This window comes from Oryctolagus cuniculus, chromosome X, assembly GCF_964237555.1.
Source record: "Oryctolagus cuniculus chromosome X, mOryCun1.1, whole genome shotgun sequence".
In the NCBI taxonomy this organism is placed as follows: Eukaryota; Metazoa; Chordata; class Mammalia; order Lagomorpha; family Leporidae; genus Oryctolagus; species Oryctolagus cuniculus.
The window spans coordinates 74410049-74673603 of NC_091453.1; the positions used below are offsets into that span (position 1 = coordinate 74410049).

Below are 263555 nucleotides of genomic sequence, written 5' to 3' on the forward strand. Positions count from 1 at the left end.
CTGCCCCCTCCCCGGCCTCTCAAATAAAATAAATAAATAATTAAAGGAAGAAAAAAGGCCAATTTACTTGATTTGAGTGTAAGACCAAACCAGGATGAGGGAGTCTGAGACCAACACCATGGAGAATTATACTTAATTTTATACACATGTTATTTTTGCTTTGCGTGTCTGTGTAGAAGTGATTGGTTTTGACAGTCAGAGTTCATGAAAGAGTTAAAATGAAGAAGTTAAATTTTCTAATGTGCTGTTAAAAACACTGTGGTACTTCCCTTAACATGTATATGCCAATTTCTATCTAGCCTTCAGAAGTCTGTTCATGCCATCTCCTCCATAAAGCACCCCGCTCCTTTTTTTTTTTTTTTTTTGGTCTATATCTAGAAAGGCTCTGCCTTTTCAAGCACTTGTGATTACCACTGATTTGCTATTATCATACTTCTTTGTATCTTTTTTTTTTTTTCAAAAAAGGATTTATTTATTTAATTTGAAAGGCAGAGTGATAGATCTTCCATCCACAGGTTCACTCCCCAAATGCCTGCAACAGCAAAGGCTGGGCCAGGCTGAAACCTGGAGCCAGGAATGCCATCTGATCTCCCATGTGGCTGGCAGGAATGCAGGCCATCATCTGCCACCTCCTGGGTGCATTAGCAAGGTGCTGGATAGGAAGCAGATATGGGATTTGATCCCAGGCACTCCAGTATGGGATGTGGGCAACACAAGTGGCAGCTTAAGCTACTGCACCACAAAGCCTGCCCCTGTATTATCTTTTCATGTCTTTCTTACCTCCCTCAGCCACAATCCCTCTGAGGAATAGGATATCCGTTCACACTGCCTTGTGCATGAAGGAGGCTCTAGAGGCATCTGTTTATCTCAGCTGACTTGATTTCCCTGAAAACTTTCAAGCATGTACACTGTGTAAGGTTCCGGGGAATCAGGGGTTAAAAGCTCAGCCACAGACTCTACTGTTATGGAGCTTCCTTTTTTAGTAAAAACAAGTATGAACCTTTTTAAAATCTCTTTAGAAAGTTTCAGGAAGTTGCCACAGGAAACCATAGGATAGTTGAAAATTTTGGACTTTATAAGTCAAGACACCTTGGCCTCATCTCTAGTTTGAGGTGTACCTTGAGTACCTTTTTAGCCATTTGTGCACCCATTTCCCTATATGTTATATAGGGAGCACGTGAAGAATTGATCCTTAGATGACGTGTAGGGAGAACTGAATCAGAAAGCAGTTGTAAATTGTGTTGGAGGAAATTTACTGAACTTGATTAAAAAAAAAAAACACCTAAGATCCTACAGCTAACACAATATTGAAAGTTAAAAAAACTGAAAAGGTTTCTCCCAAAGATGAGCAGTAAGACAAGGATGTCTGTTTTCACTAGTGATATGTAACACTGTACAAGAAGTTGCAACCTAATACTAGGTAAGAAAATGAAACAAAAAGCATAAAATTGGAAAGGAAGACATAAAACTATCTGCCAATGACATTATCATATAAATATATGTGTGTATATATATATACAAAAAGATTTCACAAAAAACCTATCAAAGCTTATAAATGATTTTGGCATGTTTTCAGAATATAAGAACATCTATAAACAAGCAATGAAAAATGAAGTTAAGAAAACATTATCAATTTGTAACATCAAAAAGAATAAAATACTCAGGAATAAATTTAACAAAAGTAATGTAAGACACGTATGCTGAATACTACAAAACATTGTTCAAAAAAATTTTTTTCCTAAATAGAAGTAAAAAATTCTGTGTTCATGGACTGGAAAACTTAGTATTAATAAGAAAGCAATACTCTCCAAATGAGTTGCAGATTCACAGAAAATCCTACCAAAATCCCAACTGTCTTCTTTTACAGAAATTGACAACCTTATCCTAAAATTCATATGGAAATAGGAAAGCCCAGGATATCCAAAATTATCTTGGAAAAAAAATACTTGGGGGACTCATAATCCTAATTTAAAAACTTACTACAAACTGCATAAATTAAGAATGTGTTCATTGACATACAAATCAATGGAACTGAACTAAAATTGAACTCATACAATTATGTCTCTGTATCTCTACCTCATCTGCTGTCTCTCCAAATGCCCACAACAGGGCCAGGGCTAGGCCAGGTCAAAGCTAGGAACTGAGAATTTAATCCAAGTCTCCCACATGGTGGTAGGGGCCCAACCACTTGAGCCATCACCTGCTGCTTGCCAGGGTGCACTTTAGCAGGAAGTTAGAATCAGGGGAGAAGCCAGGACTCTAACCTAGTCACATATAGCAATGTGGACATCCCCGAATGGCATCTTAACTGCCACATCAATCGGTGGCCCCAGTCATTTGTTGGTAAGGGTGCTGGGGTGATTGAACTGGAGAAAGAATAGTCTGAAAATATGGTGCACAGGGGCTGGCGCTGCGGCAGTGGATTAAACCACCATTCCATATGGGTACCAGTTTGAGTCCTGGCTGCTCCACTTCCGACCCAGCTTCCTTTGAATACTCTTGTAAAGCACTGGAAGATGGCCCAAGTGCTTGGGCCCCTGCACCCATGTGGGAGATCCAGAAGAGGCTCCTGGCTTCTGTCTGGCTCAGCCTCAGTCACTGAGGCCTTTTGGGGAGAGAACCAACAGGTGGAAGACCTCTGTCTCTCCTCTCTCTCTCTGCAACTCTGACTTTCAAATAAATAAATCTTAAAAAGGAAAAAAAAAGTATAGGGAAAATTGGTTATCCACATGCAAAATGAAAAATGTGGACTTCTACTTCATACCACATACAAAATTACCTAGAAATGGTTCAAAGACCAAAAACAAAGAGTTATAAAACTCTTGGAAATCTCTGTAAGCTTGGATTAGGTAAGGTCTTCTTAGATAAAACACGAAAACAGATAAGTTGGATTTCATTGAAACTAAAACCTTTTGTGCTTCAAAGGACACTATCATGAAAGTAAGAAGGCAAGACACAGAACAGAATCAAGTCACAGTCATTTGCTACTTAGTAACATTTTGGTAAATGATGGCCCACATCTATGATGGTTGTCCCATCAGATTATATATCACCTAATAATGTTGTAGTCATTGCAGTTGTCTGAGTATACTCTAATGTTTGCACAGTGATGGAATCACGTAACAATGCATTTCCCAAAATGTATCCCTGTCATTAAGTGACACACAACTGTATCTGAGAAGGGATTCTGCACATAGAATTTATAAAGAACTGTTGCAGTTCAACAACAAAAAGAAACAAAAGTCAAAACAGGCTGAGGATTTCAATGTACATTCTCTGAAGAAGGTATAAAAACAGCCAATAAGAACTTGAGAGAATTCTTAACGGTATTAGCCATCAGGGAGTGCAAGTGAATACCACAGATAGTACTTCAGCCCCACTAGGATAGCAATCATCCAAGAGGTGAAGTAAGTGTTGTGAAGAATTCTGAGAAACTGGAAACCTCGTACATTGCTGCTGGCACTGTAAAGTGGTACAGCTGCTGCGGAAAACACTCTGGCAGTTCTTCAAAAGATGAAACAGTTGCCAAATGATCCAGTTCCTATCTATGTACCCAAGAGAACTGAAAACATGCCCACACAAAAACTTGTACACGAGTGTTCCCTGCAACATTATTCATAATGGCCAAAAAGTGGAAATAGGGGCAGGTGTTTAGCCTAGTCGGTGAAAAGGATAGTATACCACGCTGGAGTACCTAGGTTCAATTCTTGGCTCTGGCTGCTGACTCTAGCTTCCTGCTAATGCAGACCCTGGGAGGCACTGGCCCCAGTAACTGGGTTACTTGGAACCTGTGAGCTTGGAACCCACTGCCCAGATGGGAGATCTGTATTGAGTTCCTAGCTCCTAACTGGCCTGGGCCAGGCCCATCCTGGGCGTTGTGGTTACTTGGAGAGTGAACAGGGGATGTGAGTTCTTTCTCTGCCTCTTAAGTAAATAAAGCTTTTAAATGTAGAAATAATCCAAATGTCCATCAACTGATGAATGGATAAAATATGGTACATCTATACAAAGAAATATCACTCATCTATAAACAGTAATGAAGTGGATGCTGGTGCTGTGGTATACAGGTGAAGCTGCCACCTGAAGGGCTAGCATCCCATATAGGTGCCGGTTCAAGTCTTGGCTGCTGCCCCACTTCCAATTCAGCTCTTTGCTAATATGCCTGGGAGAGCAGTGGAAGATGGCCCAGGTTCTTGGGCCCCTGTACCCATGTGGGAGACCTGGAAGCAATCTTTAAATTTAAAAAAAAAAGATAGAAAAAAAATAATGAAGTGCCCATACATGCCACAACAGGGATGGACCTTGGAAACAATGCTATGTGAAAGAAGCCAGACACAAAAGGTCATATATTCTAAGATTCTGTTTATATGACCTGAATGTAATAGGCCAATCTGTAGAAGCAGGAAGTAGATTAATGGTTTTCAAGGATTGAGGGGTGACTGGTGGGGATTGAGAAGTAACTGCTAATACACATGGGGTCTTGTTTGGGGGTGATTAAAAATATTCTAAGGTGGGCATTGTGGCACAATGGATTAGGCAGCCGCTTTAGGATGCCTGCATCCCATATTGGAATGTCAGTTTTGGTCCTGGCACCTCTGCTACCAACCCGGCTTCCTGTTAATGCAGACAGCAGATTATGTCTCAAGTGCTTGGGTCTCTACCACCCACATGGGAGACCAGGATGGAGTTCCAGGCTCCTGGCTTCAGCCTGGCCCAGCCCTATCCATTGTAGTCACTTGGGGTGTGTGTGTGTGTGTGTGTGTGAATCAGTAGATAGAAGGCTCCCCCCGCCCCCTTTCCCTTTCCCTGTTGCTTTCAAATAAAAGAAATATATATTTTTTAAAGATTTTATTTATTTGAAAGAGACACAAAGAGAGGTAGAGACAGAGAGTTCTTCCATCCATTGGTTCACTCCCCAGGTGGCTGCAACAGCTGGAGCTGCACCAATCCGAAGCCAGGAGCCTTCTCCAGGTCTCCCATGCGGGTGCAGGGCCTCAAGGACTTGGGCCATGTTCTTCTGCTTTCCCAGGCCATGTCAGAGAACTGGATCGGAAGTGGAGCAGCCGGGACTAGAACCAGTGCCCAGATGGGATGCCAGCGCTTCAGGCCAGGGCATTAACCTGCTGCACCACAGCACTGGCACCAATGAAAATATATTAATAAACATTTTACAGTGTTCTAAAATTGCAGTGATACTTGGACAACTTTGAACTAAAAATTTAAATGAGTGCATTTTATAGGATGTGAATAATATCTTAAAGAGGAAAAGCAAAAAAGAGCATGGTAGAAAAAGTGTTTTAAAAGTGCTTTATTATTATTATTTTATTTATTTGAGAGGTAGAGTTCCAGACAGAGGGAGAGACAGAGAGAAAGGTCTTCCATCCACTGGCTCACTCCCCAAATGGCCACAATGGCTGAGATGAGCCGATCTGAAGCCAGTAGCCAGGAGCTTCTTCTCGGTCTCCCATGCAGGTGCAGGGGCCCAAGCCTTTGCACCATCTTCTACTGCTTCCCCAGGCCATAGCAGAGAGCTGCATCGGAAGAGGAGCAGCCAAAACTACAACTTGCACCTATATGGGATGCTGGCACCACAGCAAAGGATTAACCTACAGCGCCACAGCGCCAGCCCCTAGAAAGTTTTAACATGTCATACAAACTATCTGAAGATTTTAGCCAGAACTTCAATTAGGAAATTGGATAAACATACACATACGTGTTTCTGAGCAAATGGCCATTGTATTTTTAAGGAGTAGAAAAAGTGCTGTTACTGATCAACTCCCAGGATAAGGGCATAGCCCTGTTCTCCAAATCCACTCCCTGTCATTAACCAACTTTTATTTTTTCTTTCTCTTTCGATAGTTCACGTAGTGTACTGTTTGAATGAGACTGAAACTGAAGTATCCCAACATTTTGTGGGTCAGAAGCATGAAATATATATCTAGTTGATATCTAGTTGTTATATATTTTAAGAGTTTGGGAATTCCTTTTAATCCAGTACATTACTAAGGTTCATGATATCAGATAAAGACTAATAATTATAAGTCAGTGTTCTGACACTGACCTGTTGAATTTATTAATTAACCAGTGAGTCATCTCTAGTTCCATGATTATATGTTGGCCAAGGTTCTAAGGCTGTTGCTACCAATGCTGCTTTCTATTTCATTTTTATTTTTAAAAATTTATTTTATTTGAAAGAGTTACAGAGAGTGGTAGAGCCAGATAGAGGTCTAGCATCCACTGGTTCACTCCCCAGATGACCACAATGGCCAGAGCTGCACTGATCCAAAGCTAGGAGCCAGGAGTTTCTTCTGGGTCTCCCACATGGATGCAGGGGCCCAAGGACTTGGGCCATCCTCTACTGTTTTCCCAGGCCAAAGCAGAGAGCTGGATTGGAAGAGGAGCAGCCGGGACTTGAACCGTCACCTATATGGGATGCTGGCATTGCAGTCTGGGGCTTTAACCTGCTGCGCCACAGCACCAGCCCCTATTTATTTTCATTTTATTTAAAAGGCAGAGAGCCAGACAGAGCCGAACAGGAAGATCTTCCATCAGCTGGTTTATTCCTCAAATGCCCACAACAGCCGCGACTGGGCCAGGCCAAAGCCAGGAGCCCAGAACTCTATGGAGGTCTCTCACATGGGTGGCAGGGACCCAAGTACTTAAGCCATCATTTGTGGCCTCTCAGGTTGCATGTTAACAGGAAGCTTGAAATTAGGGCCAAGACTTGAACCTGGGTACTCTGCTATGGGCATCCCAAACAGCCTCTAAATGTCTATGCCAAATGCCTACTCCTCCACTTCATTAAACATAAACACATACACACACGCACACATTTTTAAAGGGAGCCAAGTCATTAATATAGTAACAATAACAATCCCATCTATAGACATGATGCCATTGGTGACAACTGAAATGACTTATTTTCATTGTAGTAATAAACAGTCCCAGAGGCCACTTATTCACATCTCAACACATTCCAAGACTATGAAAAGAACAGCTTCTAGGGGAAATTGGACTCAAGCCTAGCTACAAAACAATCAGTGTAACAAATGTATTTTCATGTGAATTAATTTGTAGAGGTCAAATCACTTCATGAAATAATACTTAATGCACAATGTTCTGAAACAGAAAAGCCTGGCTTTCTCTAGCCTGTTCCATCTTATTCTCTATAGCTTGCTGCCCTTAATCTAAAAGTCAGGGAAATAAATCTAGTAAAACTGAGCCATAACATGGAAAATTCATTGGCCACAGTACACATAATTATCTTTGCTTTTCCTTTTTCCCGTTAGCCATCCAGTACGTCATGTCCAGTCTTTCTATGTAATGTCTCCTGCCCTTGCCCTTCTCTATTCTTGTTCACATTACTAGAGTCTAGGGCTCTATGGACTCATAACCAGATTATTGAAATGGCTTTCTAATTGGTTTCCTTATTCCCATCTCTACCTCAAATATATCTGGCAGCAATATAAAAGGTTACTTGATTAAATGTTATTTTTAGAAATATAATCTCTGAAAATCTTGACTGGCATCCCCATGCTTACCAAGTCAGTTGCAAACAACCTTAGCCTGGTATTTGAGGACTTCAAAAATCTAAAAATCTAGGTTTACCTTTCCTGTCCAGATTTATTATCTACCATCCCTGATCTACTTGTTCCTTGCACCTTTGCTCATGATGTTCATCCTGCTCAGAATACCCTCCCTCCTTTGAAACCCTGTTCAAAGCTTTTGTTCATGAAACCTTCCTTGATAGTCACACTTCACAGTGACCACTCCTCCTTGAATGTGAGGACAGTTCTGGACAGTGTCATTCATTTGGTAGTACTCATAGATAGCTTTTCCTATCTTACGTTAATTCCTGTACTACTTAATCTTGTGTGTACTTTGCCTCCTCAACTGCAGTGCAAGCTCCCGGGGGCCAGGGCCATTTATTAGACCTAAGAAATTTACTCAGATTGAGGGATGTGACAGGGACTAGTAACAAAAGAATGTTGCAGCTTCTCCAAAATGCCTGTCTCAGGTGGCAGCACTCATTGCACATGCATGCCAAATAAAATCACTTTATAGGTTACTCCAAGATATTGTGGAATACTTACAGACTCACTCTGACATAATTCTGAATCTCCCATTAAAATACACGATTTTCTTTTTTTTTTTTTTTTTATCTGACAGATAGAGTTAGACAGGGAGAGAGAGCGATAGAAAGGTCTTTCTTCCGTTGGTTCACCCCCAAATGGCCGCTACGGCTGGAGCTACGCTGATCCAAAGCCAGGATCCAGGTGCTTCTCCTGGTCTTCCATGCGGATACAGGGCCCAAGCACTTGGGCCATCCTCCACTGCCTTCCCGGGGCCACAGCAGAAAGCTGGACTGGAAGAGGAGCAACTGGGACAGAACCCGGTGCCCATATGGGATGCCAGCGCCGCAGGCAGACGATTAACCTAGAGAGCCACGGCGCTGGCCCACAGTTAACTTTCATTGAATAAAATGACATGTAAAGAAAAATGGCTGGGGTCAGCATCTGGCCCAGTGGTTAAGACACCAGTTAGGATGTCTCATATCAGACTGCCTGGCATGATACCAGGCTCCAACACCTGACTCTAGTTTCTTTGCCACTGCAGACCCTGAGAGGCAACAGATGATGGATCAAGTAATTGGGCTGCTACCACTCAGATGGGATTCTTGGATTGTATTCCTGGCTCCTGGATTCTTCTCCCCATGGGGCTGTTGTGGGTATTTTGAGAGTGAATAAGCAGAGAGGAGCTCTAGCTTGCTAGCTGGCTGGCTGGCTCGCTTGCTCTCTCTGCCTTTCAAGTACATTTTTAAAAAGAAAAAAATTGAAAAATGGCCAAACCTGGGGCATAATCTGTAAAATTTAGTTGATCACAAAATATACAAAAGAACTAAGGTTCCATGCAGTTCATTTCTATTTCTGTTTTTCACCTGTAAAATAGGCTTAACTACACATGGAGAATAAATCAAGAACTTGAAGTTTACATGGAAGGCAACAACAATTATATGGGTAATACCAGCTAAAAAAAAGTTCTTCATACCTTGGTTTCTCCAGAATCATTTAGGAAATGCAAGATTTCTTCATAGAAAAATGTACTCCCTAGTCACAGGTACTAAATCTGTGGTGGTAATGTATATGTACCCCAAGACATGCTATAACCATCAAGAATTATCAGAGTGCTTGTTAATCTTATAAGTGACAAGATAAATAAAAGTTGAAGAAAATCATCTTTACAAAATTCCCACCTCATACTGCCACTAAAGATTTGATGTTGCATGGGATGTCTTGACTGCAAATTTTTAGAAAGGTTCGTTTCGCTTTATGAAGAATCCCTGACAATTTCTTGCTCTGGCAATAAATGCCACCTGCTATGTTCAGTAGAAATTCCTCATCTATGTGGAAAAGAGACCAGTTCAACCTACCTAGTGTCATCAGATCAAAACTACAAGGAACAGTAAGCTTGGTACTTTTTTGTGTTAAGCTTAGTATTATGTATATCTGTCTTGCTTTTGGCCTCTTTAGCCCAGCCTTGAGCACTAAAAATAAGAATTCAAATCATCGCCCCCAACTTGAAATATCCATGTTTTTTGGAAATTTTTTAATCAATTTTCTTCTCCGAGGATTAGTATAATGGATAGAGCTGCTTGTCAAGAAAATTGCAAAGTTCAAATTACTATTTCCTTCACTTCTAATTACAAATAAGTTTTACCTTTTATTGTGTTTCATTATACAATTTTACATAGTACCATTATTATTTTAAGCAATAATTAAGCACATTGAATTAATGTTTTTGAGCTCTACTTTTCAGCATATAGATTTACCTAAAAAAAAAAAAAAGTACAAACCAAGCACAGTGGTGCAATTTTCCAGGCACTTTCAAGTTGCTTAAATATTTACAAGTAGTAAGCACCCTGTTGGAAAGCATGAAAATTTTGGTGTCAGGAGGAACCACTTCATGTCTATCAAATCTTTAAATTCTAACATTTGCACAGCTCCAAATATTCCTGAGAAAGGTCCATCTCATTGTCATTTACATCTGCTTTTTCTCATACTTCAGTGAATCTTGGGGAACCATAACCTCTGTCACTTGATGTACCACTAATTGCACAAAATACATGTAACGTGTTACTCATCCAGGGAGAATGCATTGTGTCTTCCTGTAATATCTAGAACAAAAGAAATCCACATGGTTAGCACGAAGCAAAATAGCTACTGCCAAAAAAGAACGTCTATGTGAAATTACAGGCATATTTCAATTTATCACTGACTCTTAGCTATTTAAAATGACAGAAAGCAGAAAGAGCAAAGAATAACATTACCGACTTAAGTCTTCAAAGCTGTTTTACAAAGGCAGCATATTAAGAAAAAGCAGAAAAGATCTGGTTACTCCTTCAGAAAAAAAATCATAAAATGTGAAATTCAATAAAAAGTGAGATAATGCAAACTTGCAACCTTTTTTTAAAATAGATGGTTATAACAAGAGCTCTAAACAGGAGACTCTGATAGGAATTTATGGATCATCTGTTTTTAAATTTTTTTTTTTTTTTTTTTTTTTTTTATAAACTTTTATTTAATGCATATAATTTTCCAAAGTACGACTTATGGATTACAATGGCTTCCCCCCCATACCGTCCCTCCCACCCACAACCCTCCCCTTTCCCACTCCCTCTCCCCTTCCATTCACATCATGATTCATTTTCGATTATCTTAATATACAGAAGATCAGCTTAGTATACATTAAGTATGGATTTCAACAGTTTGCTCCCACACAGAAACATAAAGTGAAAAATAATAGATGATTTTTTTAAATGATGATGAAATCAGAGCAGACCTATTGTCATGTTTAATCCCAGTGAGAGTCAAGTTGGGAATTGATAATTTCTTTTTTTTTTTTTCTTTCTTTCTTTTTTTTTTTTTTTTTTTTACAGAGGATCAGTTTAGTATGCATTAAGTAAGGATTTCAACAGTTTGCACCCCCATAGAAACACAAAGTGAAATATATTGTTTGAGTACTCGTTATAGCATTAAATCTCAATGTACAGCACATTAAGGATAGAGATCCTACATGAGGAGTAAGTGCACAGTGACTCCTGTTGTTGACTTTACCAATTGACACTCCTGTCTATGGCATCAGTAATCTCCCTATGCTCCAGTCATGAGTTTCCAAGGCTATGGAAGCCCTCTGAGTTCTCCGACTCTTATCTTGTTTAGACAAGGTCATAGTCAAAGTGGAGGTTCTCTCCTACCTTCAGAGAAAGGTACCTCCTTCTTTGATGACCTGTTCTTTCCACTGGGATCTCACTCGCAGAGATCTTTTGCCAGAGTGTCTTGGCTTTCCATGCCTGAAATACTCTCATGAGCTTTTCAGCCAGCTCCGAATGCCTTTAGGGCTGATTCTGAGGCCAGAGTGCTATTTAGGACATCTGCCATTCTATGAGTCTGTTGAGTATCTCACTTCCCATGTTGGATCACTCTCCCCTTTATTTACTCCATCGGTTAGCGTTAGCAGGTACTAGACTTGTCTATGTGTTCCCTTTGACTCCCAGTCCCTTCACCATGACCAACTGTGAACTGAAACTGATCACCTGGAACAGTGAGATGGCATTGGTACATGCCACCTCGATGGGATTGAATTGGAATCCCCTGGTATGCTTCCAACTCCACCACTTGGGGCAAGTCAGCCTGAGCATGTCCCAAATTATACATCTCTTCCCTCTCCCATTCCCACCACCATGTTCAACAGGGATCACATTTCAGTTAATTTTCAACACTTAAGAATAACTGTGCATCAATTACAGATCTAAACCAGTCATATTAAGTAGAACAGATAAAAAAAAAAAAAAAACTACTAAGAGGGATAATGTATTAAGTTGTTCATTAACAGTCAGGGCTATGCTGATCAAGCCACCATTTCCCATAGTGTCCACCTCACTCCAACAGGTTTCCCTCTTGGTGTTCAGTCAGTCGTCACCGATCAGGGAGAACATATGGTATTTGTCCCTTTGGGACTGGCTTATTTCACTCAGCATGATGTGTTCCAGATTCCTCCATTTTGTTGCAAATGACTGGATTTCGTTGTTTCTTACTGCGGTATAGTATTCTAAAGAGTACATATCCCATAATTTCTTTATCCAGTCTATCGTTGATGGGCATTTAGGTTGGTTCCAGGTCTTAGCTATTGTGAATTGAGCTGCAATAAACATTAGGCTGCAGACCGCTTTTTTGTTTGCCAATTTAAATTCCTTTGGGTAAATTCCAAGGAGTGGGATGGCTGGGTCGAACGGTAGGGTTATCTTCAGGTTTCTGAGGAATCTCCAGACTGACTTCCATAGTGGCTTGACCAGCTTGCATTCCCACCAACAGTGGGTTAGTGTCCCTTTTTCCCCACATCCTCGCCAGCATCTGTTGTTGGTAGATTTCTGCATGTGAGCCATTCTAACCGGGGTGAGGTGGAACCTCATTGTGGTTTTGATTTGCATTTCCCTGATTGCTAATGACCTTGAACATTTTTTCATGTGCCTGTTGGCCATTTGGATTTCCTCTTTTGAAAAATGTCTATTGAGGTCCTTGGCCCATCTCTTAAGTGGGTTGTTTGTTTTGTTTTTGTGGAGTTTCTTGATCTCTTTGTAGATTCTGGTTATTAACCCTTTATCTGTTGCATAGTTTGCAAATATTTTTTCCCATTCTGTCGGTTGTCTCTTCACTCTCCTGACTGTTTCTTTTGCAGCACAGAAACTTCTCAATTTGATGCAATCCCAATAGTTGATTTTGGCTTTGACTGCCTGTGCCTCCCGGGTCTTTTCCAGAAATTCTTTGCCTGTGCCAATATCTTGAAGGGTTTCTCCAATGTTCTCTAGTAACTTGATGGTGTCAGGTCGTAGATTTAGGTCTTTAATCCATGTTGAGTGGATTTTTGTGTAAGGTGTAAGGTAGGGGTCTTGTTTCATGCTTCTGCACGTAGAAATCCAATTTTCCCAGCACCATTTATTGAATAGACTGTCCTTGCTCCAGGAATTAGTTTTAGATCCTTGATCAAATATAAGTTGGCTGTAGATGTTTGGGTTGATTTCTGGTGTTTCAATTCTGTTCCATTGGTCTATCCATCTGTTTCTGTACCAGTACCATGCTGTTTTAATTACAACTGCCCTGTAGTATGTCCTGAAATCTGGTATTGTGATGCCTCCGGCTTTGTTTTTGTTGTACAAGATTGCTTTAGCTATTCGAGGTCTCTTGTGCCTCCATATAAATTTCAGCACCATTTTTTCCAGATCTGAGAGGAAGGTCTTCGGTATCTTGATTGGTATTGCATTGAATCTGTAAATTGCTTTTGGGAGAATGGACATTTTGATGATATTGATTCTTCCAATCCATGAGCATGGTAGATTTTTCCATTTCTTGGTATCCTCTTCTATTTCTTTCTTTAAGGTTTTGTAATTTTCATCGTAGAGATCTTTAACGTCTTTGGTTAAGTTTATTCCAAGGTATTTGATTGTTTTTGTAGCTATTGTGAATGGGATTGATCTTAGAAGTTCTTCCTCAGCCATGGCATTGTCTGTGTATACAAAGGCTGTTGATTTTTGTGCATTGATTTTATACCCTGCTACTTTGCCAAACTCTTCTATGAGTTCCAATAGTCTCTTAGTAGAGTTCTTTGGGTCCCCTAAATACAGAATCATGTCATCTGCAAAGAGGGATAGTTTGAGTTCTTCCTTCCCAATTTGTATCCCTTTAATTACTTTTTCTTGCCTAATAGCTCTGGCTAGAACTTCCAGAACTATATTGAATAGCAGTGGTGAGAGTGGGCATCCCTGTCTGGTTCCAGATTTCAGTGGAAATGCTTCCAACTTTTCCCCATTCAATAGGATGTTGGCTGTGGGTTTTTCATAGATTGCTTTGATTGTATTGAGGAATGTTCCTTCCAAACCCAGTTTGCTTAGAGTTTTCATCATGAACGGGTGTTGTATTTTATCAAATGCTTTCTCGGCATCTATTGAGATAATCATATGGTTTTTCTTCTGCAGTCTGTTAATGTGGTGTATCACATTGATTGTCTTGCGCACATTAAACCATCCCTGCATACCAGGGATAAATCCCACTTGGTCTGGGTGGATGATCTTTCTGATGTGTTGTTGCATTCTATTGGCCAGAATTTTATTGAGGATTTTTGCATCTATGTTCATCAGGGATATTGGTCTGTAATTCTCTTTCAGTGCTGCATCTTTCTCTGGCTTAGGAATTAAGGTGATGCTGGCTTCATAGAAAGAATTTGGGAGGACTCCCTCTTCTTCAATTGTTCTGAATAGTTTGAGAAGAATTGGAGTTAGTTCTTCTTTAAACGTCTGGTAGAATTCAGCAGTGAATCCATCTGGTCCTGGGCTTTTCTTTGTTGGGAGGGCCTTTATTACTGTTTCAATTTCTGTCTCAGTTATGGGTCTGTTTAGGTTTTCGATGTCTTCCTGGTTCAATTTAGGCAGGTTGCATGTGTCCAGGAATCTATCCATTTCTGATAGGTTTCCCTGTTTGCTGGCATACAAGTCCTTGTAGTAATTTCTGATGATTCTTTTTATTTCTGTGGTGTCTGTTGTTACATTTCCTTTTTCATCTCTGATTTTATTGATTTGGGTCTTTTCTCTTCTTTTTTTAGTTAGTTGGGCCAATGGGGTGTCAATTTTGTTTATTTTTTCAAAAAACCAGCTCTTCGTTTGGCTGATTTTTTGTAATGTTTTTCTTGATTCAATCCTGTTGATTTCTTCTCTGATTTTAATGATTTCTCTTCTCCTACTAGATTTGGGTCTGATTTGCTGTAGGTTTTCTAGATCCTTGAGGTGAATTGAAAGCTCATCTATTTGGTGTCTTTCCAATTTCTTGATGTAGGCACCTATTGATATAAACTTTCCTCTTAACACTGCTTTTGCTGTGTCCCATAAGTTTTGGTATGTTGTGCTGTTATCCTCATTTACTTCCAGAAAGTTTTTGATTTCTCTTTTGATTTCTTCTATGACCCATTGTTCATTCAGGAGCATGTTGTTCAATCTCCATGTGTTTGCGTATGCTCTAGGGATTCCTGAGTTACTAATTTCCAACTTCATTCCTTTATGGTCTGAGAAGCTGCATGGTATGATTCTAATTCTTTTGAATTTGCTCAGACTTGCTTTATGGCCTAGTATGTGGTCAATCCTAGAGAAGCTTCCATGTACTGCTGAGAAGAATGTAAAATCTTTAGCTGTAGGATTGAAAGTTCTGTATATATCTGTTAGATCCATTTGGGCTATGGTGTCATTTAAATCTACTGTATCCTTGTTGATCTTCTGACCGGATGATCTGTCTATTTCTGAGAGTGGAGTATTGAAGTCCCCCAGTACTACTGTATTGGGGTCTAAGTCTCCCTTTAAGTCCGTTAATAAATCTTTTAGATAAACTGGTGCCCTGTAGTTAGGTGCATATACATTGATAATTGTTATATCTTCCTGTTGAATTGATCCCTTAATCATGATATAGTGTCCCTCTTTGTCTCTCTTAACAGTTTTTGTGGTAAAGTTTATGTTGTCCGATATTAAGATGGCTACACCCGCTCTTTTTTCATTTCTGTTGGCATGGTATATCTTTTTCCAGCCTTTCACTTTCAGTCTGTATGGATCTTTGTTGGAAAGATGTGTTTCTTTTAAGCAGCATATAGATGGGTTTTGTTCCTTAACCCAATCAGCCAATTGGTGTCTTTTAACTGGACAGTTCAGGCCATTCACGTTCAAAGTGACTAATGATAAGTGGTAACTTTGCCCTGCCATTTGCCAAAGATAAGTTCTAATATATGCTTTGAATTCCCTGTGATCTTTTGCTGTGAGGTTTCCTTCCTTGCTTTCCTTCCTTTACCTTCTTTCATATTGATGACCGTGTTTCTGTGTTTCTGTGTGTAACACATCTTTAAGCATCTTTTGCAGGGCTGGACGAGTGGCAACAAATTCTTTCAATTTCTGTTTGCAATGAAAAGTCTTTATTTCACCTTCATTCACAAATGAGAGCTTGGCAGGATATAATATTCTGGGCTGGCAGTTGTTCTCTCTTAGTACCTGGGCTATATCTCGCCATTCCCTCCTAGCTTTTAGAGTTTCTGATGAGAAGTCAGCTGTGAGTCTGATTGGAGATCCTCTGAGAGTAATCTGACGTTTCTCTCTTGCACATTTTAGGATCTTTTCTTTATGTTTCACTGTGGAGAGTTTAATTACAACGTGTCGTGGTGAGGATCTCTTTTGGTCGTGTTTATTAGGGGTTCTGTGGGCTTCCTGTACTAGGATTTCTCTGTCCTTCTCCAAACCTGGGAAATTTTCTGCTAATATCTCACTAAAAAGGCCTTCTAATCCTTTCTCCCTCTCCATGCCTTCAGGAACTCCTAGAACCCGAATGTTGGGTTTTTTAATAGTATCCTGAAGATTCCCGACAGTATGTTTCAGATTTCTAATTTCCTCTTCTTTTCTTTGGTCTGACTGAATCCTTTCCTGTAATGAATCATCTAACAGTACTTCTCAGAATCAACTGGAAGGTTTCAAATATGCAGATACCCATATCTCCTCCTCTGGAGAGTAGGAAATAATACTAAATGCAGATACAGGTCATAAAAGTGTATTTCTGAAGACATACTATAATTATATAAGCTAATTGATATACAAGAACTTTGGAAACGAGGAAACTCATAAATATAAAAGTCATTTCCTTAATGCCATTAAGCATAATTTCCTATAAGCCTTTATATTCATATTATATTTTTTAAAATTACCCATTTTGTGTAATCAAAAGCGAAAGTCATGTGGATCTTATGCTTAGATTAGCCACAAGAAAAGAAGAGTGTACACATTACATCTAACTCTTTACTATTAAGTCCTACCTTAAGTCTCAAACGTTCAACATTTTGTTCTTCACTTATAGGCCTATAAAGTAATCTATGGTGGCAGTGCTCAATCATATCATCTGTGTTGCTACAAGTCATAAAGGTTAAATAAAGTCTATAGTAGAGCCATTTCATTTTTATAAAACTCATGACATTGGGGCCGGCACTGTGGCATAGCAGGTAAAGCTGTTGCCTGCAGTGCCAGCATTCCATATGGGCGCTGGTTTGAGTCCTAGCTGCTCCACTTCAGATCCAGCTTTCTGCTATAGCCTGGGAAAGCAGTAGATGATGACAGTTTTAATAGTAAAATGAGTAATTTGCTTTCAATTTGAATAACTCAGAGTTCAAGACTAGGTCATGGAGGTGCATGCAAATGAAATGACAGTACTATAGTATGCACTGGCTTAAAACAGCACATGCAGTTCTTTATCTTCTGTGAAGGAGGAACTTGCGCTCTCCTTTCTACACATTATGAGGAGGAACAGAAATATTTCAACCAGTTAGTTTCTAGGAACCAACATGTAGTCTATTTGATAATAGTACAAGGCTACTTAAAAATTTTAGTGTGTCTTTCATAATATGTATTCCCCATGAACTTCTTTGAAAACCCCTGATACACCTCAGAACAGTGATGACGAAGAGAGGTATACCCCTATTGCACTCACGAGTTAAGCTTGAAATGCAGACAATAAAATGGAAGGGTCTCTGCCTTCCTAAGTCTGATCACCTGGCTGCCTTGGCAAGGACAGGAAAAAGGGACTCTGATAATTGAGCAGTCAAGGGATGCCTTGGAAAGATTTGCCTCATTACTAAAAGCAGGTGAATAGACTTAAACATGGCAAAAAGACACAGAGCACAATTCTAGTTTCCTCAAGCCAACAAGGTTCCTAAGCCATGGAGCGTGGGTGGCTAGCAGATTGGGGTAACTGGTCAGACAGATGGGATGATGAAAGCCTGGCTGACCCCGATTTTCCAGACAGAGAAGATGACAGTGCTTGAAAACTAGATGCCTGGCTACTCAATTTTAGGATAACTGTAACTAAATCTCCCACAGCTCATTCTAAGAAAAAAGCACACAAAAGAAATGCAGACTGGCTTTTGTTGTCCTAGAATTTTCTTTCTGCTTTTTGCCCATCATTGCACCACATTTCTTTGGATACTAAGCACCAGGCCTATTTGTAAGTACACCCTGTGTTGGACAGTCCCCACAGGCAGTATGCATGGAAATACAGACACGAGGACAAATATAGTTCTCCTTTCCAGAAACAGCCTTAACAATGTGTACTCTTAAAGTGTCATAGTTTGTACTTGTTTAAGTGATTTCTTAAAAATTGAGAATTTAAAGTGTTTCTGAAGCAAATCTTGTCTTATTGGATATTTTCGCTTGGGAGGAAATAATGTCTATAGATAAGCTTCATGGACTCAGTCAACTCAGGGACCAGACTGAGATGCCCTACCTTTACAAGCACATTGAAGCTGTTGAAATGCTTAAGTGAGGGGCCTGCACCGTGGCATGGCAGGTAAAGCCACCACCTGCAGTGCTGGCATCCCATATGGGCGCCGGTTCAGGTCCCGGCTGCTCCACTTCCCATCCAGCTCTCTGCTATGGCCTGGGAAAGCAGTAGAAGATGGCCCAAGTCCTTGGATCCTTGCACCCACGCGGAAGACCTGAAAGAAGCTCCTGGCTCTGGATCGGCCCAGCTCCAGCTGAACCAGGCTTTGTTTAAAGAAGTCAACTACAAGTGCCACTAAAACTAAGTCATAGATTCAAATGCTAAGAAGTTTTTATAAAAACAGAGGTGTGCAGGCTGAATGGGCATGAAGACAACTCACAGAAGTCGGAAATCACCCAGAATCTCATCTAAATGGTAGTTTCTAGTTTGTTACAGAGAACTTAGGGATACTCACTTGGGGACCTGACTTCCGACCCAGTCGTTGCACTTTTTAGGACTCTTCTGAAGAGTCCAAGTGGATCAATTCAGATTTTCTTATTGGTAATTGCTTCAGTTACAGCTTTAGGTAACTATTACATTCAAATGGTTAAAGATAACTTGAACAAATTTTAAATACAGATGGAGTAATTTTAAGATAAGTCTTTTTTAAATTAATAGGTTTTGCTAAGCAATACTTTAGGTACCCCCATTATGTTTTCATTCTCAACCACCCTAATACTTGCCTGCTCATGGATAATGTCAGACAATTCTTTTACCATGTCTCTGAAATTTGACTTTAGTCCTTCGTGGTATTCAATTTGATCCTCTTTAATTAGCCGCTCATTTAGTTCAAGTGCAATGCTACATGCTTGGATGAATTTCCTATGGTTGAACATGAAAGATAGAGGTTTTGTTATTTATTCTTAGGAAGTCTCACTGATAACCAGTTTGATGACACATTTTACCATGGTTTGTTTAGAAGGAAGAGAATCTCATATTTGATCACTGTGCATTTGTTAACATCACCTCCTAAGTGTGGAATAACACCTTTGTCCTCTGGTTTCTCACCTCCTTTAAAACTTGGCTCAAAATACATACCCTCTAGGAAATCTACTTCCTTAATCATTTACTCGATAAAATAACAGTTAAATTTATACTAACATTAATTGGTACTTTCAGATAACCAGTCATTCATTCAAAAATCATTTATTTAGGGCTTCCTATATGCCCAGTACAGTGCTCAGTGCTATAGGTGTGACGTATCTTCCTTGAGCTAGTAAGAGTAGGGACAGAGTTGATGACCTACCATAAAAGTATTTTTCCATTATTTAATGTGTTTGTGTTTAATGTCCACAATCAGAATGTAGATCTTAGGGGACAAAGTACTTTGCTGCCATGTTTTATATTCCTGTCATAGTAACTATGTAGAGTCTTTTATACATGCCAGGCATTAGTAAATATTGGTGAATGAATGACTACTGGTTACTCTGCAACCTAGAATACCTGATTAGGCTATCATCTTTCTCCTCTTTTGTTCTGAATGTAAATTCCTCATATATACTACAGATTTTTCTATTCTTTTTTTATTTGAAAGGCAAAGTTACAGAGAGACAGAGGGAAAGACACAGAGACATCTTCATCCACTAGTTCACTCTCCAAATGGCCACAATGGCCGGAGCTGGCCCAGGACCTTCTTCTGGATCTTCTACATGGATGCAGGGGTCCAAGCACTTGGGTCATCTGCAACTAACTTCCCAGGCCATTAGCAGGGAGCTGGATCAGAAGTGGAGCAGCCGAGACTCACACCTGCTCATATGGGATGCCAGTGTTGCAGGCAGAGGCTTAACTCACTGTACCACAATGCCGGACCCACAGATTTTTTTTCCTAATGTAAGACAATTAGATTTGCCTGAGCTTACAGAGCTGCTCACTTTAGACAAGACTAGGCTGGAGCTGGTACTGTGGCATAGTGGGTAAAGCAGCCACCTGCAGTGCCAGCATTCTATATTGGCACTGGTTCGAGTCCCAGCTGCTCCACTTCCGATCCAGCTCTCTTCTATGGCCTTGGGAAAGCAGTAGTAGATCGCCCAATTCCTTGGGCCCCTGCACCTGCGTGGGAGACTAGAAAAAGCTCCTGGCTCCTGATTGGTTCAGCTCCAGCCATTGCAGCCATTTGGGGAGTGAACTAGCGAATGGAAGACCTCTCTCTCTGCCTCTCCTCTCTCTGTGTAACTCTGACTAGCAGAATCCAAGTAAAAAGTAAGGACACAGGGTAGGAACAAGCCTATACAACCCTTGCAGCCCCACTTTTATTATCCTGAACAATCTGAAATGCTGAAACAGAAGGTCAATGGGACAAAGAAGGAAATCAGGTTAGTGAATGTAGGCTTGTGTTTCTATTACTTATAATACTACAGCAACAGAGTCATGTTTAGCATGTTTAATCTCTTGGGGCATTAGAGCATTGTTAAAGTCCTGCAGCGTGAAACAGAACATACATTTCCAACTTACAGATCTTTAGAAAGTCATTAGGCATTATAAAAGAGCACAGAGAATGTCAGTTTTGGGGGGAGGATTTGATGAATAATTTGTTGCTGCTGGTTTAAGAAGAAAATAGAGACCTGAAAAGTATAAAACACTTACCTAAACATGTCTTTCAACTCATTCACTTTTTTAGGTGGATACTTGCTGGCTTGATTGTCATTTAAGAAAGCCCTTGCATATGCTAATGGACCAGCATTGACCTAAATTACAAAAAGAAAAATGAGAGCATTGTCAGAATGCAATCAAAAGTAGTTTCTGCATTTGTACTTCTGGTTAAAAAAAAACTGCATAAGAAATCCATATCTAAGAAATACATTTATTATGGTTATGAAAAGTTTATGTGAAAAATCCTTAAAGTTAACAATCAAGAAAAGGATATTTAATAAGTTAGTTAATGATTTCTGATATGTAAATACAGGGTTTGGCAGTAGTCAGGGATTTATGTTAACATACTCGGACAATAGAGCATTTATAATAAGCAAACATTTCTAAATGAAATTAATCTAAAATAATACAAAGGTCATTGCATTCATAACAGCGTAATTACACAATTATAATGAATGCTTGTTCTGTGCCTTTAGGAAAGCAAGAGAAACATCAAGAAACATTTCATCCATATGGAGCAACCATCCTACCTGTACAGAAACACAGCCCTGCAATTTAAGTTGGAGCTGGATCATGTCCACATCAGCAGAGGAGCAAAGTTTTTGTAGCTCTGCAGTTTTATCTTTTATTTCATCAGTAGCAACATCAATTGGTTTTAAATTAATCTGCTGTTCACAGTTTATAGGAATCCTCTTCTTCACGTATGGAAATGAGTTTGAAGCTATTAAAGTGTTGAGATTGAATTACTATCTTTAAAAAAATCATTTGTTCAAACAAATTAAAGAAAAACATCCATTGTAATTAATTATTTCCAAGCTTTCTGTGGAAGATGCCAAGGGCTTCTTGTATCTATGTATCTATGTATTCAAGTATCTACAGCTTCAGGATTGAGGAGAAATTCTCTTTAGGAGACATCTCTGAGCAATCATGAATGACATATGGGAAAATGATGGCTTATAATATGGACATGTTTGTACAAACTTGTGACTCAGCAGGGGAACCACAAATGATTAAAATGTCAATTACATGTTCCTGCTGGTCAGCTGTTACATGTGTATATCAAAAAGGATCAAAACAAACATGAAGTTAGCATGCAGAGTCCTACTTACTCGTCAAGATTGTACGGCGCTTACACTGTTCTTCTACACAGCCTTGCTTTTTGCCTGATAGAGTATAAGGAGCCTCAAAAACAAATCTGTTAATATTATGGTTTCTTTCAAACTCGGTTTTTCTTTCTGTGAGTTCTTTGTCATCGAAGTAGGGCTTCACATAAGTGACTTGGATATGAGCATATTTTGGATCAAGCTCTTTGGCATTTACCTAAAAGAAAGGTGCTTTTATTTTAATTCAATGGAAGGGAAAAGGAAGTATAGATAACCTGCTACTAACTCTTTTGAGACCAAATAAAAAGCACCATCATTGATAATTGTATTTGTTCTTTTTCTAAGGATAAGAAAGTTATAAAAATCTATTTGGATCACAGAAATGTAAAAGGAGAGTATAACATGACTGCAGTTCTACCACTCGGCAATCCCTGTTTATATCTTCATATAGTTCCTGCTAATCTTTTTCTATGCATATGTATTTTTAAAATTATAAACATACTATTAAAATAGTTCATTGTATTGGGGCAAGCATCTGGTGTAGCTATTCAGATGCCACTTCTCACACCCACATCCCATACTGGAGTGCCTGAGTTCCCATCCCAGCTCCTCTGCTGCTAATCCAGCTTCCTGCTAATGAGCACTGTGAAACACTGTGAAACACAGCAGGTGATGACTCAAGTACTAGGGTCTTTGCCACCCGTGTGGGAGACATGGATTGAGTTCTGCTCCTGGCTTTGGCCTAGCCAAGGCCCAGCTCTTGTGGGCATTCTAGGAGTGAACCAGTAGAAAAGAGATCTCTGTCTCTCTCTTGACCTTCCAAATAAACACAGTTTCAAAAATTAGTTAACTGTGGGTCATGTGACTTCTACCTCAATAAAAAGGTATCACAGTTCTATATTATACTCATCAACATGACTTTTTAAAAAGATTTACTTATTTATTTGAGAGGGGGAGAGGGAGACTGAGAGAACTGGTTCGGTCCCAAAATGCCAGCAATAGCTGAGGCTGGGCTAGGCTGAAGACAGGAGCCAAAACTCCATCTGGGTGGCAGAAAGTTATGCCCTTATCTGCTTTCCAGGTGCCTTAGCAAGGAGCTGGATCAGAAGCCTAGTAGCCAGGATTCAAGCTGGCACTCCAATATGGGATGTGGGTGTCCCAAGCAGGGGTTTAACCTGCTGTGCCACAATGCCCACCCATCATTAACATGAGTTTTAATATTTGTATGGATACAGAATTTATTGGGCCATTCCTTTATTAATAGACATTTTGGTTGTTTTCCAACTTTTTGCTATTGTTAAAATGTTTCCATGAACATCCTTACATTTAAAACCATATTTTCTTTTCTAAGAGTTTATTTTAAACCAAAAGATTGACATGGCTTTACGAATTTTTGTATACATTGCCCAATAATCCTACAGAAAATTCTGCCAATTTGGACATCCAAAAACTGTTTTAATATTTTAAGAGTAGGTACTCTTAAGTGCATTATTTTAATCCTACCCTATGGAGGAAAGGGACCAAAAAAGCAATACAATGATTCTACTTCACAGACATAATAGTAGAGCTAGAGATATGGACCGTTTCACGAGTAGTCTTAATGCCATGTTAAGAAGCTTATACTGTTGGAGGTAAATCCCAGAACTGCCCTTGTTGGAGCCTGTTTCTGTGGGGAGTAGATGGATTAATAGGCAGGGTGTGGAAATGCTTGCTCCCCCCCCCCCCAAGCTACCTTTAGGAAGATGAAAGTGCCCAATCCCACTGCTTGCTGCTCCCCAAAAGCTGTCTTTAGTAAGACAAAAGAGCCAACCCCAATCTTTTGGAGTTTCCAGTGTTATCTTGAGAATAGCAAGGAAGTAGTGATTCCACCCTTGTGAGTTCCCAGTATACCAAGAAAACAGAAAGAAGTCATTGATCCCACCCTTCTGATGGCGTTTTTGTCTTATCCCAAGCAAACCAGACTGGGCAGCCAGGATTACAAATCCAGCCAGTTGATGGGTTTTGTCTCAGCTCTCTAACTGATGCTGCTCTTCTGTTTTTGTTTTTGTTTTTGTTTTTCCCTCCAAAATCATGCTGCCTCTCTTGGATACCAACTCTGGGCTGCTGTGGCTGGAGGTTTCCGATTTAAATAAATCTTGCTTTATCCACATGCAAATTCTTCTTTCACGTAACACAAAGAACCCAGGTCAGGTCACCTCTCCCCATAACAATTCTATGGACTCTCAAACCCTCCCTCTAGTAGTCTCTCCAACTTCAGACAATGCCCAGCATCCTCTTCAGTGATCTGGCCATCCAGGGAGAGAACCAGTAGGTAGAAGATCTGTTTGTCTCTCCCTAACTCTTTCAAATAATTTTTTTAAAAGTACATATTTATGTGTATACATCCACAAGATAAAATGTGAAATTGTTGTGTCCAAGAACATGTACACTTAAAATATTGGAAGATCCTACCATACTGTTAGTAAAATGGTACTGGCCTTACAATACACCTCTTTAAATCGCTTGTGCCCTTAAGCAGATTTTATTTTTTAAATATTTATTTGAAAGACAGAGTTAGAGAGCGAGCTTCATTCACTGGTTCACTCCCTACAAGGAAGCAAGGGCCAGACCCAAGCCTGGAGCTTCTTCCAGGTCTCCCAAGTGGGTGGCAGGACCCAGGTACTTGGGCCATCTTCTGCTGCTTTCCCAGGCCATCAGTTGGGAGCTGGATTGTAAGGAGCAGCCAGGACATGAACCTGCATCCATATGGCTCACAGGCATTGTAGCAGGTGGCTTAACCCACTGTATCACAATGCCACCCCCCCCCCCAACCTTTAGCAGATTTTTAAAGCTGGGTAAAAGGGTGTTTTGTTAGGTAGGAAGTTAGATATGAGCTTATGTGTGTGTAACAGGCCTAAAGAGAAGACTTCTATGTCCAGCATATGCATCTGCCTCTCAAAGTCATCCTGATAATGTTTCAGGGGCAGCACCAGTATTGGCATCCTGCCCTGCCCCCTTTACCTGATAACCTACCAGGTGGGGGTCCCCACCCCTTCTGCCTGACAATCTTCCGCAATCTCCCACATGTGGCCCAGTATCTGCATTTCAAATACCCTGCTGGGATCCCAATTCTCCAGGGGGTCCTGCCCACCGGTCCTCTAAACAGAGGAAGGCCCCAGCTAACTTTCCTCAGGTCTGATACCTTCAGGGGAAAACTCAGATAGGAGCTCCTTAATATTTACATCCATAAAATCCTTTGTTTCAGGAGGAGATGTGTGAAGACAAAGACCCATCTCAACCATGTAACCTTGCTCCTTCCCCCCATCCAAGTGACTGCACTCTCTCTCAGGTCCTGTCCGGGGAGGTGCCCATCTGTTCTTGCAGATGTCCCTACCCTAATAAACTTTGCTACTTCTACTTTCCACTACTCTGTCTCACTCCTGAATTCTTTCTTGTGTGAAGACAAGAACCCTGCCAATTCTCCGGTAACAGTTTTAATTTCTATTTTCACATATTAGGAAAAAATATTTAAAACTACTTATATCTGTTGCCTTTGAGAGAGAACTAAAATATGGTGTCTAGCAGATAATATCAGGAGTTTAGCCACCTGATAGTGGTTTGTCACTAGTACTCTTTGGCCAGATATTCAAAAGCAAAATAAAGTACCAAACTGCTTCACATTAAGAAAGTCTGGCTTTGGAGCCAGCGCTGTGGCGTAGCGTGTAAAGCAGCCGCCTGCAGTGCCGGCATCCCATATGGTCGCCGGTTCGAGTCCCAGATGCTCCACTTCTGATCCAGCTCTCTGCTATGGGAAAGCAGTGGAGGATGGTCCAAGTCCTTGGGTCCCTGCACCCACGTGGGAGACCCAGAAGAAGCTCCTTCTTCAGATGGGCACCACTGTGGCTGTCATCTGGGGAGTGAACCAGCAGATGGAAGACCTCTCTGCCTTTCTGTAACTCTGCCTTTCAAATAGATAAATAAATCTTTAAAAAAAGAAAGAAAGCCTGGCTTTACATTTCTATAGGAATCAACAGTGTGAGGACAAGCCAAATGCTATTTGGCTACAAAGAAGAGAAACCTTCTAATGTCTTAATTCAATAAAACAACACAAAAGAGTGAAGCAGGTAAGGAAACAGGTAGACTGGTTTTGCCAGATGTTAATTTTGAACTTACTAGTAAATGTGTTTTCATGGTAGATACTGTCTTTATTGCTGTAGGGGTTTTTCACTCTGGAAATCATGCCTGTACACATCATAATCCCTCAGTAAAGAGTTCTTTGGCTACAGCTCCCATCCCTGGCGCACCCAGGCAATGAAAGACAGGCATTCCTACTGTGCTTTCCCAAAACTCTGTAGGAAACGGTGTATTTCCTAGCAAAGAACTCTTGCTAGAACTTTTCTCATCCTCCCTTGGTAGGGTCTACTGGAATGGATACCCCAGAGCAAGGCCCAAGATGTCCCTCCTAAACCTACTCCATTGCCAGTGTGACTATACACGATTACTGAACTCAGGATATCTTAGAATAAAATGTGTATCCCGGCCATCACCGCGGCTCACTAGGCTAATCCTCAGCCTGAGGTGCCGGCACCCCGGGGTTCTAGTCCCCGTTGGGGTGCCTGATTCTGTCCCGGTTGCTCCTCTTCCAGGCCAGCTCTCTGCTGTGGCCAGGGAGTGCAGTGGAGGATGGCCCAGGTGCTTGGGCCCTGCACCTGCATGGGAGACCAGGAGGAAGCACCTGGCTCCTGGCTTCGGATCAGCGCAGCAGCCATTTGGGGGGTGAACCAACGGAAGGAAGACCTTTCTCTGTCTCTCTCTCACTGTCTAACTCTGCCTGTCAAAAAAAAAAAAAGAGAATAAAATGTTTATCCCAAGAAGATTTTAATTACAAACTTTGGGAATCATGACGTAGAACAGTATTTATAATAATAAGCAACCTTTGTTCAGCATGCTTTCTATTATTATTAGTGAATGTTATTTATATACCAGGAACTTTATTCATTTTCCATGTGCTAACTCATTTAATCCATAGAACAACTCTATGAGGAGGGTACTATGATTATATTCATTTTACTAATGCAAGAAATGAAGCACAGAGGAAATCGGTAAATTCCCCATGGTCACACAGCTAGCAAGTGGCAAAGAATGGAGAACTGAACCCTGGTCTGACTCCAAAGCTTCTGTCCTTTGACTTTCTGGAAGGCTCCATTTCCATTCCTCTTCTCCACCAGTTAAAAATAGAAAAAGTCAGGAGCAATGGACCATGCCAGGAACTGACACATAATGATTTCAAAATGCAATACATACATTACCTTGTCTGAATCTTGAATTATTTTGACAGTCTCTGTACCAAATTTTTCACCATATAGTTTAACAAGTCTCAAGGAAATCTCTGAGAGGCCAGTGAGCTTTGGCTCTTTATAGATGTACTCCTTCCCATCCTCTTCTTCAAAAAAAGCCTATTATAAAATTAAATAATAATTTATAAATAGCATAAGCAGACACAGCACTTAGAAAAAAACTTACTCAATAACTACTGATGTATTTGAAATAGTATTAAAAAAAGCCACACACATATATTCACCCTTTTAACTTCAAATGAAGGAGAATTTTCAAAATTCACAATCATGTGAACATATTATTGGTAGGCTGATTTCCATACTAGATTCTTCTCCTTCCCTGCATACTTAACTTTTTTCTTTGAAAACATTCACTACTAGATATTTAATGTATCCTTTAATAAGCTTAAAAGAAAATGAAGCTGAAGGAGAAATCCAAACATTGTATGTTATACCCCAGATTTAGATGAGAACCAAGTGAATTTTAAATTTCCAAAGGAGGTGCCTTAGAACCAGTATGACTGCTGCTATAGTAAGTTCATAGGGGAATATTTAAAAAGAAAAACTAGAGTATACTTACTTGGCCATAAAAGGCAACTCTGAAGAAAGTGCCTAAAAGTCTTTTCTTAGTATGCATAACCTCCAGGATTTTTGTATAAGCTCCATGAAGAGTTCTATATACTTGAGTAAGTTTCTGAAAAATGAGAATATACAAATCAGGTCTGTCTGTTGGTTAATCACTAAATTTCTTCAAGATAATTATGTAAGAGTAAGGAACACCAGTATTTCCTTTTCAGAATGGTTTTGAAGGAGCTATTCACATCCCCCTCCCTCATTGTCACAATTAGACACAAGTTCTCAACAACTTTAGGTGTAACAGAACTTAAAAGTGATAAAAGAACACTGAATTTCTTATGCTTTGCTTTATTCATATCTCAATGGCAATTTATTCCTTTAAAATACTGCATTATAGACTCTTGTGCTGTGCCACAGCAGGTGATGCTGGAGTGCCCGTTCAAGTCCTGGCTGCTCTGCTTCTGATCCAGCTCCCTGCTAATGTGCCTGGGAAAGCAGCTGAGGATGGCCAAAGTACCTAGGCCCCTGCCACCCTCAAGGGAGACCTGGATGGAGTTCCTAGGGCTTTTGCCTGATCCAGCCCTGGCTGTTGCAGCCACCAGGGAGGTGAACCAGTGGATGGAAAATATCTGTCCTTATCACTGCCTTTCAAATAAATAAAAATAAATCTTTAAAAAATACTGTATCATTAACCACTATTTTCCATGTCTGAATTATTTTAACTAAAAGAGCAGCAGAATGCTTTGCTTGAGAGGTGAGAAGACAGTTAAGAGAACAATCAATCCATGCAAAAGCATTTGGGGTGGAATAAGCAATAATGTCTCAGTGGGGACTGCTTTCTACAAGTTCACACTTTAGAAAACTATATTCTTCTGCACACCCAGAAAAAGGACACATTGTACAAAAAACAGTACTAAGGTTGTGAAAAGACACGCTATTGAACGGGAGGAAATATTTGCAAGTTACAGATCTGATCAGTGTTCAACCACCAGAATATAGAGAAGTCTTAACAACTCCACACAAAAAAGACAACCCAAGTTTTTAAAGGAGCAATGGGGCCAGTGCTGTGGCCTGGCAGGTAAAGCCACCATCTGAGTGCGGGCATCCCATATGGGTGCCGGTTCAAGACCTGGCTGCTCCACTTCCAATCCAGCTCTCTGCTATGGCCTGGGAGAGCAGTAGAAGATGGCCCAAGTCCTTGGATTCCTGCAGTCCCGTGGGAGACCTGGAAGAAGCTCTTGGCTTCGGATCAGTGTGGCACTGGCAGTTGCGGCCATTTGGGGAGTAAACCAGTGGATTGAAGATTTCCCTCTCCTTCCCTCTCTGGCTCTCTGTAACAGTACCTTTCAAATAAATAAATAAATTAAAAAAAAAAAAACTTTTAAAAAAGAGGAATGGAGTTGAACAGACATTCCTTCAGAGAAGATAAACATATGGCCAATATGTACACAGTAAGATGTTCAGCATCACTGGTCATTAAAGAAATGCAAGTCAAAACCACAATGAAAAAACAATTCACCCTCAATAGATATCTCTAATTAAAAGGTGGGAGGAGGACTACATTATGGTGAAACGGGTTAAGGGAAAACTTGAAATGCCAGTATCCCATAGCAGCACACTGCTTCAAGTCTGGCTTCCCTGCTTCTGATCCAGCTCCTTGCCAATGCACCTGGGAAGACAGTGGATGATGGCCTAAGTACTTGGACTGCTGCCACCCACATGGGAGACCAGAACAGTTTCTGGATCCAGGCTTTCGCCTGCCCCAGTCCCATCTGGGGAGTGAACCAAAAGATGGAAGATCTGTCTCTCCCTCTCTCTCTGTCACTCTGCCTTTCAAAATATAAACCTTTTAAAAATAAAAACAAAAAGCACAGCAACAGAGAAAAGACAAATGCTGCTGACGAAGTGGAGAAATAGGAACTCTATTCCTGATGGGAATATAAAATGGTGTAGCTGCTGTGAAAAACCATGTGACCCAGCAGTTCCACTTCTAGGTATATACAAGAGAAATGAAAATGCATGTCCCCACAGAAACCTGTATATGAGTGTTTATAACAGCACTATTCATAATAGCCCAAAGATGGAAATAAATGAAATGTTTCTCAATGGACTAAGGGATAAACAAATTGCAGTGTGTCCATAAAATGGAATGTTACTCAGCTATAGAAAGGAATGAATTTCTAATACATGTTACAACTTGGATAGACCTCGAAATTTTTATGCTAGGTGAAAGAAACCAGAATATGAAAGGTCATATATTCTTTTATGATAACTCTAGAATAAGCAAACCCATGGAGGCAGAAAGCAGATTAGTGGTTATTAGAGGCTGGGATTAGGATCAGGAGTGATTACTTAATGGTATGGGGTATATTTTTGGGGTGGTGAAAATGTTTTAAAACCAGAGAGGTGGTCGGCATACAACACTGTAAATACATTAAATGTCACTGTAGTATGTACATTAAAATAAAATATTATGTACCACATAAATTTTGCCCTGAAAAAGGTGGGGGGGAGAACCATAGAAGTTTCTTTTCTACATTTTCCCCCCATGTTGTCTCTTAGAGTATTTTTTTTATTTGACAGATGGAGTTAGTGAGAGAGAGAGAGAGAGGTCTTCCTCCCGTTGGTTCACTCTCCAAATGGCCACTATGGCCAGAATTATGCCGATCCGAAGCCAGGAGCCAGGTGCTTCTTCCCGGTCTTCCACGCGGGTGCAGGCACCCAAGCACTTGGGCCATCCTCCACTGCCCCCCCTCCCCCGGCCATAGCAGAGAGCTGGACTGGAAGAGGAGCCGCTGGGACTAGAACCCAGCACCCATATGGGATGCCGGCGCCATAGGCGGAGGATTAACCTAGTGCACCATGGTGCCGGCCCCGTCTCTTAGAGTTTTTTAACCTCAATTCAAGGGAAGTCTTCCTTAGCGTGGCTATCTCTGATACTTTTCAGCCCATTCAATAGAGAAAATATAATTTCCTTTAAAGCATAGATAATATTTTTCTTTGTTCCCAGCTAGTCAGTCGAGTAGCAGAATGTTCTCTGGGTTTCTAACAGTTTGATATCTTCACAAGAGTCAGAAAATGGTGCTTTTAGTTTGAAAGGCCCTCAGGATGTTAAAAGGTACTTAGGATGTAATGTTTTTATAGAAAGGGTAATGGCAAATCTTCTTTTGTCTAGACAGCTATTCTATGCCATCTATGTGACCAAGACCTAGAATTATTTTTTAAATATTTATTTATTTGAAAGGCAGAAGGAGAGAGACAAAGAGAGATATCCATACTCTGGCTCACTCCTGAAATGGCTGCAATGGTGGAGATGGGCCAGGCCAAAACCAGGGGCCAGGAACTCCTTCCAGATCTCACGTGGGTGGCAAGGTTCAAATCGCTTGGGCCATCTGCTGGATTAGAAGCAGAGCAGCCACGACTTAACCGGTGCTTTCATATGCGATGCTGACTTCCCAAGTGGTGGCCTAACCCACCATGCTACAATGCCAGTCCCTAGACTTAATTATGTAACTCTAGCTTATTAATATAATACTGTTCAGGCATGTTCCAAATTTACTAAAAGGATGGCAAACAGAGGAATACCTAGAACCTGGGAATAAAACATGAATTTGACACAGTCACATAGAAGTAACAAGTTCTAGTGTTGCACAGCACAGGGGTCCACTACAGTTCATAAAAATGTATTATATACTCTATAAGAACTGGAGAAGAGGAGCTGGTAGGCTCCAAACACAAAAATAAGGAGATGGAAAGGCCGGTTGCCTAGTTTGTTTATGCTATATATATAAATATATATATATGCATTAAAATACTACATGCACTGTACCCCTTAAAAATGTACAAGTATCACATGTTAATAAAAAATTTAAAAATAAAATAATTTTTTAAAAGTGAGTTTGACCAGAGTCAGTTTGGATTGGAGAGTAGAATACTACCCATCTGGGGCTAGTGCTGTGGCGTAGTGGATAATGCCACGGCCTGTGACGCCAGTATCCCATGTGGATTCTGGTTTGTGATCCAACTTTTCTACTTCTGATCCAGCTTGCTGCTAATGTGCTTGGAAAAGTGGCAGAAGATGGCTGAAGTCTTTAGGCCCCTGCCATGCACATGGGAGACCCAGATGTGGCTCCCGACTTTGGCCTGGCCCAGCCCCAGCTACTGCCACCATCCGGGGAGTGAACCAGTAAATGGAAGCTCTTTCTGTCCCTCCCAGTCTCTGTGTAACTTTCAAATGAATGAATCTTTAAAAAACAAATAGTTTTGCTTTTAATTTTTAAAAAATGGCTGGAATCCTAAACCGATTTCAGCCAAGTAGCAGTAGGAATTATGATACGGACTCAGAGACATGAATATGGAAATAATTCCTGCTCAGTACTGATGCAACAGCTGCTCATGATACTGCTGTTTTTCAACAGTTTATCTGGCAGATCAAAATGAAGAAAACTCCTATAATAGGGCTACTACTAGGGTCTTATTACCTCCCCCATAGTCATCTGTCAGTACTCTTCTTAATCTCCTCACCAAAGTGCAAAGAGTATAATCATGTCTATCTGTCTTCCCTGCAACATGGAAATTTGATAGCTTTTTAGTTTTCCAAAGGCTTAGTGAAAACAACCTGATTATTTTCTGCCCTGAGAGAAGGGGAGATGGCTAGATGAAAATATTTTGACAAGCACTGGTCTAATTTTAATTTCAATTTATATTTTGGATCTTTTACCCTTAATTGCATTTGGGAAATAGGTAGGAATGTAAGTTAGGATTTTAATCTTAATATTTAATAGCATTTTTAAGGATTGTAACTTTTAAAAAGATTTATTTATTTGAAACAATGACAGAAAAGAGACAGGGAGTGAGAGATATTCCATCTGCTGGTTCACTTCCCCAAATGGCCACCAGGGCTGGACCAGGCTGAAGCCAAGAGTCTGGAACTCCATGCAGGTCTCCCACATGGGTGGCAAGGGCCCAAGTGCTTGGGCCATCATCTGCTGTTTTCTCAGGCACATTAACAGAGAGCTAGATCAGAAGTGCAGCTGCCCTGGACTCAAACTAGTGCTCCGATATGGGATGCTGATGTCATAAGTGGCAACTTAACCCCCTGTGCCACAATACTGACCCCTCGATATCTATATTGCAGGAGGAAATAAAAATGGCATACTATAATGAACTTTATATTCTTCAAAGGACACACAGTAATAGTAACATATATTACTGTTTTTACCAGGAACAAAGCACACTATATATGTCAAGGATGAAACTGTTTAAATCGCCTACCTCAAACTCACGACGTTTCTCATAAATGGGAATGATCAACTTGGAAATCTCAGAAATTACTTCATAACGTTCTGCCTTCCATAAGCCATCCACACATTGTTCTAGTAACTCCAGCAAAACTTCCTGCATTCAGAGAACAATCCAAACAAGAATTAAATAGTTTTAGGATTTTGGACAGATACATTTGGAACCACTTCAACTTATTACAATACAAACAGAAGGTACTAAGTTCTATTAAATGCACAGGAGTATACTTGTGTGCCTGTTTTCTAGGTCAAATAATGGAGATATTTTCATTTCTTAAAATATTAAATTAACATTGACTATAATGCCCATTATTTGTGTACTCGCATAATGAAGATGTTAAGTGTACTTCTGGATGGTAACACATCAATAAGGAGTATCTTTAAAAGGGAATACATCATCCAAATTGAGGATGTCCAAATGTCTAGCAGAATCAATTCCATTAAGCCTATGTCTATTTCACTATTACATTCAAAGTACATTTATACAAAACATTGGTTTTAAAAAATTATGACAATGTTTTCAAGCCATTATGTTAGTAATTTAGGTGTTTATTAAAATGATGCAATTTTGGAAAAGATCTCCTTTCCTGACTATTGGTTCTAAAATTAGTGAGAATGATAGGGATCTTCCACCCTGCTCGAATGATAACAGCTTCTATAAAACTATTTTGTGAATCATCATTTCATGTTTTCAGCAACAATAAAAACATGAAGCCAATTAACTGTGCTAGCCAAACCTTAAACAGCGTGTTTCCATCTTAAGGACATGCATTTCAGACCTAAATAACTGATCACTAAAAATGACTTTTTCTGGGGCCAGTGCTGTGGTGTAGTGGGTAAAACTGCCACCTACAGTGCCAGCATCCCACATGGATGCCAGTTTAAGTCCCAGCTGTTCCACTTCCAATCCAGCTCTCTACAATGGCCTGGGAAGGAAATAGAGGTTTAATTGCTTTTCTTGTGGGTCCTTTAGACAATCTAATCTTTTTCTAGCTATTTCATTGTGTTTCATATGTAGCCAGAAGCAAAACCCCATAAAACCTTAGCTAGAAAACTAAGGGTAGTTTTGACTTCATGCTGTTATGGGTTGAAATAAAAAGAAAGTTAAGTTGAACTCCAAATCCCTAGCATCTCAGAATGTAAATTTATTTGAAAATAGGGTCATGGCAGATGTAATTAGTTAAGATAAAGCATGCTGGAGTAAGTTGGGTCATACTTATAAAAAGACAAATACAGGGAAAATATCATGTGACTACAAAAGCTCAGTGGAATGATGTAGCAGCAAGGATCAAGAGCTACCACAAGACAAGGAAGGTTTCTACCTGGAGTCTCAGAGGGAGTATGGCCTTGCTGACCTTGAATTCCGGTTTCTAGGCTCTAGAACTATGAGAGAATAAATTTCTACTGTTCTATGCCACCCAGCTTGTAGGTTTTTGTTATGGCAGTGGGATGCTATGGCCTTAATGTTTGTGCCTCCACCAAATTCCTACATGAAAATCCTAACTCCTAAATATGATGGTTATTAGGAGGTTGGGGTGCTAGTTCACTCACTCCTTCTACAATGTGAAGACACAGTGAGAACTAAGAAATGGGCCCAAATCTGCTGGTACCTTGACCTTTGACCTCCAAGCTTCCAGGATTTTGCCAAATAAATTTCAGCTACCTAGTCCACAGTACTTTGTTACAGCAGCCCAAATGGACAAAGACACCTAGTAAGTTAATAATGTTCTCATTTTTCTCATATCTTCTAATGACTTCACCACCAAGTCTTATCAATATTACTTCCTAAATATTTCCCAAATCTGACGCTTCCTGTCCATTTCTACAGTCATTGGTAAGGTTCAAGACTTTGTTGATTTTTTTTTAACTGATCTTCTTGTCTACAGCCTTGGCACTTTCCAAATACATCTTTGACACACCTGCCACAGGGTTCTTACTAAAATACAAACTTGAACATGTCACTTGTTCCTTCTTAATATCTGGCAATGGCTCCCCATCACTCATGGAGCAAAGGATAAGTTCCTTCATCCGGAACCGAAGGCATACACTGATCTGACCAATACCTGTATAATCTCATCATTCATAATGCCGAGTCTTGTATTTATGTTCCAACAACAGTGAATTACCAGTAGTTCCCCTGAGATACCACGGTGTGTCTTAGTTTTGTGCTTTTGTTCTTGCTATACCCTCTTTTAATTCATGTCCTTTGGTAAATCTATATAACAGTTTAGGTATCACCTTTTCTAAAATCATTCTTTTGTTCAACACAGGGTAGGCAAGACACTAGATACCATTGTCCTAATCCTCCAATTTTCAGGTAAATATCACTATATTTGCATATTATTTCTACATTATGTATCAGACTTTCAAATATGCTGTGACTCTTCAAGAGTAGGGACATTATCTTATTTATATTGGTTTCTTCAACAACTAGTATAGTGGTAACAGTTGTTCAATAAACGTTGCTTCCAGGATAGAGTATCTGAATATTAACATTTAGTGGCCTAATTAAAAACTCTGATATCAGAGTATCTCAGTTCAATACCTGACTAGAGCTTCTTGCTAAAGCAGATCCTGAGAGGCAGTGGTGATGGTTCAAGCAATTGGATTCCTTCCACCTAGGTGGGACACCTGGATTGAGTTCCTGGCTCCTGGTTTCAGCCTGCCCAGTCCTTATTATTGCAGCATTTGGGGAGTGAACCAATGGAATGGAGTTTGTTCTGTGTCTCTATCCCTCTCCCTCTCTCTCTGCTCTTCTCTTCCTGACTCTCAAATAAATAAATAAATAAATTTTAAAAAACAATTACAGGGGCCGGCACTGTGGAGTAGCAGGTAAAATCACAGCCTGCAATGCCCACATCCCATATGGGTGGCAGTTTGAGTTCTGGCTCCTCCACTTCCAATCCAGCTGTCTGCTATGGCCTGGGAAAGCAGCACATAGCCCAAGTCCTTGGGCCCCTGCACTCGCATGGGAGACCTGGAGGAAGCTCTTGGCTTCAGATTGGCCCAGCTCCAGCCATTGTGGCCATTCGGGGAGTGAACCAGCAGATGGAAGACTTTCTCACTCTCTCTCTCTACCTCTGCCTCTCTGTAACTCTGCCTTTCAAATAAATAAATAAATAAATAAATCTCTTTAGAAAAAAAGGCAATAAAAAAACCAATAGGGTTTATCCTGGAATGTAAAGTTGATTTATAATTAGTTAAAAATTAACATAAATTGAATATAAGAAGAAAATGCTATCTCTATCAACTTGAAAAAAATCTCAACACATCTTCATGAAATTAAAAAAGGAATTCAGGAAATAAGGAATAGAAGAGACCTTGAAATCTGTTAACAGGGATCTACTAAAAACCTAAAGGCTAAAGACTTTTATCCTAAGATTGGGAACAAATCTAGAAATGTCTGAGCTCACCACTCCTGGTCAACAGTATGCCAGTGCAGTAATGCAAGAAAAAGGCATACAGATAACAAAGTGTAAAGCTGTCTTTCTATGTAGGATGCATGATTGTGTATGTAGAAAACCCCGAGGAATACACAAGGGTACTTCAAAAATGTGTGGAAAATGGAACTAAAAGGTAAGTTTATTTTGCTGCAAAACTTTTGAAATCCATGTATAGTTTATTCATAATACTGCATTTTCCATGGAATTTGTGAGGACCCCTGTGTACCTTGATTCCAAGTGTTTTTCTTTTCTTTTCTTTTTTTTTTTTTTTTTGACAGGCAGGAGTGGACAGTGAGAGAGAGAGACAGAGAGAAAGGTCTTCCTTTGCCATTGGTTCACCCTCCAATGGCCGGCGCAGCCGGCGCGCTGCAACCAGCGCACCACGCCGATCCGATGGCAGGAGCCAGGTACTCATCCTGGTTTCCCATGGGGTGCAGGGCCCAAGCACTTGGGCCATCCTCCACTGCACTCCCTGGCCACAGCAGAGAGCTGGCCTGGAAGAGGGGCAACCGGGACAGAATCCGGCGCCCCAACCAGGACTAGAACCTGGTGTGCTGGCGCCGCAAGGCGGAGGATTAGCCTAGTGAGCCGTGGCGCCGGCCTGATTCCAAGTGTTTTTGAACTAAAATAAACTTATTTGCAAATTTTTTTTCAAGTGACAGAAAGAGATAAAATCTTTTAATTTCAGTTTTCACACACTTTTTGAAGTACCATTGAAAAAACTTAGTAGTTAAGTGGATTTAACAAGGTTGCAGGATATAAGGTCACCATACAAAATCATTTATATTTCTATACACCAGCAACAATATATTGAAAGAATAGAAAAAACAAGCAATTAATTACAACAGTTCCAAAACACCAAACATCTACCAATAAATCTGATAGAAGACTTCTCTGAAAACTACAAAATATTTCAGGAAGAATTTAGGGATGATTTAAATAAGTGTTTACTGACTGGAAAACTCAGTATTATTAAGCTCTGCATCCTTCAAGTAGCAATATAATAATTTAACAAAAGTCCTTAAAGAACTTCCAACAGACTATTTTGAGGAAACAGAAAATATGATTCTAAATTTTATAAGGAAATGTAAGGGATACAAAATAGTCAAAATAACTTTGAAAAAGAATAAAGCTGGAGGATAACACTACCTGATTCCAAAGCTTATTATAAAGCTACAGTAATCAAGATGGTGTGATACTGGCAAAAAGGTAGACAAATAAATCACTGGTACAGTCCAGAAATAGCCTACATACATTTTGATGAATTTAAAATACGACCAAGGTACCAAAGTAAAGTCAATGGGGCAAAAGGAAGCCCTACTTTCTCCAAATGGTGTGGACCACCTAAATACCTATCTATACAAAAACTGACCTTGATCTCTGTATCATTGCATGCTTAATTAGGTATATTATATACTAAAAAAAAACTCAGAAACAAAGAAGAAAACACAGAAAAATACTGTCACAATCTTGAGGTAGGTAAAGATTTTTTTGAATAAATACAAAAAAAGAACCATTTAAAAATGATAAATTAGACTCCACCAAAACCAAAACTCTCTGTTCAACAAGACACAATTAAGAAAACCGATAAACAAGCCAATAACTGGTAAATAAATTTGCAGTGCACGTACCTGAACATAGAAAGCACTCTCTAAAACCAATAAAGTGAACAGTACAATTTCAAAAAATGGAAAAATGACTTAAATATTTCACAAAGGATGATACACAAGATACTGAAAAACATATGAAAAGTGCTAAATAGCATTAGTCACTAGGGAAATGTAAATAAAACCACAATGAGATACTTATTCATGCCTAATAGAATGGCTAAAATTTCCTTAAAAAGACTAACAGTATCAGATGTTAGTGAGGATGTTGAGCACCTGAAACTTTTATCCACTGCAGGTAGGAGTACAAAGGGATTCAATCACTTTGAGAAACTCTTTGACAATTTCCTATAAAGTTAAATCTGTATCTTCCCTAAGATCTAGTATTTGAATTCCTAGGTATTTACCCAAGAGAAATGAAAGCATGTGTCAACCAAAGATCATAGATAAGAATGTTTAAAACAGCCTTAATTCATAAAGGCCTCAAACTAGAAACAATCCAAAATCCATCAACAGCAGAATTGATTGTAAAATCATGTATCAAAACAATGGAGTATTGGTTAATAATGTAAAAGAAAAAACTTATGATACAGTTCACAATGGAAGAATTTCAAAAACATTAGGTTAAGCAAAAGAAACCATATATCAAAGGGTACATACTGTGCGTTGTGTTTTTTTTTTTTTTTTTTTTTTTTTACTTATTTGAGTGGCAGAGAGAAAGTTCTCAGGGAATAGAAATTGGTAACTGAATCCAGGTCTCCCATGTGGGTTGCAGCAGCTCAATGACTTGAGCTATCACTACCACCTCCACGGATCTGTATTAGGAGGAGGCTGGAGTCAGGAGTCAGTGCATAGAATCAAACCCGGGCACTACAATGTGGGACTCAGGTGCCTTGACTGCAAGGCTAAACATCTGTTCCTGATTCTATTTTTATGACATCCAAACTATGGTGATAGAAATAACATGCTGAGGGTGGAGGAAATGACTGGAAATAGGCCCAAAGGAACTTTTCCCAGAGTAATGGATGTGTTCTATATCTTGCTTCTGGCCACAGGTTACATGGCTGTATACAATTAGCAAAATTCATCAAACTGAACAGATATACAGTTCTGTGCACTGTGGCACAGCAGATTAAGCTGCTGTCTGTGGTGCCAGCATCCTATATGGGTGCCAGTTCAAGTCCTAGCTGCTCCACTTCCAATCCAGCTCCCTGCTAATGCCTAGGAAGGCAGTGGAGGATGGCCCAAGTGCTTGGGCCCCTGCACCCACATGGGAGACCTGGAAGAAGTTCCTGGTACCTGGCTTCAGCTTGGCCCAGCCTTGGCCATTGCAGCCATTTGGGGAGTGAACCAGCAGATGAAAGATCTCTCTGTCACTCTGACTTTCAAATAAATAGATAAATATTAAAAAAAAGTACAGTTCATACATTTTATTGTTAATTATGTCTTAGCTATTTCAAATCAAGTTAGAAATATATTTTTAGAAACAAATTAGATTTCACTATTACTGGTTTAATTCATGTATTTAAATACAAGTGCTAAACAAATACCAGTCTGTATTTTTCATTTTAATAGTGCTTATAAATCAGTGTCAGGTTTGTTTTTCATAATCTAGGGAATGAGCATGAAGTCTTATTAGGTAAACTGAAATATAAAAATGCCATTTGGTCAAACATGATGCTATCTGTATACATCAAATAATAATATGTGTAAATTACTAATGTAGAACACCAAACAATTCCAACAAATATGTTGACATAGTCCTGAGTAATAAGAACAGTTGCTATTCTCCTTGAGAACAGGAAGGGCAGACTCAGGCAATTTTTATGAATAAGTTGAAGGTGCTGTGTAAAAGGCAAGGCTGTAAGTTCACTTATCTCTCATTAAATCTCCAGAGTCTTCCTGATATCAACCGGTAAACCTCTGAGAAAAGGAAATTAACTTGCCCATGGATTCACAACAAAAAAATTGGGCTGGGATGAAAATTCAAATATCTTGATTCTGTTGTAATCAATTAATACAGCAAACATGCTTTAAATGTCTACTGCTTCAGGTTCAATAGTTGGTAATAACCAGCTTGCCAACCTGAAACTTCACTGCCAAGTAGGTCAATGACAGCACTTGACTTACAAAAACCGTAATTTGGGGGACTACAACCCCTCCAGCTGTGCTTTTCTGTGTCTTATTCATGTTCCCACTCTCAGCTCAACTTTTTTCCATGGCTCAGTCCTTGGATCTCTGGTTTTCACTTGGTACATTATGACCTATACTTACCCTGTTTCAGTTCTCACAAGAATATGACTTCCAGATGTGCATTTCCAACTCTGATCTCTCCCCTTAGATTCAGTTTTGCATTTCTAATGGCATGACGGTTATTTCCATTTTGAGAAAACAAAATTTATAGTCTTTCCCACAAAACTATGCATTTATGAGTTTTCTTTAATATCCAAATGTGAAACCTTAGCCAGTAAGTCTGCCTTCTTTCCTCACAGTGTTTCCTCAATCTTTCACAATCCTGGTTTACACCCTAACTGCCTCACATCTGCACAGTTAGGGCAGCCCAACCTCTAGCCTCTGCCTCCAGCCCCTTTCTATCCACTTCCAATATATTTACCACTATATCACGAAGTTAGCCTTTCCTCTTCCTTGCTTTAATCTTCTTGTTATCCTGCTCAAAAACCTTTGACAGCGATTTAATATTCTACTGAATAAATCTCAAGCATTCAGTTTCTTAAAATCTGGCCTTGATTACTACTCTTCTCTATATGAACCCACTGGTTTTGCCAATAGGATCCACTTACTGTTCCTCAAATACACCTCTCAGGGGCTGCTGTTGTGGCATGGTGAGTTAAGCGACCACTTATGATACTGGCAGTCCATATTAGAGGGCCAGTTCAGAGTCCTGGCTGCTCCACTTCCTATCCAGTTCCCTGCTAATGCGCCTGGGAGGCAGCAGCTGATGGCCCAAGTACTACGACCATGTGGGAGACCAGGATAGAGTTCTGGGCTCCTGCTTCTACCTGGACCAGCACCAGCTGTTGTGGCCATTTGAGGAATGAAAACAGTGGATAGAAGATTTCTGCCTTTCCTTCTGCCTTTCAAATAGATAAATGCTTTAAAAAAAATGGACAATGCAAACAGTTCCAGAGACAGGGCTCTACATGCTAAAAAGAGACTCCTCTGCCCTGGGAAATTTCATTAAGATTTAGTTATCCTGAAAATTAAGTGAGCTGTATTTTTTTTAAAAAAAATTATAAATAATGTTAAGAAGTAAAACTTATATAAGTGGCAATGCAGGCCCTGGAATCTTACTTCACTATAATGAACATCCATCATCCCAGCATCTTCCTTCATTGCTCCTTCTTCGTCTATATTGGGAGTAATTTTCTTGAAGGCTGAACATCCATTAGGGAATAATTCTGTGTGAATAAAAAGCAGCAGGATTAATTTATAAAATGCTTGGTAAATAACAAAGAACTTTCAAGGAATTAACTTTTTTTAATAAACACAGATGTTCTAGTAAGGATCAAGGTCATAAGTACCATTTTCAGTTACAAAAATGATTTTACAAATTATTTCTATCTCTTACATATTATTTTTTAAAAAAAGTTTTATTTGTTTATTTATTTGGAAGTCACAGTCATGGGGGGTGGGAATGGGCAGGCATGCTTCCATCTCCTGAATCACTCCCTCAATGGCAGCAACAGCCAGGGCTGAGCTAAGGCAAAGCCAGGAGCCAAGAGCTTTATCCGGGTTTCCCACATGGGTGGCAGGGGCCCAAACACTTGGGCCATCTTCTGCTGCTTTTGCCAGGTGCATTAGAAGGGAGCTGGATCAGAAGTGGAGCAGCTGGGACATGAACTGGTGACCATATAGGAAGCTGGTATTGCAGGCAGCAGCTTAACATGCTATGCCACAATGTCAGTCCCTCCCCTACATATTCTCTCAGCTTTTTTAACTAAAAAGTGAGATCAAGTTACATACACATTGTCTTTTTAAAAAAAGATCTATTTACTTAAATGGTAGAGTGACAGAATGAGAGAGAAAGACACAGAGATGGATCTTCAGTCCTTAAATACCTGCAGCAGCCAGGTCTGTGCCAGGCCAAAGCTTAGAGCCTGGAACTCTATCTGGGTCTCTCACATGGGAGGCAGGGGCCCAAGCACTTGGGCCATCTTCTGCTGCCTTCCCAGGCACATTAACAGGGAGCTGGGTGGGAAGCAGAATAGCTGGGCTTCAAACCAATAATCTGATATGGGAAGCTGTGTCAGAGGGTATGGTTTTAACTGCCCGCGCCATGCTGGCCCACAACTAAGTCTCAATCTTTGGCTATGCATCGTCTTCAATTGCTAGTGTATATGTTCCCCTACAGTGATCTACAAATTTTTATTGAAACTCGGATCCTGTGTACATCTGTCGTTTGTCATCTAAAAAAGGAGGCAAGCACTTATCAGGTAACCAATGAATGATTTTTTGTAACCATATCCAGTGCTTAATTTCACTGGGAACTGAGGAAAGAATGAACTGTTTTAAGAGGCTTAACCTCTTGTGAGAGAGGTGGGAAATAAAACAAATAGTAGGAATAAAGCATCCTTGGAAAAACAGCATGGGGGCATTGAAGAATTGTAGCCTTTGGAATTAGAATGACCCAACTCTAGTAATTTCTATGCGATTTTGGATATATTTATCTCCCTGGGACTGTAAAAAAGTCTGTCTGCTGGGGTGGGTTTAGTAGTTAGGACGCTGGCTAGGACATCTGTGTCCCACCTTGGAGTACCTGATTTCAATCCCTGGCTCTACCTCCTGACTGCAGCTTCCGCTAATGCAGAAGTGATTGGGTTTGTGCCACTCATGTGGGAGACTCTGACTGAATTCCCAGCTCCTGTGAGCTCTTGGGGAATGAGCCAGCAGTTGGGAAGGATAATAATAGCTACATGTTGAGAATTAAATAATATGTAAAGTGTTTAGTACAGAGTCTAGCAATATAAGAAGTACTCAGTGGAGACAGGTGTTTGGTGCGGCAATTAAGACAGATGCTATTGGCTGGCGATGTGGTGTAGCAGGTAAAGCCACCACCTGCAGTGCCGACATCCCATATGGGCGCTGGTTTGAGTCTCGGCTGCTCCTCTTCCGATCCAGCTCTCTGCTATGGCCTGGGAAAGCGGTAGAAGATGGCCCAAGTCCTTGGGCCCCTGCACCCGCGTGGGATACTGGGAAGAAGCTCCTGGCTTCAGATAAGCACAGCTCCAGCTGTTGAGGCCAACTGGGGAGTGAACCAGCAGATGGAAGACCTCTCTCTCTCTGTGCCTCTCCTCTCTCTGTGTAATGCTTTCAAATAAATAAAATAAATCTTAAAAAAAAAAAAGACAGATGCTGCTTGGGGCACCTGCATCCCCTGTCAGTGTGCCTGGGTTTGAGTCCTGGCTCTGCTACTGCTTCCAGATTCCTGCTAATGTGCACTCTGGAAGGCAGAAGGTGATGGCTTAAGCATTTCAGCCCTGCCACCCACATGGAAGACCTGGATTGAGTTCCAGGCTCCTAGCTTCAGCCTGCCACTATTGCAGGCATTTGGAAACTGAATCAATAGATGGAAAGATCTTTGTCTGTCTCTGTATCCACCTTCCAAATAAAAAAAACATTAAACATTTTTAAAGATTTATGTATTTGAAAGACACACTTATGGGGTAGGGGGAGAGAAAGGTAGATAGGGAGGGAGGAGGAGAGGGAGAATCTTTATCCTCTGGTTCATTCCCCAAATGGTGGCAACAGCCAGAGCTGGGCCAGGCAGGAGCCAGGAGCTCCATCCATGGTTCCCACATGGGTGGCAGGGGCCCAAGTATTTGGACCATGTTCTGCTGCCTTCCCAGGTGTATGAGCAGGGAGCTGAGCCACAAGAGGTGTTCATATGGAATTCTGGCATTGTAGGCAGCGGCTTAACCCACTGTGATGCAACACTGGCCCCAAAAAGATAAAAGTTAAAAAAAAAGTATTCAGTGGATTATTATTACGAAATAAGCTTACTGATAAACAAACTTTCTCAAGATAGAATAAAATAATTGTTGCAACCTGGTCCTCTAGGAAGTAGAAAGTCAACTCAAGCTGAGAACAATAGTCATAGGACTATGGACTATGTTGGTATCGCCAAGCAGGAGGCCAGGGATAGAAGCCCTTATGGTTGTCCTATAGATTTTGGACAGGGGAACAGGTCCAAACAATTCTGTGGTAGTTATCTTTATCATCTATGTGGGCTGTCACTTTTAGAGTTCAAGGAAAATTCAGCCTCCTTATAACAATATCTGTCACTACATGAAAAGGTTTCCTTTTGATAGTGGCTGGCTACAATGGGAACAAGTAGCAGTTGAAATCTACTGTCCCCCAAACTCTCTAATAGTGCCAATTAGAAATAATAACTTTTCTCACAACTAACTAGCTGGCCATCTTCTTGTGGTTAGAGATCACAGAAGGAAAAAAAGGAGGTTTAAGAAGGCCAGATCACATGTTGAAGGGATTCCTCAGAACTCTGGTAGAAAAAAGGTCATGTATCAACGCTTGGATCTTGCCAAGTGTCCTTGTCGAAATCTAAGTAGACATACATCTGCTGGGCAAAATGCCTAGTAGAACATGAGTTACCGAGTGAGCACCACATTTCTATGAGAGAGAAATGAAGTCTGGTGGGGCAAAGATGGGATTATTGTGAAGTGCTTTTTAAGAGGGGAAAAACATTTGCAAAGGAAGAAAGAGAGGCAGAAACGTAAGTGATATTTACTTTGACTCACTGGATATTAGGGTCATTTTTGCTCAGAGGAGTTGGGTAATACAAGTTCTGAAGATAGAATATAACAGGCTTTATTTCTGAAGAATGTATGAAATGTGCTGTTACAGCCCTCTAGGGACCTCTAGAGGGTTCTATTTAAAGCACTGGACTACAAGATAAGGTACTTGAACCAAGATATAAATCAATTCCTTATTTCCTTCTACAATAGTCTTTCAATTGCAAACATTTTACTAACGGTGATAAGGCTGATTTACATTCAGGATAATACTCCTTATCTTGTTGCAAACCAGTTACAGCAACTGGTCTGGTGACACTCTTTAAAGAGCAGTGCCTTAGGGGAAATTTTTGAAATTTAGAGGAAAACATTCTACTTTATCACTGCTAGGAAATCAAGAGATAGGCAGTAAAGAAGGCCAGAGACCTGAGTGAAGAGGTGTAGATCAATCTCTGGAGGCCTTAGGCAGTTAGCTGCAGGACTGCAGAAAACTTCTGTCTTGTTCAGAAGGGATTATTAAGTTAGTTCTAAATCTGGGGTTTCTCTACAGTACCACGATTTTATGGAAGGACAAAGAAAGGCATATATCTCTAAGCCTGAGATCAGATGAGGTTAAATGCATCTTGGGAGAGAGTCTTCTGGTGAATATTGTTAAGTAAAGTAAGGCAAATTATTATTTGTTTTCAGCAACCAAGAAGGCAACACTCACTCTTGGGATGTGTTGTCCACATCTGCTGTAGATTATTAGCTTCTGAGTCTACTGTTCTTGCTAAATGCGTTCTCAATTTATGCGCCTGATGACGTATCTACACCTAGAGAAGAATATACCTCTCCCTTTTTATGCTTAAGTTATCAACACTCGCCAATATCCAATGACCTCAGAACCTTTTTGTTTATCGGGGTCTTAAAGTACTTGGGGAAAATTCCAAATTCCTTTAGTTCTAGAAAGATTTGCAGGGAAACAAGTGCTGAGCCTGGACTTGGCTAGTGTATATCTCTCAGCAGAAGGGGGGCATCAGCTTGATGAGAGTCTGCACCAACCGATATGGCCTTGTATAAGCTATTCCTGGAGACTTTGCTATCAGTTGTTCTGGTATTTGACTTGGGTTCTTGCCCTTGCATATTTCTGACTGCTACTTTAGGGAAAGCAAGATGGAAACTGGCCAGGTGGCAACCACTACCTTGAGGATAGAGCAGGGAAGGGCTTGGAGGAACAGACCGCTGTCGACTGTTGATAGAAAAGAACATTACCCTATAAGGAATGGGGTGGGTGCTTTCTGCAGGCCTGAAGCTGTGCTGAACCTAGGATGCTTTGTGGTGGTAAAAGAATGCAGCCACTTGACTCTTGTCTTCCCTGGGGAAAAGAGTTGTCCCCTCTCTAAGGAATAAAGAGAGAAGAATGTGAAGTATATAAAAATCTAGCCCCCAGACAACATGGCTTAGAAACTTTGAGGTTCCCAGATGAAGCAAGAAATGAGGAAATTCTGACTTATTTTTGAGTTTACGTTTGGTGGGGGAGTGGGTGGAATAACACGCAGTACCCATCACCACTTAGAGGTGACTTAAGCAAAGGCAAGAGAATGAGAACCTGTCAAGTCTCTCTGGTTAAAAAAAAAAAAAAAAGCCAGAACTCAGATTCAGAAGAAGTCAGAGGGTGGAGCAGGGAGCACTGCCTACCTTTCTCCCTCCTTCAGGTCTTTGCCTGAAACAGTGAAGAAAAGGACATAGAAAAGGTCCCTCACTGGTGCTGCTCCTGGGGCAGGGGCCCTCAAGCTCTTGCCTGCTTAGGCAACCAATCAAAAGAGAGAATTATTATTTTTTTTTTAAATCCTGGGGGTTGGCGCTGTGGCATAACGGGTAAAGCCACCATCTTCAATGCCGGTATCCCATATAGGCGCTGGTTCTAGTCCCGGCTGCTCCACTTCCGATCCAGCTCTCTGCTATGGCCTGGGAAAGCAGTGGAGGATGGCACAATCCCCGGGCCCCTGCACCCCGTGGGAGACCCGGAAGAAGCTCCAGGCTCCTGGCTTTGGGTCAGCACAGCTCCAGCCGTTGCGGCCATTTGGGGAGTGAACCAGCGGATGGAAGACCTTTCTCTTTGTCTCTCTGCTTCTGCCTCTCTGTAACTCTGCCTTTAAAATAAATAATAAATAAACCTTTTTAAAAAATAGATGGGCCCTATAAATAAATTTACAAACTACTTTTAAATTTAAAATTTTTTGTTTAAAGTGCAAAACATTTTTTCCTTAGTGAAGGGCTCTTTGATTTTTGTGAAGGATAAAGTCTTTAAAAAAACACCAACCACTTTGAGATTAGCAGGGAGCTGATCGGAAGTGGAGCAGCCAGGACTCAAAACGACACACAGATAGGATGCTGGCACCGCTTAACCTACTACACGACAGTGCCAGCTCCTTAAACTGACGAGTTAAAAACCCTATTTTCGCTTGTTGAAGCATGTCACAAGGGCAGGCATTTGGCTTACCAGTGAGGATGCTGCTTGTGATGCCTGTATCCTACATTGGAATGCCTGGAGAGTCCTGCCTGTGCTCCCGACTCTAGCTTTCTACTGGTGTGAACCCTGGAGGCAGCAGATGATGGCTGAAGTAATTGTTTTTCCCTATCCACATGGAAGACCTGGCTTTGGCCCCTGGCTGTTGTAGGCATTTGGGGAGTGAACCAGTAGGTGGGAGGGAGAGGAGGAGGAAGAAGAGAAGGAGGGTATGTGTGTCTCTCAGATAAACAAAATAAAAATAAATAAAACATAATTAAGATGAATCTATAGTTTAATTGTGATATTTGGGGAGTATCTTTTTAGAGAGAGATTGTCCACATGGGTGTCGTGTATGAGGTAATCACTGAGTGTTGGATATAAAATGAAGGAAACAGTTAACTGTTGTAATTCTGTAAATAAAGAAAAAAAAGCATGATTTTCGTTCCCATAGTCAAAGCCAGAGTGATATGATTCCCACAGGTTGGTTTCATTTTGCCTTAATGTTATTGACTGCCTTTAAAAAAGTAACATGGACACTGTGTGAGAGAGGGGTAGATTTCTTGATTACAATCTGCACTGCCAATTGATTTTTACAGGTAACTCAGCTGTTTACTATTTGCATAGTTACAGTAGTCACTGATACTAAGTTTTCAGGCAGCTTCCTGAATTAGGAGTGTTGACTTAGGAATCCAGAGCTGTTGGATCCTCATGCCCTTCAAGGGTATGACTCCCTTTTAATATCCAAATACCACTGCACTGAAGTAGCCGGGGAGATAGAAGCTGTGGACAGTTGTTGGTGACGCTGAGGGGAAAACAAGTGATCTGTATTATCCTGCGCTGCTCATGAGCCCTGAGAAGAATTTAATTTGTGGCAGTCTTCCAGGGAGACAGTCTTGGAAAATAAACAGTGGGCATCAGGCCTGGTCCTGTACTATTTAACCTATTCTCGTAGCTTCTAATGGAAACAGAAGGCAAAATGAACAATCCAGTCTTCTATGTAACAACTTCTGCTTACCATTTCATGAGGCCAAAGGTGGATATATTTTTCAGAGCTCAATTCAGACTTGTAAGCTACAAAGATAAAAGCTATTGTGTTCACTGAAATTCCCCCATTTCTAAGAACAGGAATATCTTACTTTTTCGATGAAGAAACTCTGCAACCAGAGCTGCTACATGGACATAACACATTGCAGCCTGAAAAAGGATGACAGAGGAAAGCTGTCAGAATGTACCCAAGGGGTTTGGAAGCGTCATGTTTAGAACAAAATCTGAAGTAGTCACCTCTGAAAAATCTCCATTTTTTACATGAATCTTCGCCATGCTATCAAGCCAGGTTTTTCTGAGCTCTGGAGTGCTTGCATAGGACTTGGCTAGACTATACTGGAGATCAATTAGCATTTCAGGGTCTTTCTCATGCTCCTTCATTTGGGCAGTGGCCATAAGAACAGTACGGATTCTCTTGGTCAAATCTTTGACTTCTGTAGGAAAAGCAGTTGCCTAATTTCAAAACAAATAAGAAAGACATGTTTACCAATATTATCAATGGGTTCTGAGCTTTGGCATCCAATGCTGGGCATATGAGGTTATTTTTACTTCTTTTTCCAGATCTTGATATTGTTTGTGTTGAATTTAGAGTTTTAAATTATTTTCAATACATGTAACTAGCTCAGGTTTCAAAGGCTGTAAACTTTACAAGAGTATATTCATCGTACATAAAAACATGACCTTTGGAGGATCCAGGCTACCTGGCTTTGAACCTCAGCTCTTCCTTTGTGAACTCTATAGCCACAGGAGTGATCTATGTTTGCTGTTTACTTCCAACAGTAACTAAAAGTTATGGACAGCATACACATACCAGGCATTGGTCTGGGTGCTTTACTTGGCTTAATATTTACAACCATCCTCACCCATGAGTTAAGTACTACCATAATTTGCTTTACCAATGGGAAAACAGAGGCGCAGAGCAGTTACACAGCTTGGCCAAAGTCTCATGTTTGGTAAGTGGGAGAGACAGGATTTGCACCCAGGAACTCTGGCCGCAGAGCTAGTACTCTTGAGTCATTCTTTCATGCTGACAGGCATACTGCCTCTGCCACCTGCCACCTATGCTAAGGTGAAAACCACACTGCAGACATTTCTGTTGACACAAATGAGCAGGCATGAATCACAGAACACTCCGAAGGGTTTAAAGAGATCATTAACTTCTCCAAGTATTGTTTTTGGCCCTATGAAATTCCTATCACTTCCTCTTAACCTTCACTGGAGAAATCACAAGTATCTGTGTGATTCAAAGAAGATGAAGTAGGGGCAGGTAGAAGGGTTAGGAAGCTTTATATATATTAATGTGAATAATAAAATGTGGATGCAACGATTTTAAAAACTGCCTTCTGGACCTCTTTAAATATAAATATGTATTATATATATATATATAAAATATATGTATATATAATATACACTAAGATGCTTCTTATATTTTTATTTTTTTTCATTGCCTAGAAGTTCTACTTTCTTTTTTTTTTTAACTTTTATTTAATGAATATAAATTTCCAAAGTACAGCTTATGGATTACAATGGCTTCCCCCCCATAACGTCCCTCCCAACCGCAACCCTCCCCTTTCCCACTCCCTCTCCCCTTCCATTCACATCAAGATTCATTTTCGATTCTCTTTATATATAGAAGATCAGTTTAGCATACATTAAGTAAAGATTTCAACAGTTTGCTCCCACACAGAAACATAAAGTGAAAAATACTGTTTGAGTACTAGTTATACCATTAAATCACAATGTACAGCACACTAAGGACAGAGATCCTACATGAGGAGTAAGTGCACAGTGACTCCTGTTGTTGACTTAACAAGTTGACACTCTTGTTTATGGCCTCAGTAATCACCCTAGGCTCTTGTCATGAGCTGCCAAGGCTATGGAAGCCCCCTGAGTTCACTGACTCTGATCATATTTAGACAAGGCCATGGTCAAAGTGGAAGTTCTCTCCTCCCTTCAGAGAAAGGTACCTCCTTCTTTGATGACCCATTCTTTCCACTGGGATCTCACTCGCGGACTCGCGGAGATCTTTCATTTAGTTTTTTTTTTTTTTTCCCCCCCAGAGTGTCTTGGCTTTCCATGCCTGAAATACTCTCATGGGCTTTTCAGCCGGATCCGCATGCCTTAAGGGCTGATTCTGAGGCCAGAGTGCTGTTTAGGACATCTGCCATTCTATGGGTCTGCTGTGTATCTCACTTCCCATGTTGGATCGTTCTCTCCCTTTTTTATTCTATCAGCTAGTATTTGCAGACACTATTCTTGTTTATATGATCCCTTTGGTTCTTAGTCCTATCATTATGATCAATTGTGAACAGAAATTGATCACTAGGACTAGTGAGATGGCATTGGTACATGCCACTTTGATGGGATTGAATTGGAATCCCCTGGTATGTTTCTAACTCTACCGTTTGAGGTAAGTCAGCTTGAGCATGTCCCAAATTGCACATCTCTTCCCTCTCTTATTCCCACTCTTATATTTAACAGTGATCACTTTTCAGTTAAGTTTCAGCACTTAAGAATAATTGTGTATTGATTACAGTATTCAACCAAAAGTATTAAGTAGAACAAACAAAAAAAAATACTAAGAGGGATAACATATTAAGTTGCTCATCAACAGTCAGGGTGAGGGCTGATCAAGTCACCGTTTCTCATAGTGTTCATTTCACTTTAACAGGTTTCCTTTTTGGTGCTCAGTTAGTTGTCAACGATCAGGGAGAACATATGGTATTTGTCCCTTTGGGATTGGCTTATTTCACTCAGCATAATGTTATTTCTACTTAGTAGAGCAATGATACACTTTGTAATGGAATTTGTTAGTGATTCTCTTAACAGAATAGAACTAAGTCGTCTCAGAAATGAGTCAAGGGAAAAAGCTTTCCTGTCATGGAGAGCCAACAAGCCCCATTTATGTAGAAAAATCTGCTCATCTATCAAGATAACATGGTATTAACAATGGTAATGGCTAGCAAAATGAGTATGAGTAAAAGAACACAAATAGCATACATTGTTTCTGTGTTCATGGGATTAGTTGGAATATATACTGTTCCCTTGGGGAACCAGCAGACGTGGCTGAAAAGCAAACTTTCCCAGCCTGAAAGCGCCTGGCACTACTCAGTGTTTTCTGTTTTTTTCCCCCCAGTGTAAGCAACATTCCTATGGGAATATCTTTTTGGTACACAGATTCTACATGTCCTAAACATCAAGTATGCTGTGACTGGGAGCTTTTAATTTTTTTCAGATTTTGTACAATATAGTCGAATTATGCTAAACCATGACCTTTCCCAAGAATGGAGATGATTCATTCCTCAGGGAGGAAAAGTCCTCTACTGGCAAAGGATTCTTCCTTTGTTGCACACATTTACCACTGATGAACAGGACCTGCACTCCATGCAATGAAGCAAGAGATGCATTTTTACATTGCTATAATTTTAAGCCCAGAGGTAGGTAAGAAAGAGGAATGGTGATCAGGGTCTTGGGTCTGGCCTCAGCCAACAGGTATTTAAGAGTGACAGGCCTGTGTTTGGATATGCCAATAAGTAGCAATGGCAGGCCACAATCAGCTAACAGATGCTTTCCAAAATTCACAACAAACCATCAAATAATGAATCCCTTCTGTGCCATTCCTTATCTGTTGGCCAAGGATCAGGCAGCTGTTAGCTATTCTACCATCCACCCATCTTTTCAACTAATACTGATATCTGCTAGAAGTACAGTGGTATACAAGACAAAACCCTCAACTCATGAAGTTCACATTCTACTCACTCTACAGAGGTTGTACATCCCTAATGTGAAACTCCAAAATCCAAAAATGCCCCAAGTCTGAACCTTGCAGAGCGCTGACATGATGCCACAAGTGGAAACTTACACAACTGATCTCATGTGATGGGTCACAAAGTGAAAACACAGGTGTATTAAAAGCATTAGAGAAAAATTACCTTTAGGCTAGGCACATAAGGTATATTTAAATTAATGAATCTCATGTTTAGAATTGGGTCCTAAATTATTATTACTGGTTTTCAAGTTATTATATGTATTACATATATACATTATATATACACAAATATTCCAAAATGTGAAATGCTTCTGGTCCTAAGCATTTCTTTCCCCAGAAAACTTTTATTGAAGGAATACAAACTTCATGCTTTTCATAAATACAACTTTTGGAATATAGTGATTCTTCCCACCCATACTCCCACCCCTGTTCTTCTTCCCTCTCTTATTCCCATTCTTATTTTTTACCACAATCTATTTTCAATTAACTTTATACACATAAGATTAACTCTATACTAAGTAAAGAGTTCAACAAATTGTATGAAAAAAAAAATAGTTCCTCAACAGTCAAGTCAAGCGTGGTTCAAAGTCATTGCATTTGAAGTGTAAATTTCACTTCTATAGACTGCCTTTTAGGTGCTCTATTAGTTATCACAAGTCAGGAGAACATATGGTATTTGTCCTTTTGGGACTGGCTTATTACACTAAGTAAGATGTTTTCCAGTTTCATCCACTTTGTTGCAAACAAGAGGTCCTAAGCATTTTGGATAACAATACTTAAACTGAACCATTAAAAATTGTGAATCCAATGACAATTCCACTCCAAGACTGTAAACGTCCTGGTAGTGAAGGAGGTTCTAATTTACTACTCAATGCAAGAACATACCTTCATAGGTCTGTCACTATTTGCAAAATTATTGATAATGAATAAAGACTCCTGAAATCTTGATCCTCCACTTAGTGCAACATCAGCTATCAGCTGGCTTACAGCAATTATTATCTGTGGGAAGAAACAAACATCATTTTTTAAATGGCCTATGAACCAGTGCTGTTTAATCTCATCATGTTATAAGCATAAAAATACTCAAGAAATGTGTCTAAAAAATTCTAAATGGTACTAACATAATCTGTTGTCTTCATACGAGAGGATTTTTAAATCTTCTATTGAAGTATCAACTACTTCAAAGGTCATACTTTCAAATTTTACTAGAATCTTTCTTGGTCAGATGTGAGCAATTTTCAAAGCTCATAGCACAGTTAGATCTACAACTGTTTCCAGAATAGTAATCTGATACAAAAGTGGTCAAGTCTTCATTTTGAACATGCTGGCTAGGTAGTAGCTATAGCAAAGTTGGAAATAAATGACAGAGTTTCTCAATCCTTTTCACTAGGCTGTTTTTAGTATGCTGGACTCCCAAGTCCAGTGCCTCAGCTTCCCTCTTTGTTTTTGGACAGGGCCCACAGCAGTTTATGCAATGGCCTTTTATGGTACATTTTAATCTCTCAGGCTTTCTTACATGGCAAAAATTCATGCTAGCATGTTAATGGCTGGATGCTTTACCACTGATCCTAGAAGCATGGTACAGCAGGAGTCAAGTGAGGACTCTAGAGTCAAACTGCCTTAGATTCAAATATTGACTTAAGGGGTAAACATTGTAGAACAGTAAATTAAGCCAAAGCTTTGGATTCAGGAGTGCTGGTTCAAGTCCTGGCTACTCCACACTTCTGAGCCAGCTTTCTGCTAATGTGCCTGGGAGGCAGCAGATAATGGTTCACGTAGTTGGATTCCTGTCACCCAACTGAGAGACTCAGATGCAGCATATAGAGTTCCTGTCTCCTGGCTTTAGCCTGCCCCGGCACTGGCTATTGCAGGGTTTTGTGGAATAAACCAGCAGATAGAAGATCTCTCTCCCCCCACCCTCTTCCTTCTTGCCTTCCCTCCCTCTTCCTTCCTGTTATTCTACCTTTCAAATAAATAAATAATTAAATCTTGACTTTATCAATTATTTACTATAGTAATTGATTCACTTTTCTCATTTGTAAAAATGGGGATGATAACAGTGTCTAGAGTTATTATGAGGATTAAAGAGATCATAATCACAATAATACTAGTGGACTCTTTATTGAGTACTTATATGTGTCAGACACTGTTTTAAGTCATCACATTTATTAATCCATATTTCAATAAAGGACTTGAAAGAACTGAAACTTCAGCCTCAAAGAATGGATTCTAAAAGGGGAATTTCAGGCATACTGGCACATCACTTAGAACCATGTTTTGGGGAAGGTGGGTATTAAAATGATATCTCATATAAAAACAAATAGTAAAAGATCTAATGTGTAATGCTGGCTGGCTCTAATACACAAAAATACATACAGCACATTCATAGGAAACAGATGGCTAAGATTTGCACTTTCCTGATAACATTTTTCAACAAGTTGTTTTTGGTAGTTTGCTCATTAATGATTCTGTCTCCAACAAACAACTCTATCAGGACAGATCATAGCAGTAAAGCTATCACTATGACAGGGGATTTCCTACACTACAGAGTCCTGTTGAGCTAAGAAGTTCCAATTGTGGTTAGGCTCATAGTTGTTTCACCAAATAAACACAAAAATACAGAGAGGATGGGTAATAGCTATCATATAATAAGTGCCTAGTGTATGCTAGGCATTGTACAGGCACTAGACATATGTTATTTTTAACCCTCATGTTAATCTGCAGGTGAAATACTCAGCTTCATTTCTACAGATGAGGTAGGTTCAGCCAGACTGAGTAATATCTCTATGGTCACACAGAAATTAAGTAGCTGAGCTACGATTAAGCCCAGGCAGAAAGTCCATGCTTTCCACTAAAGCTTGAGGCCTTTCTCATTTTTTAGTAAGTGGGTATAACAAACAGTAAGTCTAACCACAAACAGTGTTACCTACTGTTACCTATGGCCATAAAGGCCAGGTCTGGGCCAGGGGGAAGGCAGGAGCCTGGAACTCCATCCAAGTCTCCCACGAAGGTGGCAGGGGCCTCAGAGCACCTTGAGTTATTTTCCATTGCCTCCCTAGGCACATTGGCAGGGAGCTGGCTCAGAAGCAGAGCAGCCCGGACTTGAACTGGTGCTCTGATATGGGATGCCAACATCACAAGTGGTGGCTTAACCTACTGTCCCATAATGCTAACCCAATAGCTTCTAATATTTTCTCCCATTTTACATTAGAAGAAATTGAGTCACTGAGAGACTAAGGAAGTCACTTGCTCCAGGTCACAGGTTGTGTGTTACTCCTGCAATCTAGAGCCCATACCTCTAAAACATATATGTTCTTGAGCATGTTGTCCAAAAGATATATGATGTAAGCCATATAGGTAATTGAAAATTGAGTGTTGCCACTTTAAAAAAAGAGACAGAGATGAGCAAGTCTTTGGTGCACTGGTTGAGATGCCTGCATCCCACGTAAAAGTCCCTGGGTTTGAGTTCTGGTTCTGCTCCTGTTCCTGGCTCCCTTATAATACATATCCTGGGAGATAGCAGGTGATGGCTCTACAAGTTGGGTCCCTCTCAGCCAACTGGAAGACCTGGACTGAGTTCCTAGCTCCTAGACATTTAGAAAATGAACCAGCAAACGGACCTCTCTGAATGTTTGCTTGTCTTCCCCTATTTCTTGAATAAATAAAATAAATGGAAAAAATAAAGAGAGGTGAAATTTATTTTAATGTATTAAAGAACTTTGAGGTCATGGAAAAATGAAATAAAAATAAATTCATTTTGGTGCAAAGAATTTGAAATCTGTGCAATTTTTCACAATATACATTTTCTATGAACTTTTTGAAGATCTTGAATCTTTTTCTTAACCCAAGAGAGAAAGACTGCTCTTCCACCTGCTGGTTTACTCCCTAGTTGCCTGCAAAAGCCAGGACTGGGCCAGATGGAAGCCAGAAGCCCAGAACTGCATCTGGGTCTTTCACGTGGGTGGCAGGGACCCAAACACCTAAGCTATCACCTGCTGCTTCCCAGGGTGCGCATTAGCAGGAAGCTGGAATCGAGAGTGGAGCTGGGATTCAAATCAGGGACTCCAATATGGGATGCAGGCACCCCAAATGGCATCTTAACCATTGCATCAAACGCCTATCCTGGATACTTTAGTTTTTATATACTTTGTCTTCAGAAACCAATGGATATTTTATACTTTCAGCACATCTCAATTCCAACTAGTGGCACTTCAGGTGCTAGAATGCCACAGGTGACTAATAGGTATTATACTAGACAAGGTAGCATGAGAGCCTGATCTTGATAGGAGGCTAAAGGCTGAAGAGAAAAAAGGCTTTGATTTTTTTCACTGACCTGTAGATGTGTCCTCAGAAAGGTTTTCCTTTTGGTGTACTCAAAGTTGTTTCTCATCAAAAGATACAAAAGTGCAGATGCTTCATTCCTAGTTGAGCTAATTTTTGAGGTGCAGCACTTCAAAACCTCATAACAAAATGCAGCACACATGTTTACTCTACCTTTGAAGAAGGCTGATGGAAACTAAAAACAGGGAAAACAGGGAATAAGTATCTGAAAACCCAATCATAAAATTAATGAGATACCAAATGCCTCCCATATCCTCACCTAAAACTATGTGACGTGCCTGGAAGATACAAAATCAATATAAGCAGGGGCACTGCTCTTGAGAGTTACTGAACTAATTAACAGAAAGACCAACATGTGTCAATGACAGATTCAAGTCAGTATTTAAGTAAAGGGACTGAGTATAAATGCTGTAGAAATGAGAAGAGCTTAGAATAGACTGAAACATACAGTAAGTAGGTTCTCAGTAATATGTATTAAATGAATAAATGGCTGAAATGACAAATGATGGGCCTCAAATGGGAAGGGTAATCTGCATTACGTTATCTTTTGTTTTATATTTAAACAGATCCTTGTATTATGAACTTCGAAATGCTGAGAAAATTACAGTTGAAACATACCCAACAGTTAAAGTTGATCTTTTAATAAAAAATTGGATACAAGTGAAAGACACACACACACACACACGTGAAGTATATATACACACATACACCCTCACGTCCCCTACTAATAAACAGTGTGAATTAAGATCTATTTTTGTCATGGAAGAGGAGTACAAAAGTGACTATCTAAGTACTTGGCTGGGACTTTAAGAATGTGTTTAGTCGACTTTGTTGAAGACACTACACATGGAGGTATCACACAGGCTTCTGAAAATATCCCATGCTTACATGTGTGGACAAGCAAGTAGTGAGCTGCTTCAGGGTACACAATGGATGTTTTTCAGGGAATGCAAAGCTAGAGGGCCACCCTTTAAAAATATTGTTTCTTGGAAACCCTGAATTTAAATCCATGTTATAGGAATCTGCTTCCTTTATTTCACTTTAATACCAAGTCCATTGCTATGCAGCAAATGCATGTTTAATAAATGTTTTCTGACTGATACCTGGGAAACTTCAGCAACCATTTCTCCAGATTAAACCAATTCTTGCTGGATAAGATAGTCTAGTATGAAAACAAGCATTTCAGGGAAGAAGACATAATTATAACACAGTTAATCCCTACAATAAGTCTTCTGTGCACATCACTCAGACTTCTCCAAGTGGACAATGCCTAAAATCATCAATGGCTTCCTAACTGCCAGTTTCAATTAACTCGTTTTCCCCGTTGTCTTATTTGACTATTCTGTACCTCATGCCAATGTTGAAATTCCTTTCTCGTTTAGCTTCCGTGATAGCATTCTTTTTTGCCTTTCTTCCTGCTTCTGGGACCGCTCTCTCATCTCCTTTACAGATCCCTATTCCAACCCCATCCTATGTTACTTTTCTCTGCTGTTCTACTCTTGACCTTTACTTCGCTCTTTCTCTATACACGCTCCAAGGGAAATCCAATGACTCCCATGACGTTGACTACTGCTTACATGCTGATGCTCCCCCTAGTTCACTATGCTCCAGGAATACTGGACGTTTAGATACTAGAATGCTCCAAACTCTTTCCTGACTCAGGAGCTTTGCACATGCCTATCCTCCTAGGTCAACTCTTTATATGCCTAGCCCCTTGTCATATTTCAAGTCTCATTTTAAAAGTGAAAAACCTATCCAAAGAAGTTCGCTCCCACAAATCTTATCATAATTACTAATTATTGTATTTATTTATTTTGTTTCCCCTGCCACAAGACTACATGAAGGCAGAAAGTATACTTCTTCTATATCTTCACCATTTCTCCAGTACCCAGTACAGCACTTGACATGCAGAAAGTAGTCAATCGAAGTGGCATTGATGAATACAGGATGCCTCCAAGTCTAACTCTGCGATACAGGTGGATTGCACAAGCAACTTAAACTCAACAGGTCTATAAGACAGATCTCATTAACTCTGACCCCAAATGTAGTCTTTCTACTGTGCTCATATTTCATGTCATCCACCATATGACCACAGGACTGATGGCCAAGTCCTCCTATGGGCTGCATCTCTCTGACATGTCTCATAGCTGCCTTTGACTCACCATATCCACTGTCACTGCCTTATTTCAGGCTCTATTAAATGCCTAATGCAATAAGCCTTTCTTCCTGCCACTAATTCCTCTGTAACACTACTTCTAAAAAAATTTTTCCCCTGCCCACACTGATTGTCTCTTACTACTAATGTAATTGTGTCACTTTCTTGCTTAAAACCCTGCCATGGCTACCAGATGATTAAGATAAAGTCCAACCCTTAAGACAAGAACACGAAGATCTGGCCGTTACTTACATCTTCAGTTTTCTCCTCTTGCTGAACCCCCACTAAATCCTAACTCCACTGCTGCAGAAAAACTTGGGCTGAATCAGAGTATTTCTTCCCTTTGTCCTGCCCACCACCAGTTCTTTGTACTGTCTTCTTTTATCCTGTGGTATTTACATGTTTCCTTCTACTGGACAGTAAGTCCTGAGAGACTACATCCAGTAAGTACCCACTCAGTCACTGTTTTAGTAACTGAACTATTTCTGAATCACCTTCCCTTAGTTTCTTGGAACATCCTTGTGAACTAAGTTTTCCATAGCTTTCTTCACTTATAAATTGTATAAAGGAATGCCAATAACAAACAAGCTTCTAATTCACCTGATTTCTAATTTCAGATATAATTGGGCTTGAAAGGATTCATTCATTGGAACATGTACTAAGTGCCTATCCTTTGCAAGGTATTAGACAAGACCTTGAGGTTGTAAAATCTGCCCTTGCCTTTCAAAGTACTTAAGAGTGCTTCTTCAAAGAAGCAAAATAGAAGAGAAACTGGCAAAGTTGGGAATTTGAAAATGACGCTTTTCAATAGCGCTTACTGAAAATGACAAGGTAAAACAGGGTGAAGTCAAACAGCATGTTCTGAATTTAGGGCATGCTTGTGCAGGCTCTCTGTATGTATTTGTTCTGTATATATATTTACAGAGGCAGTACTTAGTGGTTTTGCTAGCCAATTCCTCTATATATCAGCACCATGATGTCTTTTCCCTTTTGGCCATGAAGAGAGCCACTAGCAGATCCAAAGCTTCTATTCTTACCTTACTGATAAAAGCTCGCAGCGAGGCAAATACATGCTTCAGGGACACTTCAGATTGTCCATTTTTAAGAAATGCAAGATGAATATCGAATACTTTTTTCATTAACGGGTTGTGGCCATCATTATTTAAAAGTTGACTCTAGAAAACAAGAAAACAAATACAGTTTATAGAAACACTTAACTTATACCCCACTAAGAATTAGAGAACTGACTTTACCAATATCTGTTTATGACACCACTGTTTGAAAGTTTCAGAAAAATAAAAGGCTCTTAAATATAATTTTAAAATATTTGTACCATTTTTAAACTTGGAAATTTCAAAATACTATAAAAACTACATCTAGACTGTTGAAGCCCAGCACTTTAAACAGATAAGAAAACTGATTTTTCCAAGGCAATTCAGCAAAATACAGAAGGGGCCAGCATTGTGCTACAGTAGGTTAAGTTGCCACTTGGGACACTGGCATCCCACATGAGAGTGCCAGTTTAAGTCCTGGCTGCTCCACTTCTGATCCAACTCCCTGCCAATGCACCTGGGAAAGAAGCAGATCATGGCCCACAGATTGGGGCCCTTCCACCTCCATGGGAGACTCACATGGAATCCCTGGCACTTGGCTTTTTGAGCCTGGCCCAGCCCTGGCTGTTGCAGCCATTTTGGGAGTGATTGCATGAATGGAAGTTTCCCTTCCTTCCTTCCTTCCTTCCTTCCTTCCTTCCTTCCTTCCTTCCTTCCCTCCTTCCCTCCCTCCCTCCCTCCCTCCCTCTCCCCCTCCCCCTCCCCCTCTTTCTCTGTCACTCTGCCTTTTAAATAAATAAATAAATCTTTTTAAAAAATCCCTGAATGGTGTTTGATTTTTCTGGGTCTTTCCTTAGTCTACTTCTAAGCATGGAAGACTGGTTGTGATCACAGACTCTTGTGATACATCTAAACCCTGATTCTGCCCTGACCATCTATGTGACAGTAACCTCCCTGTGTCACTTTCCTCATTTTAAAATGAGAACAATAACAATACCTACATCCTAAAGGCCATTATGATAAGTATGTCCCTATTTATATTTTCAAGTATATCAAAAATTACATATCATAAAAATCACTAGTGTCAAGTGTACAATTAATTTTAGTCAATTTGTCAAGAGTTGGCAGTCCCTTTCTGTCTCTCGCTGTCTGTAACTCTACCTCTCAAATAAATAAAATCTTTAAAATCAAAAAAAAGTTTGCAGTACAATTTTAGATTTCCTTTACCGTAAAATGATTGCTCATGTCCATTTGCAGTCAATCCCCTTTCCCACTTCTAGCCTCACAATAAGAAAGTGAGTTAATATTTGTAAAGCACTTAGGATAGTGCCAGTTATATACAAAGAGACAGTGTTTGTTAAATAAATATTAGAACAGGAAGAAGGAATACAATACCAATCATGAGAGCAAATGCCCTTCTTATTTGGCCAATGAAAACCTGACTTGTATTGGTTGCACTTGAATGAGAACAAACACAACACATCATAAAAAGATTCTGTAGACTGTTTTATTAATATGAAATTCAATTTCCTTTTTAAGCCTCTTTAAAACACACATGCCAGGTTTCCATAATAGTGGCTGAAGTGATGAACTAAATTACTTAGTGAGGGGTTCAGAAAGACAAAACACCTGTACAACTCAAGCAAAAGCAAGCAAGATCTTCCCACTATGAGTCTTCCCGCTGATGCTGCCTAACAGAAGTCATAGGGTTTTTAACTCTTCAGCACTCTCACATCCATTATCAATTTTACCACCTTCAACAGCTCTGCAAGAAAACAGATTTACCCTTCTGTTTAAAATCATATTGATGATGATTTGCACTGAGAGGCAAAATCTGAGAAAAAAAAAAAAACATGAAGTGCCTTGAGTAGGGAAGCCAGCTAGCCTGCCTAGACACTGGGGCGCCTCATCACAACAGACATTCTGGCTAATTGATCCACTCAGATGTGGGCTACAAATTCGTGGCTATTTTGATACACATGTGAAAGAAAAACTGTTTCCAACATGAAAATAAAAATAGAATTTAAGAGGCAGAAGGGAGTTTAAGGGCAAAATGATCTAATCCCTTTACTTTATGGATGAACAAATAAGCTTCAGGACATCACAAGGTCATAGAGTAGCCAAACTGGATCGGCTGCTCCTGGCAGCCTTTTTCAGTATACCAGCCTGCCCCTGATGACTCAGTTTCTGCATATTTTCTTTGCAGTGATGCCAACTGAATTCTACCTCTTCATCTTTACCTTGAAGCATTGGGTGAAAAATGATATGGTATCTAGTACTGTTAGAGAAACTTCTGTAGCAGTATTGCCTTCAAGAAGTGCCTGGTGGAAAATATCTGCTTCAGTTGTTGCAGAACCTAGGATTAAGAACACAAGTTAAATTTTGCCAAACAGAGATTCACATAGTGATGTGGAATGGCTTCCTAAAGACAGACGAGAGAGAAACGGAGAGAGAGAGAGAGAGAGAGAGAGAGAGAGAGAGAGAAAGCACAAAGAAAGGAGACTCACAATAACTGCACACCTACTGAGTTTCATTACATTTATTCCTTAATCAAATATGGTCTAGGTTAATCAATTCAAATATTTGTACTTCAGCTCTTTATCAACAGCTCTGCAGCATATAATTAGGTGTGTACGTCTTTGAACACAAGATTTCAGTAATAAATTATTGTGTTCTAACTAGGAAACAATGTAGAAGTCGTTTTAGGCCATGCCACTAATTATGTATGCAAAAATGAGAAATCCAGAGAATTTTAGCTACCAATATACAATGGTGCCCTAAGGTGAGACATTTTCAATTATGCTAATGATATGAGACTTATTTCTAAATCAGAAGGGAAACAGATATCTGGGCCAACTGAAGTAGGTTATTTATACTTGTACAAGAAGCATAAAGCTTTATAACTTTTTTTAAAAAAAAGATTTATTTATTTATTTATTTGAAAGGCAGAGTTACAGAGAGAGAGGAAAAGACAGAGAGAGAGGTCTACCATTTGCTGATTCACTCCCCAAAAGGCTGCAAATGGCCGGAGCTGGGACGATCTGAAGCCAGGAGCTTCTTCGAGTTCTCTGACAGGGGTACAGGGACCCAAGGACTTGGGCCATCTTCTACTGCATTCCCAGGCCATTAGCAGGGAGCTGGATCAAAAGAGGAGCAGCCAAGACACAACCCCATGCACATGTGGGATGCCAACACCCTAGGCAGAGGCTTAACCTACTATGCCACAGCACCGTCCCCTGTACTATTTTAAAAGCCTGGGGCCAGCACTGTGGCATAGCAGGTAAAGCCACCACCTGCAGTGCCTGCATCCATATGAGCGCCGGTTCAAGTCCCAGCTGCTCCACTTCCAATCCAGCTCTCTGCTATGGCCTGGGAAAGCAGTGGAAGATGGCCCAAGGTCTTGGGCCCTTGCACCCACATGGGAGACCCGGAAGAAGCTCCTGGCTCCTGGCTTCAATATTGGCTCAGCTCTGGCCGTTGCGGCCATTTGGGGAGTGAACCAGCAGATGAAGACTTCTTTCTCTCTCTCTGCCTCTGTCTCTCTCTAATTCTACCTTCAAATAAATTAATTAATTAAAAAAAACCATTAAGTCTGAGGGCTGGTGCTGTGGCGTACTGGGCTAAGCTTCTGCTTGTGGTGCCAGCATCCTGTATGAGTGCTGATTCGAGTCCGAGATACTCCACTTCTAATCCAGCTCCCTGCTCATGTGCCTGGTAAAGCAGAAGATGGCCCAAGTCCTTGGGTCCCTACACCTGCATAGGAGACCCAGAAGAGGCTCCTGGCTCCTGGCTTCGGATCAGCTCCAGCCTTTTGCGGCTATCTGGGGAGTGAACCAGCAGATGAAAGATTGATCTTTCTTTCCCTCTCTCTCTGTAACTCTGCCTTTCAAAAAAATAAATTAAAATCTTTATAAATAAAAGTCTTGGATTTGTTAGCTCAGGGTCTATCTGCTCAAAATATTATTTTTTCTTACTAGACCTTACCCTATAGCCAGTTTTGCTGGCTTCCTGGTCTTCAAATTCCAGAGGACTACGTGAAAATGAGAAGTTTTTCACTCTGAGTTTTATTAATATTTGCTTTCCAGTGGATAGCTTCACTTTATATAAACCTATACATTCCCCAGCTGGGTAAGATTTCTCCCCTCTTCCCATTTGCCTGACCAATAAATATTTTAACCTGTCTGAAACACCCCTTTGCCAAAATAGTATTTAGACTTCAGAGCATTCAGCATGTGTAATTCCCTAATCATTAGAAGAGTAACAGGAACTCTAAATAAATAACACTATATCAAACACTATTATATTAAAATGTCAGTATCTGCATTGAAGTTTAACAGCAGGAATGAAGGATTTCCAATACAAAAAATATGATAACATATTTCATGAGGAAAAAAATTCTTTAATACTAAGAAAAAAATTTTAATTACCATTACATAAAGCTGTTAAAATATATATGCACATTTTATCATTAGTCATTTATGATGAAATGATTGTATTTAAACACATAGGAGAGATATGTAAGTATGTCTATGTATGGGAAATAATTTCCAATAATATTGATGTTTTAAACTAGGACTTAAGGGGTAATGGTTTGGCCTAGTGTTTAATATGCTGTTGCACCCTACATCAGTGTACCTGGTTGGAATCCTGGCCATACTCTAGACACTAGCTTTCTAATGCAGACCCTGGGAGGCAGCAGGTGATGGCTCAAGTAGATGGAGCCCTACTATCCATAAGGAAACCTGGATTTTGAGTTTTTGGCTTTAGCTTGGTCCAGTAACAGCTATTGCAGCTATTTAGGGAGAGAACAAGCAGATGAGAATGTTTTCTCTTCCCTCTCCCAGTCTCTCTCTCCCCCAAATAAATAAGTAAGTAAACCAAGACTTAAGATTAAATATCATTATATGGCTGTTTCAAACGGATACCACACACACATTTTTACTTACTATGATTCAGTGTAAATGAACTTTCCAGGCTACTAAGGTGTTGAAGCCGGGCCTGCATTAGTCCTGATCTGTTTCGAAGAGCTGGCATAGTTTGTGATTTACGGTCTATTCCCAAGTGTTTTGATAGCCAAGCATCATGCACCCTAAAATAAATTTTAAAATTAGGAACTGAAAAGCTCTAATAATATATCTCATTGTTAGAATTTTTAACCAGAACATAATTAGACTTTCAAGTAAATATGGTACTGTGCTCACTATTCTATTCACTATTAATTGCATTAAATGAAGTACCACTAAAAATTGTATAATGTCTTAATGTACCCTTAAAATAGCTTGAATAATAAGAATACAATTTATAGAATTTAGAACGGACTTCTCTCCTCCTCAAAAAGCCTGGAATTCAGTGGCTAATACTCCGACAAGAATCTTTTCACAGCAGGTGAAGAAGAGTGAGAGAAGACAGAGGGATGCTCAGGCATGAAATCAGGGGTGAAAACCTGAAGCTAGGTGTTTAAGAAACTCTGTTTCTGGAGTTAAATTTGTATCAGAAAATTATACTCTTTAAACATATCTATGACAGGGCTGGCGCTGTGGTGTAGCAGGTAAAGCCACCACCTGCAGTGCTGGCATCTCATATGGGTGCTGGTTGCTCTACTTCTGATCCAGCTCTCTGCTATGACCTGGGAAAGCAGTAGAAGATGGCCCAAGTCCTTGGGACCCTGCACCCATGTGGAGACCTGGAAGAAGCTCTTGGCTCCTGGCTTTGGATCAGCTCAGCTCTTGCTGTTGCAGCCATCTGTGGAATGAACCAGAGGATGGACGACCTTTGTCTCTTTCTCTCTTTCTCTCTCTCTCTCTCTCTCTCTCTCTCTCTCTCTCTCTCTGCCTCTCCTTCTCTGTGTAACTCTTTCAAATAAATAAATAATAAATCTTTAAAAAAACAAAAACAGGGGCCAGCACTGTGGCACAGCGGGTTAATGCCCTAGCCTGAAGCACTGGAATCCCATATGGGCACCAGTTTGAGACCTGGCTGCTCCACTTCCAATCCAGCTCTCTGCTATGTCCTGGGAAAGCAGTAGAAGATGGCCCAAGTCCTTGGGCCCCTGCACCCCGCGTGGGAGACCCAGAAGAAGCTCCTGGCTCCTGGCTTTGAATCGGCTTAGCTCCGGGGAGTGAACCATTGGATGGAAGACCTCTCTTTCTCTCTCTCTCTGCCTCTCCTCTCTCTGTGTAACTCTGACTTTCAAATAAATAAATCTTAAAAAGAAACATATTTATGGCTAAGATTTATTGTTTTTCTTTAATATTAAGATTCCACTTAAAAATTACAACTGGGTCATGCATGAATAAGGGAAGAAAAAGCTTATCTATTCTCTAATAGACATAGTGGGATAGCATGCAGAATCTTAGAGGCTAAGGCTCATTGTAACAATGACTTGGTCAAGCTCCAAGTCATGGGCAAAGATGGTAGAAATTTGAACCCTCATTACCTATCTGTTATTAAGACATTCTAGAGATGTAGCGAAAAACTCCATCCAGTGGTAATCTTTATGTTTTTGAAGCAGCATAGATTTTAACTTTTTTAAAAGAAAAACTATATTTGAGTTCCTTTGATGACTAACTCTGCCCCTAAAATATATTTATACAAATAATGTTCTTTGCCTTAGGGTCCCTCAAATGTTTCTTTAAATGTTTCTTTCACTAGGAATTAAATTGCAAAAAGAATGAACAGATAATAGAAACTTTGCATATCATTCTACTCATTATGATTAGAAAGCTTAACAGTTCACATTCGTTTAAACTATGAGTTAGGACATGTTAAATAAATCATGGCTGTCTTGATAACTTGAAATTAATAGTCTGGGTTTTAGATGGCATGTATGACATTGCCCTCTGTTGGAAGAAAAATTAAAAAATCAAAATTAAAATGTTATGGGAATTACCTTGCTATGTTTCTTTTTCCCATGTATCTAAAGTGAAATAAACACACTCTAGGAAAAAAAAACAAAAACAAGAACACGTTAGTAATATATTTCCATCCTCTGCCACTTAAAAACCATCCAAAAAGTTATGAATTATCAAAAAAGTCTATTTAAATCATATTACGATAATATGTATTTTAGTGTACAAATATAAAGATGCAGATAACTACTTAATAGGCTTGCAACACTGTATCTATTATATTTGGCACAATTATACCAGCATCAAAAAATTCATGTCTTTATATACAATTCTAAAATGACAGGTTAAAAAAAATCTGTCAATACAAATCATCCTTTGTTTTCTGTAACATACAATAGCAAAGATCTCTAGCGCAGTCATTAACACCTCAAAATGTCTTAAGCCCTAAAAATCGAGGCTGTTATATTTTTAATAATGGAATCAAAATACTTTCTATTATGGAAAATCTGAAACATATAAGAATTCAGGGGAGGTAGCACACTAACACCCCCCCACCACCAATACCTACCACCTTCCAACTTCAACAGTCAACTCATGGCCATTTTTATTTAATCTCTGCCCCAAACAGGTCCCCTGATCCCTTCTACTCTCTATACCTACTATCTTTTTATTTTTAAAATAAAAGCTGGGGACCGCCGCTGTGGCGCATCGGGTTAACGCCCTGGCTTGAAGCACTGGCTGCCAGTTCAAGACCTGGCTGCCCACTTCCAATCCAGCTCTCTGCTATGGCCTGGGAAAGCAGTGGAAGATGGCCCAAGTCCTTGGGCCCCTGCACCCGCATGGGAGACCCAGAAGAAGCTCCTGGCTCCTGGCTTTGGATCAGCACAGCTCTAGCCGTTGTGGCCAATTGGGGAGTGAACCATCAAATGGAAGACCTCTCTTTCTCTCTCTCTCTCTGCCTCTCCTCTCTCTGTGTAACTCTGACTTTCAAATAAATAAATAAATATTTAATAAATGAATACATAAATAAAGGCTTTATTTATTTGAAAGGCAGAGTTACTGGGCAGGAGACAGAGAGAGAGGCCTTCCATCTGCTGGCTGAATCCCCAAATGGCTGCAATGGCCAGGGCTCAGCCAGGCAGAAGCCAAGAGCTTCTTCCAGGTCTCCCCTGTGAGGGCAGGGGCCCACGCACTTGGGCCATCTTCCACTGCTTTCCCAGGTGCATTAACAGGGAGGTGGAATGGAAGTGGATCAGCTGGGACTTGAACTGGTACCCATATGGGATGCCTGCGCTTCAGGTGGCAGCTTAATATGCTACGCCACGGTGCTGGCCCTGTCCTTTTTTCAAGCAAATTCCTAACATCAGATATTCTCATTACTAAATATTTCAATATAATTATAGTGGTTTTTAGCAATTTTTAATTACTGTTTCTTCTACGGACATTTTATGCAAAACTTTGGAAGATGTTAATGATTATTGATTATTTTTAAATGCACATATAAATCACATATGTGTATCATCTATATAAAATTTCTTGCATTTTATGTCTAAATTTTCTTTTAGGTTTTTCCCCAAATGTCTTGAAACACACACACACATTTATAAATTGATTCACTCAACCTACATAAGAGTATAAATTCTAAGTTCTAATCATTTAACAAGCCCCATTGATCCAGCACCTCCCTCAAATGAATGATGTAGGACAGCTTTTGCTACTTCTGGTTTCCAGATTACAGAAAGACTGCTTCTGAACTGTACAGATGGCTTTTTCATTAGCTAAAATGTTCTGTAACATGGCAAGTATACATCTCCATAGCTTTTTCTACCTGCAGGTGAAGAACCTGTATGTCAGCCTCTATATCACATAGTAATTTAATGGTTTCTTTATTATTAGCAAATAAGCTGTTTTGTGCATGGAAGAAAGAAGCTGCAGTAATGTCAAAGAGGGGGACTGTTGATTACATTGACCAGTACACACTGTCTACACATATTGAAATGGCACAATGTAGCCTGTAAGTATGTACAATTATTGTTAATATAAAATTGTAAAAGCCAGGAAAATGGTAACATTTAACTTCCCTTCAAATAAGATGTGTAATACAAATTAATGTAACTTACTCTAGAAGTACAAGAATGTTTATGAGCTCTTGAGGAGATACTTTATTCCAGTAAGTTAAGAGAGTATCTGAAAAAGGAATAAAGACAGCATTAGATTTTGAAATAAGTACAGCAGTTAGCACAGTGAACCCCCAAATACCAATAACCTAACTTCAACAACCATCAATTCATGGCCAAACCTATTTTATCTGCGTCTTCCTTTCCCCTCCCACCACCCAACACACTTTTTTCTTCTCAACTAATCGCAAGTCTATCATTTAATCTATAATTATTTCAGTTTCAACAATTCTTATTTTTTAATGTTCTTTTGGATGGTATATTCCAATGTTTATATCATCGCTGAAGACAAAAGAAAGGGAGCTATTGCCTTGTTACTTTAGACTTGGGGCTTTTAATAAACTCTGAACTTTTTGCAAGATGCTGCTTTATGTGCATCTTTCTGAGGGTCAAGTGCCTTTGCCTGCTTCTCAAAGTGCTTGATGAACCAAAAAAGTTTAAGAACTTTAAAGATCATTTAAAAAAATAAAAAGCTTATTTTATTTATTTGAAAGGCAGAGTTAGAGAGGCAGAGGCAGAGGCAGAGAGAGAGAGAGAGAGAGACCTTCTGTCTACTGATTCACTCCCCCAAATGGCCACATAGCTAGGGCTCAGCCAGGCCAAAGCCAGGAGCTGAGAACTGCTTCTGGGTCTCCCACATGGGTGCAGGGGCCTAAGCACCCAGGCCATCCTCAGCTGCTTTCCCAGGCACATTAGCAGGGAGCTGGATCACAAGTAGAGCAGCCAGGACTTGAATGGGTACTGCAGGTAGCGGCTTTACCTGTTATGCCACAGCACTGGTTCTTAGACACCATTTTTCTTTGTTTTCCCTCTTTATTTTTGGATTGTAAATTCTGATGTACTGTGTATCATCTATGTCTTGAACAATGATTTCAAATACAATAATGTTTTTAAAAATTTATTTATTTATTTGAAAGGCAGTTACAGAGAGAGGGAGAGAGAGAAAGGTCTTCCATCTGCTGGCTCATTCCCCAAGTGGCTGCAATGGCCAGAGCTGGGCTGATGTGAAGCCAGGAGATACTTCTGGGTCTCCCACGTGAGTACAGGGGCCTAAGCACTCGGACCATCTTCTGTTTTCCCAGGCCCTTAGCAGGGAGCTGGATTGGAAGTGGAACAGCAGGGACTCAAACCCACACTGCAGGCAGAGGCTTAACCTACTATGCCACGGTTCCAGTCCCTATGATTATCTCTTATATCTATCATATATACTTCTCTTTACTTCTCTTTTAATCACTTTCTCTTTACTTTCCCAAAACACTGAGTTTTTTTTTTTGTTTGTTTTTGTTTTTAATTCAAGAGGGAGAGGGACAGTCACAATTTCTCCCATCTGGCGGTCACTCCCCAAATGTCTATAACAGATCCTGCTGGGTCAGGCTGAAGCCAGAAGATAGGAACTTAATCTGGGTCCCCCACATGGGTGGCATGACCAGGGGTTAAGACATTGCTTGGGACACTCACTTCCCGTGTCATAGCGAAATGCCTGGGTCCCACTCTGGATTCCAGCTTCCAATGCTTGTGAGTACCCTGGGAGACAGCATGTGATGGCTCAAGTAGTTGAGTCCCTGCCACCCATGTGGGGGACCCAGATTAAATTCCTAAGCTTTACTCTTTAGAAAAAAATTTAAACTATTAATGTTTGTCTCCATTTCTATTCCTTTTTTATCCTATTTGGCTATAGCTAATGGTGTCAGCACACTCTCCTTGAAATGTAAACATTTCAAAACTATACACAAACAGTTGAATTAAAAAAAAAAAGATTTCATTTATTTGAAAAGAGTTACAGAGAGAGGCAGAGAGAGAGAGAGAGAGAGGTCTTCTACCAGCTGGTTCACTCCCCAAACGGCCGTAACAGCCTGAGCTGAGCCCATCTGAGGCCATGAGCCTGCAGCTTCTTCTGGGTCATCCTCCACTGCTTTCCCAGACACATTAGCCAAGAACTGGATCCGAAGTGAAGCAGCCGGGACTGAAGCTGGAAGCCATTAGGGACGCAGGCCAGGGCTTTAACCCGCTGCGCCACAATGCCAGCCCACAGTTGAATCTTTCAAACGAGCTAGAGCCAATCAAAGTTCAAGATGGAAGACGAGCCCATGTTGACTTTACGACAAGTGTGGGGGGATAGTTAGTGTATTGGTTTTGGCTGAGCCACTTCTAATTGTTTATGACCGAGAAAATCGGTAGGCATCGATGATTACAAAAGATTCATCAAGAATAAAAATCCTGAAATGGAGCCAAACTCGACTAGTTTCACAAAAACGGTAGCCGTGACTTCTGATCTCCCCTCCGCTCAAATGGGAGAAGCCACTCTCCCAGAAGTCCCTGCGTTTCTGTCCCCTACGCTGAGAGCCGTTTTCCGCGCCGTTGTTGACGACAGCGCTTGCTTCCCTCTCCCGCTCAGAAGCCGGTGGCCAAAAAGCTGGGGTCATCTGTTCAGGCCTGCCAGTGCTTGGTGACCTCAGGCGGCTTCGAAGAAGGTCTGTTAAAGGGTTGAAGGGGCTCGTCTTGGTAGTGGCGCAGTTCTAGTCCCTGGCTCCTCTGCCATTTCGTCAACGGCTCTGTGGCGCGCTAGGCCAATCTCAGTCTCTGAGCCATGATGCAGGCGGGGGACATGGGTGGAAACAACAGGGAAGACAGTGATATGTCTTTCGGAAGAGAGCAGTCACACTCTACTGAATGTGATGCGTCATCTGAGGAGTTTAAAAGTACATGGATGCTGCTGAAAGAGATCCATGAAAGAGAGCTCCAGCGTTTAAAGTCAAAATTAGCGAGGCTGAAGAAAGAGCGGTTGGCACACAGGAGAGCAGCCCCGAAAGCCAGAGAGAGAGAATTCTTTGAACAGCAGAAAGTTCTCAGGGACATCATCGTTGAGTTACGAAGACAGTTAAGCTCGAGAGTATGTGTCCGCTGTTCAATGAATGAAGCATTTAGCAAGAAGCTTCGGCAAGACATAGCTGAAATACAGGAAACTAATCGTAAATGTATTGCTGCTCTCACTGCCGAGAAGGATAAATTAATAGAAGAAAATAAAAAGCTTTCTGAAAAACTAAAACTAACACAGCAGCAGTTTCCTGTTCCGTTTTCTGATAGCGATGATGATTTCATTTCTTGTACTCAAAAGACTATCCCAGTCTTTACACTCAGGGAGCCTCCAGAAGGAGCTACAATCCAAATGCCTGTCAGACGCAGACCAAGGTTACATACTACAAAGATCGGATCTGCACATGGACAGCAACAGCAACAAAGTCCAGAGTTTCCAATTCCATCTTGTAGTCAAGAGCTCTTTGAAGTGCCAGAGACCTCGATGGAGGAAACTTCCTCTAATGACAATACGGCTACTCCTGGATGCTCTGCCAACCAGAAGGCATCTGCACTTGGTCCTCAAAAGAAGTTCAGATTTCAAGGCAGGTCAAAGTCTCCTGTTGCTAAGCCTAGCCAACCACAAAAGAAACGTGAAAAAAAATCCTACACACGAAAGTATGAAACTGAGCATGACTCCTCTTGGAGCTTTTCCAGTGTCTCCTCAGAACAGGTATCTACCCAGGTGGTATCTGAAACCTCAGAGGAAAACCTGCTTGGTTGTGACACAAGCTCAGTTTCGTCTTCACAGAGCAAGGAAAAACACTGTTCAAATGTATTTCATTTTGACTATACTTCCAAATCTAATGGGAAGAAAAGATCATCTGGCATTCCTAATTATAATATTGAATCAACATCAACAGCGAAACTCAGCAGTAGCCCGAAATCTTCCAATGGGGAAGCTGCTTTGAGCACTCAAGAAGCTACATATTCAGGGTATGGTGCTAATAAGCCTCAAGATGACTATCAAACTATGTTTCCAGTCAGTTCAATAAAGAGAAAAGCCAAGACAAACTTAAAAAGGCAGAGGATGTAGCTTCCCTCATCTGGTAAGGAGAATTTCATTGTTTTTCAAAAGGACAGTCTTCCTGTCAATTCAGAGTAGGTAACATCTGACTCTGATTCCTTTTCTCAGGATATAATTAACATGCTAATATGGTTAGAATAGTGGCAGATGACTCTAAAATTGAAACAATGAACTACTGTTAAAATACAGCTATAAATAGATGGAATTTATTCTTCAGAATCCCTCTATTTCCATATAAAAATGTGCAGGTAGACCATCCGTTCTCTTGACACTAAAGTTACTACTGTTATGACCCAATAAAAGAGAAAGCCAATAGAGAACCAAAAGGGTGTGGACTTGTAAAAACTTAATATTTAAATATACATAGAGTAACTAAAATAGAATGTTTACCAGACAAGACAATTTAACTAGAAGGCAAAGGGTGTGGACTTGTAAGAGCTGAAACTTTAAATGTATATAGAGTAACTAAAACAGAATATTTACCAGACAAGTTAACTAGATGGCATCCATTGAGAAGAATCCAGAAGCATTTTTCAGAATAAAATGAATATGACTTTACAGATAAATAGCATGACTATACATACAAAAGATAAAAATGACATGTGACACAGGCTATGTACTAGTAATCAAACTCATACTTTTGAAAAAGCAAATTGCAAGAGCAGAAGAAAGACCAAGTACTTAGCGCAGAGTCCTGCCACTGAGCAAGGTCAGCATCTACAAACATCTATAAGAAGAACAATAATTATTATTAAGTTCTTAAGAACTGTAATACTCGTGGTTTTATCCATGATGTAAAAAATATGCAGCCAGAGGCTTGTCACTGATTAGCACTGTATGTGTGTGTGTGTGTGTGTGTGTGTATACTGAAGTTGTAGAGTGGAATACTGGTTATTAATGCATCTCTCTCCCTTGTCTCCTCTCTCTCCCCTATATTAACTTTGTTTTAGCTGAGGTGGTATTCAAACACTTGGTTTTTCAGCTCCTTTTAACCCTTTGTATCTTTCTGGTCTCTTTTTTGGGGGAGCTCTTATTTTAAAACAAATTGCTAAAAAAATTTATGCACCACAAAGTGGCCCATTTAAAAAATGGACAACTTATAACATAAATTATAATTATATATTTTACATTTGTATAATTTTACAATATTCACCTAATTGTGAATCACAACTATGATGAAATATTTGATAACATTTTCATTGCCTTATAAATAGACCTCATAAACATTGTAATTTATTTTTTTAAGGTTTATTTATTTGAAAGTGTTACAGAGAGAGGTCTTCCATCCAGTGGCTCACTCCCCAGATAGCCGCAATGGCTGGAGGTGGGCCAGCCAGAGGCCAGAGCCAGGGGCTTCTTCAGGGTCTCCCACATGGGTGGCAGGGGCCCAATTACTGAGACCATCTTCCACTGCTTTCCCAGGTGCATCAGCAGGGAGCTGTATCAGAAGTGGAGCAGTCGAGATTTGAACCAGTGCCCATATAGGACACCAGTGTTCCAGGCGGCGGCTTAACCTACTCTACCATAACAATAGCCTGTTAATATAATATTTGACTTTGAATTTAATTCATATATTCCTAGAACTTAGATTTTATATTTGCTGTATTAGTATATTTTAAAGATTTTTTTTATTTTCTTTATTACTATACTTTAGAATTTACTATTAATTTATAGTCTGATTTATTTTTAATTAGCTATTAACTTAATATTTATATCTGTTATTATAAAAATAGTTAAAGCAGGTTAATATTTACTAAAAAGAAAAAAAACAGAATGGAAAATGGATATTAGAATGACTGTGATGACAGGAATCCAGGTACGTTTATGTTTTTCATTAATTTTGTAATGCTTTTCATTCTTGCATATATTTTTCAGCAAAAATATTGCGAAAAGGAGGGAAGGGGGGTTGTTTAACTAAATGTGGTATTTGAGAATAAGATAATCTGATTTTACTTCCAGAAGCTATGCAGTTCATGAAAGTATTGCAGTTGTATTCCATCATATGGTGTAAAGAGGAACTGGTAACACCGATAATACAGTTCTACCTCAAGGAGAAAAACATCACCTGAAAGAACATGACACTACACCATATCAGAGAGTGATGCTGTGAAGATAATGATGACATTCTCTATCCTTTGGCAAATACTTCCTGTATTTTTGCTTGTGATTTTCTAAATCTTGGGTCAAATAAAAGCTAATGTGTTAAATATGAATGCTGGTTGTTTCCTTCTGGTTATATTGGTATTTAATGAGTTGTAATATCTGTATACTTCTAAGATTATCGCCTTATTTTAGAAAATTTGTTTTTCAATTATTTTAAATAAGCAAACTTGCACATACAACTGATACAAATCTATTTTAAGGTTTATTTTTAAAGTTTTTTTTTTTTTAAGGCAGAGTTACAGAGACAGAGGGAGGAACAGAAAGAGAGATCTCCCATCTGCTGGTTGATTACCCAAATGACTCAAATGACAAGGGGTCTGCCAGGCTGAAGCCAGGAGCCCAGAAGTCCATCAGAGTCTCCTATGAGGGTGGCAAGACCCAAGTACTTGGGCCATCTTCTACTGCCTTCCCAGGCACATCATCAGGGATATGAAAGGAAAGCAGAGCAGCTGGAACTCGAACTGGCACTCCGATATGGCAGTTTAATCCACTATACCCCTAATGCCAGCTGCAGGGCTCATTTTTAAAAAATATTTCTTTGGGCCAGTGCAGTGGTACAGCAGGTTAAAGCCGTGGTCTGTAGCACAAGTATCCCATATTGGTGCCAGTATATGCCCCAGCTGCTCCATGATCCAGCTCCCTGCTAACTTACCTAGGAAAGCAGTAGAAGGTGGCCCAAGTGCTTGGGCCCCCGCACCCACATGGGAGACCTGGAAGAAGCTCCTGGCTCCTGGCTTCAGCCTGGCCTAGCTCCCGTCATTGTAGCCATTTGGGGAGTGAACCAGTGGATGGAAGATTCTTTCTTTCTTTCTCTCTCTCTCTCATATAAATAAGTAAATCTTAAAAAAAAAATTTATTTGAAAGTTAGGGAGAGAGGGTGAGACACAGATCTTGTATCCACTGGTTTACTTTGCAAATGCCCACAACAGCCAGGGGCCCAGAATGCCATATGGGTCTCCCATGTTAGTGGCAGGGATCCAAGCACTTCGGTTATCATCCTCTGGCTTCCCAGGTACATTATCAGAAAGCTGGATTAAAAGTGAAGCAGCTGGGAACCCAAACCAAGACTCCAGTAGGGGATGTTAGTGTCCCAAGCAGAGGCTTAACCCCACAATGCCCACCCTTTTAAGGTTCATTTTAAGGAAGAGTGTATGGTCAGTATTCAAAGATCTATTTTGAAGGTACATGTTTTATACTTACAGAAAATGGTCAAATACATGCACAAACCTGTGAACTTAGAGTCTATGGCCAGTAGAGTCCATACTCAATATGCTGGAAACTCACCTTCAGATATCATTTTTACTATATACAGGTAGCACATCAAGAGACTTCTGATTTCATACTGATCCAGCCGGTTATACTGGGAGACACTACTCCTTGTAGAACTCTGTCGTGTCTGTAATACAAGGACCCAATGTTTGTGAACTAGTATTACAATTGTCTTTAGCCTCTAACTTAGTAGCTTTTTATCATTAGTCTTATTTAGGGAAGTTCTAAATGTAAATAAAAATTTTATATCACATCTGGAAGGTAAATAGGCTGAACCTTTGTTGTTAGTATATTTAGTAAAACCAATGGGAATTACAGTGGTATCTTCATAAAGACCATAATACTGTGGGTTTCATTATCATAAGCATTATGTTTCTTCAGTAAAATATAACAGTAACTTTTGTATGGAAAAGGACTTTAGGGCAAGTGAAAGGGTAAAAAACACTTTAAACCCTTTAATTAGAATAGCTCCTTAAAGTTTATTAAAATCTAATCTCCAAATTATAGATTAAAAAGTCTAAAATGGGTTATTGGTATTACAATAAAATAATTATACTAAGAAGGACCTTTAACTTTACAACATAGTGATGTTCCTATTATTTAATACCTTTTGTTAAAATGTAAGAAATTAAGTTATAAGTTATAAGATCGGACTTATTTGGGGATTTGTATGAATAGTATTAGCTAATCACCTAAAGTATTTATCTTTGTTAAGAACCAATACTTTTTTTTTTGATAGGCAGAGTGGACAGTGAGAGAGACAGAGAGAAAGGTCTTCCTTTGCTGTTGGTTCACCCTCCAATGGCCGCCGCGGCCAGCGCGCTGCGGCTGGCCCACCACGCTGATCCGATGGCAGGAGCCAGGTGCTTCTCCTGGTCTCCCATGGGTTGCAGGGCCCAAGCACTTGGGCCATCCTCCACTGCACTCCCTGGCCACAGCAGAGAGCTGGCCTGGAGAAAGGGCAATCGGGAAAGAATCCGGTGCCCCGACCGGGACTAGAACCTGGTGTGCCGGCGCTGCAAGGCGGAGGATTAGCCTAGTGAGCCGCAGCGCCAGCCAAGAACCAATACTTTCAATGGAGATAAATTAGGGATACACATTTAACCTCTCTAATCTTTATTTGCCTTACCTATTACAGTGTCATAAATTGTGTGAAATAGGAACTTTTGGGGATAAATTATTCACTCAAAGGCTCAAGGAAGTATATATAGTAGTTTGCAAGCACTTCCCAGCTAGCAGCATCAGCTAATTTGTATACAAATTTGCAGGCCCTATTCTAGACTTACTGAATCTCACTCATGGGGATTCGGCCCAATAATCTATTTTTATTAAGCCCTCCAGGTGACCGTGATGTATCCTAAGAGTGATATGATACAGGATCAAAAATGCTGGAATTAGAAAATCTGGGTTCAAGCGCAGTCCTGCCATAGCAGGAAGTTCCGAGTTACAATCTCAGCTTTAATTTGCTAATCAAGATTTGGAAGTTATTATTTTTATGGGTCCTTCCCTAATTTTATATGATTCTATGATTTTACAGAGTGACATGACCACACACTGATCTAAAATGAGATTTCTGCCTCAAGGCAGACACATCTCAAACTTTAATGTTACTCTTGAAACCACTTCATGGGAGAGTATTCTGATTAAGTGATGCTGGGATGCTAAGATCATCAATTTGAGGACCTTTATTTTTCTCTCCCAAGTTAATGTCATTATAAAAGAAAGGTTAAATCACTCCTGCCAGTATGTGCTTCATTTTCAATGACAAGGCACACTAGATATTTATGAGACAGACACACACATACAGAGGGCTCCTATCTGTTGGTTTACTCCTCAGATGCCTAGGACGGTGGAGAGGTTGAAGCTAGGAGCTGGGAACTCAACCCAGGTCTCCTATATGAGTGGTGGAAACACAACTACTTGAGCCATCAACTGCTGCCTCCCAGGGTCTGCATTAGCAAGAAGCTGGAGTCAAGAGCCAGAGCAGAGATTCAAACACAGGTACTTCCACAAGGGATATGGGTGTTTTAACCAATGTCTTAACTAAGTACTAGGTCACATATCCTAGTACTTCATTTACTTTTCATTTTATATAAAAGGTATATAGAGAGACAAATGGAGAGAGATCGTCCATCTGCTGGTCTACTACCCAAATGCCTTCAACAGTCACAGCTGGACCAAGCTAAAACCAGGAGCTTGAAATTCAATCTGGGTCTCCCACATAGGTGGCAGGGACCCAAATACCAGAGCCATCATGTGTTGCTACACAGGGTGCACATTAGCAGTAAGCTGGATCTGAAGCAGATAGTTGGGACTTCAACCAGGAACTCCGATGTGGGATGTGGGCTGCCCAAGCAGCAACTTAGCCACTGAGCCAAAAGCCCCCATTGGATATTTTAAACTTGAGCCTTCCCTCTCTAGAATGGGTTACAGTGTAGCAGGGTTAAAGAAGAGTCAGAATTAGAACTATTGAAGATAAATGCCTTATTCTCTAAAAATAGTTTGGGATATCCAAATAGTAGCTGCCAGGATAGAATGGGATTGTTAATATATGCAAGAGTTCTGGAATGCTTTTTATAGCTCTAAGATGGATTATAGGAGAGTAGGTGTATGCAAAAAGAAAGATTTTTTTTTCCTCATGTATATGAAAAGAAAGACTTGTGGCCTAACACATCACTATGGTTATCCTATGTATTTAGTATCTTACATTTTCACCAGTGTTGCCCTGATCTGGAAATCCTGTTGCTCCTTCTGGGATGAGGGAACCTTTGGAATCTTCCCTCTTAATTCCATGTCCATTTGGAAAAGACCCAAAAGCTGGGGGGAAAAGCCAAGTTATTGTTAGAAACAAGGGGAACATTCAAAAACCATTTTACGAAAAGTAAGTACCGAATTGACTTAAGATATGTGGGTACTTCAAAAAGGTGTGGAAAATGGAACTTAAAGATAAGTTTTGGTGCAAAATATTTTTTATTCATGCATGATTTTTTTCATAATATGTATTTCCCATGAACATGTTGAAGACCCCTTAAATTGGAGGGAATAGATCTTGGTCATATAAAATGTAAGGTTAATATCAAAATACCATAAGATACCAAGCAAAGGTTAAGCCAATTTTTTTTTTACCTCTCAAAACACATTATAATACATACAACTACAACAAATTCCTTGAAACTCATAAAACAAAGCCACATGATATAAGAAAACTTGGGCCCAGAAAAGGGAAGTGTGTGGCCCCAAATTGGTGACAGGTAAAAGGACTGGAAACCAACAGTGTTCTCATTATCCTTTATTTTCTCAGCATATCACGTTAGGTCTTTATTTAAAAAGAAATAAAAATCACCAGACTTTTAAGCAAGCTTAGACAAAAAAAAAAATCAGCAAAGTAATGTGGCTGCAATTGTAAAATCTGAACTAAGCTTTAGTAGACATCATGCTATGTATAGTTTTTTAATACAAAATATTTAATAAATACTAAAAACTATAGGGCATATTTCTAAATACTCATAAAATGTATGATCTTTAAAGGGCTTAATTACCAGTGTCTTTTTCAGTACTCAGACTCCCTCTATTTGTAGGTGAAGTGAAGCCACATGGAAACTCATCCCTGGATGCCTGTAACAAACAGAATATGATATCTGGGTCATTTCAACAAAATGTGTACTAGAATAGGAAATGCAAATTAACAGAATAAGACAGCACCCTGATTTTAAACGAAGCTCATTGTGAAAGTCTAAATCAATTACCAGTACTTGGAATTTAGGTGACTTTCTTGGGGCTGGTGCTGTGGCATAGTAGGTAAAGCAGCTACCTGCAGTGCTGGCATCCTATATGGGCACTGGTTCAAGTCCCAGCTGCTCTACTTCCGGTCCAGCTCTTTGCTGTGGCCTGGGAAAGCAGTAGAAGATGGCCCAAGTCCTTGGGCTCCTGCACTCACATGGGAGACCTGGGGGAAGCTCCTGGCTTCGTATCAGCCCAGCTCTGGCTGTTATGGCCAACTGGAGAGTGAACCAGCGGATGGAAGACCTCTCTCTCTCTCTGCCTATGCCTCTCTGTAACTCTTTCAAGTAAATAAATCTTCTTTTTTAAATGCAATTTAGGTGATTTTCAAAAAATATATGGCTACTAGCATAATGTTGTAAACATGACCTCTGGCCCAATGACATATCTCTAAATGGCTTTAACTGTTGCCATTATCAACAGGATTCAGTTTTTTTTTGGAATCGGGAAATTCTAGAAGTAGTGGGTATGACCGAAAGCCCTAGGTGTACTTGAGCTACAAAGGAAAGAACAGATTAGTGAAGTATTTCCAAATATCATTGTTAAATGAATATGGAGTGAGCTTAAGTATGGGCTACTCTGTGTTGGTTAAGAAAAACCATCCTGACATGCAGGTAGATGATGTAGTATTCACATTCAGCTAACTGACAAGATCAGGAGCCCCAGGAAAGCTTAAAAGCAGCTTCCTCAGGGCTCCAGGACAGGCTTGACAAATTTTCAGGGGCACTGGATAGGGGGAACTTCCAGAGGAAGCTATAAAGGACATAATTTAACCTGTGACCCAACAAAATGCCATGGCTGTTCAAGGTGCAAGGATGGCCTTGGGCTGTACAAAATATGGCTGGGGGGCAGGGGACCCAGGGCTAGAGGAAACAGGTGTTTAGCCTATCTGTTAAGTTGCTCATATCCCATATTGGAGTGCCTGGGTTGGATAACTACCTTAAGCTCCTGACTCTAGTCTTGCCAATGCAAACCCTGGGAGCAGGGGTAATAGCTCAAGTGATTGGGTCCCTGCCACCCATGTGAGAAACTTGGATTGAGTTCCTGGCTCCCGACTTTGGGCTGGCTTGAGCTGGGCTGCTGTGGGCATGTGGAGAGTGAACCAGCAGATGGAAGCTCTTTATTTGTGTGCTTCTCTACCTCTAAAATAAAAAAAAATTATATGTATACACATACATACATACACACACACACACATATATCCTAAGGAGAGAAAAAGGAAGCACAGATGAACTGTGATAAGCTAAATGGGACTCACCAAGTAGTACTGAAAGGAGATCACCAAGTGAGGGGAGTAATATAGGGACACAGCTGAATCCCCAGTGCCTAGCATTTTGGAGGTAAAGAATCTTCTGTTCAATTTCCAAGTTGAATAAGTATGTAAAGGAATATTAATAACAACAGCTCTTAAGAACAACAAGTAAAGGAATTCCTGGTGTTCTCTTGGACCTTGGTATTCAAAGTGTAGTCCTTGGACCAACGGCAGCCAAAAACTTGTTAGAAACACAAAACGCTTAAGCCCTGACTTAAGATTTACTGAATTAGAATCTGTGTTTCAACAAATTCCTAAAGACAGGGGCCAGCATTTGGCATAGCAGTTTAAGCTGACACGCGGGATGCCCCCATCCCACCCATACTGCAGTGCCTGGGTTGGAATCCCAGCTCAACTCTGCATTCCAGCTTCCTGATAATGTCTACCCTGGGAAGCAGCAGATGATGGCTCAAGTGGTTTGTTCCCTGCCATCCTCATGGAAGACCCAGATTGAGTTCCAGGCCCCTGGTTTCTGCCTGGCCCAGCCCTGTATGTTGTGGGCACTTGGGAAATGAGTCAGCAGATGGGAACTATCTCCTTGCCTTCCAAATAATTAGCTAAATATTTTTAAAATTCCCCTTGGTGATTGATAGGTTCATTAGTATGAGAAACACTGCTCAAGGAGAAATGGCATAAATTTTAAAATGGAGTAAAACATGAAATTTTAAGTTTGAGACCATACGACATTTGACCCCAATTCCAAATGACTACTTACAGAATTAGGTATGGCTGCACAGGAATATAAGGTGTCTCGACCTGCTAATCGCTGTATATTTTCCAAGAGCAGTCCAACAAATGGAAGGTACAATTGTGCTATTTTGGCTTGCTGGTTCTGAAAAATAATTCGCAAAAGTTTAATAGGTATATAGTATACATATATTACAGATAAACAGAGTTGGCTCCCTATAGCAGTTTGAAGACCAAGAGTGGACTACTATCCAGAAGAAATTCATGAAGCACAAGTTCACTTATACTTAACTCAAAGCTAATTTCCACAAAACTTTGTTGGCATTTAGATTTTTACATGATACAGAGTCAAATCTCATCCCTCAACATAACTAGTTAAAATAAGTAAATTAAAAAAATATTTATTTACTTGAAAGTCAGAGTTACACACAAAGAGTAGGAGAGGCAGAGAGAAAGAGAGGTCTTGCATCCGCCTGTTTACTCCCCAGCTGGCTGGAATGGCCGGAGTTGGGCCAATCCGAAGCCAGGAGCCAGGAGCCTCCTCTGAGTCTCCCACGTGGGTGCAGGGGCCCAAGGACTTGGGCCATCCTCTGCTGCTTTCCCAGGCCATAGCAGAGAGCTGGATTGGAAGCGGAGCAGCTGGGAATCAAACCTGTGCCCATATGGGATGCTGGCACTGCCCACTATGCCACTGTGCCAGCCCCATAAATATTTCTTAATAAGTAAAATATTTCTTAATAGCAATTGACCTATAAAGCAGAAAGTATTAGTTCTTTTAGCTCCAATGAGAACTGAGCTTCATGAGACCAGGGACCATGTCTGTCTAGTTCACTGCTTCATCCCCAGTACCTGGACACATAGATGGTCAATATACATTTAGCTGAATGAATGAATACATTGAAGAAGTTGAAAAAAAAAAACCAACAGTGAATGACTGTACTCATTTGAGAATAAATGGACTTTTTTCAATTAAAGCTGCAATTAGAATAACATGATCTTGGGAGATTGATACATTTGTGAATATGTAAATACAGTGGACCCCTAGCACTGTTAAAGTGCTACCTGTTACATACATTATTGCTTTCCTCAGCTACAGGCATTCCTCCTCAGATACCTATGTCTACTCAAATCAGAGGAATGGTTCTAGTCCTATTTCAAGACTTGGCCTCTAAGGTGAAACAGAGAATATAGCTGAATAGTATCTCACTGTTGTTTTAATTTGCATTTATTCTGAGGCCAGGCATTTTTTCATATGTTAATTGGCCATCTGCACTCCTTTTGTGAATTTCAGGAACTCCTTCTTAATGTTTGGTAGGAAGTTAGAAATTAGCCTGGGGAGGGGGGGGCGGGGGGACTGAGGCAAACAAGTTTCTCCCAGAGAGGAATATTAACAGCCTCAAAGCGCATCTAGGAAGCAGCCCAGAATTTTACAATACAAAGTGCTGCCCATACCCCAGCCTCCCCACCCTCCATGAAAGGGCCCCAGGAGAATCCTCTCTGCTCAACCCCAAAAGGTTACCCAGCCTTTTAACACTGAGAAATAAAACCTTCACAGCCTTCCCCTAATGCACGCACCCAAGGGAAGTTGCTCTGCTAGGCAGCCAGGAGGGCTCCCCAGTCTGATAGCACTGAGCAGTGAAACCTCCGGAGGCATTTTAAATAATTCACACTTCTTGTCCAGAAGAAGGGGGAGGAAGGGAAGGAGAAATGGCACGAAGAACTGGACCAATTCTCTTAAAAACCCCAATCTGAATGTAAACTAGGCACTCTTGCCTTGTGTCTGGAGAGATGCCCATCTGTTCTGACGGATGCCCTACCCCATTCAACCTTGCTTACCACTGCTCTCTGTCTCACCTCTGAATTCTTTCTTGGGCGAACACAAGAACCAATGCCACCCATCTCCGCTAACATTAACAGATTTGTTTCTACCATAGTACACATTAATGGCCGTCTCCATCACCAGGAGATTCTGATTCAGTAGGTCCAGGCTGCCCTGGCTGCTGCTGATGTGCACTGCATACAGGTTTAAGAAGCACTAACCTCGTCTAACTCACTGCCCAGGGCTGGAATGGACCTTCCATACACCCCTGACAAATACCTACTTCTTAAACCTTCTTAGAAACTCTGGCCTTTTTGTGGGTTCTATTAGGAAGGCCCAAGAGTTGAAATATATTCTTATAACATAGTTCAACCACCTTGGTATAATTTTGTTCTTCAGAGCTAGAAAGGGTAAATCGGCTTCTACTTTCACATGGCAACCCCCTTTTTAAATATATATATATATATATATTTTATTGTTTTTTACTGATTTTGGTCAGCTGTCTTGCCATTCTCTTGTATTTCTTTGAGTATTTTTTAAGATTAATTTTATTTATTTGAAAGACAGAGAAAGCCTTTTTTTTTTCTAATTTACTTGAAAGGCAGAATTACAGAGAGGCAGAGGCAGAGAGACAGAAGTCTTCCATCCGCTGATTCACTCAACTGGCTGCAATGGCCAGAGTTGGGCCAATCCGAAGCCAGGAGCCAGGAGCTTGTTCCAGGTCTCCCACGTGGGTGCAGGGGCCCAAGGACTTAGGCCATCTTCCACTGCTTTCCCAGGCCATAGCAGAGAACTAGATTGGAAGTGGAACAGTTGGGTCTTGAACTGGTGCCCATATGGGATGTATGCCACAGTGCATGGCAACCCCTTTCAGAGATGGTGAACCATTGTTCTGCCATGGGCCATTTGGATATTTATGATATCATTCATGGGCCTTATAAAATTATCAATTTTAAAATGAGCCTGCTAGGGGCCAGCACATGAGACTGCTCCAAGAAGTTTGTGAAAATCCGGAACAGGTAGCCAGTGATGTATCTGGAATTTCCTTAGAGGTCAGATTTAGGACTGGTCATATGGAAGGGGGAGAGGTGACCAGGAAGTCCAGTCTTAAACCAGGATTTTCATAGGAAACATTCTGTCCATAAGAAACATTCATTTTTTTTAAAGATTTATTTGACAGAGTTAGAGAGAGAGAGAGAGAGAGAGAGAGAGAGAGAGAGAGAGGTCTTCCACTTGCTGGTTCACTCCCCAAATGACAACAGCCAAAGCTGAGCTGATCCAAAGCCAGGAGCCAGGAGCTTCCCCTGGGTCTCCCACGTACATGCAGGGGCCCAAGGACCTGGGCCATAGCAGAGAGCTGGACTGGAAATGGAGCAGCCGGGACTCGAATCCACGCCCGTATGGGATGCTGGCACTGTAGGCCGCGTCTTTAACCCACTGCACCACAGTGCCAGCCCCAAGGAAACGTTCTTTTTAAAAACTTAGCTATTTATTTGGGGTCACTTTGGGGGACTGAGTGGAAATTAAAGTTTAAAGTTCTCTCTCAACTCTTACTTTGGCATCATCATTAGTGGGGAACATATTTTACTTAAATGTATTTGACAAATGACCTGTTACCCAGGTCACCTGTGAACTCTTTGCACCAAAGGCAGAAAGGACATTTTAATATCCTCATTCAATACAACAGAATTGAAGTTTTGGTTAACCAGGTCCGTGAAGCAAACTAAGTTCTTCTAGAAAGAAACCCATATTTATTTAATGCCTGTATGAAGCTTCTGAACAAAGAGGAAAAGGCTTTAGAAGTTACTGGAAGGGTGATGGAGCTTGGCATTTCATCTTTCCCATAGTTTAAAATCTCAAACAGGTATAGTGTTTAGCATATTTACAGGTACCAATAGCTCTGTGTGTGTGTGTGTGTTGTGTGTTTATATACTGCTTTCAGAATTTAAAAAGTTAAAAATGTTCAAATTTGTGATATAAAATATTAAAATTCCACTTCTGTGTAAGCCATCAATGAAATCACATTTTTATTCATTTTCATCTGTAGAGACAGTAGAGAAAAATACATCTTCCTGCTTCATTGAGGGGTAGTGCATTTTGTACTTTTCCCATGAATCAATTAAAATCTCAGCTAAAGACATTTTCCTCCACATCACATAAGATCCCTTCCTCTGTTACTGAGCAGTTAACCAGGGCTTAGTAACACCTGGCATTTCTTTAAGTTTGACTAAGCTTGGTTGGACTGAATGACTTTTAAGATATCTTTCTAATTTGGACATATTATACCAGGAAACTTGTGTTAAGTCGATATCAACATTCCAAAAAAAGCAAATAGCACAGAGCAAACTACATTAAGTGGGGCTGTGGTACTATAGTTACAATGTAGCAAACCATGCAAACAGCAGGAAGCAAATTACAGTTTAAAGCTAAGGAGTTCATATCAACTCTAGGATAGAAATACACAAAGAAAACTAGTAAGACTTGTGATTTTAAAAAATCATTGTAATCAAAGTATGAAAAGATGTCACTGGCAGGCATTTTCTACTTATAAATAAGCTGGAATACCATGGAAGAAAGAACAAAATCCACCTCTGATCATTTTCAAAATGATCACAATAATAAATGAAATCATAATTTTCTTATATTTGAATGTACAAGCAAAGGGGAAATTTTATAATTCAGAAACAATATGAGTGTTTTTGAGCCATCTGATACCAGGGAACTAAGTCAGGCTATTCGAAATCCATAGGATTTAACGTCAAAAGACTTGCATAGGAGGGTACTTCAAAAAGTATGTGGAAAATAGAACAAAACCAGTAAAGTGATTTTGGTGCAGAAAACTTGAAATGCATGCATAATTTTGTCATCATACACATTTCCCATGAAAATTTTGAAGACCCCTCATATATATGGATTTCAAAAAAAATTTACAACAAAACAAATTTATCTTTTAATTCCATTTTTCATGAAGTTTTTTTTTAAAGTCCACTCATTTGTTAGAAGTGCGAATAAACAGCAAGCAACTACAGCTATGGCCTACACCACACAGACAATGTGTAATATATGTAGGGTTTACAGCCTCACCAACAGCTAATGATAGTAACATTACCACATCACCATTTCAGTGAGAAGAAAATGTTCATATTACATATTTATATATGATATACTTAACATGCCTTATTGATTTAATAATCAATAATATATTTCACATATGTAACAGAATATGCATGGTTACAACCCTATAAGAATGTTTTAAAAATTCATAATCAGTTTATGTAATATATCCTGAAGCAGTTACACTGTTCTTTAAATACTATTTAAAAAATAAAATTAAAAATTATTTAAGAAACCAGTATTTTTCTTCAACAGCAGCATTTTTTGAAACCTAATGATTAGAAATGCAAACAAAATCTTATTCATAAAAATAAGTTCTCATCAATGCTCATGTGCTCCTTCCTACAAACTTTATCCCAATGAAAAATCTTAGTAGAAATTCACTAGTCATGCGGACATCCTTACCTTGTGCTGGTATCTAGTGTCAAATGCATGTTTTATCAACAGATTCTTTATGACAGAGATAGCTGTATATCTGATCTCATAATTGTCTTGAAGAGCAATGGAGGTTTCCCTCAGAAGTAGGCCAACCAAGAAGTGATGCTTGCAATACTCATCTGATAAACTGTATTCAAGATTTGAATCTGCAGTACAATGAAATTGAAAGCCCATTTATAAAAATATTCAAAAATCAGTATACAATTAAAATACTGTATTTATTGTTTAAGAATCTGTAATCATGCTAGCTAGAACTATGTTTATTATTAAAGAATCTGAATAATTTTTTATCATATAGAATAAGCATGCAAAATTTTATAAAAGCCCTCCTAATTAGGGCTAGATGATAGTTTTAATGATAATTTCAGGCAGCAAGTAAGTCCCCAGATTCTTTCTGCTCCATCCAACCCCCCGCCCTGGATTCTTTTAAACTCTTAGAAGTCTTAGGATAGAACATAGAATGAAATAATTCTATATTTGGTAGTGTCTTAACCCGTTTCTTTATATCTGAAGAGATTTCATTACAACTACTCATTTGAATAACTCTGTTCAACAGTTCTTTATCTACTTATCCATTTATACTTGAAAATAGGAAGAGAAACTAGAAACAACTGAACTGTTCTAACAGTATTGACTATTTCAGTAAGCATCACATAATGGCCTGAATGTATATGTGAGATACAAGAATAAAACCAGGCTCATCTCTCTCCAATCCATCACCACACAAATACAAATCTTTTATTTCATAAAATCACCACCAAATTATGCCTTCGCTCCCTTTTATACTCTCAGTCTATTTGAAATCCCAGATGTTAATATCCTGGTTGGGCTTTGCCTTGCTTGTAACTACTCAGAGGGGATGGTGATCAGGTTTAGTAATTTCTACAGTATATTTCTACTCTCTCTATCCTCTTCCCTACCATGTGATTTTGTTTGGCCACAAAGCTGAGGGACATAGTTTGTAATTTCTTCTTTGGCCTCTTTAGCATGTAATATAATTCTATGTATCCAGTTAGGATTTAGTAAATGCTGGGAGTAGTCTAATTGAATTCTCAATTCTGATGATCTGCTCACCCCTTCTTCTTCCTGACTTCCTCATAGCTATGAATAAATATTGGAGGAAGTAGGTGAGCCACACATGCTCAGAATATAATTAAGCAATGGCTGAACAGGGCTGCTATGGTTTTTAAGTATTTTTCTCCATTTCTACTGCTTGTGATTCCATCACTAAAACCATCATTCAGTAGATGCTCTCCTAGAAACCAAGGCAGTTGATTTTCTTCCTACACTGGTCATGCTGTTTTGAATTCCACTCAGTCTGTACACATATGGGTCAGTTATGGCCAAGCAAGGTGGCCTTATCAGGGCAGATTTTGCAAGTGGGAATGAATTTTGTTATTTCAGTGATTTGACTAAATCCAATCAGGCAGTTTCAGCCACACCTTCAAATCTTTGGCTGAGCAGTCCTTAAATAGGGTCAGAGAGAAGAAAGCATGACTGAAGGATACCACGCCTTCTAGAACAGATACGCTCAGCCCCACCCCAGCCCCCATGCCAGCTTGCAGCAGGAACCTGTTTGCAAGTTGATTCATCTAGCAATATTCAAGTTTACTTCCAAAGTAAACACACTGCCTCCTGGATTTGCTGGGTACTTTAACGAAAGCCTCATTTAGGCAAGAGAAGATTTGAAAAGCAAACAAAGCCCCCATCCATCTTAGCCATTCATCAAATCAACTGTGCTTAGAGACAGCAAGCTACTTTAGAGTGAACCGAGTTAAACCTACCTACTGAAGTCAAACGGTCCACCGCAAATGAAAAAAAATCTAATTAATATATAAAAAGAAAGGGGACAAATAAAAAACATAGTAACATAAGAATAGTGCTACACAACAAAGCATTCAATAAAAATAGCAATGGAGATAATGAAGGCATTTCATAAAGTTAGTACATACATATTCCTATTTTAATCTGCCTTTATTATTTTCCTGATGCTTTCAGCAGAAGTGCAGTTACATTTTTTCTTAATTTCGTCTCATGTAATATTTCAACCACTGCTGCATAGAGCAATTTTATTAGTATCAATATCTGCGTTTAAGCAGCCATTTATGTAACACACCCAATTTCATCATGCTATGAAGACAACCCTTGATACCATGAAGGAAATGGCATTAATGGACGTAGCGTCACATAGTTAACAATTCTGAGGTCAACTTCAAGATGACTAGTTTAACTAGACAGCATTACACTACACTAGCACTAGCAAAAACAAAGGGAAAGGGGCATTCCAATTGATGGAAAGTGCCAATACATACCTTGAACTCTCTGCAGTTTAGGTTTCGCAAATGCCATTGGCAAGTTCAGAGGAATGTAATGTTCATGATTGCAAATTGTTTGCAGAAAATCAAACTTGTATTCTGCCAGAACCTAAACAGAAAGAAATTATACACCAATTCTGTAGTTAGCAAGGATTTACTATTTTAGTAACTTAATCTGTGGCATCAATTTTCACAACAGAAGTGTCTAGTAGTCCAAGTGTATACCTTGAGATAGGACTTGTATCAGCAAGAGTTAACACAACAGGCCTGAGACTACCGTCCTCACAAAGGCATGCTTCCCAGGTTGCTCTTTGGCTGGCATTCTGGGAAGTTGGATTTTGACATGTTCCCTACGCAATAAGTTTGTGCATTTGGTGCCAGCCTGCTTAGATTACTGTACAAACAATATGATTTATGGTGAACACCTGTTTTGCTTTCCTTTCTGAGAGTTTAGAATTTTGACGGGGCTCCAATATTCATACATGACCAGCCCCCAATAAAAGCCTCAATGTTGAGTGTCCAACAAGCTTCCTTGAATAGAAATGTCATGCTCATGTTGCTGCACGTTAAGGGCTGAAGGGCAAGTGTGCTCTGTGTGAACCCTCACAGGAGGGTGAAAGCTACTGCATAGGCACTGCTTTAGACCCTGCGTGGATGTCTTTTGTCCTGTGTGAGCCCGCCGAGTAGTCTCACCATGTCACTCAGAATCTCAAGTCACGAGGATGACTGCATGTTGAGTCCTGCTATTCCCTTCTTTGAAGTCAAGCTATACTCAAAGTAGCTAAATGAAAACAGCAGTTCCAAATCCTCCAGAAGAGAATAAATGTCACCCTTGGTCTCATGCATTCATGTCTGACCTCCACTACAATTATGTCTTTATAACTTACCTTAGGATCTTTGGGGCTGAATCCAGATATGTAGTCATTTATAAGATTGAAAACAAATCCTCTATCCATTAGTGTCAAACAGCGCTACAGAGGCCAAAAGAAAAGGAACAGTTAGGTACATGATTCTAAAGGTCTGTCAAGTATATGTTTTGAAAATTTTTAAAATTTGTTCCATACTAGGGGGTGACATTTTTAATTTTATAGATAATACAATAAGAGCTTTCAGAACTTCAGATGACTTTAAAGAAAAAGATAAAGGGCAAGTGACTTATTGGAATTGGAACTCAAGGGCCTCAGCTCTACAATTTTCAAAACAAGATACACATACCTGTGATTTATTAGGCTACATTGTTTCATTCTGGTTAAACCTTAAAGCCTAGAGTAGGGTGTTCAGTTAGCTACTGAAAGCGGGACTTCCCCATGTACACAATTCAGACCAAAAGAGAAGGTTGTGTTGCGGTCAGTGTGAAGTCTTGGCCTATTAAAACATTCTGCCTCTGTATCAGCCTTAATAACTGTTCATATTTGTCTGCATCATTCTCCTAGCTAAGGCTCTCGCCACCTTGGAACTGGACAACTTCAGTGGGCTGACTCGCCAGTCTTCATGCCTCTCATCTCTCCATCCATTTAACTCTTCCAGATTAACATCTAAATCCTATCCCAATTATGTCAGCTTCCTATCCCAAACCTTGCAATACTTCCCTATAGCCTATAATACAATTTCAAACTCCTTAGCTTGACATTCAAGGACACTCATGATCTTGTACCAACCTACTTTTCCAGAATTACCTTCCTGTGGAGCCCGCTGGTTTATTATCTCCTCAACAGGCACCTCTGGGTCCCTACTCAAGCCAGGCCCAGCAATTCTATCGCTACTTCTTGCTAATCCTGCCCCATTCTTTAAGGTTCTTAAGAAGTCCCATCTTCCTCAACCACCTTCACCCACAAGTCTCTTTAAATACATTATTTTACACTAGTGTCTATTTCATTGATTTTCCTGTGTTCTCACCTACATAAAACAATAAGAACAGTCTCAGAGCTGGAAGTGTGGCATAGCAGGTAAAGCTGCCACCTACAGTCCCAGCATCTCATACGGGCACCAATTCAAGTCCTGGCTGCTCCACTTCCGATCCAGCTCTCTGCTATGGCCTGGGAAAGCAGCAGAAGAAAGCCCAAGTGCTTGGGCCCCTGCACCTGCATGTGGGAGACCCAGAGGAAGCTCCTGGCTCCTGGCTTCAGATCAGCACAGCTCTGACCATTGCAGCCATTTGGCGAGTGAACCAGAGGATGGAAGACCTCTCTGTGTGTGTGTGTGTGTGTAACTCTGACTTTCAAATAAATAAATAAATCTATTTTTTAAAAAATATACTTTTCTTTGTATTCTCCATAGCACCTAGAATATTCCTGTGAAATAAAAATCCCAATTCTTGATTAGCCAGCTTTTATGCTTCTCCTCCCTTTTCCTCGGCAACTGTCTATGGTCATACCCTCATCACCTTTCACTGGGATTACTAAGCTAGGTTGATTCTCATTTATTCATTTGGTCAACAAACATTTGAAGAATCCATTGTATTTGAGACAATGCATTAGGTTCTATAAAAATACAAAGTTGAATAACACATGTTCTTACTCATGACAAATGGTAAAGACAGAACACATAATTAGAATACTACACACATAGTAAGATGTGCCATAGAAATCTGTCAAGGATGGGGAACAACAGAAGGGAGATCAACACTGCATGGGAAGGTTAGGGAAGAGCTGAGCCCGACTTGGTCTTCAAGTCACTTTGACATGGGAGAAACAGACAGGAGAGGAGATAGAGCTCACTGAGCTCTAAGATTTTTCTCATGATTTCTGCCAGCACTGCACTGTAACTCTACCCCCTTACATGGCAATCCAGTATGCCGACTTTCCCAGGCTGCATTTTTATATCATCTGATACCAGGAAAGAGGAGATGCCACGATGAACACGTGAAAGTTATGCTCCACCTGGAGGTACCATGAAACTCCTAGAAAGCCCCACGTACACTAAACCCCACCCAGACTCTGCATCCTATCTGTATATTCATTAGGGCACTACCCTTTACCCCATAAGTGGGTCTGTTATATGTGGGAATACTCCTTTTTGCCTTTGGCTTCTGGCCCTTGCTGTGAGTCTTTATCTGGCCTCCTCCCATGCTCCCTGCTAATAGGTAACTGTCTGGCTCACTCATGGCAGGTATCTCTGTGTGGAGCTGTCCACACTCACATATAAATTTATGTTCACTCTCTCACTTTTAAATAAATCCTGCTCTCACTTGTGTACTGTATTCATGCCTCTCCTTTCTGAATTCTTATCTCTGTGGGGGCAAGAACTTGGAATATAATTATGATTCATATTCCCAGAACAACTTCTTCCATTGTACCAGCAATACTGTTATTCTTAAAAATCACTTGTTCAGAGCCAGCATGGTGGCGTAGTGGGTAAAGCCGTTGCCTGTAGTGCCGGCATCCCATATGGACGCTGGTTCGAGTCCCGGCTGCTCCACTTCCAATCCAGCTCTCTGCTATGGACTGGGAAAACAGTAGAAGATGGCCCAAGTCCTTGGGCCCCTGCACCCGCGTGGGAGACCAGAAGAAGCTCCTGGCTCCTGGCTTCAGATTGGCCCCGCTCCGGCTGTTGCAGCCATCTGGGAAGTGAACCAGGGGACAGAAGAACTCTCTCTGCCTCTGCCTGAATGTAACTCTGCCTTTCAAATAAATAAATAAATCTTTAAAAAACATCACTCATCCCTAAAGAATTTCTGAAAATGCTTATCTCATCTTTGCTCAGTGGCCTTCAACCTGCAACACTCTCAGCACTGGTCTTGAGGAACTTGTCTCTGTTCAGACTGCCGGGTCATAATCCCTCCCTCTCTTGTTTTCCTACAGTATTGTGTTTGGATTTGTTATTACCATTATCACTTTTATCGTGTACATATACTTCAACTGACTACAGACATACTTCTCACATCTTTGAATCCTCAAAAAGAAGACAAGCAACCATCTATAGATATGAATACTGTTCAAGGGGCCAGTGCTGTGGCATAGCAGGCAAAGCTGCCACTTGTCACTTCCCATGTGGGTATCAGTTCAGGTCCTGGATACCTCACTTCCAATAGAGCTCCAAGTTCATGTGCCTGAAAATGCAGTGGAGGATTGCCCAAGTGCTTGTGGCCCTGCCACCCATGTGGGAGATGGGGTGGAGTTCCTGGCTCCAGCCTTGGCTGTTCTGGCCATTTGGGGAGTGAACCAGAAGATGGAAGATTCTCTCTCTCTCTCTCTCTCTCTCTCTCTCTCTCTCTCTCTAGCTCTGTCGCTCCCTCTCTAATTCTGCCTTTTAAATACATAAAATAAATCTTTTTAAAAAATATTTAAAGTCTGGGGCCGGCATTGTGGTAGAGTAGGTTAAGCTACTACCTGCAGCACTGGCATCCCATATGGGCACCTGTTCAAGTCCCAGCTGCTCCACTTCCGACCCAGCTTCCTGCTAATATACCTGGGAAAGCAGTGGAAGATGGCCCAAATGCTTGAACCTCTGCATCCATGTGGGAGACCTGGATGAAGCTCCTGGCTCCTGATCAGCCCATTTCCAGTCGTGTGGACATTTAGGGAGTGAACCAGCAAATGAAATGTCTCTCTCTCTCTCTCTCTCTCTCTCTCTCTCTCCCTCTCCCTAACTCTGCCTTTCAAATACATAATTAAATTCTCAAAAAAAATTTAAGTCCATTGGAGAAACTAGGACTTTATATTTCAGAGATCTCATCCTTAGTTTACTTTTTAAAAGAGTAGATGTTTAAAAGGGTGGATGTTTGCTTTTGAATACACAAAAATGGCTTATGTCATAATTTAAGAACTTTATTTTGAATTCTGGCAAAGGGAAGTCTAATGTTAGAAAATGATACCCTGGAGATCTGAATTATGAATTTTTAACAAAAGACAAAAGTATGTTAGACACTAAAACTGCTTGGAGTAATGACCAGAAGGTTCTTAGTATATGTTTGATACATTTTGAAAGGCTAAAAAGCAAATAAAAACTAAGTGAAATACTAACTCACACCTGTCTTCTGCAACAAATCAAGTACTGTTACTTTATAGAATAGCTGCATTCTGGCAATGCCCCTCACAGACTGACAATAATGGAACACAACAATGATAAATGTTTATCTTTCATACATATAGAGATTTCTGGTATTTTTTTTTAAATTTTTTTTGACAGGCAGAGTGGACAGTGAGAGAGAGAGAGAGAGAGAGAGAGAGAGAGAGAGAGAGAAAAGTCTTCCTTTTTGCCATTGGTTCACCCTCCAATGGCCGCTGCGGCCGGCGCACTGCGGCCGGCGCACGGAGCTGACCAGATGGCAGGAGCCTCACTCGCCAACACTAATAATTCGTATGTATATGTATTCACATACATACATACTGTGGTTTCATCACCAAATGGGTAGCTATAAGTTCAAAGGATGAAAACTCTAAAGCCAGGGCCGGCATTGTGGTGCAGTGGGTTAAGCCATGGTCTGCGACACCAGCATCCCATATGGATTTGAGTCCACTTCTGATCCAGCTCAGTGCTAATGTTCCTGGTAAAGCAGTGGAGGATGGCCCAACATGGGAAACCCAAGTGGGAGACCTGGAAGAAGCTCCTGGCTCCTGGTTTTGGCCATTTGGGGAGCGAACCAGCAGATGGAAGATCTTTCTATCTGTCTCTGTCTCTCTGTAACTCTGACTCTCAAATAAATAAATCTTTAAAAGAAAATCCAAAAGCCAGCATGGGCCAGACAAGTGATTTAAATGCATAAACAGGATTGGGGTACAATAAGGAATGGTGGAAACTGTAGCAACCTAGGGAGTATCTGCCCCATCTAAAAGCATCCAGATTACAGTATGTTTAAAAACAACCTGTGAAAGAAGCCAACCCTATCTTCTAGCTAAGCCACGTATGTGGGATCTCTTATTTAATTAACTAGTCATTTTTAGCAAGAGAAAAAAAATCAATCTTGGATGAACTGATCAATTAATTCTGCAAAGTGGACGATTTTTATGTTTGGCTTTCAAGACTGTAGCAGGGAAGAGTTCCTTACCATGTTCTAGCTGCCTGTAACTCACCTTCAGAAAGCTAGCCAAACTATAATTCACATTTCTGGACTCATCTGGGATTTCCGCATAGCGAATGGTCACGTGGGGGATTATTGCAAGCAGCAATGAATGTAAGACATGATGAAACGCCTCCGGGAACCTTTGGCCTCTAGGAAGCTTAAAGCAAATCAGCAGAGAACAAAAGTCAGAGTTCCCAAAGGTCCAAAGCAATTGTCATTTTTATTTTCAAACACATTCTCTACGTAAAACGTTTCTACACTGAAATATAATCTTCCTCCCAACTGAAAAATGACATCACTATTTCAATATGTACCTTACTGGAGATCATACAAGAACTAGCTGGACCCCTGATAAGCTAAATGAAATTATCAGCAAGAATGAGTCATTCTGACCCAACTGTTTAATACCATGTTCCCAATATACAGACGCATCTCAGTTTTTCATTCCATTTTTATTCTGGCACACAGAATAGTCATGTGTCTCAATTTCAGTAAACCCCTTCTATGATTCATTCTTAAAAACAAAAAGCAGCTGAACATTGACAACCTTTAGCTTTACAACTCGTATAAGAAAATCTCTTTGTATCTTGAAAACAAAAATACAACTAAATACATATACCACATTCCAGGAACACATGTATGACATAAAGTGGGTTTAACTTTGTAACCCTTCTAAGAGGAGGGCTATGTGCTACTTGCTCACCTTCCAAATCAATCTTTTCAACACAATCTTTTCAACCACAAGACAAAGGCAAAGTTTCAAAAGTAATGAGTTTATAGGCAAATAACTATAGGAAAGACTATGGAGAAAATGGAGAGACGTCTGCAGATTAGACTAGAGAAAGTATGAACAGTGAGCCCTCAGATTTATACAATGTATCCATTATTTCTGTAAGCAACATTGAAAACATGAAGGGCTAAGAGTCCTTGAATAGAAAAGGGGATTTGTACATCCTGGCTGTGAGTACAAGTAGCTTCCTTTGTCTATGTAAAATAGTATTCTTATAAATATACACAACTATTAAGTGTCAGTTAAAAATAAAACAAAAAATATTCTCAAGCCTACTTACCTTAATTTTATTCTCCTCCAACAAGTATGTAGCCATTGATTTTGCAATTATTTCAAAGAAAAACCATGAGTACTAAAATAAATAGATAGATAGATAGATAAATAAATAAATAAATAAAGCCTTGATCAGTTACCCAAATCTCTGAAGCCTTGCAAAATCTGCCAAGTCAATATGGATTTTGTCTCTGAACTTGGCTAACATTTTCCAGTGCTACCAAGTCACTATCAAAATCCCACAGGATAACCTTCAAATTGTTTCAGCAAAAAGATACTATCAGACCTCAGGGTTGACCGCTGATGTACAAAGGGAAGATGCGAATGGAATGTTCTCCTCCATGGAGAGAGGTATTTTTTTTTTTAATCTTTGACATTTGTTTCAAACTGCCCACATGTAGTTATAAAAGCAAGATATCTTTTAGTTTGCAATGTTACTATTTTGAAACTCTCTACAGACCACAATGAGTGTTCTTACTCCCTATGCTCAGAGCAGGTGTCAACCTTGTCCTTGCAGCCTAAATGGCCTAGGTGCTTGCCTGCCCCACATGATCTGAAAGGGAGAGAGAATCCTCAGGTCGATTCATCCCCAGATATCCCAAATTCTACCAATGGAAGAATAAAATAATGGCAATAATAAGGGCTACCATTTATGGAGTGGGTCAGAAAACTATACAGTAGATGCTTTACTTACATTTTAGAAATGAGGAGTTGGAGACTCAGAGATGCCAAAAATCTGGCCTATGTCACAGAACTGTTCTGTGGTGGATACAGGGTTCTAACTAAGACCCATCTAATGGAAAATTCTATTATGCATGTGATTGAGGGCCGGAGGTGAGTAGAGAGGGCAAAGGAGGTTCTGAGGAGAACATGAGGAAAAGGACGCATGCTTGAATTGCTAGGACGCCTAGACCTGACATGAGAAGGCATGAGAGAAGTGTGTCTAGGGCTGCTTTTGTTGCTGGTTGTGTCCTGTGCCCTTACCTTTAGCAGTTTGTTTATTGCTAAAAAATCTGCAGACTGTTTCAGTATTGCTATCATGGTAGTAGCCAGGGTTTCATGTATCAGCTGGGACTGAGGAGCACTTGGTTTTTCAGGCCGGAAACTATACTACAAAGAAAATGAACTGTAAGATGAAATTGTCACATAAAACAAATCGCTCAGAAAGCAAGCTTACTCCACAAACCTTTATGAAGGATCTTAAATAACTATCCAAGCCTTCTTCATGGCACTTTGATACAATATGTAGGAGGACCCTGAAATGAGATTCACAGAACTTAGCATGTCTTGTGACAATCAATGACCATAGTTTAATTGTTAAATAAAATCATTGTTCTAACCCTAAAAAATACCTGACATTGCCTGGACAATTAAAAATGAGATGACTGCATAAGATATAATGGTAATTATATAGATTTCAGCACTTACCATGTTTAGGGACTTGGAAAATATATTTCCTGGTTAAATATGCATCTAAAGTATGGTCATAGCTACAATGTAGTATAAGACCTCAAGGAAGGTAAATACTGAAATCTCCCTCTAGTGATAATAAAAGCAAGAGAATAGAGGTTCCATGAAAAGCATGTTAACAGATGGCAGGGGAAAGAGCGAGTGGAAGGAAGAGACAGGGCAGGTACAGTGTCAGCTAAAATTGGAGATAATTAACATAAACTTCATAGGAAGTTTTGAAGTTAAGAGACTAGGAATGGTTTTCAAACTTTAGGATGCATCAGTATCACCAGCTCCAAAGGTTCTCATTTTGTAGGTCTGAGGTGAAGTCCATCATTAGGATTTTTAATAAGCTCCCAGGTGATATCGATGCTGGTGATCTGGGAAGCACATTTTGAGACTCACTGGACAAGAGTAATGCATCTTGAATTTTCAGCCAGAGTTTCCCCCAAAGCACACAAGAGCAAACGATATGCAGGTGTGCATAGGCTGAAGCATGGTGTAAAGGTCAGGGCAACAGCAGAGGTGGCAAAGCCAGAAACAACCAGCACTGAGCTCAAAATATTTTGGGAGTCTCCTGTTTCAACTTCAAATTTCAGGTGTATTTCTGCATTCTATTATGTAATATATCTTATTTTTTAATATAAAAATAACACTCTCTATTCTTTCCAGTAAAAAGTGATGGCTTAGGGCCATATTCTGCCCAATATGGGAGCTACTAGTCACATGTGACTATATGATTTGGTTAAAATTAAGCATAATTTAAAAATCAGTTACTCAACCAAATTAGCCAAATTCCATGGGGCTAGCAGCTACTATATTGGACAATGCAAGTATAGAACATTTATATCATTAAAGAAAGTTTAATAGGAAATTGTATATGTATCTTCTGAATTATATAAAGCAAATATTAATGAACAGGAATGGAGAAATAGATAGTAATATAAAACAGCAAGAGACTTCAATATCCCACTCTCAATAATGGATATATCAATATATCACTCAGAAAATAAATAAGGAAATATTAAACTTGAACTACACTTAGACAAAATGGACCTAATAAGCGCATACACAATATTCCATGCAGAATATAGCTGAATGCAGAAATACACCTGAAATTTGAAGTTGAAACAGGAGACTTCCAAAATATTTTGAGCTCAGTGCTGGTTGTTTCTGGCTTTGCCACCTCTGCTGTTGCCCTGACCTTTACACCATGCTTCAGCCTGTGCACACTTGCATATAGTTTGCTCTTGTGTGCTTTGGGGGAAACTCTGGTTGAAAACTTCCAATAGTGAAAGAATATATATTTTTCTCATGTACACATGGAATATTCTCCAGCATAAACCGTGTGTTAGGCCACAAGTCTTAAAAAATTTAAGAAGAGTAAAATCATATCAAACACGGTTTCCAACCACAATGGTGTGAAAATAGAAATCAATAACAAGAGGAACTGTGGAAGATTTAAAAATACGTGGAAATTAAACAACATGCTCATGACCAACTTATAGGCCAAAAAAGGCATCAATAGGGAACTTTTAGAATATCTTGAGACAAACGACAATGGACACAATATATCATATTGATGGCATGCAGCAAAAGCAGAGGAAGTTTTTAGCAGTGAACATGCCCCTTAAAAGAGAGGAAAACATCTTTAATACATAACTTTTTTTGGATTGTAACATCAGAACTCACATGGTACAGTTGATAGGAACATCGTCTTCATGGGTCATGTTTGTGAGTACTCGGAAGAGTTGCATAAGAATTACAGGAAGAAACTGTATCATGACTTGAATCTCCATGGCATGCAAACACTAAAAATAAGTCATGATTAGTTATGAAAATGCACAGAAATATAAGTTACACATGTGAAACAAAAAAATTTTGAATATATAATATATTATATAAATGTGAGCTTCATGAGACAGGAAACTTTGTTTTGAGACTTAATTCATCCCTCTGTTTTGGTACTCAGATGTTGTTAGTTTATCTAATATTAAATACTTCACTGAAGATAACAAAGTATAATTAGTATAAATAGTATACTAGATATAAATAGGTCTTGGAAAAAAGATAACTGACTCTTGGTAAATCCATATTCAACTATGGGTGGAGGAGAGGCCAGTGTTGTAGTACAGTGGGTTAAGCCACTACTTGGGACACTGGCATCCCATATCAGAGTCCCGGTTTGAGTTTTAGCTGCTCTGCTTCTGATCCAGCTCCCTGTTAATGCACATGAGAAAGCAGTGGAATACGGCCCAAGTGCTTGAGACCCTGCTACCCACGTGGAAGACTTAGATGAGTTCTTGGCTCCTGGCTTTGGCCTGGCCCAGACCTGGCTGTTCCGGCCATTTGGGGAATGAGCGAGTGAACCAGCAAATGGAAGATTGATCTCTCTCTCTCCTCTCTCTCTCTGTCTCTCTCTCTTTCTCTCCCCTCCGTCACTCTGACTTCCAAATAAATAAAAATAAATCTTAAGAACTTTCTTTACAAAAACTATTCAACTGTTGGGGTGGGAGAAGTACATGGGTTTGAGATGTGCCTGCTAACTCTCAGTACTCCGTTTTACAGGGGAATGTGGGCCATTGGCTAACCTGATGAGAAGTTCAGTGGACTTCAATAAAGAGCACTTCTTTAAAAAAAAAAAAACTTATCTGAAAGGTAGAGTAACAGAGAAGAAAGGAGGAAGGAGGGTGGGTTGGAGGCAGGGAGACAGTGAGAGATCTTCTATTCTCCAGGTCACTCCTCAAATGGTCACAACAGCCAGGGCTGGGCCAGACCAAAGCCAGGAGCCTGCAGCTCCAGCTGGGTCTCCCACATGGGTAGCAGGGGCTTAAGCACTTGGGCTATCCTCCGCTGCTTTCCCAGATGCATTAGCAGAGAGCTGGATTGGCAGTGGAGCAGCCAGAACTGGAACTGGTGCTCGAATATAGGATGCTAGCATTGCAAGTGGCAGCTTAACCCTTTGTGGCACAATGCCAGCTCCAACAAAGAGCACTCCTATGTCTACGTGACTTTACATCAGCATCATCTACAAAACTCAGGCAGTTCTGTATTCTAATACCCTCGTAATACATTTCTTCAAAGTGCTAACACTCTGCCTGTAAGTAACTGTGCTACAAACATTGAAAAAGAAGAAACGTGTGCACATATACTCAGAAATAACACAAACAGTCACGTTTGTTAAATTTCTTTTCTTCTTTCTGTCCTCTGCACATTTACACACTTACTCACTTACTTGGTTCATCAAAAAAAGAACACAAACCTGCCTGAGCACCTTCTGTGTTCTTTGCATGTGTAGTGCTATTGGGAACAGGGTGAGATGAGCACGTGAAGACTGTGCCCAGGAATGCATCATTTACTTTTCAGTCTGCCTGACTGCTGCTCCATCTTTCCATTCATACTCGCCCTTTTACACGACTCATCCTCTCTATCTGCATCAGCTCAGTAACAAACCCCTTAGATGTACTGCGCAGCTTCCCGTCCAGATGCCTAGGCCAAGATAATGAGCTCAAGGAACTCAGGCTATACTTCAAGTTTTTCCTTCTGGAAGTACCTGCCACCACCCCTTTTTCAAGATCCTGTCATCTATAGCCAAAGTAGTCTAGTCATTTCCTAGTAGGTATCAACACAACTACTCTTGTCTCCCAACACATTCAACACCTATTTCCAAATGAATCTTCCTCCAATGCTGGTTTTAAAATCTCCAGACATTACTATCCTTTCACTGTGCAGTTACATATTCACAGGTTCCATGAATCAGGGTATGGACAGGAATCAGGGTGAGGAGGGATGGGAACTCTGTTTTTACTGGGGCCGGTGCTGTGGTGCAAGAGGTTAATGTTAGGAAACTGGTGCAGTTTTATCTATGGTGCAATCTACACCCTGATTTGCATCCTATGCCCTGGCTCCCGCTGCCATTGCTGAAAGCCAGGTGGCCACATGGCCCAACCTCTGTGGTCAAGCTCCACCCCCAACCTAATGGGATTCGCTGCTCCTGCTTCCCTGCCCACTCTCGGGCAAAGTTTTAAAAGGGCCTGTTCCTGAACAGGTGCTCTCTTGGCTCCTCTCTCCTGCTCTCTTGGCTTCTCTTCTCTCCTGCTCACTCTCTCTAGCCTTCTCTCTTCTCTCACTCCCCCCTCTCCTCTCCTCTCCTCTCTCTCTCTTACTCTCCTTTTCCCTCTTTGCCCCTTCCCTCCGGCCTGCTGGGTTTTCCCCAATAAACTCTTTCCCTTACTCCGGTGTTCAGTGTGCTCTGTGACGGCTAACAGAAATATATGAGTTAAGTCTCTACCCTGCACACAAGCATCCCATATGGGCGCCAGTTTGAGTCCTGGCTGGACCTCTTCCAATCCAGCTCCCTGCTAAAGGCTTGGGAAAGCAGCGGAAGATGGCCCAAGTGGTTGGGCCCCGGCATCCACATGGGAGACCCAGAAGAAGCTCCTGGCTTGGGATCAACCTAGCTCTGGTCCCTGTGGCCATTTGGGGAATGAACAAGCAGATGGAAGACCTCTCTGTCACCCTGCCTTTCAAATAAATAAACAAACATATATTTTTAAAAATATTTGTTTCTACTTGAGAGGCTGGATAATCCTCTTTGACTTGTAAAACTGTGGATATGTATTATTTTGATCAAATAAAACTATAAATTCAAATTCAATTACTCAGGGGCTGGCGCCATGGCTCACTTGGTTAATCCTCCACCTGTGACGCCAGCATCCCATGTGGGCACCGGGTTCTAGTCCCAGTTGCTCCTCTTCCAGTCCAGCTCTCTGCTGTCACCTGGGAGGGCAGTGGAGGATGGCCCAGGTGCTTGGGCGCCTGCACCCGTGTGGGAGACCAGGAAGGAGCACCTGGCTCCTGGCTTCGGATCAGCGCAGCGCCGGCTGTAGCGGCCATTTGGGAAGTGAACCAACGAAAGGAAGACCTTTCTCTCTGTCTCTCTCACTGTCTATAATTCTACCTGTCAAATAAATTTTTTTAAAAATTCAATTACCCAAATTTGCAAGTACTGAATTCAAAAGGACTCTCTTTTAGGTAATATCTCAAATGTAATCACTATACAAACAATCCATATTATACAAACAGTCTTCAAGGAGTTTGTGAAAATGCATACTGTGGCAAAAAGCTATGCATGGATTTCAAAAATTTTTTGCATCAAAACAAATTTATCTTTTAATTCCATTTTTCCACCAAATATTTGAAATCCTCTTGTATTAGACCACCTCCTGCCAAGATTTTTTGATGCTTCTCATTCCTGGGAGCAGCGGATTTCCACCAGGGGCCACTTTGCCATCCGTGCCTCCCTAACAGGAGATTTAGCAACGTCTGGAGACATTTTTGGTTATTACTGACATCTACTGGGTAGAGTGCAGCAATGCTGCTGAACACCCTACAATACACGGGACAGCCCCGCAGCAAAGACCAATCCTGCCAAAACATTAACAGTGCAGAAGCTGAGAAATTATAACCTATGGCATTAAGTCCAAGTTAATTAATACCCAGCCTACATTTTCAACCTTACAACTTCATCATCATTCATTACTATGGGGAGCAATCCGGACTAGACTAAGTTACTCGAATTAAGACTTATTCTATGCATCTGCTCTCCCACAATATGGCGCTGGGAGAGAAGTAAACAGCTTCCGCACAGCTGCCTCCAGTTCAACTAATAAATTGTAGGACTTGCTCCTGATTGGAGAGCAGCGTACTCGGCGTGTGGGCAGCCGAGTTAGGATTGGCGGAGGAGGACTATAAAGGAGGAGAGAGACGGCATGCACCAGGAACATCTATGGGGAACATCTAAGGGAACCCGTGCAGCCCCCGAGAAAGCTGGCCGGCGGTGTGCCGCTCCCCTGCGGAAGTGGGGAATGCGGCCAGGGGGAACTGCCCTTCCACGGAGGTGGAAGGGATAGTAGCCAACCCGGGAAGAACCAGCAGCAAACCCGGGGAGGGCCGAGCAGACGAAAGAACAGCGCAGGGTTCAGTGTTGCTCCTCCACGAAGAGGGGGAGCGACATAATGGTGCCGTGACTCGGATTAGGAAACCTAGAACGGATAGGAAACTTAGGAGGGAAGAAATGACTCGGATAGGAAACTTAGGACGGATAGGAAACTTAGGAGGGAAGAAATGACTCGGATAGGAAACTTAGGACGGATAGGAAACTTAGGAGGGAAGAAACGGGAAGAATTGGGAAAATATCGGAGAGAGAGACTAGCAAACAGCCTAGGGAAAATACCGGAGAGAGAGACTAGCAAACAGCCTAGGGAAAAGCCGGACAAAAGAGGTGCCGGAGGAAGCTGTTGAAAGCCTAGGCATAGATTCAGATACGGACTACGGGGGAAGCTGGGAGAAATCTCTAAGGTCAGAAGCGAAAGTGAAAGCTAGAACAAACAGACTCGGACGCGGACTGTGGGGAGAGGCCAGGAGAAATGAGGGAGGAATATTGTTGGAAGAAAACTTAGGGAAACATACCGGGTAGAGAAAAATGTTAGGGAAATTGAAGCCGTGGGGGGCAGGCCAAGGCGGACACGAAAGCCACTTTGGGATTCTCAAGTTAGCCCGGGAATAGGGGGCGAAAAGTTGAAACCAGAAGCTGAGACGTAAGCCAGATTGGGATCCGTCTGATTAGCCCGGGGAGCAAAGGATGGGAAGCCAAACCGTGGGGCGGAGACGTACGCTGGGTTGAATTCGCCAGGCTAGCCCGGGGAACTTGGATTGAATGCTAGTGGTGGAGACGCAAGCTACGCTGTGTTACTCGCGGAAGCCGCCGCGTGCAGAGAGAGCACGGGGCGTGAATAGATAGGGAACGCTGGCGTAGGCCGTGGTTCAGACGCGAAAGGGTTAAGCGTGGAGACCGCGGAGCGCACGAAGCCGAGCCGCGCAAAGCCGGGAAGCTGCGCAGATGAGAGAGGCGCGCGGGCTGAAGCGGCGAGGTGCCGGAAAGCCGCAGGGATAAGAGAAACAGAAGTTTAGAAGTAAGATGAGAAAAATAGGAATGCTGGAAGATAGAAGTAAAATGGGAGAAATAGGAATGCCCGGAGATAGAGAAATAGAGAAATAGAAAGGCCTCCCCTCAACATGGCAATTAGAAGGCTTGGATTCGGTCTGCCCGATTAGTGAGGCGATGAGCACCTGGGCGGCTAGCAGCTTGTGCGCCGCAGGTCACCGAAGACAGGCACGAATTAACATCAGTAAGGCTTCCCCACAATGCAACAATTAGGAGGCTTGGATTCGGTCTGCCTGATGGGTCTTGTAAGTCCCCTGCAGGCAGAGCAGAGCATGCGCTGCAGGGCACCGAACACAGGCACGCATCAGCACCTAAAAACCTCCTCACAACATGGCGAAGAGAGGACCCGGATTCGGTTTTCCTGATTGATAGGACTTGTAAGAGCCTGTGGCAACTCTAGCAAGTAGAGCAGAGTGTGTGCCGCGGGACACCGAAGACAGGCGCGTATCAACGCCAAAAATAAAAAGAAAGGGGGATCTGTGGGGAGCAATCTGGACTAGACTAAGTTACTCGAATTAAGACTTATTCTATGCATCTGCTCTCCCACAATATGGCGCTGGGAGAGAAGTAAACAGCTTCCGCACAGCTGCCTCCAGTTCAACTAATAAATTGTAGGACTTGCTCCTGATTGGAGAGCAGCGTACTCGGCGTGTGGGCAGCCGAGTTAGGATTGGCGGAGGAGGACTATAAAGGAGGAGAGAGACGGCATGCACCAGGAACATCTATGGGGAACATCTAAGGGAACCCGTGCAGCCCCCGAGAAAGCTGGCCGGCGGTGTGCCGCTCCCCTGCAGAAGTGGGGAATGCGGCCAGGGGGAACTGCCCTTCCACGGAGGTGGAAGGGATAGTAGCCAACCCGGGAAGAACCAGCAGCAAACCCGGGGAGGGCCGAGCAGACGAAAGAACAGCGCAGGGTTCAGTGTTGCTCCTCCACGAAGAGGGGGAGCGACAATTACAAGGCCAAACAGGTCTCTTATGGTTCCTTGAATGTATCATATACTTTCCTACTTTTGTGCCTTTAGTCACAGTTGTTAGCCAAATCCCAGACAACTTCAGTGAAACCTTCATATTCTCATTCAAGAAAGGTGGACCATATGAATTTCTAATAACCACACACACACACACACACTCAACACCAGAAACAGACCAAAAAATCTTGGTTCCTCTCATCAATCAGCACACAGTCTAAAGGGTATAAACACATGGGGCCGGTGCTAAGGGGTAGCAGGTAAAGCTGCTGCTTGCAGTGTCACCATCCCATATAGGCACCGGTTCTAGTCCCAGCTGCTCCACTTCTGATCTAGCTCTCTGCTATGGCCTGGGAAAGCAGTGGAAGATGGCCCAAGTCCTTGGGCCCCTGCACCCACATGAGAGACCCGGAAGAAGGTCCAGGTTCCTGGCTTTGGATCAGCCCAGCTCTGGCCATTGAGGCCATCTGGGGAGTGAACCAGCGGATGGAAGACCCTCTCTCTGCCTCTCTGTAACTATGCCTTTCAATAAATAAATCTTTAAAAAAATGAGGGGGGGGATAAACACATAGCACTACATCAGGGCAATACAAACAGTATATAGCATGACAGTGGCATACACAGAGGGCACAAGGGAAGAAGCAACTGAGTCTGGAGGAGAGTAGGGAACACCAGGCAAGACTTCCGATCAGAAATGATCTCCCTGACACCAGTATTGTTCTGCTAGAATTCGTTCTTAACACAGCAGCCAGGGTTCTTTTTGAAATGCAAACTAGATAATGCCATCTTCCCCTTGTTAAAAAAAGAAAAACAAACCACCATGAATGAATACAGATCTGTCATGGGCTGTGATCTCTACACATACCCCGCCTCTCTCTCCAAAGTCATCTCACGCCGTGCTCCAGCTACACTGCCTTTTCTTTCTCTCCTATCAATGCACCAGCAGAAGGTATATACACATACTGTGATGCTCTATTCTCCTTTCACACAGCTTCATCACCTAAGGTTGTCTTCTTCTTGTCATTCCCTGAGATAGACCTTCTCCGACAACTAGGTCTAGAAGGTACTCCTGGGAAGGTTACAGCTCATTAACCCACTCAATCTTCTTTATAGCACTCATCTAACTAAAATCACATATTTATTTATAATTTCTCTTCCCCAACTCCAACAAGTACAGAATCTGAAGATATGGGAGCACCCCATATCTTCCCAGGACCCAGAAAAATGTTTGGCCCATGGTGGCTGCTCAAAATATGTATCTGATGAATGACAAAATAAATCAATGAACAGAGAACCAAAGGAAAGATCAATTTGGGAGCCTTCTGGATTGCACTGGCTCCCAGGTGCACTGAATCATTAGCATTTGTACCCTGTATCACTACTTGACACTGAATACATATGACTTTGTATTACTGCCATATTGTCATTTAACTTATGTGTGTCCTGTCTCTGAAGCTAGGTTGTAACATTCCTCTGGACATGACCCGAAGTTACTCTTCTCTGCAAGATCCACAGCATTTGGGAATACACCTAAGTGCATAATGAGAGCTCAGCAAGTAGATGCGAAGTGGATGATGAAACACTGTCATTTAAGGACAACAGATAGCAAGGTAACTAGGTAGCAAGAGACATACGTCACAGGCATGGCTTAGCCCTGCTCAATGACTAGGCAAAGTCTCTTTTCTTTGGATTTCTGTTTCCTTATCTGTTTTTTTTTTTTTTTAAGTCCCTTTCAGTAATTATCTATACGTGTTTGGCCACTTCTATTTACATTTTTATCATTCTAAGGAGAACATATTTAATGCGGTTCATAGACACAGTTTTAAAAACACAATGACAGGCCGGCGCCGCGGCTCACTAGGCTAATCCTCCGCCTAGCGGCGCTGGCACACCGGGTTCTAGTCCCGGTCGGGGTGCCGGATTCTGTCCCGGTTGCCCCTCTTCCAGGCCAGCCTTCTGCTGTGGCCAGGGAGTGCAGTGGAGGATGGCCCAGGTGCTTGGGCCCTGCACCCCATGGGAGACCAGGAAAAGCACCTGGCTCCTGGCTCCTGTCATCGGATCAGCGCGGTGCGCCGGCCGCAGCGCGCCGGCCAAGGCGGCCATTGGAGGGTGGACCAACGGCAAAGGAAGACCTTTCTCTCTGTCTCTCTCTCTCACTGTCCACTCTGCCTGTCAAAAAAAAACAAAAAACAAAAAACAATGACACTCACTTCCCATGCTTCTCGCTCCCTCTCTCACTCTTTTTAAACTTTTGCTATAACATTTTTAATTTACTTAATAGTCAAAGGCTTAAGGATCCACTAAATAAAGAATTCAACAAGTAAAAAGTACAAAGACCATAGTTCAGCAGGAACATGGACAAGGCCTATACATAATAATCAAATCCAAAGATGTCAATTTCACTCATAAACAGTGATTATTGGCTATTTCTGAAATCATGCATATTTCACTCATCGCCACTAGAGGGCAAGCATACGTCACAAAATTTCCAAAATTCCACACCCTTCAAAACACAAGTATGAGTATTCTTTTCCATTTTAAGAATACCAGTATATGAAAAAAACATTTTGTTCCATTCTGCTCTGTTTAAAACTTTTACAAGGCTTCCTTTCTGGAATAAAAAGACAATGACCTTAACAGACAGAGCAATCACGCATGTATGTATAGCTGAGGTCATCCCAGACAACATCCAAGAAAAGGACTGGAAGATTAGACGACTATTAGATTTCTTAATGATAATTAAGAACAGGGGGTGGGTGTTTGACGCAGTAGTTAAGACACTGCTTGGGCTGCCCACATCCCACATCAGAATCCCTAGTTCCAGTCCTGGCTCTGCTACTTATCCAGCTTTTTGCTAATATGTGCCCTGGGAAGTAGCAGGTGATGGTTCAAGTACTTGGGTCCCTGCCACACTCATGGAAGACCCAGATAGAGTTCCTAGCTCCTGAGCACTTGGGGAGTGAACCAGCAGATGGGAAGTCTCCATGTCTTTCACTGTCTCTCTGCCTTTCAAATACAATGAAATAAATGAAAAGAAAGAAAGAAACACAAGTCACACCATGTCACTCCTTGGTCCAGAGCCCTGTAAGGCTTCCTGTCTCACTTGGAATAAATTCAAACTCCTCATCCCACAAGGGGACTTACCTGACTAGCTCCTCAGCTACCTGCCCCACCACACTGGGCCTGATGCTGTGCCTTGCACGCACCAGACCAAGCTCCTGAGGACCTCTGCATTGTTCCCAGTTCTTACCCCCCTGCCCCACCCCAGAAATCCACATGGCTCACACCCTCATTTCCTTTAGACCTCTGCTCTAACACTACTTTTCCAGAGAAATCTTACCCTATCGCTTTAAACAGGCACTCCTTCTCACTCTTTGTTCAATGTCATTGCTTTGGTTTTCTTTATAGCACTTTTTACTACCTTGCATGACATATACATTTATTCTTTTATGTATTTAGTGTCTGTCTGCACAAGACAGTAAACTCCCTGACAATACAAGGATATCGGTTGTGTTCTTCACTTATGTTTCCAGTGCTAACAACACCACCTGCCCCATAGGAAACTCTCCAGAAATAGCTAGGGAATGAATGATTAAAATGGGGCCACTCTCCTATGTCATTCCAGCCTCAGAACTACCCTGCAAGATGATTATTACTGGCATCCCCAGGTGACAGATGAAGAAACGAAGGCTCGAAAAAGTTAAGCAACTTGGCCAAGGTCAATCACGGAGCTAGGAAGTGACAGATCTGGGACAGAAACTCAGTCTCCATACATTTTATGTCATGTCATACACTGCCTCTCTGAAAGATGCAAACTATTTCTTTCCCGAGACTGCCATGCAGTAAAATAGCATATTGTCCAAAGGGAAATTCTGCAGGCGCTTCATTTATAACGCTAACTCCCAGACTTAACACAGCTAACCTACTAAAGGAGCAATCCATAGAGAAGAGCTGCTGTCTGCCCAGTGTGATGACACGTGCACACAGCCCTAGAACGTAGGGAGTAAACTGAGTCTCAGGTCTCCCCAAGCCTGTCCCCTTACACAGCGTGCAGCAAATCTGTTTCTTTGTCTAGCTGGCCCTTTTGATTGTCCCAAGAACCATTTCCCATTTTATTCCAAGTCAAAGGGATTCCACGCCTCCTGGTCCTTTCCCACATTGCTTTCTCCACCTTCCCTGGGCAGTCAGCGGGCAGAGAAAAGACCTGAAAAATCAATTGATGGGATGGAAATACACATTTTCATGAGATTTTGAAAAAGTATGATGTGGAATTCTGGCTCGAACACTTTCTTCCTAATGTAGCAACTGTGCTGTGGGCATTTTAATAGCCCCTTGGATGGCAAGTATGTGGCAGAAAGTATTCTGAGTGTATACAATCAAAATATTTTAAAATGTTCATTGGATTTTGTTTTCCACACCAAAATGTGGCAACAGAAAGACACGAAAAACAAACCTTCGCAGAAAACTGCTGTTCATTTACCTTTAAATATTTAATGAGCTCGCCTGGAACTTCTTTCGAGCCCGACTGAATCAGCTGGCAATGATGGAAGAATTTGTGCACATGCAGATCCTGGAACACAGATGGAAACAGCCATATGAAATCTGATTCAATTACCCGCAAACGTAGGCTTTCTACCTCTCTCCTTCCTCCTGCATTTTGCAAACCCTTCTCTCTCGGATTCTTCTGCCAGACTCAGTAGCTGCAGCTCAACATAGGTGTCCATGTCCTGAAATCCTCTCCACTGCTACACAAAGCAGCAAAACCAAGTAAATGCGACATGTACCTAAGCACACGTATGCCAACTCCTCAAACATTCGGTTTAACTCCTTTCCTGCCTAGTGTGTTCTGTGAAGTTGGGCTGCTGCTTTGTTTTAAGGAAACGAGCAGGAATGGAGGTCTGCACTAACAGGGGAAGAGAAGCTAGCGACAGGAATTACTACAACAGTCGTCTCGGGCTTTCAATACCCAAGCTGACCATGGCACTTGTTCGGCATACGAGGCCAACATTCCATAAGGAATCAATATATACGGATTTTGTGGGCAGCTTGAGCCACACCAGGAGCGGGAATAATCAAATGTGTACTCAAACTTGGTTCCCCTAATATTACCATAGATCTCAGGGGAGTCACCTAACTGGATTGAGCCTCAGTGTCTTCATTTATAAAATGGGGATGGAAGCCTCCACACTCCTCTACGCTGAGTACCGGAGGCTCAGATCAGCTAATGGCAATAAAAGGGCTTTGTCATTTTAGAAAAACTCTAAAATTTGAGCTAGCACAAAGTGATTGCTAATCAGAAAATCTCACAAGTCCCTTTTCTAAGGGTACTAAAATCAAATACAGTTGATTTTAAATCAGAAACATCCTCTAGGATTGTATAACAATTGACAAAATTCAGGTAACACAACTTACCTGAGTATAAATGGTAGACTCTAAGTGGCTTTTAATCTTCAGCAATGGCTTTGCACCATCTACCCACTTAATATCCACATTGGATTGCTGTGAACAGAAAATGGAGTTTCTGTAACAAAGCAATGGACAGATGAACAACATGTAACACCTTTCCGCAGGTCAACATTTTCCAGAAACAAATGTATTCATTTCATACAAAAGGACCACTGGAGCAAATAACTTCCCTCTAGAATAAATGTATCCTAAGTCATCTTAAATTTCTAATCCATTCCAGAGGGATAATTTATAAATTACATTAAAAATTCCTCAAACAGATGAAAATTTTTAAATGATGCACGGAATCCAAATCCCAGTTTTAAAAATTATTGCTAGAATCACTAGACAGAAAATAAGTCTGTCACATTGCTATAAATGCTAAACATGCATTCTCCATACTTATCTTCATCGTGGACCTCAACCAGACCTCAGACCATATTCTGGGAACCGTCATCTTCAACAGTCAACTAGACCAAGAGAATTCTATTTTCTAAAAGAGTTCATCCTGATTACTTCAACAAATGCAGACATTTTCCTACCCTTCTGGATTCAGGATCATTCACATTCAAGTAGCCTGGGGGAAGATTAGCCGAAACGGGCAGCTGCTGCTCAAATGTGATCATTCTACCATCCTTCAGCAAAGGCACCCAGGCGAAACCAACTGCCAAGACAATAATCAGCAATGAGAAGCCAAACAAAGGTCTGGAGGGGGGAGGGGGTGAGCAGGGCAGGGCATAGCAACGATGTTTGCAGGGATCCGTATGTGGGAGTCCAACGGTTGGGCCTCTGAATCCTGGGAAAAAGAACACGGAGTTGGCCTGGCCAGTCACGAGTTACTTACTCTATCTCCTTGACCATGAAAATTGCAACAACACCCAATCTTTCCATCCCAAAGAGCTGAGAGAACAGAGTGAAATAATACATGAAAACACTTCAGCATTTTGAAAGTACCTCAAGCCCATTATCTTGCTGCTTTGGGGGATTTTTTTTTTTTTGCTAGACTTAGTTTTTAAAAGGATCAGATCCCTTTCATCCATCCTTACATGTTCCCAAATTTCTTACAGCAGCCTTAGAGTAAGGTAGCAAGTCAAAGTTACATTCTGTATTTATGGGGGCAGTCGTAGCATAAATCATCGGTTGGACAGAGGTATGCTGACTACAGAAGAAAGAGGTGTAGGAGGAGAATGCAGCAGTGTTTATGACTTGATTCCACTCGGAAATATCCCCAAATCTGTACATTTGTCAACAGTTCTACCCCAAAAGAGCCTCTTGGCTCCCTACAAGAAAACTCATCATGTTTTAGCTAAAAACGCCAGAGCCATCTGTGTTGCGCCAGTTGATCAGTGTCAGTATTTCCATTATAGAGATCACTCTGGGTTTCAAGTGTTTATAACTCGGCTGTAAAATAGCTTGCTCTAGACTGAGTTTTGGCAAATGGACAGGGGGTGTTGGCTGGAGAGCACTTTCTAAAGCCATTGCTTTCCGATTCTTTAAAATTCTTTGCGTGACTTGACGTGCGTGTGAGTGTGTGTTTATACTGTGAACACAGAAGTCAACACAAATCTGGTTAGAAATGTTTTCATTTATGTGTTTAATTTGCCAAATGCTTTCACTCTCCAAAGAAGACAGAAACACTGCTTTCTCTAAGTAGCCTAAATGGCTTTCGCAGACTGTGAAACGAGCCTGCAGGGTAGTTTTACTAGTACCACTGTGGAAAGGGTTTACCCCGACCTTTTCCCGTATAACAAGCAGAGGAAAGGAGCGCGAACGCAAGAACCTTGAGGGATGACTGTCAATGTAGTTAAACTGAACACCTGACAGAGCAGGCTTGATTTCCAGCTCAGACACGGAGAAGATATATTTCTTGTTCCAAGACAGACAATATTTTTCCCTCATAGAAATTTTTATTGAGATATATTTCAGCTTCCACACCAATTGTGTCTTCCAAGTCTACAACTGCATGGCGTTCAGTGTACTCACAAAGCTGCGTCGCCGTCACTGCCATCTAACTTTCACAGTATCCCTAAAAGAAACTCCAGAGCCCTCAGAAATGGGGGAAGTCTCCGTTCCCCCTTGCCCCCAGGCCCTGGCTGCTCATCTACTTCTTGCCTCTGCGGGATTGCTCAGGCAATAGTTTCTGCACTGCAGATTAATCAGAGAAGGGCCAACCGAATCCCTTAGTCAAAACTCATATGGAGCACTCGGAAGCTGTAAAGGTACAATGTCAAGCATACCATCTGGCTTAAAGGTAGGAAGCCTCGAAAGGCACGGACAGTTCACAGTGCTGAACGGCACATAAAATAACCCCCTCCACGCACCATGGAACATCTCATCTAATTTTGTCTAGGATTTGGATAAAGCAGAGTAATTTATCTTTGAGGAGGCACAAACTGTCATAGGTTCCCATTGTTCTGCTGGCTTTTATTCTCAGTCCTCAAGGTCCCTAACCCATACTAACTGCAAGTTCTAGGGGGACAGAGCACAGGACCATACTATCCACAGAAGGGACTCCCTTCTGCTGCCTGATGGGTGTTGCTCAGATGCCTCCCTAGCATCTCAAACTTAACATGAGTCCAAAAACATCCACCCACAATTCTGCTGCTGACAGCATCTTCTCTCCAATCACTCAGCTTTCAAATTCCAATGTTAACTTTCAATAATCTGCACACAACTTTCTAGGTGCTTGAAGTCATCTCAATATTACTTATAATACACGAGACACTGTAAATGTCAAATAGTTGTTATATTGAATCATTTAGGGAGTAACACCAGGGAAAAAAAGAGTCTGCACATGGTTAGTACAGACACAGTTTGAGGAGAATGTTTCCATGCGTGGTTAGCCGAGTCTGGATGCACAACCTGTGGATGGGAAGGAGACCGCCTGCATTTTTCTTCTACAGTTTTCCTTTGTTCCCTTCCCCGGTCCTGCCATAGAGTAGTATGTGTTCTTTCTTGGACCTCTGAAATAGCTTAGCTGGTCCATCTTCCTTCCATCCTTCCCTTCCTCCCTTTTGTTCCTGCTCCAACATACGTTGTCCCTTGTATCGCTGCCTAATCAGTTTTTCTACAAAACAGCTCTTACTAGTGTTTATGACCTTTCCACAGTTCCATTTGAGGGACAGAATAAAATCAGAGCCACAGCCTGGCATTCAAGGCTTTCCACAGTCTGATGCCTCCATCTCTTTAACAAAAATTTATGTATTCATTTGTTTGAAATGTAGAGGTACACAGAGAGGAAGAGAGAATGAGAGAAAGAAAAAAAAAGAGTGAGTGAGTGAGTGAGAGAGAGAGACCCTCCATCAGCTGGTTCACTCCCCAGATGGCTGAAACAGGCTGGGGCTGGGCCAGGCCGAAGCCAGGAGCCTCTTTTCCAAGTCTTCCACGTAGGTGCAGGGACCCAATCACTTGGGCCATCTTATGCTGCTTTCCCAGTTGCAGTAGCAGGGAGCTAGATAGGTAAAGGAGCAACCAGGGCTTGAACCGGCACCTATATGGGATGTCAGCACCACAGGTGGTGGCTTTACCCCCTGGCCATACCACCCCCTTATGCTGCCTTTTCAACCTGACAACCTATGCCCTCCCTCCACAGTGCCCTGTGCACCAATTTTAGTGAACGACTTCAGTTCCCTGCCCACACCTCTTCATACAAGAGGTGTCCTGTATAAGCAGTTCTGGTTCCTTCACCTGAGAACCCCCTCCATTCCCGCCATCATTGTGTAATCATACCCCACGCTTTAAGACTACTCGCTGATTTCCAGCCACTCGTCCCTCCACCAGCTAAATAACTTGATCTTCCTGTGTTCACACTGCAAAACTTCCTATGTACCTGATATTATATAGCTGTCTAGCGAAGACTCTTTCTTCCTACTACATCATAAACTCAGTGAAGATGCGATCTGGGATCCGCCACTGCATTCTCCACAGTACTTACTACAATATCTTAGAATTTCCAAGAAAAAATACACAGAAGTGCCCAAATAATGATCAAGTGACCTGTATCTGAATCCCAGGGCATTTTGATGTTCATAAAGTGGGTACGGGAATGGCACTGTGGCACAGTGGGTTAAGCTGCTGCTTGCATTGCCAGCATCCCAGATCCGAGAACTGGTTTGAGTCCTGGCTGCTCCACTTCCAGCCCAGTACCTGGTAGTGCACCTGGGAAGGCAGTGGAAGATGGCCCAAGGGATTTGGCCCCTGTCACCCACACGGGAAACCCAGATGGAGCTCATGGTTCCTGGCTTGTGGTTGAACCAGAACTGGCTATCATGGCCATTTAGGGAGTAAACCAGCAGATGGAAAAAATCTTTTTCTCACTGTTCTCTCTGTCCCCTCTGTCCCCACTGCTGTCACTCTGCCTTTCAAACAAAATCTTTTAAAAAAATAAATAAATAAAGTGGGTGTGAAACAGGCTGTGTTCACAGAGCACCCCTTCTATGTTCTCCTAAGAAAGCTTCCTATTGGTTTCTCTAAAGCCTTGCTGAATGGCACCATGGCTGGGGCTTCCCTACCAAGGCTTCTTCAAGTCCATTAACTCTGTTCTCTTCTCATTAGTACCAAGCAGCCCCCAGCTCCCCTCCAGCTCACAGGTGTCCCTGGCTGTGGGCTCATTCCTCTTTCTCAGAGAGCAGGACTAAAAAATTCTGGTTGCTGGGCAATTTTTCATAAAAGAAATAACAAAAACACTGTATCACAGTTGTTTCTCACCGAGAATACTGATGTTACTCTATGTAGCTTATATTCCAAACACACTGACAAGCATCTGAACACTGATATTCGGTAGAAATGACAACAAAATAAACAGAATTTATCTTTCACTTTTCAACTGAACTTTTAAACTTAGAAATCTAATTTTTTGATGAAGGGAAGACACGATCTGTAGCTTGAAGAAAAGAAGTTATATACCACACAGTTGCATTTCCAATAGCTGCAGACAGGGGCCAGCGTTGTGGTGCAGCAGGTGAAACCACTGCCTGTGAGGCCAGCATCCCATATTAGTGCCAGTTCAAGTCCTGGCTGCTCTTCCAATTCAGGTCCTTATTAATGTGCCTGGGAAGGCAGTGGAAGATGGTGCAAGTGCATGGGCCCCTGCCATCCATGTGGGAGTCCTGGATAGAGTTCCTAGCTCCTGGTTTTAGCCTGGTCCAACCCTGGATGTTGTGGCCATTTGGGAATTGAATCAGCAAATGAAAGATCTCTCTCTCTCTCTCTCGCTCTGCCTCTCAAACAAATAAATAATTCTCTGCAGCTATTTTCTAAGTTTATTTTTTAACTGTTATTTAAATTTTTAGAAGTTTCTTTTAGTTGTTTCAGAGGTAGACAAAGAGAGAAACAGGGAAACAGAGAGCTCTCATCTCCTGGTTCACTTGCCAAACGCCTGCAACAGCCCTGGACCCAGAGACCGAAGCTGCGAGCTAGGAACTCAATCCAGGTCTCCCACATGGATGGCAAGGACCCAGTCACTCAAGCCATCACTGCTGCCTCCAAGGGGATACATTGATGGAAAGCTAGAATCTGGAGCTAGAACCAGGAATGAAACCCAGGTATTTGGATATGGGGCCTGGGTATCCCAACACGTGTCAACCAACAAGCCAAACACCCGCCCTAAGACAGATACTTAAAGAGAACTTGTACCTGGAGTTTCAACTGTGTCCTGCTTTTTGGTTGTTCCCTTCGTGTTGATCTCACAACTTACATGATAGAACGTGAAAAGCAAATGATGTTTCTGATGCAGGTGAATGGGAAGCTCAATTTTCATCTGTAATGACAGCGAAATTACACATGACATTTCTGTTTTCACTGTCTAGCTGGACTGTCATTTCATTCAGTTTCATCACAATGTTAAGTATGCTTCCTACACACAGGCCAAGTGGCCCAATAGTAGATACCATTTCCATATATTCCAAAAGGTTTTCTGGTCATTTTCAGTTTGACAACAATTACCTCCTGAATCGTGAGGGCTAATTTATTGTTTTTGCTGGGAACTCCAATGGATTCTCCTAGATTCCATTTTGCCACAGGATTTTTCTGAAACACTTGATCAAAACCACATCTTCACAGTCCAGGGACTCTGTGTAACCCAATCTGAGCTAATGAACATACCGCATTTAAGATGTGCATTAACTTTGAAAGGATACTGTCTTTTCTAAGTTTTTGCTCTCCTTTACATGAATAAAATTAAGCTTTCACAAATAAAAAAATTCACTATGTTATTAGAGTATCCACAAATTATAGTTTACATACATTCCTCTAGAAGAAAAACTCAGCTTCACTCTTAAAAAAAAAAATTTTTTACCCATGACACATAAACTTAGTTAAAACTTCAAGCTTATAATGAAGTATCTCAAGCAATTTTCAAGTCAGAACTCAGCTGAATGCTTATAATGCATGACTCCTAGAAGTATGTAAGAGACAAATTACAGATTATGAATTTAAATGATTTCATACACAGGCATATGTCCACATAGTGTAGAGGCAGACTCATTGTCTCTCTCTCCCTTCTCTTCCTTTTCTATCACTCTCTCTGTCCCTTGCAGTCAATATACAGTGAATGATTAAAAAGTCTGTTCATTTCAGGCATCCTAAAACCACTGTGGGTGACTGACATCACATGATGCAGTTTTCTGCAGTAACCAGGGTTGGTTCTAGAGATGCATATATTAAACAGCTTGGTGATGGACATCTGGCCCAATTATCATTCACATGAGGCATGCTTTCTGTGTTAGCACTAATGTGTGTGGTAGGTATATTTCACTATGGCACATGCCTATTCATAGCATCCAGACCATCTGGGTAACTAATGCTCTGCTGCACATAAATATGGGCAGACACCCCTCCCTGGGTGGCAAACGCAAGGCATCACCACTCTCCCCCTCCCTGCTCCCAGCAAAATTAGACCCATTGGATGGAGAAAGGAACAAGCCAAGTCTCAGACTGGGACATAAGCCTTCTATATAACAGCATGGGGACCTGGGGAGGTCATGGCAGCAGGGGGATGGCTTCAGATCAAGCCCAGAATGGAGGCACGAAGACAGCAAAGCACAAACAGCAGAGTGTCTGGCCTGGGATGCCCATTCCTGGGTCCACAGAGATAGGCAGGAATCAACAGCAGTGTACCGATTTGGGGAAGCCAGATACCTATAGACTATAAGTGGCTGGGACAGAGACACTGAGGAACATTCTGGGAAGTAAAGAAATTGTAGAAATAGAGAGATAGGCAAGAGAAGCAGAGATGGGGTAGAGACAGGCTCAGGAAGGTGCATAAAATAGGAGTCCACATGCACCCCTTTATCTGCTTGGCACTGGATTCTGCAGACCCAGCTGTGGAGTTGTCTCTCCAAGTATTTCACTCTACCAAGTCGAAGCACATCAGGAAAGAGCTAGATGGACCTTCAGAAAGTCTCTTCTGATTTGTTTATTTTATAAAGCTGAGGAAACGGAAACTCAGAAAGGAGGAGAGAATTGCTCAGTGTCACAGAGCTAGGAGGGCCAGAACCCTTGCCTCACTCCGGCATTTATTTGTCTCCTCCATTGTTCTTTTGAGTTGGGGAACCCCTTAGATTTGTGAGCAAATCTGCCACGGCCACCAAAGGGCACCAAGCATGTTGTGGCCCTTGGTTTCGTTGTGACATTTTCTGTTTTCACAAAACAAAACGATCAGGGATTACAAAGGGCAGATTAAAGGGTACAAAAGATTCAAAGAGAAAAAGAGTAGTAACTCCTGTGTTTTATAAATGTCAGCATGGTATGTTTTTTTACCTCATCGTAGAATTCTGGGTTTTGGTTGTGGTGCGAGACAACGGCATAGGCATTGGTGGTAAACACGGACCCCGCAGGTTTTCCATAAATACACTGCAAAAGAAGGGAAAAGAGTCTCGGCTCAGATGTCTGTAAGTGTACAAGACCATGGCCAAGGCCACCTGGCTCTCACCATGAGCCCGTCAATTCCGAATCAGTGACACAGTCACTCCAGAGACCACCGTGGACAACACTTGTCTCTCCGGATGCATTTCAGTGTGCACCCATCCAGGAAATGCAACTCCAAACTACTGACAGTAAGAAGTTGTGCACTTATAATCATTTGACAGGGAAACAGTCTCAAACCAGGCCTTTCAAGCTTCTATCACATTATTTGTGTTTAACACAAGGGTACTTCAAAAACGTCACATAGAAATGGAGCAAAGTTCATTTTGACGCAGAAATCAACGGAAATCCAATGCACAGATTTTTCATAATACACATTCTCCATGAATTTTGAAGACCTCAAGAAGCTCCACCTTAGCCAGTCAGCAACATCTGCTGGGTGGTCATTGTGCAGGGGACAAGGTGGAACGTTCTCTTGTTGGTGTTGCTATTTTTAAGCCAACAGACACATTCTTAGCCTAAAAGACTTAAGAATTGAATTGTCTAGTAAGCTACAGGCGACTTTACTGTTATCGCGCATTTTTAAAATGTGGCACTTTATGAGTCACATTTTGAAAATCACTGGCTTTCTGTTATGCCAATAAAAGAAACATAAGGCTTTCTGTGGTTCCATGAAAAGATCCGATTGCATTTGTGATGCGAGTTTTTCACTTCCGCGGGCCTAATAAAAACGAGGATGAATACGGAGTGAGCATGCCAAGGGATGAAGTGCCTCACACTGTCACTTCAATGCAAGCCTGTTGGGCCAGCTAAGAAATGAAATCAAGACTCTATATGTGTGCACGTCCAATGCCCCTTAAATACATTTCTGAAGGCAATTTGCAAGAAGTGCTGAGGGGCAACGTAAGATTCCTTAATTCCAAAAAAGAATATTGCATGGAAGAAAAGAAACACTTCTTCTCATTTGCACTGAAGGGAGAACCAGAGAAAATACACTAAATTTGAGGCAGTTAAACGTTCATTTAACTTACATTTCTCTGTGAGAAAACAAAAGAAAACAAAACAAAAACTTCTTTTCCAAGGCAGGGACTATTAAGCATTCAATGACGTAGGGGGCATTTTAGCCACTCACCCTAGGTGGTTTGGGTCTAAGACTAGCCACCCCTGTGTTTGATTTAGGCTCAAACCAGAAATGGGGAGTCAGATAAACACTGTGCAATGGCTGGCTGTCCTACGAATTCCCTTTCAGGTCTGATTAATGAGCAAAAGAGCAAGCTGGAACACCCAGCTCTGAAGAGTAAAAAGGTAAAGGCACTGCGATGTGACAGGGCTTTAAGGATTGCTGTATCAGGTAATACTTAGATTTCTGCTTTTCACAGATCACAAATCCGAGTCTGGAGACACCATTTGGCCAGACATAGAGGAGAAGTCATATTTCAGATCAAAGCAGTCATGTTGTGCTTCTGTCAGCACAAAGCCTGTTCAGATTTCAAGGAGAAAGGAGTTCATAGTCTCCTGATGGAACCATTATAAGCTCAAAGGTCCTAAGAAAATGATCTTGCGATTGAGCATCAGAGGCATGCAGAATCAAAGTGGAGCAAAACCCAAAGCCTATACAGAACCTTGCCTACGTGTAGACCTATGTATGCCCCCCACCCCATTTTGCTACTCACTTATATTGAAATAAACCCTCCTAGTTCATGTGCAAAAGTAGAAAAAGAAATATTACATTTGTCACTTCGGTGCATTTTCTTTGTGGTGTTTAAACAAATCAAACCGAACGCATGAGAACACCAAGTACCAGTATCTGCATCTCTACCATCCCTACTAAAACTGCATGCTTATCAGTATCAGAAACGAACCTTTAGAGCGCAAGCATCACTTTCATCGGAATCCCGGAATTCCACACAGACAGCAATGTTCCTTGCCTGAAAGGATTAATCATTCAAAGTGACTCATACAATCAGAAGATTACAAATAACATTGCTACTCCAAAAATGTACCATTTCTGCTGTTTACCTTGGCAAATGTCTTCTGGCTATCGTATTTTAATTGCAAGGGATATACATACAGATGGTTTTTGTAAATAGTAAATGGATAGCAATATTTTGTCATTTCTGGAACAAATTCTTCAACCTCCACTGTAATATTTTGACAGTTCTTTTCGAAAGGCTTTAGGGGCACATATGAAGAAGTGATGCAATCTATAATAGGAAAAAAAATAGGCAACAATCATACAATTTAACAACCCTTAACATCTTCCTGCATTTATAAAAATATACATGCACTGTGTGCTCAAAGCATGATTTAAAAGATAGAGTTCTTAGTAACTGACAAAAAGTCACACAACCACTTTTAAACTCAAAAGGATAGAGGATGGAGTAGCCTCATGCCAATTTCAGTGGAACTGTTCACACCAGACATGGTTTGCTATTTCATTCTCAATGTTGACTCATTTGCCAAATATAACACATCATAATTTTGACAAATTTAAATTCTGCAAAGAAATCCAGTGCATTTTCCCTCCTGTGGTTGCAATTTAGCTTTCACTGCAGATTTTCATTGCTATCAGGGAAAGAAATAACAGTTAATTTATGCTTCCAATTAGCTCACAGCAAGTCACTTTTACAAAGTTCACTTGTTGCAGGTACAAGTTTTCACCTAAGACATAGTGGAAGCCTTTTGAAACTGCAGATCTTACGATGTGTTACAATAATACATGCCATATCCCCAAATGTGAAAAATCCCAGGACTCAGAGAAGTTAGGCAGCATATGTTACTGAAGTCACCACTGCAGTAAAGATTCACATACGTAAGGGGATCTAAGACTGCAGAAGGAAGACACAGGGTGAGCCAGACCTGCAGACACGGCACTGTCGGTTGGCTTTGTTTTTCTCTGACTGTTAAAGCAGTGCATAATTATTACAGGACATCTGTAGATGAGAGTAAAGGCACAGCAATGATTTATCACTCGACCACCCAAAGATAACTACTGTTAACATGTGGGTGTATTTTCTTCTAATCCTGCTTCCAGGCATATAGTAATATAAAAATTCAACCATATGTATATGTTCTATTTCTGATATTTACTCTGATGTCTTCTTCCAGAAACTATAAACACCAGTTTTTAATGGCTGCATAAAGGTTCATGATTCAGTTTCCCATGATTACCTTCACCATACTGACGGTGTCAGCCTCTAGTTGTTTCCAATTTTTCCCCAATGTAACTAACACAGCAAAGAACATCTTTGTGCATAAACTCCTATATGCATTTCAAATGATTTCTTTAGGGAAAATAATCCCTTGCACTCTTGGACGTTTTAAAATATACATTGGATACCACTCTCCTGTTTACAATCCTTTAGTGACTTCTCATTAGACGTAAAATAGAATCCAAGCTTTTAAGGCATTATCTTGATTTTTACAATTCCCTGTGTGAGCTGTTTCCCCTACCTCATCTCCTTTCTCCATCACACAGTATAGTGAAGCCACAAAGGCTTTCTTTCTGCTTATTCCAACCAAACACACTACCACCTCAACCCTTCACAATATATGTGATGTCGTCAGTCTGGAATGTACAGTCCCAACCACCACGTGCGGGTTCCTGCTGCCTCTTCTCTTCCCGATTGTCAGAGATGTCTTCTCTGGCCACCCTCTGAAAGCAGTTCACTCCTGTCATAAGCTGAAATCATTATTTGTTTGTTTGTTGGCTGTCCCTCCTTGTAGACCTTATTCCTTAAGTTCGGGGCCGGTGCTATGGTGTAGCGGGTAAAGCCGCCACCTGCAGTGCCGGCATCCCATGCAGGTGCCAGTTCGGGTCCCGGCTGCTCCACTTCCCATCCAGCTCTCTTGCTATGGCCTGGGAAAGCAGTAGAAGATGGCCCAAGCCCTTGGGCCCCCGCACCCATGTGGGAGACCCGGAGGAAGCTCCTGGCTCCTGGCTTCAGATCCGCACAGCTCCAGCTGTTGTGCCCAATTGGTGAGTGAATCAGCAGATGGAAGACCTCTCTCTCTCTCTCTCTCTCTGCCTCTCCTTCTCTTTCTAACTCTGACTTTCAAATAAATAAATAAATCTTTTAAAAAATTCCTTAAGTTTAAAGCACCTCATAGGTACTTAACAAATATTTACTCAATAAATATTTATTTAGTCAATGAATGGATATGTAGAACCTCAGAACTGGATTACTTTATCATGGCTATCTATTTCTACTGCCAAACTATACTCCAAATTTGTGATAGATCATGGTGCCAGGCCAAGACATAGCCAGCATTAGATGGTTTCATTGTAAGTATTTTTGTAGGAGTGAGCATTTAGCCTAGTCGCTAAAACACCTGTGTCCCACATTACAGTACTTGGCTTTGACTCCCAGCTCTGGCCCCTGACTCTAGCTTGCTACTCATACAGACCTTGGCAGATAGTTGGGTTTCTGCCACCCGTGTAGGAGACCTGGATTGAATTTCCACCTCCTGGCTTTGGCCTGGCCCAGATCTAGCAACTGTGGGCATTTGGGTAGTAAACCAGTGGATTGGAGCTCTTTCTCTATATGTGTGTGTGTTTGTGCCTCTCAAATAAACAAATTAAATTTTGATTTAAAAAATTAATAGATGACTTAAAAACTTTTTTTAAGGGCTGGAATTGTGGTGCAGTGGGTTAAGCCACCATCTGCAACACCAACATCCATATCGGAACACTGGTTTGAGTCCTAGCTGCTTTGCTTCTGATCCAGCTCCTTAGTAATGCACCTGGGAGGCCAGTGGATGGTGGCCCAAGAACTTGGGACCCTGCCACACACATGGGAGATCTAGATGGAGTTCCAGGCTTCTGGCTTTGGCCTGGCCCAGTCTTGGCCATTACAGCCAATTGGGGAGTGAAACAGTGAATGGAAGATCTCTTTCTCTCCCTCTCTATCACTCTGCCTTTCAAATAAATAAAAAGTAAACTTAGAAAAGAAAAAAATTGTGAATCTGATACATCATAAGAATCTTTTTTAAAATATTTATTTATTCATTTGAAGGAGAGTTAAAGAGAGAGAGAGCTCTTTCATCCACTGGTTCAATCCCTAAATGGCCACAACAGCCAGGTGGTGACTTAATCCACTACACCACAGGGCCAGCCCTTTGTTTTATTTTGTACTAGTGGAATTACTCCTCAGTTTGATTTTTTTTAATTTTGTTTATTTATTTGAGAGGTAGAGTTACAGACAGAGGGAGAAACAGAGAAAAAGGTCTTCTATTCGCTGATTCACTGCCCAAATGGCCACAACAGCCAGAGCTGAGCCAATCCAAATCCAGAAGCCAAGAACTTCTTCCATTCTCTCAAGTGGGTGCAGGGGCCCAAGGACTTGGGCCATCTTCCACTGCTTTCCCAGGCCATAGCAGAGAGCTGGATGAGAAGAGGAGCAGCTGAGACTAGAACCAGCATCCACAGGGGATGCTGGCACTACAGGAGGAGACTTAGCCTACCAAGCCACAGTGCTGGTCCCAGCTTGACTGTTTTTACATATGTACTAGCTACTTCATTTAAAGTATTTTTTATATTTCTAAGAAAAAATTTTTTTATTTAAAAATTTTTTGTTATTTGAGAGACAGATAAGACAGAGAGCAAGCTCCCATTTGCTTGTTTATTCTCCAAATGATCACAATGGACAGGGGGCTGAAGCCATGATCTAGGAACTCAATACAGGTCTCCCACGTGCATATCAGCAGACCAATTACTTGAGCCTTCACCAGGGTCTCCCAGGATCTGTATTAGCAGAAAAACAATCAACAGCAGGGGCTGTGGATCGAATCTGGGCACTTCACCATGGTAAGTGGGTATCTTAACTGCCATGACAAACATCTGTCCCTAGCCGCTTCATTTTATATCCTGCAAATTATGTTTTGTGTCTTCTGTTCATTTTTCTCCTAGAATCTTAGATTCTGATGCTTAGACAAGAAAAGAAAATGTCCTCCTTTTTTGATCTCATGGCTAATGACAGAAGCCAAAATTCACCTAAGGAAACAGGCAGCAGCAGAAGACTTGGGCACACTTCTAACGTCATATTATGAAACAGTGTATGACAAAATCACTTAATTTACTTCCTAATCTAAGTACTCACCACACGTGTATAGGGTCAAATAGCGTCCCCTGAAAAATTCATGTCTACTGAAACCTCAAAATGTGCTTTATTTGGTAATAGGGTCTTTGCAGATGTGATTAGTTAAGACGAGGTAATGATGGATTAGGGTAGGACTTGAATCCAACACATGTGTCCTTATAAGAAGGCCATGTGAGGACAGAGGTAGGCATTGGAGTGATACAGCTACAAGCCAAGGGATGCCACAGGTAGTCAGGAGCTAGCTAGGAGACAAGGAATGATTCTTACCAAGAACATTCAGAAGGACTATGGCCTGCTCAATACCTTGACTTTGGATTTCTAGCCTTCAGAACCATAATAGAATAAATTTCTGTCAGCCTAAGTGTCCCAGTTTGTAATGCTTTATTACAGCAGTCATAGGAAACTAACACACCACCTAAAACTTGAAAAGATAAGAACCTGCGATTTGATGGCCGGCGCCGCAGCTCACTTGGCTAATCCTCTGCCTGCGGCGCCGGTACCCCAGGTTCTAGTCCTGGTTGGGGCGCCAGATTCTGTCCTGGTTGCTCCTCTTCCAGTCCAGCTCTCTGCTGTGGCCCGGGAAGGCAGTGGAGGATGGCCCAGGTGCTTGGGCCCTACACCCGCATGGGAGACCAGGAGGAAGCACCTGACTCCTGGCTTCAATTGGTGCAGTGCGCCAGCCGTAGCGGCCATTTGGGGAGTGAACCAACGGAAGGAAGACCTTTCTCTCTCTCTCTCTCTCTCTCACTGTCTAACTCTGCCTGTCAAAAAAAAAAAAAAAAAGAACCTGTGATTTGAAAATAATCCTTAAGGTTTATTTGCAATATGTTTGTTCTTACTTGATAAATCCACAGGAACACATTCTACTGTGATGTTTAGCTGCCCAGGAATAATCTGCAATTTGGTCTTTTCTGGCCTAGGTATAAAATAAGAATATTTTAGAATTTAAAATCATGATTACAAACACATTTGTTACACTATATCCAAACTTAAAATTTTAAGTGTTCAGTTTTCCCCATTTACTATTCACATTTATCATTAAGAAATGGATAATTCATCTAAAATGCTCATTTCTCATAGTAACGTCACACACTTACTTCTTGTATTCTGAGAGCAACTTGAGAATGTCTTCATTTGAAAGCTTGCTACTGTCTTGTTTATATAAAGGAGAAAATCTTCCATCCAAATCCAGTGAGCCTTGAATATCTTTGAAAACGGGTCTAGAACAGCAGTAGAAAAGTTTTATTATTATTATTTTAAAAAGTCTAAAGTATAGATAAATTCAGAAAACATTAGCACTGATGGGAATGTAAAATGGTGAAACCACTTTGGAAATAGCTTGGTAGTTTCCATATAGTTAAGCATACATGTACTCTTGGATTCTACAATTTCACGCATAAGTGTATTTCCATGTGGCATATGAATGTTCATAGCAGATTCACTACAGCCCCAAATTGGTAATAACTTAGATGTTCATCAGCAAGTCAATGGATAAACAAACTGCATTATAGCCATACAATGGAATACTACTCAAAATGAACTGATGCACATAATGATATGGATGAATCTCAAAAATATACTGAGCACAAGAAACCAAATACAAGACTCTATACTGCATGATTCCAATTCTATGAATGTTTAGAATAGGGGAAATTCAGGTACAGTGACAAGCAGATTGGAGTGGGATGATTTGAACAGGGGCCTGAGAAAACTTTCTGAAACCACAGACAGGTGGTAGTGGCTACATGACTGTACACTAACTGGCGAATTCATCCAGCTGGACATTTAGAAGGTGTGCATTTTATCAAAGCTAAAGTACATCTCTAGCATGTTGATAAAAATCACAGTAGAGGGGTCAGCATATGGCCTAGCCATGAAGACTCCCCTTGGGGCACTTGCATCCTATGTCAGACTGTCTGAGTTTGAGTCCTGGCTCTGCTCCTGATTTTAGCTTCTTGCTAACGTGCACCCAGGCAGCCAGCAGGTGATGGGTCAGGTAGTCGGGTTCTTGCCACCTATGTAGGAGGCCAAGATTGGGTTCCCAATTCCTGGGCATTCAAGGAATGAACCGGCAGATGGAAGTCTTTTGGTCTAGTCTCTCAAAAGACTAATTTTTACAAATAGGATTGAAGTTGAGAGAACCTCTTCAATGATCTTTAAAAAATTAAATTGGATCTTAAACATAAATTTACTTGGAGGATTTATAATATATATGTAGATTCCCACATATGAATTTGAATTATTCCCTCCCTCGTCCTCTTCTCCCCTTTTAGGCACCTATATTACTAATAAAATGGGAAGTCGTGCATAAGCACCCAACACACATGAAGGAATTATAGCCAGAAGCATAATTCCTTCTGGCAGAGCCTCTGAACACATGGCTACAGGTATTAACCCCATTGTTCTGACTTCTAATTATGCTTCCTTTATTTCTAGCCAACAGGGTTTTTATCATAGGTCTTTTAAAATACTCCAGCCACACCTCCAGAGTAAGCTTTTGCTACTGCTGACAACCAAAATGATTCAGGAAAGAAAAAGAACATAATGCCTGATTACAACTAGAGAATAAAAGTTCTAACTTTGAAAATTTTAAACTTAATTTTTTTTTAACTCTAGCAAAAATGGTTATCACACAGCTTACTGCTCAAGCTGGAGAGGGAGGTAAGCCCCAGAAGTCTAGATGGGCCTCTGAAGCTGGGTGCCTGGCTTCTGACCCCTGCTCAGCCATGTGCTTTGGGAACCTGGGCAAGACTATCTTTTATGAACGTCTGTGTCTCAATTTCTTCATCTCCAAGATGGGAATAACAGTAGCTCTCTCTTAAGAAAATACACCCTGAACATGTAGCATTGTGCTTTGAATAGAGTTAGTCTTGAATAACTAAGAATAATAACACCAGCAGCAGCCACAACTGACTGTTCAGGTTACAACATTACCTGTATGCTTATGTTAATAAGCCATGTTTCACCTGCTAAGACCACTTACACATATCACTCTCCCTGCTCTTTGCCATTCACCTATCCCTTGGCTATCTTTTCTTTTCTTTTTTTTAAAACCAGTGTGCACAACAAGGATAATGGTGTCTTTCCATCTACCAACATAAAATACATTTTGAGACCTTCCACAAAATGAAATGATTATAAATAGTGACAGAGAGATGAGTTAATTAACTTAGAATCTCCTACCCTTATGCTAGTCCCCAGCACCCACTGAACATAATTGATTGAATTATTCAGAACATGGTGCCCTTTCCCCAGGAGTTCCAGTGAGCCGTACAGGCTGTATCACAAACAAGCCAGTGAACCTGTACTTCAATGGGGGGAATAAGCAAGAAACATCGTTTAAGTCATCACTTGCAAGATTTGGCTAAAATAATGTAACCTAACATAAGATATGAAGTATAGACAACACATGCTTCCAAATAAAAATATACTACCCCCAAAGGATTGGCTCAATCTGTCATCAGGAAGCAAGAAACTCTATTAACTAATTAATTACACGTGTGCACTTAATGACTGCATTCTTTGTCAAACAATTTTAGTATATGTTACAGAATTATTTTAAAATAGTTTTTTGAAGCACAAATCTAGCCAACTCTGAAATAGTGAGTACACCACTACGATTCATAACAATCCATGGGTTTCCAGAAAAAAAAAATCCATTGTTTTAGCAAATAGGCTCTGCTTTAAGATGCAGTCAAATTAAGTGGAGTCAGATCAGTAACCTAAGTCTAAGAAAATTTCCCTAAAGCCAGACATATGAAAAAATGAGAGGGTCTTTGATGCATAGTAAGTTCTAAGAAGGCATTCTTGTGTCCCAAGTGACCCGGGATATCAGGGATCTTTTACAATGTTCATGAAAAATGCATATTACAAAAAATTATGCAGGGATGTAATCGTTTGTGCCCAAATGAATTTTTAATTCTATAGTCCGTGAACTTTTTGAAGTTCTCTCATGTAACTGGCTTACCAGCAACAGATAAATGCTGGTAAGGACAAGAGCCCTCAACATCATAGATTGAGTGTGAGCAGAAGGGTCAGGATTATATTTTCACCAACCTGGCAGCCCAAGCAAAGGGCATTCTGTATTGTCCAAGGCGGCTACACACTTGCTTAGCTGTCCTGTGTACCTTCTGGGCCGTCTATGGTCAGAAATAAGAAGACAGGCTCATATTTGTTCAAATCACCATGGACCCACCCCAAACAAATATTATCATCATGCTCTTAAAACCGCATACATGAAATACCTGAAATTTGTTCCTTTTTTGTAAGAGAAAAAAATTTTTTAAAATAATTTCCCCAATTTACCAATATCAAAGATCAAAAATCTAGAAAAATGATAGAAACAGCCACAAATAAAACACAAGAAACTACCCAATTCCCCAAGACCTTTCTTAAAAGGCGGCTTTGTGTTTGGTCATTAACAGAGCCTTTACCATTGTAATAAGACAGACAAAATAAATGTCAGACATGGTTTGCACCAAAGACCTCTAAGCATTTTTTAGTTTTTAACATGTATTTCTTTGCACAAAGCAAACAGCTGCTTATCATTCTTGGGAGAAATCTGCTTGAGATACAGTTGACCTTTCCACTCCCAAGATAAGGAGCAAGAGACCCAAAGCCACTGCAGTTAGTCTAGTGTGGGCAGGAGCTGCGCTGTTTGCACAGGCACTGCGAGATGACAGAGGGAGATTAACTGCCTATAGAGTCTAAGCAGGCTGTGAAATGCTGGCTGGACGCTTATCCCAAGGGATACAGAATGCTGGAGGGCTTTTATCTATATCATGGAGACATTTTTTTTTTCACACAAATTAGTCAGATGTCTCCCTCAGCATCTTCTATGTAATAAACACTAACTGGAGATACAACAAACTGTTACAAGCGATAGAGCGCCACTTCATAAATAACACAGCAGCTACAGTGCCATTACAGAGTTGTACCATGAGCCCTTTGCCTGTCCGGGCCTTCATTTTCTCATTTATAGGATGGGATGATTGGATTACAGCAATGGTTTCGACACGTTTAAACTTCACAATCTAGAAATTTATATGATGAAATATGATTACAGACCTCAGGCTGTCACTTACGAACATTCGATAAAACCAAACAATAATTCCCTACCTTTTAATAAGAAGGTGCTTCAAAAATTCCATGGAAAACAGAATTAAAAGGAAAGTTTATGTTGGTAAAAATATCTGAAATTCGTGCACTGTTTTGTTACAATATACACGGTTTTCATGAACTTTTTGAAGACTTCATGGAGTTAAAAAATAGTCTGAACCAACATAAATTTCTTTTAATTCCATTTTCCAGGAACTTTTTTTTTTTAAGTACTCACAAATGCCAGCATTTCCTGAAAGATAGACAACCCATCTAAATTGTAGGAAGGACGAACAGAATAAAGGGTATTTTTCAAGGTAAGTATATTTAGCTCCAGGAAGTGCTCAGTGTCTTTCTTATTTTACCACAAGAGTAAATCTGGGATGGACAGGCATTGGGACTGGCACCTGGGATCTACAGGACCGGATCATCGTCTCTTTTGCAACACAGACAGGCTACGGCTGAATGTAGGGCTGCAAGTAGGGAAGGAGTGGCTATTGCCAAGGAGACGGTGTCAGTTAGCAGATGCTGCCTAAAAGCTTTTAGCTCTTATTTTGATAAGCAAGCAGAAATCAGATTGTCATGTTAACAGAACACAAAGGAAACAGGCAAAGGCGGCCAGATTCGTGTTTTAGTGTATACTTATGCAATCTATATACTCACACAGTATACAACCTACAGTCACATAGCAATAGTCCAATTTTCATAATCCACAGCATGCTCAGAGAATATGGTTGCTTCTTCTTGGGGGGGGGGCACTGACAATGTTATTAAAAACACCAGCACAAGGTAAATTTTACGTTGAACTGAAATGTGCACAAATGATCTTTACAAATACCTTTACTGGGTCTGAATTTTTGATGTAGGGTTCTGCACAGTGTGTGATGTTCCCCTGCAACACCTTCTCGATTCTCGCAACTAGAAAAATTTCAGGATGTGGATTTGTCACTGAGAAAATTCCCTGGGGAAAAAATTAGACTTTTTAATGTAAAGTCATAATGGCTTTTTAATGGCTGTTTGGTTAGTGATTCTCAGTAGTGTGTTCAGTATTCGAAGTTGATAGTCAATGTATGATTGTGGCCAGGAGTCCAGAAATAAGTAGCATTTCCTATTAGATAAATTTCCAAGCTCCCAATCTTCCTTTCAAAGTGGATTTTATATTTTGTCACCAACTTCACATATGTCAGTCCCCAAAGTGCAGGTGTCCTCATGGCTGTTTGGCCTCTTTTGTTTGGCTGTGTTTGCAAAGCGAGTTCTTAGAGCTAATTAACATAATGTGCATTGTTTGGCTTAATGGGCTTGTGCATTTCTCAAGTGGAACTAGATACCTGTTTTTAAATGTACCTGCATATGCAACTCTAGAACAGTTCCCTCACATTTAATACCCCCTGTAGCTAAGAGGGAAGAAACTATTTTGTCTTTGCTGCTCGGCATACCATAAAAACAAAATCCCCATAAAGAAAACAGCCCTTAGCTGCAGTTAAAGAGCACTGGTGCTTATCAATGTAAAAGTAGGAAACAGACTTCCAAACTGTCTCCATTCCAGGGCTAATAATGTCAACACAACCAAAGTTGTATGAGCTTTTCTGAATGCATGTGGAGCAACCATGTCATCTCCCCTATCCAGTTTGGCTGCTTCCAAATAGAATATCCTCTAAACAGCACGCTAGTTGGTTGTGGCTGTCGCTTAAAGGAGAACCACACAAATGAATGTGAGTGGAAAAATTCATTGCTGGGTCTCTACCAAGTTTTGTTTTACTGCTTGGTATATTACCAACTTTGTTATTAAAGTGCTTTGCAGTTTTGAAAGCAGTTCAGACACATGATCTCCTTTGTTCCAGATACAACCCTCTGAGGTAGACAGGGCTTAACAGAAAATGCAGCCTAAGAGGTTAGTCATTCTCCCAAAGCCAAACAGCTTGTTAAGGAGCTCAGGTAATGGATGATTCAGCTTTGATTTCCAAGTGGCAAGCATGGAACGGACTAGTTAATAACTGCTCAGGAGTCGAACTTCTTAGGTTCAGGTTCTCACTCTGACATCTATGAGTTCAAGCAAGTCGCATCCTCTCCAAGTCTTGGGGTTCTTACCTATGAAATGAGGGTGATGATAGTAATTGTGACTTCATAAAGCTCTTGCACGGGTGAAATAAAACAATGCACGTTAGGTACCTGGTTCTAGTCTAACTAGGCTGGCCCATCAAAGCGTTAAAGTCACAGAACTTGGCTTCTGGTAGTGCTGTGAACACTTTTCTCGAACTGTGAGCTGGGGCTGGCAGACTGCCTGACTGCCCTGCAGAAGGCGTGCTGAGCAACGCATTGCAAGTGCACTCTTACACTGACTAATTGCCACGTATCATGCGTCCTCTCATTCGGCCTTCATAAAGCCCTTGGATGCAGATACTATTCTCCATACGAGCCGCATGTTAAGAAATGGGCTCAGAGCTGTTTGTGCAGCAAGTAAACTGGTGAAGATTGGAATCTGGGCTTCCAGACTGCATAGGCTCCCAGCTGTCAGACTCTGAAGCTAAATTGGAACAGTAACACCGAGGTGGGCGTTTGGTGCAGCGGGTAAGACACATTTGGGATGCCCACATTCCATATCAGAGTGCCTAGGTTCAAGGCTCGGCTCAACTTCCACTCCATACTCCCGCTATATCATGCCATGGGAGGCAGCAGGTGATGACTCAAGTACTTGGGTCCCTGCCTCCCACGCAGAGCCCCAGAAGAGTTCCCAGCTCCTGGCTTCAGCCTCGGCCAGCCCTGGCTGTTGGGGGTATTTGAGGAGTGAGTGAGAGCTCTCCATCTCTCCCTCTCTGCCTTTCAAACAAATAAAATAAATGAAAACCATTGAGAAAGAATACTGACTACTGTTATAAGCTGATATGCACTGAGTAGCTACTGGCCCCTATTCCCAGCACTCTAGGCATTTCCTTGCACTGAGGCCAGCAGTGAGGGTTATAATTTTAAGAGTCGACAACAGAAGAAAGCAGGCTGTGTTCACTTATTCGTCTGAGATCACTACACTACTCCTAGCAGCTACAGCGCACTGAGCAAACCTGGCCTATCCCAGCGTTCGGTGCTTTATGAGAACAATAGCCCTTGGTTAGCCTCTCACAGCCCCCGGAAGCAGGCACTACCATTACTTGCATTTTACAAATGAGGACTGTGGCGCAGAGATGTTCAGTTTTGAATTGACCTGGGATTCCAATGGCATGGGGGACACTAAGGTTGTTTTAGTTTTTGCCCCATCAGCTTCTAGGCATCTCCCCTGTCCATAGAATGCAGAAGTAGCCAGAGAGCGTCCAGAAACCCCATATGGTGTTTTCACACAAACCTCTGGCACAGCCCTCCACCGTAAGCCAGGAAGCATGGTGATGCCTCCCACCCAAGGGGGACGCTTCGGTCACTGCCCCTCTCTTTAGAGATCGGGCCTGGTACCCCCAACTCAGTTCCTAGAACTTTACACAGACCCCAGGATGGAGCAGGGCATATGTTTGTTGTATGTCCATGTTATGCACTTCATTGTATTCTGATTCATGCTGTTTGAGTTCTTGCCAAAAGACCTAGATTGCAACTCCACCTGTACCACTACCAGCTACACAAGGGCGGGCAAACTTAATGTACCCGAGCTTCAGTTTCCTCATCTGCAAAACAGCAACGCTCACACCATTTCACAAAATCATTATGATTACAGAAGGCACCAATGGAAAATGTTGATACACAGGTGATATTTTTTAAATGTCAATTTGCTTCCTTCATCTACATCACAAGTTGAATGCCACCTGAAACCACAATTTAAACTTCTTGTAGTGAACGTACAGCTGAGTAGATTGAAGTAACAGTAAATACATCATCAGCATAAAAGGACTTATTTGATATTACGAAGGAATTTCTAAACATCTAATTCAATAATGGGTTCTCCACTACTTACAATACAGTACTTCTTCAATCTTTTTTACAAGTATCTGCCATCGAAGTGCAAGGTTCACATCATTGACAACTCGTCTGAGTAATTAACTAAAGGGACAACTTGGGGGAAAAGCGGCCATAGACCCACAGGCCCAAAAGGGTAGAGACAGTATATGTAAAGAAGCCCATCTACCATTTCATAATTTTTGTCATTGACCATAAACTCTTTTTTTCTTTTCTTTTTTTAAAGAGAGGGAGACTGAAGCAGGAAGAGAGAAATTTTATACTGGTTCACTCTTCAATTGGCGGCAATAGCCAGGGCTGGACCACGCCAAAGCCAGGATCCTGGAACTCCATCCAGGTCTCCCATGTGGGCGTCAGTGACTCAAGTAATTGAGACATCACCTGCTGTCTCTCAGGGTGCATATCAGAAGAAAGCTGGAAGCAGAGCTGAGCCTCGAACCCAAGTTCTCCAATATGGGATGCAGACATCCTAAGAGGTGTCTTGTTGTGTGGTTTTTTTTTTTAAAGATTTATTTATTGGGGCTGGTGCTGTGGCATAGCAGGTAAAGCTGCTGCCTGCCATGCCAGCATCCCAAATGGGCAACAGTTCAAGTTCTGGCTGTTCCACTTTTGATCCAGCTCTCTGCTATGGCCTGGGAAAGCAGTGAAAGATGGCCCAAGTCCTTGGGACCCTGCACCCACGTGGAAGACCAGAAAGAAACTCCTGGCGCCTGGCTCCGGATGGGCGCAGCTCTGGTGGTTGTGGCCAACTGGGGAGTGAACCAGCGGATGGAAGACCTCTCTCTCTGCCTCTCCTTCTCTCTCTGTATAACTCTTTCAAATAAATAAATAAATCTTTAAAAAATTTATTTTAAAGTTAGAGTCAGAGAGAGAGAATCTTCCATCTACTGGTTTGCCCACCAAATGACTACAATGGTTAGGGCTGGGCCAGGGAAACGCCAGAAGCCAGGAGCTTCATCCAGGTCTCCCACAAGAGTGGAAGGGGCCTGAATATTTGGATCATCTTTTGCTGTTTTTCCCAGGCCATTAGTAGGGAGGTGAATCAGAAATGGAGCAGCTGGGATACAAACTAGTGTCCATATGGGATGCCAGTAGCATCACACGTGGTGGCTTTACCTGCTACACCACAATGCTAGTCCCCCAAATAATCTCTTAACTGCTACACCAAAGAGTCTGTCCTGAGTGTAATATTTCCCTCTGAAAAAATCTCAATGCTTGGAAATTCTTTTGAGGAAAGAATTGAACAAATGAACTAAGATATATCCACAAGAATGTTCAACACAATATTTATGTTATAAAAAATTTAGAAATAGGCTGGCGCCGTGGCTCACTAAGCTAATCCTCTGCCTGTGGCGCCGGCACACCGGGTTCTCGTCCCGGTCGGGGCACCAGATTCTGTCTCGGTTGCCCCTCGTCCAGTCCAGTTCTCTGCTGTGGCCCGGGAGTGCAGTGGAGGATGGCCCAGGTCCTTGGGCCCTGTACCCACATGGGAGACCAGGAGGGGGCACCTGGCTCCTGGCTTCGGACAGGCACAGTGCACTGGGCTACAACGCGCCAGCTGTAGCAGCCACTTGAGGGGTGAACCAACGGAAAAGGGAAAACCTTTCTGTCTCTCTCTCTCACTGTCTAACTCTGTCAAATAAATAAATAAATAATAAAAAAAATTTAGAAATAGGCCAACTAGCTACATCAATGGAATACCATATTAGCCTTTGAAAATAACATCATTGGTCTACAGATATTGATACAGGATGGTTTTTTAAAAATTTATTTAATTGGCCCATGAGAGCATTTCAGGCATGGAAAGCCAAGAAACTGTGGCAGGAAAAATGTCCTACATGAAGGATTTCTGTAAGAACCCAGTGGAAAAAAGAAGCCATCAAAGAAGGATGTACTTTTCTCCGAAGGGAGACGACAACTTCCACTTTGCTTATGGCCTTGTCTAAATACTGATGGAGAATTTGGACTCAAGAGGCTCCCATAGGTGCCGGATTCTATCCCAGTTGCTTGTCTTCCAGTCCGGCTCTCTGCTGTGGCCCAGGAAGGCAGTGGAGGATGGCCCAAGTGCTTGGGCCCTGCACCCGCATGGAAGACCAGGAGAAGCACCTGGCTCCTGGCTTCAGATCGGCGTGGGCGCCATTGCGGGGAGAACCAACGGCAAAGGAAGACCTTTCTCTCTGTCTCTCTCTCTCACTGTCCACTCTGCCTGTCAAAAAAAAAAAAAGGCTCCCATAGCCTTGGCAGCTCATGTCAAGAGCCTCGGGTGGTCACTGACGTCATACATAAATGTTAATTTTTAAATTAACAACAGAAGTCACTGTACGCTAACTCCCCATGCAGGACCTCTGTCCTCAATGAGTTGTACTATGAGAATTAACTGTAAAACTTATTCTTAGGTTTTGTGCATGTGTGTGTGTGTGCAAATTGTTGAAATCTTTACTTACTTAGTGTAGAGTTGGTCTTCTGTGTATAAAGTTAATTGAAAATGAATCTTAATGGAGAATGGGACTGGGAATGGGAGAGTGGAGGAGGTGGGGATGCTAGGGTGGTATGGTGGGAAGAATCACAATGTTCCTAAAGTTGTACTTATGAAATTTGTACTCATTAAATAAGAAGTTTCTTTGGGAAAAAATTTATTTGAAGGGCAGTGATACAGAGAAAGGAGAGACAGAGACAATCTTCCATTCACTGTTTCATTCCCCAAGTGGCTGCTACAGCCAGGGGCTGGGCCAGGCCGAAGCCAGGAACCAGGAGCTTCATCCAGGTCTCTCCTGTGTTGGTGAGGAGCCCAAGCACTTGGGCCATCTTCCACTGCTTTCCCAGCACATCAGCAGAGAGCTGGACTGGAAGTAGAACAGAGCAGGGACCCGAACTGGCACCCATATGGGATGCCGGCACTGCAGGTTGGAGGCTTAATCACTAATCCATAGCAACTCTGCCCCAGCCCCCATACAGGATGATTAACATGACAGTAAATGAACACAATATGTATCAAACAGCAAAATATGTGATATGATAGCTTCCAGCCAGGTCAGAGGTCAGAATGGGTCCTTCTAATGGGGAGTCTCTGCCCCAGACAGGACACAATACAGCGGCATAGCTTTGACACAAGAAGTTCCCTGCCATTGCTTTTTCAGCAGAATCCCTGTATAATGAGCCTTCATGCTACGTGAAAATGACCTACTCATAGTAGACATGGCAGAGATCAGAGAATTAATGTAACGTCAGTTTTTTACTCAAAAAACCAACCAACCAACCTGTGGAAATGTGATGCCTTACTCAGAAGTATGCACATGGATGTCCGTCTGTGTGTGTCTGTGTGTACCTATATTCTATCTTCCTGTGACTCACATCATGGTCCCACTGAAAATGTCACTTTGCCAATGTGTTACCAGCAGGTTTGCTGGTTTCCATTTTTCCACTCCAGCTTCAGTCACCAGAAAATGGACCAGAGACAGACCTCACAAGAATTGGAATGCCATGAAAACACAGGCCTGAAACCATGAAATAACGCCAGATGCTTCTGTTTCTTATTCCGACGATGCGAGCAAGGCTAAAGAGATTCTTTACCTGCTTTATGTAGCGTAACTGAGACTCAGCGATTCCATGAATGAAAGACTCAGGAGAAGAGCCCTTTGGGTTTCCATCCCCAGCCAGCTGAGCTGAAGATCCCCATAGCATTTCACGGACAGATGGGGGATTCAGGTCTACGTGAAAGTCAGCGGAAATCTTACAATTGTTCTTTACATCAAATAAGGCAAGATTGATAAAAAAGGGCTCAACCTGGGAAGGAAAAGAGTTACATTTTTTAAATTAAGACTTTGCAGGGGAAGGAGGCCCACAAGTTATTTTCCTCAAATTTCTATGTTTATAGTTTCTTTTGGAGTTCAACATTTAGCTAAATTTGCATTACAGCTTATCTGCATAAAGAACATTCCAATATAACTGCCTCTACCAAAATTTCACTACTGTCAGGTATAAAGCATTTTACAAGTTACAATTTTTAAAAAATATGAGTAGAAATAAAATGACAAGTTTAAAGAACACCAATCGCCTTGTGAATAAGATTTAATTATCTAAACATTTACCAAAGTTACTTCAAATAATGCCAATATTTTGGAGAAAACGTAATGTAAATCTTCCCTTTGGTTATATTATTCCTCACTGGGTCACACATCTCCTAAGAGCTAATATTAGTCAACAGCAAATGACTTGACAAAAGCTTTGCCCCATCAGCAATTTTGGAAGACATGATTCCTCTCTACAGATGGCGCTTCGAAGCTGGTCACAAAGAGAAATTTCATGCCAGATGGCATAAAGATGAACCCTTTTCACACAGAAAAGACTGCTGCATGTGCTTCAGCTACTTTTTAAAAGAATCACTCATCAGTGTTGATATCTTTAAAAGACAAAGCTAGAAGTGAAACAAAGATGAACATAAAATATAGTCTCTGAAGATTTTACATTTATTATCATTTCAAGTGCTCCTCAGCAACTCATGTGACAGCTAAAGAGTAAACCCTGGCTCTCAAATCTCATCCTATAGAGCAGTGGGTGAGCAGACTGCACAGCGTCTGTAGCCCAGCATGGCTTTGGTGATGCGCACTCATAGCTATGAACCAATTTCAAAGAAGCAATCATATTCTCTCATAGAATTCACAAATTCTGAGGATTTTCCAGCTTCTGGGGACAGGCCCCTCTTGAATGTTGAAAGCCTACTCTGGCTGCTACTCTGAGTAGGTAAGACTCGCAAATCCTCTACAGATAAAAATAGAGTCATATTTTGGCAAAAGAATGATACATGAAATTCTTCCTTGTCAACTTTATCATGATGTACAGCCAAGGAATTTTCATTCAATAAATTAGTTGTCAGCGATAAGAAGGGCATTTCTTCCAGTGACTGGTTTTCAAGGGAAGTTGAAGGAAAACTCATACGTACATTGGTGGATGGTCCTTTCGCGTTGTCTCCAATTTGACCCAAGATATTGAAAGTTAAATCATGGCAATTTACCAGGAAACGCTTGTTGCATTTTTCTTCAAATGGCTTTATATCAGGTTCAATTCCTGAAAAGTCCAACCTCTGCAAAACAGTTGGTACAAATCATTAAGAAAAAAAAGATTCATATTAATACTGACTAATCTAGTCCAAAAGGCAGAATCCCACAGTGCTCCATCCATTTTTCACGTGAAGCCTTTTTGGTTTATTCCACAAGCCTTGGTGGCGTTCTTATAGGTTCAAACACTGATGGAGAAACACTGGAGGGAGATGACAAAACTCAGATCTAAGGCAATGGAAAAGTCACAGATCTCTACCAAGGCCTACAAAGCCCTCAGCCCCGCCTCCTTTCTCCCCTCTGGCCTTACCTTCTACTACTCATGCCTTCCCCCTCCCCCTCTTTTTTTCTTTCTTTCTTTTTTTTTTTTTTTTTTTTTTGACAGACAGAGTGGACAGTGAGAGAGAGAGAGAGACAGAGAGAAAGGTCTTCCTTTTGCCGTCGGTTCACCCTCCAATGGCCGCTGTGGCTGGCGCACCACACTGATCTGAAGGCAGGAGCCAGATGCTTCTCCTGGTCTCCCATGCGGGTACAGGGCGCAAGCACTTGGGCCATCCTCCACTGTCTTCCCGGGCCACAGCAGAGAGCTGGCCTGGAAGAGGGGCCAGAATCTGGCGCCCCGACCGGGACTAGAACCCGGGGTGCCGGTGCCACAAGGCAGAGGATTAGCCTATTGAGCCGCGGTGCCGGCCCCCCTCTTTTTTTCTAGCTGTACTGGTTTCCTTGGTTATTCTTTTTTGTACACCAAGGTCACTCTCATCGCAGGGCTTCCCCAGAGAGCTGCATGGCTTACTCCCTTGTTCCACTCAAGTCTGATCAACTGGCACTTCCACCAGGAGACTTCCTAACTCCCTGTAGAAAACCACACACTCCCTGTCACAGCCATGCTACCTTTCTCAGATTTCTCTTTCCAACATCTCTTTTGAATATCCATTTAGGGACTGGCGTTGTGGTGCAGCATGTTAAGTCACCACTTGGGATGCCAGCATCCTCACATGAGCACCTGTTTGAGTCCCCGCTGTTCCACTTTAAATCCCTGCTAATGCTCCTAGAAAGCCACCGGACGCTGGTCCAAGTGCTTGGGTACCTGCCACCCATGTGCAAGAGTTGGCTGGAATCCCAGGCTCCTGGCTTCATCTTGGCTCAGCCCTGGCTGTTGTAGCCATTTGGGGAGTGAACCAGGGGATGGTAGACTCTCTCGCTGTCTGTAACTCTGCTTTTCAAATAAATAAATATTTTAAAAAATTATTTGAAAGGCAGAGTTACACACAGAGAGAAGGAGAGGCTTTCCCAGGCCATAACAGAGAGCTGGATTGGAAGTGGAGCAGCCAGGACTCGAACCGGTGCCCATATGGGATGCTGGCACTGCAGGCAGTGGCCTTACCTGCTATGCCACAGCATTGGAACCAATAAATAATTTCTTTTAAAAAATTCATTTTAATTGTATATTGTTTGTTTTTCTCACAAAATATGTTTCAGCATACTAGAAATTTGGTCTCCTTTAAGAGCTAGGCAAGAGACAAAATTGACAAATGGACTCTAACTTGGAAGATTCTATAGACAGTGATGTTATGAACTCAGTTGTAAAAGACAAATGAATGGCAGCTTTGTGGGCAGGGTGAGAAGAACTGACGAGTTTCTTTTTGGGACGTGTTGTGTGTGAGGTGATGGCAGTAGGTGGCTGGAAGAACAGGGGAGGTCTGGGTTTGGAGATCTGGACTGGGGAGTCAGTGGCAAACAGGGCCAGAGGCAGATAAGGCTAGAACCCTGGGGACCACTTACATTACAATGCTGAACAGAGGGAGAGGTGTCTGCTTAGAAAACTGATAAAGAGAGTCCAGTTCTAACAGAGCTGGAGGATGTATACTGGCTGCAACAGAGAGATGACAACACTTCCACCAAAAGTTCATGGAAAAAATGGATTTAAAAGACAAGGTTGATTTCAGTAGAGATTTTTAAAAATCCGTGCAGTTTTTCTCATAATATCCATGTTCTATGAACTTTCTGGAGACTCCTCATATTTTAAATGATCAATATTGGATAGTAAAAACAAGGATTTTAAAAAAGATACTAAAAGAGGGGCCGGCGTCGTGGCGCAGTAGGTTAATCCTCCACCTGCAGCGCTGGCATCCCCTATGGGTGCCGGGTTCTAGTCCTGGTTGCTCCTCTTCCAGTCCAGCTCTCTGCTGTGGCCCGGGAGGGCAGTGGAGGATGACCCAGGTGCTTGGGCCCTGCACCCGCATGGGAGACCAGGAAGAAGCACCTGGCTCCTGGCTTCGGATCGGCGCAGCTCCGGCCATTGCGGCCATTTGGGGAGTGAACCAACGGAAGAAGACCTTTCTCTCTGTCTCTCTCACTGTCTGTAACTCTACCTGTCAAATAAATAAATAAAAAATCTTAAACAAGACAAAAAAAGATACTGAGAGCAAGAAAATCCTCTGCGTAGGGGAGGAATCTGTTCCTCTCAAAGACTCCTGGAAACCTTCCTCTCAGTTCCCAGGGTATAGGCGATCGAAGTTAATGTGCTCAATCCCAATGTCTGCACAGACTTATGACCTAGGCCCAAATGGAAAGTATAGATTGTGGAGTTATTTACTACACTTTCATTAAGGCCGCAGACACAGTAGGTGGGACGTGACAGGGTGAATCTGAGCAGAATGGAAAACTCAAGCCAAGAAACACAAGAATTTTTCTCAATTATCTTAGTAATTCAGGCCAAAACAGGTATTATGCCTGAAGAAGCTTAGATAATTATAGCTGTTCTGAGCTAGCCTGTACCACTGACGAAAAAAATCCTCCTTCAAAGGGCCCGATGTGCAAGATCTGTGCCTGAAAGCATGATCTTTTTCCCCTCTGAGTTTATTTATCTACCAAAGGAATACAAATGTGTGGGACTAGGCAGTGCTCTTGTGAACACTTATCTGTCTGTGGAGCCAGCAGAGGCAAGCCATTGCCATGGAGATCAATTCCAATTTCCGCCCATTATCTGCCCTCCTTTCTGTCTTACTCAGGCCGTGGAATGTGCAGAAAGCTGGACCAAACTACCCCAGCCCCTCAACCCTTTCCTTTCAGAGGCCTGTGAGCACAAATGTGGGCACATCTGGACTTCCCCAATCATTCCAAGTTTCAGCCGCCTCCTTCAGTCAGCACAGTGTTTTTCCTTTTTTTTTTTTTTTTGTTTTTTTTTGTTTGTTTGTTTTTAAAACACTGACTACAAAATAGTCTCTAAATGCTCAATTGTGGCCAAAAGAACAGAAATTATGGGATGGCACTTCACCTAGAGGAGGTCCTTGATACATACAACTTGATTTCCTCTGTGGCAAGACTGCCTTCCACAATCAACAAATTCAATTTTTTTTTAATCTTTAAATACTCATCACAATTTTTCGCTCATCGTAGATCACTGATAAAGAACTCAAACATAAAATCAGTTCAGTTTCATGACCACAAAAACACAACACCACAAATGTTTAAAGATACTAGATTTAGTTTCAACCACAGTCAATTGCATCCTTTGTATTCAATGAAGAGAGCCTGACATGTCCAATTAGAGCCCAACATGAGGACAGGATCAAAGGCTCAGACATGCTTGGAACAAGTCCATTTCTGAAGAGTATCTTAGAACCAAACATTCCTGAAGCCTACAATACTGTTTTCTTTTTTAATTACATAACTTATACACTAATGCACGAAAAGTCAATTTTCTCCAAATAATTTTATTTTCTCATGTGATCTTTATGAAGGGAAAAATCTTTGCATTATTATAAGCTTTATTTTTTTTTAGAAAATATTTTATTTATTTGAAAGGCAGAGTGAGAGTGTGAAAGGGAGATCCTCCATCTGCTGGTTCCTTCCCCACATGGCCACAACAGCCTGAGCTGTGTCATGCTGTAGCCAGGAGCCTGGGGCACCATCTAGGTCTCCCATGTGGGTAGCAGGGACCCAAGCACTTAGATCATCCCACACTGATCTTCCAGCTGTATCAGCAGGGAACTGAATCAGAAGTGGAACAGCTGGGAATCAAATCAGCACTTTGATATAGGATGCTGGTGTCCCAAGCAGCGGCCCAACCCACTGCGCCACAACGCTGGCCCTGTGCTTCCTTCATTTCAAATTAAATAATACATTTTAATTAGAAAACAATATGAAGCAAAAAAGAAATAACAGCAAGTAAGTCTTACCCAATTATTTAATCTTTTCACTGAAAACATTATAATGCTTATGTAATGCATAATTTTCTATTTCAAACAAAATCAAAAGGTTTTAAATTAGAAATAGGTCAAAAAAGGGAAAAGAGTGATCAGCATTGTAGTGCACTGAGTTAAACCAATACTTGTTACGCTAACATCTCAGTATGAGACCTGGCTGTTCTACTTCTGATTCAGTTCCCTGCTAATGAGCCTGGGAAGCAGAAGATGGCCCAAGTACTTGGGGTCCCTACAAACATGTGGGAGACCCGAATGGAGACCTGGGCTCCCGGCTTCAGCCTGGCCCAGCCCAAGCCATCATGGCATTTGGGGAATAAACTAGTGGATGAAAGATCTCTCTCTCCCCCCACCTTCCTGCCCCATCCCTCCCGCTCCCACTCCCTCTCCCCCTTTGCCTCTCCTCTGTCACTTTGCCTTTCAAATAAATAAATCTTTTTTTAAAAAGGGGGGGATTTTAAAAGTTCACCTCCACCCACAAATAATTTCATTTTCTCATTTCTCAGTTTGAAAAAATATTTGTAATACTTATATACTGCAGACTTTTTCAATTTAAACAAACTTAATTAGAAAATGTCATGGAATTTTAAATTAGCTACAGTATCTTACACAGAAAAGTAACTAACTCATGTAACAAGGTTAAAATATATACAAATATGAACATAAGTCTGTATTCCCCGGTGCCATTCTCCATTTAAAATAGGGTTAAGCCAGACATGAAAATTATCCCAGTTTTATGGCCCTGTATCAAACATGCAAAATATATGTTTCATGTGACTTGGTGTTCCTTATACTGTAGGTATTCATGGCCACTAGATCATAATTTTATTTCATGGGTTACATGAACACTGAAGCCATATTTAAGGATACTTTTTCCATTTTGAGGCGTAAGATGAAGTGAAAAGAATACACTATTTGCATATACAGCAATCTTCCTGAGTGAAGAGTTAGGTGTCAAGCTACCTGTTCAAAGCGAACAACATAAACATACAATAATCTATATTCCCCACTGGCATAAAACTCAGTGATTTCAATACTTCACAGACGTTATTTATCTGAATAAGCAACAATTCTAAGACCATTAAAAGAAACAGATCATTCATACCTGAACTTCTGAGTCAAAAGAAAAGAGATTCTGTCTGCCATCTCCTCTACTCAGTTTGTTTAACTGTTCAGTTTCTCTTCCATACTGAAATGAAAACAGATGTATTCATAAAATCATTTCATTTCCTTCAAAACAGTATTAAATGCCATTTAAATATACACGTTTATGTAAAAGTAGCAATTTGACATAGCATCAAAATATAACGTTCTCCATTTCCATGTACTTGAGATGAATAAAGGACACGTGCTTGGCTGGGAGTGATGTATCACCGTCACTAGGACCCACTATTAGCTGTAGGTCAGATTCTCATTCCTTCTATGTGCCTATTCACAATACCAAGAATATTGTTCATCCCATTGTCAGTACAAAAAGGAATTCAAGAGATTTATAATGCAAAACAGACATAAGCCAAAAACACCACACTGTATGAATTGGTGTGTGTGTGTATACATACAAAGAATATTATATTTCAATTCCAATTACATCACCTTAGGAAGCACATAAGAGGCTGCACTGGGATGACAAATATTGAGAGGAAAATACAACCCAAATGCAAAAAAAAATCACAGAAAGTCCATGTCAGAGGAACAGGAGTATGTTCCTAAATTTTGAAAAACAGCTTTGAAGCTTAAGAGAGGAGTAAATTTAAAGGAGAAAAAAATTTCTAAATTTTTATAACTAAGCAGTCAAGGAAGAGAAATAAAATAAAAATACAAAGAGGTCTGACAAAGATTTAAATGAATAAATGGGTTCTAACCTAGTCTAAGACAAAGTCTGCAAAGTGAAATATGTATCCTACTAAGAGCCACATGATAATCATATCCATGCTCTCAAAATCAGTCCATTCCAAATTCCAAAGAACAGAGAAAATAACATAAGTAATGATTGTTCATATCTTTAGCTGATGAAATTACTCATATTCATAATTGTATATAGGGAGACTAAATGATTTGCATATGGAAGTAACATGTATAAAGCATTAGATTGAATGTCATATGTATGATCGGCATCATTAGCCCCTTGAAAGAATAATTTTATGAATGATGTAAAGTAAATTGAATAAGTAGCAGGTCAAATAATAAAGCCACAAAAACCTGAAAGCACTTTCTGGTATCTAGAAAAAAATAAAATCTTCCAAACTGTCAGTTGGCACTTACGAGGCCGTCTTTAGGAGTGCAACTTTCCTTTCACAGTCTCTACCTGTTTGACCAATTTGCTGTGGTTTTTCACTTAGAAATGACATCACCAAATGGAATCCAGCATTAAAACTTTAATAGCTGCTCCTGCATTGTCCCCGTTGAAGGCAATTTGCCATAAAAAAAGATATACCTTCATCAGCTCCGGATGCATGCTCCTTTCCAAACTGGCCATGATGTTCTCGGCTTTGCCTTGGCTGCTAGTTTCATCATCTGCAAATTCATTAAAAGCAGATGTTCTAAACCATACAGACCATTACTAATCACCTAGGAGGAATGTTCTAACTATCTCTCCCATCCCATCCTCTCCTACTAGATTTATTGCAAAGAATTTTGATTATGAAAGCATAGGGAAAGCTTTAATGGACTTCTGAAAATCTGCCATGAATTTCCTAGCTGTTTTAGTTTGGTTATATCCCATGTGTCAGAGCCTATACAACATCAACACTTTTTAAAAAGTCTATCGACTCACATAGTCACTTTTAATTAAAAGGCAAGTAACCGTGACAATTAAGAGTTCTATATTCACCCAGTACAAAGGACATTCCCAAGGATTAAAATCAAGGGCTTTACCTCAAAAATGAGTCATTGAAAAATTCTGACCTTGTACAGTGTCTACTGTCTCCTTTTTCTCTTGCACTAAACTGTCGGTATTGATCTGAATAATCTTTTTCAAAGTTATCAACCATTCCTCCATTTCCTGCTCAGTTTCAGCAGCCAGATAATGGCTATACTTATCTAACATCTTGAGTTCAAAAGCATGACGGCGCATTTTGGGGCACTAGAGAGGGGAGGAAAAAAAAAAGCATGCATTCAGTTAATTTTAGTTGCCCTTTTAGTACTAGATTTCATTCATTTATTTATTTTTACCTCAGCTCAGCACACATGTGCGTCAATACTTTCATGAACTAGTTGCTTCTTTCAACAAGAAATAAGACACTGTTAAGACGATGAATAACCATACAAAACATATCATTTCAGTTCCCCTTGGGACTGAGCACAGTGGTATATACATAAAGTTGACATAAAAGACTACTTGTTATCCCTTCTCTGCCTTTTGGCTAAGATCAAGTGTAAAGGACTACTTGTTACTAAGAAGTAACAGTTAAGGCCTTTCGACATCATTCAGAGTTAGAAAAAAAAAATCAAACTACCACCAGAAACACAAGCAAAAATTTTACTCTTTTCACCATGCTTAAAGTTTTCCTTGCATATTTACAGATCTTTGAAATCGGATCTTTAAAAGAGGCTTAAATGTGAGCTGAAACAAATCTGGTGTTCACTTTGTATCAACTCAAAATGCAACAGGGATAATCCAGCTCATTTTAACATGCATAACACCAAATATATCACAGCAGCATAAAAGAAGACTAAAGTTGATGTGCATTCAATCGCACTCTAAATAACATGAATGGAAGTGGCCCTATGCTAAATACTAGCACACAAGGAAAATAAGTCTCCTTCTCCCAAACCTAAAGACACATTCTTTTACTTTACCACCTTCTCTGTTGTGACAAAAGAAATGGCACAGTGCATACTCCCAAATACCATCATGTTAATTTCAAGAAAGGCTCATGAATCAAGAATTTTCCACTGCATGGTCATTATTCAGGAAAGAATGAAAAAAAAGCTCCTCCTTTTCATCTTCAAAGTATCGGAAAGGATAAAATTAAACTGCTGTAGCCTGTCATAAAGATTTATATGTTTGAAAATATTTGGGAGAGGGGATCATAAATAGATGGAAGAGGCAGATCCTGGGTGAAATACAAAGAAAGGTCAATCGGGACTAGGACTAATTGAGAAAATCCAGAACTTATATGTGCCCTCTTTCTTCCAGGAAGACAAGAAAGCTCTTCCTGAGCATTAATGAAAGCACCTTCTATTCTCAGATCTTCACACTTTTCAAGGCGTTTTCTCTTTTTATTCTCAATACATGTTATTCGATAGAGTACAGAGACAGTAGTAATTTCATGTTATAATTTTCAAAGTTAAGAGTCAGGTAAACTGAGGACGCTGAACCAACATTTCCTGCTTCTTAATCAGCTCAGCAGTCCTAAGTCAACCACATACCCCAGCCCCACAGTAAGGGCTCCTATCCCTTGGTCAATTTACCTCCTATTCTGATTCTCTCTCTGCGCTTGATTTCCTAGTGTGTCTTTGTCCGTGCCTCCTCAGTAATTCAAGTCAACATGTGCTAAGTCCCTACTGTGTGCATGGTCATGCTAATTATTTTAAAAGATACAGAAGTAAGACGTGGTCCCAGTAATCCTGAAAAGAATGTACCGAATGCATCACAAAGCAGAGTTGATTCACTGGCAGGATACAGGAAAAGGCAGTGGTAGGTAGCACAAGTGAGGCGGAGTTCCACTTCCTGGACTAGAGGTTGAGGAGAGAAACAAAACCTTTCATGGCAGGAGTGGCATTTAAGCTGAGTCTTAAAAGATCAGGTTCCAATGGGAAGTGAAGGGGAAAATATGTGGCAAGAAGAAACAAAAATGTAAGAAAAGTCCCCAGTGAGGGAAAATGCATGGAGTGGACTGGGGTGACCAGCGCACAGCACATACAAAGGGGTGCAAGGAAGATGAGGCCACTCATGGTAGGCCTTAAACGCCTTAAGAGCTTTAGCGCTCATTCCGCACGACAACAAATCAAGGGCCAAAAAGGTTTTAAAATGGCCACATGTAGGATCCAGTGTATGTCTTAGGAAAACAGACTGGAGCAGACCAACAAATCAGGAGGCGAGAAGGCAGGACTCTGGGCCAGAGAGGATAAAAGCGAGAATGAGAAAAAGAGCTGTGGAAATAGAAGAGAAGCAGCTCCGGAAGCACCCTGGAGGAATTGATCAACAGGTGAACACTGGCACTAGGTAAGCGTGGGGCACTGAAGAGAATTCTCAGGTTTCTAGAATGAAACTTTTAGAGGATGGAGGGAGGAGCCATTAACCAAGAGAGAAAAACACTGAAGTTCTTAAGGTTCAATAACCCTCTTGGAGAAAGAGAAAGATTACCTTGGCAATCTTACCTGAACAACGTCAATGCAGGCATCCAAGTAGATGCAACCTTTAGATTCTTTTGAATTTTTCTCATCTTTGTAGGAATTGAGAATATATGAACCATCAGGAAGTTGAGTCAAATAAAAATACCGTCTCTTGAAAACCTACAAGGACAACCCAGCAATGATAACATTTGTTACATACATAATGCTTTTGAATTTTAGTTTCTTTGAACTAAAAGCTTTTTTTAAAAAATTTATTTGAAAGAGTAACAGAGAGAGGAGAGACAGAGAGAGAGAGATCTTCCATCTGCTGGTTCACGCACCAGATGGCTGCAACTGCCAGGGCTAGGCCAGGTGGAAGCCAGATCTCCCACATGGGTGACAGGAGCCCAAGTGCTTGGGCCATCGTCTGCTGCTTTCCCCAGGCCATTAGTAGGAAGCTGGGATTGGAAGCTGAGCAGCTGGGTCTCGAGCCAGCACCCATACAGGATGCTGGTGTCACAGACAGCGCTTTACCAGCTATGCCAACATGCTGGCCCCGAACGAAAAACCCTTAAAGGGCTTTGCTGGCATTGTGTCTGGATGCTCTTCAGAAAGCTCAGATAAGTTTTTAAGAATTATGATTATCTTTTTTCAGTTAAGATAGATAATATGATGTCAAGTGATTTACCCTCAGATAATCAAATATCTAGTGAAGAACAGCAAGATTCAACCCTTGAACATTTATAAAGCATTTTTACATCTGAATCACTGACTCTCACTATAGCGTCTTTCTCTTAATTCCAAGTCATGACTGGATGTTTTAACTTGGTTTATATAATCAGAAATCCAAGTGGCATATATATCTATGTATTTATATATGTATATATATATTTACATACACACACACACACACACACATCTTCCCTACATATTTTTCTGCGCTTACCTATGCTGTACCAGTGTCCAAGCTGCTAAAAGTCCAGCCTATACTGCTCCCACAGGGAAGCACAGAAAGTCATTAGTAGCCTACCATTGTTGCTGAGTACCCCAAATGCTGAGATTTAAATCAATAGGCCTGATGGGAATGTGCCATTTGGAGTTACAGATTCATAACATTGAAGGAATAACCTGTTACTATTGCAAAGCTCACAGGTCAGGGAAAAAGGTAGACTACCTAATTCCATTCACTCCTCTACTCTCACCTCCACAGAGTCCTGAAACTTGGTGAAGGAGGTGAGAAAAGGGGACAAGCAGCTCTCTGATGGATTTAGGCTTCTTTCAGTAACTCACAAACTGCAGGCTGTGTCAAGCATTTGTCACAGTGAAAGGTAGAGCTTACTCCTATCGCAATTCTCCAGGACTACGGATCTGAAATCACTTCAGGATGGGAATGAGAAGAGACTAGGAAACACTCTCTTGGTGATTATTAAGGAAATGCATTTTTTAAAAAAAGATTTATTTTACTTATTTGAAAGATAGTTAGAGAGAGAGGTAGAGACAGAGAGAGAGGTCTTCCATCGCTGGTTCACTCCCCAGATGGCTGCAAAGGCCAGAGCTGCACCAATCCGAAACCAGGAGCTTCCTCTAGGTCTTCCATGGGGTGCAGAGGCCCAAGGACTTGTGTCGCTCCCCCTCTTCGCGGAGGAACGACACAGGACCCTGTGCTGTTCTTTTGTCTGCTCGGCCCTTCCCGGGTTTGCTGCTGGTTCTTCCCGGGTTGGCTGCCGTCCCTCCACCTCCGTGGAAGGGCGGTTCCCCCTGCCATTTTCCCCACTTCCACGGGGAAGCAGCACACCACCGGCCGGCTCTCTCGGGGGCTGCTCAGATGTTATCCGGATATTCCCTTTAGATGTTCCTGGTGCATGTTGTCTCTCTCCTCTATAGTCCTCTTCCACCAATCCCAACTCTGCTACCCACACGCTGAGCATGCTGCTCTCCTCCAATCAGGAGCAGGATCAGCTCCTGCAGGTTACTGGTCGAACTGGAGGCACCTGTGTAGAAGCTGTTTACTCCCTTCTCAGCGCCATATTGTGGGAGAGCAGATGCATAGAATAAGTCTTAATTCCAGTAACTTAGTCTAGTCCGAGTTGCTCCCCACAGACTTGGACCATCTTCTACTGCTTTCCCAGGCCATAGTAGAGAGCTGGATCAGAAGAGGAGCAGCCGGGACTAAAACTGGCACCCATATGAGATGCCAGTGCTTCAGGCCAGCACTTTAACCTGCTGCGCCACAGTGCCAGCCCTGGGAATGCATTTTTAAATTATCATTTATTTATTAGAAGATTTATTTATTTATTTGAAAGGCAGAGTTATAGACAGGCAGGGGCAGAGAGGCAGAGGTCTTCCATCTGCTGGTTCACTCCCCAAATGGTTGCAATGGCCGGAGCGGGGCCAATCCAAGCCAGGAGCCAGATGTTTCTTCTGGGTCTCCAACACAGTTGCAAGCCATCTTCACTGCTTTCCTAGACCACAGCAGAGAGCTGGATCAGAAGTAGAGCTGTCGAGACTCAAACCACTGCCCATATGGGATGCCAGCACTGCAGGTGGTGGCTTTACCCGCTATGCCACAGCACTGGCCCCTGCATTTTTCTTCTCTTAATTATAGAATCTGGCTTTACGACTTCAGCTTGCCATTTTCCATCATCCATCTGATTACCCAATATGATCTCTGACTATATTAGGAGCTTTAATTATGGAAAGAGTATTATTTGGCAAGATGATTCTTGCAAACTACTTAACTTTTGGCAAACTATCTGAAACTTTAACAATTTATTTCTCCATCGCACGAGCAAGGAACGTATATGAGCATGTTAAGGGGTGTTTCAGAAAAACTAGCAAAAAGAAATAATAATGCTTGCAGCGATTTTTTTTTACTCAATTAAATGTCATTGATTTTTGAATAACAAAAGTATTCCAGTGTGAGGAACACTCTAATGAAGTTAGGCTGATATATGCTACAATTTTTATTTCAGGGAGTGATCATGTGGACTACCTGGTATTAGCAGAAAAGAGTCCAAAGAGGAATAATTATCTTGTTTTCCAGTGTTATTCAAGGAAATATTATTATATGAGGAGTCTTCATAATGTGTGTTTCCACGAACTTTTTGAAGAAAATATGCAGGGCCAACGCTGTGGCACAGTGGGTTAAAGTACCATCCTGCAACGCCAGCGCAAGGCGCTCGTTTGAATCTCCGCTGTTCCACTTCCGATCCAGCCCCTTGCTAATGCACCTGGGAGGGCATCGGAGGACAGCCTAAGTGCTTGAGCCCCTGCACCCAGGTGGGAGACCAGGAAGGAGTTCCTGGCTCCTGGCTTCAGACTGGCCCAGCTGCAGTCATTGTGGCCATTTGGGGAGTGAACCAGCGGATGGAAGACCTCTCTCTGTCAGGCTTTCAAATAAGTAAAATAAATCTCTAAAAAAAAGGGGGGCGTGGCGCTGTGGCAGAGCAGGTTAATGCCCTGGCCTAAAGCACCAGCATCCTTTATGGGCGCTGGTTCGAGACCGGGCTGCTCCACTTCCAATCCATCTCTCTGTTATGGCCTGGGAAAGCAGTAGAAGATGGCTCAAGTCCTTGGGTCCCTGCACCCATGTGGAAGACCCAGAAGAAGCTCCTGGCTCCGGATCAGTGCAGCTCCGGCCATTGCGGCCAACTGGGGAGTGAACCACTGGATAGAAGACCTCTCTCTCTCTGTGTAGCTCTTTCAGAAAGGAAGGAAGGAAGGAAGGAAGGAAGGCAGGCAACTATGCAAGGAGTTCCAAAATTTCTGTGTGTAAATCTTAAATCTACTTTTCTATGAACCTTTAAAAAATATTTACTTATTTATTTGAAAGGCAGAATGACAGAAAGAAGGAAAGAAAGATCTTCCATCTGCTGGTTGACTCCCCAAATGACAGCAATGGTCAAGGCTGGGCCAGGTTAAAAGCAGGAGCCAGGAGCCAGGAAGTCCACTGGGGTCTCCCAAATGGGTGACAGGGACCCAAGGTGCATTAGCAGGGAGCTAGATTAGAAAGAGACTCAAACCAGTGCTCTGACAGGGGATGCTAGAGTGACAGGTGGCAGCTTACCTCATTGTGACAAAATGCCGGCCCCTCCATGAACTTTTTGAAGTACTCTCACATTAGGATATAAAGATAAGGGTATGTGTATGTTTCTTACATATCTCTTATACATGAAACAATATATACATGAGACAATACGTGTATATATTCTCATTCAAATAACCTCCTTTTAAGTTTACTGGAAGAAATCTAAATTAATACACAAGAAAAAACAATCATAATATGACTTACCTATGTACACTTGCTTATATTCATGGCAATGTTCATGTTTGTTATTAAAATGACAAGACCCTTACGGTTGGCGCTGTAGTGCAGTAGGTTAAGCATCCACCTGGGGTGCCCACATCCCATATGGGTGCCGGTTCGAGTCCTGACTGCTCCACTCCCGATCCAGCTCCCTGCTGATGGCCTGGGAAAGCAGTAAAATATGGCCCAAGTGTTTGGGTCTCTGCACCCATGTGGGAGACCCAGAGGAATCTCCTGGCTTCAGATGGGCACAGCTCCAACTGTGGTGGCCATTTGAGGAGTGAACCAGCAGATGGAAGACCTCTGTCTCTGCCTCTCTGTCTGTAAGTCTGCCTCTCAAGTAAGTAAATAAATCTTAAAAAGCAAACAAACAAAAAAAGACAAGTCCAGAATACCTAACTACATATTATGAGCTTATTTCAACAGAATATTACTGAACATTTACTGTGTGCAAAACGCTACTTTTTAAGAGTTATCACAACAATTATGCATGACAAAAAGTAGAGTATCATTTCCAGGAAAAAATGTATGTGGAAAAATTGCAACCAGATTAGACTTTGAATTGTGAGCAAATCTAAAAGTCAAAGTCGAGAGCTTTGGTGGCACAGTCTGTAGAATATGCTTGCAGAGTCCCCAAGCGGCAGCAACGAGGGGGCAGAAGAAAGAAAAATACAGTCAAACATTTGTGGCACAGAGTGAAATTACAGCCTGTGAAAAATTTTTCTTCATGTACTGCTGCCTCACCAAGCAATGAAGCCGTGTGGCAGCCACCACTTCCAATATTAGCAAAGCACAGTTTTATAACAGAGAGGGAAAGGGATGTGAAATTACAGGAAGTCACTTCCTGTAACATCACAATGACGTCTGAATGCGACACTGAGGCAGGGAGCTTGTGAATCTGGGGAGGGAGACGTGATGCCTGAAGAGCACTTAGAAAGATCAGATGTCTGAAAATGTTATTATCTTGATCCTCAGCCAGGCTTTCCTGCCGGCCAGCTCAAGACCCCGCTTCACTCGGTTTCCTCACTGGTCCGATGATGGGAACAGACCACCTGATCCGCAGGAACACTGTTTTTCATGACTGACAAGTAATTTCATTGAACTTGAACAAACAACACAGCAGCTTTCCCAGGCTGGGTGCTATCCTCCCCATGCCAACTCTTCATATACCAAATGCACATGATTTGCACTGTGAGGACTTAAAAAAAAAATCTGTGCTCAACAACATACTAAAAGATGTGCAAGATCTCTTCTCATTCTTACATTCTATTACATATGTCAGATTTCAACTTCTGGGAGGTTTTTAAGGTGTCTTTTTCAAAGAAGAAAGTGGCACCCTGAGTCTCTTACATTGAACCAAACAGGAAATAAAGAACCTGACTTTTTTTTAAATTCTGAGATGTGGCTATTTATTTAGGATCCAGGTCTACATTTGTTCTACTATTTAAAAGGAAAATACATGTTGAAATAATGACTAAGTAGAATAGCGGGAATTACCAAAACCACATCAATACCTTTGATCTATATTATATCATTCTAAAGCTACCATATCTATAAGCATACCTTTCAGCTGAAGGCCTCAAGTCCTTTGTAACCAACAGCTAATTTTCTTAGTGTCACTTCAGACTAAGTATATCATTATCCTCATTTTACCTAACACCAAACAGAGATGAAGGAGCTCATTCAAGTTCACATAGGCAAATCACTGGTAGAACTGCAATCAGAAGCATATTCAGAATCTTGCTGAAACCCTTCAACAGATTCCCATAAGGCCAGAATAGTAGCTAAAATCCCCACCATATCCTGCAATGCTGTATATAATCTGGACTTGGTACTTATTGTCCTTCATTTGTAATCATGCTGCTCCTCATAGCTTTTCTGAACCTTTGCACTCCCTGTTTCTACATCTCTTTCCTTACATATCCACACAGTTCACCATCGTATTTCTTTCATCTCTTTGCTTTAATCACACCTCCTACGGGTGGCCTTCAATGCATACTTACCTGCATCATAGCACCCTGTTTTATCTTCTTCATATGGTAATCCCTATCCAAATGCATCTTGTAAGTTTTTTTAAACATTGATTGATTGATTTGAAAGTCAGAGTTAGAGAGTGAGAGATGGATGCATCTTTCTCCTGGTTCACTCCCCAAGTCGCTGCAACGGCCATGGCTGAGCCAGGCCTAAGCCAGAGGCTTCATCTGGTCTCCCAAGTGGGTGGCAGGGGCTCAAGTACATGGGCCATCTGCTGCTTTTCCCAGGCCATCAGCAGGGAGCTGGACTGGAAGTGGAGCAGCTAGGACTCAAATTGGCGCCCATGTGGGATGCCAGTATCACAGGCGGCAGCTTAACCCACCGTGCCATGACGCTGCCTCCCCCTCCCATGCAAATATTTCTTATTATCTATTTGTTTTTGGCTTGTGGTCTTTTTCTAGACCACTGAAGTCCATGTTCCATCTACTGCTCTATCTCCAGTACCTATAACAATGTCTGGATGCAATATAAATTTTGCAAAAATGGATGCTGAGTAAACAAATGAAAAATGCATTTGTTAGCACAGACTTTTCCCATGGTATTATCCAATGTATTTTTGTTCCTCCTCCTTGCCTTTAAAATTTCCTAGATGGTGAACACAGCTGAAAATTCCCCCATCTTAATTGGTGAGTAACACAGATACTGTTACTCAGTCTGATCACCCAGAATAAAACATAAAAGCAAAAGTACATGATTCTCCAGAATTGGGTCCTGCTAAGTCCAAGTGTCCTGAAGGTCCCAGAGCGGTATGGATGACAACCTTCTGCAACCCTTCTGCAGCAAGAACAGACGCCTTTTGTCATTCCGTGGCATCAAAGATGGGGGAACAGCAGGAAAATTTAGTATCCCTGAAGCAGGAAAACCTTTTATCGTTTTATATAAAAAATCTTGAAAGGGTTTACTTATGTTTTCTGTTAAATGACATAAAACAGAAGCCTAGAGAAAGGAAACTCTGGAGGTTAAGAGGCCGAGTAGTTAGGGCAGGAGCCGTGGAAAATGGGGTGAGGGAACCTACCTAGCTAATGTCTCAGAATTGAAGGGAGAGCTAGCAACTGCAAGGAGAAAGCAGGAGAACAGACTAACTGGGTCTCAGAACTGTTTTAAGCAAAGATGAAAGAAGCAGTGAGGGGGGAACCCCAAGACAGAAAACTGAGTTGTAGGGGTACGTGTTTGGCTCAGTGATTAAGATGCTCCCATCCCACATTGGGGTGCTTGGGTTTGAGTTCCCGTTCTACTTCTGATCCAGTTTCCTGCTAATGCACATCCAAGGAGGTGTTAACAATAATTGAATACAGCTTTTTCAAAATACACATTTTCCATGAACATTTTGAAGGCCTCTCATACATAAGGATTTCAAAATGTTTGCACCAAAACACACATACCTTTTCATTCTATGAAGTCCTCTTGTACTGCCTCCATACTCACTATCCCCTTTCGGATTCTCTTCCTTCTTCAGGAAGCTTTCTCTGACCCAGACCACAAAGATCTGGACTACATAGCACCTGGTCTCTATACTACCTTTAAATAATTATTCTTTACTGTGTGTCTCATCTCCACATAAAACTATTAGGCTCTACATGTGACACCTCTTTCTACCCCATGCAATGTTAATACCTTGAACCAATAAACTATTCAATATCTATTTGGTGAGGAATTCATAGATTCCTAATAGCATCTTCTACATAGGAAGCACCGAATAAATGGCTTTTGAACAGTGACCAATGAACAAGGGAAAACAAAACATGTACAAAACAACAGTGAGAAATCCCTTCTCCATAATAAATGAGTATAATCCATTTGTTGGATGTAAGAGACAATCTGGTAGACTTGAGAATACAATTGGACTTAGGTATGAGAAATAAAAAATTCTTATTTTTGTTCCAATAAACACAGTGATCTTGACCTCCCAGCAATCATTTTAATGTTCTATGTGCGTTCTTAGGTAAGATATTCTTTTTGATTTGTTATTCTCCCACTGCAGAGGGGGAAAAAAGCTCTCCCATAATAACCAAGAGTTAAGTGAGGACTTTTGACTCTGGATATAAAACAAATGACTGTCTCTCACGCAGAAAAAAAAAAGGAAGGAAGGAGAGAAAGAGTACCAGAAGTGAGTCAGACATCAAGCAGTTGAACTTGCAACCCTGATAACATACCAAGACACTTCAACGTGTAACTGCTGAGAATGGGGAGGAGGGAGCTAGAGGAATGTGACCCAACTGAGCCAAGAAGATGCATAAAGGTGGGTGTCCCAGGGTTGGCCAAGAATCTGCAACCATTTTTTAAGAAACGAAAAAAACACTCTCAAGGTCAAATTTTTTTTCTCCCACATATCATTATATCCCTTAGGAAAAATAGCTCCAAATACCAGGGGAAGGTCATGTCCAATTTCATAGCTATCTAGTCCACATTAAGTTCCTTCACCGATAAGGAAAAATATGGAATAAATAAGATGTTTCCAGCAGCTATTTGGCAAAGACAGAATGTGAATGAATAGGTTTCTATTAGGAGTGGAGTTTCTAAGTGCTCACGCATTCTCTACAATACATTAAACCTCTCTCCAATACTTTTCCTGGAATTGAAGAGTGGCAAAAGGGTGTGTTCTTATTAACTAGGAAGCACAAATGAGGAAATTAGTCACTATGACAATGTTCTCCTGTTTTAACATGAATCCTAAGAACAAAGCAAATTACAAGCGCTGAATAAAATGGTCAATGTGCCCAGATAGCCCAAAGAGCTTCTGCAAGAGGCGCATGATGCCAGCAACCTCTTCAGTGAAAGGAAGCACAAGGGCACCGAGCACGGCGGCTTGCGGAGTGAAGCACACTGTTAGCGGCTCTCCCGTAGCCCGGGCTTCTCAGGGCTGGGTTCTCAGCCAGCAACAGGGTTGCTCAGCAAGCACGCCTGGGAAAAGAATGCCAGCTGCAGAAAATGGCGCGGGCTGTATCTCAACACGACCAGAGCTGGGGGAAAGGTATACAATGGGGCAAATACAACATCATATAAATAGGGGGGTCTTAGAAGCTTCCCAAATGAATAACTGGGGTTCATCCCCTTAGCAGCCCTTTCTCACTACAGCCCATCATCACTGACTAGAACATTCTCACAAAACTCTCTGGCAGCTCATGAGCAGAGGTTTACCTTTCTAAAGCAGCCCTTATACCAATTACTTCTGCTATACTTCTGAGTATGTGTGTGAGAAAGTGTGTATCACATTTCAGGTCAGGGAGTTGCTTTCTCTAAAGATCTTATGAATGGGCCGGCGCTGTGGTATGGCGGGTTGAGCTGCTACCTACAGTGCTGGCATCCCATATGGTTACTTTTCAAGTCCTGGCTGTTCCACTTCCAATCTGGCTCCCTGCTAATGGCCTGGGAAAGCAGTGGAAGATGGCCCAAGTGCTTGGGTCCCTGTACTCATGTGGGAGACCTGGATGAAGCTCTTGGCTTCTGCCTGGCCTAGCCTGGATCATTGCAGCCATTTGGGGAGTGAACCAGCAGATGGAAGACCGACCTACCTCTTTCCCTCTCCCCCGGCCCCCTGCCTCTCTAACTCAGCCTTTCAAATAAATAAAATAAATCTTTAAGAAAAATTTATTTATTTGAAAGAATTACTGAGAGAGGGAGAGAGAGAGGTCTTCCATCTGCTGCTTCACTCCCCAAATGGACAAAACAGCCAGAGTTCTGCCGATCCAAAGCCAGGAGCTTTATCAGGGTCTCCCACATTGGTGCAGGGGCCCAAAGACTTGGGCCAACCTCCACTGCTCTCCCAGGCCATAGCAGAGAGCTGGATCAGAAGGAGAGCAGCCGGGACTCGAACCAGCCCTCATACGGGATGCTGGCTTTGCAGGTGATGGCTTAACCCTCTGTGCCACAACACAGGCCACCGATTCTCTTATTTCTTACAGCAATCAGAATGTCAGAAAAGGACTCAGACTTGTTTATAAAACAGCTTAAAGCTGTTGTGCATAGTTTCAAACTTTCCAAGGGACTGATTCTGCATAATTTTTACAATTCAGAAAGTTTCCAATGAATAAGCACCCTTACAATTGTACTTCACTTTGAGAGGCAACAAGGTGCCCTGCTTTTATTCTCCATCAACCCCCAAAGAGGTCTGCAGGCCAGCGTCCAGCCACAGTGCGTCAAGGAGACCCAGATAACATGCAAGAGGCCTGGCTCCTGTAGGCCATTATTTGCCAATGAGTCGTGATAAATACCCAGATCTTACTGCTGGAGCTTCCTGGCTGATCTGCTGTGAGTTCACAGGAGCTCTCAAAGCTTGGATCTGCTGATAAGAAATGGCTCTTTGCTCTCAACTTACAGGGCTGTTGCTAAAGCTGCCTGAACCTCTCACCAGTGTGGGCTGGCAGTCCTTGCCAGCAAGAGAATGCCGGAGCACCAAAGATAAACCCACCTCCAGTATCAGGAAACTGACTCAGAACAGCACACCTGAGTCATCTCCCCAAGTCACTTCTGAGCTCCATTAATATTCTTCACTGCAAAGAGGAACCCAGCAGAAACAAATTCCTTTCAGAATGTCTCAAACCCTCTTGGCCTTTTGCTTCAGTGCTACCTCTGCCTGTCCCAACTCTGCCACAGCTGAATCAGCTGCTCACCTTATCTCAGGGTTGATCCTCTCTCCTCTGCCTGAACCAACCCAAGCTGGAAGCAGGAAGCAAGCATGCGCAAGTACTTCCAGCAGTTCGTGGAAAATACGTATTATGGAAAAAAAATTATGCATGGATTTCAAAAAAAAAACTTTTGCACCTAAATAAGCCTTTATTTTGAGTTCCATTTTCTTGTGAACTGCCCCCCTGTAACAGGACACCAAAAGGGGACAAACCAGAAGTCCCCAGTGTCTCTTGGTTCATAGGCCTGGACTTCTGCTTTGGCCCTCTCTCCAAGTTCCAGCTAGCAACTACAAAACTGCTGCCCATTTCCAGTTCTCTGCTCTGCACACACACATGTACCCTCTTGTGTTTACGAAAGGGAATGTAATAAAATTATGAAAGCCAACACTCCAACTCCAATAATGCTGAGCTAAATAACAGTTAAAGCACAATTCTCGCAGGAACAGGGAATATGGGCAAAATCCTTCAAGAAGTTCTGGTTGAACCTTTCTCTCATGTCCATTCTAGCTTTGACAAGTCCTGAAATACAATACTACTGCTATGGCTTAGGAGGTAAAAATCAGGAGGATAGGAGATATATATGCTTTTGAGCTCCCAGAAATCCAATATGGAAATCACAATCCAGGTTGGAGAAGAGCAAGGAAAAACAAAATTCATAACCAGACACAATTCTCAAACCACACATGGCCTGTATACTACAGGGTATTCCCTATTAATATTTTATAAAACCTTTGTAGCCTCATATGACTTATTTGGCTTATCCCCCCCCTCCCCGCCTTTTTTTGGTCTACTGTTAGAGTTTTTTAAAAGAAATAAATGGTTTTAGGATGCATGAATTGTATCTCACACCCAAAAAAGAAATAAGTGTCTCAAATACGAACAGCTGGGGATAAAAAGAGGCAAAGCAATAATTAGCTGGAGACGAGTGGCAGCTGCCTCCTTCTCTAGGCGACGCGGTCACAGGGTTCCTCAGAACCAGCACGCACTCCATGAATTTAGGGAGTTTTTTTTTTTTAACACTGTGGATAAGTAAGAGATAGCTGAACACTCAATCTTTAATTACGTTAGTTTCTTATCTGTTGCAACGAATGACCATAAGCTTAGTAGCCTAAACTAAGGCAAATCTATTATCTTAAAATTCTGGAGGTTCAAAGTCTGACGTGGGTCTCACTGGGATAAAATCAAGGTGGCAGCCAGCCTAGGTTCCCTTCTGGAGACTCCTGGCGGGGAGCCCATTTCCTTGCTGCTTGCAGCTTCTCGAAGAGTCTGCCTGCATGTCCTGGCCTGTGACTCCTCTCTTACAGCTCCGAGTTTTCAGCAACACAGCATCTCGCCCAGGCCCCGCTTCTGTACTCATCTCTCTACCCCTGACTCCTCCTTGCTGCCTTGCTTCCACTTCCCAAGATCCTTGGGATTACATTGGGCCCACCTGGATAATTCAGGCTCCCCTCCCTACCAGCTAATTAGTAACTTTCTTTCCCTTTGCCATTTCAAGGAACATTTATAGGTTGCAGGGATTAGGAGGTAGACTCTCTGGGGGGCCAGTATTCTTCCTACCACATAAATAAATCTGCAATTCACAAGCTATTAGGGAAAGTACAAAGTATGCACTTCTCACAGGCAACTATATTTTAATTTATAATAGGAGGGGACTTCAGAAAGTTTCTGGAAAAATGGAATCAAAAGATAATGTGAATTTTCCAAGGACTTTTTAAATTTCCCTCTTGTATTTGGGCTTGAAAAGTTGTATGTAAAGCAAATTACAGGGGCCAGCGCTGTGCTGTAGCAGGCTAAGCCTCTACCTGCAGTGCCGGCATCCCACATGGGCACTGATTTGTGTTCCCGCTGCTCCTCTTCTGATCCAGCTCCCTGCTTATGGCCTGGGAAAGCAGTGGAAGATGGCCCAGATGCTTGGACCCCTGCATCCATGTGGAAGACCCAGAAGAAGCTCTTGGCTCCTGGCTCCTGGCTCCTGGCTTCAGCCTGGCCCAGCCCCAGTCGTTGTGGCCATTTGGGGAGTGAACCAGCGGACAGAAGACCTCCCCCCCCCACCCCCGTCTGTAACTCTGCCTGTCAAAGAATCTTTTTTTTTTTTTTAAAAAAAGCAAATTATAATTTAAAGATATTAGAGAAATCATTTAAAAGGATCTTGTGGCGAATTGTTTTATAAAGATTAATTTTGAGATCAGGCTTAAGTATAGGTAAAATATTTTAACATACTGAGCATGTTGGGAGGGTCAAAAATAGAGTGGTTTTCTGACAATCCACACAAAACTAATTTTCACACATGCATTTGAGGACCTGATTACAGCCTCATAAACACGTGAGTCTCACTCAGTTCGTGAGCCCTGAGAGCGTATGGGCTGAGTATATAGGTTTAGGCATCAGCCTAAACTCCACCTCTGAAAACTTGCAGTTGTGTGATATTGGATTAATTACTGAATTTCTCTGTGCCTCCTTCTTCCCTCCTGCAAACTAAGCATAATAATAGCACCTATATCGTAGGGCAGCCATGAGGATCAAATGAGATAATATAAAACACCAGGATGGAGCCTGACACATATTAAGTCCTCAGTCTCTTACTATGACCCCATGCTGAGGCTCATGCCTAGGTGTAGGAGATACACAGGAAGCGACCTACTACTTTGATTCATTATTTTCAGGGCTTGAAAATAAAAAGTGAGACCAGAGCATGACCACTAAGGGGAGAGCAGCAGGCGAAATATTAAATTAAGAGAAAACTTGAGCCTTTCCTTGGTAGACACCTATGGTTTCCACTTGCAGGCTATTTGAAGGATAGAATGACCTTCAATACTCAAGAGAAGTGTGAATCACCCTCAGCAGAGCCCACAATCTTCTATTGACTCTCTGAAAGAACAGTTATATTTGGTATCAGAGAATAATTTGTTTTTCTTCTCAGAATCTTCAACGAGCTTGTTAGTTTTTTCTTTGGATTGAATAGCTCTCCACGGTTTCCCAAACAAAAGGCAACCTCATGTTGGAAGCATTTAAGGCTCTGCCTGATTTTATTCCTTTCAATGTTTCTACTTTTGTCTCTCACAAATCCCTTACAGAGACACTATCCTGGCCAAACTACAAAACTTTTTAGCTAGGCTGTTCTTACCAGATTAAAACATATTTATTAAGTACCTAATTAGTAATATTTGCTAAAGAAATGGATTACCCTGTCCTTCCACTCATTAAATTCATTCCCACATATGAACCTTTGATGCCCTTTTTTTCCCCCAAAGCTATTGTCTTCATTCAACTGACAGCCTCCTTTCACACTTTCTTTTTCAGAAGATAATAACTAAATTATAGTTCTTTATAAAGTTACACTTCTAAATTTATCCCAAGCTTTCAGACTTTTAAAAATCGTATGGATCCATGAGAATCCTCTCATTGAAGATTTTCCGGCTAGTGTTCATTATAAAATATTGTTTCCAGACAGGCTACTCACACCAATATCCTTAAAATGATGGAATGATATAATAACCACTTCCTACCTTCATGGTAACCGTGATGGTGCTATTGACATTTGCTTTATGCAGCCAGCCTTGTTTGATCACGCCACCCTTCTGAGAGCATAAAGAAGATGAGTCCTGAAACAGAGCAAAACTCATCAGTAAGACAGCAACCACCAAGCCATTTAATTAGGGGAGCAAAGAATTAGGTCCTGCCCCATTTCCTAGTTAAAATACAAAGTGCCCTCTCCCCCATGAAAGATTTAAAAGCGTTGACCACAGAATGAAAGGCTCTGTATTGTGCACACAGTAGGCACTCAGCATTTCCTGAATTGTATGGGCATCTTCTGGGAAAGCCTTCTGCATTGTGGAGACAATCAAACTGCACCTCAAAATTGAAATAACACCAAAGCCGGGCCATCTGTCTCAAGAGGGATCTATCAGGCAAGAGAGTCCAGATGAATCACCACACCACATGCCCAGTGAAAGGACAGCAACTAAACAAGCATGTCCCAAAAGGGGGAGGGGATGTTTATGTACAAATCACAGCCCGTTTCACTGGACTTTTTCCTAAAACTCACTTGGAAATGTAACATTTTTAAAAAATTTTAAAAGCCAAACAACGCTAACTAGTTTGAAAGCTGATCACAGGCCAAAAACAATTCTTTCCCTCATCTTTACTCAAGAAATCCCCCATGAAATCTTCTTCAACTGGAGTGACCTTGAAGAAACAAGGGCATTTGCCTCTATACATACCTCATCTTTCTCGCAGTCCTCATCAATCTCAAATACATGATTAGGAATCTTTTCTGGTCTCAGAGATTTGCTGAAAGTGCAAGAGAACTGTTTTTGACACTGAACAGAACAGACCAGACCAAAATCAACCAACCAAACAACAAACAAAAGCAAGATGAGTAGACTTTGTTGTTTTACAAACAAGAAAAAGCCAAGACATAAGGAGAACGGCTTTTTTCCTTCCCAAACACAGTCTCCCCTCTGAGTAAACTTATACTACTTTTCTAGATAAGGACTCTCACATGTGAAGCTAGCAGCAAAAACATGACTAAACCTACATACTTAAGGAAGGCAGAACTTGCTAAGGGATGTATGCCAGAGCTGTTGCAAGGGCAGAAATTTATCTTTTTTTTTTTAAGATTTATTTTATTTATTTGATAACAGAGTTACAGACAGAAGCAGAGATAGAGGTCTTCCATCTGATGGTTCACTCCCCAAATGGCTGCAACGGCCAGAGCTGTGCCAATCCGAAGCCAGGAGCCAGGAGCTTCTTCCGGGTCTCGCACACAGGTACAGGCGCCCAAGGACTTGGGCCATCTTCTACTGCTTTCCCAGGCCACAGCAGAGAGCTGGATCGGAAGTGGAGTAGCCAGGACTTGAACCAGGGCCAATAGGGGATGCTGGTGCTTCAGGCCAGAGCTTTAACCCCCTGCACCACAGCGCTGGCCGGCCCCAGAAATTTATCTTTTTTAAGATTTATTTATTTGAAAGGTAGAGTGACACACACGCAAACACATCTTACACCCCCTGATTCACTCTTTAAATGGCTGAAACTGCCAGGGCTGGGCTAGACTGAAACCAGGAATCCACTGGGTCTCCCATGTGGGTGGTAGGGGGCCAAGCATTTTCTGCTGCTTTCCCAGGCATATTAGTTGGAAACAGGATCAGAAGCAGAGCATGGGCCAGCATTGTAACATAGCAAATTAAGCCACTGCCTGCAAGGCCAGCATCCCATATGGGCACCGGTTCAAGTCCTAGCAGCTCTACTTCCCATCCAGCTCCCTGCTAATAGCCTGAGAAAAGCAGCAGGAGATGGCCTAAGTACTTGGGCAACTGCACCTATGTGGAAGACTCAGAGGAAGATCCTGGCTTCTAGCTTTGGTCTGCCCAGCCCTGGCTGTTGTAGCCATTTTGGGACAGAACCAGCAGATAGAAGACCTCTCTCTCTCTCTCTCTCTCTGTGTGTCTCCCTCTCTCTCCAAAACTCTGCCTTTCAAATAAATAAAATAAATATATATTTTTAAAAGCAACACGGGGGAAGGCCTTTAGCATAGTGGTTATTGCTACTTGGAATGCTTGCATCTTATATCAGAGTGCTTGAGTTTGAGTCCCACTCAGCTCTTCTGCTTCTGATCCAGCTTCTTGCTAATGTGCACCCTGGAAGGCAGCAGGTGATTGTGGGGAGCAACTCAGACTAGACTGTTACTGGAATTAAGACTTATTCTATGCATCTGCTCTCCCACAATATGGCGCTGGGAGAGAAGAAAACAGCTTCTACACAGCTGCCTCCAGTTCAGCCAATAAACTGTAGGACTTGCTCCTGATTGGAGGAGAGCAGCGTACTCGGCGTGTGGGCAGCCGAGTTAGGATTGGCGGAGGAGGACTATAAAGGAGGAGAGAGACGGCATGCACCAGGAACACCTAAGGGGAACACCTAAGGGGAACACCTGTGCAGCCCCCGAGAGAGCCGGCCGGCGGTGTGCCGCTCCCCCGCGGAAGTGGGGAATGTGGCAGGGGGAACCGCCCTTCCACGGAGGTGGAAGGGTCGGTAGCCAACCCGGGAAGAACCAGCAGCAAACCCGGGGAGGGCCGAGCAGACGAAAGAACAGCGCAGGGTCCTGTGTCGTTCCTCCATGAAGAGGGGGAGCGACAGGTGATGGCTGAAAAACTTGGGTCCCTGCTATCTACATGGGAGACTCAGATTGAGTTCTGGGCTCCTGGCCTCAGCCTGGCTCAGCCCTGGCTATTGTGGGCATCTGGGGATTAAACCAGTAAACCTCTGACTCTCTCTGCCTTTCAAATAAACTATAAATAAAAAAGTAAATATTGTGTAAAAAGCAACACAGTTATGTTCCTTCCATTTGTTTTCTGTATGACCTTGGACTGGTCATTTTAGGACATAGTTTTCTTCTTGGGGGAAGTGCTTTGGAAACCATAAAAAGCTGCAAAAACGTGTTATTTCTCAATTATATTTTCCACATTTCCCATATGATTCTCTGTGAGGTTAATAGTATAAACGATGAGAAAAGGGAGACAAAAGAGCTCCAACAAATTAAGTGACTGATCCAAGGTCATCCAGCTAGTAAGTGGCATAAATAAGATCTGAATCTTCAGGGCCAGCACCGTGGCTCACTTGGTTAATATTCTGCCTGCGGCGCCGGCATCCCATATGGGCGCCAGGTTCTAGTCCCGGTTGCTCCTCTTCCAGTCCAGCTCTCTGCTGTGGCCCGGGAAGGCAGTGGAGGATGGCCCAAGTGCCTGGGCCCTGCACCCCATGGGAGACCAGGAGGAAGCACCTGGCTCCTGGCTTTGGATCAGCACATCTCCGGCCGTGGCAGCCATTTGGGGAGTGAACCAATGGAAGGAAGAGCTTCCTCTCTGTCTCTCTCTCTCACTATCTATGACTCTACCTGTCAAATAAAAAAAGAGAGAAAAAAAAGATTTGAATCTTCACAGTCTGGCTCATGCCACTGCTTCAGATCAACTAAGAGACTTGCACCTTCTTCAAAGGATGTCCAGGATCATGAAATTGAGCTTCCAGGTTTTTTCTTTTTTTCTTTTTTTTTCACTGCCTCTACCAGAAAATATTCACTGCACTATCCAGAATCAATTAAAGAGTAGTCTGTCATCAGTATATGCATCAAAACCAAAAATTCAGCTTGATATTGAAAACAATATCAGGGAACAACATCAAAACATAATCAGTTAACCAAAATGCTACGTTTACCACATGTGATGGCTGTTTCAAGTCTTGTATTATCATAAGTTCTAAATAAGAGATTTCCCAAGCGGTTAAAAAAAAAAAGTAAGAACTTTAATAGTTCTCCTCTTAAATGTTTCCCTTGAATTCCAAACTTACCATGGCAACATTCTAAAGTCTCCAGAGAAGTCTTCATACTTGTAGTTTACCACATGCCAATCTGTGCTATACGATTTAATACACTAAAAGAAAAATATCAAAAATAGATGCTGCTTGTGAAAATGTTGAAGTCATATCCTCTGTATCACATTCTATAGGCATATTATGTAGATCAGTTATATTTAATAATTTTATATTCCATTTAAAGGAAAAGTATTTAAATATATTATAAATGCATTTATAAGTAGATTACAAATATATAAAGATATAAAAACATTTAAAGTATGATGCATGTTTTGTTGCCTCTGGACTTCTTACCTCTTTGACAAATAAACTCTGGGCCCTCTTTTCAGCATCTTCTGGTACAGTGGACTGCACCGTTCTGCGTTGCCGACTTATCACTGAGATCTAGGAAATGAACATTTTTACTGTGAGAATCGGCTTGGAAAACACGATCGTCTCCTTTGAAGAAGTGTTTATGAACTCACAGATATATCTTCCATTGGAAACATCAGCAGGTCTCTGAGAGGGTCACTGTAAATCTGAGTTTTTCTTTGGGTGATAACATTCTCATAGTCCAGGGGCTCAACAACTTTGGCCTTTTCCTTTATGAGGAAAAAAAAAAAAACAAGGTTATTATGGTCAAACTCACAAGAGATAGATGCCTCTCTAGCTACTCAGGATACATTATTTCACAAAAAAGGGTGTTGTGATATTAAAAGGTACTTCAATGAGACAGTTCCACAACAGAAATATTCTCCATTAATTAGACACATGCTCCAAACACATACACACACACACAGACACACAGGCTAACCCTTGCTAAAAATTGCAATTCTGGAGAATTGCACCATATTCTGCCTTGTAGAAATTTACTGAATTTTAAGTACAACAAAAAATGGTATATTTGGAAGCCTGTCGGTTAATATTTATTTACTATGCACTGGTCACTGGGTAACTGAAGGGAAGAAAGTATCAACAGCCACGTGCGAACCCTGTATAGAGCACACTGTGTAAAGGGTGTACCAAGTTCTCACAGAGCTGGGGCAAGCATGAATAATGGAGATGTGTGCGCCCATGAACAGGGCATGAAAGGGTGAGGTTCCAGGTGGCAAAACCAATGGATCCCAGCTGAACTTCCAGGTGCAGTGGCCTTTGATAGCAAGGCCCCAGTCTGTGGCTACAGTAACAAGGAGCAGGCTCTGCCATGCTGAGAAATCCTGGGTATGACTTAACTATTAAGAGCAATCTTGCCGGTGCTGTAGCTCACTAGGCTAATCCTCTGTCTGCGGCGCTGGTACTCTGGGTTCTAGTCCCAGTTGGGGCGCCGGATTCTGTCCCGGTTGCTCCTTTTCCAGTCTAGCTCTCTGCTGTGGCCCGGGAAGGCAGTGGAGGATGGCCCAAGTCCTTGGGCCCTGCACTCACATAGAAGACCAGGAGGAAGCGCCTGGCTCCTGGCTTTGGATCAACGCAACGCATCGGCCGTAGTGGCCATTTTGGGGGTGAACCAACGGAAGGAAGACCTTTCTCTCTGTCTCTAACTCTGCCCATCAAAAAAAAAAAAAAAAAAAAAAAAAGCAATCTTGATAGTGAGCCTTTACTGAACATTTTCTTTTTTTTTTTTTTTTTAAGATTTTATTTATTTATTTGAGAGGTAGAGTTACAGACAGTGAAAGGGAGAGCCAGAGAGAAAGGCCCTCGCTCTGTTGGTTCACTCTCCAGATGGCTGCAACAGCCGGAGCTGCACCCATCCGAGCCAGGTGCTTCCTCCCAGTCTCCCATGCAGGTGCAGGGGCCCAAGCACTTGGGCCATCCTCTACTGCCTTCCCAGGCCATAGCAGAGAGCTGGATTGGAAGAGGAGCAGCCGGGACTAGAACCAGCACCCATATGGCAGGCAGAGGATTAACCCACTGCACCATGATGCAGGCCCCAATTGAACATTTTCTATAAATATATGCCAGTCAGGGTCTTTTTGGTACATTTTCTCATATAAAACTCATAATAATCTTAGGAAATAGGTTTAATCAGTATCCCCATTTTATGGGGAGTTCCTGGACTTACATTAAGTAATTTGCGTGCTTTCCGAGCTGGAGTTTAAACCTGTCTGTGACTCTCTTACACAGCCAGCTTTTCCTCCCCTCAGAAATGTACCAAGATGGAGGGGAGCATTTGGTGCAGGTTTGAGCCACTGCTTGAGAAGGTCACATCCCATCTCAGAGTGGCTGGTCTGAGTCCTGACTATTCCTATTCCAATTCCAATCCAGGTTACTGCTAATAATGTACACCCTGGGAGGCAGCGGATGATGGCTCAGGTACTTGGGTCTCTGCCACTCACATGGGAGACCTGGACTGAGTTCCAGGCTCCTGGTTGTCATGGGCATATGGGGAGTTTCAGGTGTGGGCATATGTGGAAGAAACAGTGAGTGAAAGATCTCTCTCTCTATCACACACACAAATAAATGAAAATGAATGAATAAAAAATTAATTTCTCTTTAAAAAGAAATACACAAAGATACTGATGTGCAAAGTACTTAACTTGGAATAGGATCCCACTACCTACCTTCCCAACATTTTTGTTCCATGATTGAACTTACTATGATCTGATATACCATCTATTTTACCTCTCTGCTTATTTGAGGACAAGAATTTTATTTGTTCACTGCTCTAATTCCAGTACTTACAACAGAACCTGGCACAATGTCAGGCATCCAATCATTAACTATGGAGTGAACGTTGAGATATTTGGATTCAACCAGAATCATGCCTTGACACACTATTCTAAACCAAGGTGGGCAGATATCAATGATTTCTAATAATAATGTTTTACCGAAATGGAATTGTTTTCTTAAGATTTTATAGTAAAAACTGTATAAAGAAAACTCATATGTAAGACACATTAAAACAATATAATAATGGAATCAGGGTTATATTTATAGTTGCATACACAGTATTTGAGGCAGTCTCTGATATACTGCATCCACACAATGTGGAATGGCTTTCATACATGACTCACAATAGATCATGGCTATTATTGCATATCTAAAGGGCATCTTAGAATGTCCTCCATAAGATTACTTGGAGGTTAAAGTAAACCACTTTAAGCAATAAGAACCAATGTTCAACCACTCTAAAAGATCCTAACAAAGAGAGAGGCTTTATCTCAAGTATTAAATTTGAATTTGTAGACCCAGGAGATCAAAGAAAGCTGATCATCTTTATTGTGTCTGTGAATACTAGTGCAAAATGAGTTAAAGAGAAGCAACAAACGCTAGTTGGGAAATTCAGAGATTTCACTAGGAAAATCTGACTCTCTCATGCTATACCTACCACATTTTCAAGGACCCAAGTAAAAGGAAATTGACTGTACTTTCCAGATCTAACACTTGTAGTCAGTGATTGATTTCTCAGAAAAGTTGAATAAATAGAGCCCTAGTATCTAGAAAGGAAGTTTTAGACATTAAAAAAATATAAGTCTTGCTTTTGCTGCCAACTATCATTCCAATACAGATTCCAAAAATAGCCCCCAAATTCCAACGTTTAACCTGTGTGTTGAATTAGCATCTGTTAACTTCTCTGCACAATAATTTCACAAGTGCATGCATCAAGGAAATTTGAAAAACAAACAAAAAATACCCAGAAAAATCCTCCTTTGACTGTCAAAGTTAATAGGGTAGCTGTCAAGTTAACATAGAAAAACTTATGTCAAAATGAACCACTGTTTTAAGCGTACAGTATACGCCTTCTAGAAAAGGAAACTAACACCTCCCCCTGTGTTTGGAAGGTCATAAATTCATGCTACAGAAAGTAAGGTTTCACTTTTCACTTAAAACTGATCAAGTATTCTGGGGCCTCACTCCTATTTCTGTTGTCAGGATTAACTCCACTGCACAAAAGTTGAGGTGGCTATTGGGTCTCCCAAAGCTTCCCTTGATGAAATATGCAGCCGATGAATTGGGCTTCATCCCTATGAGAAAAAGGAGTAGGGAATGAAATCCTGTATTTCCCTTCCAGGGGGCATCAGTTGTAACTCTGCTGGCATCAGAGAAGGAAAACTTTCGACTTCTAGAATTATTATTTAATGGTGACTGTGACCAACGGGCACCCAACATTTGTCCTTAGCTTTATCATTCTGCTATCAAACTCATACAGTCAACCTAAAAATGCTTGTACCACACTAAGAAACGGTCTTTCAGGTTGCTGGTGTATCCTTTCTGTCAGTCTGCACACTGGCCTGCAAAGATGCTTTTTTTTTCTTAAAGGTTTATTTTATTAATTTGAAAGACAGAGTTACAGAGAGAAACAGAGAGAGAGAGAGAGAGAGAGAGATCTTCCATCTGCTGGCTCACTCCCCAAACAGCTGCAATGATCCAGGCTGGGCCAGGCCGAAGCCAGGAGCCATGAGCTTCTTCCTGGTCTCCCATGTGGGAGCAGGGGCCCAACCACTTGGGCCATCTTCTACTGCTTTCCCAGGCACATTAACAGGGAGCTGGATCAGAAGTGGAGTAGCCAGGACTCGAACCTGAGCCCATATGGGATGCCTACACTGCAGGCCGGAGCTTTAATCCACAGTGGCAGCCCCAAGGTACTTTTTCAGAATTCCAGAAATTTGTGTGTTATAATACATGGTAGGTACTTCAGAAACATTCAAGTAATAACAAAGTCCCACTGTATACTTTTTTTTTAAAGATTTTACTTATTTATTTGAGAGACTGAGTTACAGACACAGAGAGGGAAAGACAGAGAGAGGTTTTCCATCCTATGGTTCACTCCCCAAATGGCCGCATTGGCCAGAGCTGTGCCAATCTGAAGCCAGGAGCCTTTTCCGGGTCTCCCATGTGGGTACAGGGGCCCAAGCACTTGGGCCATCTTCTACTGCTTTTCCAGGCCATAAGCAGAAAGCTGGATCAGAAGTGGAGCACCTGGGACTTGAACTGACGCCCAGGCTTAGTCAACTAGCCACAGAGCCAGTCCCCACACTGTATACTTCTATACAGTTCTGCAGCACTGGTAAGTAAAAGGGAAAGGCATTTACACAATCTGGAGAGAAGCGAGCATATGTTTCAGTCTTTTCTTCAGAAGGAGTGACAGGAAAACTGTCAACCTAAATTTGGAACTGACTCCGTTTTCACTATGGGGAAAACAAAACAAAACAAAATGATCTGTCTTTGAAAGTTCTCATTCACTGATTTTTAAGTGCTCTTGAAATCAGTTGCTAGTAATATTATCAGTTTCTTTTTATCAATTCATTTAAAGATCACTTTGCAGCCTTAAGGAAACATTTTCACATACAAGGGTACTTCAAAAAGTTCATGGAAAATGGAATTAAAAGATACGTTTGCTTTGGGACAAAAAAATTTGAAATCCACAGTTATTCAAAATATGCATTTTTATAACAGATTTTCCATGAACTTTTTGAAGGTCCTCATACATTCTCCCTTTTTAATACCAAAAACCTGCCAAGTAAAGAAAGAAAATGTCATCATTGCAATACTGTAAATGAAGAGGCTGATGTAGAGGTTTAAGTTCATCAGTCTACATTAGTAGCAGAACCAGGATGCAAACCCCGCTCATCCAACTCCTGATCCCTTTTCTCTCTCTTTTTTTCTTAAATTGGAATTTTCGGGATGCAAGTACAACCTCCACGATTTTTAAAAAATATTTATTTATTTAGTTGAAAGGCAGGGTGCTGGCACTGCGGCTCAATAGGCTAATCCTCCACCTAGCGGCGCCGGCACACAGGGTTCTAGTCCCGGTTGGGGCGCCGGATTCTTTCCTGGTTGCCCCTCTTCCAGGCCAGCTCTCTGCTGTGGCCAGGGAGTGCAGTGGAGGATGGCCCAAGTACTTGGGCCCTGCACCCCATGGGAGACCAGGAGAAGCACCTGGCTCCTGCCTTTGGATCAGTGCGGTGCGCAGGCCGCAGCGCGCCAGCCGTGGCGGCCATTGGAGGGTGAACCAACGGCAAAAGGAAGACCTCTCTCTCTGTCTCTCTCTCTCACTATCCACTCTGCCTGTCAAAAAAAAAAAAAAAAAAAAAAAAAAAAAAAGAAAGGCAGGGTGATGGGGCAGGTGACAAAGAGAGTTTGATTGATCTTCCATTTGCTGGTTCACTCCCCAAATGGCTACAACAGCCAGCTCTGGGCCAGGCCAAAGCCAAAAGCCAGGAACTCCACTGAGTTTCCTACGTGATTGCAGGGGCCCAAACACCTGGGCCATCGTCACTGCCTTCCCGGTTGGATTATCAGGAAGCTAGATCGGAAGCAGAGGAATATCTCAAGTGGTGGCTTAACTTGCTATGCCACAACACTCCTAACTTACCACACCTTCCATACTAACATTTACTTAGTATTTTTCTTCAAATCAAATATCTTCATTGTTGAAATGCATTCATTGAAAAAGAAAGCTTTATATCACTCTATAAAGGAGAATCAGTCTTTCCTTAATCCCTAATAAAGTAAAATTTAAAATGCCAATTTGTGAACCATCCTTTGGGACACAGTACACTATTCCACGCTCATTCCATCTAAAAGGGGTCAAATATCAATGGACTTCCCCGTTTAAATCCTAAAATTGGGAAATACATACAATTCAACAAACTGAGATAACTTTCTATCCCTAGCATGGGGGAAAGGACAGAAAGCAAAAGAGGAAGCTCATCAGCACTTGTTCAGTTGCAATCGGCAGCTTGGTCCAAAGACAGGAAGCCACAGACTCACTCAGTAACAAAGCATCCTCATTTAGATGGTACACTAATGTGGCGGCCCCTGGACACCCACCATGCAAAATTACTGCTCTTTTCATCATCTTACATATTTTCGTATAAATCAAAAACCATGCTTGTAAACCTAAAACAAATACGACCACTCGTGTTCAAAAGCACACATGACTTAGTGAGCCTATATATGCTGTCTTTAGAAACTTAGCCACATAATTTTCATTTCATTTAAAATGCAATAGGACTCATGTAATATTTCTCCATAAGCAATGCAAAAAATCAGCCTGGGTTATTTCTGCTTAGATATTATACTAAAGGTCATTAGTTTACCAGTAAATCTTTTACTTAAGAGACTAGTTCTCCTTAAGAATTCTAAGAATGTCTCTTCTGCAAGTCTAGAGTGAACACTGGCTTCATAGAATCACTCCTTTATCCCCCTGCCAGGAAGACCAGTGAGCAGGCAGAAATCTTAACAGTGGGCACTGGGCCAATTTTAATCTGCACCATCACCACCACCCCCATCCTCCTAATTAAGTTTCAATACAAGAAGGAGCATGGCAACAACTGGTGTAGGAAACAAAGATTTAGTCCAAAAGATAGCTCATTTTCGCAGTATTGTAGTCAGACTACAATTTCAATGGCATCCGAATATTTTCATGTTGACAAGAACAAGTCTTAGGAATGAAGTAGAATGCTTACAAAAGAGGTGCCTCTCCTTCCCACCTCCCTCACTTGGGAATATTCTCCAAGCCCCCTAAGCCATTCAGCTCTCCTTTTGTTTCTGATGTTTGTAACAGAGTTACAGTGCCTTCTCCAGAGACTATCTTAAAATAACCCTTTGCACTCAAAATGGCCACCGGGGGCACAAGCAATTTCCTGCAGCACAGAAAACAACGAGTTCACTGTATCATACATTGATTGAGTCCCCACTGAGGTCCAGACCCTGGGCTAGCCCCTGGCAACGTGGACAAGAAAAGAACCCGACCGTGCCCTTTAGAAGCTCACAGTCTAGTAGGGAAGGCAGAGAAACCGAAGATTTTTGAGTTCATCTCAGACACTGTTGTAATATACAGCTTTGCTCTATCTATCATAGACTCTGGTAGCCACTTCTTCCAACAAAGCAACTGGGAGTGTTTCTGCACATGAAGAGATAGGATTCCAAGTATTTCCATTTATATCGATCAAAAGAATTTTACTATGTGGGTAGACTCATGTACAGACTCATTTCATCCTGTCTTCCACTTTTACTCATACACTCTGTAAAATCAGAGACTAGGTAACTTTTTTTAATGCATATTATTTTTTATTTTTTTATCTTTATGGAGGGGTAAGCTTTGCATTTCTTTTTTTTTTTTACTGTGTCAACCAATTTTTATTTACAGAACATAAATCTCTTCAAAAAGATACTTTCATTTAGTCAATGGTAAAAAGCTTTATTAAGCAGAAACAAGCCTAAACATCATCTCTTATATTTAAACAGAAAGATCACTAAAAGTGCATGAAAATAGAACACAAAGTGTGGTTTTTACTCAAGCAGTTGCATGAATGAGGCTGTTTTTAAGTTCCTTCACTGACAACCCCATTTTAATTATTGAACAAACTGTACTTAAATTAACAGTAGTAAAAATTCAAATTTAAACATGAAAATATGGAACAACAACAACAACAAAAGAACAGGAATTATCTTCAATACCAAACAGATGAACAAATCCACACTCAGACACTTTTGAGGTATATCAAAACACCTACATCAAAGGTTGCATTCATCTAGAGGTACTGATACATGTTCAATGCTGAGACTATTTGTAGCTGTTACATTATATACAAAGCAGCATTAGACGACTATGGTTCACATTTGAGAAACACAGATTTAAGCTTTATGCTAAAATTTGCCAGCTTAACATTATAGCTAATGCAGTAACAATCACTCATTTCATATTTTTCTTCTGAAACTCAATAAGCAAGTTATCATGTAAGCACACGGAATTTTACCATGTCTTCTTCCTTATAAAAAATTTTAAAATCCAAATACTTTGTATCATAGAAATTTTACCTAGCTGTACAAAGGCTCCCAAGTACAATACAGTGTAAAGTTTTTTTCTTTATAGATTTCATGAATTTATAGTTATTTTAGTACAGATAAATGCAGGACACTACTCCAGATTATTGGGCAACAAAAATGTCAGTGTCACTAGCTGTATTTAAGTACGAGCACACTACAACAACCATGGCAAGCAGATGCCCTCACAGGTCCTCCACTGCTTCCGGGGTTCCTTTCCACATCTCAGGAGCTACTGTAACGGATACTGTCAGGTCTCAACCTATCTCTGAAATTCCCTTAAAATGTTGAAATCAAACTAATGGAACATCTACAGCCTCAATAAGCTAGTTTTTTTTTCTTACTCTCACTATCTAGTTCAAACAACATGTTAATGTAGTATTAAATTTTTATACATACCTAATTAAAATGTTTAAAGGTATCTAAAATACCATTAGTAGGTAAAATATTAACCAAAAAAAGACACTAAGACTATTTGTGAGACTATATTTTTCCTAACTAGAAAAGCTATGGGATTAGTAATGAGCACAGATGGAATGACACTTTAACCCTGCTGTTTCACAACATCAACAATAAGAGTAAATTTATGAGGCACAGAAAAGAAGAGCAGGGTTTCAGGAGAAAAATCTAGTAAACACTTGAATTTTGGAAGCCTCAAACACAAAAGGGTTCACAGTGCTTATAAGCACTATCATTATTTTCATATATTGAGCAGTTCAAATCTTTATTTCATTTCTAATTTTATCCAGAAATAATAACCTGATTTCACTACATAAAGCATCTTATCAATTTCAGTTTTCAAGTATTCAGGTAATGCAAATCCAAGTATTTTATTTTGTGGCAACACATTTACAGACTAAGCTTCAAAGACAGGGAAAATTCATTTAAAATAACTGATACAGTATTCTGCTCAAAGAAATAAGAATTATGACTTGGGGCCGGTGCTGTGGTGCAGTAGATTGATCCTCTGCCTGTGGTGCCAGCATCCCATATGGGTGCCGGTTCAAGTCCCAGCTGCTCCTCTTTCGATCCAGCTCTCTGCTATGGCCTGGGAGAGCAGTAGAAGATGGCCCAAGTCCTTGGGCCCCTGCACCTGTGTGGGAGACCTGGAAGAAGCTCCTGGCTCCTGACTTCGGATTGGCACAGCTCCTGCTGTTGGGGCCATCTGGGGAGTGAACCAGTGGATGGAAGACCTCTCTCTCTCTGTCTCTCCCTCTCACTGTCTGTAACTCTACTTCTCAAATAAATAAGTAAAATATTAAGGAAAAAAAGGCCTATTTAAAAAAAAAGAATTATGACTTAACACTGTAATCACACAAATGGTAAGTAATAATAAAAAAAAAGATGGTCCAATATGATCAATGCCTTCTTTTTTAAAAAAAGATTCAAAAACAGATTGCCTTAATATGTGGCCAGATTCCCAGTAGCAGGATATTCTGAAATCTAAGGAACTACAGAAGAAAAACCAAAGTTCAATTTCCCTACCGTTTTTCGATAAATGTTCCTATTGCTTACTTTGGATTTCTTCTGTACTTTTCATGGGAGGTTTTCTGCCTTCACCTTCTTTCACAGTGATGACCATGTTTCTGTGTGTAGCACATCCTTAAGCAATTTTTGTAAGGCTGGACGGGTGATGACAAATTCTTTCAATTTCTGTTTGTTATGGAAAGTCTTTATTTTACCGTCATTCATAAATGAGAGCTTCTTAGGGTACAGTATTCTGGGTTGACAGTTCTTTTCTCTTAAGATTTGGACTACATATCGCCATTCTCTCCTAGTCCAAGTCTAATTGGAGATCCTCTGAAAGTAATCTGGCTTCTCTCTCACCCAAATTGGGCGTGGTAAATCTCTTTTTTTAATCAGAGGGGAGGATTAATCTGCTCTTGTTGGCCTAGTCTCACGATCACCTCCTCCCTTCCAAGGAGACCAATGCTTGGTTGCTAGCCCCAGTGGGTATAATATTCGTTCATGCTGCCACAAGAACCACACAAAGGATCTGCGTAGTCCAGGTGTGAGCACAGATCACACAGCAATGACCCTCACCAGAGAATCTGAGAGCCCCGAACGTGTAGAGCTGCCCACAGTGACTGCCCAAAGACCCAGCCACATCCTGTGCCTTCCCACGCAGCCACAGTGTTTTCACAGTCCCAACACAAAGGCTCCCACAGTCAGGAGCACCCAGACCTCTGTCAGTGCTCCCAGCCAGAGTCGGGTGTCTCCGCTCAGCTAATTGCTGGGCACGTGGACACAGGCTGTCACAGCTGTTACTTATTTCCAAAATGGCACCTGCCCTCTCTCGGCCTGTTACAGGATGTCAGTGCAGTGTGGTCGGGCAGAGAGAAGCATGCCTCCGTTTCTTTCTCCTCTAGGTTGGCAGATACATTGTCTCACACAGGGCTCCAAGCCAGACACACCAGGCTCTTCCGGCAGCTTTACTGCCAGTGGCTTGGGCTGTTGCAGTCTGGTCTCACCTCACTCTTCAAAGCTGATGCTGAGGTTCTTGGCTGCTGGGGTCCTGAGCTGTGCACATCCACACACACCCCCACACACATAGGTCCAATTTGCATGGAGTTTTCCTCTGCTGTTTTTTCCCTAATTCTTCCCTGAGATTGCACTCTCTCCACTTTTTTTTTTTAAAAAACTATCTTCCCCTAGATTAAAGCAGTAAACTCCCTCCCTATTCTACCATTTTGGTTCACTAACTTTTTTTTTAATATGTATTTATTTATTTGAAAGTCAGAGTTACACAGAGAGAGGAGGACAGGCAGAGAGAGAGAGAGAGAGAGAGAGAGAGAGAGAGGTCTTCCATACACTGGTTCACTTCCCATATGGCCCCAGCGGCCAGAGCTGCACTGATCCAAAGCCAGGAGCTTCCTCTGGGTCTCCCATGACGGTGCAGGGGCCCAAGGATTTGGGCCATCTTCTACTGCTTTCCCAGGTCATAGCAGAGAGCTGGATTGGAAATGGAGCAGCTGGGACTCGAACCAGCGCCCATATGGGATGCCAGCACTGCAGGCGGAGGCTTTACTCATTTCACCACAGTGCCGGTCCCAGTAACTAACTTTTAAGAGTGGTGTTTGAAGATGAAGAAGAGCAAGAGTTGGTTGTGACTGACAGGAATGAGAAAGCTATCACTGTGTTCTAGAGATTTCTAAAGGGGGACACTCAACGGCACAACAAGGAATCATAATTAAGGAACTTTTTCATAAGGTTCAAAACAAGAGTACTTGACTTTGCTATGACCCTGATATGTCTTCTAAGCATGATTAGCTTCCATGGCCTCATTTCTTGCTATCTTCCCCAGTTGGAACTCCAATTTCTGAAGGAGCTTTGAATTACTATAATCTAATGATGATGCCAGGGGAGAGTGGGCCGGCCATCTTTTAAATTAGTACAACCCAACTTGGCAAAATAGATGTGAACATATTTTATGAAGATTGTTTTCAGGGCAAATCTTGGCATAAGAATCCAAATAGAAATTGCATTCAAGATATTGATCTTTCTTAAAGCAAACAGATCATAGTTTTCATGAAATGATTGGATCATGCTTATTCCTCATCCACACCAGGGGGTCAGTTATTGTGATTGTCCAACATCCTTCCTCTCGCATTTCAGTCCTTTACTGTCTTTACCATTTATTGTGGCACTTACTCATGCACATTTTCCACAACCTTTTTGAAGACTGCCTTGTATGCATGGATTTCAAGAGAGGCTCTTTTACTGCACCTATTATAAAGATTAGGGAACTGAGGCTTTACAGGTCCAATGTCACACATTCGTGGAGCTGAGATTCAAATTTATATCTGATGGGCTTCAAGGCAGTGCTCTTAACCATGATACCCTCAAATCTATGGCACTAAAGTTAACAAACACAAGTCATTTCCTTAGCCTCACTCCTACGATAGTTTATTTCCTTGGATGGACTTTGCATTTTAGGGTCTTCTGAAGTTTACTCAAGCTATGCTGTCATGTTTACCAAATGAGACCTTGCCTTCTCCATCACCCCAGTGATGCTAAGCATGACTAGCTTCCAGAGCTTGTAATGCAGCTGGATAAGGAGTTTCACAGTTCTAAGCTGTTGCTACCAATTTAGCAGTTGCCATCAATGAGCAGGGATTAGCACCTTAGGTCTTTCACTTTGCAGAGAGGACTTGACATATTCAACTTCAAGTGTCTAAGAATCAAGTTACAAAAAACAACAGAAAGATACTGTTAGGGAACCATGGCGAATTCATCTCAATATCCTCCACAAAACCTGGTAGAGAGTCCTGAGAACTACAAAGCCAGAAGCTTTTGTGGCTCAGAGGGAGCCTCAGCTGAGTAATACAAAGGGACAGATCTTACACACGGGCCTTCCAAGCCCAAATGGCAGCACACAGGGGAGAGAACAAGTGGTTAACACTTTCAGAATTCATTTTCAGTTCCACGTTTTCATTTAGGAACAACTTAATGTCCTAAGAATTAGCAAAACAAGATTCTAAAGGTATTTAAATCTAGCATAGAATCACTGAGGAAATTTAAAACCTATTTTTTTCCTTCTTAAAGTTTTAGCATAGAAAAGAATTTTTTAATTTCAGATAATTTCCTGTTTCGAAGTCTACTTCGCTATTGACATAAACTTGAGAACTCGTCTTTTTTATTTATTTATTTGAAAGGCAGAGTTACAGAGAGAGATATATATTTTTAAATCAAGAAATTAGAGACCTGTGCTGTAGCTTAGTAGGCTAAGCCTCCATCTGTGGCGTTAGCATCCCATATGGGTGCTGTTCCACTTCCGATCCAGGTTCCTGCTAATGTGCCTAGGAAAGCAGCGAAGAATGGCCCAAGTGCTTGGGCCCCTGCACTCGTGTAGGAGACCTGGAAGAAACTCTTGGTTCCTGATGTCAGATCAGCTCAGCTCCAGCCATTGTAGCCATTTGGGGAGTGAACCAGCAAATGGAAGACCTCTGTCTGTCTCTCCCTCTCTGTCTATAACTCTGCCTCTCAAATAAATAAATGCCTTTTTAAACTAATTAACAAGACTAGCCATGCTCTGTGATTCATTCATTCTCGTTAACAAATGTTTTTCATTACAGCCAATTCAGATATATGTCAATAATCTAGATTATCTACAAATGAATAAATACAATTTTGATGAACTCTATCACAAAACCTTATTTAGCCAAAATTATAACTTTACTCAACATGCTGACAGGTAGAAAAAATGATCTGAATTCAAGTTCTCCTGACCTCTTGTGTTCACTTTTTGCTGACTGGCATTTAGATGACTCAAAAGTAAGACTAAAAAAGGTAAAATAAATAAATAAATAAATAAACAAACAAACATGAAAGGGGCTTGAAGAAATTGAAAGAATGGGAGAGTACCTTTTTAAAATTATAATAGGGGTAGATATTTGGCCTGGTGGTTAAGATGCCCATATCAGAGTTCTGGGTTCAAGTCCTGGCTCCACTTGCAATTCCAGCTTCCTACTGATGTATACCCTGGGAGACATCAGGTGATGGCTCAAATACAAATGACACTCATGTAGGAAACCAGAATTGGACTCTGAACTCCCAGCTTTGGCCTGGCTGTTTCAGGCATTTGGGGAGTGAATCAGCAAAAGGGAGAGCTCTTTCATTTTTTCTTTCAAATGAAATGAAATAAATACTTCTTAAATAAAAAAAATTAGAGGAATATTGTTTCCATTCTTCAGCAAAGAAAAAAATGTATCATGGTTATATATAATGATGGCTATCTTTCTAATGAATCAAAGAATTTAACAATTTCACATGGATACACACATTACTGTAAATAATTCATTCATGCAAAAAGAAATTAGATTGTACTCATTTTATGCCTGTCAAATAACTTACAACCTGCCCTGGATCTGAGTGTAAACTTGTAACACACACACAAGCACAAAAGAAATGCTATTGATTTTTTCCCAAGTTTTATAAACAGAATCATAGCATGTTTTGCATTCTCAAGCAGAAAAAAAAATGTAAAGTCCACAGATGTTCTACAAGTATGTAGATTTAGCCAGCTAAATGACTTATACTCAATGAAAACCTGTATGCTTAAATGTTTTTTTTTGGTGACATTTGAACAAAGCAGCATAAACTTACTTACAAAATTTAGTAATCTGTAAAGCACTCACCCATCATTTGCTACATTGGACCAGACCATTGGTCTACTGATCCCATTAATTTGCTTCTGATAACGTAATAAATACAACTGATGGGCCCCATTTTGATAATAAACCCTGACAGGGCAAAAACGCATCCTTGTACAAATATTTTAGTTTCCCATACCTGGTCATATTGGTTCTACCCATTAACTGAAATTATCTCTATCTTGTTTGAACCTATCAATATTTGAAGTGCATGAGATAAGATAACCTAAAAGATATTAAAATAAATCAAGGGACAGTTCCTTTGTCTTTTCTTGCATTTACCTCTTTAAAATGTCAGGAGATGTAATTAAGCTCAGAGCCTACTCTCCCATTAGTAAGTTTGAATTATTTTCCCAACTCTTGTCCATCCAGAAACTCATATCTCTTTCTTATCCACATTGTACAGCTTTATGGGCTCTCTCTTTGTGGTACAGCTCCTATAGTTTACCCTCTCTCTCTACTTAGAGTATTGAATCAGACCAGTATCCCTAGGGTAACCATCCCTTAGGTATTCAGTTTCTTAAACACATTTTCCTCTAAAACAAAAAAGCCTGACCTACCTACAATCTCCATTTCCTTCACTAAGCCAATTTGCTTCCCTATGACAAACCCCTATCACCAGATACCATCTTTAAACATTCTTAGGGGTTGACCTCTATGAAAGGCTCTTTGAACATCTTAAATAAATGACCTTGAAGTGATGAGAATGTCTTAAAATTGACTGTGGTGATGATTGCACATATCTGTGAATATACTAAAAATCTATTTAAGGGCGCTCTGGCACAGTGGGTTAAAGCCCAGGCCTACAGCGCCACCAATGCCAGCTCAATTCCCGGCTGCTCCACTTCCAATCCAGCTCCCCGCTGGTGGTCTGGGAAAGTAGTGGAAGATGGCCTGAGTGCTTGGGCCCCTGTACTCACATGGGAACCCAGAAGAAGCTCCTGGTTCCTGGCTCAGCTCCAGCCGTTGTGGCCATTTTGGGGGGTGAACCAGTGGGTGGAAGACCTCTCTCTGTCTCTACCTCTCTAACACTCTTTCAAATAAATAAAATAAAACTTTTTTTAAAAACTATTGAAATATATACTTCGGGGCTGGCACTGTGGCACAGTGAGCTAAAGCCTCTGCCTGTGGCACCAGCAGCCTTTAATGGGTGCCGGTTCCAGTCCCAGCTGTTCCACTTCCGATCCAGCTCTCTGCTGTGGCCTGGGAAAGCAGTAGAAGATGGCCCAAGTCCTTGGGCCCCTGCACCCACATGGGGAGACCTGGAAGAAGCTCCTGGCTCCAGATCAGCCCAGATCCGGCCACTGCGGCCATTTGGGAAATAAACCAGCAGATGGAAGACGTCTCTCTCTCTCTGTCTCTCCCTCTCTCTATAACTCTTTAAAATAAATAAAATAAATCTCTAAAAAAATATACACTTCAAATTGGTAAGGTGTATGTTTGTGAATTTTAACTCAATAAAGCAGCTTAGAAAACAAAAACAGAAAAAACATACCCAGTTTCACATCCTTATTCATACAAAAAAAAAATACAAACAAACTTCCAATACTTACCGCAAGATGAGCCCCCAGGGCAGAAACCTTAGAATGGTTAGGTTTGGGGGTGGGAATTTGGCACAGCAATTAGAAGGATGCTTGAGATGCCTCACCCTGTATAGGAGTGCCTGGATCCAGTCCTGGCTCCACTCCCTATTCCAGCTTCCCGCTAACACGCACCCTGGGAGGCAGCAGTTGAAAACTCAAGTGCTCAGGTCCCTGCTACACAAGGGGGAGACCCAGACTGAGTTCTCGGCTCCTGGCTTCTCGCTGGCCCAGCACCAGTTGATGTGGGAGTGAACCAATGATGACAGTCCTCTCCCTGTGTCTCTCTGCCTTTCAAAGAATTTAAAAGAAATTTTTTTTTTTAAAAAGAATGATTACATTCCAATATCTGAGGATCCTACATTTAGGGTAGCCATAGGCTTCACAGAATGAGGCTTGGTGCTCTGTTATTCCCTGAGGGCTCGTCTGGAGCATGTATAAAAGGAAATGCCAAATACATGACTTAATTCTATACATTTACTGAACATCAAATCACGTGCCAGGCAATGGGCAACAAAGCCAGGAGAATAAAGATAGGCAACATGCGAGCCTTGCCCTTAACAAACTCATGGGCCAGAGGGAGAGGTGGCCTCCTACACAGAGAGTTCCATCGTGATGGGACAAGGGCTAGGACAGTGGGTACACAGAATGCTTTGCACATGCAGGTTAGGGAATGATTAAGCCCACCAGTGAAGGAGGCTTTGAGAGAAAAGGCATCTGAGCTGAGCCTTGAAGGACGGTTTAAAAATTCCCATGGCAGGCCTTTATTCACCTGGCATCCTGAAATAAAAACACATGTTCAGTGAGTCGAGAGCTGTACAGCCTAGGAATAAATAGCATAGGGCGAGATGAGCTCGGATGGCACGTCTGTGGACAGCCATGTATGCCACGGCAATGAGTTTGGACTATTTCCTATTGTAGGCACCGGGGAGCCAGCAGAGGTTTTCAAGCGAGGGAATGACATGAACAGATGTTTTGCTCATATTTATGCACTGAAAGCCAGAAGGTCAGCACTAATGGAAAGTAATCCATAAAATGACAGCACAGGCTGAAAATTTGCCCCATTGTCTATATTTTCCGAAAGCAATACAGTGAATTATGGAAAACTACTCATCAGAGTTGCATACAAAACTGTTAAGGAAAAGAAAGTGAGAGCTCTGTTTATGCAAAGAACCTGTCTTTTAAAAAGAGGAAAAATTGCCTGTATCTTCCTTGTGAGATGGAGACAAATTTCATTTAGAAAAGATCAGCTGCTGATCTGCACTTAATTATTTGCAACACTTTTTCAACAACTAATGGATGCAAAATGGTTAAACTTTTAATGAGACATAAATTGGATCCCAGTATGCCTTTGTTTAAACCCCTTCCATTGCTCACCAGGGCCTGCGGAGCACAGCCCAAACTGGTTAGCAAGGCTTCTAAGATCCCTTGTGATCTGGCCTCTAGCCCATGCCCTCCAACAGGGCAGATTCCCTGATGGGCCATATAATCTCACCTGTGCTGCTCCTGACCCCTCTACCTGATTCTCCCCCCATCCCCTCATCCCACCCCAAGAGCCCAAGAAGCTGCCTGTCTATCCAGGGATGAGTGGTCACTCTCCTATCCAGTGCTACTCACCTTATCATACCTAGAGTGAGTACCTTTGCCTCTTTCCCTAACCTAGCCAGTATCTCAGGTAAGCAGGACAGTGCTTGACTGGTTCCTGTTCTGTCTGTCTCCACTAGAATGAAAGTTCTGTGACTGCAGTCTTTGTCTTATTTACTGCTCTGCCCCTAGTTCCCTCAAATGATATCTTGAAAGCCTGCAGGAGCAAACTATGAATTCACTGTCAATATCTTTTTAAAAACTATTTAATTATTTGTTTGTTTATTCGAGAAACAAAGCTCTCTCATCCACAGGTTCAATCCCCAAATGCCCAGAAGGATTTGTACTCGGCCAGACCAAAGCCAGGAGCTAGAAACTCAATCCAGGTTGCACATGTGAATCGCAGAGACCCAATGATTTGAGCCATCACCAATACCTCCCAGGGTCTGCATTAGCAGGAAGCTGGAGCCAGGAGCCAGAGCCAGGAACCTAACCCAGGCACTCCAATATGGAATGTGGGTGTCTTACCTCCTAGGCTAAATGCTCACTCCTGTCTGTATCTTTCTAACTCTCAGAGTTGAGATTGTTTTTGCCACTTGAAAGCTGTCTAAGATGGCTATAATCTCCAAAATACTCACTAAAATATACCTACTGGGGTAACTATTCAAAGGAGCCCTCTTGTTGAACACTTTAAAAGTATGAATCAATACCCACTAACTTATCTTTTGGTAAATTCACAATGCCATGCATGACGTTTTCACAGAACAAAGCATTCCTACATGAAGAAATGTTAATTGTCAGGAGGTAGAAAATAAAGTTGACTGGACATTCATCCTGAAAGGAAGTTGATAAATAAAGCAAAACTCCATTCATGCTGGTAATTGTTTTCTCCTTGCCAAATGTCCTCCTTCGGCAGCCTCTCTCCTCACTCTCTGGAGCTCACATTTAGTGTGTGTGCTGAATGAGCCAACAGGCACGTTTTCTTACCTCCTCCCCTAAAAGTTTTACAAAGTGCATGCAGTGTCACACATGCCAGAAACTGAGATGGGCTCTGGTTACAAGAGGCTCCAGCAAGCACTCCCCCATACTCCTACCCAGGCATCCCCATTCTACAGTGCTAACTCTCAGCCCTTGCAAATGTTCCCATGAGACTGCAGACTAAGAACAACCCAGCCTCTACACACCTCTATCTATAGCTTTTGGCTGAACCCTCGTCATAATGACACAATCATGTTGTTCCAAGGAAAGAGTCTATCCTTTCTTCCCAGTACATTCCCCAGCTAGCTTCACGTGGCCCTTATCATTCTCTCACTGGGACAGTGCATCCCCATTCTGCTTTCATTTTCAGTTCCGCTGGGAGCCCACAGCCAATGGTGCTCTCACTCGCCACTTGTCATTCTGAATCACCTCCACTGACACTCTCCAGCCCCGGCTCAAACCTCTCTGCTCATTTTGCTCTGATGCTGCCCCAAGCAGTCCTTACTGCTGCTGGAGGAAAGCCCAGCTGGGTGCTCAGGGGCTTCATTCCCACAGACCCCAGCCCTCGGTTCAGCTGGGCTCTCAGCCCTCCAATCTCAGCAGCTCCCTGTGCTGCAGGACACAACAGAACCCTGGAGGTTCCCCCCGCGGGAAAACGTTTCTGTCTTACGATGGTGCCCTGACTGACTGGTGCAGCCTGTTCCAAGGAGTGTGCTCTGAACCAGATGCTCCCACAGCGATGTCAACAAAGTGCACTCGGCATCCTTCTATGTATTTTTAGCAGCCAAGCCCTTTTGGAGTGCAATTTTATCCACTTCCTAAAGCAGGTCCTAATCTGAGGTTTTCAGTGATCCTTGGATAGGCTACCCGGGATCTGTGAAACTCTGAAATTATATGGAAAATGCCCTATGTACAGTTTTCTGGGAAAAGGCACAAAGAAAGAAGCATGTGACCGCCCCCCGCAAAAGTAAAGGTCTACTGCCTTAAGAGCTTCATATACACAGGGTGCATTATTCTTATACAAGATTTATTGCGTTTGTGTAATTATAAAAGCAATACATATTCACTGCTGAATGTTTAATTAAAATAGGTACTGAAAACAATAAGTCATTTAGAAAGCCATAATCGGGGGTGGCGTTGTGGTGCAGTAGGTTAATATTCCACCTGCGGCACCGGCATCCCATACAGGAGCCAGTTCTAGGCCTGGCTACTCTTCTTCCAATCCAGCTCTCTGCTATGGCCTGGGAAAGCAGTAGAAGATGGCCCAAGTGCTTGGGCCCCTGCACCCACGTGGGAGACCCGGAAGAAGCTCCTGGCTCCTGGCTTTGGACTGGCACAGCTCGGGCCGTGCCAGCCATTTGGGGAGTGAACTAGCAGATGGGAAACCTCTCTCTCCGTCTCTCCCTCTCACTGTCTGCAACTCTACCTCTCAAATAATTAAATAAAAAAGTCTTTGAAAAAAAAAAAAAAGAAACCCATTTTCCATAGATGACGACAGTTAACATCTTGATATTCCTCCACCTCTTTTCTATTTTTTCTCCTTCCAAATTGGATTCATACTGTTTAGTGGATGCCTAATAGTTACAGTGTTCTAAACAGTGTAAGAGTAACCTCAGAGTGTGAGGAATTTGAGGCAAGTGTTCAAAAATCTCTTATATTTCTAAGACACATCCACCAACAAGTATATATTGAGCACTTGCTACGTGCCTGACACAGTGCCCCAAAGTAGAAAAGGTCAATCCTTATTCAAGTCTTCACACAGGGCATTTACAAATGCTAGGAACTTAAATAGGCTACGCGAAGCCCCAGCATAAGAAAGAGAAGCTTTGGGCCAGCGCCTCGGCTTACTATGCTAATCCTCCGCCTAGCGGCGCCAGCACACCGGGTTCTAGTCCCGGTCGGGGCGCCGGATTCTGTCCCGGTTGCCCCTCTTCCAGGCCAGCTCTCTGCTGTGGCCAGGGAGTGCAGTGGAGGAAGGCCCAAGTACTTGGGCCCTGCACCCCATGGGAGACCAGGAGAAGCACCTGGCTCCTGCCTTCAGATCAGCGCGGTGCGCCGGCCGCAGCGCGCCAGCCGCGGCGGCCATTGGAGGGTGAACCAATGGCAAAGGAAGACCTTTCTCTCTGTCTCTCTCTCTCTCACTATCCACTCTGCCTGTCAAAAAAAAAAAAAAAAAAAAAGAGAAGCTTTTCACTTAAAATGACTGGACCTTTATCAACTGGGAAAAAACCAAAGGGAGATGGCAACAATGATGTCATTTTACATGTACAGAAATGCAAGTAAACCAGAAGTCAGCTTTTTTCCAAAATGATTGTTCTTCTTTATTTTCAAAACATAGACACTTATCTGATGATAAAAAATATAGAGAGAGACTACATAAAAAGGTTCTGGTCATCTCCTGTGATTCATAAACTTATTCCCAGGGAAATTCTCTGTTTCTCAAGCAATGACAACATTATGGGATAATCCTGTGGCCTCCTATGACAGGTAACTATTCAAAGAATAGCACTGGTTCCCATGAGGAATATGCATGTAATTACTTCATCAATGCTGTTAATATATTTCACAATCCAGATAATTCTAGAAAACAGCATTGCTGCTTCTCCTGCATCAACTGAAGGATTTCTTGCCAGCAAAGTCCAATCTTCATACGATTTCCATCCCATGTTTAAATAATATCCAGAAGCAGGCATTTGGCACAATGGTTAAGATGTTGCTTAGTTGGGGCCAGTGCTGTGGCATAGCGGGTAAAGCTGCTGCCTGCAGTGCCAGCATCTCATATGGGCACTGGTTCAAGTCCTGGCTGCTTCATTTCCAATCCAGCTCTGTGGCCTGGGAAAGTAGTGGAGGATGACCCAAGTCCTTGGGCCTCTGCACCCGCGTGGGAGATCAGGAAGAAACGCTTGGCTCCTTGCATCGGATCAGCCCAGCTCTGGCCGCTGTGGCCAACTGGGGCGTGAACCAGCGGATGTAAAACCCCACCCCACCCCACCCCTCTCTCTTTCTCTTTATCTGCCTCTCCTTCTCTCTCTGTGTAACTGACTTTCAAATAAGTAAATCTTAAAAAATAATATTGCTGGGGAGGCCCATATCCCACTTGGAATCACTGAGTTGGAATGATGGCTCTCCTTCTGATTCTAGCTTCCTGCTTCTGTGCACCCTGGGAGGCAGCAGGTGTTAGTCCAAGTACTTGGGTCCCTGCCACTCATGTGGGAGACCCAAACTGAGTTCCAGGCTCCTGACCTCAGCCTGGTCCAGTCCTAGCTGTTGCTGCTGTAGGCATTTGGGGTGTAAACCAGCAAGTGAGGCGCTCTCTCTCTCATTCTCGCTCTCTCTCAGATGTGAACCAGCAAGTGAAGATTCTCTCTCTCTCTCTCTCAAAATAAGTAAAATTTAGGGGCCAGTGATGTGGCATAGTGGCCTAAGTCTTCACCTGCAGCGCCGGCATCCCATATGGGTATTGGTTCAAGTCCCGGCTGCTCCTCTTGCGATCCAGCTCTCTGCTATGGCCTGGGAAGGCAGTAGAAGATGGCCCAAGTCCTTGGATCCCTGCACCCACGTGGGAGACCCGGAAGAAGCTCCTGGCTCCAGGCTTGGGATAGGCGCAGCTCCAGCCATTGTGGCCAACTGGGCACTGAATAATCGGATGGAAGACCTCTCTCTCTCTCGCTCTCTCTCTCTCTGTTTCTCCCTCTCTCTCTCTGTAACTCTGCCTCTCAAATAAATGAATAAAATCTTAAAAAAGCACCCATTCTCTTAAAAATAAGTAAAATTTTAAAAAATAATAATATCCCATTTTCAAGTGGGAAGGCAAATAAATTTATGGAATTCAAGGCAGAGTCCATTAAAATGCTTACTAACTTTCAGCATCAACCACCCCATCCTTTGCTAAACCACTGAGACTCTTCCTCTCTCCTCTGACCACTAGAAGGTGTTTCTCAGGGAGCAAGCCAGCCCTAACCCAGTAAGAATTTCCCAGAGCCCAGGAATGCACTAGCACTTACTGGCAAAGCTGCAGTTCTAGCCACGTCAGGGGTTTGCCTGGGCTTTCTCGTAAACTCCACAAGCCGAAAGCAAGGTGGTCCTCAGGTACGCAGCCCCGTGCACAGCTCCAGTATCTCTCTGCCTCAGAGATCTTGGGAGAGCTCCTTTCCCAGGCCCTGGGGCAGTCAAGTGGGCAGAAGAGCTGAGAGTGGATACAAGAGATAAGAGCCCTTGCTTTCTCTCTCTCTCTCTCTCTCTCTCTCTCTCTCTCTTTCTCTCTCTTCAAACAAGAGCCACAACGGGTATAAGGGGGATTGGAATCCAAGTCTGCTACCTGTGATGCTGTTTGGGAGTTCTGTGTGTAGCACGAGAATGGCCAGAGACTTTGCAGCTCTGCCACATACTCTGCATACAACCAGAGCTGAAAACCAGATCTCCTGATTCCAGGTCCTTGGGCTTTTCCCAGCAGCTGCCCCCATGATGGAGTCACTGCCTGAGAAACCCTGCACTGCTGAGGACAGGCATTTTTTTTTTTTAATTTCTTCTCTGATGGCGGCTTAAGACGTTGACATTTCTCCAGGGAATAAACAGGAGTCATGGTACCACCTCTACAGGAAATGGCTGAAAGTGACTGCCATGTTTACTGATACAATATGGCCAGATTAAAGCATTATTAAAGGCTTATGTAGTATGAATGGTGGAACTACAGGAACTATGACTTTTTCCTTTGCCGTTTCCCACCAGATTTTCTGGCACAAACAAGTATTGCCATTATAATCAAAAACAATATAATGAACTTAAGTTTGGGGTAGGGGGAGTTCTTATTTTGATAGGATATACCAACATGTATAGCTTTTTAACCATTTTAAAGTGTACGGTTCAGCAGCATTAAATACATTCACAGCATTCTGCAATCATCACCACTACTCACTCCCAAACTCTTCCATCCTCCCAGCCAGAAACTGTATGCAGTAAATACTAACTCTTCACGCCCTCATTCTCTTTCTGTCTGTATGCATCTACCTCTTCTAGCTTCCTTATATAAGTGGAGGAATACAATATCTGTCCTTTTGTGTCTGATTTTTTTCTTTTCTTTTTTTAAAAAGATTTATTTATTTGAAAGGCAGAGTTACAGAGAGGCAGAGGCAGAGAGAGAGAGAAAGGTCTTCCATCCACTGGTTCACTCCCCCAAGTGGCTGCAAAGGCTGGAGCTGGGCCCATCCAAAGCCAGGAGCCAGGACCTTCCTTTGGGTCTCCCACGTGGGTGCAGGGGCCCGAGGACCTAGGCCATCTTCTACTGCTTTCCCAGGCCATAGCAGAGAGCTGGATTGGAAGTGGAGCAGCCAGGACTCGAACCCACACCCATATGGGATACCAGCACTACAGGCGGTGGCTTTACCTGCAATGCCACAGTGGCGGCCCCCTAATTTTTTTTACTTCGCATGATGTTCGTAAGGTCCATGTGGCAGCATGTCAGAATTTTATTCCTCTTTAAGGCTGAATAACACGTCACTGTGTACATGAGGGTAGTTCAAAAAGTTTGGTGCAAAGAACTTGAAATCCTTGTATAATTTTTTATGTTACACATTTTCCCATAAACTGCTTGAAGGCCCTGTATATGTACATCACGTTTTGTTTACATCTTCATTTGCTGGTGGACATTTGGGTTGTTTCCACCTTTTGGGTATTATGAATAACGCTGTTGTGAACACTGCTGTGCAAGTATCTGTTTGAGTCTCTGCTTTCAGTGGTTTGGGAGAGAAGTTCTCAATTGCGCCAACAAGTGGAAAGGTTAGTTGATATGTTAACTCTAGATTTAAATTTGATAAACTACCAAACTGTTTTCCACAGTGGTTGCACCATTTTCCATTCCCACCATTAATGCACAGGCTTTCAAGTCCCTCCACATCTTCCCCAGCACCTTACTTTCGAGTTTAGCAGACAGCAACCATACCAATAGGGAGACGATGGTATGTCCCTTTGGTTTTCATTTGAGTTTCCCTAACAACTAATGATGGTTAGCATCTTCTCATGTGTTTATTTTTTAAAGATTTATTTATTTGAAAGGCAGAGTGACAGAGACAGAGATACCTTCCATCCACTGGTTCACTCCTCCAATGGCTGCATAGCCAAGGGCTGAACCAGGCTGAAGCCAGGAGCCAGGAACTCCATCTGAGTCTCCCACATGGGTAGCAGGAAACTCAATTCATCATCTGCTCCTTCCAGGAGCATTAGCAAGGATCTGAATCGGAAATGTAGCAGTCAGGACTTGAGCCAGCACTCCCAACATCTCAAGCAGGTGGGAGGGCGGGTATGGTAGGAAGAATCACTATGTTCCTAAAGTTGTATTTATGATAGGCATGAAGTTTGTATTCCTTAAATAAAAGGTTTCTTGGGGGAAAAAACTTGCTGCCCTACAACATTCACCCCTTCAGGTGCTTACTGACCATTAGTTTATCTTTTTCAGAGAAATGTCTATTCAAATCCTTTGCCTGTTTTAAACTTGTTTCTGCTATTGCTGTTGTTCAGTTGCAGGAGTTCCTTACATATTCTGTATATCAACGGCTTCTCAGGTATATGCCTTGTAAGTATTTTTACGCACTCTACGGGTTGCCTTTTACCCTCTTGCTAGTGACCTCTGATGTGAACAAACGTTTCTAATCCACTCTACTTTTTAAAGAAAGTACAAGTAACAGTTTTAGGAAGCAAACAGTGTAAAGAAAGTATGAGTAGGGAAGAGAAGTCCCGTGTGAGTAAAGGAAAAAGCTTCCTAAGCTATCCTTTTTCTGGCTGCTTCTTAACCATACACTCAGACTTCCATAAACGTGCAGATTTTTCATCACTGAATGGAGTAGATGTTTTTAAAGTAATTGCTGTGCAAAGTGACACCCTGGTTCAATTCCATCATGATAAATCAAACTCTCCAGAAGGCGATCTGTATGTAAATTGCTGGCTCGTCTTTTCTTGTCTCTCTGCCTTTTGTTTCTTTTCTCTTCACCTCTGCCATGGTTTGACTATTTGTCCCCCAAATTTAGGAGGTCAGTCCCCAGAGTCTTACATGAATGGTACTAAGGAGTGGAAACAATCCAATTACAGTGCTTATAGGTGGGACCTTTGTACAGTCATTAGATCAGATTAGATCTTTAGCATGGAGCTTCCATGATGGACTCCCAGTGGCTTTATGAGGACAGAGACACACAGACAGACACACGTGTTCCCTGTCTCTTGCCTTGTGATGCTCTGTGCCACATCAGGATTCTGCTGGTGATAAAGTCACTGCGGATGAGGCTCCCAGACTTTGTACCTCCAGAACTGTGACCTAAAGAAACCTCTTCTGTACAAAGTTAACCTGCCTCGGGTATTTTCTTATAGTGAGAGAAAGACGAATAATGCAATCTCTCTCCCTTTCTCTCTTTCTAAATACTCACACCTGCAAAATGAGCATCTAAACAACTACTTGTGACTTCGGAATTTATTTTCTAAGTTTTATAAACATAATATATTTCTGTTTTTAGATTTATTTCATTTATTTGAAAGGCAGAGTTTGGGGGGGGGGACCTTACATCTGCTGGTTTACTCCCCAAATGGCCTGGCTGGATCAGGCTGAAGCCAGGTTCCTGGAATTCCATCCAGGTCTCCCACATGGGTACAGGGGCCCAAGGACTTGAGCCATCATCTGTGGCTTTCCCAGGTGCATTAGCAGGAAGCTGGATCAGACGTGGAACAGGTGGGACTTGAACCTGTGCTCATATGGAATGGGAATTGCAGGCAGCAGCTTAACCCACTGCACCACAATGCTAGCCCCAAAGCATGATCCATTCCTACAGGCAACAAGAAGAAGCAACATACACTCACTTTATTCTGAAGATGGCCCTGAAACCATATTCAAATCTCTTGAAATGATCGTGTCTCAGTAGTTTATAGGAATAAGTGAAGTCTAAATTTCAAGAATATTGTGAGGCTGAACTACCACTGAATATCCTTAGACTGAAGGTTAGACACCTGGTGCAGGCCTTGCCAACTGACATCTCATCTCTTCCTCCATAAAGTACTGATTTGTTCTTCCAAGGCATTGTCAATTATAAACCACTGATGTACTACATTTTCTTCATAGGTAAACTAATATGGAAACTAACATGTATTACCCAGGAAGCATACCTCAAGGCACCAGTCAAGAGAAACAGACCATGCACCGAGTACTGCACAAGTATTCATTCAACCAAGAATCAAATTAGAAGGATAGCTCAAGAAAGACCTCCAGCTAGACAGTCTGGGACAAATGGCCTAGCAATTATAGGGTTAAATACCCTTAGTCTCAGGAGATCCTTTTTTATATTTAACTCAAATCTTTAGGGAAACAAATCTCAACTTCTTTGGCATGTGATCACATGTTCCATCTTCAAAGCCATTATGCTACATAGAGGGGGAGTAAAGAGAGGCAGGGGGGAAGAAAAGCGCTCTTCTCTGTACAGTTCTAAGCATCAGGTGCTGTGCTACTGCTAACAATGACCCTGTAAAGTAGAGAATATTACCACTACTTGCATTTTATCAATGAGGAAACAAATTGAGAGGTTCAGTAACTTGCCCAAGGGAGTGATACAGTCAGTATAGTAGGTAGCATTCTTTTTTTTTTTTTAATAATTGATTTGGAATGATGAGTGGGAGTGAGTAGAGAGAAGGAAGGGGATGGAGGGAGAGAGACAGAGACAGATCTCGTATTCACTAGTTCATTCCCCAGATAGCCACAATCCAGGAGCCTGGAACTCCATCCAGGTCTCCCAGATAAGTAACAGAGGCCTAAGTAGTTGGGGCATCTTCCATTGCTTTCCCAGGCACATTAGCAGGGAGGTGGATTAGAAGTGGAGCAGCGGCCAGTGCCGCAGCTCACTAGGCTAATCCTCCGCCTTGCGGCGCCGGCACACCGGGTTCTAGTCCCGGTCAGGGCGCCGGATTCTGTCCCGGTTGCCGCTCTTCCAGGCCAGCTCTCTGCTGTGGCCAGGGAGTGCAGTGGAGGATGGCCCAAGTACTTGGGCCCTGCACCCCATGGGAGACCAGGAGAAGTACCTGGCTCCTGCCATCGGATCAGCGCGGTGCGCCGGCTGCAGCGCGCCAGCCACGGCGGCCATTGGAGGGTGAACCAACGGCAAAAGGAAGACCTTTCTCTCTCTGTCTCTCTTTCACTGTCCACTCTGCCTGTCAAAAAAAAAAAAGTGGAGCAGCAAGGAATCAAACCTTTGCTCACATGGGATGCCAGCATTACAGATGGGTGGCTTAACCCACTATGCCACAGCACCGGCCTCAGCAGGTAGAATTCTAAGATACCCCTAAGATTCCTGCCCTGTGGTCTACCCTCCTCTTAAATGTAAGTGGAATCTCAGGGATAGCACTATGCCATAATGGTTTAAGCCGCTGCCTGCAGTGCCAGCATCCCATATGGGTGCCAGTTCAAGTCCCAGCTGCTCCACTTCTGATCCTGCTCCCTGCAAATCCGCCTGAGAAAGCAGCAGAGGAAAGCCCAAATCCTTAGGCCCCTGCACCCATGTTGGAGACCTGGAAGAAGCTCCTGGCTTCGGATCAACTCAGCTCTGGCAGTTGCAGCCATTTGGGGAGTGAACCAGTGGATGGAAGACCTCTCTCTGCCTGTGCCTCCCAGCAACTCTGCCTTTCAAATAAATAAATAAATCCTTTTCAAAAATGTAAGTGGAATGTGTGACTATTATGACATTCCTAACCTAATTAGCTTACTAATCAGTGAAGTTAAGCAAAAGGGAGACAATCCTGAGTGGGTATAGGTCTGACCCCTAGAAGAGGAAGGTCTGACCTGAAGAGAGTCACCTGCTAGCTTCGAAGAAGTGCACTGTCATAAGATGAGAAGCCCACTTACAGCCGAGCTAAGCGTGTCTTCTAGAAGCTGACAGCTAGCAAGGACACAGGACCAGTTCTACCACTGCAAGGAACTGCCCCTGAGCCTCCAAGATGAAAACAGAGTCCTGCCAACACCTGCGAAGCCCAGAGTGGAGACCGCAGCTGAACCTGCCTCTGCTTCTGACCCAGAGACACTGTGAAATTCTAAGAATGTGTTCCTTTAAGCTGCTACCTTTGTGGTAATATGCTGTGCAGCCACAGAAAACGAATATGATCAGAATTCAGCGCTAGGGCTATTGACTGGAGTGCACGCGCTGAACTCCAGCAGGAATTTCCACAGTAGTTTCATGAATTCCTAAGCACTTTTCATTCTCCAAAGGAGGAGAGGCACAAATCTCTATGGAATAGTAATGGTTCTATTTTCTTCCTCTGATGCGGTTTTCAAATTCTAGAAATGTCTTTTACCACATGTTAGTATGGAAAACCATTTAATTGATGCTGTATTAGAGATATGGGGGAAACACACATTCAACAGAAATCTGCTCATACACAATAAGGTGAAAATAAGCAGAATGGAAAAGGTAAGATCTTACTTACTAAAAACAGCTTATTACAGCAGACTTGGCTTTTGCCAGCACTCTAGGCTGTGCTACTTACAAATACTTTCCTTCTGCCTATTGTGTGAGCTACAAAATCTGTCATTGGGTGCTTCCAAGGGGATGACAACATTACCTCTTTTAACAGAGCTCAACTAAAAACGCATTAGACACAAGAAGCCAGTGAATACCCTGCTGTAATGAAATACAGTAAACTTAAAGAGAATTTTCCAAAATCAAACACAGTGATTGCTTCTTGGAGAGTCTCAGTCTACAACTCATGGCTCGTGTGCCCTGTTCACATACAAACACACATGCATGCATGCACATACACACTTCACACAGGGCAAATAAGATTCACAGTACTAGCTAACACTTGGCTTATGCCAAGTATTTACCAGAGATGATCTCCTTTAGGCCTCACATGTACCTTAAAAAGTGGATTATTATCATTCTCACTCCCATTTTACTTAGAGACTTAGAAAGGTTAACTTTCCCAATATTCCACAAGCAGAAAGTGGTATTTCAACCCAGGTGGCCACATGAGAGCTCACACTGCTCACTCACTTTGCTCTGTGGTCTGCTACTTCTGCTAGTTCTGCTACTCTCCAACTGGGTATTTCTTTCCTTCTTCACAGTATCTGGCAAAGCACCGGCCATTGGAGGGTGAACCAACGGAAAAGGAAGACCTTTCTCTCTGTCTGTCTCTCTCTCTCTCTCTCACTGTCCACTCTGCCTGTCAAAAAAAAAATGCATGCATGTTTGCTGATAAGGATAAGGCAAGACAGTGGAGCCTGAGGGAGTAACCATTCATCATCCTGGGAAGATCAGACAGGTGAAGAGGGCAGAAGCTGATGTGAGATAAGGAGGCCCGCTGAAGGCAGCCCTCTTCTTATATGGATTTCAGCTCAGAGAAAGCAAACAGGATCATACTACTTAGAACTTCAAATATGACTATATGTTTACTAACCACATACAAGGAGATTTGATTCTGGCTCTAACATCATTTAAAAAAAAAACTAACCCAGTTTTCCGAGTTGATTTCTCTCTCCCTTTTGGAAAAGCTTCTGCTACACATCTGGAAGTGATTTTCTAGCACACTCATTCCAATGAGTCATCTACAATATTAAGCAATGATTCCATAGGGTGAACCCTGATCATATTTTTCCATTAACTGGCATTCACTGAGGTCAACGAAAGGCAAAGGCTGACCCAGGCCTGGAGAACCTCACCCTCTACAACCCCAATTTACATTGTCAAAAACTTTTGTAAGAGGTATAAGCATGCAGTCTAACTCCCAAGATAAGTTCCAATACCCTTAGTTTCCTCTCATTGGTCACACGCAGAAGTTGGATCCAAAGGCAGTTTCAAAGCAAATCAATCCTTAGCAGAGCTTGTAGAAGAAACATTATGGGGTCACATGGAAACACAGGGCAGTCAAAACACAGGAGCTGTTGGGTGGGCTCCCTAGACAAAAGAACATGACACTTATGGTGCACAGCCTCCAACCAAAGCTCCAGATCCTTAATGCTGCCAGCGAGAACTTTTTCAAGGAACATTCTAGAAAGGACTGCCAGTTGTACTCCTTGCTCTTTCAACCACATGCTAACATAGTAGGCTCAATCATCCACCTTTAACCCATGGCATATTGGTTTCCTAATATTTGAAACCTCTAATACCAATGCTTAAAATGTAACTTAATAATGTTCATTTCCCAGTGTCTTCTGACACTTGGATTTCTTTCAGTTTTCAGTGAAGGAATGAGTCATATTCTTTCAGAGACAAAGGAGCCACTTAAAAAGGTTATTTATTTTAAATCTTTCAGGTGGGGGCCCAGCTGGCGCTGTGGCTTAACAGGTAAAGCCACCACCTACAGTGCTAGCATCCCATATGGGCACCACTTTGAGTCCCAGATGCCCCACTTCGGATCTAGCTCTCTGCTATGGCCTGGGAAGGCAGTGGAGGATGGCCCAAGTCCTTGGGCCCCTGCACCCGTGTGGGAGACCCGGAAGAAGCTCCTGGCTCCTGGCCGTTTTGGCTAATTGGGAAATGAACCAGTGGATGGAAGACTTTCTCTCTCTCTCTCTCTCTCTCGCTGCCTCTCCTTCTCTAACTCTGACTTTCAAATAAATAAGTCAATCTTTTTTAAAAAATCTTTCAGGTGACAAGGGTATTATTTAGTTGCGAGAAATAATAATTGACTAAATGGCTTCTTCAGGTCTGAAGGAGTTAATACAGCTTCCCAGAGTCATTGTTCTCTCCCAAAAACCAAAGCAATCTGAGTGGCCTGAGAGTGTCAGGGTATTATAAAAACTTAAAATCCTACCTTACAAAATTCTGCCTTAGGAAACATATAAATTAGTGGGTGGTCATTTACATTACAAAAGAATTCTTGGCTTTGCCAAAGGATTCCAATAAAGTTTATTCAAAAAATCAGATTCCTACATGTATGCTAAATAGATTCAATCAAATTTGATTTATGCAAGGGCTGCACTGAGCAAACACTGCTGTTCCCAAGCCTAAATCTGATTAGCAGGTATCATTTCTTCACCATGATTTTGGTGTGTGACATAGCCACTTCTGGGATGTGCTGCCTCCAGAGTTACACAGCAGAGAGTAGGCCTTAAAATTTCTGACTCATAATCCTCCACTCTTACCAATAAAATTGTTTGGCTTTTACTTGGCACCTTTCATCCAAAGTCTTCAGTGCACATTTTCTAGTTAGTCTTCATAATTATGCCAAACAAGTTGGCAAGGGAACTGGGTAAATAACCTTCCAGAGTAACAGGGATGGGGCCAAAAAATATTTTTTAACTGTTAGGGAAATTTATAGGCAGAAAAACTAAACATCCACATCCACATGGAAAACTCCATACCTCCTACTTTAACTGATTTATTTTATTGATTTATTTATTTGACAGGTAGAGTTAGACAGTGAGGGAGAGAGACAGAGAGAAAGGTCTTCCTTCCATTGGTTCACTCCCCAAACGGCCACTACGGCCAGAGCTACACCGATCCGAAGCCAGGAGCCAGGTGCTTCTTCCTGGTCTCCCACGCAGGTGCAGGGCCCAAGCACTTGGGCCATCCTCCACTGCCCTCCTGGGCCACAGAAGAATGCTGGCCTGGAAGAGGAGCAACCGGGACTAGAACCCAGCGCCCATATGGGATGCCGGCACCACAGGCAGAGGATTAACCAAGCAAGCCACGGCACCGGCCCCTAATTGATTAGATTTTTAAGAGCAATTTTGGTTCACAGAGAAACTGAGCAGAAAGTACAGAGTGCAGGAATAGGCATTTGGTGCAGGGGTGAAGACACCACTTGGGGCTCCTGGGTTCCAGTCAGCTCTGTTCCTGATTCGTGCTTCCTCCTAATGCACACCCTGGGAGGCATCATGTGATAACTGAAGTAGTTGGGTCCCTGCCACCCACGGGCAAGACCCAGATTGAGTTCTAGGCTCCTGGCTTTGGTCTGGTCCAGCCCAAGTTGCAGTGGGCATTTGGGGAGTGAACCAGTAGATAGAAGATTTATCTCTGCCTTTCAAATAAAATTAATTTATTTAGAAAAGTACAGAGTGCTATTCCCATAAACCACCTGTTTTTTTGTAAACACAGTCTCTGTCTATCAGCAACATCCAGCACCACAGTGGGAAATTCATCTGAACTGATGATCCTACACTGACTCATATAGTATAACACCTAAAGTCCATAGTGTATCTTTTTTTTTAATATTTTTATTTTTTGACAGGCAGAGTGGACAGTGAGAGAGAGAGAGACAGAGAGAAAGGTCTTCCTTTTGCCGTTGGTTCACCCTCCAATGGCCGCCGCGGCCAGCACGCTGCAGCCGGCGCACCGAGCTGATCCGAAGCCAGGAGCCAGGTGCTTCTCCTGGTCTCCCATGGGGTGCAGGGCCCAAGCACTTGGGCCATCCTCCACTTCACTCCCTGGCCACAGCAGAGAGCTGGCCTGGAAGAGGGGCAACCGGACAGAATCCGGCGCCCCGACCGGGACTAGAACCCGGTGTGCCGGCACCGCTAGGTGGAAGATTAGCCTAGTGAGCCGCAGCGCCGGCCCATAGTGTATCTTAAGGTTCACACTTGGTGTTATACACTCTCTGGGTTTTGACAGATGTGCATGATGTGCATGCAATCACCATTACCATATAATATGAAGTAGTTTCATTGCCCTTAAAATCCTGTGTCCTGGCTGCTCCACTTCTGATCCAGCTCTCTGCTATGGCCTGGGAAAGCAGTAGAAGATGACCCAAGTCCTTGGGCCCCTGCACCCACATGGGAAACCTGGAAGAGGCTCCTGGCTCCTGGCTCTGGACTGGCACAGCTCCAGCCGTTGTGGTGATCTGGGGAGTGAACCAGTGCTGAAGATTCTCTCTCTCTCTCTCTCTCTCTCTCTCTCTCTCTCCCTCTCTCTCTCTCTCTCTGCCCTCTGCCTCTCTGTAACTCTGCCTTTCAAATAAATAAATAAATCTTCAAAAAGAAAAAAATCCTCCATGTCAGCCTATTTATCTCTGCTCCCTCCCATACACCTTTTAAGTGAGGAAGAAGAAATATCCAAAACTCAATCTGAATTAAAAAATCATTTTATACATCAACTTTCTAATGATCACAATAGGAATTGGAAAGAAAAGGTGTGAGAAATGCAGTAGAGAGAAGACACAAGAACAGAAGCAAGATAAAAGAAATGAACAAAGATATGCATGCTGAGATGGGAAAAAAACGGTACACAGTACAGAGAGCAAGAGCCTGTGCTTGCCAAGATGTGCACCATAATCTAATTGTCTTAAATGTCAGAGTCAAGACCTTCCATTTCAAAGCTCCTAATTTATCAGCAATTCTCCCATGCATTTGTTTTTAAACCCATAAGAATCTAAAGATAACTGTAAATAAAAGAACAAGGATATAGCATTTTCAAAATCAGGAAAATCGAGACCCGAGACAAGAAATCCTTACAATACCAACACATATAACCTAGCAATTCACTTCATCTAAAATGTAAGTGCCCCTAGTGATTAATCTTACTACTGACAACAAAAGATGACTCCAGTATCAACAACCTGAGACATATTTCACATGCAAGAAAGATGGAAGCTATTTTAATGTATATTTCAGAAAAGTTAGGATAGGTATTTCTACCTCTCAAAAATTATAAAGATAAGACAAAACATTATGTATGAGTATACATACATATTCTTTGAAACTTCACATTGTAGAGAAGATATAATCAATGTTCAGGGAATATTTAAACAGATAGGAATAAGAAGCAAATTGGAATTGAAGTCTCTCATCTCTAGACCATTCTAATTTTATTGATTCAACTGAAACTGAGATAAGAAAAGCACTGGACATGGAGCTGCAGGATTATAGAAGAAATTATCTGGATAATAATAGCTGAGTACTATATAGATACTGTATGTTAAATGCATGTGTTTGTGCATCATATAAATATAGCAACCTTCAAAGGTAAGTATGATTTTTGTCTTGAATTCTTCCTGATTATAAAATAATTATGCTCAATATAAAATAGATTAATAAATATCTTAAAAACAGGAAATATAATGCAAGAATAAAATTTATTCCTAAACCCACCAACCACCTGGAAGTATGCATTCCTAAGATTACACACATATACAGGCATTATACACACACGAGTTCTAGCCACAGAAATACTCTTTGAGAATGTTCCCTTTGAATATAAGAATAAGACTAACAGCTACATTTATTCAGTGCATTGCACATACCAGGCATTGTTCTAAGTACTTCATTGCATTATTTTAGTCAATCCTTACAATAACAGTGTGAGGTCAATAATATCATTATCTCCATTTAACAGATGAAGAAATTGAGGCATAGGGTGATTAAGTAACTAAATTCACATACATCACCTATGCATTATTTTACAAAAATAGGAACATACCTTCCATGCTATTTTACAAACTTTTCCCACGTCAATAATAACGACAGATGTCATAAAGACTGCATAGTTTTGAGGTACATGTTTAATCTCTTCCTTCTGGACATTTAGGATTTTTTCCCTTTTGCTATAAACAACTGTACAAGGCCCACCAAGATCAATGTTATTATTTCCATTTTACAAATGGGTACAGCAGGAACCCAAAAGTTAAATAGCCTACCCATGGTAACACAAGATTGTCAGTGGAACTGTGGGCCCTTCTGGCACTCAGACTACTAAGCATTAGCTCTTCCTACTCTCCTGCCAAACCCCCTAAGGCATTTACATTCCTAAAGGAAGTGAGAAGCTGTCAACAACTCCAGTTAGGAAGCACAGGATGTAATCAATCGCTTAAACCAAAGAGCTAGCACAGCAAGGCAGGCTACAAAGTGGGCCCCCCAGATATATGCCCCATCCTAATCGCTAGAAGCTGCAAATGTTGCCTCACAGCCAAAAGGTCTTTACAGATGTGACTGAATTAAGAATATTGAGATGAGGAGAGAATCCTGGCTGATGGAGGGTGGGGGGAGGAGGGAAGCCTAAATAGTAACACAAGAAAGAGGCAAAGGGAGATTTGAGACAAGACCCACAGAGGCAGGGTTTGGAGTGATGCAGCCAAAGACCAAGGAATGCTGACAGCCACCAGAGCTGGGAGAGGCAAGGAAGGGACTCTTTCCTAAAGTCTCCTGAGGGAACGTGGCCCAGTGATACTGAGTCAAGACTTCTGGCCTTTAAAACTCTTAGAGAATAAATTTGTTGTCTTAAGACACCCACTTTGTGGCAATTTGTTATGGCAGCCGCCAGAAACCAATTTACCTAGAATCAGGCTGCAAAAGGAGCAGTTCACTCCAAGTGGGGTGGTCTTGAGCAGATGGCCATCTGTCCGAAGCCCTGCAGGACACACAGGATTCCCTTCAGGGGGGAAAGGGCTGGAAAGGCATTCTAGGATGAGGAGTCAGCATGTGCAAAGGTACGGAGGTGGGAAACCATGGAGTGTGTTTGGAGAACAGCAATGGTTCAGCATGGCTGCAACCCAGGCCATAGGAGGAGATGTGGTAGGAGACCAGGATCCAAAGGTGGGATGTGCTTTACTGGTGGAAGGGACAAGAAGGTCCCACTGGGTGAAATCTGGATGCCTGTTTATGGTAATTGTGGAACCAATGCAGATGAAGTTGGCATTTTCTCTTTCCTTTTTAAGATTCATTTTATTTGAAAGGCAGAGTTGGGGAGAGAGAGAGAGAGAGAGAGATCGACCTTCCATCTGCTGCTTCACTCCCCAGAAGGCCACAATGACCAAGGCTGGGCCAGGCCAAACCCAGGAACCTGTTGCTGCTTCTGGGTCTCCCACATGGGTGCAGGGGGCCATCCTCTGCTGGCTTCCTAGGCGCATCAGCAGGGCCCTGGATCAGAAGTGTAGCAGCTGGGACTCAAACTGGCATCCATATGGGATGTCTACATTGCAGGTGGAGGCTTTACCCGCTAAGCCACAAGTCTAGCCCCACAATTGGCATTTTTTATGAGTGTGGAAATTTTGTTATTTTCCCCCACCCTCCCAAGAGGCAGCAGAATGATGGGTAGTTTCCAGCTATTTCAAGGTGATAATGTAATACTAGTTAGGTCAGGTCCAGAATGAGGAAAGGGGAAGTCTAAGAGGATGCTTGTTTGTCCCCAAAAGCTGTCTTCAGCAAGACAAAAGTGCTGAACCCACTCCTTTGGAGTTTCCAGTTTTATCATGAGAACAGCAAGGAAGTAGTAATTCCACCCTTCTGAGTTTTCAGTTTCCATGAAAACAGATAGAAGTCACTGGTGCCACCATTCCAAAAATCTTTTGTCTTATCCTAAGCAAGCTAGACAGGGCAGACAAGATTACAAATCCAGCCTTTTGATGTGTTTTGTCTCAGTCCCTGTTAGCTGTTGTTCTGTTTTTTTCTTTCCCCAAAAGTGTGCTTAAAAGACTGGACCCTCACAGTTAAGGGGTCTGCTTCTCTTGGCTGCTGCTGCTGGTTTCTGACTTAAATAAATCTTGCTTTGCTCACTGCTTTGTCTACGTGGAAATTAGTGTAAGACAAAGAACCGAGGTCACCTTTCTTCTCTGTCCTTTAACTAGTGACAATTATATTTTGCTTACTGTCAAGATGGTGGCCTCTGACTTGCTCTAGCCCTAGGTGTTAGGTAGGAAGCTAGAAATTAGCCTATAGCGACATATAGACAAATCTATGCCCAAACTGTCTCCAAGAAGTGTGCAAGAAACATGAGTATAGAGTAGACCCTCCAGATCTCCCAATTCCCCCCTACAGACCACTGGAAGGCAAGAGGAGGGTCCTACTCTGCCAGGAGACCCCCTCAGAGGGCTCTGAAATGTTCCTGGCCTCTGCCAAATAACCACCCAACACAGCAATCTCAATTACACTGAGCTACAGGAACTTCATTTGTCTCTCATGCACATGGTTTGACTTTTGAAAAAGGTCTACTAAGCCAAAGGCCGCTCTTTCCCAATAAGAAAAGCAGAGAAAAACAACATGTCGTAAACTGGGCTCTGTAGTTGTAATTACATCATTTCTTAAACTCTCCATTCCGATTTCATAATTCCATAGCTAGAACCTCCCCTTCTTTCAGCTGGAACTGAAGCCAAAGCCAGAACATTCTAGGGGACAACCTTGCCAGATATGTAGCTCCATGACATTTCATTGGCACCCAGGCCACCTGGACTTCCAGAAAAGGCATCCAGCCACCACTAGCTCAGGCCTTTGGAATTTTCCATCCTTGGCTACAGAAAAGGTTGAAAGAAATCAATACAGTTATAGCTCTGTCCAATGGAGAACACTTTTCGTCCACAGAGGTTCAAGAAGAGGCAAGCGAACGATGAGAACGTGAAAGTAGACATGTACTCACAGTAGAATGATATTCTCAGAGCATGGTGGGAGGGAGAAACACACAGGCTGGCCTTGGGAGGGTTCTAGGAGTAGGCTTGAACTAGGGAGTCAGATATGCACAAGACTGTTCTGGAAGGTGGCAGTGCAGAGGTGAACACTGGAGTAGCAGTGGAGGAAAATCAGAATTATGAGAGCGCAGTTACGGGGTAGCAGAGGAGAAAAGGATAAGAAAGTGACTTGAAATGGAGTTGTAGAGGCCGGCATTGTGGCTTAGCGGGTAAAGCTGCTGCCTGCATCCCATATTGGCACCGGTTCCAGTCTCGGATGCTCCATTTCTGATCCAGTTCTCTGCTATGGCCTGGAAAAGCAGCAGAGGAAGGCCCAAGTCCTTGTGCCCCTGCACCTGCGTGGGAGACCCGGAAGAAGCTCCTGGCTCCTGGCTCTGGATCAGTTCAGCTCTGGCCTTTGCAGTCATTTGGGGAGAAAACCAGCAGATGGAAGACCTTTCTGTCTGTCTCTCCCTCTCACTGTCTGTAACTCTACCTCTCAAATAAACAAATAAAATCTGAAAAAAAGACACTAGCTTGGGGTATGGGGTGCATGTGTGGGCCAGTCTCAGAGAAAGTCACAACAGCTCAAAGAGGCAGGTCTCTTCCTGTCAAGCAGAATGTGCTGCCTTCAGGAATACAGGGTCTGGAGGCCGGCACGTGGCTCACTCGGTTAATCCTCTGCCTGCAGCACCGGCATCCCATAGGTGCCAGGTTCTAGTCCTGGTTGCCCCTCTTCCAGTCCACCTCTCTGCTGTGGCCTGGGAGGGCAGTGGAGGATGGCCCAAGTGCTTGGGCCCTGTACCCACATGGGAGACCAGGAGGAAGCACCTGGCTCCTGGCTTTGGATCGGCACAGTGCTGGCCATTGCAGCAATTTGGGGAGTGAACCAACAGAAGGAAGACCTTTCTCTCTGTCTCTCTTTGTGTCTGTAACTCCACCTGTCAAATAAATTTAAAAAAAAAAGAAATACAGGGTATGGAATAGGTATGAGCTGCTGGCCCACTTCTACCCTGGTGGAGGCTAAGATGGAAGGAGGGAGGGAGGGCCGGCCTGGCACCTGATCTCCACAATTGACTCCCAGAAGAAATCTGGCTTCCACAGGCATCTAGTAGTCACGCTTCCCTGACCTCCATCTAAGCGGAAGAACTGGGTTCCACTATCGTACACAGTGGATAATTGCACACAATCACTTTCTAAATCCCCTTACCTAATTGATTTGGGGTCTTGAATTATGCAAGTTGACAGCATGCACTGCCTCCAGCCTCTGAATAAATTGTCTACTTACCCCTTGGGTCCCAGATAAAACTCTTCCATTTGCCTAGCACAATGTCTAAAAGGTTTGATTTCTTCCTGTCTGATTCTAAAATTATATCGCTACCCTCATTAAATTTTGTTAATATTTTAATCTCTGGTCTCTTGATCTACTGTAAAGTGGAAAAAAAATCCCTTTCTTCGGTCTTTTCTTAGCCTTCAGTTCTGTCAGATTAAACCCCTGTCTCACCTTCTCCCATCCCCCCACCACCTTACCCTAAGTGGATTTAACCCATTAAAAAGAAATCACTGGAAATAGATTCTCTGCTTCTCTTCAAGCAACAGTTCACAAAGCAATTCCCTTGGGATCTTCGTATGAACCATATGAAAGTATCTATCTTTGCCCTCAGCCAAGGCTGTCTTGTTGGGCTATGTTGCACAACTCAGTATCTCTCTCTCTCTCCCTCCCTCTGCCCCTCCCTTCCTCCCTCCTCCAACAACACACTTGCTTACTGGTTCCTCCTGCTGTATACCACGGTCCCAGATGTTCCAAGCTTTTAAGGCATCAACTCTGTCACAAAGCTCCTTGATGTAGTGCACAGTATTCATAGTCTGTGAAGTTCAGCTGAGGGCCAGTAGAACAAGGAAAAACTCCAAAACCAGAGTAGTAAATCAGCAAAACAAAATAAAATCAGTTTGCAGGGAAAGAACCTATAAATTTGGAGAAAATGTACCCTAGCTTCTAAAGAAGACTTAAATAGGACTACAGTTAATATTTTTTACATTAAAAAAATGAGTAGAGATTAGTCATATATAAATGCACTAGAAAAAATTTCAGTGATAACATTCCAGTGATAACATCTTGACGAGGCTTACTAGAATCATTTTCCTATGTAGAAGTTAAAAAAAAAAAAAAAGAGTGAGGCCTGCGCTGTGGCGAAATGGGTAAAGCTGCCGCCTGCAGTGCTAGCATCCCATATGGGTGATGGTTCGAGTCCCGGCTGCTCCACTTCCAATCTAGCTCTCTGCTTTGGCCTGGGAAAGGAGTGGAAGATGGCCCAAGTCCTTGGGCCCCTGTATCCACATGGGAGACCCAGAAGAAGCTCCTGGCTCCTGTCCTTGGATCGGTCCAGCTCCTGCCTTTGCAGCCATTTGGGGAGTGAACCAACAGATGGATGAAGACCTCTCTCTCTCTCTCTCTGCCTCTCCTCCTCTCTGTGTAACTCTGACTTTCAAATAAATAAATAAATCTTTAAAAAAAATAGGGGAAAGTGAGGATAGTTAATGTGCAGTTTGTCTCAATAGATTTTGAAACAAATGTGGGAGCTTCCCCAACCTTTCAGACAATGATTTCCAGTACATTACAGCCAAGCCAGTTACCCAAGGGCTTGAAAAGAGATAGGCTGGCCTTAAGAGAATGATGAGCACAGCCAATTAGAAATTATATAAAAACAGACAATGCAATCCACATACAGTACTTCTTTAGGGCAGCAAAGCTCTGTGCCATCATAGCACCATGGCTGTTAGACTGGCCAGCGTGAGGAGGGCCAGCGCAAATACGATCGGCCAGGAAGCTTTCAGGGTATGGTCTCTAAGACAGCAATGACTGGATGTGGTGGACAGAGAAGAAGTTCCAATTTATCTCCCAGCTGAAATCACCATGAGGCCAGAAGGAATTCACAGAGATCTTCCAGTCCTTCCTTCTGCTTCTCCATTTCTAGGAAAGAGTCCTGTGACTACCTTGAAAATGCAGGATGGCCATGCCTGGTCTAACTTGACTTTCAGGCTGGGTGAAGCATGCTTTAGGATATTTGGGGGGCACACTGGCACCTCTCAACCAAAGAGTTATTCTCTGAGATGTGAAACTGTCCCTTTCTCTGTTAAACACAAATCACCACCCCCAACACACACACACACACACACACACAAATGCATACAACCACACACATCACACACATACCCATACATCCTTTTTTTCTTTTTCAAGGGTAGAAAATTCCATAGGCCTCAGCTGGCTAAATGCCCGTAAGCATCTGGCCAGTTTGTATTCTAAAACGCCTCAAATCTGAAAGCACTACCCACTACAAGAACTCCAGACAGAAGGAGTCCTGTGTGGGGAGAAAAATTTAATTATGAAGAATTTAAGAAAACATCAGAATTGAAATTGCAGACTGCAAACCTGCTATTGCTCTCTTTCAGCCAAAATTCTCCAAAGGGATTATACTTCTTCATTGGAATTCTGTGAAGACTTCTGCACCTGGCTTCCATTCCTCTTCCACTGTAATGTAGGATCCATGTTGGGAACCCATCTGACCCCAGGATCTCACTACTCCTCAAGCTCCAGCAATGCCTTGTGTGGTAGGCAGTGACAGTTCCCCAAAGACAGCCCATCCTAAGCCCTGGCACCTGCGGGTATGTTCCTTTTCATGGCTCAGGGGACTGTGCAGTTTTGATTAGGCTTTCCAGATGAAGTGATTGTCTTGCATTTTTCAGGTGGGCCCACTGTAATGACAGGGGTCCTCATAAGTGAAAGGGAGAACCAGAGAAGGAGACATGATGAGGGAAGCAGGGTCAGGATGATCTACTGTGTGGAAGACTCACATGTGAGGCACTGCTGGCTTGAAGACGAAAGGAAGGGGATGTGAGCTATGGAAGGTGCGCAGGTGCTAGGAGCTGGAAAAGCAAGGGAATGGACTCTCCCCTAGAGCTTCTGGAGGAAGCAAGGCTATCACCTTGGCTTTAGCCCAGTGAAACCCAACTTGGATTTCAGACCTGCAGGACTTGGTGATCAACCAGTGTTGCTTTTAGACATTAATTTGATGGCAATTGATAGAACAGAAATAGGAAATTAACACACTTGGTAGACCTCCTCAATGCCAGCACTTTCTTCCTCTGGATTCCATAAGCAGATGCTCAATCCCTCAGTGCACACTTGCATTATGCTGAGCTCGAGCTGTTATGTAGTCAGGACAAATAAGGGTAGGGTATCCTTCCTCAGAAGGGCCAGCAACAAGACCAGAACTCAACTCCTAGAGGAACTGGACAACTGCAAACAGGCAACAGACAAAGGGTTACATACAGATGGGCTAGGGGGTCAAGACACAATGACTAGAACAATTACACAAGGGAACAAGGAGAAGATCAAAGCCAAGTGACTGGAAATGGATTTTAACAACAGGGCAGAACCAATATAACTTGAGGCCAAGAACCTGGGCTGTGGTTGTGAGTTACCTGATGTCTGAGCCTGGGGCAATTTTGAGCTGGCAGTGGACATCGGAGGAGCTCCAGTTACAAGCAGAGGCAGGAGGGAAGGAAGCAGGGAAAGGGAACTGGAATTGTTATTAAAGAACTGAGGCAAGAAGCCTTAGATACTTCTCTTCTGGCTCTCCTGGTGAGAATTCTGCCTGACCTTTTAGAAGGGATAGACAGAGGCCAAGTTCCTCTGCAAGCAGTCATGTCAGTCACTATTTGTGCAGAAGCAGTCTCCCCAGGGTCAAGTTAGCAGGGAGGGCCTCCTTTGCTCCACAAACACAAGTATGACATAGACACTCTGCTGGACACAATAATAGCTATTGGCCCCTGTGAGATTTTAAATATCAATCTGATTCAATTTATGCGAAAGTTGATTCAGAGCCTTCTTGGACTTGTTATTTCTTGGTGGTAAAACTGGTAATATAGAAGGTAGCATTTCTTCCTCGGATCTCCAGGAAACCATTTAATACAGTGAAACATTAGGAACTTGTTAGCCTGTGAAAGCAGACTGGTCAGGCCTATAGTATTCTTCTGTTCAGACTATGAACAACATGGTGACAACAGCTCTTTAAGCTGGCCCTTTGTCTAGTGGGAAAATTAAACTAGTAATATAAAAGGCATGGAAAGAAATATATATATGTTGTTATTTTTGGACAGCACTAACCCACTTGAAAAAAATCATAAAAACATTTCCATGAAAGTGGATCCCAGGTACCTCTGCAGGGGCCAGTGTTCTGGAGACTTTTTTTCCATACAGTTATGGAAACAGAAAAGAAAGGAAGAATGGCCAATGACAAAGAGTTTTCAAAATCCTCAGGCTTACTTTGGCAAGGAAAAATTTATACCGATCTTGCCCACATTTCTCATTAGCAACCTCACCCTCCCCACTTTTGTCCTCACCTCCTAGTTTCCCACTAAACAGACCTAAGCTTGTTCAGAAATAAATTCTGCTGGGGGGCCAGCACTGTGGCATAGTGGGTAAAAGCTGCCGCCTGCAGTGCCAGCATCCCATATGGGCGCTGCTTAAGTCCCAGCTGCTCCACTTCTGATCCAGCTCTCTGCTATGGCCTGGGAAAGCAGTAGAAGATGGCCCAAGTGCTTGGGCCCCTGCACCCACATGGGAGATCCAGAAGAAACTCCTGGCTCCTGTCTTTGGATCAGTCCAGCTCCAGCCATTGCAGCCAGTTGGGGAGTGAACCAGCGTATGGAAGACCTTTCTCTCTCTCTCCCTCTCCCTCTCCCTCTCCCTCTCCCTCTCCCTCTCCCTCTCCTTCTCTCTCTGAGTAACTCTTTCAAGTAAATAAATAAATCTTTAAAAAAAAAAAACAAGAAGAAAAGAAACAAACACTGCTTCCCAGTAGATCATCACCAAAACCAAGCTACATCCTTCATCTCCTGTCTTATGGAACCTAGCATAGGTACTGTGCTTCTACATTCTACACGTGATTACTCCAAAGGAATCAAGACACCTAGGGTTCATTGCCTGTACCATCTTTAGCAAATAAAGATGACCTACAGCTTGCCTCACTGAAAACCATGCCTTTGGTTCCCCACTTTTAGAAGAGAGGTGATTTAAACAAAGAGGTAATGGCATTGTGGTACAGTAGGTAATCCTCTGCTTAAAGCACCAGCATCCCATATGAGGGCCGGTTTGGGTCCTGGCTGCTCTGCTTCTGATCCAGCTCCCTGCTAATGTGCCTGGGAAAGCAGTGGAGGATGGCCTGAGTGCTTGGGCCCCTCCACCCACGTGGGAGACCCCGGGTGGAGTTTCAGAATCCTGGCTTTCACCTAGCCCAGTCCCAACTGTTGCAGTCATTTGGGGAGTGAACCAGAGGATGGAAGATCTGTTTCTCTCTGTCCCTCTCTGTCTCTGTCTGTCTCTCTTTCTAAATCTGCCTTTCAAATAAATAAGTAAATCTAAAAAAAAATCTAGAAGAGAGATGATAACAATGTAGTATGTTTAACAGAGACCTGTGGCCACATGTGGTCATAGACTATAGCATCTTTAATTTTTCTTGAGATGGGGGCTATGGAAATACAAGATCTTACCATCATTTACAAAACATCTCATACAAATGCATTCCCCATCCTTCCAACATACTTCACTGAAACAATTCAAATAAAAATGTTCTATCTTAGAAGCTTGGAAGAATACTGAGCTTCTAAGTTATATTTCACCCAGTAAAATATTTCCAGTCATAGGGAAAGCAGTATGAACGGAAAGCTTAAGTATTAGAATATCTTTAAACATTTCTCAGCAGTTGAAACATATACAACCCAACAGAAACTGTCAAAAAGGCAAAAATATGAAACTTTCCATAAATGATAGTCTCAATAGGCAATAAAAATCAACTGGAGAAGAATCGCAGGAAATCATTAACAGCATATTTAGGCACAGATTGTGCGATGTTGTGCGTAGACAATGGGGAAACCACGTGTCGTTGGAACAGCTGGCACGTTCTCCACCCTATTCACTCTGCTGGGAACCTGTACATGCTATTCTTCATAGAACTTATCCTGCTAGCACAAAACCAGAAGCGCTGCATATAAAAGAATATTCATTTCTTAGGAGACCTTTATGAGTTAACATTTTTCTACTAAAATACATATTTCCAAAATAGATTTTATAAAAGGCATTTGAATTTCAACATTCACGATTTTTAAAAGTGAGGATTATGAATGAAGGGTATCCATAAAGTTACACGAGGTGAAAGGGATTCAGTGCCAAAGCTCTGTTTTCCCTAAGATTCCAATCAACTATTCATCCCTTTGCATAAACCATACTATTCACATTGGCATAAAGGTGACTGTTTCAGGGGTCCGTGCTGTGGCACAGCCAACTAAACCACCATCAGCAGTGCTGACATCCCATATGGACACTGGTTTGAATCCCTGCTGCTCCACTTCCGATCCAGCTCCCTGCTAAAGCACCTGGGAAGGCAGTGGAGAATGGCCCATGTGCCTGGGCCCCTGCACCCATGTGGGAGATCGGGAAGAAGCTCCTAGTTTTGGATCTGCCCAGTTTCAGCAGCTGCGGCCACTTGGGAAGTGTGCCAGTAGATGGAGGATCTCTCTCTGTCTCTGTCTCTCTTCTCTCTCTCTCTCTCTGTAACTCTGCCTTTCAAATAAATTAAATACTTTTTAAAAATTTTAAAAAGGTGATTGTTTCCGCCAGAAGCACGAATGGAGAACCTTCCCCCAGGCACAGGATGAGGACCTTCTCCCTGCTTGAGGATGAACCTTCCAGCTCACTCATCACACTGGTCTGTAGGCAGGGTCTGCCAAAGCCCCAGAGCCCTAGTTCACACTCACTATGTTGTGTGGTTTTTTTTTTTTTTTTTTGGACACAAACTGGTATCCAGATAGGGTGCCGGCACTTCAGGCAGCAGCTTCACCTACTACGTCACAGCATGGCCATTCCCCTCAGGTTTTTTTCAATAGGACTAAGTCATACTGGGAATGGATACTACCAATAATCTAAAGAAGAAGGGGTAACAGTTTATTCTTCCAGGAAGGGTATGATATTTGGTTCAGTCAAGCAACTTACCTCTTTGGGGCATGATTCAAAGTAAGGAAATAAAAAAGCTAAGGTTAAAAATACAGGAGGAGGGGCGGGCGCTGTGGCATAGTAGGCTAAGCCTCCGCCTGTGGTGCCAGCATCCCATATGGGCATCAGTTTGAGTCCCGGCTGCTCCACTTCCAATCCAGCTCTCTGCTATGGCCTGGGAAAGCAGCAGAAGATGGGCCAAGTCCTTGGGCCCCTGCGCCCACGTAGGAGACCCAGAAGAAGCTCTTGGCTCTTGGCTTCAGATCGCTGAGCTCAGCCGTAATGGCCTTTTGGGGAATGAACAAGCAGATGGAAGACCTCTCTCCTTCCTTTCCCTCTCACTGTCTGTAACTCTACCACTCAAATAAATAAATCTTTTAAAAAAGTTCCTGTCTCCTGGCCATTTGAGGAGTAAACCACTGGATGGAGCACTGATCTCTTTGTATTTCTGACTTCAATATAAATAAATAAAATCTTCGAAAATAAAAGTAAAGCAAGGAAGGGCTAGCATTGTGGCGCAGACAGTTGAGCCACAGCTTGTGACATCAGCATCCCATACATTGGAGCACGGGTTCAAGACCTGGCCACTCAGCTTCCAATCCAGCTCCCTGTTAATGTGCCTGGGAAAGCAGATGATGATGGCCCAAGTGCTTGCACCCCTGCCACCCATGTGGGAGACTTGGATTGAGTTCCATGGTCTCAGCTTTGGCTTGGCTCTGACCTGGCTATTGGGTGCATTTGGGGAGTGAACCATCAGATCTAAGATCTCTGTCTCTCTGTCCCTGTCTTGTCACTCTGCTTTTCAAATAAATACATAAATCTTTTTTTAAAGGTAAAAAAGCAAGGATATGTGCTTCCCTTCTGCCTGTTAACCTTTTTTTTAAAAGATATATTTGTTTATTTGAAAGGCAGAATTACAGAGATTGGGAGGGAGACAGAGAGAGATAAAAGAGAGCTTCCATCCACTGGTTTACTACCCAAATGACTGTAACAGCCAGGGCTGGGCCAGGCCAGAGCCAGGAGCCAGGAACTCCATCCAGGTTTTTCATGTGGGTGGCAGGGTCCCAAGGACTTGGGTCATCTTCCACTGCTTTCCCAGAGGTATTAGCTAGGAGCTGGATTGGAAATGGAGCAGCCAGGACTGGAACTCACACTATGTGGGCTGCTGGCATCACCAGCTATGGCTTAATGATCCGCGCCACACCGTGGCCCCGCCAGTTCACTTTTCTGTCTGTTCACCTGTAAGCAATACACAAAATACTTATCTTGCCTACCATGAATCCTGGAGATAATGACAGCCAAGAGTCATCAGTGTGCCCAACCCTGTTTCAAGCGCTCAAATGAAGTAACTAATGTAAGCCTTTCAACCACCCCATGAGAGACTTAGCAAAGCCCAGGAAGGTTAAATAACTGACTCAAGGTCACCCAGCTAGTATGCAGTTGAGTTGAATTTCGAACTTGGACAGTATGCTTCTGGACCCCAAGCTTTTAATCACTCTAGTCTAAGAAGAGTTTAAAGGCAATGGCAGCTAACGGAGATGTCCCTTTGCATACTCCAGTTTACTGCTCTGGGAACCTTCAGGGTGGGGCCCAGCAAGGAATCAAAAAAACATCTGGCTGAAGGCTGATATAAATGACAGGCAAATGTTACCCAGGAACTCCTCTGTACTGATAAAAGCTAAAGGAAACTAAGAGATCTAAATCCCAAGACAAAATGTATTCTAAAAGGGTGGTTAGGACTAACAGAAAAGGAGAACCAACTCTAGTGCCTGCTCCTTCCTGTGGTTTCTGGCCTCCCCTTCTAGTGAAATAAAGTGTTTCACAACTTATAACACTGCCAGCGTGACTTGAGGACAATTCTCCATCTCAGGAGAAAACAAAATCGGGTAGGTTTATGACTCCTCCAAACCGAGCTGCACCAAGCCAGCGAGGGTGGCCCCTAAAGGGGAGCACAGGAATTTGGAAACATACAGTCCATGTGGGTCAAGTAAGCGAACGCCAAGGTGAGCTGCACATGGACACTGCATCCAAATTTCTCAGAGGGCTACTTGTTACCATCTACTCTCTGCATCCCCATAAAATAGCAAAGGGCACTCTGTAGTCAAATACACGAGGGAAATGCCATAGAAATCAGCGGTGTTCCTTGCTAAAGGCTCATTCAACCTTGTTGAGGTCAGAAAGGTTCCAAATCAAGTAGGACCAAAGACTTGAAACACACACACACACACACACACACACAACCTCAGGGCACAGTGGGTGGGACAGAGGTGATGCCTCTATCTGGCAGAGGTGGCCTCCTATCTGGCCACATTGAATCTCCCTTCCTGTCTTGGGAACCCCTTGCCCACAGACAGGAACTACCCTACTAGCATCTCAGGAGGGAGCTTGTCTGCCCCTAGTCCCTGTTGCTCCACTAGGGCACGTGCTGCTCAGACCCTGGGAGGGGAATCTGCTCAGAGCTAAACTAACTTCCCACCACCACTCTAACTGGAACTCTGGGGCTGGCCTCCAGATCATTTCTCCACACCCTGCCTCCCACTTCCCTAATCACCCCCAAAGGTCTGCAAAACTCTTCCATGAGCTAATCTCGCCTACAATCTTGTCTCTGCTCAGCCAGGGCCCTTTCCTGGCTCTTCCTCTCCTTCCTGAACCCACTTGGAACACTTTCCTCTCTGCCCTCAAGAACCCCAGTCTTTTGCCAAAACACAGCCCTACATGCTCGGCCTTTGTCTACAATGTTCTCTCCACCACCCTGCTTAACTGAAACCTGGCTGCACCCTGATAACTCTCTGCGAGGTTGCTCAATTTCTTTTCCCTTCCCCTATCAACAAACACCTTTTCCCCCTGCTCACCCAAGCCGAGAAACCTCAAAGTCACCTTGACTCCACCTCATCCCTTTCTCTACCCCTGCAAGAATCACCAAATTCTGTTGATTTTATCACTTAAATGCCTCTTATAACTTCCCTCTTATCTCCATTCTCACTGCCTCATTAAAGTCTTTGTTATCTCTCTCCTGAACTATACATTTTAATGAGTTCCCCGGACCTCCAGGCTTTGCTCCCAATGCGGGGAGTACATCCTACGCATTGTTGCCAGTGTTTTTCCCACAAAACACATAGTGTGTACCTACTGCATGGCAAGCACTGTGCGATGCACTGAAAATAGAGATGAACACACAACCTCTGAATTCTTGGCTCAGATCCAGAATGGGAAGAAACATTGTCCATCCATTGTATGCTGTGGTAGACCCTTCCAGAATGGTTTATTTTTTTCACCAGCTCTCCCTTTTCTCAACCTTCATGAGTCACTTATATACGTCAGGTGCTTTCCCTATGTTATCTTAACTCTTCACAAGAACCCCACAAGAAAGGTACAGCTATTTATCCCCATTTCACACATAAGGAAAATGAAATCAGGCTACTTGTCTCAGTTCACAATGCAAGCAAGAGGCAGAGACTGGATGCAAGGCCAGCCTTGACTCCTGAGTCCATCCTCTGCCTCTCACATTTTAAGCAGGACACAGAAAACTTGGAAAAGAACCCAAACTGGATGACCATGACGTGAAGAATCTTGAAACTAAGTCATGTGAGAAACTTAAGAAAGAAATAAAGGCACTTTGGTCTTGTGAAGAGTGAATTTAAAAACAACATGGTAGCTGTCTCCAAATATTTGAAGGGTTACCATGTGAAAGAGGAAGCAAACATGTACTGTAAGGCTCCAAACAGCACAGCTAGGCGTAGCCCATGGTGGAACCGGCAGAGAATATTTTAGCTGAAGAACCTTTTCTAGTGGTGGCATTTTGTACAGCCCTTAAGATGCCAATTGGGATGCCTGAAACCTATACTGAAGTGCCTGGGTTCCAGTCCAATCTCACAACCCCATTCCAGATTTCTGCTAATGTGTACCCCGAGAGGCAGCAGGTGACTGCCCAAGTACTTGGGTTCTGGCCACCTATGTGGGAGACCTGCATTGAGTTCCTGGCTCCTACTTTTGGCTTGGCCCAACCCAGCTATTGTGGACATTTGGGGAGTAAGCCAGTGGATGAGAGATCTGTCTGTCTGTACTTGTCTGTGTCTGTCTTCCTCTGTCTCCTTTATCTCTTTCAAATAAGTTAACTAACTAAACAGTGTTTTTAAAAAGAAGAATTATGAATGGCCAATCAACTTACGAAAAACTGTTCAAGAGTAATCACAGAAATACAAATTAGATCAGTGATGTATCATTTCTTTCCTGTCAGATTGCAAAGGTTAAAAAATATTGCTGGGGCCGGCACTATGGTGTACCAGGTAAAGCCGCCACCTGCAGTGCTGACATCCATAAGGGCGCGGGTTTGAGTCCTGGCTGCTCCACTTCTGATCCAGCTCTCTGCTATGGCCTGGGAAAGCAGTAGAAGATGGCCCAAGTCCTTGGGCCCCTGCACCATGTGGGAGACTCGGAAGAAGCTCCTGACTCCTGGATTGGATCCGTTCAGCTCCGGCCGTTGCGGCCATCTGGGGAGTGAACCAGCAGATGGAAGACCTTTCTCTCTCTCATTCTGCCTCTCCCTCTCTCTCTGTGTAACTCTGACTTTCAAACAAATAAATAAATCTTCAAAAGAAATTGCTAACCAGTGTTGTCATGGGAAAGAGGAAATGAAGATTCTTGTACTCTGCTGGTGAAAGAATAAACTGGAACAACTTTCTGCAGAACAACTTAACAGATGCTTTAGAGGAATTTTTCAATACTAAAATTCGGTACAATCTTTGAGCAAGCAATTCCACTGCTAGAAATTCATCTTACTGGATAGAAATGAAAATGCCTTTTCAAAGATGTTCATTCAACTAATATTTAGACAGGCACTAAGAGAACTTTCTTCAATGACAGACATGCTCTACAGTTTGTACTATCCAATATGGTGGCCACTAGCCACACGTGGCTATTGAGCACTTGAGCTGTGGCAAGTGAAATTTAGAAATGGATCATTCTTAATGACTTCAAATTTAAAGGCAAACAGCCACATGTGGCCGGTGGCTACTATTTTGAGCAGCTTATGCTTATAACACAAAATTAGAGACTATCAAAATATCAAACAATAAAGGATGATTACCTATAGTACAGCTACATGGAATTTTTCAGTCACTAAACATACTTATGCAGATGTTCATAAAAGATTGATAACTGAAAACATTTAAAGTTCATATATGCTTTTTCTCTCAGTCCAGATATTTGGATATCTGTACACAAAGAGACAGGGTAACCTGGAAGTATAGACATTGGGAAATTAGCAAAGATCATTCTGTAGAATGAGATGATAATAATTCTTGCTTTTCTGTTTTTCTAATTTTTCTACAATAAATATGCATTTGTTAGATAATAAAGCAATACAAGTTCAAAGACATAAGGCTTATTACTGACCATTAGAACACTCAATCTAGAGAATTTCAACGTGTTAGATTAGAAAACAAACTCTACTATTTGATGCTTAAACGATGGTTCAAAGGCAAGGCCTGTTTGGTTTCACAGTAAACTACACTGGTCTTTTGGACAAAGCCTCAAGGAGTGGCTTGTTCTGGGCTCTCCTTACCCAGAGAGGCCAAGAGAAGGAGTCGTGAGACATTTTAATGGCTAGGCACCAACACTTTAGTTAACCTTCCTGACTCGCCATTCATTAAGAGCTGAATTCAGCCTCCGAACTGGAAACGCTTCATCAAGTAGCCCAAGTTGAAACTGGCTTTATTCAGCCACCTAGGTTCTCAGACAAAGCTGTGGATTTTGTCCTACGTGAAGTAGTTCCAACAACTTCCCCTGGGGAGAGGGCGCCGAGGCGCTGCCTCATTTTCAGTGCTTCCCTCAAAGCATGCAAACAGAACAAACATTCCACCCCAAGGTGGCTGTGTGTGTGTGTGGGGGGGGGGGGTGTCCAACAGCTGCAGATGCTTTGCAGCCATTCTCAGCTTCCGAAAAGCTTTTTTCTACTAAGCTATCACATGGCAGCCAGGGGCTGCTGCGTGCTCTGTCCTGCCTCGAGGGGCTCCAACCAGGAATATCTACCAACTCCTTCTTGATCCTTTGGTGCACAAGGAATTGAGCGCAAACTCAGCAGCAACAGCAGAGTATTTAAATGCTCACTAGTAAGGTGACTTTCCCAAGTCAACAGAGTAGCTCCTTGTAAGGGCAGCCATAATACAAGACCATACTACAAGGTTTATCAAATGTATTTGTTCCCCACAGAGGCACAAACAGCTACATCCCGAACTGTAACAAAAACACTGTCAAAATTCTGCATTGTAAACGTGCATATATGTAAACACTTCTCCATTAATCACATACACTGTAATATTCCTCCCTGCAAGGCTCCTCTTGAAAAATCTCAGTCAATGGTGGTTCTGTAATTATCCCTTTCCCTGAGTTAAAATTGACCTTCATAAAAAAAAAAAAAAAAGACCCGCTGAACTTACAGGAAAAATCAGCAATGAAACAGCCTTTCTATGTCTGCTTCATTATGAACTTGATAGATTCATGGAAGTACTAATAACTGAATGAGGGTTTGAATACACAACAACTTGCTATATATAGCCCAGGCCTTCTGAATTTGTCCAACAGTGGGGCAAAACTGAATGATGTTAGCAACATGCCAACAAGGGTGTAACTGTAAAATCGTTAGAAGAAAAAAATAACTAAACAGGAAATAGTGTATATTTGTTCAGTTTGGTGAGTTTTCCAAGTTCTAATGAGACAAAAGCTTGCTTGCCTTGGTGTGGTAAGAACTCTGATAGTGAAGCTCTCTAACTTGAGTATCTTGGGTTTATAGCAGCAAGTGTAAATCCCACCTCAGCTGTTCCTTAATAAACACTTGGAGTTGAAATCAGAAAAGAGTTAGCAGTTTTGGCAGCAGCTGCAACATGGTTCGTTCATTCTCGGGCCACTCTCCACCAACTGACTCTGGTTAACAGCTTCTGGGGTCAGAAAAGCAGGGGGAGTCACTTAGGGGAATACACTACCTTTAAGGCTATTTCCCTATTTCTTAATTGCCTCAACTGCTTACATAGAGCATTCAGTACAGTGAATTTAAAATTTAGTTGTATGCATAATCTGTGTGTCCACAAACCCAACGCAGATGGGAATTAATGAAAGCAAATGAAGAAAAAGGCATCCACATTCACTTGTCAGGACAGGGCATCTAGCATTTTGTCTGGCACATAGCAGGGGCTCAACAGCCACTGACTTAGATTCCTAGCATCTGTTCTCCTCACTCCCCAAATCTCAATGTGTACCACACACTGGAATGATGAGAAAATACTCTGCAGTGTTTGCTGTAAATGCCCAAACTCCATTGCTAAGGTTCCAAGCAAGCTGGCCTGACAAGGGAACAGTGGCCGCTAGCAGTATCGCCAAGAGGAGTCTCCTCCCAGTACCAGACTTTCTAGCTGTGCCACAGAATCAGTGGTTTGGAAGGAGCCACTGCACCTGTGATACACATATTGTTTTTAAAGACCCCGAGAAGGAATGTTAATGGCTCCTTTTTTCCCTTTTCTTTTAATTTTCTTTTTTTTTTCCCAGCCGAGGGTAGCAGGTCAAATGCTGGTCAAATCCCTGTGGAGGTTTGCTGAGTCCCATTTATTCTCTTGAGACCATCTGTCCACCTCACAGCTCCCTTCACAAGCTGCGGTGAAGGGGAAGGTTTTCTTTTTTCCCTGAATTTTGGAAATCATTCCTTGTGCTAGGTAGATTCAGTAGTTTATTAATAACAGCCCAGATGAGAGCCCTGGTATAAAGAACTGGCACACAGCTTGCCTTCCTCTCTTCACTAGCTGCAATGACAAGCAAGGTTCCAATCTGACCTCAACAGGTCTTCACTCCAAAATCATGGTGAAACACACAATAAGCCAAGTCCATGAAAACAACATTAAAGATCTGGGTTTAGCTCCACTAAACAGCAGGATTAAACTTTCAAGGGTTCAGCCACGATAAAGAGATTTCTTTAAAGTCACTTGGCTTTGCACGGTTGTAGCTATTAGGGATTAGATCTTTATCTCAAAGGTACATATTTTACCTTTGATCCTCCTCCAGAACTCCCACTAATGTCAACTTTCACCACTGTCGGGATCAGGCCCCTGGCCTCCCTTTAATGTTGGTTTTATTGCAGATTGTACAAGATCAACAGAAAAATTACAAGGGAAAGCTGTGAAGTGTCCTTCCGATGACAAGTTGTTTCAACAAAAATAGCCCTCTCCTAAATGCTAAAATTTAAACACAGCAAACGACATGCTGTGAGATGGAGGGAGTGGAGAGACAAAAACAAACAAAAAAACCCCAAAAAACAAAGTGGGAAAACAAACACTAATTAACCAGTCTGACTGCTTATTTAGGGTTTGTTCTCTAGTCCAGGAAATTGGCAAGAACATCTTGAAAACAGAAGAGGCAAGTGCCCGTTAGCACTGTCCGCTTCCCTCCCGAGTCGGACACTGGATGAGGCTTGAGGTACGCCGTGAGGGCTCCCAGGGGGCCAGCGCGCCTTCCAATCCGCATCCCCCAGCCATGCCGGTTCCAAGGTTTCCCCAACCCTGAGTGCTGCCGGCCGTGAACCCCCACCCCCGGTCCTCCATCCCTGGACTGGCACAGCCTGTCTTCCACTAAACCCCATCCCTTTGCCTCAGAAGCGCCCGCAGGTCTCTGGGGACCCGTCGCCCACCCGTCCCCCGGAACCCCGTTGTTTCCAATCCCCTGCTTCCGCCGCGGCAGCAGCACCCCTTCAACAGTCATCACCACCCTCTCTCCCCAGTAGCAGGAGGAAGTCGCTCTGCTTCCTCTGTTCTCACCGCCCGCTCGAGCTTGGACGCCCGGGGCTTTTTGGGTGGGGTTCTTTTTTGTGTACACGCTGTGTGCGCGCGCGAGAGTGTCTATGGGCAAAAGGCTCATCGCATCCTTCCGCCTGGGCTGCCTCAGGTGCCTGGAGGAGGGGATCCGCATCTTGCCTAGCCGTGCCCCGGTCCCCGGCTCTTTGTGCGGGATCCAGGGCTGCTCTAGGTCCGCGCTCTCGGTTCTGGGTCGGAGCCCCCGCCTCGCCGCACCGATCGAGCCCGGCTTTGCCCGTCCGCTTCCATCCAGGCGCACGCCTTGGCTATGTCGGGCAGCCGGAGCGCTGTCAGTGGGCGCCTGGGACTCGGAGCCCGCGGCCGCCGATGTGAAAACTTACTGGAGCGGAGAAAGAGAGCGCACAGCGCAACGGCTGCCGCCCCAGCGCCGTTCCTGCTCCGGTCCCCCGCGCGCGCGGGAAGCCACAGTCGCTCCCGCTAGGAGCGCGTCCCCCGGGACGCCCCGTCCCCCGGCCACTCACCAGCACCACGGAGCCCCGCACGGCCTCCGACACGCTCTGGCGAAGCTCAGCCGCTGTGCCGGGCTTGCTGAGCCGCTTGGTGAATTTGCGCACTTCGGCCATGGCAGCGGTGGCAGGCAGGTCTCGGCGGGCGTCCTCAGTGCCCCGGGCCCGGGCGGCCGCGGCCGCAGCTGCTCGCTCTGTTTACCCGCCGGCCGGCCGGCCACATCGCAGCTCGGCGGCGGCGCGGCTCACGCGGCTCCTCCCTCCCAGCCGCTGCTCCTCCTCCTTGCCTTCTTCGCTCCCTCGCTTCTTTGCTCCTTTGCTTGCTCGCTCCCCGTCCTGCCCCACGGCGGCGGCAGCGGCGGCGGCAGCGGCAGCGGCAGCCTCTCCCTCCCCTCGAGAGCCGGAGCTCTGATCTCTACCCGCCAGAGAAGGAGGGTGTGTCTGGCGGGGAAGGGTGTGTGGCGGGGGAGGGAGAAGTGGAGGTGGGGGCGAGGGTCACGAGGGAAGAGGGGGGAAGTGGCAACCGCTCGGGCTCCGCCCGCAGCTGGTGTTGCTGGTGCAGCCGCATCCGGGAGGCGAGATCGGGCTGCTGCTGTTTTCGCGCGTGTAGGGCGGGTAGGGGACAGAATGGGGTGAGGAAATGTCTCCAGGAGTGCGGCGTGCTCTACCCCAGTGCTCCTCTGCCGCGCCAGGAGGGCAGCGCCCGCAGGAGGGATGGAGAACTCTTCGCGCCCCTCCCCCTCTACCGCACCCCGCCAGCCCCCTGGGCCGGGGCAGCTAGGGGATGGGAAACAACGTGGAGCAGTGGCCTATTGTGTGCAGAGCCAGGAGAGGGTCGCGCCGATGTCGAGTCGAAGCGGCTTCCCTGGGTTCCCCTCCTTGCTCACGCCCAGATGGTTCCCCTCACAGGAACAGCCGGCTGCGGGAAGTGGGAACTTAGCTGTGGCAGCAACCCCTCTCCGGAGCGGGGTAGGGGGCGGGTGAGAACTGGGTGGTGGGCCCTGAGCCTGTGCAGGTTGGTAGTTCAGCAGTGGCACAGGGAAGGCCACGGTGGTCTGAGGTTTGGAGGACTTGCCAGTTTTCCGGGAGCTTTTACATGTACCCTGCAACCACCTCTCCGTTTCTGACTTCTTTCTTTATCCTCTTCAGTTTCCAGGAATTCCTCCTCCCACCCCCCCTCAAGAATCACAGGAAAATCTTCCAAACAGGTAAAACAAATATGGTTAAGACGGAAGTAAGGATGGGGATCTTGAAGTGCTTGTAAAATGGCCCCAAGTGCAAGGTGAAAGGCTGCACTGATCAGAACAGTTTTCTAGCCGGTTACTCCATTTGTCCAGACTTTTGACAATGACCTGTAATCTGGTCTGAGAGGTTGCTACCACTGCCAGTAGGACACTTTTCTCAACTTCAAACATCCCAGCACTCCCACACATGGAACTTTGTTATGGAAGCCAGGGCACTCTTGCTGGTTTCTGTGCACCCAGAAAAGGCCAAGTCTCTTGGCAGCAAGTGTATTTCAGCAACCCCCACAGTTGTCCCTGTGCAGCATAGGTGGAGGGCCGGAGAAGGCTTGGTCCATGACGTCCCCTAAAGGGAAAAGACTTGTGTCACACCTCTTGGCTTTGCCTGGTGGATGTATGTAGAGTTGGTTAATAGAGGTGGATCAGCACCAATGCATTCCCTGGGTTCCATGTGTGCCCACATGGCTCACACTGTTGGTTACCTCCGCAACAGCCAGAACACATTTTCCTTGCCAAGAGAACCAGATCAGCATCAGATAGAAGGCAGAGCCACATGGTTTAATGAAAAAAGGGCCAGCCACAGATGAAAAATCCTGGGGGGGGGCATGATAATCTTTCCTTAACTAGTGGGTTGGTCTAGATTCCCCCTCACATTGAGCCAATGAGATATAACAGGGAAGTATGGGAGGAAAGCATATGGGAAAGCTTCAGCCCTTGGCAGCCGTTTTGCAACCACAAGGAAAGGCCACAACAGTATCAAAGAAGCCAATCTGGAATTCAGATAGGGGCCGGCGCTGTGGCCTAGTGGGTGAAGCTGCACCTGCAGTGCCGGCATCCCATATGGACACTGGTTCAAGTCCTGGCTGCTCCACTTACGATCCAGCTCTCTGCTATGGCCTGGGAAAGCAGTAGAAGATGGCCCAAGTCCTTGGGCCCCTGCACCCATGTGGGAGACCCGAAAGAGGCTCCTGGCTCCTGGCTTCGGATCGGCCCAGCTCCGGCCATTGCGGCCCTCTGGGGGAGTGAACCAGTGGATGGAAGACTCCCTATCTCTCCCTCTCTCTCTTTGCCTCTACCTCTCTGCAACTCTGCCTTTCAAATAAATAAATAAATCTTAAAAAAAAAAAAAAAAGAATCCAGGTACCACTGAACTATTTTTTTTTTGACAGGCAGAGTGGACAGTGAGAGAGAGAGAGACAGAGAGGAAGGTCTTCCTTTGCCGTTGGTTCACCCTCCAATGGCTGCTGCGGCTGGCGCACTGCGCTGATCTGATGGCAGGAGCCAGGTACTTCTCCTGGTCTCCCATGGGGTGCAGGGCCCAAGCACTTGGGCCATCCTCCACTGCACTCCCAGGCCACAGCAGAGAGTTGGCCTGGAAGAGGGGCAACCGGGACAGAATCCGGTGCCCCGACCGGGACTAGAACCCAGGGTGCCGGCGCCGCTAGGCGGAGGATTAGCCTAGTGATCCATGGCGCCGGCCACCACTGAACTATTGAAGCCACCCTGTAGCACATACCTCTTAGGCCCTTTTTTTAGTGAGAGAAAAATTAATTCTTACCACTTATGCCACTTTCAGTTGAATATGTTATTTTTTTTTTTAAGTATGTATTTTACTTGAAAGTCAGTTACATAGAGAGAAGAGGAGAGGCAGAGAGAGAGAGAGAGGTCTTCCATCTGCTGGTTCACTCCCCAGATGGCCACAACGGCCGGAGCTGCGCCGATCCGAAGCCAGGAGCCAGGAGTTTTCTCCGGGTCTCCCATGTGGGTGCAGAGGCCCAAGGACTTGGGCCATCTTCTACTGCTTTCCCAGGACATAGCAGAGAGCTGGATTGGAAGTAGAGCAGCCACGACTTGAACTGGCGCGCATATGGGATGACGGCACTGCAGGCAGTGGCTTTACCCGCTAGGCCACAGTGCTGGCCCCTCAATATGTTACTTTTTTTTTCTTTTGACAGGCATAGTTAGACAGTGAGACAGAGAGACAGAGAGAATGGTCTTCCTTCCGTTGGTTCACTCCCTTAATGGCCGCTATGGCCGGCTCGCTCCAGCGATCCGAGACCCAAAGCCAGGAGCCAGGTGCCTCTCCTGGTCTCCCATGCGGGTGCAGGGCCCAAGGACTTGGGCCACCCTCCACTGCCTTCCCGGGCCACAGCAGAGAGCTGGCCTGGAAGAGGAGCAGCCGGGACAGAATCCGGCGCCCCGACCAGGACTAGAACCTGGGGTGCCAGCACCGCAGGCAGAGGATTAGCCTAGTGAGCCGTGGCACCGGCCTCAATATGTTACTTTCAACCAAAAGTATCTTTAGTACTACAAGCTGTATTTGTAGCCACTAAAGGTAGGGAGCATTGAAAAAGATAGGCAATGTGCCCCCTGTTATGGAACTTACATTGTAGTGGGAGCACATGAACATGTTAATTTCAGAAAGCCATGAATGTTCTATGGAGAATTAAGCTAAGGTGATGAGATAGAGGGAGATGAGTTGCAGACCTAATTTGGAAGAGAAGGTCAAGAAAAGCCTCTTAGAGGAGGTAAAAAATCAAGCTGAGTCCTGGAGAAAAAGGAGAAGCTGGCAGGGATCAGCAGGTAGAGCATTGCAGGCAGCAGGAATGCCGGTAACAAAGACTCAGATGGGAGCAGGGACAGTGTTCAAAGAGCAGGAAACAGGCTGGTGTGACTGGAACCTAGACGGAAGAGAAATGGTAGGAGACTGAGCCAGGGAAGAAGGCAGTTTCTGCAGAGCCTTGTGAGCCACGGGAAGCATATGTCACACCGATGGTGCACACACACCATCTGGTCATTGTGCAGGCTACGTGCTCAGTCCTGAAGCTGTGCATTTCACGTCTTCCACTTTAGGACTAGTGATTAATTATGTGAATATTGAGTCTGGTGCTATGCCCGGAGGGAGGATGTAGGGTGAATGAAAGACATGGCCTATTCCCTCCAGGGGAAAAGTATGAAAGTCAAGTAGAGAATGCATTTAGAACACAAAGTAGTATATGGTGAGGGTGTCTGTACTCAAGGGAAAGAGGCAGGAGAGAGCACTTTGGGTTAGTCTGTGGAAGAGGTGTTTGAGGTGGACATTGAAGAATGAGTAGGGGGGCGGCACTCTGGTATAGCAGATAAAGCTGCTGCCTGTGGCACTGGCATCCCATATGGGTGCCAGTTCGGATCTTGGCTGCTCCTCTTTCAATCCAGCTCTCTGCTATGGCCTGGGAAAACAGTGCATGATGGCCCACATGCTTGGGGCCCTGCACCCACGTGGGAGACCTGGAAGAAGCTCCTGGCTCCTGGCTTCGGATTGGCCCAGCTCTGGCCATTGCAGCCATTTGAGGAGTAAACCAGTAGATAGATGGAAGACCTCTCTCTCTCTCTCTCTCTCTCTCTCTCTGCCTTTGCCTTTCAAATAAATAAATAAATCTTTAAAAAAAAAGTAGGATTTGGGTATGACTACACTCATGTAGTAGAGGAAATTGTAGGGGCAATCCTACAGCTTCCCATAGGGCATTCTACTGGGTTTCTACATTTATTAAATATTTTTGGTTTTTATCACAAATTTACCTGCCACAATAACACCATCCTAATTGAATTTGCAATACATCGAGCCCTTTGGCCTAGAAATTGCACTTGTATGAATCAATGCCAAATAAAAACTCTCACATGTGAACTGAGATGCCTGTAAAAGGTTGGTCACTGTATGGATGTTTGTGATATCAAAATATTAGAGGCTGGCGCCGTGACTCAGTAGGCTAATCCTCCACCTGTGGCGCCAGCACACCAGGTTCTGGTCCCGGTTGGGGCGCCGGATTCTTTCCTGGTTGCCCCTCTTCCAGTCCAGCTCTCTGCTGTGGCCTGGGAAGGCAGTGGAGGATGGCCCAAGTCCCTGGGCCCTGCACCCGCGTGGGAGATCAGGAGATCCTGATCCTGGCTCCGGATCAGCACGGTGCGCCGGCCGCAGCGGCCATTGGAGGGTGAACCAACGGCAAAGGAAGACCTTTCTCTCTGTCTCTCTCTCTCACTGTCCACTCTGCCTGTCAAAAAATTAATTAATTAAATAAAATAAAATATTAGAAACAACCTAAATTTCCATCCATAAAGGATCACTTCATCCTCAGTCCCTAGACTACTACTCACACAAAGTTGGTGCACAAAAACTATTTACAGGGCCAGCACTGTGGCTTAGTGGGTAAAGCTGCCACCCGCAGTGCCAGCATACCAAATGGGCGCCAGTTTGAGTCCCGGCTGCTCCACTTCCAATCCAGCTCCCAGCTGATGGCCTGGGAAAGCAGTAGAAGATGACCCAAGTCCGTGGACCCCTGCACCCATGTAGGAGACCCGTAAGAAGTGCCTGGCTCCTGGTTTCGGATGTGCGCAGCTCCAGCCATTGCGACCAATTGGGGAGTGAACTGGAAGATGGAAGACTTCTCTCTCTCTGTCTTTCCCTCCTTCTGTAACTCTGCCTCCCAAATAAATAAATAAATCTTAAAAAAAAAAAAAAGAAAGAAAAAGAGGGGCCGGTGCTGTGTCGTGGCAGGTAAAGCTGCTGCCCGTGGTGCCAGCATCCCATGTGGGTGCCAGTTCAAGTCCCAGTTGTTCCACTTCTGATCCAGCTCTCTGCTATGGCATGGGAAGGCAGTGGAGGATGGCCCAAGTCCTTGGGCCCCTGCACCCACATGGGAGACCCGGAGGAGGCTCCTGGCTCCTGGCTTCGGATCGGCGAAACTCTGGCAGTTGCAGCCAGTTGGGGAGTCAACCAGTGGATGGAAGACCTCTCTCTCTCTCTCTCTCTCTCTCTCTCTCTTTCTTTCTCTCTCTCTCTCCCTGCTTCTCCTTCTCTCTCTGTTAACTCGGACTTTCAAGTAAAATAAATAAATCTTAAAAAAAATAAAAAGAAAAAACTCAAGCATGCCCCAAACGTATTCCTGTTCTTTCTCCACAAGTCTGCTTCTTCTATAGTTTTCTCCATCTTAGTATAATTCATTTGTAGTTGCTCAGGCCAAAGACCTTAGAATCATCTCTTATTTTTTTATACTCTACATCAAATCCAACAGCAACTCCTGGTAGTTCTGCATTCAAAATATATCCAAAATGCAACCACTTTTCATAATCTCTACCAATGCCTACTTAGTCCCAAGCACCAGCATCTGTTTCTTAGGTTATTTCAATGGCTTCTCAACTGACCTACCTGTTTCCATCTTTGCCCTCCTACAGGCTATTTGTAACATACCACCTGCTGTCTCCAATAAATCCCCTGCCCATTTTTTTTCTTACAGTGATCTATAAGATTTCAGTGCACTTGTGATTTCTTGCTGTGTAATGAGTTACCCCTAAGTTGATAATAAGTCTCCTACTACGCTTCCATCAAGTCATTGGTATAGGATCCCTCAAAAGACTGTGATCAAGGTGTTAGGTGGGGCCTTACTCATCTCAAGGTCCAGCTGCAGCAGAATCTGCTTCTCAGTTCATTCAGCAGGTGTTGGCAGGATTCAGATCCTCACAGGAGGGTTCCCCTTAGAATGAGGGTCCGTATTCCAGTGTCAACATTTGCAGGATGTTGGAGTTAGGAGCTAGAGGTGAGTTTTATTTTTCTTTCCAAAGCACATGTCACAGTTTGATATACTATATATGATTATATATGTATTCATCTTGTTTGTCATATGTCTTTGCACTAAAAGGTTAAGTTCCAAGGTAGGCGATGGGTTAAGCTGCCACTTGCTGACATCCCATATTGGAGTATCTAGAGTACCTGGAGTACCTGGGATCAAGTCCTACCCCAGATTTCAATATAGCTTCCTCCTAATGCGCCTGGAAGGCCGCAGATTATGGCCCAAGTACTTGATTCTTGCCACCGATATGGAAGACCTGGATGGAGTTCCTGGCGCCTGGTTTCAGCCTGGCCCAACCCTGGCTGTTACTGCCATTTGGGGGAGTGAACCAGTGGATGGAAGATTCTCTCCCTTGCTCTCTCTCTCTTTCAAATAAATTTTACAAATTAAATAAAAAGTAAGTTCCATGACAGTATGGAATTTTATCTGCTTTGTTCATGGTTTTGTCTTCAATACCTAGAGCAGCCCTATCCAAGAGAAATATAATGCAAACCACATATGTAATTTAAAATTAACTAGTAGCTACATTAAAACTTAGTAGAAAGAAGCACATAAAATTCATTTTAAAAGATTTATTTAAAAGGCAGAGTTAGGGAGAGAGAATCTTCCATCTGTTTGTTCACTTCCCAAATTGTCACAACAGCCAGGGCTGTTCCAGGACAAAGTCAGGAACCTGGAACTCCATCCAGGTCTCCTATGTGGGTGACTTGGGGCCCAAACAGTTGGGCCAGCTTACACTGCCTTCCCAGCAGGGAACTAAATTTGAAGCTGAGTATCTGGGACCAGTGCACTGATATGGGACCAGCGCTCTGATATGGGACCAGCAGGGTTAACCAGCTGCACAACAATGCAGGTGCCATGAAATTAATTTTGATAGTATATTTGCTTTGAAGTAATATATACAAAATACTGTCATTTCAACATGCAATCAATATACAAATTATTAACTAATTAATTTACTTTCTCTCATAGTTAGTCTTTGAAATCTGGAATGTATTTCACCCTTACTTTATAATTCAGATACTAAAATTTAATGAGTAATCCATGCTCTCAGGGGCCAGCATTGTGGCATAGTGGGTACATCTACTGCCTGTGGCGCCAGCATCCCATATAGGCATTTGTTCATGTCCTGGCAGCTCCACTTCTCATCCAGCTCCCTACTAATAGCCTAGGAAAGCAGCAGAAGATGGCCCAAGTGCTTGGGGCCCCTGCCACCCACATGGGAGACCTGGATGAAGCTCCTGGCTCCTGGCTTTAGCCTGACCCAGCCCTGGCCATTGTGGCCATCTGAGGAATGAACCAGTGGATAGAAGATCTCTCTCTGACTGTCTCCCTCTCTTTCTGTAACTCTGACTTTATTTAAAATAAATTAATTATTAATTATTAAATTATTAAATAAATAAATCTTAAAAAAGAGAAAGAAATCCATGCTCTGTAGTTAGCCTTTATGGATTCCCATATCCAAGTTGTTATGAACATACTTGAATGTTTTACAGTAAACTGTACTGCATACCATTCTTTTAAGTATGATCAGAATGAAATAAAGTTACAAATTCAGTTCACATTTCACATGCTCAATAGCCATATGTGGCGTGTAGCTACTCTATTGGACTGCACAGGCCCAGACAGTACCTAAGGGTCATTCAGAACAGCTTGTGTGAGGCTTTTCCAATGATGATGTGTGAGAGTACTTCAAAATGTTTGTGGAGAGTGGGATGAAAGCATAAGTTTATTTTGGTGCAAAAATAATTGACATCTATGTACAGTTTTTTCATAGCATGCTTTTGTCATGAACTTTAAAAAAAGTTTGTTTTCATTTTCTTGAGAGGCAGAGCAACAGAAAGACAGATAAATCTTCCATCCATAGGTTCACTCCCCAAATGCCTGCAATAGCCAGGACTGGGTCAAGTCAAAGCCAAGACCCAAGAACCCTGTCCAGGTCACACATGGGTGGCAGGGACCCAAGGCCTCCCATGATACATGAGCAGGAGCTGAATTGGAAACTGGAACTGGTACTCCCATATGGGCTGTGGGCATCCTAAGCAGCTGGTTAATTTGCTGTACCCCAACATCTGCCCTGTCGGAAATTTTTTGAAGACTCATCATATTCCTGGATTTAAAAGGTTTGTTTTTCCCAACAAATTAACCTATGTTTTAATTTGATTTACCACCAACTTTTAAAAAACATTTATTTATGTACTTACTCATTTGAATGCCACAATGAAAGAGAGAGAAAAAGTTTTTCCATCTGCTGGTTCACTCACCAAATAGCTGAAACAGCCAGGTATGAGCCAGACTGACGCCAGGAGACTGGAGCTTCATCCAGGTATCCCACATGGGTGGGAGGGGTCCCAACACTTCTGCTGCCTACCCAGGTGCATTAGCAGGGAGTTGGATCAGAAGCAGAGAGCACAGGACTGGAACTGGTGCTCTGATGAGGAATGTGGCGTGGCAAACTGTGGGTTAATCCACTGTCTCACCACAAATTTTTCTGAAGTACCTTCGTATACATGGTTCCAAGGATGAGATAAATAAAACAAAATCAGTTATGATGCCAGGCCCAATTTTGTGCTTTGTTGAGGTCTTTATAACAATCAAAATGTAATTATGAAGAGCTGTATAGTCTCCAAAACACATTTATATCCACTATCTCTTTCTTCTTTGTTTTTTTTTTTTTTTTAAGATTTATTTATTTGAAAGGCATAGTTACAGAGAGGCAGGGGCAGAGAGAGAGAGAGAGAGAGAGAGAGAGAGGTAGTCTATCTGCTGGTTCACTCCCCAAATGGCTGCAATGGCCAAGGTCAGCGATCTGAAGCCAGGAGCCAGGAGCCTCCTCCCAGTCTCCCACGTGGGTGCAGGGGCCCAAGGACTTGGGCCATATTCCACTGCTTTCCCAGACCATAGCAGAGAGCTGGATTGGAAGTAGAGCAGCCAGGACTCGAACTGGTGCCCATATGGAATACTGACTGCTGCGCCACAGTGCTGGCCCCTCCTTTTTTTAAACATTTTATTTCGGAATAGTTTTAATTTTACAAAACAAAAATTGTGAGGTAGTGTCTACAAAATGTTCCCATATAGTCCTCACCCTATTTTCCCCTATTAACATCTCATGTTAGTGTCTCTATCACAATGAAAGTACCACACCCAGCTTCCCCTATTTTTTGGTCAAACTCCTTTTATCTCTCCCACCCCTCCCAGTCTCTAGTAACCAACATCCGGTTGAACTACTTTATTGTAAAAGACTGGGTTTTGAAATCACTTCAAACTTATAAAACAAGTTGCACGAATAGCCTAAGAACTGTGTATGCTTTCCCCAAGTCCCTCAATTGTTAACATTTAACCACATTTTCTTTACCATTCTGTGTGTGTGTGTGTGTTTCTGAAACACAGTGAAAGTAAGTCTCAGACAATGGCAGTTTTGCATCGAAGTCAATTTCCTGATTCGGTTAGTTGTATTGTGGTTGTGTAGAATGCCCTCCGCCTGGAACTCTTCTTCATTCAACAAGGGACCAGTCTCCCGTGAGGAGATGAAAGGGTGGAGCCACTCCCTCCTTTCAGGCTGGTTTCCTGTCCCCACCGCCTCCCCCTGCACGCATCGTCCTGTGCATTTCTGGCTGAATGTTCTGCTGCCTTCAGCCTGACATGGCGAAATAGAGCTCATTATCTTCCGTGAAGCCAGTTTCCCCAGCTTCTCATTTTCGGTCACTGACGTCAGCAGCAGACACAAAACCTGAGTCACGTTTGACTCCCTTCTTGACTTCACACCCATACTCTATCAGTCACCTAGCCTTGTTGATACTTTTAAAGAATGTTTAGAATTTATGAACTATTCCCAACACACAGACAAGTATGGAGAATAAATAGACCGCACAGACTTGACGAAAATATTTTGTCATATGGGCTTCAGAATTTTTCAAGAAATAAAACATCATAAATAGGTCTGAAGGCTTCTTTGTGCCTTTCTGGAATCTTGTCCGCCACTCCCTTTAGAAGTAACCATTGTGGGGGCTGACATTGTGGTGCAGTGGGTAAAGCCTCCGCCTGAAGTGCTGGCATCCCATATGGGTGCTAGTTCAAGACTAGTTGCTCCTCTTACAATCCAGCTCTCTGCTGTGGACTGGGAAAGCAGTAGAAGATGGCCCAAGTCCTTGGACCCCTGTACCCGCGTGGGAGACCTGGAAGAAGCTCCTGGCTCCTGGCTTCTGCCTGGCCTAGCTCCGGCCTTTGCAGCCATTTGGGGAGTGAACCAGAGGATAGACTACTTCTCTCCCTGTCTCTCCCTCTCTCTGTCTGTAACTCTGCCTTTCAAGTAAATAAAATAAATCTTTAAAAAAAGAAGCAACCTCTGTAAAAAGGCTATGTATATCCTTCCCAAGCAGGGTTGTATCCTTTCACTACATATGCATTTATCCATAAGCAATATATCATCTTGTGTTGTGTATTTAAGACATTCCACAAATGATTTATTGTGCATGTCATTCCATAACTTATCTTTGCAAGTCCATGAGATGATTTTGAGTGTTTTCTATATTAATACATGTACATCTGGTTCATCACTTTGAACTTCTATATGCTATTTCATTGCATGAATATACTAAAATTTATTTACCAATTCTTTTATTGACTTGTAGATTGCTTCTGATTTTCCACCATTAGGCATGATTCTGGAATGAACATCCTTATATGTAAGAGTTTCTCTGGGGTTTGTATAGTATGGTTCATTCTTGCCTTTCCCATAAACTGGAAGATTCATGGGAAATTTATGTCCTTCAAAGTGGTGGTACAATCCTTTCCCATTTCCCCTTTCTCCCCATTCTCATGAATACTTATCTGATTTTTTTCTAAATGTATTGATGTTTTGTTTCATATTAAGGTATTTAATTAACTTGGAATACACTTGTATATGTAGTGTGTGGTAATGATCTAATATTATCAATCTTCAATTTGGGAAACCAGTTGTCCTAACACCATTTAATTAAAAGTCCCTCCTTTCTTCTCTTACCTGTAAAGTCATCTCTGTCATATACCAAGTTTCCATAGAAGAGTAGATTTGTTCTGGCTTCTCTGTTCTATTCCACTGAGCCTCTTCTATATTGATGTGCCAAGACCACAGTGTCTTCGTTGCTCTACCATTGTAATAAGTAATCACATCTGATAAAGAAGACCCTACCATATTGTTCTTTTTCAAAATGTGCTGGTAACAGGAGACACTGTGCACTTATTCCCCATGTAGGATCTCTGTCTTTCATGTGTTGTACTATGAGAATTAACAGTAAAACTACTACTCAAACAGTACTCTATACTTTGTGTATCTGTATGGGTGCAAACTGTTGAAATCTTTACTTAGTATAGAGTTGATCTTCTGTATATAAAGATAATTAAAAACAAATTTTAATGAAGAATGGGATGGGAGAGGGAGTAGGAGATGGGATGGTTTGTAGGTGGGAGGGTGGTTATGGGGGGGAAACCACTATAATCGAAAAGTTGTACTTTTGAAATTTATATTTATTAAATAAAAGTTTTCTTAAAAATGTGTTGATTATTGGCACTTTTCTCTTCTATATGAATTAGAGGATTGACGGATCAAATTTCACCAAAACTGTAGAGATTTTGATTGGATTGTATTAAACTTGATTTCTTTATTATATTAACTCTTCCTATCAGTAAACATGGTGCACTTGTTTCTTTTTTTTTTTTTTTTTTTTTTTGACAGGCAGAGTGGACAGTGAGAGAGAGAGACAGAGAGAAAGGTCTTCCTTTTGCCGTTGGTTCACCCTCCAATGGCCGCCGCGGCCGGCGCACCGCGCTGATCCGATGGCAGGAGCCAGGAGCCAGGTGCTTTTCCTGGTCTCCCATGGGGTGCAGGGCCCAAGCACCTGGGCCATCCTCCACTGCACTCCCTGGCCACAGCAGAGGGCTGGCCTGGAAGAGGGGCAACTGGGACAGAATCCGGCGCCCCGACCGGGACTAGAACCCGGTGTGCCGGCGCCGCTAGGCGGAGGATTAGCCTAGTGAGCCGCGGCGCCGGCCGCACTTGTTTCTTTATATCATATAGTTTTTACCTCAAAGGTTTTATACATCATTTTTTGAGAGGCAGAGAAAGAGAGAGAGAGAGCTCTCATCCACTGGTTTACTCCCGAAATGTCCACAACAGCCCCTGGCCAGGACCAAAGCCAAGAGCCAGGAGCTCAATCTAGGTCTCCCATGTGGGTGACAGAGACCCAATTACTTGAACCGTCAACCACTGCCTCCCAGAGTCTACATTATAGGAAGCTCAAGTCAGGAACTGGAGCTGGGGAGTGAAGGCAGGTACTCCAAAGTGGGATGATCTTAACCAGCATCTTACCTAATAGGCTAAGTGTCTGCCCAAGGTTTTATATATCTTTTGTTAAATTTAACAAAAGCTGGCTATTTAATGGCTTTTGTCCATTTGGATAGGATAATTTTTTTCTGTTTTTATTTTTTGATTATTCATTCTTGATGTTTAATGTTGGTCTGTTATCTAGCAGTCTTGCTGAGTTCTCTATGGATTTGAATAGTTGTGGATTATATCTTGGATTTTCTAAGTAGACAACCATATCAACTGTAAGTAGCAGTAGTTTTGTTCTTTCTTTCCAATTTTTATATTCATTTTCTTTCTTCCTTTTTTTTCTTTTTTTAAGATTTATTTATTTATTTGACAGGCAGAGTTACAGACAGAGAGAGAAGTCTTCCATCCTCTGGTTCACTCCCCAAATGGCCACAACAGCCTGAGCTGGGGTGATCTGAAGCCAGGAGCCAGGAGCTTCTTCAGGGTCTCTCACGTGGGTGCAGGGGCCCAAGCATTTGGGTCATCTTTGACTGCTTTCCTAGGCCATCAGCAGGGAACTGGATCAGAAGTAGAGCAGCTGGGACTTGAACTGGTGCCCTTATGGGTTGCCAGTACTGGCAACACAGGTGGAGGCTTAACCTATTATGCCATAGCACTGGCGCCTTTTCTTTCTTTCTTATTGCATTGGCTAGGACCTTCAGTATAATGCTGAGTAGTAGGGACAATACCCACATAAATGAGAATGCCTTTAAAGTATTATTAACATTGGGGCCAGTGCTGTAGCCTAATGGGTAAAGCTACCGCCTGCAGTTCCGGCATCCCATATGGACGCTGGTTTGAGTTCCAGCTGCTCCACTTCTGATCCAGCTCTCTGCTATGGCCTGAGAAAGTGGTGGAAGATGGCCCAAGTCCTTGGGCCCCTGTACCTGCATGGGAGACCCAGAAGAAATTCCTGGCTCCTGGCTCCTGGCTCCAGATGGGCCCAGCTCCAGCCGTTGCGGGAATGAACCAGCGGATGGAAGATTTTCTCTCTCTCTCTCTCTCTCTCTCTCTCTCTCTCTCTGACTCTCCTTCTCTCTGTGTAACTCTGACTTTCAAATAAATAAATAAATGTTTTTTTAAAAGTATTATTAACATTAAGGATGATATTTTCTGTAAGTTTTTGCTAGATGCCATTTATCAGCTTAATGGCATTCCTGTCTTTTCTAAGATTTCTAAATTTTTTATCATGAATGAGGGATGAATTTTATCAGATGCTTTTTTCCTAGATCTATTTATATAATCACATATATTTTTCTTGTTAATACATTAAGTGGTGATTTAAGGATTTTCTGATGTTGAACTATTCTTATACATGTGGGAGAATTTGGGTCTTTCTACACAATGCACAGTATCCATTACATTTTTTCAACCCTACTGTCACCCCTCTGTTTTTTGTCCTTGCTGACTGCGATAGTTTGCACACTGCCATCAGTTAAGTCTTTTCCAAAGACTTTTTATCAAGACCTCCTGCTTGATAAAAATGCGCATAGGTTCCCCATTGTCTAGATAATAAAGTCAAAACACATTTACCTGACCTCCAAATACTTTCCAAATCATTTATATTGTTTTCTTTTTGAAGAATTATTTATTTATTTGAAAGTCAGAGTTACACAGAGAGAGGAGAGGCAGAGAGAGAGAGAGAGAGAGAGAGAGGTCTTCCATCCAATGGTTCACTCCCCAGATGGCTGCAATGGCCGGAGCTGGGCTGATCTGAAGCCAGGAGCCAGGAGCTTCCTGTGAGTCTCCCAACGCAGGTGCAGGGGCCCAGGGACTTGAGCCATCTTGTACTGCTCTCCCAGGCCACAGCATAGAGCTGGGTCGGAAATGGAGCAGCCGGGACAGGAACCGGCGCCTATATGGGATGCTGGCACTACAGGTGGTGGCTTTACCCACTACACCATAGCGCTGTCCCCACGCACATATTTTTATACACACACATCAGGGGTCTTCAAAAAGCTCATGCTACTTGGATGTAGCACCTACAGAGCTTGTTGAACAGTGGATTTCAGGACTAATTAAGAGAGAAGAACCATTGATGACTCCCATATTTGGGACTTTAAAAATCGGCTTGATTGTTGTGTCACTTAATAATACAGGAAAGACAAGAGAAGGTTGGGGAGGATATTGGATAAGCGATTGTGAGTAACATTTTGGATTTGTTAACTTTGAGATGATTGTGAGAAAGCGACATGAAATTCTCTGACCCGCCCTATGGAGTCTATATTGTTGACCTGAGTACATTGTTACACTGTGGAGTCTTCAGTGATTGGGTAAAGAAGCTTCTCTTCCCTTCTATTGGACATATGAATTTCGCATCAGCTATGCCTAGTGTTGTCATCTGCTCCTATGATCCTCTGTTGAAGCTAGTGTGCCTATGGTGTTCCTTAACAGTAGCCAATATTGGACCAGAGATGGCATTTACCCAATGGTAGTCAATTCGTACATTGACTGGCAGCATATGACTTGGCTTGTTGCAATAGTCTATGCCCAGGGGCCGGTGCTGTGGCACAGCAGGTTAAAGCCATGGCCTGTAGTGCTGGCATCCTATATGGAGGCCAGTTTGAGTCCCAGCTGCTCCACTTCCGATCCAGCTCCCTGCTAATGTGCCGGGGAAAGCAGCGGAGGATGGCCCAAGTGCTTAGGCCCCTGTACCCACTTGGGAGACCTGGAGGAAGCTCCTGGCTCCTGGCTTCCAATCAGCTCTGCTCCGGCCATTGCAGCCATTTGGGGAGTGAACCAGCAGATGGAAGACCTCTCTCTCTCTCTCTCTCTGTCTCTACCTCTCTCGTTAATTTTGTCTTTCAAACAAATGAAATGTTTGAAACAAATGAAATGACTATTTTTTAAAAAATAGTCTATGCCCAGTATGGCTTGTTGGTAATTGTCTCTTCTGGAATCAAACACTTGGTTTCAGAAGGAAGGAGAAAACATGTAAAGGAGGCAACAACATCACAGACTTGTTGACAGAGTACTAAACTAAAGATTCGTAATTATTTCAGCTGAAAGGGTGACAAGGTAAATGGTCCCTATATCTTCCATGAGGGATAAAGAGGCCATGGTGGCTTGGGGGAGGGGCAGCACTGTGTCACAGAGGGTTAAGCTGCCGGCTGCTGCACCAGCATCCCATATGGATGCCGGTTCAAGTCCCAGATGTTCCACTTTGAATCCAGCTCCCCGCAGATGTGCCTGGAAAAGAAGTGGAGGAAGGCCCAAGTGCTTGAGCCCCTGCACCCACTTGGGAGACCCAGATGATGCACCTGGCTGCTTGCTTTGGTTTGACCCAGCCCAAGCTGTTGATTAGTGAACAGGCTGATGGAAGATCTGTCTCTCTAATCTCTTTCTCTCTGTAATTCTGAGTTTCAAATAAATAAAACTTTTTTTTAAAGAAAAAAAAGGGACGTGAGGTGGAAAGTAACTTTTTAACCTTTTGTAAGAAAATATGTGGAAGCCTCTGCAAATACTTTAATGGAATCTATAAATTGGACATATGGAGAAACTCCCATATATGTGTTGGAAAAAAGTTCTATTTAACTTTTTGGAAATTGAGAGAATTTTTGATTACATATACTTCTTTTATTTTTTAAAGCTATATTTTATTTATTTGAAAGGCAGAGTTAAGGAGAGAGAGACACACACACATCTTCCGTCTGCTGGTTCACTCTCCAAATGGCCACAACATCCAGGACTAGGACTGGCTGAAGCCAGGACCCAGGAATTCCACCTGGGGTCTTCCACATCGGTGCAGGGGCCCAAGCACTCAGGACATTTTCTGCTACTTTCTCAGACACATTAGCAGGGAGCTGGATTGGAAGTGGAGCTGCTGGGATTCAAACAGGGAGTCAAATGCCATGCCAGCATCACAGGGAGCAGCCTAACCTGCTGAGCCACAATGCTGGTTCCTAATATTAATTTTTAAAGTGAACTTGAAAACTTGTAGATACAGTATTATCTTTCAAAAATTTATTTATTTATTTATTTGAGAGGCAGAGAGAGAGAGACAGACAGATAGAATTCCCATCTGCTGGTTTACTTCTCAAATGCCCTCAACAGCTGAGGCTAGACCAGGGCTAAATATAGGAGCCAGGAATCCAATCCAGGTCTCCCATGTAGGTGGCAGGAACCCAAACACTTGAGCCATCACCCAGAACATGCATTAGCAGAAAGCTGGAATCAGGAGCCAGAGATGGGGACAAAACCCTGGCATGCTAATGTGAATTGCAGGTGTCTTAACCACTAGCTCAAATACCTACTCCTATAGTATCATCTTCCTTGTGTATAAGTGAGTATATACTCCTTTTGCCTGGGCCCCCAGAGGAGACTATTGATAGAATGTCAGGAACATTATATACCCTAGGGGATGTCTTCCCACTCCCCCAAGCCAAGAGAACTGCTTTTGTCTAGATCCACTGCAAATGCAAAGTCATTTCTTCCTCGGGGACTTTGCACTGATTCTTTTAGCGTCTTTTGTTTCATGTTTTTGTCTATTTGGAAGGGAGTAGGGGGTGGAATCTCCCATCCACTGGTTCAATCCTTAAATATCTGGGATTAGGCCAACCTGAAGCTGGGAGCCAGGAACTCAATCCGGGTCTCCCTTATAGGTGGCAGGAATCCAAGTACTTGAGGCATCACCTGCTGCCTCCCAGGGGAGGTCCTGGCTAGGCTTACTGCAGATTCTTCCCTCGAACGTGGAGGCATAGAGCTGTACAGGAGAGCAGGATTAATTTGGAGCAAAAACAAAGCGTACGCTCAAGAACCAAGTCATTTGTTTGGAGTATTCCCTAATGGCTGCCGATCAGCTTTTGAACAGCATTTCTATTAGGGCTGCTAGATTTAGCTAATAAGAATACAGGAGACCTGATTAAGCTTGAATTTCAGATAAACAGTCACATGTTTGGGAACTGCCTATATAAAAAAAAATTAGTCCTGGGGACTGACACTGTGGCATAGCAGGTAAAGCCATCGCTTGTGACACCAGCATCCCATATGGGCACCAGTTCGAGTCCTGGCTGCTCCACTTTTGATTCAGCTCCCTGCTAATGTGCCTGGGAAAGCAGCAGAAGATGGCTCAGGTTCTTTGAGCCCTTGCACCCATGTGGGAGACTCAGAAGAAGTTCCTGGCTATTGGCTCCTAGCCCAGCACCAGCATTGCAGCCATGTGGGGAGTGAACCAGCAAATGGAAGATCTATTTCTCTGTCTCTCTCTCCTTCTTTCTGTGACTCTGACTTTCAAATAAATAAATAAATAAATATTTTAAAAAGTTAGTCCTTGTTTATCTGAAATTCAAGCCTTACTTTGAACCTTACTTTCTGTACTTAAGGAAACTCCCAAGTTTATAAGGCTCACATCAGGTTTTCAATGTCCTTTGCAGCCAACCTGCAAGTATGTGACTTCAGCATTGCTTTCAAGAGACTTAGATTGGGTAGTGAGGATGAAGCTTAAGACAAGCTCTGCTAGGGCTGGTGCTGTGGCACAGTGGGCTAAGCCTCCACCTGCGGCACAGGCATCCTATATGTCCCAGCTGCTCCTCTTCCGATCCAGCTCTCTGCTATGGGCTGGAAAGCAGTAGAAGATGGCCCAAGTGCTTGGGCCCCTGCACCCACACGGGAGACCCAGAAGAAGCTCCTGGCTCCTAGCTTTGGATCGGCCCAGCCTTGACTGTTGCAGCCATTTGAGGAGTAAGCCAGTGGATGAAAGACCTCTCTCTCTCCCTTTCTCTGTATGTAACTCTACCTCCTGAGTAAATAAATAAATACATGTTAAAAAAAAAAAGACAAGATCTGCATGGAGCTTCCATTTGTGCTGCCACAAGTGAGGAAAGGAGGGCACCAGCTTCCTCGGGTGCTGGAAGCAGTACAGGGCAATTTTTTAGAGTGAAGTTCAAGGCCACCACATATATATAATTATAGGAAATACCATTTACGTAGACTTTGGTATCATGTCTGTAAAGTTCTTTCTGTGTCATGGTTTGGGACATCATTTTCTGACAGCTAAGCTTTGATTATCCAGTCCTCCCAACAATCCTGTGAAAGTCTCAGTATCCCTTAGTAAACAACATATCTGCTCAATGTCGCAGAGTTAGCTTCTCTTGCTTACAACTAAGAACCCTGGCGATAGATAATGTGAGGGGGTCTTCAAAAAAGTTTACATAAAATGCATATTATGAAAAACCTACTCACAGATTTCAAGATTTTTTTTGCACCAAAAGTAAACCTATTTTCCATGAAATTTTGGAAGTATTCGGAGCTTTAAAAATGTGCAATCCCTCTGAGTCCCCATCCTAAGACACTTACCTAAATGTGCACTCTGTAGTGGGGATAAACTTTGTACACAAAGATGTTTGTCCAAGTTTAGATTTAGAAAACAGAAAAGTTGTAAACAGCTTAAATTTCTAGCAACAAGAAAATGGTTGAGTAAATTATGGTACACCTAGATATCAGGACACTGTGCAGTCATTAAACAGAATCATTAGAGGAATGTTTAAAGACACGGGAGATGCTAAAATATTAAGTGACAAAATTAAGATAAAATCTATGTAAAAACAGCAGAGAAAATGCTCAAAGGAAAAAATGCCAAGAAGGGATTGGCTTTGGGTCATCAGTGTTTTTTATACTTTTCAATTTGTTTTTTTTTTTTTAAGATTTTTATTTATTTATTTGAAAGTCAGAGTTACAGAGAGAGAGAGAAGAGGGAGAGAGGGAGAAAGACAGAGAGACAGGTCTTCCATCTGCTGGCTCACTCCCCAGATGGTCTCAATGACTGGATATGGGCTTATCCGAAGCCAGGAGCCAGGAGCTTCTTCCAGGTCTACGATGTGGGTGCAGGGGCCCAAGGACTTGGACCATCCTATACTGATTTCCCAGGCTATAGCAGAGAGCTGGATAAGAAGAGGAGCAGCCAAGACTAGAACCGGCGTCTATATGGGATGCCGGCATTTCAGGCCAGGGCGTTAACCTGCTGTGCCACAGTGCCAACCCCAATATACTTCTCAGTGAATAAAACTTATTCTTGTAGTGATAAAAAGGCCTCTTCCCCAATCCTGTTGGACCACCTATATTCCACCAGCTAGACACATTTCCGTTGTGCAAATACACTGGGTGATTCTGTAAGGGTTGGAATTCCAGAATTAGGAAGTTTTTAAGGGAAAGCTCAAATTAGGCCATGGAGCAGAAAAGCAAAAGAGTTCCCTGTTCCTTTCTACATCATTCCAGAAGTTTCTGGAGAAATGCTCTGAGCTCCTTGGGGAAATATCATTCTTGTGGATTCTGGTTGTTTTGATTTTCAGATGCTAAAGAGCCCCTCAACTCCATTCTGGCAACTCTTTCGGGAATCTCTCCTTTATAAAGTGGCAACATCTAGCCAGGCTGATTGAATATTACAGCCTGCTTAAGAGCTTCAGCACAATTTTAAAAAGGTCTGTTTGTCAAATAAAGATAAATGAGCCTGGTGAGGAGCAAGATAGGGTAGGGAAGGGGTCAAGCAATGAGGTGCATTTTCCTGGAGTGTCCGTTTTTACTAGATGATGAGTGATTTTTTTTTTCAAACTTTGGTATATTATGGAGTAGAAAGGAAACTTTGCATGTTTTTTTTAAATATTTATTTATTTATTTGAAAGTCAGAGTTACACACACACACACACACAGAGAGAGAGAGAGAGAGAGAGAGAGAGAGAGGTCTTTCATTTGCTGGTTCAATCCCCAATTGGCTCCAATGGCCAGAGCTGTGCCCATCCAAAGCCAGGAGCCAGGAGCTTCTTCTAGGTCTCCCACATGAGTGCAGGGACCCAAGGACTTGGGCCATCATGCACTGTTTTCCCAGGCCATAGCAGAGAGCTGGATCAGAAGTGGAGTAGCCGGGACTCGAACCGGCGCCCACATGGGATGCCGGCACTGCAGGTGGCAGCCTCACCCACTACGCCACAGCACCGGTCCGTCTGTCCGTCCGTCCTTCCTTCCTTTTCTTTTCTTTCTTTTTTTTTTTTGTTTGTTTGTTTTCAGACACATTCCTTACAGAATTGTAAAACACTCTGCCTGAGGGTCCAGAATGAGAGATACGCCATGTAACACTTGAACAGAAACACAGAGATACATTCATTTATCCACTATTTTAATGACATTTAGTAGGTGCCTACTAGGTATCAGGAACTGTCCTAGATTCTAAGGATTCAATGTTGAGCCAAACTTGACACTATCCTGACTCAAGGGGCTCTTAGCTAGTGGAAGAAATAAGCTTTAGGGGCCAGCGCTGTGGTGTCGCGGGTAAAGCTGCCACCTGCATTGCCGGCATTCCATATGGGCGCTGGTTTGTGTCTCGCCCTCTCCACTTCTGATCCAGCTCGCTGCTGTGGCCTGGGAAAGCAGTGGAAGATGGCCCAAGTCCTTGGGCCCCTGCATGCATGCAGGAGACCCAGAGGAAGAGCCTGGCTCCTGTCTTCAGATTGGCCCATATCCGGTCGTTGCAGCTAATTGGGGAATGAACCAGCAGATGGAAGACCGCTCTCTTTCTGCCTCACCTTCTCTCTGTGTGACTCTGCTTTCAAATAAATAAATAAATCTTAAAAAATAGACTTTACTCAATTAATAGTAGCTAAGACATGGAATCAACCCAAATGCCCGTCAACTGAAGACTAGATAAAGAAATTATGGATATGTACACTGGAATACTACATAGCCGTAAAAAAATTAAATCTGGTCATTTACAACAAAATGGATGAATCTGGAAAACATCATACCTAGGGACTGGCGCCATGGCTTACTTGGCTAGTCCTCCACCTGAGGCGCCAGCATCCCATATAGGCACCAGATTCTGTCCCAGTTGCTCCTCTTCCAGTCCAGCTCTCTGCTGTGGCCCAGGAAGGCAGTGGAGGATGGCCCAGGTGCTTGGGCGCCTGCACCCGTGTGGGAGACTGGGAGGAAGCACCTGGCTCCTGGCTTCGGATCGGCGCAGCACCGGCTATAGCGGCCATTTGCGGGGGTGAACCAAAACAAGGAAGACCTTTGTCTCTATCTCTCTCCCTCACTGTCTATCTATCATAATAAATTTAAAAAAAAAAGAAAACATCATACTTAGTGAAATAAGCCAGTCCCAAAGGGACAAATACCACATGTTCTCCCTACCTGTAATAGCTAACAGAGCACCTAAAAGGCAATCTGTAGAAGTAGAATCGACTCGGAGAAGCAATGACTTGAACAGTTCTTGTCTTGACTGTTGAGGAACAGTTTTTTTTTTTTTTTTTTTTAATACTATTTGTTGAACTCTTTAATTAACAGAGTTAAACATATGTGGATAAAGTCAATAGAAAAGAGATCTCAGTAAAAAATAAGAGTGGAGGGGCCAGCCCTGTGGCATAGCAGGTAAAGCCTCCACCTGCAGTGCCAGCATCCCATATGGGTGCCAGTTTGAGTCCTAGCTGCTCTACTTCTGATCCAGCTCTCTCAGTGGCCTGGGAATGCAGTGGAAGATAGCCCAAGTCCTTGGGCCCCTGCACCCACATAGGAGACCCAGAAAAGGCTCCTGGCTTTTGTACCAGAGCGTAAACTGACTATTCTTAAAGGTAACTTGTGCAGGACCAGAGCTGTGGCATAGTGGGTAAAGCCACCACCTGCAGTGCTAGCATCCCATATGGGTGCCGGTTTGAGTCCCAGCTGCTCCACTTCTGATCCAGCTCTCTGCTATGGCCTGGGAAAGCAGTGAAAGATGGCCCAAGTCTTTGGGCCCTGCACCCACATGGGAGACCTGGAATAAGATCCTGGCTTCTGGCTTCGGGATCAGCACAGCTCCAGCCATTGAAGCCAACTGGGGAGTGAATCAGTGAATGGAACACCTCTCTTTCTCTCTCTCTGCCTTTCCTTCTCTCTGTGTAACTCTGACTTTCAAATAAATAAATAAATCTTTTTTAAAAAAGAATAATTCTTGGGTGCTTCATTAAAGTTAATTAAGTTTCTAAAAAAGCTAAATTAACTTCAAGATGCAATGACTTTGACCAGCCTTTGTCTTGACTGTTGAGGAACAGGTTTTCTTTGTTTTTGTTTTATTCCTTTTTTTTTTTTTTTACTGTGCAAATTGTTGAACTTTTAGTATAGAGTTGGTCTTCTGCGTATAAAGTTAATAAAAAATGGATCATAATGGAGAATGGGACTGGGAATGGGAGAGGGAGGAGGAGGGGGATGGGAGGGCGAGTGTGGTGGGAAGAATCACTATATTCCTAAAGTTGTACTTACGAAATGCATGAAGTCTGTATTTCTTAAATACAAGGTTTATGGGGGGGAAAGAAAGAAAAGAAAGAAAGGAAGGAAGGAAGGAAGGAAGGAAGGAAGGAAGGAAGGAAGGAAGAAAGAAAGAAAGAAAGAAAGAAAGAAAGAAAGAAAGAAAGAAAGAAAGAAAGAAAGAAAGAAAGAAAGAAAGAAAGAAAGAAAGAAAGAGGCTTTAGCATCCGGCGCTGTGGTATAGTAGGTTAAGCATCTGCCTGCTGTGCTAACATCCCATTTGGGCGGCGGCGCGTGTCCTGGCTGCTCCACTTCCGATCCAGCTCTGTGCTATGACCTGGGAAAGCAGTAGAGGATGGCGCAACTCCTGGGGTCCCTGCACCTACATTGGAGACCTGGAGGAAGCTCCTGGCTTTGTATCAGCTCAGCTCTCACCATTGTGGCCATTTCGGGAGTAAACCAGTGGATGGAAGACCTTTTTCTCTGCCTCTCCCTCTCTCTGTCTGTAACTCTACCTCTCAAAGAAATAAATAAATATTAACAAAAATAGGCTTTAATTAAGTAAGCCACAAATACATGAATAATGATAATCAGAAAAACATAAATAGACTTTCATAGCCACTTCAACTCTGCTGTGGAGTATGGACAATAGTATCTAGAATTGGATTATTATTCTCACCTCTTTCTGAAGCCTAGAAGAGAATTATATGTCGGCATTTTTTTTTTTGCCATGCAACTTTGTAGTATAGCCCACCCAGGAGAGCAGGTAGAACATGTTTCCCCACTCCATGGACTTTGGGCTTGGTCCTGTGACCTCTTAGCTAATGGAATAAGGATCAAAGTGATAGAGCATCAGTGCTGAGCAGAGACTTTCAGAGGCATCATGGGGCCGGTGCTGTGGATTAGCAGGTAAAGCTGCCGCCTGCAGTGCTGGCATCCCATATGGGTGCCGGTTCGAGTCCCGCTGCTCCACTTCTGATCCAGTTCTCTGCTATGGACTGAGAAAGCAAAGGAAGATGGCTCAAGTGCTTGGGCCCCTGCACCCACATGGGAGACCCGGAAGAAGCTCCTGGCTCCCGGCTTCGGATCGGCCCAGCTCCAGCTGTTGCTGCCATTTGGGAAGTGAACCACCAGATGGAAGATATCTCTCCCTTTCCTTCTCTCTGCCTCTGCCTCTCTGTAACTGCCTTTCAAATAAAAAAAAAGAAAGAAAGAGAAAAAGAAAGAAAGAGGCATCATGTCTTCTTGCTTCCATCTTGTACCCCTGCCATGCACTACATGACAATTAGGCCACAGGTGGCTCCCCCTCTTTTGGCATGGATTCTAGAATGAGAGTGGCATGGAGCAGACCTGAGTCTGAGCCTAGGAACTAAGAATCCAGGCTAGCCATGCCTACTAAATGCACATCCAATGCGCAGATCCATGAGTAAGAGACAAACGTTTCTTCTAAAAAGCAGTGGTTTGGAGGGTTGTTTGTTACTGCAGCAAAAGCTGACAGCCCATTTGCAAATATTTACTGAGTAGCTAATTGATGCCAGGCCCTGGGCTAGTGGCTGCGATTAAGTAGTTAGTGAAAGCACACTCTGTTCTCATGAAAATCACAGGCTACCTCTAATTTTTGCTTGACTGATACATTTTTTCTCATTATTTCTTCCTGAAAGTGGGTCAGCACAATGTACTAAGAACAGGTCTGAGATCAGAGCATTGTTTAGTCTGGTTTTCAGTTTCTACCTCCATGAACAGCCTCACAGTTCGTAGCTTCTATGGGGCTCTCAGAACGAAGGTGTTGCTATCACATTTTCCTTTCCACTGGCATAGAAAACTTTGTCTCCTTTTGGTGAAAGAAGAGTTTCTTTGCCAGTGTCTGGCAGTCCAAATAGGTTGGAAGCTACCTATATTTTAAAAATCTGTCTCCAGGAATTAAAAATTTTCAGGTAACATCTTAGTTCCTTTAAGATGTTTTGTAGATGTTTATGGCCAGGCCATTTGCAATCTGAAAGTTCAATCGAATCACCAGCCTTGTAGTGTTCTCCCTACCTTTGTTCTGTAAGGAGAGGTGTGTCACTCACAAAAACTTTGAAGGGGAGGAAAATTGATAGAGTGTCTGTTTTGCCTTTGGTACAAACAAAAAATACAGAAAAGAATAACAAAATATAGCAAATAATATCAATAATCAAGAATATTTAAGTCATCTTATTTAATCCACCCAACACACCCATGGCATAAATTTTCATTAAAAACATTGTTGATGGGTGGGTGACTGGCATAGCAGTTAAGATACTGCTTGGGGCCGGCGCTGTGGCTCACTAGGCTAATCCTCTGCCTGCAGCGCCGGCACACTGGGTTCCAGTCCTGGCCGGGGCGCCGGATTCTGTCCTGGCTGCTCCTCTTCCAGGCCAGCTCTCTGCTGTGGCCCGGGAGTGCAGTGGAGGATGGCCCAGGTGCTTGGGCCCTGCACCCCATGGGAGACCAGGAGAAGTACCTGGCTCCTGGCTCCTGCCATCGGATCAGCGCAGTGCGCCGGCCGCGGCAGCCATTGGAGGGTGAACCAACGGCAAAGGAAGACCTTTCTCCCTGTCTCTCTCTCTCACTGTCCACTCTGCCTGTCAAAAAAAAAAAAGATACTGCTTGGGATGCCCACATCCCACATCAGCATGCCTGGGTTTGAATCCCGGCTCTGTTCCCAATCTTAGCATTCTGCTCATTTGCACCCTGGGAGGTGAAGGTTCAGGTATTTGGGTCTCTGCTACCCAGGTGTTGGAGCTGGATGGAGTTCCTGGCTCTGAGCTTCAGCCTTGGCCCAGTCCTGGTTGTTGCAGACATTTATGGAGTGATCCAATGAGCAAGGAGTGCTCTCACCCTCTCTCCTTCTTTTTCTTGCTCTCGCTCTTGCTCTCTCTCAAATAAATAAATAACAACATAGAAAAAAAGAAAAAAAACATTGCTGAGCACCTATACAAATTTCTGGAATATATCATTAAATAAAATTGGGGAATTTAAAGAAACTGTTAAGATGTTAAATCAATTGATAAAGTAAAATTGTAGAGTGTGATGAGTACTGTGTTAAAAGAAGTGGAAGTATATGAGTCCTACTATTACTGACTTTGGAAATAAGGCATTGGGATCAGACCTAGATTCAAATATCAACCCAACAGCTTAATGACTAGGGATTTTAGATGTGCCGTTTAACTTCTCTGAGCCTTAGTTTGATTCCTCATCTATAAAACCAGGAGGAAAGCTCTCTCGAAGTATTCTTGTGAGGACTGGGACAATGCACATCCAACAGCGCAGTGCCTGGCTTGTGGTGAGTGCACAGCGATGGGGAACTGCTGTGGGGAGCAACTCGGACTAGACTAAGTTACTGGAATTAAGACTTATTCTATGCATGTGCTTTCCCACAATATGGCGCTGGGAGAGGAGTAAACAGCTTCTGCGCAGCTGCCTCTCGCCAACTTGACTGATAAACTGCAGGAGCTGATCTTGCTCCTGATTGGAGGAGAGCAGCATGCTCGGCCATGTGGGCAGCCAAGTTGGGATTGGTGGAAGAGGACTATAAAGGAGGAGAGAGACAACATGCACCAGGAACACCTGAGGAACATCTGAGCAGCCCCCGAGAGAGCCGGCTGGTGGTATGCCTGCCGCTCCCCCGCGGAAGTGGGGAAAGTGGCAGGGGGAGCCACCCCTCCACGGAGGTGGAGGGATCGACAGCCAACCCGGGAAGGGCCGAGCAGACAAAAGAACAGCGAAGGGTCCTGTGTCGTTCCTCCACGAAGAGGGGGAGCGACAAACTGCCTCTGTGATTAAGTCACATATGCTGCACATGGCCATTGGGATCCAAGGGCCGGGGCCAGGATATGAAGTCACATTTGTCCACATTTTAAATTTGTTAATGTAGAAATAATTTTAAAACGCAGAGAAATTACAAGGGTAAGAATAGTACAGTGAACATTGATGTATTTGTTGCCCAACTCACCTATTTTTACCATGATAGCTCATTTGTGTGTGCTGCCTCTCTCTGTATTCATATATTTTTCTGAACCATCTGAGAGTAAATTATACAATTTATGACCCCTAAATACTTCAGTGTATATTTTGCAAGAATAAAGATATCCTTTTACATAATTACAATACAGACATCAACTTCAGTGAATTAAATGTTGATACAATAATTTTATCTAATCTATTGTCCATATTTCAATTTTATCAGTTGACCCAATAATATGGTTTACAGTACTTTCCCCCTACTCCCTTATAGGATCCAGCCCAGAGTTGTTACAGGAAAACAGTGGCAGAGAAATTATTATTACTATGACTACCTCAGTTTTTTGTCTCACACGGAAGAATTTCCAAGCAGACAAGCAGAGAGATTTAAAAAGATTTAGAGTCAAAGACCTCCAGCCAGAGCAGCATGGAGGGGGGCTTCCAAGAGAGGAAGAAACCCAAAGAACCTCGCAGCACTGTTTTTTTTTTTTTTAAGATTTATTTATTTATTTGAAAGGCAGAGTTACACAGAGAGAGAAGGAGAGGCAGAGAGAGAGAAGGAGAGGTAGAGAGAGAGAGAAAGAGAATCTTCCATCCACTGGGTTCACTTCATCCATTGGGTTCACTCCCCAGTTGGCTGCAATGGCTGGAGCTGTGCTGATCAGAAGCCAGGAGCCAGGTGCTTCCTCTGGGTCTTCCCACAGGGCTGCAGGGGCCCAAGGACCTGGGCCATCTTCAACTGCTTTCCAGGCCATAGCAGAGAGCTGGATCAGAAGTGGAGCAGCTGGGACATGAACTGGTGCCCATATGGGATGCCAGCACTGGAGGCAGCAGCTTTACCCGCTAGGCCACTGCACTGGCCCCACTGAGGTTTGTTGTTGTTGTGTTTTTTTGTTTTTTTGTTTTTTTGTTTTTTTGACAGGCAGAGTGGACAGTGAGAGAGACAGAGACAGAGAGAAAGGTCTTCCTTTGCCATTGGTTCACCCTCCAATGGCCGCCGCGGCCGGCGCACTGTGGCCAGCGCACCGCGCTGATCCAATGGCAGGAGCCAGGTACTTATCCTGGTCTCCCATGGGGTGCAGGGCCCAAGCACTTGGGTCATCCTCCACTGCACTCCTGGGCCACAGCAGAGAGCTGGCCTGGAAGAGGGGCAACCGGGACAGGATCCGGCGCCCCAACTGGGACTAGAACCCGGTGTGCTGGCGCCACAAGGCAGAGGATTAGCCTAGTGAGCCGCGGCGCCGGCCCCCACTGAGGTTTTTTAAAGCACAATTTTGAAGGAAAAAAACTTGATGATCAGATTGGCATTCAGTTACCAGGCTAGAGACAAACCCCTCAAAAGACCTGATTTACAGTTCTCCATCCTGTCTGGCCTGCTCAGGATAAAACAAAAGACCATCCAGAAGGGTGGGATAGGTAACTTGTTTTCACAATAAGCTGTGAGCTCAGGAAGAGCTCTTGCTATTCTCCTGGTAAATTTAGAGATTCCAAAGGAAGGAGGGCGGCCTGTTTGTTCTTGCTAGAGGAAGGAGAAAGGAAATATTCTACACACCAAATTCTATTGGGATCACCATGACTATTAACCCATCTGACTCCTCTCAGGATCAAGTATGCATCCAATTGTCATATCACTTTAATCTTATTCAATCTAGAAACATTTCCACCAACTGTCTTTGTCTTTTTATTAAAGATTTATTTATTTATTTGAAAGTCAGAGTTACATACAGAGAGAAGCAGAAGCAGAGAAAGAGAGAGGTCTTCCAACCGCTGGTTCACTCCCCAATTGGCTGCGATGGCTGGAGCTGTGCCAATCTGAAACCAGGAGCCAGGAGCCTCATCTGGGTCTCCCATGTGGGTGCAGGGTCCCGAGGACCTGGGCCATTCTCCACCCCCTTCCCAGGTAATAGAAGAGAGCTGGATCAGAACTGGAGCAGCCAGGACTTGAACTGAGGCTCATATGGGATGCCGGCACTGCAGGCGGCAGCCTTACCCACTATACCACAGCTAAGTCTTTCTGAAGGACTCACAGGTTGCCTACCTGCTCCTCACTGGAGAAGTTAATTTTTTTATTTTTATTTTTGTTTATTTATTTGAAAGACAGAGTTAGAGAAAGAGAGAGAGAGAGAGAGAGAGATTAATTGTTCATCCACTGGTTCATTCCCCCAAATGGCAGCTCTCCCACATGGGTGTGGGGGCCTGAGGACTTGGGCCATCTTCTGCTGCTTTCCCAGGCTCATTCCCAGGGACTAGAACCAGCACCCATATGAGATGCTGGGTGTTGCAGGCAGCAGCTTTACTTGTTACACCACAATGCCAGCCCCTGGTAAAGTTAATTTTATTTTTATTTTATTTATTTATTTTTTAAAGATTTATTTTATTTATTTGAAACACAGAGTTACAGAGAGAGGCAGAGACAGAGAGTAGAGAGAAAGGTCTTCCATCCGCTGGTTCACTCCCCAAATGGCTGCAATGGCCAGAGCTGAGCTGATCCGAAGTCAGGAGCCAGGAGCTTCTTCTGGATCTTCCATGTGGGTGCAGGGGCCCAAGGACTTGGGCCATCTTTCGCTTCTTTCCCAGGAGCATTATCAGGGATCTGGATTGGAAGTGTGGCAGCCAGAACTCGAACTGGTGCCCATATGGGACACCAGTGCTTCTGGCCAGGGCCCCAACCTGCTGCGCCACAGCACCAGCCCCTGAAGCTAATTTTAATCACAAGATAGGTGATGTCCAATTTCTTCACTGTGTTGTTGTTCTGTGTAATTAACAAGCTGTCTGTGGGGGTAATACTTAAAGACCATCCAAAAATTCTACTTCTACTCAAAATGAATTATTGATTCTTATCTGAACCAATATTTACTATGACAGTTGCAAAATGCTGATTTTCAAAGTCCAGTACTTCTTCAGCAATTGAATTCTACTATAAACAAGATCCCTATGTTCTCCAACCTTAAAAAAAATATTTTGGGCTGGCTTTGTAGCACAGTGGGTTAAGCTGCTGCCTGCAATGCCAGCATCCTATATTTGAATATCAGTTTGAGTCCTAGCTGTTCCACTTCTGATTCAGCTCCCTGCTAATGCACCTCAGAAAGCAGCAGAAAGTTGCCCAAGTACTTGGGCTCCTGCCCCCACGTGGCAGACCTGGATGAAGTTCCTGGTTCCTGGCTTCAGTCTGGCCCAGTGCTGGCTGTTGAAGCCATTTGGGGAGTGAACCAGCAGATGGAAAATCTGTGTGTGTGTGTGTGTGTGTGTGTGTGTGTTCCTCTCTTTTTGTTACTCTGCCTTTCAAATAAATAAAATAAATCTTTAAAAAAATTGCAAGGCAGAAAGATGGGGAAGAGAGAGAGAGAGAAAGAGAGAGAGAGAGAGGGCGCTCCCATCTAATTGTTCACTCCCTAAATGCCTACAACAGTCAGCCAGGGCTAGGTTGGAGCCAGCTGAAGTAGGAACTCAATCCAGGTCTTCCACATGGGTGGCAAGAACCCAGTTACTTGAGCCATCATTACTGTCTCCCATGATCTGCATTAGCAGGACATTGGACTCTGGAGCAGGTACTGGGAATCGGATCTGGTACTCCAATGTGGCATGTGGGTGTCTTAACTGCTAGACTAAATGCCCACTCCCCCACTTTTAAATGTAGCTATTTATTTATATGTTTATTATTGGTATGGATTCCTGTCTTTCTATCTTATACAGTATTTACTACTTTATTACTATACTTAATTATTTTGGTTCAGTTTGTCCCACATTTGGCCTCTTCAAGCTGATTCATGTACTTGTGACATACCCTCATCATTTATCTTGATCATGTCCTGAATTGCTGGCACAATATGTTCCAGGCTCACCCTGTACCTACCTTACCCAGCCCTTGAGGCACCTATCTCTGCAAAGAGCTCTGCTGCAATACCATCTTTTGACTCCAGCTTGAAGCTCTTTCTGTCACACCACAGCTGGGTCAGCCCCACAAATACCAGGGCAACACTTGTGGAAAGCTGCTTCACTGGGGTATGAGATATTTTCTGGGAAACAACAAAGTTGTCCAGAGAGCTAGAATTTTCTGTAATAGGCAAATGGGAAGCAAAAGAGTTTCCTAATCAGAATTTTCAATTGGAAATCTCTGTAAAAGAATAAGAATTGGTGGGATTGAAGATTGATTTGGTAAAGACTAGATGTATTAGGTGAGGCCAGTCTGAACAAGGGGAGTATATACTTGATTTCCCAATATTGAATAAAAAGAACACTTTTTTTCATAATTTCTTTGCACAAAATAGGAGCGTACTAGCTAAGGCAAATGAAACCAACAGAGAGCCCTGTTTCAGTTTTTGTCCATGTCACATCAGTTTCTTCTGTCAATTGTTTTGTCTGTTTTTTTGCTAGAACTTACCACGAGGAAAACAAGTGATTTGAGTTTCATCTCCTTTCCCTGGCCCCCCTCTAGTGGAAGTGAACTGAAATTATACAATGGCACATGAACAGCAAGTGAAGGGGAAAAAACAACTAGGAAAATTAGGAATTGAGATCGCCAGTGGGAGCTAGAGAGACCTGAAATATCTTTGTCTCCAATCAGATAGGGAAGTTGAGGCTCAAGGAGGGTGAAGCTACTTGCCCAAAGTCATACAGCTAATGGCAGAGCCATTAATCTTCTCCCTGGTATGCATCACCATTTTAAATAAAGTCTTGAAAGTTTTTCAAAAATGGAATGCAAGGCCCGGCACTGTGGCACAGAGGGTTAAAGCCCTGGCCTGAAGCTCCGGCATCCCATATGGGCGCTAGTTCTAGTCCCGGCTGCTCCTCTTGCAATCCAGCTCTCTGCTATGGCCTGGGAAAGCAGTGGAAGATGGCCCAAGTGCTTGGGCCCCTGAACCCACGTGGGAGCCCTGGAAGAAGCTCCTGGCTCCTGGCTCCTGGCTCCTGGCTTCAGATCAGCCCAGCTCCGGCTGTTGCAGCCATCTGGGGAGTGAACCAGCAGATGGAAGACCTTTCTCTCTGTCTCCACCTCTCTCTGTAACTCTTTCAAATAAATAAAATAAATCTTTAAAAAAATGGAATGCAAAAGAGTTGATTTTGTCACATTTCTCTCACTCCTCCCTCTGCTTTTATAATAAATAATAAATAAATAAATCTTTGAAAATTTTTTCATGCAGAGAAATGGAAGTTGAGGTAGATGTACTGGATCCTCATGATGGTTCTGTGAGGTCCAAGAAATTTTAATGCAGTTCTGAATGTAGGATCAGGTTATAAAGAGATATGATTGTTTAAGGTCTACACCACAGAGACCCTCTGGTTGTAAATTTAGAAGTAACTGCTCTAAGTAGTGCACACTGAGTGAGTCAAAAGTCTTTAATCTGGTGATGGAACTCAGGATTTTTGTTATCTCTTTTATCAATAAAGAGTACCTTCCAAATGACATGCTACCGTGCTGTTGTTTGTGCACAAATGTATCCAATCACCATCTGTTTTTCCTGGTGATTTGAGATTCGGTTTTGCCATCTGAGCCTTACCATTGCTTTATGTGGTTTGTATTTGAAAACAGCAAAAGCAGCTTCCAGTTGTGTCCTACTTCATCCTTTTCATGCTCATGATTTAATCTTCAAAGGAATCCTATGAGGGAATTATCCTGCAACAGACAACCGTCATTTCTGGCCTGGATTACTGCTACATCCTCTTTAAACTCTGGTTTTACACCAGCTCAACACCCTCTGCCCACCCCATTCTTCACATTTGTAGCCTGTTGCTCTCAGGACAATGCCTGAATGCCCTGAAGGTCCTCCACGACCCAGCTCTAGGTCACCTTTGGACCTCCCATTCGACCCAAGGCCTCTTTAACATGTGCTGCTCAAATCACTCAACACATTTTAAAATAAACTTCTAAACTTTTACATCATAAATTATAATATCAGAGGATGCAATTCTGGCATTTTTAAATATTTCAAAAGAAATCATTACTTTTGGTGTAATCTTAACAGCATAGCACTTCTTTCCTTCTTAGAATAACATCTTTATTAAGATACATTTCATATACCATAAAATTCATAAAATAACTTTTTAACAGAAGAAAGTGACCTTATAAGGATATATTTAGGGCAGATATTTGGTGGAGTGGTTAAGATGCTGCTTAGGACATCTGTTCCCATATAGTGCCTGGTTCGAGTCCTGGCTTCGCTTCTGATCCAGCTTCCTGCTGCTGCATACCTTGGGAGGCAGCAGGTGATGGCTCAAGTGACTGGGTTCTTGACACTCATGTGGGAGACCTGGACTGAATAACTGACTCCTGGCTTACACCTGGCCCAACCCCAGTTGTACCAGACATTTGGGGAGTGAAATCACAGATGGAAGATTTCTCTGTCCCTCGGCCTTTCAAGCAGAACATGAAAATAAATTCTAAAACTTTTCAAAATATAATCTAAGTAAGAGGAGAATCACAGCATTAGAGAATATTCCCAATCCTGGTAGCCTGAATTAGTTACCAGGTGGACACATGAGAGCAGGAAAATCCAAATCTTTAACTTAGAACTGCTGAAGATTCCTACATAAACCTGCATCCCTGAGAAAACTGAAGTCAAGCAGTGATGGTGTTTTGAGGATATTCTTGATAGGACACAAAATTAGGAAAATGGGCTGGAAGTTATACCCTAACAATTTGACAGCTACCATCTTTCCCTTCAAAAACACAAAAATGAGCTCCTCTTTAATAGCACAAGAATATATATCATTTCCTCTTCTCTTTGAATTTATAGATTTATTCTTCTCCCACAGATTTGTATCTTAGTGTATTTTTATTCTTAAGTGTTTATATTGATCACCCTGTCATATTAATTTGCAACAAGTATATAGATGCACATATTAAACTTAAAATGATTTTTAATTTCCTGTGACCATGATGCCATAAATGTTAACTTTTCTTCTGAATTGAATTAGCCTTACAAATTGAATCATGACATTCTCAAACAACTTTAATCAAGAATTATTAAGCACAAAAATAAATTTTTATTAGCCATACAGTTCTAAATGGAGTATGTAGGGCCATTTTTGATTAGCTCATGTTTTCTTTTCTTTTTCTTTCTTTTTTTTTTTCTTTAAAGGTTTATTTTGGGGCTGGTGCTGTGGCATAGTGGGTAAAGTTGCTTCCTGTGGTACTGGCATCCCATATGGGCGCCAGTTCAAGTCCCAGCTGCTCTACTTCCGATCCAGCTCTCTGCTTATGGCCTGGGAAAGCAGCAGAAGATGGCCCAAGTGCTTGGACCCCTGCACCCATGTGGGAGACCCGGAAGAAGCTCTTGGCTTCTGGCTTCAGATCGGCCCAGCTCTGGCAGTTGAGGCCATTTGGGGAGTGAACCAGAGGATGGAAGACCTCTCTCTCTCTCTCTCGCACTCTCTCTGCCTCTCTGTAACTCACACTTTCAAGTAAATAAATAAAATCTTTTTTAAAAAACCTTATCTTTCAAAAAATAAAGGTTTATTTCTTTTGGGGCCAGCATTAAGCCACCACTTGCTGACACACTGGCATCCCTTATGGGAAAGGTGGTCTGAGTCATTGCTGCTGTGCTTCTGATCCAGTTTTTTGCTAATGTGCCTAGAAAGGAGGTGAAGGATGGCCCAAGTACATGGATCCCTACTACACATGGGGGAGACCTGGATGGAGTTTCAGGCTCCTGGCTTTGGCCTGGTCCAGCCCTGGCCATTATGGTTATTTGGGGAGTGAACCAGAAGATGGAAGCTCGCTTGCTCTTTCTGTCTCTCCCTCTCTCCCTATAACTCTTTCAAATAAATAAATCTTTAAAAATACAAAGCCAAACAATAACAATTATATAAAAAAAGATTTATTTGAAAGATAGTATTGTGAGAGACAGGGAGAGAGAGAGATCTTCCATCTGCCGGTTCACTCTCCAGATGGCCACAATAGCCAGGCCAATGTCAGGAGCCCTAAACCCATCTGGGTCTTCCACATGGGTTGCAGGGGCCAAAACACTTGGGCCATCCTCTGCTGCTTTCCCAGGCCATTAGCAGGAAGGTGGAGCAGAAGTGGAGCAGCCAGGACTTGAACAAATGCTTATGGTATGCCGGGTGTTGCAAACACTTGCTTCACACATTATTTCAAACGCTGCCCCCCCCCCCCCCGCATAAATCACTTTACCTTACTGCTAGGAGATTGTGTTAAGCATTAGGTTATTTGGGGGGGGGTAAAGATTTATTTATTTATTTTTTTAAAGATTTATTTTATTTATTTGAAGGACAGAGTTACAGAGAGAGGTAGAGACGAGAGGTCTTCTATCCACTGGTTCACTCCCCAGATGGCCGCAACAGCCGGAGCTGCTCCGACTCGAAGCCAGGAGTCTGGAGCTTCTTTTGGATCTCCCATGTGGGTGCAGGGGCCCAAGGACTTGGGCCATCTTCTACTGCTTCCCAGGCTATAGCAGAGGGCTGGACAGGAAGAGAAGCAGCCGGACAAGAACCAGCGCCCATATGGGATGCTGGCGCTTCAGGCCAGGGCGTTAACTGGTTTCACCACAGCGCCGGCCCCGGTGAAGATCTATTTATTTGAGAGGCAGAATTACAGACAGAGAGGGAGACAGAGCAAGGTCTTCCATCCACTGGTTCACTCCCCAAATGGCTGCAACAGCCAGAGCTGCACCAATCCAAAGCCAGGAGCCAGGAGCTTCTTCCAGGTCTCCCACGTGGGTGCAGGGGCCCAAGGACTTGGGCCATCTTCTACTGCTTTCCCAGGCCATAGCAGAGAGCTGGATTGGAAGTGGAGCAGCCAAGACTCCAACTGGCGCCCATACGGGATGCTGGCACCACAGGTGGCGTCTTAACCTACTGCACCACATCGCTGGCCCCAAGCATGGTTATACCTATTTTTCTTGTAAAATATAAACATCAAAGAATCTTATTCAGAAATTTGAGTAGATTAGAATGGAAATTTTGTTATAGCAATGCCACTGATTTGTTTGAATTACATTAAAAGTGCTCTGTTATCAAAGTTATTAAAGATTAGCAGGTAATTTGGTTCTCCTTCAGTTTTGTTGAAAGCAATGAATTAGAACCACCTTAGGCTGACGCCGCGACTCACTCGGCTAATCCTCCGCCTTGCGGCGCCGGCACACCGGGTTCTAGTCCCGGTCGGGGCGCCAGATTCTGTCCCGGTTGCCCCTCTTCCAGGCCAGCTCTCTGCTGTGGCCAGGGAAGTGCAGTGGAGGATGGCCCAAGTACTTGGGCCCTGCACCCTATGGGAGACCAGGATAAGCACCTGGCTCCTGTCATTGGATCAGTGCAGTATGCTGGCTGCGGCAGCCATTGGAGGGTGAACCAATGGCAAAGGAAGACCTTCCTCTCTGTCTCTTTCTCTCACTGTCCACTCTGCCTGTCAAAAAAAAAAAAAAAAAACCACCTTGACTGGCAAAAGATATGGTACCCTATTATTGGAGTCACTAATTTTCTTGACACCAACACCAATATTTTCTTTCTTTTTTTAAAAAGATTTATTTATTTATTTGAAAGTCACAGTTAAACCGAGAGAGGAGAGGCAGAGAGAAAGAGAGAGAAAGAGAGAGAGGTCTTCACTGGTTCACTTCTCAGATGGCCGCAACGGTCAGAGCTGGGCCGATCCGAAGCCAGGAGCCAGGAGCTTCTTCTGGGTCTCCCATGAAACATTCCATTGCTTTCCCAGGCCATAGCAGAGAGCTGGATCAGAAGTAGAGCAGCTGGGACTCGAACCAGCACCCATATGAGATGCCAGCACTGCAGGTGGTGGCTTTACCTGCTACACCACGGCGCCAGCCCCCAACATTTTCAATTGTCCCTGTGCTTGTCTCTCTGGGGGATTTTACACTCTATGGCCATATCCCATACGTTTTAGGATGAGTGAGAAGTATGACTTATTTATTCATTTGGTCAGGGAAAGACAGGCAGTCATGAAAGGGACAGTGGGAAAGGAAATCCCACAGGTTGCCTCTTCTTCAGGCAGATGGATTCTGAGAAATCTGAGAATTTATGAAAGTGAACAATCTGGAAATTGATTCCTTTAAAGCTGTCTGTGCCTACATATGCCTTGGAAAGTCTTCATGTATCCTCAAAGTCATATGTATTTATCTTTAACTGCAGCTGCTCTAACACAGGGCTTCTTGAATTTTACTGCATATCAGAATTGCTTGGTAAGTTTGTAAATATGCAAATTCTAGAGCTGGCTCCCTGTGATTTGGTTCTGGAGGTCTGGCATGGGGCCCAGGACTCTATATATTGTAAACACTCTGTCTCCTCTCCCCCTATCTGATCCAAGTTGTGTGTTCGCACAAGGTATTCTGGGCTGGAGTATAAGATGCAGAGGGCAGTCTGCCTGTGAGCTGTGGGCATATACACAAGCCCAACCTTTGTGGCTTGGTTTTCTCAGCTCAGGCTCTGGAGCAGGCCTCTGAATGAGACTAAGGTAGCTACTTCCTTGATTCTATGCAGCCACAGAGGCTCCAGGGTAGTGAACACACTAATAGCTCTTCCTGCATGTTGGCTACCAGCCAAATTCAACACTAAACAATCCCCCACACTCAGTCTTGCTCCTTCTTCACTTGACAGATGGCAGGTTCTGTGCAATTGCTCATGTGCTGTGATTAGTCCCCAGGCCAAAGGAAGGTTTTTGGTCTTTCATGAATAATTGCAGGTAGTAGTGTGCTGGTGCTGGCCTGCGATAACCAACTGTTAAAATGTACAAGACATTTGTTAAATACAGACATAATTAAATTTAAATCACAGCAAAATAAATTATAGTGAGTACTCAAAATTCACCACTTCCAAATTATTTTTCTTCAGTGCATTTTAATTTTTTATAAAAAGATTATTATTTTTATTTGAAAGGCAGTGTGATACACAGAGGGACAGAGAGAGAGTTCATTCCTTCACTTGTTCACTCCTCAAATGCCCACAACAGCCAGGACTAGGCCAAGCTGGAATCAGGAGCCTAGAACTCAGTTGGCGTTTTCCATGTAGGAGGCCAGGACTTAAATACGTGAGCCATCATCTACTGTGCCAGGAGCATTAGCAGGAAGCTAGATTGGAAGGGAAAGAGCAGGTACGTGAATTGGTTCTCCAATATGGGATGTAGGTATCCCAAGCAGTGGCTTAACCACCTGAACCACAATGGCCACTCCTATACTATTATTTATCCTCTTTGGATTATATGTTTATGGTATATGTATGGAAGAAATTATTCTATCTTGTACCATGTTAGGTGACATCACTTTGTTGGCCTGAAATTGGCCACAGTGAAAGTACTGATGCTATGGAAATTGGCAAATCAAATGCTACAAATTTGAGTGGTTTTTGTTTTGTTTTGTTTTATTTTTTGCGAGATGACTGTTAAACATTTACCAACACACTGTTACCTGGTTGTAGGCTTGCCAGTCTCTTGGCCTTTACTCAAATGAGTTAGCATCTTGAATTTCTATTTTTACCTCGTGATTCTTAAACTTGATGGAGCCAAACTAACCCCTAAAAAGTTGTTAAAGCAGACTCTCGATGCCCTTCCTCCAGAGAGTGTGGGTCAGTGTGAGCCTGGCATCTGCAGGTTTAACAAGTTCTCCAGAGCTTCTGAGGAAGGTAAAGCAGACAGAGCATGATTTGAGAAGTCCCCATGGGATTGAAGGGAAAAGACTTTAAAAAGGAAAAACAAAATGTCCTGATCTTGACGTTAATGCATGACAGTGAAATGTTTTCATGTAATTGTTTATATTTATAAGCTTAAAATAAATCCTTTCCCTTAATGGAGATGTACAAAAGCTTGGCTGACTGAATCCAGCTTCTAATGTTTTATTCCTTTGATTTAGCAAATGTTCATGTCAAGACAAAAATTGAGCCATTGAAGACACTCATAGTTTCCATAGTTTCCAATCTCTCTTCAATCACTCTAACCTTTTTCATATTGTTCTATGCACTGCAGCAGACTCAATTCAGATTATATTTGCTGGGACTGGTGCTGTGGCGTAGTATGTTAAAGCCCTGGCTTGCAGTGCTGGCATCCCATATGGGCACCGGTTTTTTTTTTTTTTTTTTTTTTTGACAGCAGAGTGGACAGTGAGAGAGAGAGACAGAGAGAAAGGTCTTCCTTTGCCATTGGTTCACCCTCCAATGGCCGCCACAGCTGGCGCGCTGCGCTGATCCGATGGCAGGAGCCAGGTACTCATCCTGGTCTCCCATGGGGTGCAGGGCCCAAGCACTTGGGCCATCCTCCACTGCACTCCCTGGCCACAGCAGAGAGCTGGCCTGGAAGAGGGGCAACCGGGACAGAATCTGGCGCCCCGACCGGGACTAGAACCCGGTGTGCCAGCGCCACAAGGCGGAGGATTAGCCGAGTGAGCCGCGGCACTGGCCTGTTTCACTTCTGATTCAGCTCCCTGCCAATGTTCCTGGGAAAGCAGCAGAAGATGGCCCAAGTGTTTGGTTTCGTGCACCCATTTGAGAGACCTGGAAGAAGCTCCTGGCTCCTGGCTTCCAAATGGCTCAGCTCGGGCTGTTGCGGCCATTTGGGGAGTGAACCAGCAGATGGAAGACTTCTCTCTCTGTCTCTCCCTCTCTCTCTCTGTAACTCTGTCTCTCAAATAAATAAACAAATCTTTAAAAAAAGATTATATTTGTTGAGCACCTCATACTTGCAGGACCCTGTGACTTTCATATACATTCTATGGGTGAAGTCAATCAGTAATAACCAACAATGAACTAAAATATGCTCTTCTTTATTTCTTTTTGATTCCCAATACGTTTTAAAGCATCCCACCATCTTCCATTTCACTACCACTTGTGTCTGTCCAGCTGGTGTTGCCTCAGCAGTCTGTGCACCCTGTCCTCATACTTCAGAGTTTGCCACGTCTGTTCCTGCCACATGCAGAGTCTCATTAAGACCAGGTGAAGGAAAGGCATTTGGCTTACAGTTTCAAACCATGG

At 42.5% G+C, this 263555-nt stretch overlaps 2 protein-coding genes across 5 annotated transcripts; one reads left to right on the top strand and one right to left on the bottom strand.

The window, feature by feature from the left end:
- Nucleotides 1-9694: 9694 nt before the first annotated feature.
- Nucleotides 9695-223645, bottom strand: DOCK11 (dedicator of cytokinesis 11). 3 transcript variants are annotated; one of them, XM_008272922.4, is made up of 54 exons: nucleotides 223267-223645; nucleotides 167991-168107; nucleotides 167821-167910; nucleotides 167503-167585; nucleotides 164385-164454; nucleotides 163671-163766; nucleotides 149245-149379; nucleotides 146827-147004; nucleotides 146357-146436; nucleotides 145028-145111; nucleotides 139603-139743; nucleotides 138234-138446; nucleotides 131569-131691; nucleotides 129690-129772; nucleotides 126731-126853; nucleotides 126473-126549; nucleotides 121555-121739; nucleotides 121398-121463; nucleotides 119431-119523; nucleotides 117307-117430; nucleotides 112215-112336; nucleotides 111640-111726; nucleotides 110708-110797; nucleotides 99946-100064; nucleotides 97991-98060; nucleotides 97789-97914; nucleotides 96812-96883; nucleotides 95752-95898; nucleotides 90628-90711; nucleotides 89738-89849; nucleotides 89210-89248; nucleotides 87393-87571; nucleotides 82083-82199; nucleotides 79815-79890; nucleotides 78983-79092; nucleotides 76291-76402; nucleotides 68907-68973; nucleotides 66828-66875; nucleotides 64885-65027; nucleotides 62179-62294; nucleotides 59924-60061; nucleotides 56724-56906; nucleotides 53276-53389; nucleotides 48859-49074; nucleotides 48714-48771; nucleotides 41629-41735; nucleotides 33241-33363; nucleotides 27971-28084; nucleotides 27364-27510; nucleotides 22082-22292; nucleotides 21503-21693; nucleotides 20967-21067; nucleotides 19067-19205; nucleotides 9695-10174 (listed from the first exon to the last, which is right to left on the bottom strand). In XM_008272922.4, exons 1-54 carry the CDS (start codon nucleotides 223366-223368, stop codon nucleotides 10055-10057), a joined length of 6261 nt encoding a protein of 2086 aa, XP_008271144.2. In that variant the 5' UTR covers nucleotides 223369-223645; the 3' UTR covers nucleotides 9695-10054. The 3 variants fall into 3 exon arrangements, with proteins under 3 accessions (XP_008271144.2, XP_002720302.2, XP_051683292.1); XM_002720256.5 differs by lacking the exon at nucleotides 89210-89248; XM_051827332.2 differs by lacking the exon at nucleotides 33241-33363.
- On the top strand, nucleotides 71412-74939 carry LOC103351907 (DNA endonuclease RBBP8). Of its 2 annotated transcripts, none has more exons than XM_008272921.4 (2): nucleotides 71412-72865; nucleotides 74803-74939. In XM_008272921.4, the coding sequence occupies exon 1, from the start codon at nucleotides 71551-71553 to the stop codon at nucleotides 72850-72852; it is 1302 nt and encodes a 433-aa protein (XP_008271143.1). In that variant the 5' UTR covers nucleotides 71412-71550; the 3' UTR covers nucleotides 72853-72865; nucleotides 74803-74939. The 2 variants fall into 2 exon arrangements, with proteins under 2 accessions (XP_008271143.1, XP_051683293.1); XM_051827333.2 differs by lacking the exon at nucleotides 74803-74939 and adding an exon at nucleotides 74266-74369.
- Nucleotides 223646-263555: the final 39910 nt, after the last annotated feature.

Bases quoted from the DNA above. Each gene is read 5' to 3' on its own strand.
- DOCK11 (XM_008272922.4), bottom strand. From the start codon at position 223,368: ATGGCCGAAGTGCGCAAATTCACCAAGCGGCTCAGCAAGCCCGGCACA. The intron at 138,447-139,602 runs GTACGTATGAGT...TTTCCTTCCCAG, and splicing joins CGAAAGGACCATCCACCAAT to GTTGAGCCCTTTTTTATCAA. The intron at 97,915-97,990 runs GTTTGTGGAGTA...TTTTCTTTGTAG, and splicing joins ATTTAAGATCCTTCATAAAG to TATAGTTTCCGGCCTGAAAA.
- LOC103351907 (XM_008272921.4), top strand. From the start codon at position 71,551: ATGATGCAGGCGGGGGACATGGGTGGAAACAACAGGGAAGACAGTGAT.